General features: G+C 37.1%; 6 protein-coding genes across 16 annotated transcripts; 3 read left to right on the forward strand and 3 right to left on the reverse strand.

Moving 5' to 3' along the window:
* Positions 1-4,003: 4,003 nt before the first annotated feature.
* On the reverse strand, positions 4,004-9,500 carry LOC149797436 (uncharacterized). Of its 2 annotated transcripts, none has more exons than XM_089962234.1 (2): positions 9,403-9,500; positions 4,004-6,412 (listed from the first exon to the last, which is right to left on the reverse strand). In XM_089962234.1, the coding sequence occupies exon 2, from the start codon at positions 6,410-6,412 to the stop codon at positions 4,907-4,909; it is 1,506 nt and encodes a 501-aa protein (XP_089818360.1). In that variant the 5' UTR covers positions 9,403-9,500; the 3' UTR covers positions 4,004-4,906. The 2 variants fall into 2 exon arrangements, with proteins under 2 accessions (XP_089818360.1, XP_089818359.1); XM_089962233.1 differs by lacking the exon at positions 9,403-9,500 and adding an exon at positions 8,904-9,035.
* A 16,079-nt stretch (positions 9,501-25,579) lies between these two features.
* Positions 25,580-47,182, forward strand: LOC149797437 (uncharacterized). Its single transcript, XM_089962235.1, has 6 exons — positions 25,580-26,486; positions 27,047-27,168; positions 32,716-32,828; positions 35,784-35,966; positions 36,557-36,668; positions 41,649-47,182. Exons 1-6 carry the CDS (start codon positions 25,933-25,935, stop codon positions 43,346-43,348), a joined length of 2,784 nt encoding a protein of 927 aa, XP_089818361.1. The 5' UTR covers positions 25,580-25,932; the 3' UTR covers positions 43,349-47,182.
* A 13,449-nt stretch (positions 47,183-60,631) lies between these two features.
* On the reverse strand, positions 60,632-130,234 carry LOC149797438 (beta-alanine-activating enzyme-like). Of its 8 annotated transcripts, none has more exons than XM_089962238.1 (17): positions 130,163-130,234; positions 127,861-128,036; positions 111,049-111,140; positions 104,197-104,317; positions 102,138-102,355; positions 99,555-99,744; positions 95,854-96,083; positions 93,268-93,377; positions 92,070-92,263; positions 86,067-86,274; positions 82,256-82,353; positions 71,024-71,808; positions 67,667-67,818; positions 64,921-65,084; positions 64,291-64,416; positions 63,207-63,338; positions 60,632-61,350 (listed from the first exon to the last, which is right to left on the reverse strand). In XM_089962238.1, exons 2-17 carry the CDS (start codon positions 128,005-128,007, stop codon positions 60,652-60,654), a joined length of 3,666 nt encoding a protein of 1,221 aa, XP_089818364.1. In that variant the 5' UTR covers positions 128,008-128,036; positions 130,163-130,234; the 3' UTR covers positions 60,632-60,651. The 8 variants fall into 8 exon arrangements, with proteins under 8 accessions (XP_089818364.1, XP_089818365.1, XP_089818366.1 ...); XM_089962239.1 differs by having other exon boundaries at positions 130,154-130,220; XM_089962240.1 differs by having other exon boundaries at positions 127,861-128,033; positions 130,163-130,216.
* Positions 130,235-141,726, forward strand: LOC149797439 (anaphase-promoting complex subunit 10-like). 3 transcript variants are annotated; one of them, XM_089962249.1, is made up of 4 exons: positions 130,235-130,258; positions 134,544-134,658; positions 138,113-138,275; positions 141,025-141,726. In XM_089962249.1, exons 2-4 carry the CDS (start codon positions 134,544-134,546, stop codon positions 141,302-141,304), a joined length of 558 nt encoding a protein of 185 aa, XP_089818375.1. In that variant the 5' UTR covers positions 130,235-130,258; the 3' UTR covers positions 141,305-141,726. The 3 variants fall into 3 exon arrangements, with proteins under 3 accessions (XP_089818375.1, XP_089818374.1, XP_089818373.1); XM_089962248.1 differs by lacking the exon at positions 130,235-130,258 and adding an exon at positions 130,287-130,474; XM_089962247.1 differs by lacking the exon at positions 130,235-130,258 and adding an exon at positions 130,287-130,433.
* Positions 141,727-151,499: 9,773 nt separating this feature from the next.
* LOC149797440 (putative divalent cation/proton antiporter TMEM165) lies at positions 151,500-184,939 on the reverse strand. The gene is made up of 7 exons (XM_089962245.1): positions 184,638-184,939; positions 172,981-173,206; positions 170,491-170,589; positions 164,152-164,228; positions 160,776-160,943; positions 159,876-159,981; positions 151,500-154,273 (listed from the first exon to the last, which is right to left on the reverse strand). Exons 1-7 carry the CDS (start codon positions 184,728-184,730, stop codon positions 154,200-154,202), a joined length of 843 nt encoding a protein of 280 aa, XP_089818371.1. The 5' UTR covers positions 184,731-184,939; the 3' UTR covers positions 151,500-154,199.
* Positions 184,940-228,731: 43,792 nt separating this feature from the next.
* LOC149797441 (uncharacterized) lies at positions 228,732-235,686 on the forward strand. The gene is made up of 3 exons (XM_089962250.1): positions 228,732-228,815; positions 233,210-233,260; positions 233,820-235,686. The coding sequence occupies exons 1-3, from the start codon at positions 228,780-228,782 to the stop codon at positions 233,928-233,930; spliced, it is 198 nt and encodes a 65-aa protein (XP_089818376.1). The 5' UTR covers positions 228,732-228,779; the 3' UTR covers positions 233,931-235,686.
* The last annotated feature ends 52,672 nt before the right edge of the window (positions 235,687-288,358 follow it).

The raw sequence follows: 288,358 nt of genomic DNA on the forward strand, positions 1-288,358 counted from the left end.
GATCATAAAATAATGTGATATCCTGCTTTCATCTTGGATGCCATTATTTTAGTCTTTATTTAATACATTGTAAACTAGATCTGGTTTATAATTTATGCCCCTGGGCCTGGCATCTATTGCTGAAGAGGCATACAGTGTTACCAATAATTTTTGAAGTACTTCTTGGATTGTCAGGTTTGTCAGATTTTTGCGTTAAAATTACATAAGTAAAGTTTGATATTCACTAAACTTTTGGTCCACATTTTTCTTGGAACTTTGTCTTCTGTTTCCACTAAATACTATTTAAAGGACTCCATAAATTGAAACTAAATGTTGCACAAAGCTTGATAGTAAGGAGGCATAGCCAAGTTTCCTGTTTCACTTAGAATATTGCTCTTTAATTGCAACATATTGTGCAGGGATATCTGTGTCATGTAGTCTCATTTTTTGTTAAATAGAAATTTGAAATTGAATATTAGATCAGTCTCCAATATACTCTTTCATTAATATCAAAACATTGTGCTAATTGTTGACACGTATTCTGTGGGCTGCATTGCTTGAATGTTACTATTTTTATGCCATCACACAAGGACTTGAGAGACTTGTAACTTTGACAGTTACCAAGAAAAAGACTCCTTGAATTCAAGATTTTATTGCTATTTCAATCCTGATGCATGCTGAATCTTCAATTTGAAAAAAAAATCCAGTTACCAACCAAGATATAAGAAAGCTACTTGAAAACTCGACTGAAAGAAAGTTCTCATGTAAGAAGTGTGTGTGTGTTAAAAAAATTTGCACACTAAGAACAGATAAAGTTATGGTTCAGTTTTTATGTGCAAGACTAAGATAGGGTACAGTTAATATACATCTCATGAAAAAGTAATTTTCTAGGTAACCGTGTACTAGGAGAGGTTTTATTTATATGCAGTATGAATTTCAGTTACATTGCCCATTCTGCAAGAAAATGTTGACTGCTTGTAAATAAAGGTAGCAAGATGCATGTAAAAGAATATTTGCACTGACCAGATTGTAATGTAATTCTGGCTTATTGCCTTCATCATTGATGTCCATCTGTCCATTCTTGTGGCATCAAGACTCAGGTTAGGGTTTGCACTAAGGTCATTTTCTGTGACACTTGCTTGTAGAGTAGCACAAGTTGCTATTTTAATATTACATGGAGTACAACACGTATATTTCAGTGTCAATTGATTTTGATTAACCTTTGTATTTTGATTGTTTTCTCAGGCACTCTTTTGCCTATGGACTAAGTTGGTTTTTACATGTGTCATGTTGAGAACTACATATTTTAATGAAAAACAGGTCGTTGTGATCTTTATTTACAATCCCATAATTTTAGTTAACCTTTGTGTTTAGTTCATTTTCGCAGGTACTGTTGCATTTGAATTCACCTAAAACTGCATCATGTGGAGTACTACATCCATCAGTGAAATCTAGCTGAATTTCCGTTTGATTGTCTGCATTCATTTCACAAATCTAGCTGAATTTCTGTTTGATTATGTTTGCATTTATTTCACGTACTGTTGCTTGTAGAGTTACATACCTTGGTATTTAATTGTACCATTTACTGAAACGTACAATATTTATTATATTTCATTGTCCAGTGAACTCGTATCTCAAGCACTTTTGCTTTTGTATTCACATAACTTGATGAACTCTTATCTCAAGCACTATTGCTTTTGGATTCACATAACTTGATGAACTCTTATCTCAAGCACTATTGCTTTTGGATTCACATGACTTGATGAACTCTTATCTCAAGCACTATTGCTTTTGAATTCACATAACTTGATGAACTCTTATCTCAAGCACTATTGCTTTTGGATTCACGTGACTTGATGAACTCGTATCTCAATCACTATTGCTTTTGGATTCACATAACTTGATATGTAATTGCATCATGAGGAGTACTACAACCATCAGTGAAAATTTTGATTATTGTGACAAATATTTTATAGTTTCTCAAGGCTAAGGTTTGTGTTTAGATTTTCTCTTAAACTATTGCATGCATAGTTGAGTGTCATGGAGTACTAGATGATTCATTGGAAAGTAGGTTACTGATCTGTATTTTACAGTGCAGTGATTTTGGTTAATGTTAGTGTTTAGCTTATTTTCTCAGACCCATGACTTGGTATATAAGTGTGTCATGAGGAGTATACTGCAATTAGTGGGGAAAAACATCAATGTATGTATGTTTATTCAATGACATTTGCTTTCCTTCATATTGACTTCACTTTCGCTTGGTTATGGTTTGTGATTAGGTCAGTTTCTCAGAAAATATTAATGGTAGTCACTTAAGTTGGTAATCAGATCTATTACTTGGAGTACCGCAGCTTTCAGTGGAAATTGGTCACTAGACTATATGATTCAATGCCCAGTTATTTTGGTTAACCTTTGTGTTTTGTTAATTTTCTTGGACACTCTTGATTCACATAATTTGGTATGTAAATTGCATCTTTGGGGGTAATACAGCCATCAGTTAAATGTAGGACATTATAAGTTCATGGTTAGGTGCTTCCCTTTGTATTGAAATCAGCTTCTTAGGATTTGCTTTTGGGTCATTTGCTCATAGAGACATATGCTATTATTTAGACGTTTCAGTCTGAGGTTCAAATGGACACAAATATCTCCAAAACTTAGTACCTTATAAATACAACATCAGTTCACAGTATACATGGTTTGTAATTAGGCCACATTACCTTGAAGTTTAGCAGTTTTCATGCTGTAAAAAAGATTAAGTAAATGTCAACTTGCAGTCAGCCTAAGGAATGAATATATGCCATCAAATATTTACAATACACCAAGGGCCCAACACCTGAAATAAAAAAAATCATTTTATTTTGTTCACAAAAAAAGACTAACAAACTTTTTCTTTATGTATGTTTATTTTCATATGCAAGGTTTTAAAGTTGTAGGTTTTGAGAATTAGTTTTAGATACCAACGATTTTTATTTAATTTATAGGATTGCATAAGTATGTATTTGAACTCTTGAATCGGTCATCGGCTCTATTTGTACGTTTGTTTTGTTTTGGGGAGTGGGTTTGAGGTTGTTAGGGTCCAGGGAGGGCACCAGAAAACTTGCGCAAACATTCTTGTTGATGATTTTTAATCATAGCGTTGTAACTTGTAGTACAACTCGTATTTCTCCGCACAAAACAACCGAATGTGTGTGTTTAGCGATGTGGACAGTCATTTATATCTTTTAACCGAAGGTTTCAAAAGCGTCATGTGCTCACAAGAAAGAAAACTAGATATAAGTCAATGTTATAATATAACGTTTTTTGAAATGGTAATAAGAAGGGGGGGGGGGCTCGTTTGGCAAGATTTGCAGTGTGTAATGTTTTAATGTCAGTTTTGTTATTACGTTTCCCATACGTTTGTATGTACGTATAAGTGTCAGAAGTCAAGGTTATGAAGAGTCTAGTCAGAAATTGATTTATGCATTGTAAGAAACCTATTAGTAATTTTACTACGGCTAGCGCGACACCAACAGCCAGGGTACGTCAATCAATAGAGACTCGTGTTCCATTATGCTAACGAATAAGGCATCACATACTTCAAAACTCATAAACTCGCATAAGGTTTGTATTTATGAAGAAAAAAAATACATCGAAGTTATGAATGTTTCTTTCAGCATAATAAATACCTAATGGAGAGAGGGAGAACATCAGTCGTATTCTACACTCAAAATTTGCGTGCTGAAAGAACTCGGATCTTGAAAGCCGTATATATATATATATATATATATATATATATATATATATATATATATATATATATATATATATATATATGCAATAAACTCACAACGAACAGTGCGAAACTAGTTTCTAACTAGCCCGAGCGTTTTCTACTCTTTGTTGAGTCTTTTTCAAAGGCAAATACACAACATAGACAAGAAAAACGAATAAAACAGAAAAACGGTTATGTTTGCAAAACAGCCATGTAAAGTTTCGCAAACAACCGTTTTTCTGTTTTATTATTTTGTTTTGTCTATGTTTTGTATTTGCCTTTGAAAAAAAAACTCATTAAAGAGTTGAAGGCGCTCAGGCTGGTTAGATACTAGTTTCGCACTGTTCGTTGTCAGTTTATTGCATTTATCGTAATCAATCCCTGACATACGTGATCCCTTGCTGGATCCAGTGCACTTGAAAGGATTGTTATTCACCATATGATTTGTATTCTTTATATATATTTCAAAGTCAGTGTCATGGTAACCGCTCCGGTGGCCTAGTGGTTAAAGCGTCCGCCTCCGATGCGGGAGGCCGTGGGTTCGATCTCCGGCCGAGTCATACCAAAGACTTACAAAAATGGTACTAACAGCTACCTAGCTTGGCGCTCAGCATTAAGAGGTTAGTGTTAAGACTGGTCGGCCTGGTGTCAGGATAATGTGACTGGGTGGGGACATCATGCTACATGTCTGCGGCATGATGCCCCAGTGCTAGACATCACACTGCAGACATCGTAGCGATATGACTGAAAAATTGTTAAAGCTACGTTAAAAATCTAAATCACACACACACACGCGTCATGGTAAGGCTAATACAAAAATAATGGTTTTCCAAGATAAGTTTAAGAATGCATACCTTGAGGTCAAGGTTATTTAGGGTTCAGTGTTATTTAGGGTCGTTGGTTAATAATGCCCAGAGACATCCATCCCCTACGAGTGCTTTCACGGAGTAAAATTAAACACCGGGTGGACATAAAATGTGCCCTTCACTGTACTTTTGTTGATGTTTGTTTTGCGCCCATAGTAGGGAAAGCTGCCCGGTCGCGAAACAACCCATTTAGTAGCTACACACACTTAAGAAGAAAGCAACCTCTGAAATGAACACTCACCTCTAGCATTTCTACTAAATTTACAATGCTAAAACTAAATGCACGTAATGTAAATCATAAATCATCATTTCAGTTATCTTCATTTCGTCGATTGTCCGAACTAGAATATCTGGACGATGTATAGTTATGCAGCTCGAGTGGGTGACGTATCACTCTCACGCTGTCCTGGTTTTGTGACCTTCTTGACCTTTGACCTCGTCTTGACCCATTGGAACTCTGTGGATGCGGCATTTGATCCGATTGCTGTTCTGAGCTGGAATCCGGAGTTATGCCCAGGATCGCTTCTGACAGGTTGGCGTTAGTTGCATTCAGACGAGAAGCAATGCGCATAAGGTAGGATGAAGTTATTTCTTCATGATCCATGGCATCCGGATCATCGTCTCGGTAACGTGATGGCCTTGATCTCGAAGGTCGTTCTCGGAGCGTACTTTGCTCAACGTGTGTTACTATCAGATCGTCACACTCCTGAGAGTCTGGAAGCTGCGTGCTTTCTTGATAGCGTCTCTCTTCCATATCGAGTACAACCAGCTGATGGGCGGGAACCGGTTTTTTCAAATCTAAATCGGGTTTGGAGGTGACCTCTCCCAGACAACTCATCTCGGACAAAAACTGGCCCTCATTTTCTACTTCAAACTTGCAGGACACGAACAGATTATCATCATTAGCGTTGGCTATATCAGCATATGCATCTTGCTTCTCTTTCATCTTCTGATGAACCTTGAACAGCTTCTGCACATCGTTTGCCTGTCTCGCTTTAGTGAACGTATCAAACAATTTCTGAAGCTCTGAACCCTTGGTGCATACTTCTACAAATCTGGAATTTATCGCTGACTTTCGTTCTTTGATCATTTCGTGCAGTATTTTGATCTGACCTTCCTGGCGTCTTTCTAGCAACAGTCTGTATTCGATAAATGTGTCCTTGATCTGGCTTCTGATTTGTCGTTCAATCAAGTCCAGCCTCTTGGAAGAATTGGCCAGGGAGTCGGAGCGCGATTTCATGTTTCCTAATAGCTGCTTTCCTATGTTCTCCATGTTATTGAATTCCTCCTTGTTTTCATTCAATGCCTCAGACACGTCAACAATTTTGTGACCCTGCGCCTCCTTATGATCGAGAACAGTACAGTCACGACACACCGGCCCAAGACATGTTCGGCAAAAAAAATTCAGTGGTTGTCTTTCATGTTTCGTACAGACATTTTGGGTCTTGACAACAACCTGCGAAAGAAAGTCCATCATTTGAATGACTCGATGATCATTGGGCAGGGCGGATATTTCACTTCTGCTTAAGAAGATCTCTACTCGGCAGGTGGGACACTTAAGCATGCCATCGAAGGTATCGTCAGTCCAGGCGAACTGTGCGCGGCGAGAATTCTCTTGGTTATGATCAAAGACTTGCTTTAGACAGGGCAGGCAAAACGTGTGGTTACAGGGCAGAGATTTAGGACATTTGTCCGCCTGGTCAAATTTCTCACGGCAAATGTTGCAGCGGAGAAACTGTTCTTCAAAGGCAGCTTCATCCACGACAAGACTTCTCTTATTTACAGCTGCGTCAGGGACATCCTCACCTGTAGCCATCTGAGGAAAGATATATATATATATATATATATATATATATATATATATATATATATATATATATATATATATATATATATATACTGAAGTTGAGCAACCGTTTATTTGTTATTTTATTTATTTCTTTGTGTATGTAGAGTTAAGCATACAAAGATATTACCTAATAGTCATTACTTTGATCAGTGGTTGTCTTTCATGTTTCGTACAGACATTTTGGGTCTTAACAAACTGCGAACGAAAGTCCATAATTTGACTGACTCAGTGATCTGCTCATCAAAGATTATTCTCTTTTCAAAGATTACGAAACTTCTGATAATGTCCAGTATTGTTTGGGGATATGATGGTATGAAGATTTTGTGACAATAAAATGTTGATAAATGATCATTGTTATTTCGGAATAATAATAATAATAATAGTGTTCATCATCATAATCATCATTATAATAAAATTAGGATATAGCTTGGAAGCGTTAGTTATATTGTACATAATGTCCCAAATTTATTAAAATGCTATGGGACAGCTTCCCTAAAAATGCCTTCGTCAATCCGGACTAAACATCAGCAACAAATTACTTGTTAAAAACTCCATCGATTCCTGCAAATTATTTGAGATTTTGTTTTTAATTACATTGAACTGAGTCAAAAACGTTATAGTAGAAATTTCGATACCACTGCTGCTACTACTACTAAAACCACTACTACTACTACTACTAGGAATAATAATACTAATAATAATAACAACAGCAACAACATATACGAGGTACCTGATATGTGGAGGTTCATTTTGTGTATCATGCTGGGTATTGAAAATGTGACCAGCTTGTATATGTGGATTTTAGGGCCAGTTTAAAATATGATGATTAAATGAAGACGATGACGATGAAGATGATATTAGCGACTACATCACTTGGTAAAAACGTCTACTTTGTATTGCGTATATAATAACGATGAAACCCACCCTGGTTTTCAACCGTCCCTTAAATTTATTTTTAATCAGGAGCATTTGTTATTTACATTCATTCATTTTAGCGGTGTCCTGTGGGACAGAAAGAGTTACTGATCACTCTGAAAACATTTATGTACTTCAATCAATTTAGTGAATTACGTTTTTTTGTGGACATATGCCACAGTTTAGCATTGAATCCATATGTACTCTTACTGTGACCTTGTGTTTCGATTTAGGAGGAACTATTCGCAAAACAATGGGCGAGAATAACAATGAATAGTTCCTGGTTTGTTAGAAGAAAAGGATTTGCGATTGGTGAAATTTAAAAAGAAACAACAACAAAAAAAAAAATAACTACAACAAATGAACGAATTAAAAGAAGGGTACAATGACTACTTTGTTAATAATTTAACAAAAGATCACTCCTTTCATTGTAATCGAACTACATACGTCAGTTCTTGTGTATAATTTGTTTTTCAACCATAGACCTCGTATGGCTTTATGAGCGAGGTCAAATGACATGTATCAAGTTGGTATTTATTATCAAATGATTGTGTTCTCACCATAGCAACAAGGATTCGATGTAGGTTAGTCATCATCCATGGGCGGGGCTACATAGTGACATAGGCGGGGCGTGCCAATAATATCACTCGATCAGAAAACCACTTACCATGTGTGTTCCACTTAAAAAGGTAATAATAATAATAATAATAATAAAAAGAAGAAGAAGAACAACAACAACATTATCAGCAGGGATCGAACTTGGCTATAGCCATACCAAGCTTTGCAAGGTGAAAGTATCGTTTAATCTTTCGAACACATTCGTTGTCGACATTTTAATTGTTTAAATAACTCTTTTTACCTTTGTGGATAAAGTTGGATTTTAAGAAAGGTGAATAAAGATAACGGATACAATATATTATTGATTAATATTAATTGTTAAACGACTAGCAATATACTATCATTACATAGTTCAAAGACACTAACCATATGTCAGTATATTGATTCTTCGAAAAAATACAAAAACTGTCTAAATCCTCACCCGATTACATTAATAATCATCACAGAATAACCGCTGTGAAGATGTAATGAGGTCTTCCAACCAGTACGAAAGTATCTTGTTTAGTAGAAAATTATGTTTTTCATTTTTTTAAAAGAAAAAGGCCAAACATGTATCAAAACCAAAAACAAGCATAACGTATTCATTTTCACACAATAACCATATATACAGATTTTAATGTGGTGAAAGGAACTACGCAAAATGTAACAATAATGGCAACCAGCCAACATCCCCACTCCGCGAAAATCTGTAAATTGTAATCATAATTACAAATTTTAAGCTGAAATTTACTGAAATAAATAGTCTGTTCAATGTTTAATTTCCGTTCACTTTACTGCAAAAACTATTCTGTTCAAGACATACAGACGAACATCCCGAAATGATACATGAGTGTGTAACTGAAAACTTGAACATTAACGGCTTCATAAACTTGTTCTGTTCAAATAGATCTATTTTGTTCTTTCAAATGAAATACTTTCGACTTACTTAAATCTTGAGTTCAGTTCGATCTTCTTGCAGTTAATTCCAATTTTGTTTCTAACATTTTGTAATGATGCCAGGTTTAAATAGCCAGTCACCTGTGTAGTATGTCATGTATGTAAATATATAGTCTATCAACTAGTGCACCAAAAATAAACAGGTAGGACAAAGATCATTACGTTTAAACATGAATATTCATGAGTTGATCGGATGCAGTCCCACCCCCTGATGTCATCTGTTTACTCTTCCTATAGATACCATAATACACAACGTTATATATAAAAAGTATATATCATCATTTACAAGCTAGTCATTAACATTTTATATATATCTCTATGTGCGCGTTGGTGTGTGTGTGTGTGTGTGTGTGTGTGTGTGTTTCCGATCTAACGGCATGAATTATGCCTTCTGACTCTTCCGAGCAAGGAAAACTATAATACGACATATTTAATTTTGTTTATGGGTGAATTAAAAACAGATTTTTACAGCAACCACTCAGTCTTACCTTGTGTGCTCTTATTTCGAAAAACACGAGGGACAAATAACACCATTACAACGGGATCGTATATATGTCCGACATTTTGCTTTATTGATTTGCTGTGTATTGTACGTGAAGTTGTTTGCCTCGGACGACAAGCTTAAACTTGCTTACAGATCTACGGGGAAATATATTTAACGGCTCTTTGGACTATCGATTTACTGCTTCATGTACAACAACAAAGAGTTTGTAATGTCACAACCACTCACGAAACGAGTTGAACATTCCTTAAGCCGACTATATCGGACATCAGACCACCTTGATATCCTTGGGTTTTATCATAACCAATTCTTTGTTGTACTTTGTTCCTTTAATTGACGGAGTAAGCTCAGCCGATAGAGCGTCGAATTCGTAATTCAAAAATCGCTGGTTCAATATTCACACAGGCCAGCCTGGGTCGACTGTCTTGTTGCATTTTGCATACAATCTTGAAAGTGGCATAGGGTGCTCACCTTTGTGTAACGATACGGTAAAATGACTTACAAAGCGAAGTAGCCAAAGAACGCCTAAATGAAATGCAGTTAGGTGACACTTGATAATAGCATTCATTGTGTTCATCACAGAGCATGCAATTTTAACAATTTATACAAACTTGTAAAATTTGAAGCGTACCATGTTATTATCAGCATAGTTTCTAACATTTCAAAAAATTACAACTGTGCAACACACTGTTGAAACTTGGTACTATTTTTGGGGAAATGGACTACCTCGATGGGAGCAAATTTGTGATCGAAGGCTACCAGGAATTACCACCATATGTTATCCAGACAAGCCCGATTTCGACTGCTCTTATCCCCTAATGTGACGTGAGCATGCTTCCAAAACAAACTGTTTTAAAAGGAAAAAAAGGAAAAATACAACTAAAATTTTCTGGTTGACTGAATAATTAAAAAAAAGAGATTAATTAGTGCAAACAAATGGAATTCGTGTGTGTGCTCTAATATAAACTACTTCGTACAGGTCTTAATTAGACGAAACATTTCAAACGAGTTACTTTCTATCAGAATTAAAAAGGGTGTATACGCTGTGTTTTCTCCCGCGAAATATTCTTTGAGTTATCGTACACTGACCGTTTTTGGCGGATGTGAAATGTTTAGGCCTTCGGAGAAATGGCTGACGTCATTTGACTCAACCGAAGATACGTTTACGACAATGTATAAATTTAAGTTTGTGGAGAGGGATTCCCTGTGAAACTTTATGTTCTTTGTCATATTCGCTAGCAACTTACAGGTTGAATCTTCCTGTTGTAAGTAATCTCTGAACAAAGACTGTATATTGTTGCCTTTTTAGGCTCGTCAAATGTGTGGTAAGTTTTCCCATGGTGTCAGAGATTGAGTTTAGATCACGTTGTATCCTGAGAAGTCAATTTTATATTTAACGCTTGCCTCCAACTTTTTGATTTGATGTAACGACTTAGATCTGAGGAGTTCAAGAGGCTTTAAAGAAAGGAAGTGAAGGCTGAGTGCCGTCTTGAGTTAAATAACTGGGAGTCGCATCCAACAAGAAGGGCATGCGTGAATTTTAAAACCTAAAGGGACACTTTAGTTTTTTAAGTAATTTATATAATCAGACAATTTTCGATCCGCCCTGCGTTTCTTTTTCCTAGGAGATATGAGATTAGATAAAGAAATTAAATCTCCACGATGGAATGGATAAATACGACACAATAATAAAGAGAGGATCGGTATCTTGTTTAATACGAAACTGCGGCACGAAGATGTATGCACAACTGTATCCCATAACATTGAACAAAGGAGAACAGTTATCTAATGAAATATCTCCCAGACTACGCAGGTTGCGACTTAAGAAGAAATTTGATTTTAGTAAACACACACACACACACACACACACGCGCGCGATGTTGCATAAAATAATTGATGTCCTGTAGTCGTTCCATTAATAAAAATTGCTGGTAATATAAGTTAAGAAACAACCGGTATCATGCTGGAGGTCTCATTCTTACACTGTTTATTATGTCTTGTTTTGTTATTGTATCTTTTGGATTTGATTTTTTTTAATACATAGCTTTAACAATTTTCAGTCATATCGCTACGATATCTGCAGTGTGACAAGTTTATAGTGATGTCCAGCAATGGGGCTTCATGCCGCATACATGTAGCATCATGTCACATTATCCTGACACTGGGTCTACCAGTCCTAACACTAACCTCTTAATGCTGAGTGCCTAGCGAGGCAGCTGCTGGTATCATTTTTTTTTTAGTCTTTGGTATTACTCGGCCTGGGTTCGAACCCGCAACCTCCCGCATCCGAGGCGGGCACTCTAACCACCAGGTCACTGGAGAATTGTATCTTTTAAGAATATTTGTCTTGGACAAAGTTTCTCGTGTGTCATGGCTGGAAGTTTATGCCTAGTGTACATTCAACACTCTTATTAAAAAACACACATTTCAGTCCCTTGAGTTTTGACCAGATCCTCATTTTCCAAAGATATCAGTTCACACAAACAATGACAAGTTGCAATCTAGAATGAATGTATATCGCAAAAAGTGTTTGTTTTCAAATATAATGAATTTTATAAATATTGAATTTATGGTTATCAGCCAGCTTGAAAAAGACAATTGTTAAGAAAATACGAAAAAGTCAAGAAAGGCGATGAAAGTATTTTTTATATATACTATAGTGCATTTGTACAACGCTTCGATTAGAAATAATATTCAGTACACATAAAAAACAATCAACGTTAATGCCGTCTTTATTCTTGCCCAATTCAAATGATACTAAATTTGACCGCCTATGACTAGTAAGTTTATGGAAAATTGTGAATAAATAATGTCCCTTCACTGTAAAAACCATTGAGACATTGTTATTTTGTACGTTGCTATAGCAGAGATTAGTCCTGGTTAAATGTCTTATGTCAAGGATAGTTTACCCTTTTACAGGGGCCCCGAGTGGCCGAGTGGTCTAAAGCGCTCTCCGTCACGGATCACTGCCATCTCACCTCTGTCTGCGTGGGTTCGAGTCCAGGATTCGGCCAATGTGGGTATGAAAGAAAGCTTGCCAGTAGCTTCTCGTGGGTCGGTGGTTCTTTCTGGGGGTTTCCCGGGTTCTTCCTCTACCATTAATACTGGCCGCCATACATAGCCTATCGTGTGGTCTAAAGCGCTCTCCGTCACGTTTAGAAATAAGAGGTGTGATGGTTTTCGGTGAGCAGTCTCTATTAGAGGCCTCCGTCACGGATCACTGCCATCTCACCTCTGTCTGCGTGGGTTCGAGTCCAGGATTCGGCCAATGTGGGTATGAAAGAAAGCTTGCCAGTAGCTTCTCGTGGGTCGGTGGTTCTTTCTGGGGGTTTCCCGGGTTCTTCCTCTACCATTAATACTGGCCGCCATACATAGCCTATCGTGTGCTGAAAAATGGCGTTAAACCCCACAACAACAACAACAATCCTTTTACTGTGTCGTGATTTTATTTCATCTATCTATTCAAGCATGCGTACGATTATTTAGAAATAAGAGGTGTGATGGTTTTCGGTGAGCAGTCTCTATTAGAGGCCAACGAATTTTAAGATGCGGGATAACATGACACATGGAGCTAATCGGAAAGATTGAAGGTCCCAGCGCGCGTGGAAATTCGCATGAAGAAAGAGCCATTTGACATCCGTACTAACAGCACCCACCGATAAGACGTGTTGCTGTGTTTTCACATGCATCTGTATGTGCATCCTTTACTAGTTATATGAAGTCTAAGATCTTATAATATTTCCTGTACTCAGAACTAAGAACGTAAGAAATAATTGATGATTGAATGAAAAGGAAAAACCATAAACTAAAGACATGTATGCATTGTCGAGCAGATTAAAGAAGAACTGATGCCAAAACCATCGGACTGGAATAAAGTCAAGTTTTCTTGGTTTAGATTCAGTGCTATTTTTTTGACACAAAAATTAAAAATGATCAGTTATGATGAATGTATAAATTTTCTTAATAATGTATCTAGCTAGAATATTTAAATTCTAATAATTTCCTCTATGCACAATAAACAAAGCAGCGGAGCAGTATATGTCTCCCAAACCCATGACCTTTTTCCTTTGAAACTCTGAACATTTGCAGTATTAACGAGCACCCAGTTCCTCAAGGAGCCAAACCTTGATAAGACATTATGCTAATAGTCTGCATCTAGCACAACTAAAGAATCACAGTTCATTAAGAGACACGTGTCTGTTCTAATCTATTTTTTTTCTTACCAAAATTGACAAAGAGTAATGCATATATCCTGGTTTTCGTATCATTCAAATCCTGTAAGAGCAATGCACATGCTCATTTCCTCTAAGTGAATTTAGATTCATATTTAGTTTATAGCGTGTGCTTGCTTGACCATCGTTTATGAATGAGGATAGAACTCTGGAGTGTACCTGATTTTTGTCATATGTGTATATTTAAATGAGTTTAATGTCTAGCCTTATTTACTAACGTACCATGTTCTGGAAACGAACTTGTGACCCACATTATCGTCATTTTTAATGGCTTAGGTTTTATATAAGATTGTGGTAAACGAACCCATTATATCATTATATGGGGTCACTTTTAGTTGTGTTCAGATATAATTTGAGAGAAATAAATTCATTTAAATTATTTATTTGAATTACAAACTGCTCACTGCCTTTGGGGACTAAAACGCTATTTTGTGATTATTGTGAATTTATTCAAAGACATTCTGGATTATATCATTGTCATACACCAAGACTGTTGGTGCATCCACCTATTTAAGACTAATGGTTCATCAGCACATTTAATATTGGAATTCATTTGGAACACTCGTTACTTTTGGACTTGTGAATGAACGTTTGGGATTATTTTGTATCTTTTTCGCTCATAATCTAATCATTTCCTTTTAATATTTCACTTTGTATTCTCGGGAAAAAAATGGTTGGTTGTGCTTTTTCTGTTGCATAGCTTAAGACCATAAAGCCGTAACAGAAATTTGGGTCTCATCCGGGATCTGAATTTCTTTAAAACATTTCAAAGATATTAAAATTGTGTTTTAAATTTAAATTGACCTTGATTATGTATTTTCATTCTCCCTGATAAAGATATTTATTTCACACATTTCAAACATCTTTAGTGGAAGCAACAAGCGTTCACGATGTTATCTAGTGCAGTCAATATTGTTTCAAATCCTGCCCAGAAGGGTTAGAGTCCATGCTTAAAGGAAGAGTTGGTTAAGTTTGCCAGACATTTTGATATTTCAAAAGTAAAAGTACTTTTAATAAAGCAAGAAACAATACTTATTTTGGTTCTTTATTTGGTGGGAAAGAAAATTTTGGATGATGATGCTTTGAGTTTGATTTATAAGTCTGTCTCTCGTTTTGGTAGGAAATTAAAGGAATTGCACATAAATAGCCAGATGTATTTGGAATTAGCAAAACTTCAGCTTCAGAAAGAAAGTATGGTCTTTGCAATTTAAGAAAGAGAAGAGGAGAATATATATGGAGAGACAGACAGACAAAGAGAGAGAGAGAGAGAGGGACAGACAGACACAGACAGAGAGTGAGAGAGAGAAGAAGGGAAGGAAATGAAATGCAAATTTAGAGAGAAAATAGGGAAATGCAATATAAAGTAGATTGAAAGGATCAATTCCCCTTTACAAACAAGTACCGGTTTTGATGTTACCAGAAATATTAGGTTAGTACCACTTTTCAGAACAAAGAAGTAGATAAATACTTTCCTCCTTTTGCAAAAATTGCAGAAAACTTGAAATGAACAAGAGAGCATTTGATTTTATTATTGCAAAGTGTTCTTAATGACAGGCCTCGTGAAGTCTACACTTCAGTGTTGGTATTACAAGTTGCTGATCATGATGCAGTTAGGGAATGTATCTTGAAGGGTTATGAGCTGGTACCTAAGGCATATCGACAAAGATTTAGGAATTGTAAAAAAGAAACTGGATAAGTCCGTGTTGAATTTCCAAACGAAAAGAAACAATTATTTGATAGGTGGTGCTCAGCGAAAGGTTGATCCAGATTACGATAATCTCATACAATCCATACAAGTTGAAGAGTTCAAGAATTGTGTCCATAGTGTTGTCAAGACATATCTGATGAATAAAATGTCGAAACGCTGGAAATTATTGCTGGTACAGCTGATGATTATTCCTTTTATTCAAAAGTTTCATTTGTCAATAAGTCTTCTTCTCAGCAGGTTTTTGGTACCAAATCATCTTAGTCTCAAATCTCAATCTGGCACAACTTTTAGGAATCAAATGTCTGGCAAGGCTGATCATAAACCCTGATCTCTTCATACGTACACTTATTGTAAATAGACAGGGCGCATAATTTCTAATTGCTACAGGATGAAAAATAGCGTTTCAGAGTATTTTATCATCAGGTACATTGCATTTTTTTCTAAGAAGTCTTCTTCTAGTGACAGTGTTCTTCTTCAGGGTGTAGAGTGTGACTTTTGTTTTAGCTTCCTCTCCACTGTGTTGATTTGGCATCAAACTTAGTATTATGACCCGTGACAGTCGGAACAGTTTTTTCTTTAGCTATCGAAGGTAATCATTTATTACTAGGCAATGATCTAGCTGGAGACGATGTCGCGGTTAATCCATTTGTAACCGACAAGCCTTGCTTAGATCAGAAAACTGATCCCATTGTGATTGAAATCCCTTATATATATATATATATATATATATATATATATATATATATATATATATATATATATATACTGTTCGTGCAGTTAACAGAGATAAGGCAAAAAGCGCTCTTAAGAATGATGTTGATCAGGATACTATTCCGTTAGCTGGCATATTTATTAGTTAGTCTTTTGATGAAGTCACGTTTGCTCCTGATAGTGATCAATCAAGAGTATTGATCACATTGATTCTCTTTTTGCTACTCCTTTCTCTTTATTCTAATCAGGGTAACAAAGACACTCACTCATTTTCGAACAAGAATAGATCCTGCGACCTCGTTCTTTTTGTGGCTGCTATTTGCGAAGCTGAAGCCACATAATTACCAGTTTGCTGCTTTGTGAAAAACAGGGTCCTTGTGAGAGAATGGAGTCCACCTGATGTACCCATTGGTGGGGAAGCATCAGTGAGTTATCAATATGTCGTTCGAAAGTCATATCGACTGGAACATCTAGGTCTAGACCACGAACTTTCTTTGGCTGGTCATTTAGGAGTCAATAAGACTTATTACAAGATACTGAATTATTTTTATTTGTTGAAACTTAAAAGTGATGTTTCTAAATACTGTAGGTCTTGTCACACTTGTCAAAGGGAAGAAAAACCCAACCAGAAGATACCTGAGGCTCATCTGCAACTTATTCCTGCATTTGACGAACCATTTGGCAGAATATTGGTAGACTTTGTGGATCCTTTACCTAAGACCAAGTCAGACAACCAATACTTATTGACCATAATGTGTGCATCCACGAGATTTACAGAGGAAATTACTTTTGAGAAATAGTAAAACTAAAAACATCATTAAAGATTTGGTCAAGGTTTTTTCTTCACCTTTCGACCTTCCCAATCTGTCCAATCTGATCAAGGGTAAAATGTTATGTCTGGAAATTTACAAAAGGTTGTGCATGAATTAGGCATCCACCAGTATAATTATTCTGTCCATCAGCCTGAAAGACAAGGGGTTTTAGAAATATGTCATCAAACATTGAAAAATATGATTCAACTTTATTGATTTAATACAGGAACAATTTGGGAGGAGGGCGTTCACTTGCATTTGCTTGCTGTTAGGGAATCAATTAATGAATCATTAGGATTATTTCGTTTTGAACTAAGTTTTGGACAGAATGTCCAACCGAAGATTCGGAGATAAATCTTCTGGACTATTGTCTCTGATTTAAAATATAAGGTGTCAAAAGCTTGTGACTATGGCGCAGAGTGTCACCACAGTGACCTACCTTAGTACGTAGTGTGCATTTACTGAATACGCCATTTCTGTTTCAACTTTGTCTTTCGAGATGACTAGATGAATGTTCGTACTGTCCGTTTTCATAATTGTTACAGAGAAGGAATACTAACATCAGAATCTACCAGTTAAAGAATCATAGCTGTTTCTTTCATTCACCTCGACGTCAAAGAAAATCACGTTCTGCCGAGGTGCATATAGCTGCTGAGATAGTGTAGTGGCAAAGCCAACACTAGATGTAACCGAAGTTCGATTTCTGTGTGAGCCTGAAATAAGTAACTAAAATTTTAAAAAGTCGATAAACAATTGTCTCATAACCGTTGACAAAGTCACCAAATTCTCCAAATCTTTCAAACTACGTTACATTTATAGAATGTAATTGTTAATGGGACATGATAGCGATGGATTGGGTAGACGTGTATATTGTAATATAATTTGAATTTTCATAATGTATTGTAGGAACCATACAAATAAGTACCCTATTAGGGTTTTTATAGTTGGCATGACATCACGGCGCTACTGCGATGGCTGGCATAAAAGAGCCGTGAAGGTTGCTGATAAATTAAATTCACGAGTTCGAAAACTTAGCAAAGTGTCGTTATCGTCTATCATATTGTGAAGTTCGAACACTTAATATTATTTTATTATGGTTTTAATCTATTAGAGAAAATAATCATTTTATTGGTTTTGATACATCTGTTAGTGAAGCGAATCAAATTATTGGTTTCGATACATCTGTTAGTGAAGCGAATCATTTTATTGGTTTTGATACATCTGTTAGTGAAGCTAATCAAATTATTGGTTTCGATACATCTGTTAGTGAAGCGAATCAATTTATTGGTTTCGATACATCTGTTAGTGAAGCGAATCATTTTATTGGTTTTGATACATCTGTTAGTGAAGCGAATCAAATTATTGGTTTCGATACATCTGTTAGTGAAGCGAATCAAATTATTGGTTTTGATACATCTGTTAGTGAAGCGAATCAAATTATTGGTTTTCATACATTTAAGCAAAAAATGACGAGACGAATTGAATACGTCTGATATTCGATCTGCAGACAAAAGAGGTGAATTATTACCATGACTTATCCGTTGATCAGCCTTTCGTTTCAGGCCTTCAGTTTGTTACATTAACACCTACATAGTATTCAGCATAAGCGGTCCTTTGGCTTTCTCGTCCTCTAGGCTAATTCGGACCTCTTCCACATCGGATCGATCAGTGTCACCCAAGACGATCGATTTCACAACGCTACATTCAGCAAGTATAAGGAGTAATATCATCGTAACATTTGCCATGTTGTTGTTGTTGTTGTGGGGTTTAACGCCATTTTTCAGCACGATGGGCTATACATGGCGGCCAGTATTAATGGTGGAGGAAGAACCCGGAAAACCCCGGAAAGAACCACCGACCCACGAGAAGCTACTGGCAAGCTTTCTCACATGCCCACATTGGCTGAATCTTAGACTCGAACCGCCGCAGACAGAGGTGAGATGGCAGTGATCCGTAACGAAGAGCGCTTTAGACCACTCGGCCACTCGGGGCCCCTCATTTGCCATGTGCCTACTCATGTCAAAATGGTTCTAAGAGAAACTCTGATGCTCTGTTTATACCTGAGATGGAAATTTATTATGATTTCAAACATTTGTGAACATAGTCTTGAATAGGCTAATGTACCAATGATGTAATCGAGAAATTCACACTAATCCCAAAATAGTGCTTTCGTCCTAAAATTATATATGAACACAACTAAAAATTATTCGACAGGCTGACATTAAAATAAATACTAATAATTTGTTTACCACAACCTTATATTAAAACCTACGACACAATAAAATGACCATTTTGTGAGTCTCAAGTTTTCTTCCAAAACTTCATAAATTTGGAATTAGGCTTGGCCTTGTACTCAGATATCAGTAAACAACTTATTAGTAACCTACAAACATGAACAATCCGGGTACACACAAAAACTATATCCTCAATCATGGACATAGGATAAGTACACAATATAAATTAAATATACATAACAATTCCCATCATAACGAAAAAGAATTTTATACAACAAAGCTTTCTTTTACGTATTAGTCAAATACACGTATCATAAAATAGTAAATAAAAGTGCATAGGTAGATGTCATATGAATGACAAAAATTATACATTCATCAATATAATACTTCTATACACATGAGAGTGTACCTGCAAACAGGTTATGTTTTCCTTTTGATGTCCTAATGTTAAACTTGTGTTATGGCAATATTAAGCTCTATTTCAACAATCTCTGATTTGAGCTTTTCATTTTGTTACTGAAAGTAAGGTGGTTGGAATCACAGAATACAATAATTGGAGAAGGAGCTGAACTAACATACACTTCAAAGTTGCAAAGCCAATATCAAAGCCAAACATTGCTTTTTAGTTGTGGAATAATTTTATGTTGTTATCTCTACCAAAATACTCATTTAACTTGTTAATATGACAAAGTTAATTCTGCTTCCTCCTCTCAGGAGATCATTATATAACTTAAGTCATTTAATTTCTTTTAGATTTGGTAACGGACCAAACAATTTAGCCCGAAGAAGACTGTGAGGTATGGACATGGGAGTTAGAAACCAATTACCAGGGCGAAACATTATTTCCTTTTTATTTCTGTCACACCTTAATTTCATTTTTGACTGAGAATAGTGAAGATTAGTTCTGCTACTTCGCTACATAAGCGACACTGCCACTGGTCTACAGCCAAAATGCTTCCGAAATAAATTAAGTCAAACTATACTAATTCTGGGTCAACGAGAACGAAAATGATGTCAAATTGTTGATTGGCTCTAGTTTTAACGATATGATACTGGGTCAGTAGATACGACCCTTGACTTGGGAATGGCGAAGGATAAGTTAGTTACAAAGAAAAAGGGTCTCAATTTAAACCAGAAATGACTAAAATACATCTTCGGCTGGATTTATGTCGTGCTCTCTTATTTGTCAGTGTTTGATTTTGCAAAGGGACACAGTTCTGTTTAGCCAGAGTGAGCAAAGATGCATCGTATTTGTGTGAACAATGCATATAACTTCTGCTATATTTGTGGCGATGTGACGTTTGCATCACAAAAGCGCAGCATAACCACTATGTTTTAGAAAGCCAATCACCTTTATTTTGGCTGCAAAATTGGAGATCAGGACATAAAGTGGGCCCCACACATATGCTGCAACACTCGTGCAACAAATCTTCGCCAGTGATCGAACAGGAAAAGAAAATCTATGCGTTTTGCAGTGCAATGAGTTGGAGAGAACCAACAGATCATATTAGCAATTGTTACTTCTGCATAGTGCATCCAGTTGGGAAAGGTGTGTCAAAGAAGAAAAGTGGACTGTGCATTATCCAAACATTCCATCAGCTATACGCCCAATATCCCACGGAGAAGGACTACCGGTTCATATGCACCAGAATCATTCTCACTTGAGTCAGACGAGGAAGAGGAAGAGGATGAAACTTCTAGTCCTGAACCATCAATGTCACATGACCCATATTTTCTCAAGGTAAACTGAATGACCCTGCCAGGGATTTGGAACTATCCAAGATTAAGACAGAATTGTTGGGCTCCAGACTACATCAGTGGAGTCTCCAGGCAGGTGATGTTAGGGTTTCCATATTCCTTGACTGTCAAAAGGATCTTGTCCCATTCTTCTTCATGGAAAGTGATCATGTAGCTTGCAACAACATCGATGGTGTGATGGCAGCCCTCAACATCGCTCATGATCCAGATGATTGGAGGCTGTTCATTGATTCATCAAAGACGATTCTTAAATATGTTTTGCTGCAAAATGATAACGTTGGTCATGCAGTCTTTATGAAGGAAACCTATGTAGACATGAACAACTTCTGAGGTGCATAAACTATGACCATCATCAGTGGCAGCTTTGTGGTGATTTGAAGGTTCGTGCTCTCTTCCTTGTTCTGCAGACTGGATACACAAAGTACTGCTGTTTTCTCTGCGAATAGTCGTGCGAGAGATTCCCACTACATCAAGAGAGATTGGCCACTCCGACAGCCATTAGAGACTGGGAGGAAAGGTGTTCAGCATCAACCACTTGTTGAATCAAGGAAGATTTTGTTACCACCCTTGCACATCAAGCTGGGTCTGATGAAGAACTTTGTCAAGACCATGGACGAAACACAAATAACTTTCAAGTACCTCCGTGGAAACTTTCCAAGTTTAAGTGAAGCTAAGATAAAGGAAGGTGTCTTCATTGGGTCATCAGATTTGTGAACTTCTTCGAGATGATGCATTTGACTGGGCGCTGCGTGGCAAGGAAACGATGGCATAGGAAGCCTTCCAGTTAGTGGAAACAAATTTTTTTCGGAAACAACAAGGCAGACAACTACAGGGAGTTGGTGGAAAACCTCATCAAGGCATACAGAAGTCTTGGATGTCTCTAAAAATATATTTTTTGTACTCTCATGCGGCGCAGTGAGCTACGAACACGGCGAGCAATTTCACCAAGATATGGCAAGAGTGGAGAAACGCTATCAGGACAAATGAACCCATGCTTGCATAGTTTTGCTGGACAGTGACAAGAGAATAGCCCCATTTAATGAATGTAAGAGACAAGCCAAGAAGCGCTGAGTAGACACTGAATGAGGACTAAACTATGTACTTATATATACATTACAGACATTTGCCTTTTGTTTCATAATAAATTTTATTTATATAACCCTTTCGCTGTTTTTTTAAAGTGTTACATAAACAGTACAGGTGAAATAGTATCATGTACAGCAACCATATACACATGAAAAGACCCACGTTTACAATTTATGATTAAAACTCTGCTATCTACACAATATACACAGACGTAAAATGTAAAAACCTAATTATCTTGGAAACAATATTCAATCAGTTGTTTTAATTGTCATATTTGAATTCAGGACATCACAATCCATAATAAATAGCACAATTTGTCTTTGAAGCAGACAACTTCTAAATACGTGTCGACTATAGGTATCTGGCGATTTTCTAATTTTGGATATTATCCCTACGCTGACCAGCCTTGAGGTCACCTCCGTATGTTAATAGCAACAAATTAGTTCCAAACACTTTGCCCCATTACTTTGTTAATTTTCATGACTGACTAAGTCGATTTAATACATCTCTTGGAAGTAATTTTAAACTAAGCAGAATTCTTTCAGAAAAGTGTGTTAATATGTGCTTTTGCAAAGCGTAAAATTGCGATGCTTGTAAAAGCACTTCCGTTGGCAAATCATCATTTTCGGAGGTGCGTAGTTTTGCACGTTGTATAACTCTTCGATTTCGGATGTAAGTAAATCATCCTTGTAGTTCGCAATCCCATAATGCCTAAATAGAAGTGATCTCTTGTTTAAAAAAAATCGGAACTTGTGAAGTTTGCTGTATAAACTGTAATGGACATAGGCCAGGCGCTTTACAACCAGGAAAAATAACAATTCATCAGAAACTATAGACGGGGGCAACTATCCGACATTCACAGGAGTGTTTCTTCATAGATACCACCAAAAGAAAAGTGCCTTTTTTCAACGTTCGAATTTACCTAGTGAAATATTGAAATTGAATTATTATGCATTTATTTCCTGATCTGCATCGGCAAGATCTTTTTAAATCATTAATTTGGTAACCGTTTATACATGAATATGTCTGAATTTGTTAAAAATTAAACATTAAAATTTACACTCTTGTGTTAACCATGTAACAAAACCAAAGAAACCTTAGTTAACCTGGGCTTTCAAACAAACAAGCCGGAACAGAATTTTATTTTGTTGGTACCCTTGTGTATATACATCAGGGGAGATGAAACCCGTGGGAAATTTCTCATTGACATCAATAATAAGATAAACATAATTACAACTTCTTTGAATCCCCCCTCCCTATCCTGACACATTGACAAATACAGATATATTACATCACTTTCCTTTTTTGCATAGCTAGAAAAGGATGCCTTTTTAAATAAAAATAAGTATCCAAGATTCAAACCCTTCTGATATTTTGCTCCAATTCATCACGGTCCATAACTCTTTGAAATCAGCTAGAACGATTTACTGAGGATTGGTCGAAAAACCAGTGATGCTTTTAAGCAAAAAAGTAATTGAGAAAGCATGACCTTCGACGGGTTACGAAGTCATTCCTCTGACATATCTGTGATTCACTGTGTCCAGTGAGCTTATCTGAACACAATACGGCATGGACAATTCAAGCTATCACCATATGAGTATTACTTCCAGCGTATTTCTTATACTCCTTTATATATTAAATGTTTCGTGTATAACACAGAAGAGTACCTCTGTAATTTATCTTTAAAATAAAAATAGTTTAATTTCTGATTCACTGGAGAAAAAAAAACTATGGAGGTACTCACGTGTGCAATATAATAAATATTGTTCTAAAGTAGAAAAAAAAACACCATCAGAAGGAAAATTTAACAAAATTATTTCATAATTTATTTCATCTCAGATTAGCTGCGATCTCACTTTTTATTGAAAAATCTTAAAACAATCTATGCAAAATATCCTAACAAATGCTGTCTTCTGGATATTTTGGGGTTTAAAAACCGGCTTTTCTTGGTACTAATGGCCATTACGTTTGTCCTTTTCCGTTGTCGCAATGGGGTGAAAACAAAAACTGACCTACGTTTGTATCCGGCTATAAGAAGACTAATAATCCTAATTAGCTGCAGAAAGTCAAAAATCTGTAGAAGCATTATGAAGCATGCATACAGTTTGCAGTATATACCACAAGTCTGAATGAAAAAGCCTTGCATTAAATCTGGTTTCAAACCACTATGTTCTTTGTAAGTTATTGAACGGAAACGGAACTTAGTGAGGATGACGACGATGATGGCGACTAAAATGGCGAAAAGTAGAACATCAAAAAAGAGACACTGCTGCTGTTGTCGAAGATGGTGATATGAAACAACAACAACACAGTATCAACGGTAATAATAATAATAATAATAATATTATTATTATTATTATTATTATTATTATTATTATTATTATTTTGCGATTCGTCTCTATATGGTCTTAAGCAGCGCTCAATACAATATCTTGGCGACAGTTGTGTTATTGTGTGTAATTTGAATACTAATACATTCACGTGAAGAAATCGAACATCGGATTGTTTTGGGATAAGTGATAAGCTTCTTATTTCTAACACAAGTGCAGGCCTGTCAGAAATGTTTCCAATAAATACTTGAAACATCTTTAACACGTCACTATTTTAGTGTAACATACAATGGCAGTAATTGTATTAAACGGGGTTTGTAACGTTATGCCGTAGTGCTGACTTGCAGCTCGACTCGAATACCGTTTATGGCATTATATATCAGATCCAAAGCGAAATATTTGAAAAATATAGAAAAGATAATCAGAACAAGTAACCGCAAGCAGTTCACGGATACACGCACTTGCAGTGGGCTCTATGATTCTATGATTATTGTTAAATTAGTGCCTTCCCCAGCGGACAAGTTTAAGTGATTTATTATGAAACTTCAAATACAAATAATATATAGTTACAAAACTTTTAACCATCACACACACACACACACACATCATACATACACACATACATACATACATACATACATACATACATACATACATAGTTTAAGGCTTTGCGGGACCAGTGCAAAATGAGGGTAATGGGGCCCCCAAAATCTACTTTTTATATCACGGACAAATTAGAAGAAAAAGGGTTTGTTTTCAAAATAAAATATATATTTTTTAAATAATCTGCTTTAATCTGTTTTAAATAAACTGAAAAATGTCCGGGCCCCCCATAGCTTGCGGGCTCCGTGCGATCGCACCATTTGCGCATCGCATAACGATTTATGTATTTACCACGGTATTCACAAGGAATCGAAGTGTCTCAAAAATGAAGATTTTTAATAATCCCTATAGACCGTTTGTAGTAAGCAATTAACATAACAAAGACTGGAAATTCATACAGCTCCAACTAATACAGGCTTCTATAGAATGGATTTTCAATATATCCATTATAGTTATAACCTAGTCATTTAAATAAGTCTTCCAAAATTTAATGAAAAATTTACTCTACACAACAAAAGCAACTAACAACCAGTGAAAGTGGCAACTAATCATAAAGTCCATGTGATTGACATTGAACTCTAAATTTAGAGTTTGTTGGAAGTCGGGACATATTTGTGGCTAGATAGGGTAAACATCGTTGACTTTTTCAAATTAGACATGTGTCTAGGCATGTGTACTTCTTACTCCAAAACAGTGACAAAGGGTTTAGAGGTCGATCTATAATATAGGCTATTGATTATATCTTAGGTTTAAAACTCCGACATTTTGGTAACGAACATAGTGACACAGATACGTACATGTTGGCAAAATCGTTAATTTGCGTGCCTGAAGTATATGAACGTTAGCTGTAATGCACAAGAAGATACCGTAAAGCCTTAGAAACCACGTCCCAGCTTCGAGGGGTAGAAATTGTATCGTGACAAATTTTCCGTTGGATCGGCTAGATATTTTAATACGGAGGGTCGGTGATCACGCATGAAAGCTGAACAAAACCGTAATAATGTAAGCTGTTGTTTTAACAAAGTTTGTTGTTTATTTGAGTATGACTGATCAGAAATCTATCACTATGGCTTCCATGGATGTTGCCAGTGTCAGCCGCAGCAACATCAACAATTCCAGCATGCTGACTGACAGTTACTTCGGAGGACTAGGGTCTGTAACCTATATCGACATTCCACAGCCCCAAGTAAAACCAAACAACAACGTGGGATTGGTGAAAACAAAGAAGTTAAATTTACACGCGAATACACAGGATGACGCTCTTTTTAGCAACAAGAATTTGCAACCGATACAAAAAGGATGTGACCAACTTCTGCAAGATCAAAGACACCCAAACAAGGGCGATGGATCACTCATGGAAACGAAGCCGGTTGTCACTAATATTAATACTACAGCAGAATATAACATATGGTACAAGGGCCTGAGTATTCTACCATGGGAGGACTTTGTGGCCAATCCCCGGAAGTTGAATGATCTCTTTTATTCGGAAAGGAACGAAAACATCACGTATGATCCGGATGAAGTGAATGTGTTCTTCCATGGGAAGAATGTTATGGCGCCCGTACTTGGGGACGTGTCAGAGAATGGAAAATCATGGTAAGAACATGTACAGCAAAGTTTCGAGTATCCAAACCTAATTAATCCAGTTGTCGGTCTATCCAAACTGAATTCGATTCATCCTCCTTACGATGTATTTATCCGATTATTCTAGCTCCCAGTGATTGAAAATACTGTCGTGAATCCATTACTTTAGGGTCATTTGGACTCGACTATATTTGAATTGATTGGATGGGTTGTTGGGTGGGTGGGTGTAATGTGCTGTTAGTAGGTAAACAATGCATAATACATTCAAAATACGACTGAAAGTGTGAACCGTTGTTGAATCAACGAACTTTGCGCATGTGTGATTATTTATTCTAGACATTTTGATAGAAAGTCATTTTGTAAAATAATGTCCGATGCATCTAAGTCACACAGAGCTTTAAAAAATTATAATACAATGCCATGTCATCATATGAAAGGTTCATGATACAGCATTTCTTAGATGAGTAACCAATGGAAGATTTTTAGAATAGCAGATTTAACATTTTAAAGAGATTATTTTCCCATAAAACGGGGAGGCGGAGATGATTTTAGAAAAATATTGTTTTATCCAGGAATATTGTTGTGAGGACCCAAAATGAGTTGTCCCAAATAAGGAGCGCATTGACGAGCAGGGTCTCTGTGTTTGGTGTCACTCTGGTTTATAAGGAAAAGGGAAAATCCCAGCCCCTGAGAGGTAATGAATGATGTTGCACACACACACACACACACACACACACACACACACACACACACATTACTAGAAGTCGATACATTTTGAGTCCGACCTGAAAACAGCCATAATACATTAATTAAAGAATTGAACCATAATTCTGTAAAGAGACATCGATGTAGAATTCCTAAAAACACCTGGAGAAAAGGCAGTTATCAAAATATGTCAGTGACAAAGGAAAGACAGAAACGAAACATTTCACAAGATGATTGTGAAAGTGAGGACATCGTTCCGATTTATATTAACAGGCGTCATCGCAAATCTGAAAATAAACCACGTGATCGCAGAAGAAAATAAAACACGTCGATGCGAAGTGCAACGTTCCTGTTACGACTCTAGGTCTAAAACTATGTAAGAAGCGAAACCAGCAAATTTAGTAAAACCCAACAAACAGTTTATTTCTTTAACTTAGAAAGTAAAAAATTAAGTGGAACTTATAGTATTGTGAATTAAATCCCAACTAATCGTAAATATCCTATCACAAGTCTGAAAGTATATAATGTTCCAAATGAATGCAAGTAGTCTTGAATGTCCTGATGGAGCACAATGATATAATCCATAATGTCTTTGAATAAGTCCTCAGTGATAACAAAGTAGTGTTTTAGTTCCAAAGTCAATGAATACTAGGTAACTCCAATGAATAATTTAATTACCTCAGAAATTATATCTGAACACAACTATCAAGTCTGAGCATAGATTCCAAAAAGACTGATATTAAACAGGAATGAATATCGTTTACCAAATCCTATATATACTAATATCACTTGACATAAGACCCAAAAGAATTTTCTAGGGAAAAACCCAGCTGTTGAAATCAAATCCAAGTAAACAGCTTTGTTTATGTTTCATAATTATTACAAGAAAATCAGGTAGGCATTACCTGCGATCAAAAGCTATAGCACACAATATAAATAAAATATCCGTAACACTCCGTGCTGGACAGGACATAAGTGCTAACTAAAACGCGTCGTTAACAAAGAAAGCTGCTAGGTTGTAGTTCAAAGTCAATTCATAAAAACAGTCATGAACTAGAGCGTTTTTAAAGACACAATTTCCAACTCTCACTTATTCGTCCCACATATAGGTCCAGGTTTTTGAAGGTAAAGATGGATCCCGGAACCAGTGTTGACTGCATGTCTGCATTTGGCCTTTCCCTGCCCAGTAAGCTTATTTTTGTGTGTGAGGTGGAGATTTCAATAGTTTCCAAGATGCGACCCAGGGGCTTAGTCTCCAATGGATAATGATGATATTTGAGCTAATGTTTATTGGACTGCATATCAGAATTTATATTTTTATGCCCAAGCTAGTAACCGGACATTTGGTCATAGAGTGAGGATCTCAACAGTTTCAGAGAGATGACCATGGGTTAAGCCCCTGGGTGTAAGTATATCCCAAAGGCCGGTTTTGGTATATCTCAAAAAGTCTCGTCATGCTCAGCAAGTGTGTCAGAAACTCAATGCATTAAGTTTACTACCCACGGGGCTTGTATGCAACAAGGACGCAACTCAGAGGGTTTCATGGAATACTGTAATAATAAAACACAGGAACACGAAATTTTTATTTCGTTAAAGTTAAATCTTTGATTTTAAATGTATAGGGGCTTTGTAATTCCAGCGATTATCTAATACAGTAAAGTGTTGTTGTGATGGTGGTGTGGGGTGCTGTGGAATAAGTTAGAGATCAAGTGCAAGGGATCCAGCCGAAGCAATCACATTTGGTTGTAGAGTTCTTTCGTGGACCAAAACAAGGGAACTTGAACAGTATCTTTTAAGAAAGCACGGAGATTTTGTTTACCAGCATGAAGCTTGTTACCGAGGATCCCTCTTCTCCTCCTTTTTTGTTTATGTTCGTCTCTTTGCCAATATTGAAGGAACGACAACTCAAATCACGCCCCCAGTCGACGACTCAGAATAAGTTCCAGTCGACGACCTAGGCCACAACTCAGAATAAAAATTTGTCTGGAACCAGAAATACGACAAATCTCGCTGATGCTGCGAACTGTCACATAATGGGGCGCGAGACCTTGGACAGATACAGCGGGGTTTCTCTCAAACATAAGTATCTTTCCAAGAACCCGAGAAAAAGAGACTCGAGGTTGCATGGTCGAGAGATACGCTACAATACTGTGCCTACTATGGGTTGATAAATTGTCTATGATCACGCATGCCAATTCTCAGACATATGAGACTAACATTTCAAGAGGCAGATACTTTTCTTGTATAAAAATCTCACACGACCCTTAGCCCCAGTAAATTTTAAAATTGTCGCGGATATCTTAAGACGATCACCGATCAAATGACAACGTTTTTGTTCGAACAGTGAAGGACGAGCTGTGTGATATTATACAAATACCTAGATGACGCTGGCTGTACCTCAGCGACCACTAAACCTATCAAAACGCCATCCAACACCTTTTTAGAAACATTATTGCTTAGTGAGCATTTATGTCCTTGCGGCATGGAGCCTTAAGTTTCGCAAGCACTTAGGTTTTTCTGAAGTCTTTTACTTATCTTTTGAACTCGTCTTGACCCCTTTTGAACTCGTCTTGACCCCTTTTGAACTCGTCTTGACCCCTTTTAATACAACGTGGGTGGAACGTTGTCTTCACTTTCACAATCATGTCTTTATCAGATTTATCCTAATATATTTTGGAATTTTCGTTTATGTCTTTTAAATGCCATTGATGTATTATGAAATTCGAGAGAAAAATCGTTAATTTCTCCTGATTTTTAACATTTTTGTATAGGTGTATCTTTGTAGAATGATGTTTTAAATGTTTCATTTACATATTTTCTCTCATTGGCAACCCATAAATACTAAAAATAAGACAGCTCATACAAAATAGTTTATATAATTGACTGAGTTTCGGAAATTAATCGACTCGTTTTTTTCTGAAAGCGTTTGGAGGAAGCAGAATCGGATACTTAGTCATCTAACTGCTTTGAATGAATCTTTGCATGGAAACAGTTTTATATAAAAAAATTATCGCTCCATCTGACATATTCATTGTGTCCCTTGCAGATTGTAACAATTAAGCGGGATGGTGGTTTGGTTGAACTGTGGATATGTTGATTGATAAAAAATTGAAATCCAATAATATTGCAGTCGATTTCTGTTTGCTGAATGGAAAACGCCACCAACTGTGATACATTATTCTTTATTCATGCATTATCAGTGAATTTGCTTGGCCAGCGTTTATTTACATGACAAACCGTTACTAATCTGTAGGTAAATAGTTACAAAAAACAATTGAAAGCAATCTTGATAGGCAACTTGTTCCATGTTGCAAACGTTACTTAGTGTGGATACTGCTGATTATCGGTATAATTTTATCCTATTCAATGCCAGATTGATACAGGTAATGTATGTCACACGTTGTTGTTGTAGGGTTTAACGCCATTTTTCAGCACAAGATAGGCCATACATTGCGGCCAGTATAAATGGTGTAGGAAGACTCGGGAAAACCCCTGAAAGAACCACCTACCCACGAGAAGCTACTGGTAAGCTTTCTCACATACCCACATTGACCAAACCCGAGGCTCGAACCCATGCAGACAGAGGTGAGATAGTGTCATGTTTACCCCGACCCAGAGTAGCCCAGTTTGAAACATGTATAATCAAGGTAATTCTGACGGGTCATTGTTTGATGTCGAACATTGCCGAAGGCTAGCACTAATCCGTTACGTAAGATTGTTGTGGCTAGAATCGAAGGACCGGACATCGGAGTTGCGAGGCGCCCGATAGCCAGTTATCACCTAGGTGTCGAAATGTTCCCAGATCAAAAGAAATTGCATGAAGAAGTGGGAGTGTCCTAACTTCTTTCCCCTGCAAACAGACAGACAGGTTGAACTGGCCGCTAAGACGATTGGACAGGGGCACAGCGCCACCCAATCAGAATCGAGATAGGGGGAGACCTTGATTTGGGTAGAATGATATCCCTGCGTTTTCCGGCAAAAGTTAGTTCGCTGAGAGAAATTACCCAGAGAAGAGGTTAGCGTAACTCCGAATAGCCATTCGTTATTGGCGGGAAAATCTTAGAGCGGGAAGATCTAAGTACAGAAAGCTTCAAAAGGTCAGTAGATATTTGTTCGGTCTTTGTGGAATGCAACTGCATTTTAATTGTAGGTCGTATGTATACTTTATTATTACTAGAATCGTAGTACGAAGAATTACTTTGTTTTGTTAATATGTTTGCATATTTTGAAGGAATGAGTTGATATTTGTAAAGAATTATATAGCTTGCTAGCCGTCGTAAGAGTTAATATTGTAATTTATTATGTGGGTATTTTATAGTAGACTAACACATATGTTCAGATGATTATAGATTTTGCCATTGTTGAATATTTGTAATGTACAGACATGCGTCTGATTTTGTCAGATTGTAGTACGATGAGATTAAATATATATGTGTATATACTGACGTGACGCAATGTATTGATGTCTGTATAACAATTCGCTGATACTGTGTTATTACGCCATTGTTTACCCTGCAAGAAGTGTGTGGGAATTTCGATGTGTGTGCATGCGTGGCCGAAACAGTGACAGCTATCTGATGGTTAATTGTCGTTATAGTGTGAGGTGAGGTTCGATAAAACATTTGTTAACGCCTTGTGGTTTTTCACAGGAAGCTTTGAGGGACAGACCAGTTAAAGTTTGGTCCCGTTGTCTTGGATAGAGAGACGGAGGAAAGGAGGGAAGGAGAAGAAGGTGGAGTGAAGTCTGGGAGCGGAATTGGAGGAGATAATAGAGAGGGAAAGGAGAAGAAAGGAGAAGTTGAAGTCTGGAGCGAAGCTGGAGGAGATAGTAGAGAGGAAACAGAGACAAAGAAGGAGTTAGAGGAACGGAAAGAAGGAAGAATCAGCGGGAAGAAATAGATGAGTAGATGCAAGGACGGGGGAAAATCGAACTCACACTGTAAATCACGGGATGAATTAGGCTGTCACGTGGTCGAGGGAAAGACGAGTGATTGGAAGTTATCGTTTTTAAATTATCACATTTATTAAATTGTTATTGATTGAATTTCATCTTCGTGTTCTCTATAATTTAACCGTCGGCATTGCTGACTGGGGGCTCAGAGCTGTAAATCTACATCATCACTAATTTAACTTTCTAACCTAACGAGCCAGGGTGGAACTTTCAATTTAATTTAATTAAATTATATTGGGAGAGCCCCACCCCAATACGACAGAACGTCACAGATAGGAATGATCTGTAACGGTGAGCGCTTTAGACTACTTGGCCGCTCGGAGCCCCTATGTCACACATTGTAACATAATGCATACTAACATCTGATAGCATCGTCACAAAGGAACGCAAAGGTCCTATGTTTTGGGGATTAAAAAGGGATTTTATAACTCGTATTTATGTACAGTTCATGAAACTCATACAAATAAACAATATACAACTCTATTCAAACAACTTATGGTATAAAAATATTAAACTTGTTTAATAAATTTCATATCTGATAAACATATTTACAGTTTTTGAGAACTTTTATATTCCGTGTTTAAGCGCCTTGCCTGGTGATGTTGGATCCCAACCTGGACACCCTAGGGGACCGGCTATACACCACATTCACACGTGCCATGGACTCAATGCACAATCAGAGACACTTCAGTGTCGAGGTAAGCTGGAAAAGAAAAAAGTTAAATGGATATCACTAGATTGTTAAAACTGTTCAAATATTGAATTCCGCTTTAGACAAGGTATGTTTCTTACCTTATCAGATTATCCTTCCGCAGATCCGAGTCGATGCAGTTCGATCTAACGTATACACGATACGTTTTAAATTGTATGCCGTTATTTAAATAGTTTCAGAGACATTCAAATCTGGTTTCAAGTTATTTTGAGTCTGAGATATTTAAATTGTATGACTATGCTCTAAGTATAATAAAATATTGTTTATGTTTTAAATATACACATTCTAGAGAATGTAAAAACTCAGTTAATAAAGAAATTGGGGAGATATTTGGTGAATTGGAGGTCTGTTAATTTCAAACAAGCTTTGGGAATTTAGGATCCGGTAGATATCGTAAATCACATTAGCATTTTCTAGCTTGAAGGTAAAGCAACTGCATGCTATGCCTGAATCATTCCATCAACACCTTTCCCGCGAATCCATTCGGAAGTCAAACACAATATTTTTAGGTGCTAGATATGTGTCTTTTATGAGTAGAAACAAATCCTGAACAAGTTTGGATTTCGTGCCTTATAATGATGTGATTCGACATTGTTTTTCAGTATCATTTACAAAGATGTGTGAAATTCCATAGAAAGGTGTTGCTGAAGTCATTTGGTCGCCCTAGTCTTATATATTTCATAACGAGATATTCAAATATATCAATGGCAGAAAAATGACATCGCTACAGTGGCGATACCATTTCTATCGCCACATTGGCAATATCACTTTTGGAACTACTTTCTTTTTTCCATTTAGGAAGCATATCTGCCATTATGTATGTTATTCTGAACTGTATTTGCTTATTTAGGCCTATTTAATTTGTCTTCTTTTCTTTTACACGCCCTTTCTCTTTCTCTCTCTCTCTCTCTCTCAAGATGTGTGTAGGAAACAAAAAGCTCTTGATTAAATATATTAATAAAATTGTTTAAGTAGCGAGTTTAAAACCCCTCAAAATTCTTATCATACCCGAAAACGATGGAGAAATCGAGAATTAATGAGAGATGATTCCACCTGAAATTAAGCGTCAATACAAAATTTGGTATAATGTATATTACCGAAATAGACTACGCTTGCCACAACACAAAAATCTACATTTGAATGCAGAAAACAACAAAAATAGAAACTCAAATTCTGACAAGTAAACTCACAATGATTAAATTCGTTGTTTAATTATGTTGCGTTCGGAAGTCTGTCGGACCGTTCTGTCACGTTCCTATAATATTCTGCCTCCACTCCAGCAATGTTTACCCTATCAATTTACGCAACAAAAAAAAAATGGGTTAACGAAATTTAAAGTTTATTCGTATTGTACGAAAACAGACATTATTTTGACAAAATAGACAACCTGAAGCGCTATATGTGCAATGTAAAGTTTTAAAATAAAAGTCCCTGTCCAAAAATTATTGTAACATTTCTTAGCTTTTTATGGATGAGGTAATGAAGCCATTAATAACTGACACATGGTGGATTTATAAACAAATATATGCACATCGAAGGTGTTGCCTGAAAAATATTTAAGAAAAAGAAAATCAACATTTTTAGAGTTGATATCAGAAAATATTTCATGAAGTGGGTACAGATTGTATTGTCAATGTTTCCACTTCATTCGTGAAATATATCCTTACATTCACTAAAAAACGTAGAGATCCTCTATTTATTAGAGTCTGAAAATAATTGCTGCTACTGCCTACATATGTTCTTAGGATTTGTCATGAGTCAACGTTAAAGCAAACATTTGGTACAATTGACGTACAGTTGATAGGTGTCATCAGACGAGACACAAGCCTGGAAAACTAGACCGAACTTGGTGTGGATCTGTTGTTCCAGTTGCATTTTTTGGAATTAGGTAAGACAGTACGCAGTACGGTTGAACGAAAGCGGGCAAGGTTGTCATTGAACAAAAGCGGACAAGGTTGTCATGCACACGCTCCTTTACGGTTGAACAAAAGCGGGCAAGGTTGTCATGCACATACTCCTAAAGCGGTTAAGGTTGTCATGCACAGGTAAGACAGTACGCAGTACGGTTGAACGAAAGCGGGCGAGGTTGTTATGGACACGTTCCTTTACGGTTGAACAAAAGTGGGCAAGGTTGTCATGTACACGCTTCTTTAAGGTCGGACAAAAGTGGGCAAGGTTGTCATGTACACGCTTCTTTAAGGCCGGACAAAAGTGGGCAAGGTTGTCATATACACGCTCCTTTAAAAGCGGGCAAGGTTGTCATGCACACGTTCCTAAAGCGGGCAAGGTTGTCATGCACTCGCTCCTTTACGGTTGAACAAAAGCGGGCAAGGTTGTCATGCACACGCCCCTTTACGGTTGAACAATAGTGAGCAAGGTTGTTATGGACACGCTCTTTTAAGCCTCACCAGCTGAGCGAAGGTGCGTCTTGTTATAAGGTACCACATATTTCCTGTATTGTGAAGATTCCTGTATCCTGAAGATTTATGTATTCTGAAAATTCACGTAACCTGAAGATTCATGTATTCAGAAGACTACTCGATTCTGAAATATCCTTTATTCTAAAGACTTATGTATTCTGAAGATTTAATAATATTGAACATTTCTGTATTCAGAAGATTATTGTACGATGAAAATTCCTTTAAACTTCTGTTATAGGTCAGAATTTATTCTAATTTCCTTTTTCTGTCATCGGACTGCAGTTCAGGCTTTCTGTCTCTGAAAAGGGACCTCCTGTATGCAGATTTTTAAAAAAATCCCTGTTAATCTGGATATTTCAAATTTCGTTTAGTATAGATAGTGTGCATACGATTTTAATGACTGAGATATTTCTTCTGTTTTGATATCACTGCAAATTTTTATTATGTTTGAATAGTATACTGATAGTAGCAACAGACGTCCGTTAACACGGTGTTGAGTATGAATTTATGTTTTTATGTAGATTAATTTAAACGGATGTGTCCAGAGGTGGTGCAAGCGTGTCCTGCTGACAGAGTGTTGTGCCGTTGGTGCCAAATTAGTCATCACAAGCGGCGAAGAATACGAATCACTGGTAACAGCGGAAAATATCGTGTGCTGTATATTTTGCTTCCCTGTATGGTTGATGCAAACAGCAATATACAAGGTAAATCATTTTCAAAATACCATCCCCTAACCGCGAATAAACTTAATATTCACTGAAAATACAATCTCATTGTTCTTTGTGGCATACAATATTCTTAATTCAAGAAGGATGTAAATTCTTTAGGTGTTAGAATACGAGGCACATTTCACAATAAAAATAAAAAATAAAAATTTGTTATGAGTCATGTTCGATTTTCTCATTTCCGACTACTTTTAAGAGAGAAATATTCCCTTGACCTTTAACATAGGCCTTCGATTGCATCATACCAATGGCGGGTATCCGTGCTGTATTGACATAACTTTAGTCTTTAAATTGAGTTACTGAACACTCTGTTTAGTAATTGGAGCCGAATACAATGTCTCTTTAGTTCTGAAAAGATTCTGGGCCCTTAGAAAACCTTGCTTGGCAAACTTAACGACACGAATACTATCAATACTGCCTTACTCAAAATTATCATCAGTTGCCAGCCTAGCTTTCAGCCACTTTCCCTTTGAAGACATATCGATTGCGCGCTTCTTTGAGATTACGTTATAAGACGTCTTCTGATCTCTTCGACTCCAATAAAATGGAAACCAGTTTACTTGTTTCAGCTGCATCGTGTGTCGACATATGATGATTTTGAAGTTCGATTTGATTCAGATGACCTGTTTCTGCACGGTGCCTTCCAGGATGCGGTCTGTCAGAGACAGGAAATATTTCAGAGTAAGTTCACTTATGAAAGATAAATGAAGCAGTAATATAATTAAGTATTATGGTAAAGTCTTGATCACGGAAACTCCGATTATCGCAATAATCGATTCATCAGGAGAAAGGTCAGACTCAGGAAATTTGATACCGTTAACTAAAAACTACAAGATCTTTGCGACTACGCTGATTTTTGAAAAACGAGTGCTGTAGTTGTGTATTTCGAAACTCTATTTTATAATGAGGTGTGAGAAAGAACACGTTGCCAGAGAATGTTCTCGATTCCATTACGTATCTTTTCAGAGGTAAGTCCTCTAGACTATTAAACTATGGGCGCTCAGAGTGACTTCTTTGCCGAGACTGTGTGGGTATTATACTTTGTGATAAATCCTTCGATTACACCATGTGTTGAATGTTTCCAATGGGACCCGGCATTCCATAACCTAGCTATCATATTACTTTCCCAAAACAAATACAGCATTGTTTCAGGGCACTGTTACAAAACGTGCATTTATAGATATCAGACAATTTTGTTTTGTGCAAAAATGAATTAAATAGTAAAATGTTAAGTAAAACACGATAATGAAACCATTGTAATTTCGATTATTTTGTAAAAAAACACTTGAATACATTATTTTTGGCAACAATCCATATTCAAACTGAAAATTCATCTTCATTGTTGTTTCACCAGCTGGCTTAAAATCGGATCTGAAAATTACGTTGTTAAGTCTTTACACGATTTATTGCTACGAAACATAATTTATAATTGGAAATTGATGAAGGGTGTGGCATTAATAATTATATCTAACTGTAACTTCAATGACACATTGATGTATACTTTGAAAGGAAATACATTATGTGATGGACCATATTTAGGTTTAAATCAATAATAGCCTGTAAGCACACCACTAACGTCGGTAGCATTTTTTTTAATAGAAAAGCTAGTACCTTGTTAACCCTTATTCATCCATTTTGTTTTCATACAATCTTCTCCTGACTGTGGTATACTTTTTCTATAATAATATTTTTAAGCCAATATAACACAACACCAACATTTTTGGAGTTTTTAAAAAAAATAAGTTTATCAGAATGTCATCTCCTAATAGGAATAGTAATTGAACCTCACATATTTCACAATGAAACAAACTGAAACATATTATTCTAGATTTCGAACTCTATGAAACCGTGTTATTTTTCAAAGATGATAAACATTTTTCAATATCTGTTGTGACTAATTCACATTTAGAAAAGTTTTGAACCGAAAATTTTCGTTTGTCCACTTTTTTGGCTGTCATATAAGCATGAAAGTAGTATTGATTTAATTCTCCCCAAACTTTTGTGTGTGTGCGTGTGTCTGTGTGTGTGTGTGTGTGTGGGGGGGGTGATAGCGAGACGAACAAATAATTAATTTTTGCTATTATGGATAGATTAACCTAATGTTTAAAAGAATTTATCAGTTCAGTTTTATTTTCGAAATGTTTACAATTTTATTCAGATACACCGAAAACTGTATGCAAGGTAACATAAATTCAGTCTTACTTCCTTTCAAACTGCGCCTGTTTTGGCAATGTTAAGTCCTGAATTTCTTGCAAAGAATATACTTTAGATGTGGATTTAAAAAAAAAACAGCATGAATAATTAGAGTAGCATCATCTGTAAAATACGACAGCAAATATGGTCTTTCCTTAAACTTCATGCCTTCTGTATTCTTTAACAATATGGACAACATTTTGTATATAATAAGATCAATCGGATTCCCTGTTACACTGGACAACAAATTTTTACAAAAGTCATGTTACTGAAATAAAATTAGTCAATTCTTATCAATTTTTATGTGCTGAACACGAATATGACAGTCAAATTGCAAAATTGGCTCTAGTTTTTTTGTAATCTGCAAGAAATTAATGTTTACATAACGAAATGCATTCCAATAGTAAAAGGTCAACTGTAATAGCCTACCTATAAAAAATCAAGTCATTGACTACATCTTAGATTTCTTCGCCTGTCTCTTGTACAGCTGTTCGGGAGCATCTCTGAGGAGTGTCCAGCAGTAGTCAGCCAGCATTGTAGTGGACCATTTTCCCTGGTATCTTTGTTCCATTGTTGCGATATCTTGATGAAAACGTTCGCTGTGTTCATCACTAACAATACCACAGTTGCTAGGAAAGAAATCCAAATGGGAATGAAGGAAGTGAATCTTTAGAGACATATTGCAGCCAAGTTTCTTATACTTCATCAACATGTCTTCTACTAGTTCCTTATAGTTTTCTGCCCTAACGTTTCCGAGGAAGTTTGTAGAAACTAGGCGAAAAGCATTCCATGCTTGTTTCGCGTCACCTTCCAGCAAGTTGTTGAACCGGTCATCTTTGAAAAGCTCTCGAATCTGAGGACCCACAAAAACTCCCTCTTTAATCTTTGCTTCGCTGAGTCGAGGGAATTTTTCATGCAGGTATCGGAATGCTGGCAAAGTCCGGTCAATGGCTTTCACGAAGTTCTTCATCAAACCTAGTTTGATGTGAAGGGGTGGTAGCAAGATTTTCTGAGCCTCAACCAGAGCTGGGTGTTGGATATTCTTCTCTCCAATGGCTACATTCTGCCTGTGAGTCCATTCCTTCCTCATGTAGTGCATTTCCCTTGCTCGGCTATCCCACTCGCATAAGAAACACATGTATTTTGTATATCCTTGCTGCAGTCCCATTAAAAGGGCAACTACCTTCAAATCACCACAGAGGTGCCAGCTGTACTTGTTATACTCAATGGAATTCAGTAGCTGCCTTAAGTTATCGTATGTCTCTTTCATGTGGACAGCATACGCTACTGGAATAGATGGAAGAATGTTTCCATTGTGCAAAAGCACAGCCTTGAGACTCAGTTTCGAAGAGTCCACAAATAGTCTCCATTCTTGTGGGTCATGAGTGATTTTTAAAGCATTCATGAGGCCCTCAATATTGGAACAGAATATCAGATTACTTTCCTTTCTGAAGAAAGGCTCCAATTGCTGGTGGCGCTTTCGATATGCAGTAATTGTGACATCTTCTTCTAGAAGATTCCATTGTTGGAGTCTTGATCCTAGCAATTCTGCCTTGTTCTTTGATAAGTCCAAATCACAAATCAGGTCATTTAGTTCTTCCTGTGTTATTCTGTGTGGGGTTGATGATGCACCACAGTGAAAATCTGGATCACTGCATGCTGATGGACCAGGAGAAGAACAGGTCGACTCACCTTTGTCTTCGTCAGATGAATCAAGAGAATATTCTGCTGGAGGTTCTGGAATAGGAAGACCCTCACCATGTGGAACTGGTCTCAATGCAGACGGAATGTTTGGGTAGACTATTCTCGACTTCTTTCGCTTCGTTATTCCGCCGGAAAGAGGAGGAACCAAGCAGAAGTAACAGTCATTTAGGTGGTTGCTTGGCTCTCTCCACACCATTGGGACTGCAAACGGCATTGATGACCTTTTGCAATTCAACCACTGTGAAAGCTGTGTTGTACATGTAGCACAGCATATATGCGGAGCCCAAGGCTTGTCTTGGTCACCAACCTTGCATCCGAAGTAAAGATGATATGCCTTCTTCACTTGAGAATTGATACTTTTCTTCTGGTTGGCAAATGTCACTTCCCCAAAAATATAGCAAAAATTGTCCGCGGTATTAACACACTTTCGAGGCATTACTGTTCTTTATTGTACGTAAATGGATAAAATAATAAGTTTTATGTAACAGTAGCTTGAACTGTCTCGCACAACGTCTAAAATATTTTAAATGCTGAACCTATCTGATTGGGCTTTATATAGTACACTGCTTACGTCAGCTTCAGCAGCCGCCTGGCATTAGTATAATAGGCCTACACATGTATAGTACACTGCTGACGTCAACTTACTTCAGCAGCCGCATGGCATTAGTATTGCATTGCATCAGAAAATGATGCAATCAACTGTGGATGATGTGAGCATGATGGTATTATGCAATGTTACATCATTATTCCGGATGTTGCTGCAGTCCTACTGGAGAAATTTACACAGTGAAACATAGAAAATGAGGTATATGAATATCTTCAAAACGAGAGCCATACAAATTTTTCACGGTTATATTCGTGTTCGGCACACCAAAATACTACAGATTAGGGCCTTTTTAAGTCAGTAATGATTTCACTGTTGACCAGTGTTATAACACATTCAGATCCTATAGGCTCTACTGTTGAATAGACACGTTTTTTTTCCATATACTAATTTTTATCGTACACTGTACTTTGTCCACTAACCGAACATCCGAAACGCTTTAATACCCTCTGGACAATTTTGGACTACTGAAGCTGTATTGATCTTAACTCATCTACAAATTAGTATCTTTCTGAGGAACTGTTGTACAATTCAGCGTTATCATCACTGAGTCCCCTTGATCATGAGTTTACACTATCTTATTGCTCACTTTAAGGAGGTCAACTCGCTTACTGAGGCAGATATTTTCATCAAACGTTTTGATGCAGGAATAATTTGTTACAGAGAATATGAGCAGTAGTCAGTAAGATATATCACATATCTATGGTGGTTTAGATGTGCGCATGCTCCACTCATAAACATTGGCTTGTGGGTTTGATTCCTGCCTAGACAAACTCGGTCGGGTACAGTATTGCGCCTTTCTGGGCAAGACGCTTTACAATCTTTGCCTTTGCACTAAATAGACTTTTTAATGTGTTGATGTACCATTAAACTCGATCATTGAATTCAGTCAAAAAAGATATACTGCCATGTTGTTAGCATTCATTCTCAAATGTATGGCCATAATTTGCGTTTCTGTGTAAAGTATGCACTGAATTTTTGTAACAAGTCAGGATAGTACGAAAACGACGTTCTTCTTTTCTAAGAATAAGGAATATCCAGGCAAGTGTTCTGATTGTAAAATATATTTTAATCACTGAATTTAATTCACTGAAACATTTACTATAGCGAGATATTCACAAAAATATGCGGCATACACTTTCTTACTTGCGTTGTTTCAGTTCCAAAGGAAGGAGACGTATTTAGGACCAGGGCCATGACATCGAATTCACATGGAAACCCTCCAAATAGAGTTCCTGAGATGCCAGCAGGCCAGGACAATCACAAATTCGTGTGCGTTAAGAAATACCAAAAAAATGGGGAGGACGGCGATGGTCAGATAATAGAGTACGAAACTACCACATTTCAGGAAATAATTTTACGGAGAAAAACGAAAGTGCTCAGTAAAGTTAAAAGGGAAAAATCAAACACAAAAGAAGAGAAGAATCCGGAAATACTTGATTCCGAAACAACGGTAGTTAAAACCCCATATGTTGAAAAACAAACGGATACAAATGATTCTGAAGGTGACGAAAGTGAAAGCGATGACAACGTTCAGATTCCAGTGATAGCGTCGTCCATTACGGAAAAGCAAACCCAGGACAAAACTGAATTCATACTAGAGGGGAGCGGATCATTCTTTATGAAGTCTCAGGAAAACCTCAGTCCAAGGCTGATGCAGATGCATGAAAGCAAAGCGGATGCGAGTGACACGGTTCTACATACGTTTAGAGAGGCGTCTTCTTCGGATGATTCAGACGAAGGTTTCTCGCCAGAACCTGACATTGACGAGGCAGGCAAAATGAGGGAAACAGAGGACGTGAGGAAGGAGATTCTTAGAATTTCCCAGACTTTGCCAGCCTTGAAGGAGGACAGGTATAAAAGCAAAAATATAGAAAAAGTTACCGCAGATGAAAGGAAGAAAGAGGAGGAGAAGGCAACAAGGAAGAAGGGAAAAAACAAGAAAATTAGCGTAAAGAAGTGCATCAAAGATCTCATGAAAACAACAGAGTACAGAGAAGATATACCAGAATTACCTTCCAAGAATGATGCAAGGTTTGCTGCATCAGTCAAACCGAGATATATAAGAAATTTGGTTACAACTGAGAAAGATTCAAATACTTCTGGTAATGACAAAACAAATACCATTGAAGACACAGTTCATGCAATTCAAAATAACGCAAAAACCAGTAGCGATTCTGATAAAGTTGAACCAACAAGTCAAGACAGAGTCACTACGGATGTTGAAAATTTTGACGGAAACCTAATCACTGATGATAAATTTGATGTGATTAATCCATCCCAGGAAAGAATAAATATTGACACTGATGTACTCGAATTAGACTCCGAGATGAACGAAAGTAAAAGAGTTTTTGAAGAGAAGGAAAATATTGACAAAGTGGATATTTTCATCAGTCATTTACAAGATCCACATAACAGGAAGGATGCATACAAAGAGAACGGATCTCAGGAATATACAGATATAGGTGACAAAGTCTTTCAAAAAAATCTTGAGTTTAAACTTCGGCATGACTTATCTCGTGGTTTGATTGACAAAACAATAGACGACGGGCTGCGTGATGGTGATTTGCCTGCAGCTAGTAGCAATATTCCGGTTGGGCAGACAAAAAGGACGCAACAAATGGACACAGCCGATCCCAACCTGAGCAAGTTGGAAGCGGATTTGGAGATCTGGGACAGTGATGGAGATATGAAAGAGTACATACCGACCATAACTACTCAGCCGTCGGGGAAACTTATCGAGACAGGGAGGGGGCCAGTTGCAGTTGGGTCCTTTACACGGGTGCGAAAGGGTAGATCAAAGTATGATTCAACCAGGAAATACTTAGGGGAGAGGGTTCCAAAGAAAAGGAATAAGTAGACAGCAGAAAGTATGATCATACCAAACCGAGCATTTATTATGTGACACAGATTTGGGAACATATATACTCTCTGTATTAGTATCAAAAGGACCGAGTCGCCGATGAATCCGAGAAAAATGAAATTATTGACGATAAATCTGATAAAACTGAAGTCAATCACGATAAATATGATATAACTTAAGTCATCTCCGATGAATATAAGAAACCAAAGTCCGTTTTGCTGCAAGCAGATAATGTCTAATGTAATTGCAGTATCAAAATACATGAAAATATTGACATTAATTGATTTGGCTTTCAGACTATGCAGTCTGTTTAACAAATGTCACGGATGGAAGTTACTGCGAAGGACATTCGTTAACATAATGAGAGATTTTTGGACATCTTGAAAGATTTGGATTTCAATATGTTTTTATCCTTTGCATTAGCAGAAATGAGAGTTAATGTTTATATTTCACGTACTGAGATACGTTTGTAGTTTTTAGGAGATATATTTTATCATTTGCAGCATTGTGTTAATCATGTGAAAACGTGAGTCATGGGTTGTTACCAATATTGTGACTTTAGAAAAACAAAATAAAATATGTCCCCTTCCCCAAGAAAAAGCCATATAAGCCATAAGATAATTCAATATGGGAAAGCTAAAATTCGTTGTACTGTTAATGGTTTGATAACATAAAAGGCTAACAAATGATAACGATTTTAAATTTTCATTCAACGTGGAATCAATGTTCCCCAAGGTAAATCAACATTTGTATACCATAATTACATAATTTAGTTGCGCTGTTATGATAATTACATTAAGCGCACTGTGTCATGTGTGTGTGTATTTAGGCAAAGAATACACCTAATGAAATTATTTATGACACCAGTGTTAAATACAGTTTTATGCTACATAGATGCATGTTTAAGCTTAGAGATTTTTGCTGTATGAATCAAAACTTGTGACCATGACAGTGAGATTGCCCACAAGTCTTTCATTGCCAAATAAAAATGCCTTTTTTTAAAGATGCCCACTTCCATCAATTTCTTAACCATTGTCCTTGAATCTGTAATAAAGGCATCAATTACTTAGAATTTTGCGTATGCTGAAAACTCGAAAACCAATGAAGACACCATTTTCAATTTTTCCATGAGAGATATATTTGCAAATTTAAGCATCGACGAAAATATATATTTTCCTTTATTTTTCGGGGTTTTAAAGTATAACCACCAAATTTGTTTCTCACGAAAACAATCTGATTAAAAGGATATTTGGTGGGAAGAAAACTATGATTACAATGAGATCTGACAGGCACCGGTACAAGGTCATGTTCAGGTGACCTGTGGAATTCCCCTCCCAATTACTTTTAGTAGCCTATCAAATATAGAACCGCATTTCGTGCTAGGGATATTTATCTATAGTTATTAGATTTTCAAGTGTAGTTTTCACTTTCAGTGGTATGAAAGCTGTAATTGGATTGGTGAATCAAAAGGTCAAGATAACACGAACTCGAATCGGTGCCAGTCAGATCTACTTATTAATAAGCAGTTCACGATGTTGAATATATTAGCATGAATATAAGCGAATTTACAATATTCGACGTATGTCGAAGCTTTTTGGCTTTTTACCATATCAACTTAATTGAACAAACTCGGTCTGCTTGAGTGTTGGTAAACGTCCATATAAACCATTCACTATTACCAGGTCTAAATTGACAAGCCAGTATCATTCGCCGTTAACTAGTAAATATGTATCTCCCGATTGGTCAGGCGGTGATATCATTCGCACAACTCTGACTTTTTATCCATAACAGCTTATTTGGATGCATCTCCCCTGAACTGTAGTGATTCATTGGTAGCTTCATGTCAACAGTGCATTATGGGGTGGGCGTGGGGGTTATCTGCGATCTCACGTGCACAGGAACTGGAACGAGGTTGTCTGCGAATGCAGACGATTATAACACTCAAAACGCGGTTTACCAAAAAATGTCGTTGATTGAATTCAACACAGAGGTCTCTATTCTTAGAGAACTCTTCAAAAGAAATAGGGAGCTTTATAAATCAATTAGAGACCCCAATAAATCAATTGAGAGACCAGATTAATTAAATGGCTGTCCTTAGTTAATAATTGTTAATGTCTATATTTAAATTGCAGACCGCTCTAATTCATTTAGAGACGGTAGCTCAGCAGCCGCGAGAAATGCTGATAAGTGTATAAAACATACACCGATGTGTACAGGTGTACAGATGAGAGTGGCAGCAGATTTTTGCAGGTTTTATCGAATAGGCGATATCAGCCCCTAAACCGCCAGTCAATATAATTATTGGTGTGGGTTTGATTTATCGGCCTTGGAGACTCCCTACTAGAAAAGGTATGTGTCACACTCTATTGTCGCGAGTTTATCACCTGAGCTCCAGGGTTATTGAGAGCACAGCCAAACGTGTAACTACGATTTTATCTGAATTAGAACTGTCATGATTATTTTTTACATAATTTCATCCTGCAATGGAACTGTCATGATTATTTTCCGACTATGATTTCATCCTGCAAGGGAACTGTCATGATTCATTTAATATGGTTTCACCAATAGACCATTTAATCATTACAACTGCTGTTATTCACTTCGATCAAATCTGAAACTATAAACTTCCTGCTAGTTTTATATATACTATAAACCACATGACCAGTTCTGTTATTTGCCAGCTTTTTTGTCAGTTCTAATAATTAGTAATCAAAACATTAAAAGCAATATTTGTAACATTATTATGTTGACAGCCATACGAAATTGATTATCGTCCGAGTGAATCTGAATCTTACAAACTTAAACAATGCATATCTATTAATCCATCAATCAAAACATCAATTATCAACACACATTTATAAAAAATCATGTGTGAAAATAAATGAATTTTAAAGTGAGTTAATACATAAATAAATACATAAATAAATTAAAACACAAAATTTAAGAAGATTTAAATTTATCACAGTAACTAAAGTAGTAGTTATACGAGCCTGTTGGGGGTATAACCATTAGGTTTACATTGGGAGCCTCTATGGTGCATAACAGGAAATTCTATGTGACAGAGGTTCATAGTTTTAACAATGAGAGTAAATGGTAACATTGTTATAAGTGGCTGACCTCAAATGAGGTTATATGGTAACGAGTCACGCTGGGTACATACGGGAAATTCTATTTCAAATTGTCCGAAGTTTAATATGCGGGAGGCAATATGGGACGCAAGGGTTATTAATCTTCCGCCGTTGGATAACATGCGGAAGACATCAGGGTACACTTGAAAATCATTCCCAATGTGTTATATGTATTTAATCTATATTGTGTACTTGACCTTTGCCTGTGATTGAGAATAGAAATTTGTCCTACGTGACTTTTGTCATTTTAAGCAGATGTTTTCTTCGATTTGATTTTAAGGTCTAACCTTTTTACGAATGTTCTGGAAACGAACTTGTTTACATACATACATACTCAATTATACATTTTTAAGTTTAGTCTGTGGAATAATTTACTGTTGTGTTCAGTTATAATTTGAGAGGAATCATTTATTTAAATTATTCATTGGAATTACAAAGTGCTCATAGCCTGTTTAGAATAAAACACTATAGTGGGATTATTGTGAGTTCATTCAGCGACATTCTGGATTATATCATTGTGATATATCAAGACCATTGGTACATCAGCATATTCAATGTTGGAATTCCTTGGAAACGTTCTAAATTTTTGGACTTGTGATTTAACATTTCAGATTATTTGGGATTTAAGTCATGATACTGTAATTTCCTCTAAACTGGTCACTTTGTAACTTAGAGAAATAAATTATTTGTTAATTTTACTAAACGTGTTGGCTTCGCTTATTTCTATTATTTAGTTAAAGACCATACAGTCATAACATCAATGTTAAATTCCCGTTGTGCCCCATGGCTCTTTTGTAGTTCTTGCCGTCAAACGCAAATTTTAATTACACCATAAGTTAACATGGGGGTGCCAATTGGGGGACAGCGGGATTGGTTATGCCAAACAAAATATTAAAGTGCAATCCATCATATAACATATATTATCCTGCAATTGCCTTTAGATTACAATGCGTACCACATATGTTATCCAGCACCCACTTTTCATTACATTTCAAATACACACCATACACACTAACACAAAGTGTAGGAGTGTTTAGATACACACAAACATACCATCACATACAAGGGTATTAAGTGTTTATGGCCACATTCCTATACCCTCACACACACACTATTACATACATGGGTATTAAGTGTTTATAGACACATCCCTATACCCTCAAACACATGCTCTCACAAGAGAATGGATAAAGGTTTTAAATTTTAGCTTCTGTTGAAGACAAAGACATATATATATATCCATCGGTTTAATATGTAGATGATGATTATTTGAGAGCCAAACTGGAACTCCAATATTAACTTGGGGATTGTTAGAGACTGTTTCCATGTTGAAAAATGTTTAGCTCTATATGAGAAATGTTAAAATTTGCTGATATCCAATTGACCCCCCCCCCGCTATCTAACGGCAAAAGTATACTCCCAAACAAACGTAGGCCTACCACGCAATCACAAAACGAAGTGTTTATAGACAATCTATACTTACATACAAACATACTAACAAAGAGGGTAGGAATATTGATGCAAACGCTATACATACACACATGCTATCCCATAAGGGTAGGAGTGTGTATATACATGTTATATCTTCACACAAACATATTATGCTATCACACAAGTAAGGGTAGGAACGTTCATAGACACACTACTGTACCTTCACACAAGCATACTATACAATCACACATATAAGAGGGTTGAGGAGTTTTAAGTTTTATATGTAAACATAGACATACACATGCAAAAACTGGCAGTGATTCAAGGTTGACAACAATGTAACGAAAGATTATAGTTCGAATCATTTAGTACAGCATCATTTTGCGATCGACACACACTACCTTTCTTAGCTAATGAAAATAGATCACAAACGTTCACAAAACCACTTTTCCATTGACCTTTATCCTCACTATTTTGGCCTTTTACTGCAAGAATTGTGTACAGAAAGTAGAATCACTTGAAAATTGTTTCACAATAATAAAGGTAATAAATTTAACATATTAACATACTAAAGTAAGTAATGACTAAATGTTACTGCCCCCCATACAGGTAGTTTCGAACTACCTGAACTAGTTACAAGACATACTAAAGAGAACAACGTGTTGCTTCGAATTATTACTCTGTATAAAACAGCCCACTCCTGTATAAACATCTTATCCTATATAAACATGTCACTTCTGTATAAAGATCTTACCTTTGTATAAACAGTATGCCTGTTTTTCCGCGACATGCATTTCTGCATCTGGCGTTTCTGCTTATTTCCGCGACAGGCAGATGGGCGAGAAATAAATTATCTATTGAAAACCCAAAAATTCTTTGACTGTAATTATTGCAGAGTAAAAGGATTAGCCATTTGTTTCCATTGTCGGAATCTGGCCTCTATGTTTACTTGTTCACTTTATGCATCAACTGGCAGCAATAGTTTGGTCATTTGCACTGCGCACTTTTTTCACTAACTCACAGGCCTATCTTAGATATGTACAAATATGATAGTTGTTATCATGGCCATTTTAATTATAATTATTGCACATTAAAAAGATCAGTTTAGTTTGCTCAACTGACTGAATCTTTCTTCATGCAATAATTAGCAACAAAGTTTCCTGTTTACTAGCACTGTGCTTATTTTTAATCTACTGTTTGTTATATTTAATGTGTATTGTTTGTTGGTTTTTCCCAATGAATATATGTTATGTATATCTGCATTTTGTAACTGACCTTTGTCCAAAATAATGTCAATGGTGTACCTGACCAGTAACATTCATTTTGTAAACAAAAAAAATATGTTGTTAATATTTCACCATGATTATAGATTAAATATTCAGATTATTGTTAATGGAGGTAAATATGTTTCCTTGAATCTGAGTCTAAAACATGAAGTTTTTCACTTGGAAATTCCTAAATTTATTGACATATTGAATGTTTTAGATAGGAGACTGACCTACACCCCGACTCTATTATGGCGTCTTAGCTTTTTATATCAATGTTGATTACTTGAAAACTTACTCATTCTAATCCTAAAATCCAAAATGGAATAAGTCTTATTGATGCGTTCAGTTTGAGTGGATTTATTAATTCAGTTATTCACTGGAATTACAAAATCTTCATTATTATTTCTTGGACTAAATCATTAATGTGGAATTATAGCTAATTCAGACAAGGACATTTTGGATGATATTATTGTGATACATCAAAGACTGTTAACTCATTACCACATTCTAGGCCACTGTCACATTAGCACATTCGAGACACCAGGCACATCAACACATTCAGTATTGGAATTTGTTTGAAATACAATTGGAATTCAATTGGAACTTCATACGTTTTGACTTGTGATAGAACTTTTAGAACTATTTGGGATTAAAGTAAAAATACTGTAAGTTCTTTTTAAATTTTAATTTAATTTCTAGGGAAATAAATTATGCATTGAATTTTACAAAACCTGTTGGTTTTCATTATTTTTTGTTAATTAGTTTATGACCATTGAAACATAACACTACTCATACCGTATTTTTATGTGCAAATTTTATTATAATAGTTATTGCACATTACAAGGATTTGTTACTTTGCTCAATTACTGAAACCTCGTTTTTATGTTTACTTAACGCATTAGTTAGCAATGTTTTCGTTTTGCACTATTCTTTAGAAAGCATACTGTTTTTTGACCAGTATGTATCCTCATGTACCCCTTCTGACTACCATTTTCACTTAGTGTTTTTTTTTTTAACCTACTGTGGGCATAGTGCACACAATGAATATAGTCATATGAACGCAGTAAACTTCTTTCCAGTCCTATAGTTTGGCCCAAGGCATGCAGTCAAAATAAGACATATGTATCACCAAGCATTCTATTTCAAGGGCAAATTTTGCTATGGCTAGAGTGGTATGTTATTTTGATTTAAATATAAATAAATATATAAATCATTCCATATGAAGTTCAAGTGTGTGTGTGTGTGTGTGTGTGTGTGTGTGTGTCTGTGTGTGTGTATGTGTGTGTGCATGCATGTGAAACAGATAATGTTACCCATTTTCTTAAAACCATGTGGCTGCAGAGCATAAAAACATTATTATTAGTATTATTATTATTTAGAAAGAGAGAGAGAGGTATGGGGTGGGGAGGGAGGGAAGGTGTGCTTGGATGCCATTTTTTTCTATAATTTTGAGACCTTATAGGATAAGAAGAAATTAAGATTATGTTACCTTTTTATGAAATCCTGAAGACAAAGGTAAATTCTATACAAGAAATAATGTTTGTCAGAGTTTTGTTCATTCATAATTTTAAAAATAGTACGTGTCATACTCGAGTTATTCTTACACTGTAAAACTGTCTTGTTTTCGGAAAACAGTAGATGTAGATGTTAACAGTTTTTCTCCTGACAGTGCTAAAATAGGATTACCTACACACAAAGCTATCTGACATGTACAAGCAGAGCTAAACTCACCATTTAATATAATCCATGAAATTTACCCACTGAAGAAAATTTTTTAAAAATTTTGAGGTGCAAATCTTTGAAAAAAAAGGTACAAGATTATTGTAAAAACTTGATGTAATCATTCTGACTACTGCCAAATACTGAGAGCTATCTCAAAATAGGAACAGATGCCATTTGATTTCAATCTAAATAATTTGATCAATTATGGGAGAGTGTGTGTGCGTGTGTGTATTGGGTTTTTAATGAGAGAGAGAGAGAGAGAGATAGAACATTTATAAAATCACATCGATATGGAAAAATCCATCTTTTTTTGTAAACTATCACAAGATTGAACTGGAGACATAGTCCACTATCATCCTTCTTTCGAAAATGTAGATCTTTCTCACAAAAAAATGTACATCCAAACATTCCTTGACGGTTTTTGTTTTCGCATAAGGGATAAAATGTTCGCTTATCACAAATTGTATGAGTGGGGGTGCACGTTAGCTTTTTCTTTTGTAAAGCGACTAATGGTGAAATGCAGAAAAGTTCATCTAATCTCCCCACTGTGTGAATCGCAACTGAAGCCGATTCAAGCAAAGGCAGTAAAAATGTCAGCCAATGAAATCACATATAATGAGTGTCAAGGTGTTTTGCTCTCGAGTCAAGACAGGCAGTGTTGCAAAATAATGCATATATTCTTTGAACTGGGTTATTACGATTGCAGTGCAGACAGAATATAGCTAATTTGCAATCATGTTAAGAATTCGTGTGCTGTACCAGTTTTATCATCATGAAAAATATTGTTGAACATCATTAGTTTGCATTTTGAAACTAAGAACATTTTGTGCCGCTTACTCATTCTGACATACACACACATACATACATACATACATACATACATACATACATACATACATACATACATACATACATACATACATAGAGAGAAGTCTACACTATTTAGTGGCAGTTATTTTCAAACTAGTGAATTTTGGGTCTTGTATGAAGGTAAGGTTTCTGGTACAATTGCAAGTTTATGTGATACAGAAAATGGTAAATACTGGAAATAATTTTTTCTCATGACAAGTGCAAAATTGAGGGTCTGTGCAAGTTTCAAAACTACCACCACATAATTTTCTGGTACACGAAGACAATTTGTTTATGGCAAATTTTTCATACAGCAAGCCATTATCGCAAACAAAGGTAGAGACGGCATACATACATACATACATACATACATACATACATACACACACACATATACATACAAATAGAATTAAATCATATCTAAATCAACAATCAAGATAAACTTAAAATCATACTATTCCAATCAGAAACCAGAAGAAGCCAAGACGACAATGACGTTCGGTGTCTCCTCTTATGCTAAATGAAGTGTTAGCACAGGTGTCTCCTAATATGCTAAATGAAGTGTTAGCACAAGTGTCTCCTCTTATGCTAAATGAAGTGTTAGCACAGGTGTCTCCTCATATGCTAAATAAAGTGTTAGCACAGGTGTCTCCTCATATGCTAAATGAAGTGTTAGCACAGGTGTCTACTCTTACGCTACATGAAGTGTTAGCACAGGTGTCTACTCTTATGCTAAATGAAGTGTTAGCACAGGTGTCTCCTCATATGCTAAATGAAGTGCTAGCACAGGTGCATGAAGGATTTCGAAGATGGCATGAGTCTGTCACCAGACCAAAAGAGTCAAGATCAACCCCTCTAAAAGTTGCTAAATAGCTCCCGAAGATTATTTTCAAATTTGAGAGACGTACAAAACATATAGAAACACAACTTACACACACACGGTGAAATTTAAAGAGTTTAAATCTCATGTGTCACTAGAGAAAGCAGCAGGTATCATTACAGATTTGTGGAATTCATTGTTACAGACCTTGGAACGACAATACGTCCAGCTAAAGATGACAATCATTTGAGATCCTCTATTGCTTATGAAAAGTTTGAAGTCTCTTGTTTGGATGAATGTTAGCACACCGGCAGAACATATCCAACAATCCAATGACGAGTTTGACATGACTGATAGAAAAAACACTTTTCACACAATCCAGTTTAGCCTCCTAGAGATAATGGACCATGCAGAAAAGCGTTATTGGTGATCGCCATTCACATAACCAAAGGCAGTACCAACCAAACCAAACTGACAACTCCCAAGATCAGATGTGTACAGCCAGGTCATCGTTGTGGCTGGAACTTATGTTGAGAAGAATGACAAAGTAGAAAGGAAAAGAGCAAGGGAGATGATTCGAAAATCTGATAGAACACACGAACTAAGAGAAGCTGGCACTCTTTTACAAGAAGCTAGCATTTGTAAAGGAACCGTGCGCGACATTTCTGAAATGCAAAATCTTCAAGATGTTTTGGTTCTTCCCTATAGTCTCAAGTGGTTCGCTGAGCTCTTTTGTTTCAAGCACCAGATGTACCACAATACACTCATGTGAATCATCATCAAGAGCCTTTTGATGCTATTACCAGTTTGATAGGATTTCTTGAAAACAATTGTCATTATGAGAAATGTGACCAAGGATTTTCGCAGTCAGGAAAAACACTGACTGCTGCTTAGCGTCCAAACCAATTAATTGCTTGTAAACAAACCGGTCAGTCTCACTTGTTACAGACAACATCGTATGAAACAAGTTAATCAACAGAAAAGTACTTGTGAATTATTGAGAATGTGCACCACATGTTGAGATCTTATTCGAACAAATAACCCAAAGATACATGTTTGTCCAGGAAACAAAAGATGCCATTTTGTGACCAAATCGTGGAATTTGAACATTAATTTTATATCCAAAAGTATGAAAATGAAATTGACAAACACTCCCAGGAAGACCAGCTCAAGAAAAAACAACAAGCGGATTATCTTTTTTTTAGAACTTTTTATGTAGGCAAGCGAACAGAATTCAAATCCCTAAGGTTCGCATAACTCACCATTCTTGTGCGAATTGTATACAAGAACCCCCAATTTTTAACTGTCCCGATTGTAGTAAGATAGAGGAGAATATGAAAATTCTTTTGTGACTTTCGTATTCATGCCAATTTTGCTGAATGGATCTTAGACCCTACCGATGACATCTGATGTTACGGTGACTGCCACTGATGTGCTACAGTCACTGCACACAATTTTGCTGGATATGACAGAGAGTTTCTTTTGAAATATTGTTTCCAAACAAGGTACAGAATGTCTCACAGTCATCATAAATGGAGTCAAAATCATCTACATGCTTTGCTGAAAGTTACAGCGTGGTGGATAGCGAGCTTTGAGTCCACGCGACAGTTTGTTCGGAGGACAAACCAATGAGACATGCTTACTGTACAACGTGAACGAATCTCAAGGAGAAGAAATTAATCACATCGATGTATGTTCCTTGTGTCCTTGGGTGTGCATATATTCTCAATTTCCTACCGTTAACCCTGAAATGTTGACAGACCACATTGAGGTGGAACATATCCACCAATATGAGATGTTAATCAAATGCAAAGTCTTACCTCCAAACTACTTGTATCATTCTGTCTTACCACATCATTGCCACGGAAAAGTGATATTTCCTTTATGACGTACATGTGCTGAACATGATACAAAGACCAACCATGTTGCCACAAGGATGAGGAAAGGCACTTTGATAGGAACGAGGAAGGGTGGTTAATTTCTTCATGTTCTGTTGTTTTTGTTGTTGTAGGGTTTAACGCCATTTTTCAGCACACGATAGGCTATACATGGCGGCCAGTATTAATGGTGGAGGAAAACACGGGAAAACCCCGGAAAGAACCACTAACCCACGAGAAGCTACTGGCAAGCTTTCTCACATACCCACATAGGCTGAATCCGAAACTCGAACCCACGCAGACAGAGGTGAGATGGCAGTGATCCATAACGGAGAGCGTTTAGACCACTTGGCCACTCGGGGCCCCTCTTCATGTTCTGAATCGCGTCATGTCAGTATGTTGTAGCATTAAGTTGTTTCTGTTTTAATGTGAATAGGATACATCATGAATTATGTTTTTGCTTAATGTACATTTATTGTAGCATGAAATGTATTTCTATTAAAGGTGCATCGGTTACACCATGACAAAAGCCATATGTCTAATGTTTTAAATAACCGAATAAACTTATGAATGCTAGGATTCTGCCAGGAATAAAACATATAATGCGCCCTAGGTAATACAGCATACATCAGTCACCAAGGCAATGCCTGAAATCGAATAGTTTGAAATATGTAGAAAATATATTGTTTATGTAATCTTAGAGGTTATATTTGTACTTAAATGAGTGCAATAAACGACTCTGGTTTTGGATATGAAATGACCGTAGCATTGGGGATGAAACAACCACTGTTTTGGGTATGAAACAACTCACTTTGGGTACAGAACAACATGGGTATGGAATAACCTGCTTTGGTTCCAACTATTCTGAGGTTAATCTTAACCCATTTGGGATTTAAAATTCAAGCCACTGACTGTCAAATTAACAGCACTCCCTCTTAGCCAAATTTCACACATACCAAGCTTCCTTAAAATTTTTTAAAAATAACAAAGTTTACTGTCTTGAATGAAATGCAAAGCCAAATCTACTTTTAGTAACAGTGACATTGTCGTTGAAGGTACACATGCCCAAAAAATAAATATTGGTCCTTCCTGTGCAGAGGAACCAGTGTTAATCATTTTGCTAAATTCCGTTTTCATGAAATGAAATGTAAAGGTAAAATCTCAATCCTATTGTTAGCAAGAGTGCCCATAACATTAAAGCTACTAACCCCCATCCCCAAATCAATATACATATTTTATTTTCTGGGACCAAGATAAATGTACTAAATTTTATTTAATTTTGTTACCTAGAACTTAAGGTGGTACTCTACAGTTTCGTACTTTGCATAGGGTTTTCAAATAAAAAGAATTTCCTCGGTTCTCCTCAATGGTTATACTGGCTATTTAAAAAAGACTTTGTCTATATTAGGTATAAGGACTTCTAGTTAACTTTATGTTGGTGTATGATTGATGGGTGTAATATGGATTATAAAGTATACAATTTGACCTTTAGATGTGTACCCATAAAAAAAATGCACGGTCATTTTCACTTCCTGGACTTCTGAGGTAAATTGTAAGAACTTTTTTTTACATTTGATATATTTTGTAATTTATTCATTGCACATTTGGAAGCTAGTATTGTCAAATCTGGCAAAATTTCTTTACCCAATTTTAATAACTGCTCAATGTATTGTACTTTCGACTAATTCAGGTTGATTTTTTAGCACATGGGAGCATTCATATTGGTCAACTCTGCTTAGATCATGTACAATTTCCATAAGTACAAATATCTAAAGAAAATTTAGCCACAGTACATGAAATTAACATAGAAGTGCAGTGGCATAGCTAGGATATTTGGCCCTCTATGCAAAGCTTACAGATGGGCCCCTGCTTAATCAATAGTGTGAAAAGAAAATTTGTGGCCCATATCCTTTGTACGTATGGTAGCGATGCTCCTGGAGGTATGTCAACATTCTCTCCATTGTGCATGTTGCAAATGCCAACCACTTCACAGTCACTCTCTCAGAAGTTCATAATATCTCTGCAAAGCACTCCCTATGTTATCATTCGGAATTGAATTGCATAGGCAAATCAATTTGTTAGCAACAGTAACCTTGGCTATATCAACATGGTTCATCCTTGGCTAGCAACAATGCGAGTATCGAGTAGTGTTGAAATATGTTCACTAAAACTCAAGACTAAACAGAAACCAAAATGGACCCCTCGTGTTGGGATGATGATGTGGAGGGTATAAAGTGCACAAAGGAAATACCTCCTGCAAAAAGGACCCAGTATGATTTTACTGACAGTGTTTCTATTTGACAAATGAAATTAATTTGTTTTGTAACTCACTTCGCATAGCATTTAATATATTTTTTAATATAAAGTGTTAAAAATGGGTTCTTTTTGTGAGAAGGACCCAGCGATATAATTTCAGGTGTGTCAGTAGTTGATCACTTCACTCTATGTTAAAATGTAGATAACAGTAAATCAAATTTTGTGACTTAACCATCAACAGTAAAGCCATCAAGTCTTCCTTTTGTTTGTTTTCAATACATCCTGTATAAAATGGTCGCTTCGTCTAGGGTAAACAAAAATCTTCTCACGTGAGGTGGGTGGTTGATCACCAAAATCTGTTGTTGTTGTTGTTGTTGTTGTAGGGTTTAACGCCATTTTTCAGCACACGATAGGTTATACATGGCGGCCAGTATTAATGGTGGAGGAAGAACCCGGGAAAACCCCGGAAAGAACCACCGACCCACGAGAAGCTACTGGCACCAAAATCTGTAAATTATATCTGAATTCAAAATTAAAATTTTCTTCTGTGATTTTTTTCTTTCTGTTTGTCCATGCTGTCAGGTGTGTACTCAGAACTTTACTATACTTTTTTCATAATTATTGAAATGTACACATCCTTTTCTTATTCCTTAGATGTCATTACCTTTCCACTTTATTTTAAATACTATTTAAAATGAGTTTTTACCCAAAATAATTACATTTGTGATACAGAAATACTGATTGTGTCCATTTGCAGAAGCTAAGTCCTTTTTGTGAAAATGACACATTTCATGAAAAGAATGCATTTTAAACACTTTATCTTACAAAAGACACATTAAATGCTATTTAAGATGAAATTTTACATGCAGCCATGCTGGAGTACAAACTGATAAAGTCCGAAAAAGTTGTCTAAATTAAAGCAAGTATATTTAAGCTATGATAACAAGAAGAAAAAAACTGGTTGGATCCAGCTCAAATTCTACCTTTAACATGTGTTTTTAAACAGTGGGTCTGAAAATATGACAATTTGTGTGCCATTTCTGTGTATCCAACTGTGGGGCTTAGAGCATCTACTGGGACTATTCATTACCAATTATGGAGTTTACTTTAATATTTTCTTTCAAGCCTTTCTTGGAAAGAGGGTGATGGCTTGAGTGTTTCTTACATTCAACTTCCTGTATCTTTTAAAAATCAGCACATTCTTTGGAATAAACTATAAATACTATAGGAATGAACTGACCAATGATTTGTATTCCTTATGAACTGACCTGATGATTTGTATTCCTCATGAACTGACATGATGATTTGTATTCCTCATGAACTGACCAATGATTTGTGCTCCTAATGAACTGACCAATGATTTGTATTCCTCATGGTAACTTTCCTCTCAAATTATTGACTGATTACTGAAAATATGCACATGTGCAAATGTTAACTTTACATTTGTCTTCTTTTTCTGTCCATGTTTAGTGAAAACTATCTCGCATTGTTTTTCACAGATAACAATAAAGACATTGTTAGTTGAAACTGCTTTAAACAAGCCAATCAATAGCCTATATGCTATGTTGGCAAAGGCTGTTCTGGGAAATATAGCATCAACTTCAGACACTATGTTTGGACATAAAACACTGCCAACCTGTTGAAGTATCAAGTTTACCTTTTCCGGGTCATCATTAATTAAAATGAAAAAGTACAAAGCCACTTGCATTGTTTGCCATGGCAAATCCAAATACATTTCATTACATACTCTCCTCCCTGACCATCTTTGATTTAGACCAGGAGGCATAACCCAAAGCCCATTTATGTATCCTCTTTCTAGGATTGCAAATATAGCGTTTTGGTTTAAATTTTTTTTGAATAATGTCACTGTTACTGCAGTTTATAAAACTGACTTTTGATGTCCTTTCAGGGACACTAGGGGAGACAGATGAATGGACCAACAGGCAGACAGATGAATGGACTGACAGACAGACAAATGAATGGACTGACAGGCAGACAGATGAATGGACTGATAGGCAGAAAAATGAATTGACTGACAGGCAGACAAATGAATGGACTGACAGGCAGACAGATGAATGGACTGATAGGCAGACAAATGAATGGACAGGCAGACAAATGAATGGACTGACAGGCAGACATATGAATGGAATGACAGGCAGACATATGAATGGACTGATAGGCAGACAAATGAATGGACTTACAGGCAGACATATGAATGGACTGACAGGCAGACATATGAATGGACTGACAGGCAGACATATGAATGGAATGACAGGCAGACATATGAATGGACTGATAGGCAGACAAATGAATGGACTTACAGGCAGACAGATGAATGGACTGACAGGCAGACAAATGAATGGACTGACAGACAGACATATGAATGGACTGACAGGCAGACAAATGAAGGACTGACAGGCAGACATATGAATGGACTGACAGGCAGACATAAGAATGGAATGACAGGCAGACATATGAATGGACTGACAGGCAGACATATGAATGGACTGATAGGCAGAAAAATGAATGGACTGACAGACAGACAGATAAATGGACTGACAGGCAGACAGATGAATGGACTGATAGGCAGAAAAATGAATGGACTGACAGGCAGACAAATGAATGGACTGACAGGCAGACATGAATGGAATGACTGGCAGACATATGAATGGACTGACAGGCAGACAAATGAATGGACTGACAGGCAGACATATGAATGGAATGACAGGCAGACATATGAATGGACTGATAGGCAGACATATGAATGGACTGACAGGCAGACATATGAATGGACTGACAGGCAGACATATGAATGGAATGACAGGCAGACATATGAATGGACTGATAGGCAGATAAATGAATGGACTTACAGGCAGACAGATGAATGGACTGACAGGCAGACAAATGAATGGACTGACAGACAGACATATGAATGGACTGACAGGCAGACAAATGAAGGACTGACAGGCAGACATAATGGAATGGAATGACAGGCAGACATATGAATGGACTGACAGACAGACAAATGACTGGACTGACAGGCAGACAAATGAATGGACTGAAAGGCAGACAAATGAATGGACTGATAGGCAGACATATGAATGGACTGACAGGCAGACATACGAATAGAATGACAGGCAGACATATGAATGGACTGAAAGGCAGACAAATGAATGGACTGACAGGCAGATAAATGAATGGACTGACAGGCAGACAGATGAATGGACTAACAGGCAGACATATGAATGGACTGACAGGCAGACATATGAATGGAATGACTGGCAGACAGATTGGGGTTAGCACAATATCCCCATATAATGTACATGTATAAGAAAACAATTTCCTAATATTTCTAAAAATGCAGTTCATACAGATTTCCCAATTAGGCAGACAAAGCATCTACCCAGGGTTGAAAGGTTTAGGGGGCATTAGATTTAAAAAAAATAGAAAATCTCGCTTTCTTTAAAAAATGCGTTTCTAAACAACCTGTAATCAAATTTTTTTTGTGGGGCAGGTGGTGATGGTGATTTGACAACTCTAACTGCCTAGGGGCAGCAAAATCATAAATTTGTCATAGAGTTCCTAAAATATTATCACTTCAAGCAATTAATCATTCAATCTGCTCCTCATAAATGTTACCATTTTCATTGTATTTTGATTTATTAAGTTCCATTTGATTGGCAATTTGGTTAATTTGCTCAATTAAAAAATTCAGGTGCTTCAAAAAGTATAGCTAAGACAAGAAAGTCTAATCACATGGTGACATGGGGGTCCTTCAAGGAATCACTGAAAGCTTTGCACATATCTCTTAAGGGTACAAATTAACATGTGGGTCATCACAAAGAGATGAATAAATCATCATATTCACAGTTATCCAGTCATCATCATCATCAATTATTTTATGGTAAAATAAAACAAAACAATGAATCCACAATATTGTAACTGTTTATTAATGAATCTTTAAGTCATAACAATAGACATTATTGTCTCTACAACCAACAATTAACTTATCACAGAATACAACAGGTGATGAAAATGCCTCACTAGGCAGTGTCAACTGGGCTACTCTTTCCCCAGTCAATGCTCTCACTATATATACTGTTCCTTTGGTGGAGCAAAATGCAACAAGACAGCCAAGAGAAGCAACTGATTCTCCTGAAGATTCACAAACTGAGGGGTTGCTATCTTTTACCCACCTCAAGACTTCAGCTCTTTGTAAACAACTAAAACTGCTGTCTTTGTCAGTTATTTCAGGTAATGTATATGCAGACCTTTGTTTTGATGGAAAATAATTTTGACTAGTACAAGAATAAGTGTAATGTGTTTTGTCTGTGAGATTAAATGGAAATCCTGTGGAATAAATCTGTGAGTCAACCATCACTTTCCACAGCAGAACTCCATCAGTTAATACACAGTACAAGTGATGATCATGAGATCCAAAGATAATTACCTCACTTTCAGTATTCCCACAAGATTCATCATACAATGTTGATCTCGTAGACCATGGTTTGTCCTCACTAAAATGCATATGCTTCTGCATTATGTCATTATGCTGTATATGTACTTGAGTTATGACATTCAGTGGTATAAATATTTGAGTAACACAAGGTGAGGAAAATACTGGTGCCTCAGTTTTGAATTTCCAAAGCTGAAATAAAATGAAATAAAGGCATTCAAAATATCGACGTGTCTGTGTATTATATACATAGTCAAAAATTCAGAATTAAAGTACACTATGAACATAATAAAGCCCAAAGGACCCCCAAAATAATACTGCCACATCTAATTTTCAATATTACATTTGGAACCTTGTTATATGCTTCATTACATTCAATATTTCATTCCATGCTATTTTTTTTATCAACAGTCATTACATATTAAATAACCTCAAAATCGGGATGAAATGAGGTTCAAATGAAAATAAAAAAATTATAAACTTAAAAACAATATCATGTGATGTGATGTGATTTTGATTTCTAACGTAGCTTTTAACAATTTTTCAATCATATTGCTACGATGTCTGCAATGCGGTAGTTTATAGTGAGAGAAAGTTTGTTTTTTCATTTTGGTCTAAAACATATCAACTGACCTTAAATATTCATCTAAAAACATCTTGAACAATACAATAAGAATTAAACAATACAAAAATCAAAACACCTACCCAAGTATTTCTACTGAAATGGTTTATTGCTTGGTCTCTTCTTGTTATCTTATGTCAGCTGATTTATAAAAAAAAAAATAAACCTGAAAGCCAACATAGACCATCTTTGATCTCTTTATTACTTATAAAAATCCTGCATTTGACCTTTAACTCTCCAGATTACAATACTTATGTAATCAATTAACATCTTATTGTGTACACCTTCATAATCTGATTCCAATGGTATAACATTTCTGGTCTCCAGTTTCCAATGATTTCTGTAATGTGGGCATAGAATGCACTGATATACCAATTATTTATGTATAATAATAATAATAATAATAAAAATAAAAATAATAATCTTTTTTCAAAAGTGGTTGGGTAGATTTCAACTATAGAACAGTATGTGCTATAGGTAGCCTTTAAAATGGTAGTCTTGTTCTACTGCCAGTATAATCAAATTTATGTTGATGGGCAAATAAAGCAAATGCAGATAATTGATCAAAAGCTTAATTCCATGAAGTCATAATTGATTTCCTCTTCCTCAATGATAAATGTCAAGGATAATCTCAGAGTAATCTAACCTTATTCATTATGCCTACCCATGCATGATATCTGTGATCTGTTTGGTCAGCCCAGTTTTTATTTATTTCGCATATGTGTGATATTACTGGCAGACAAGGTGTCAACATTAGCCCATAGCAAATATTGATCACTGGTGCATACAATCAATTTGTTGTGGACGATGCTCACTTAAGTAGGAAAAATTACCAGAGGAGAATTAAGGGTAATTACGACTGATGCGCTGGCCCAAATCAATGTGCATCATAAAAATGCACATGTGTCAGAAATTAGTCAAATTTAATTCCAAGTCGTCAAAACCAGAGGGTATATGTCTACTGAGAACCCTGTGTTCCATAGGACTGTTTATAGATTTACCTTGGAAAATATTCTGAAATAATCCCCTGCATCCAAAGAAAATGACAACCAATTCTGATTGCTATGGGCAGTAACTCTTTTATCCATAAGAGGGCAATGGTTCAAAACACTGGTTTGGCTCATTACAGATATTTTTTTATGTGAAATGGACTAGTCACAATTGGCCAGTAAAGATGTTATTTATTTGGACAGTCTGATAGGATAAGCATGATGACTTAAAGAACATTCCAAATTCTGGGGTATAAAGGATACCAAATGCATAGGAAACAGATTCAAATCATGGATGCAAGTTTCAATTGTAAGATAGAATTTAAAAATTTGATTGCAGAATGACTTAAAATAAAGGACAACGCATAATCTTGTCTGTAATGGTTAAGAAACTTTGTAAATATATATTGCACAGGCAGATAGTGGAGTAATTTTACCAGGTTGCCAGTGTAACTGATGTGGAAGAGGTTAGTATCCACACAACCGATAACCACACCCATCTGTGTCAGACTTGGGGAGGAGAACAGAGGTTTGCCACATTCAAATGCCCATATTTTCCTTCCATCCACCTAAAACATAAACATTTATTTACATATTATTTTTTGGATTATGAGGTTTGCATGGAAAATCTGAATTATGCATCAAATGAAAAATACTGACTGTGTTTGATTTTGCCTAATAAATCATGTCTATGTCTTAACATTGAAAGGCATGACAAATAAAAGGACACAAATCTGAGTTTATATTGTCTTTACAGTACATCTCTCCCTAATTAAATCAGCTGAACGAAACACGAGAAATAAAAAATAAAATCTTTGGTTCTGTACAACTATACTTGAAGCATCTAAATGCTGGATCTTCAAGAAATGTACTCATAAATGTAGTGGCACCCTGGATTGCTGAATGGTGCAAGGCACTTGCTTTTACAATCATCCACATATCACCTCTGCCTCTGTTCACATGGGTTCCAGTCTCTGTTTGTTGAACAGCAAGGATATGTGAGAAAACTTGGCAGCAGCTTCCTGTTGATCGGTGGTCTTCCCCAAGTATTTTGAGATTCTTCATGCATGAAATATGCTGTTGTCCATGTATGGTCTATCATGTACTATAAATGGCATTTAACCTCAACAATCATAAATGTGATACTGGATGCATCTAAATGAATTTCTAACTTGTAACAGCAATGGCCAATTTTATACAAGATATTTGGTTTACTCATGCACAAAATACACAATGGTCTATGCCTACAATCTCATATCCATGAACAGAGCTTTGATTATATCACATCACTTCAAAATAAGGAAACAACATTTTGGAATTATTGCTTCTGATGTGGCTATGGGAATATTGTTACCTATGCCTTTCAACTGCTAATGAAGGCAATAAATAATGGCACAGATTTATTGGACAAAAGTTTACCAGTGATGAACCTAATGAAGGCAAGAAACAATGGTCCAGACTGACCATACTAATGGTCACCATTCAATCTAATCAAGGCAATAAATGACGATACAAACTTACTGGGTTAAGGGCCACCAGTGAACCTGTCAGGGTAGCAGCATAAACATGATGTGATTTTAGTCCAACAATGGGAGAAGAAAACACACTACCTCCTCCTAGATGCTGTTTCCATAAACACTTCCTCTTCTGGGAAATAAAATGTTGCTAGTAAGTGAAATCATAGATGGGATGATAGGTAGAAAATTATGTATGAATGTAGAGAAGCAGGTGGGTAGGTATGTGGAAAGACAGATATTGCAATAATTACTTTTTTGAGATTTGGGATTAATTTTTGCAGACTTTATGAAGTTTATATCTTAAAATTCTTCAATAACAAAAACAAACAAACAAGAACAAAACCAATCTATCTCATTTCCTTTAAATTTTCTGATTAAATAAAGATGGCAAGGTTGGTAAAGCGATAGTTTGCCACACATAAGGCATTAAATACACCAATACTTGATGTATAGCAAATTACTGTAAATTATTTCATTAAGGAAATATTTTGTGCAATCACGAGTATATTAGAAATATCTAATATTAATAACTTCATTAATTACAAATAACATATGATTTATGAATACACTACATTCATAACAAATTTGTTCTCCAATCATTCAAAGTTCTAATATTAATGATATGCATATTTACCACAATATCCAAAGCATACAGATACTGATCATGTGAGCCAATGTAAATTGTTCCAGATTTAGGATCCACTGCTGGGGAAGATTTCACTTCCCCTGATGTCTGATAACTCCACCAGAGGGCACCAGTTTCAGTATCCATCACATACACTTTGTAGTCATAGCAACCTGTAAACATGAGTACCATGAATATCACATTATATGCCAGCTTCATATTTAAAAGTCCTCTATGCATACAATTTTGTCAGTGAGCCATTTCATTTAGTCTCCCAAATCAATGGCTTCTTCCCTACACCAAGAGTAAGCCATCTACAAAGTGTGGTGCAGGTCTGTGATGTATAAGTACTGTTATTGTGTGGAAACCATTCATATTTTTAGTCACGATGACCTGACTCCTGACTTCCAAAAAGATAGGGTTTCTTCTTTACACCAAGGGCAAGACATGCAGAAAGTTTGGTAACCACTTTTTCAGTCACAGTAACATTGAACTTTGACCTCAAAATCTATAGGATTCTTCCTTACCCCACGTGCCAATCATACTCAAAGTTAAGTAACTGTAGATGGCAGAAAACTTAAGGTTTTGTTCAGACTTTTATTCTTGCCACCACAATGACCTTAACCTTTGGACTTTAGACCCTGAGATCAACTTTGCGTTTCCATACCCCAACTGTAAGCCATTCACAAGTTCTGTAACCAATAATGCTGGAGACCTCAAGTTAATGTGCAGGAACCATTTTTCTTCTTTCAATCACAGTGACCTTGACCTTTGACCCCTCAATTAATAATGGTTCTTCATTACCCCATCTGTATTCCATCTTTAAAGTTTGGTATTTACAGATGGTGGAGAACTTAAGTTATTGTATAGACACAATTCTTCTTTTAATCAGAGAGACACTTTGACCCCAAAATCAATAGGGTACTTCTTCACCAAGTGTACACCATCCATAAAATTTGGTAGCTGTAAACAGTGAACAGTTCTACTTATTGTACAGAAACAAAATTGGCCAGATGGACAACATCACAATATATTGGATGGCCAGATGGCCAACACTGCAACATATTGGATGGCGAGATGTACAACATCATAGCAAATCGGATGGCCAGATGGACAACACTGCAACATATTGGATAGTGAGACGTACAACATCATAGCATATTGGATGGCCAGATGGCCAACATTGAAACATATTAGATGGCGAGATGTACAACATCATAGCATATCGGATGGCCAGATGGAAAACACGGCAACATATTGGATGGCTAGATGTACAACATCACATCATATCGGATGGCCAGATGGACAACACTGCAACATATTGGATGGCGAGATGTACAACATCATAGCATATTGGATGGCCAGATGGCCAACACTGCAACATATTGGATGGCGAGATGTACAACATCATAGCATATCGGATGGCCAGATGGACAACATTGCAACATATTGGATGGCGAGATGTACAACATCACAGCATATCGGATGGCCAGATGGCCAACATTGCAACATACTGGATGGCCAGATGTACAACATCATAGCATATCGGATGGCCAGGTGGACAACATTGCAACATATTGGATGGCGAGATGTACAACATCATAGCATATCGGATGGCCAGATGGACAACACTGCAACATATTGGATGGCGAGATGTACAACATCATAGCATATTGGATGGCCAGATGGCCAACATTGCAACATACTGGATGGCCAGATGTACAACATCATAGCATATCGGATGGCCAGATGGACAACACTGCAATATATTGGATGGCTAGATGTACAACATCACAGCATATCGGATGGCCAGATGGACAACACTGAAACATATTGGATGGCTAGATGTACAACATCATAGCATATCGGATGGCCAGATGGACAACACTGAAACATATTGGATGGCTAGATGTACAACATCACAGCATATCGGATGGCCAGCTGGACAACATAGCAACACAATAAGCTCCACCTTACTTTCCTTACATCAGCTTTATTCCATTTAAATCTATCTATTTAATGCACTTTAATGTATTTTCTTGTTTGAATAGGTGGGGTCTGAACCCTTTTTCCTGTTTTAATTTGTAATTTGAAATGTTTCTATTCTTGGTACCACTGAAAAAGTGATGTTCATTTCCTCCAGATAAATTTAAACAGAATAACCTTTAACATCATCAATAAATGAACTGTCATGTGTACCTACATGAATGCCAGTAGTAAATTCTATCAGCACTTTCATAAAAGGCAAATACTTTGAACTCCATTATATTTGTCAGGAATCAATCTTTGTGTTTTTGTAAAACAGAAATTTATCGATATTTATGAACTGTCAGATATATAGGAATGATCAAACATGCTTAAAGAATGCATAGTAAATTTTTTGTATGAATAAAATTAAGTACATCAGCAAAATACAAGAAAGTCTGGTATCAATGACCCAGGTCAATTCACCAATGTTCATATTACAACATTGTTGTTGTTGTTCTAGGGTTTAACGCCATTTTTCAGCACAAGATAGGCTATACATGGCGGCCATATTACAACATTCATATTACAAGAATTGGAGGATTTTGTTGACAAAAAAAATGAATTGCTAATGCAAGGTGGCATAAAACTGGCCCAAAATTCAACTGATTACATTATAATGACATTTTTTTTTAAAAATTGTGTGGGGCATAATTCATCAACAAAATCTAAGCAAGCCAGTCATAATCTTTCAGACTTTAAAATTTTGGTTGACACACTTCATACTTACCGACAATGATAAAGTTTCCACACAAACTCAGGCATGCAGAAGATTCTATCCTATCTCCAAGAGTTATCTCCCATGTCAACACTCCAGATGAAAAATTCAGAGCAAAGAATCTATGGGAATGTGAGCCTATATATAAAATGGGGTCACCTTGTCTGGAAAAACAATTGAAAACAAATTAAAAATGTTCACACCAATGCACAGGTATATCAATTAAAAATATTTCTACTTCACAGAAAGTCTTAAATAAACCTATATTAAATTTTAAGAAATGAATATTAGCAATGTATCAGACTGATATCATTTCACTGACTTCTACAGCTTACCTTCTCTGAAGGTACACAACCTAACATGAGGTCCAATCAGGTCTGATATAACTCACCAGGTTTACATAACTTAAAGTATTAACAGTTGACCATTTCACTAAGCAAGCTTATGTACTATTTCCAAGTCCTATGTGTTATATCATGTTGATATTACCCATTTTACTATATCCTGACAGAAATTCTTTGTAAAGATAAAGACCATCTATATGTACAGTCCCATACTCATAATCAAAGTTGTCCAAGACAGTGACATTATAAACCAATTTAACAAGTTTTATCTAATCAAATGAAATATTAATGCTGTATATCAATAGGAATTACAAACTCAGCCAATCAAGACTGAAGGTATCTCATTAATATGCACTAGTCTTATTTTTTAAATAAATGTGTACCAATAATCTCAACTAATTAGATACAAGATCAGCTCATTAATAAGCATGAATCTTACTCGTTATTGAAAACGGTCAAAGACCAAGAGGATATAAGAATATATTCCAAGTCTGATAAAATTCAGATCATAAATATTGTTTCCAGAGTGGCAACAAGCTTAGTCAATCAACTACATTATAAGTGATCTTGCACTTTACTGAACCGATCTGATATGCATGATATAAGCCTACATTTCAAATTTGATCTGATATGCATGATATAAGCCTACATTTCAAATTTGATCTGATATGCATGATATAAGCCTACATTTCAAGTTTGATCTGATATGCATGATATAAGCCTACATTTCAAATTTGATCTGATATGCATGATATAAGCCTACATTTCAAGTTTGATCTGATATGCATGATATAAGCCTACATTTCAAATTTGATCTGATATGCATGATATAAGCCTACATTTCAAATTTGATCTGATATGCATGATATAAGCCTACATTTCAAATTTGATCTGATATGCATGATATAAGCCTACATTTCAAGTTTGATCTGATATGCATGATAAAAGCCTACATTTCAAGTCTGACCATCAAAATCAGATCAGAATATGGCTTTCAGAATGGCAACAAGTTAGATCCATGATCATCTCATTAATATGTGTGCATATCAGTCATTGCTGAACTTGTCCAAGATCCTGATGACACAGCATATAATCCAAGGTTTAACTAAATTAGATCTGAGTGGTCCAGCTAAGTCAGACACAAGATCACATCATTAGTATGCATGGAGTTTGCTCATTATCAACCCTATCTGAGATCTTCTAGGTTAGTCAATAATGATAACCAGGTGAGCTAAAAACGGAACTGTAGTCTGACATAATCTTGTGAATTGAGCCCCTCATTATGAATGTATGCATGAAGTTTTTTTAGCTTGTTTTGGCATTAAAAGTACATGTATTAAAATATCATCTGCTTATCAGTACAATGTCAGATGAGAGTGGTCTCCCATTCAACTAAGGGATTGGCTCAAAATTCTGTAATTTACTACTCAACTTGAAGTGCAACCTCTTCCAAAAGGGTAGCTATGGTGAGGGTTTGGGATGGAATGCTGATGTTATAATTAGGTATTATCAAAAAAAACATTTTACTTCAAAATGTGATTTCTTCTTCAAACACAATCATTATAAATAAATAAGGTGAATAGTTGTTAAGAGGTAGAGGAAGTTACAGTCCTTTGGTCTTGAGATGACTTTCTCCAGTCTCCTAATGTTATGTGCAGCAGCTTAGTGCCTTGTGTGACATGGACAAAAGATAGCACAGATTGATAAAGAAAAGCAGTGTTAATAAACCAATTTTGATTCCACAAATTTAGTGGAAGTAGAGTAACCTATATTGTAATGAAGCTGCTGATGGACCTGGGAAGGCAACCTATTGTACTAGGTCCCACCATATCAAATTTAACCCCTTAAAAGGCCTGTCAGACAGACACTGCAGAATGATGTATCAGGCCTCCATTCAATGGCATGAGTAAGTCAGAATCGGTTAAATTCATGCTGTATAGACTAATCCAAACTTCTTGTAGTTAAAATCCCATGGTAGGTTTCATTTCAGGCAAAGATCAAAGCTGACCATACTTAGAATGTCAGGGAAGTCTTTTGTTTTTGCATACCTCTTCTTATAAAATGTAACCAAGGCCAGTGAAAAATGAAATATGGGTCACAGTGACCTACTTTTGTCATGAGGGTGTAATACTCACCAAGATGCATGCACTTGCCAGGTTTCATGAACCTAGGTATAACTATATGTAGATGGTACAAAAAAACCTATGGTCAGGAACTAAATGCAAAATTTAACCTTAACTACTAAAATGAAGGCCACAGTGAACACTTGTTACAAGCATGTTGTACAAACAGAGATGCATATAATCATTTTGTTGATGTTTGCATGAAAAGAGCTTGAAAAATAGAACACAAAATGTAACCAGTCAGTCAAGTGTGAAATATGGGTCATTGACCTAGTTTTGTGAAAAAGTGTAGTATTCCTCCAGATTCATCCCCACACCAAGTTTCATGAATCCCGATATAACAGTATATATTCTGGGTGTGAAAGAACTTTTTGGCCATGAGCTAAGTGCAAGAACTTAACCTTAGTAAAATATAAAATGTAGATCACAGTGACCTTCTTTTGTTGCAAGAGTGTAGTACTAAATTGAGATACATTCAATCATCTAGTTTGATGATTCTAGCATGAAACAACCAGTACTAAATGCAAAACTTAACCAAGAATGTAAAACTAATGTCATTCATTGTATGTAAAAGTTAGTGGTAAACTAAAAAGTATTACAAAATTTTAATAAGAAATCTCAAAATTGTTGATGCCAAAGGTATCACTGCTGTAACCAGTAACTGATCCCCATATCTCAGTACTGGCTGACATTGCAAAGACAATAAACTTCATGAACAATATATCAAGATGAATTATCTATAAATAGTTTGCACAGTTCAATGATCTAGGGTGCAAGGTTTCATGATGTAAGGTGTCATATATTTACGACCTGATTTTAACACACTAATAATAATAATGAAAGTTCTATGATTTAAAATGAATATCAACCAAATCATGAAAAATTCAACTCAATTAACTCACCTTGGGAACACAAGGAGTGGGGAAGCATCCACACATTTTCCTGTGTTGAACCGCCATGAGATTTCCATGGAAACCACACCAAATGTATCCAATCGATGTGTGTTTCTGCCTCCACCACAATGTCTCCAGATCGTTTCTTGTGTTTGCTGCTGCTGATGGTATTTCCTATTTAATTCTGATGAAAAGGTTTCTCTGTTTCCTCTTGATAATGATCCCATGAACTGTAATCTTGACATTTTTACAGGTGGGTCACTAATTATTTCATCTGTATCTGTAGGAGACATATAATTTGGACATGTTCTTCCAATCATTATATTTGGTGAATCTTCTTCATCCAAATGGGCATCTAAAATCTTGTTGCATTGATGGTCAATGAGAAGATCTGGGCCATCCCTATGGTGGACAGTAGAAAGATCCAGGCCCTCCCTATGGTTGACATAATGGAGATCTTGTTCCTCCCTATGGTTGACAGTATGAAGATCTGGGCCCTCCCTACGTTGGACAGTATCAGCTGTTAGTTTAGTACCTAGGGCTGGATTATGTGACAATTCACAGCCTGTCTGGTTTGTGTCTAAATTCTTTTGGCACTTGAGAACTAGATACTGCAGTACATCTTGGTATGTCTTATGTAGTACTAATTGGACCAGTTCACTCAATCCAGGCTGACAACCAAGCCCTGCTTCTACTCGTTCCAACAGCTGAACTGCTTGAAAAGAATCTCCCCCAGACAGCAGGAAATTATCAGTGGCATCAATCACAGCATTATCATTGATGTGGAGAAGTTCCTTCAAAAAATGTTGCCAAGATGAAAGTACATTATATGTATCAAAATGAAACACAGAACTCCAAACTGATTGTCAATTTATTTAGTATGATCAATATTTGTAGTTTAGAAACAAGACACTTTTTCATTAACACTTAAATCTGATAAATTACCATGAGTTTTTATCTTTATTCCTTCATATTTTGATTGACACCTCAACATATTCAGCAACGAAAGCTGAGTTTAAGTGCAACCAATGCTATTCTATAAAAATATTAATACAGATAAAACAGTGTACATGTTCATGTTGCTTTTATACTCTGAGACTTATCTGCAGAGGAAATATAAAGAAAAAAACCAACAATCGTTAGCAATGTATATCTTATGTTCAAATTTCATTGTATATACATTTCTAGCCTGTTCAAAGAGATCTTTCTATTTTCTGAAAAGAAACAGCCTACAAAATAATGGTAAACTGACTCAACAATAAAAATTCTAATGCACCTATAAATGTAACACACTTTTTGATTGGCTAAACACAAAATTTGTAGCAGCAATATCTGATGTAGAGTCCAAAATGTTGATAAAATTGTGATGTCTTGACTCCAAATTCCACTAAGTGTGTTATAGTCATCGCTGTGTTTGGATGCTATTAAATGCTAACGCATACATGTGTATTATGGAGATAACAATTTTGTGTTTGAGGATTTGATGACATTTATAGCGGTTTAACTTAGCAAATATAGGTTAATAAATTTGCAATTGTGAAGCTAACACTAATATTAATATATTACCATTAGCTAACATTAACATTAATACATTACTATTAACTAACATTAATACATTACCATTAGCTAACACTAATATTAATACATTACCATTAGCTAACATTAATACATTACCATTAGCTAATACTAATATTAACACATTACCATTAGCTAACATTAATACATTACCATTAGCTACCACTAATATTAACACATTACCATTAGCTAACATTAATACATTACCATTAGCTAACATTAATACATTACCATTAGCTAACATTAATACATTACCATTAGCTAACACTAATATTAATACATTACCATTAGCTAACATTAATATTAATACATTACCATTAGCTAACACTAATAATACATTACCATTAACTAACATTAATAATTACCATTAGCTAACACTAATATTAATACATTACCATTAGCTAACATTATTACATTACCATTAGCTAACATTATTACATTACCATTAGCTAACACTAATATTAATACATTACCAATAGCCAACACTAATATTAATACGTTACCTTTAGCTAAATTTAATACATTACCATTAGCTAATACTAACACATTGCCATTAATCAACATTAACAATAATATTAACCAACAAAAAGGAATACTAAGAGGTTATTTTCTTTTTCTATGTTAATACCAGATATATTTCATCATGTGGTACCAAAAACATGATATTATAATGAGTGGCAATGCCACAAGTTAAAATATATTGTTTTTGGTATCACCGGATGAAATAAATTCAGCTTTAACGTAGGAAAAGAACATTTTCTTTTTATTATCTACCAAACTTAATCCAAAATCAAAACTTAGAAGATTAAGCTCACACTTCTGCACAAAAGCTCACCCCACACCCTTTTCGTAAATTCGCCTCACTTTCATAAGCTGACCACATAATCATACACCATTCCCTTGATAACTCACACCCTGATAACTCTTGAACCAGCTTATAATGCGGGATCAGTCCTGGATTCCATTTTTTTAAACTAGAAAGTGCCCCAAAAATTGATCCCTATTTGTTGAAAATGAAGAAAAATCATGATAAAAATTGGTAACTGAAACCTTGATAGATCACTCATTCTATCGTCAAAAACGGTTGCTACGACCTAGAAATATGAGTCAATGTAACGAAATTATCAATCTTTAATAGGAAGTCATGTATTTTGTTAAAATTTCTTTCCAAACAACATTTTTGGTACAGCATAAATAACAGTATGCAACAAAATTTTGATCAATGAAAATGTCATTAACGCCTACTTAAGGCATCAATTTTATAAATAAATACCAAACAAATATGATGTTTTTTATCAACTGAAATTCGAGCATTAGTTCTATCTTTTAGTTCAGTTTAAGTGTAATGGTTGTAAATACAATTTGCCCTGTTGTATTCAAATGTGAAATATGTTGATCTATCATAACAGCTATGTCTGCAGGCGTTTCTGTGAGAACCTAATTAAGTGCTGACCTTGTTTTGATACCTGATTGCACAAGTATTTGTTGTATTGTTGTAATGAATTAAAAGCTGACCTTCTTGTATTATGTCAATTACATCTTTTGTATCAAATAAAGTGGATGGAATACAAGAAAAGTTAAAATTCATGCAAATCCAGCCTGGGTAAGAGCTAGCAGTCCTGGTGGTGTCAGGTCAACTCACTTCAAGTAATCAATTGAACATTGTTATAATTCTTTTGTGAATGTAATATAATTAAACTACCTTAAATTAGTGTACTCATTCATAACTATGATCAAAGAAAGAAAGACAACCAAGTGAAATGAATACTTGATGAAATAAAATTCTGGTTCACATGTATGTTTTATTAATGTAAAGCTAGTTTCAGAGTTTGTAGTTAACTTGTAATTCCTGAATTGGCACATGGAGATTTCCTCATGGTTGAGAAGTTTCTCTATTAATTGTAAATAAATCATGGTATCAATATTGTACTAATAGAAAGCAAATTTTTAGTAAATTGTTTCTCCGAGAATACTTACCTGATCACATTAACGTTAGGGATATAAGCCTGCTACCTCTCGAATCCAGCCCTACTAAAAGACGAAAATTCGTCTTTTCGGTCTATCTCATATAGACCAAAGGGCAATAACTCTTGCCACTTACCTCCCCTTGCCACCACCAGGTGTCACTAGTTTTTTAAGCTGAACGATATATATTATATTAGGATGCTCGCATAGCGGGGTGGTTGGGAGGGTTTTTAAGTAATGTGATCGGGTAAGTATTCTCGGAGAAACACAATTTACTAAAAATTTGCTTTCTCCTTCAAATACGTTCCCCGATCACATTAACGTTAGGAGAATAAGTAATAGGAGGAGGGAATGCTGAGCATCCTACCTCCACTCCGGGTACCTTCTAGGGAATGATGGCTGGATTCCCCATTTGAACGATAACCTGTTCTCCTAATTTCATCAGCAACACAGCCTAGGGTCCCGTGATATGTGACCCCTATATACGGTTAAGAAGATAGTTTTTGAAATCTTCTTACCTATGAAATTTCACTGGCGAATCCAGTGAAGCTGATAGGCTGTGCTGATTGTTTTAAATGGGTCTAGTGGTCATCTGGGCTGCTGACACCGGACCTACCAGATTTAAGGTTTGCCTCTACGAAGCCAAATCTCTGAGATAAAAACTGGAGAAGGTTGACTCCGCATGCCAGCCAACAGCTTCTATTATATCTCGGATCGAAACATTGCGTTCGAATGCCAGGCTCGCCGAGATTGCTCTAATCTCATGGGCTGTATTCTTCATGAGGCAACTCTGATCTTCTGAGACCTCAGAGTATGCTGAGCGTATAACCCACTTCAGCCATGAAGCAAGGGCTTGAGGGGTGATATCCCATTTACCAGCTTTGACCGGAAGAAAGAGGTGCTTACGTGTGTCCCGACACACCTCTGTGCGTTTTAAATAGTGCTTGAGTGCACGACTTATCTATGGAAGAGAGCGAGCGAATGATGATTCTTTGATTGCCAATGGATGGTAACCTATTTTTGGCTACAAAACCTGCTTGCGTCAGGAGGACCACCGAACTATCATCTGAACTGAAGAAAGTTCGGGTCACTGGAAAGGGCATGTAACTCGCTCACCCTGCATACTGAAGCTAAGGCTATCAAGAAACATGTTTTGTATGATAATAGCTTTAATGAAGTGTGGGCTAAAGGTTCAAATTTGTCTGAATTGAGCCATGTTAAAACCCAGGACAGATTCCATTTTGGAAACAGGGTGAGGGATTTTGGTCGATTGAAATCAAAATTGGCTAAAAGATCTGATAGATCTTTGTTATGCCCAATATCACATCTACCATGATGGCGGAATGTGTCTGATATCATGGAGCGGTAGCCTTTGATAGTAATTGGGGCCAACTGTTTCTCCTCAAAAAGCCAGAGAAGAAAGTCGGCCAGTTGAGGGATTGAGACACTCAAAGGGACGACGTCATTGATATGGCACCAGTCCCTGAAAACACGCCACTTTCCCTCGTAAGCCTTCAGAGTGGAGGGCCTTCTTGCTCTTGAGATTCTCTCCACAATCGAAGGTTTAAATTGTTTGTCTCGCAAGGCTGCCCGGACAAGAGCCAAGCGTGAAGAAGAAGACGGTCTGGGCAGAAGTAGAACACCTGTGACCGCGCTTGTTTGAGAAGATTTGGGCTGGTTGGGATCTTCCTGGGTAGATCTATCGCTAGATCGAGTAGATCAGTGACCCAGAACTTGTTCCATCTTAGAGGGGCAATCAGAATCATCTGACAGTTCTGACCCCTTAACCTCTGGATTATTTTCGGTACCAAAACCGTGGGAGGGTAGGCGAATGCCCACAACCCCTCCCAGCTGATTGACAGAGCATCCACGGCCCAAGCCTCTGGGTCTGGAACCGGAGAGACGAAGGTGGGCAACTTGCGATTCCACCTTGTCGCAAAAAGATCGAACATCGGACGCCCCCAAAGTGTGCAAATCCGAAAAAAGACTGATTGATGGAGTGACCATTCCATGTGAATGACTTGATCTTTCCTTGATAGAGTGCTGGCCAAGACATTGAGTCCGCCGGGAATGTGTCTGATTTGTACATTGATGTGGAGGTTGTCGCACCAACGTAGAAACTGCCAGATCAGAATGCACAGGTCTGGTGATCTGGTGCCCCCTTGTTTGAGGAGGTAAGTCACCACCAGAGTTGTCGGACATAATGAGGACAGTTTTTTCTGAGAGTTGATCCTTCCAGAAATGAAAGACATTGATGACAGCCCTCATTTCTAAAAGGATGATGTGGAGAGGCCTCTCCCCTGGCTCCCACATGCCGCTGACTGTAGCGAAGTCCGGCAACAGGTGGGCACCCCAACCGTAGGTACTGGCGTCGGTACATACTGTTATCTCCGCTTGGGGCATCTCCAGAGGAATCCCCGTGGATGGCCAACCGGGGTTGTGCCACTGATGCAGGAACTATCGTTATCTTGGGCGTGATAATTATTGTTTGATTGAGGGGACTTGAAAAGGGGCGCCATTGTGCCAGTAACGTCATTTGTAAGGGACGCATAAAAAGACAGCCAAGCGGGATCAAGTCCGCTGCCACATTGAATAATCCGAGGAGTTGCAAGAATTCTCTTGCTGAAATCCACGTCCTGTTGGAAACGGACTCGACGAGTTCGACGATCCGGATTATGCGAGTGCGAGGAAGCCGTACCAGATTCAGATCGGTGAGAAACTCCATACCCAGATGGACAAACTGCTGGGATGGACGGAGATCGGACTTTTTCCAGTTCACGAGAAAGCCTAGATGATCTAAAAGTGCTAAAAGATCGTTTCTGCCTTTGAGCAGAATAGAACTTAACATATGTTTCTGGAGGATGTCGTCCAAGTACACTGCCATCCCTGTAGATGAAGTCGAGTGGAACAGGGTGACGACGCAATCCATAACCTTGGTAAAAGCCCAAGGGCTGATGTTGAGGCCAAAGGTAAGCGAATCGGAGAAATTTCCGTGACGCCGGGTGGATAGGGACATGAAAATATGCGTCAGTCATATCTTGACTGACGGCATACTCGTCCTGCTGGATGGAAAGACGGATTGATCTCGGCGTTTCCATCTTGAATTTCGGTGGTAAAATGTATTGGTTGAGGCGACTCAGGTTGACGATCGGCCTCAACTTGCAGTTTGCTTTCTGGATAAGAAACAGCCCGGAATAAAACCCTGGCGATTGCGGTTTTTTTCACAATCTCCACCACCCGTTTTTCAATGTGTGACCGTATCTCCTGTTGTAGAAAGGTATCCTTCTCCCGATCGGACGGTACGTCCGTGAAGAGGGGAGAGGAGGACTGGGGAGGGTGTTGGATAAATGAAATCCGAAGTCCCTCCGAAATGACCTGGATCACCCAATCGTTCTGAGGAAAAAAGGTGGTCCAGTGGTCCTGAAATTGCAGGAAGGCAGCCGCCCACAGGTAGGCTGTCCACGGGTGGTGGAGAGGGTATGACAATTTTTAGAGTTAGGAGGCTTGAAGACGGAGAAACTATGTTTCTTACCGCCTCTGTATGGTTGCCTCCTAGCTTGATTAGACTGTTGTCTCCTGGAATTTGGTTGGGATCTATACTGCACATTTGATTGTAAGGATCCCTTGTCCCTGGTCCGCCAATCATCCCTCTGCTGTGGCAGGGGCTGATTTTTTCTAAACGTCTGCGAGGGTTGGGCGGCGAGTTGGAGGGTTAGTTCCTGAGCTGCCTGCTTCCAAACTTCTTCAATTTTTCCTCCAAAGAGTAAAGACGACCCAAACGGAGTCATCCGTAAAGCCAGAGTATGATGGGGCTTGAGCGACGTGGACCGCAGACATGCGTTACGTCGTATCAGGTCTAAGTTGGCAGAAGCAGTCAACGCATTAGCCATGGAATGGTGAGCTGCCCTGTTAATAACTCTAGCAATCCGGGCCGTTGTTTCCCAAGCGTGGTCATTGTTGGATTTTTCTGCGAGTCGGAAAACGGCTAATGAAGCCAAGTCTAACACTGAAGACGTAGCGACTACGTTCAGGACTAGCTTTGACGTGGCATGGAACACATTTTTGTCCACTTTGTAAAACAGTAGAGCGGACATGTGAACTGCTGCCATATTTCTGTCCAGGGCCGGAAGATCCGTACTGAAGGCGTCTGAATGAGTTTTGTACCAGCGACACGAGAACGTCGCTGGTACTTGGCTTTCTGAAAAGAACGCCTTAGCATTCCCCAGATCACCTATTCGTCCTGATAGACGATCACTGATCTCCTTAATTTTTGCCAACTGGGGAAGGAGCCGGAAGGACGGCGTCTCTTCCTCCCCGTCAAGATTTACAGACGCCATTAACTGTGTAGTCTTGAGTGGTGGTAGGAGGTGGAGGGCATTCTGAAGTTGCCAACACCCTATAAATTTCTTCCACTGCCGCCTTGAAGCCAAACTCAGTCCGTTTCATGGTTGGATCTGTGTACGGCTGATTTGCAGGAGTTTCATCACCCTCACTGTGTACCGAGTCGTGTTCTGTAATAGCTTGCATTTCTGGATAGAGCATACCAGGTGGCATAGATGTCGCGAATCCGTCATCCTTAACACTGTCACTAACTCTCCCTTGTGGATAAGCCGTGAACATATGGACGGCTGGCCCTGCCGGCTGGTTTGTCTGGCTTGTGGTCGGCCTGAATGTTGGCGACGGTCCTGCTATCACCAGTACCGGCTGCTCCAATGGCCTGGCTGGACGGACAGATTTCTCACTAAAATCTCCGCCATAGTATTGGTATGTTGCCGGCGGTACAGCTTGACGGACGGATTTATCACTAAAATCCCCGTAAGTCATGTATGGTTGGACCGTTTTAGCAATAGGGTCCCCATGCTAGGACAGCTCGACGGCCGGTGATGTAGAGGTTGTATAAAGAAATGGATCCAATGGATCCGGTAAAAACCCCACGCGTCCTGACTTACAGGCCCGAAGGCTATGCTCGGACATGCGGGGGGGGACTTACGCCCACTGGGCAGCCTAAAATTGTGGGAACATTCCCCCAAAGAGTCAGAAAAGCTGTGGAAGCGTGCGAGGGAAATAAGGGTAATATCTGGCCTGATGTTAATAGCTGCATCGTCGTTTCCTGGACCAAACGACGCATCTGTTCAAAGCTGGACTGTTGTACCCTGTCAACATTATTTTCCTCCATTGCCACTGATGTTACTTTGGCTGACGGTTGCAAACGACGAACTTTAGGTGGAGGGGGGACCCCAACGTTCCCCACAAGGCTCGCAATAGAGGCTGTCTTCGGATGTATACTGAGGACATCAATGCTATCTTTCTTCAACTTATTCCGTCTATCCCTCCCTTTTGCTGCCTTCTGGACTATATCAGCCCACGTTTGCTCTGTCCAAGTATTACACATGCTGCATGGTATAGATGATGTACACTTGGTACATACAATACAAGAGTCATGGTTGTCTTCTTTTGCTTTGAACTTTTTGCATTTCATGCATTTGGTTGACATTTCTATTGAAACGACACAAGAAAAGAAAACAAAGCACAAATTATCAATTCAGCATGTTATTAATTCGCTAATACCACAACTGTTACTAATGGAGTAAGCGAAATTAGTCAGTGTCGCGTTAACTCTTAACTGACAACACAAGTTCCGCGATAGCGTGTGTAACATGGTCTTCAGTAAACGAAATCCCTAAGGGCGACAAAGTCACTCAATTTTGAAAAAAAATTTTAAAATAATGTATACAACCTGTAGAAGAATGATTGTCCAATGCAATAAATCCAAATTTAACTTCGGATGGTCAAATTTAACGCTAAGATGGCTTGGATTGTTTGGAGGTATAATGTACGTGTTATCAGTACAAGCAAAGCTTAAAAACTAGTGACATCTGGCGGTGACAAGGGGAGGTAAGGGGCAAGAGTTATTGCCCTTTGGTCTATATGAGATAGACAGAAAAGACGAATTTTCGTCTTTTAGTAGGGCTGGATACGAGAGGTAGCAGGCTTATATCCCTAACGTTAATGTGATCGGGGAATGTATTTGAAGGAGAAATATTTAAAAAAAGGGTTTTGACATTGAAGGCTGTTACATGAACTAAATGTTCTGTTTTGTTTTTTTTAATAAAAGGAATCTTGTTGGAATTTGAATCAGTAAATAGTATGGTTCCCCGATTGTTATGATCCTTGTGTTGCATTCCACAACAGTAGACAGCAAAGTAAGCAACATATGTAGTAGGGAACCAGACTACTCAACAACTACATCAAGCAGTGATGTATTACACACTGTTTTCGCATCCACTTGAAGGTTTACTGAAACCAGTTGGAATAACGTTAGCAATCCCTCAGCAGTTGGGCATTATGAAACTAATGTCATTTTTTATTAAAATTAAATATCTTCAATAGATAAAGCATTTTAATGACAATTATTCCCAACGCAATTTTCAAATAAGTATTCAGCCATTAAACAGACCAATTTGCCCCCCCCCCCCCCCCCCCCGGCAGTTTTCTTGATGTCCATGGAGGATGGCATCATTTCTTGTTGTTATGGAGGTCCCTCGATAACTCATGCCCTTGCTTATAGTGCGGTCTAAGTTTTTTGACCCAGCTGTGTGCGAGTTATCAAGGGAGAGGTGTACATGACTTAATAAAGCCACAGGATTGGGTTAACATAATCAGTCACAGTAAATTACATTTTTTTATGTTATAAACTATTTCACCCTATCTGAAAACAATGCAAGTCCAATTCAGAATGCATCACAGTGGGTTTATCGTTGTTGTCAAGGAAGTAACAGGAAATAACTTCAGAGATATGTGAACAGTATCTCATGAAATTTATCAAAGATTAATTTCCATGTCTGAAATGCAGTTTCTATTTATTTGTTCTAGCTCACAAAGTACTAGTTTTTGTTGCAGCAGGTACAACTTTTGTAGGCACACACAATCAGGCATCACATGGAATGATGGGAAATCTTACATTTTCACATGTGACAATGTAAGAATATATTTTTCACATCTGAAAATATGGGAATGAAAAAAACATGAAAATTACTTCTTTAATAAGTCTCCATATTTCAAACTTAAGTATATAATAAAAGATTATCATCCCTACTTTTCTGATGACCATTACAAAATGAAATAAATATAAAGAAGTTTTTTAATAGGTTTTAATGTTAATGTGGGTATGTGAGTAAGTTTGCCAGTATCTTCCCATTGGCCAGTGGTTCTTCCTGGGATTCTCCTGGGTTCCTCATCCACCAAATATACTGGCTACTGTGCATAGCCTATCATAGGCTGAAAAATGGCATTAAATCCACATTATTTCAAAATTATTATTGATGTAACAGCATAATATGTTTGAACAGAATATTTGAGACATATGATTCAATTACTTGTTTCATAAAAAAAATTATTTAACATGGGGGCCCCAGATAGCCAATTGGTTTAAGGTGCTTGCATTTACATATCATTCACACATCTAACCTCTATCACATGAGTTCAAGTTTCAGCTTGACCAATGTACGAAAGATTGCCAGCAGCTTCTAGTGGGTCAGTGGTTCTTCCTGGGGCCTCACTGGGTTCTTCACCAAACAGATGGGCTACCATACATAGCCTATCATGTGCTGAAAAATGTCATTAAACCCTACAAAACAAAACAAAACCATCCATACTAACACAAATCTGAGAAAAAACTTGTCCTTGGACTGTAAAGCATACCTTCCATAAGCTTCTCAGGAGGTCAGCTGGTTCTAGAAACTGATGATTTGACTGCATCTTTCTGAAAGTCTGAAGGACAGCCTTGCCATCAAACTTGCCTGTCAAGAGTAAGAAATATTTTTCATTTTTCAAATAAAAGCTGCAAATATATGTGCTGAACTTCATTCTTTAATATCCTGCATGTTATCAAAATGAATTTACTTCTGTCCCTATGAAAAACAGGCTTGTCTGACACAGTTTCAATGTATTTGAAGTAATTTGATGCATCTGATGTTTTAATTTATACATACAACACGATGGGATAGTGCAAAGCTTGGATCCTTCAAATTTCATAAAATCAATACACATCTTTAATGTGTTGGATGTGTTGAAATATAACTGACACTCTACTGACAAGAATCCAATACAAGACCATTTCGTCTTTTCAACTGCAGAGTATTTAAACCATCTCCATATTCTTGAGAAACTCCAACATACATATTTTGTAACAAAACAGTTTTCTTATCTTTCAGCTAACATGTTTACAAGACAGCTGTAATACCAATACTTTATCATGGCCTTTGACCTTGAACTGAAGGTTATGGATAGAAGATCACTGGACATGTCTCAAAGTCAGGATATATCCACATGCTAAGTTTGGTCAAATCTATAATATAGCTTAGGAAAAAAATTAAATGAAATCATTCGAAGTATTCTTAAGATATACTCACAACTTGGCATAAATCACAAAAATCCATTCATACTAGTTTATGTTATCATGCTTACAAGTCAGTACAGCTAAAAACCAGTCAAGACGACAGAAGTTGTAATAAATGTCAGAGTGCCGACTACAAAATTTTAAAATTCTGGCCAGTAACACTGGCATAATTTTCATTTATGACGAACAACATATGATGAGAAATGTTTAAGCAAAACCACATCAATCTCATATAATCATCCCATAAGGAGAGTAGTGATAAGATTTTCAAGATGGCCATCATGCCAGCCATATTTTATGTGGCTCATCATCATCATTATTTAATATCACCCACTCATGATAAGAAGTCCTTTGGTAATAAAAAAAAATCCAGGTAGCTTCTGCAGTTCAATTAGCAGAAAAAGCAATAACAAGAAATGGTGGCCATTTTGGAAGGCTGATCTGCACCATTTGCAATTAGTACCAACCAGGCACTTTAAGTCTTTTACCGAAAATCCATTTGGACACAATCATCTGGTCAGGAGAAGTAGCAAGTTTCAAGATGTCCACTGTAACTATCATACTTAATGTCCCAGAAGTATTGTTTTCATTTAGGACCAACTAGAGATCAGAGAAGTCTTTATGTGAAAACCACATTTTATTACAACCATCCTTTCAGAAGGAGTGGCACAAGATATTTGAGATTAGACTGATACCACTGTCATATAGGACCAGCTAGACCATCCTTTCACAAGGAGTAGCAACAAGATATTTGAGATCAGACTGATACCACTGTCATATAGGACCAGCTAGACCATCCTTTCACAAGGAGTAGCAACAAGATATTTGAGATTAGACTGATACCACTGTCATATAGGACCAGCTAGACCATCCTTTCACAAGGAGTAGCAACAAGATATTTGAGATCAGACTGATACCACTGTCATATAGGACCAGCTAGACCATCCTTTCACAAGGAGTAGCAACAAGATATTTGAGATCAGACTGATACCACTGTCATATAGGACCAGCTAGACCATCCTTTCACAAGGAGAAGCAACAAGATATTTGAGATCAGACTGATACCACTGTCATATAGGACCAGCTAGACCATCCTTTCACAAGGAGTAGCAACAAGATATTTGAGATCAGACTGATACCACTGTCATATAGGACCAGCTAGACCATCCTTTCACAAGGAGTAGCAACAAGATATTTGAGATCAGACTGATACCACTGTCATATAGGACCAGCTAGACCATCCTTTCACAAGGAGTAGCAACAAGATATTTGAGATCAGACTGATACCACTGTCATATAGGACCAGCTAGACCATCCTTTCACAAGGAGTAGCAACAAGATATTTGAGATCAGACTGATACCACTGTCATATAGGACCAGCTAGACCATCCTTTCACAAGGAGTAGCAACAAGATATTTGAGATTAGACTGATACCACTGTCATATAGGACCAGCTAGACCATCCTTTCACAAGGAGTAGCAACAAGATATTTGAGATCAGACTGATACCACTGTCATATAGGACCAGCTAGACCATCCTTTCACAAGGAGTAGCAACAAGATATTTGAGATCAGACTGATACCACTGTCATATAGGACCAGCCAGACCATCCTTTCACAAGGAGTAGCAACAAGATATTTGAGATTAGACTGATACCACTGTCATATAGGACCAGTTAGACCTCATATTAAGTTTTTTAGTGAAAATCCCATATGAAAATGACCATCCATTCAGGGTAAGTATAGATAACAAGATTTTCAAGTTTGCCACCACCATGGTCATATTCAATGTCTGTGGGCACATATAACAGGCACCATTTTTATGAAAGACCAACTAGACATTATAGCAAACTCAGGAGGAGTGTTGATAACACGAATTTAATGACAGATGCCATGGGGACCATTATGGATGTTAGATTGATGGCTACCATGGTAGCCACATTGTATATCAGATCAGCACCATTTTCATTGAGGACTAACTGGTAAAAAGTCTTTTAGTGAAAACACCATGTCAACATGGCTCTCCGTTCTGAAGGAGAAGTAAAAACAAGATTTTCAAGTTCAGCCATTTGTATTTCTGAGAGGGACCATTTTCATTTAGGACCAACAAGACATCATCATAAGTCTTTCAGTAAAATTCCCATGTTAACATGACTATCCATTCAATAGGAGCAGTGATAACAAAATGTTCATGATGGCCACCTTCGCATCCTATCCATTTTAGTACCATTTTAATATAGGACCAACTAGACATCATTCAATACCAGCATCCACTCAGGAAAAGGAACAATAACATGATTTTCATGCTGACCATGATGGCAGTCATACTGGAATTTCAAACTGGTGCCATTTTTATTTAGGACTGACTTAATATCAGAAGAAGTCTTAGTGAAAACCCCATGTCAGAATAACCATCCATTCTAAAATAGTTGAAATAACATTATTTTCAAGATGGCCTCCATAGTGGCTATATTTTGTGTCCACTGGGTACTATTTTCATTTGGGTCCAACTACAACTTAGGATGAATGTGTCTGTAAATTTTTGTGGCAGTTTTGTACCTGGAGAAATATACTGCACAGAATAAAATAGAAGTTATAACCATGCAATAACTAGTGCAAATCCTGTATGATACAATTCAAACAAAGCTAGTTGTTAATATGAATGCTGCTCTGACTTGATGGGTTCATACAAATATAAAATTTGTATGAGCAGAAGAAATCTCATTTTTCTGTCTCTCATGCAGTTATCAGTGTTTTACCATGTCTAGCCACTGGAAGAGCTGCCAGACAGAGAATTCAATCAGGATGATACTGTGATGTTAGGTGTGACTTACGATGTCTAGTCATGGGAAAAGCTGGCAGAGAGAAAACACCATCATGATCATAATGTGATTTCAGGTGTGACTTATTATGATTATCTCTAGTCATGAAAAGTACCAGCAATCAGGATGATACTGTGAAGGCAAGTGTGACTTACCATGTCTAGTAGTGGGAAAAGCTGGCAGTCAGAAAACGCCATCATGATCATAATGTGATGTCAGGTGTGATTTACTATCTCTAGTCATGAAAAGTACCAGCAATCAGGATGATACTGTGAAGGCAAGTGTGACTTACCATGTCTAGTCATGGGAAGAGCTGGCAGACAAAGAACTCCATCAGGATGATATTGTGACGGCAAGTGTGACTTGACATGGTCTTTGATATGTGTCTGAATATCTATCTGACTCTGACTTCTGTTCACACACAGTATTACACACACAACCAATGTGTTATTATCCAGAACAGCACAACATTCTTGGACAAATGGCAACTTCTTGACAACCTATGGGAAGATGAAAAATGTCTAAACTACTAATTACAGAATAATGGGCTATAACAACAGGCCTCTGGAAATATCATATACATATCAGTAATTTGGACCTACCTTAACAGTTTTGCCCAAATATTGATATTAGTTTTTAAAATATCCACCATACCAAAATGTCTGTTAGGAGATGGAAGGATTTGTTTCTGATCATGAATCTTATAGGTAATATATTGAAGTTTCATAGAAATATCTTGACAAGTTTCGGAATTTTGCTGCAGAAATGAAAGCGTGTATGAAGGATGGCCACAAAGCTGGAGAAAATCATTTTTCAACAGCACAAGGTACATCTAGGTTTACTAGTCTAATATATATCTTGGGATATATTTAGATGGTTTTGTAGTTTTGTTCCAGACACTCAATTGACTTAAAGATATTTTCAGGTTTCTTGATATGGCCATTTCTTCCTTTTAATTGTTAAGTGTTGAAACCATTGATGATATTCTTCAGCAATAACAAAATTTTCAAATTAGCCATTGTGATATCGGATTGCAGCTTGGCACTGTTTTCATTTAAGGCTAGCAAAGCAAGAAAAGAAGTCTTTTGGTGGACACCACATGTTGATATGACTTTCTGCTTTGGTGATAAAATAATCACAATATTTTCAAGATGGGTGTTATGAAAGTCATATTTGATATCAGACTGAGAGTATTTCTACTTAGAATCAACTTGACATTGTAAGAAGTCTTTTAGTGAAAGCACAATCTTGACACAAACATTCCAACTAGGAGAAGTAGTGATAACAAAATTTTTAAGATGGCCATTGTGGCAGTCATATCAGAAGTTGGATCGGCATCATTTTCATTCACAACCAACTTGATATTATAAGAAATCTTGTACTGAACACCCTCTGCTGATATTCTTTCTGAAGAGAAATAGTTACAACAAAATTTTCAAGGTGGCACAGTGGCAGGCAAACTTAATTCTCTGATGGGCACCATTTTTATTTAGGACTAACTAGGCATCATGAGAAGATTTTTTAGCAAAATCCTGACCTTGATATGACCATCGATTCAGGTGGAGTAGTAATAACAATGTTTTCAAAATGACCACTGTGGTGGCCATATTGGACATCAGATCAGATCCATTTTCATTTGGAACAACAAAACATCATAAAAAGTGTTCAGTTAAAAATAACATGTCAATATGACTTTCCATTTAAGAGAAGCAGCAATAACAAGATTTTCAAGATGGCTGCCATACTGGACATCAGACTGACACCATTGTTATTTAGGACCAACTAGATATCGTAAAAGTCTTTTTGTGAAAACTCCATACTGATATGAGCATCTGATCACGTGGAGCAGTGATAAGCTTTTCAATACGGTCACTGTTACAGCCATATTGGAAGTTTGCAAGGCACTATTTTCATTTAGGACCAACTAGACCTTGGGATGAGTGTGTGTGTAAAGTTTCAAGGCAATCTTCCAAGTAAATTAGAAGAAGCAATGATAACAAACTTGTGCTAATGGAAAATGGTTAATGGACAACAGAACCACACAGTAAGCTCTTCTGGTCTACAACAACAAACTGAAACTAAATAATTCCAAATGGCAAAAAGGTGTATATACACTGCACACCTAATATGTGTTCCAAATTTTAAAGAACAGTTTTGGAGTTATGCTTCATAATGATGAGTGTCACAGTGAAGGAACTATATCATTATTAGGTACAGAGTTTGACAGATGGATGGAACTATAATTATTAGGTAAAGAGTTTGACAGATGGATGGAACTATATTAGGTAAAGAGTTTGATCACTTGACATATAGGCAATGTGATTTATTCCATTTTTCTTTCCAACAAATTCATGAACTTGCTCAATTTGTAGTGTTTTGAACATGATGATGGAGTTTACTATAATAATGGTAAGGACTGTACTATTTAAATATGCATGGTAAGTGAAGAAAGCAACTTTTACAAAACTATATACCATGGTGTCTCATAAACTATATCCATTGTGCCTCATATATTAGATCACAATATTGGTCCATCCAATTTGAAACCCTCTTTATAAAACATCAAAGAAAAATGTATTTCTTAGTGAATATTCCCCAAATCATAAAACCTTAAGAGAACTACCACCACCATGCAAATTAGTCCTTTCCAGACAAAACGTTTTGCTAAAAAGAGCTAAAAGTTATCTGCCCATCTAGGCGGCAGTTGGACAGTGATCTCCCCTTGATATGGGGATTGGCAGCAAAACCTGAGAATATCTCAGTTACTATTGGAGCATGTTCTCTATATGGATGTAACTGTGGGGAGGCTGGGTGGATGTATTATGTGTATTATGATTCGGTAAGTATTTGCACAAAAAAACAGTTTACTGGAAAAAATATAGTTTCTATTTTAAGTACAGTACCTATTCATAATACCGTAGGAGAATAGGTAAGTGGTGGAAGGAGTATATTCCTTTGCCCAAGATATGCCACCTCTGATACCCTAAGGAACATAAAACAGCTTCTAGGTAACCTGACTGCAGAAGACTCCATCTCTCAGGGAGTGGCTTCAGAAAGGGAAACTTCTTGTGCCAATGGCAATAGGTCCCACCAGATCAAGTTGAGCCCTTTGGGATGAAAGATCTCTGACATAACAACTGGAGAATATGGATTCCAATTTCCATCCCACATCAAGAATAACATCTGTTAGAGTACAGTTCTGGTCAAAGGCTATGTTTGTGGCAATTGCTCCAACCTAGTAAGCCAACATATGTAACAAATTAATCTGGGCTGGAGTTATTGCTCAATATGTTGAGTGAATAACCCACTTAATTCAAGATGAAAGGTCTGTGCTGTTATATCATCCTGTCCCTGATGTAAAAATTAAGTTTTATCTCCCTTCACACAATGGCTCCATCCTTTGAAGATACCACTTCAATGCTCGTACTGGGTCTTGTAGGTGGCCTTGAGTGGAAGTGACCAGAGTAAACAATGATTTCAGTACAAAGGTTTAGTTACCCATGGATGGGTGCCTGTTATTGGCAATGAAAGAGGGAACAGTCATAAGTGAAACTGATCCATCTTGTCAGAACTGCAATTATTCAGATCCCCTGATATGGCATTTATTTCGCTGGTTCTATCTGCCATCACTAATGTGACGAGAAAGCAAGTCTTGTATGAAAGGTGAGTCAATGATGCCCTTGAAAGCGGTTCAAATGGTGTTTTGTTCAACAAGGTCAGTAGCCATGATAGGTTCTACTTTGGGCATAGAACCAACATTTTTGTCCATGTATAATAAAAGTTGGAGAGGAGGTTGGATAAGTCTTTGTTCTGTCTGATAGCCTCTCTTCCACGATGACAAAAGGTTCAGCAGATATGTTCAAGACCCTAGCCATTCTGGAGTCTGGCTCAAATGCATGTCATGTGGAATTCGGAGTATGAGATGATGAGCTCTATTCTGTTGGAAAATAGCCATTGATACAAAGTCCAACATAGAGCCCATAGCTACCACATTGTGCACCTAAATGCTGAGTGTCATCAAAAGATGTTTTATCGATATAGATGGCATATGGTTTTGTCATCCCCAAAGCTGTTATGTCATGGTCAACTGCTGGTGTGTCCAAATGAAAAACTGGTGCATTGCAATGGTAGAACCTCTGACACAACTTGATGGAAGATACTATTGTAAGAAAAAGAGACGGCTGATGCTGGGATCTTGCAACTGATAATGTAACAGTTCAAACTGTCTGTGATTCTGCCAGACAGCAATTTCAAGCTGGATTCTTCCTTTTTCATGATATGATCAACAGATGCTGCAGCTCTTGTCTAGGTGATTGATAGCATAGGAGGAGGAGGGCAGAACTTCACAGGTAAAAGGCTGAAAACTTCAATCAAAGCTCTGAAGAGTGAGTCTTCCCATGACATAGTATAGTCAAGGAGTGAAGAAGGAACATAAGAACAAGCATTGTCATCTCTGCTTGTATGAGTAGAGGCTGACATCTCTTGAGTTATCTGAGCTGATGAAGAATATCAAGGTCTGCCACTGACAAAACTTGTGGAGCACTCTGAAGCAGAAATGGTGATTTCCAGTTGGTAACCTATAAAAGAGTCTCTTCTACTGAGCAGGGGAGGTAATGGGTGAAAGTTATGACCCTTTGTCTACATGGGAGAGAAAAGAAAAGGCGATTTGTGTCTTTTAGCAGGAATGGATTCACGCAGTAGCAGTCTAATATTCCTAACGCAATGTGATTGGAGAACATATTCAAAGGAAAAACATTAGTATAAACAGTACAGTTGAGTGAAAATAAATGATTTATACATACCAAAAGTTTGGATAGAATATTTAAGATCTTTTGCTTATACCAGTACAGTTTTATGGAACAGCTTGCATCATGATATTATACAAACATTTCATGTTTCAGCTTTTAAAAAAATATACCTTGGAAAATATTTAACTGAGCAATCCTGGTTTTATCACTGCATAACATTTGAACATGGTAGCTGTCATATATCTATGTGATAACAGTATAGCCTTGTATAATTAGTATTAATGTGATATATCTATGGACCGCTCCAGTGGCCTAGTGGTTAGAGCGTCCGCTTTGGATGCAGGAGGTCATGGGTTTGATCCCAGGCCAAGTCATATCAAAGACTTACAAAAATGGTACTAACAGCTGCTAGTACCATTTTATGTCATTTTATGACTCGGCAGGGTTCGAACCTGCAACCTACTGCATCTGAGGAGGACACACTAACCACTTAGGTCACCACAGTGGTCTTACTGAAAAGTATAAATGAGCTAATGAAGAATCTTTTCAAAGCTGGTCCAAGAAGAGATGAAGTAAAGGTTTTACTTATATACTGCTAAGAAAACCGCTCTGGTGGCCTAGTGGTTAGAACGTCTGGCTTTGATGCGTGAGGTCATGGGTTCGATCCCCAGCCAAGTCATACCAAAGACTTACAAAAATGGTACTAACAGCTGCCTCGCTTGGCGCTCAGCATCAATAGGTTGGTGTTAGGACTGGTTGGCCTGCTGTCAAGATAATGTGACTGGGTGGGACATCATGCTAAATGTCTGCGGCATGATGCCCCAGTGCTAGACATCCCTATAAAACTGTCACACTGCAGACATCATAACAAAATGACTGCATTTTTTTGGTAAAACTACGTTAAAAATCCAAATCAAGCACACACACATATATCTATGTGATAACAGTAAGTTAGCCCTGTATAATTTGTATTACTGTCATTTATCTATGTGATAACAGTATAGCCTTGTATAATTAGCATTAATGTGATATATCTATGTGATAACATTATGTTAGCCTTGTATAATTAGTATTAATGTGATATATCTATGTGATAACAGTATGTTAGCCCTGTATAATTTGTATTACTGTCATTTATCTATGTGATGACAATATAGCCTTGTATAATTTGTATTAACTGTGAAGACAGTATGATATCCTTGCATAATTTGGATTAATTTTTTTTTTGTTTTGATGTTAACCTTGTAGATTCTGTATTAATTATTTGTATATTTTTCTAACCACAGGGCCTAAATGTAAACTAGCTTTGGATAATTATGTTATCCTGGATAAGTAAAATATACTATTATTATTATTATTATTATTATTTTAATTTTTATTATAACCCAGATTCCTATAAGAAAAATTAATCTGTGATCCTAAATTGCATTTATCTATGGGTGGATATTTCAGTTCTAAAATTCTTTCCCTGAGTACTTATGTAAGTCTTGATGTCCTAAAAAAGACCATTATGCTCTATTTTAAAGCATGAAATCACAGTGACTTACAATAGCAATTTCATCCAAGTTAAGTCGTTTTCCATTTCTTTTTCGTTGATTATCTCCCCTGCCAAGATAGAAAACATCGCCCTCTCGTGTCACTTTCACTAAATCTCCAGTATCTCTCCAAACATCTGTTTCTGAGTTGTATAGATCTTCTCCATTCTCTTCCCCATCCAAAATACACTTCCTGATATTGCTTCCTGGAATGAGCAGGGAAAATTTAGGATGGCATTCCAGTGCTTTTTCACACGTTTAAGTTTCTTACAAAAGAGCACCATAAAGGTGTCATGATTTATCCAAACTAATGAATACAATTTGTTGTTTATCTCAAATTTACTGTTATATTGTGGTTTAAAAAAGGCATTGCATAAGTGAAGGTAGAGCACTGAAACAAAAGTCTTTTTGTTTTGAGAAAAAGAATAAACAGTATCCATAATTGACAAAGAAATCTGTTGTTAGTTTAAACTGCAATTTACATGTTGGCAAAACATCCTCTTTCTTGAACTGAAAATAAATCTCAGAAACATGATGCAATCCATTAAGCTTTACAAAGGAAAGCCTGAAACTGTCCAATCTAGAGTGCAAATTGTGCAGTTAGGTGCTCCTTACAGCAAGAACCTTGCCCAACTGGAATCCAATGGCCTGGTGTCATATCTGACCAGGTGGATAAATTATTTACCCAACAGAATTTCTCCATCTATTTTTCTTTCACTCTTAGGTATGTGTAGTTACTTTACTTCTGTGTAAAAGTCCTGGGATGAATGGCATTTTATCACCCAAGAATACAGACAGGAAAAGTAATACTATATACACACATGTATAGTAGGAGTGTAACTGCAAACAGACCCAGATCTACAATTGCATGATGTGCTGGCAGATCTGGGTCAATGCATTTTGATAGTAGTAATCAATGGAAAAAAACAACACATATTCTGGTGTGCCTGCACATTATGTGAAGGCATATCAGGGTCTATCATGTTTGCAGTTAGACTGGACTTAAAAAGTATATACAGTATATGCCTTAGCTAGGTTTTTTGCAAGGCAAGTTTTACATAAAGGTGGGGTATACAAAATGAAGGTGTTTATATATTAGGCTGACATTTTCATCTGCCATATCAATTTTGTGTACTTGATCAGATAAAATGTATAATTTGCACCAATAAAACAAGGCTATAGCGAAAAGGGAATAAACTGAATCACCTACCAATATAGAGAGAGCCCTCTCCCTCTGAAACAGTGGACCCTGTAATTTTATCAACAACCATGATGTTAGTGTCAATAATTGGCTTGCCAAGAGAGATGTCACAATCTTGTCTGAAAAAAAAATTTAAGTTAGAATTACATTGAAGCATTTGTTATATGGAATGTGTATTTTAATCTTACAAATCCCTATAGTTGCAAATATGAAGACTTTGATTGCTTTAACAAGTGTTTCTCAAATGCATCTGTACTCTGATTTATTATCTCTGTATGTGACTTGCAAAAACTTTGAGATAAAACCTCAACATATAATATTAACATACAACTTCAACACATAACATTAACACAAAACTTCAACATATATTAAAATAAAACTTCAAAACGCAACTTTAATGTAAAGCTTCAACACACACCATTACACAAAATGTCAATAGTATTGACATTGTTACTACCACTAGAAACGTGCCACTTCTGTCTTACCATGCTAACTGGTAAGACCATAAAACTGATACAATATTTTAGTTATTAATATGTATTAAATGCCATATATACTCATGTATAAGCCAAAATTTAACTGCAAACTGCATAGACCCAAATCTGTCATCACATAATGCGATGACAGATCTGGATCTATGGAGTCTGTAAACAGTAGAACACATCATTGACCCAGATCTGCTGGCACATTATGCTATGGCAGAGACAGGTATTGTTGTTAGTAGTTATTATGCAATGGCAGAGCCAGGTATTGTTGTTAGTAGTTAGAGTCAATTTATATGCAAGTAGGGGCCCTGAGTGGCCGAGTGGTCTAAGTGCTCTCCATTACGTTACAGATCACTGCCATCTCACCTCTGTCTACGTAGGTTCAAGTCTTGGATTCAGCCAATGTGGGTATGTGAGAAAGCTTGCCAGTAGCTTCTCGAGGTTTGGTGGTTCTTTCTGGGGATTTCCCAGGTTCTTCCTCCAACATTAATACTGGCCGCCATGTATAGCCTATCGTGTGCTGAAAAATGGTGTTAAACCCTACAACAACAACCGCAACAATATGCAAATATATTCAGTATTACATTTTTGTGAGCTCAAAAATACAATTTTTTTTATAACAGTTCTTTCAATGATTATTAAATTTTATTCCATCACATCACTGAATTCAAATGATCAAAACTGTACATAGTACTTATGAATCTATTACAAATTCCTGGGATGTAATAATGGTGTTGAACATGTTAGAAGAAAGAAAGATTGAACTAATGTTACTGGACAGTGCTTGAAGGAATGCATCAAGTAATTGTTAACACCCAATGCTGTTTCCTCAAAAATGACTTTGTAGCTGACTAATAAGGAAATTATTTAGGTTAATCCTACTGAGCAATGCAATAACTCTATATCTGTGCGAAGAATGTATGATGTATATTTAATTTTTATTATTTTCTGGTTTTATTAAAGTTTATATGTTATATACATCTGTGTCGAGTACCTGACCTTGTCCAAAATCATGTTCACTTTGAACCTGAACTGGGACATTTATTTTGTAAACAACATGAAATATAGCTAATAGTTCTCAAAGATTACAGGTTAAATATTCAGATCATTATATCTGGAGGTAAACATGTTCATTTGAATCTGAGTCTAGGGCGTTTTCACTTGGAAATTCCTTTGAATATTTTAGAGAGAAGGCTGACCTAAATCCAGGCTCTACTAATGTGTCTTAGCTTTTTATATTATTTTGTTAAACGAGAAATGTCTCATTTTTGCCTTAACATCATCAAGCTGAATCAGTCTTGTTGGTGTGTTCAGTATTTCACTAGGTGGATTTATTTATTCAGATTATTATTCACTGGAAATACAAAGGTACTCATCAATAATATTCTTGGACTGGAACATTAATTTGGAATTATAGTGAATTCAGCTAAAAACATTTGGATAATATTATCTTGATACATAAAAAGACTGTTAGTAACTCATCACGCTCCAGGCCACTGGCACATTAGCATATTCAAGACTACAGGCACATCAACACATTCAATATCATAATTTATTTGGAATACCAATGGAATTCAGTTGGAACTTCTGACATCTGGACTTGTGATAGAACTTTAGGACTATTTGGGATTTAATTCTTAATACTGTAAGTTCTTTTCTAAATTTCACTTTGCATTTTAGAGAAATAAATGATTTGTTTAATTTTACTAAACTTGCTGGTTTTTGCTCTTTTTTGTTTCTTATTTTCAGTCCATAGAGTCATAACTGTATAATGCTATATATTTTTAAAATATTGATTTGAAAAAGCGATCAAATTTAATTCATGAACTGAGAGCTACTCACATTAACTATACAGGACAATCCCACCAGTTATACACAGCTGAGAGAAAATACTGACTGAATTAATTTGTTGAGGCAACCCCTCCCCCAAAACAATACTGACATTCACTATATTTCTTTCAAATACCTGTTATTCATGTACAAATGTCATATTGTAGCTATGGAGAATCAACTTTTCTTCAAAACAAAATTATAAGGCCTGGCATACACTGCAACTTAAGTATGAAAGAATTTTTGTGTTACAGAAGGGCTGGTAGTTCAGTGAACCTACTGTAAATCTGAATCCTGAACTTTGTACAACATGGCCCAGCAGGACAGCTCAGTGGTTCCATACAAGTTGTAGAGCTGTGTTGTGTTCCTGGCATCCCATATACTTTTTAGGTAAGAGGGGTGGGGGAAGCTTTCCCCACCCATAGCCAGCACCCTTATTGATGTAGACGGTCCTAAAAGTGTCTGTGATACCAGCGTGGGATCCATCCTATATACCAGTGTTGGGGTACACTAAAAACCCAAAAAAAAAAACAAAAAAAAAAAAAAATTGGTATATAGTACCAAGCAAATATTCAAATCCAGTTTTATTAATTATAATACATGTATGTAACAAAATATTAACATTTTTTAAATTTCTATTGTTACTTTTTTATATTAGTCTTATTTTTAATTTCAAAATAAACAACAATCTCACATACTAATTTTGTTTAAATACTGTGTTTTCAGTTATTTATCAGTACCAGTTTTAAAATGACATGAAGTAAATATGCTTCAGAAGGCTAGTAGAAACATCGCAGTAATAGATTCAGTATCATTTCTTTTATGTTAAGCAGAGTTTTGCACTCCTATTATCTGCTGTTTTAGCAGCAAAATCTGTTACTCACTATAACATAAGTACTATGTAAAAACAATCCATTCATGGAAATATTCATTAAAGAAAAAAATTAATGTAAAGAATTTCCAGGAATTCAAAATATAAGTCTGTTTCTTCCTTTTATCTCTTCAGTGTTGAAACTATATCTAATATTCTTCGGTGATAACAGGATTTTCAAATTTGCTGTTTTGATACAAATACTGGATGACAGATTGGTACACATGCTGGATGACAGATTGGTACACATACTGGATGACAGATTGGTACACACAGATTGGTACACACGCTGGATGACAGATTGGTACACAGACTGAATGACAGATTGGTACACATAGATTGGTACACATGCTGGATGACAGATTGGTACACATGCCAGATGACAGATTGGTACACATGCTGGATGACAGATTGGTACACATACTAGATGACAGATTGGTACACATGCTGGATGACAGATTGGTACACATACTAAATGACAGATTGGTACACATACTGGATTTCAGTTGGCAACATTTTCATTTAAGACCAACTAGGTATAAGAAGTCTGTGGTAGCCATACTGGATGCCAGATTAGCACCATTTACATTTCGGACCAACTAGATATGATAAAAATCTTTTAATGAAAACCCCATGTGGTCTGATGATCTGTTCAGGAGGAGTAGTAATAAGAATTTTCAAAGCTGGCCACTATTGTGACCACATTGGACATCATATTGGCACCTTTTTCATTCAGGAACAAGAAGACATCATGAGAAGACCTTTAGTGAAAACCCTATTTTGATATGACTGTCCACATAGGAGAAATGGTAATAACAAAGTTTTCAAGACTGCCATGGTGGTCATATTGGATTGGACTTCAGATTAGCACCGTTTTCATTTAGGACAGACTAGACTTCATAAGAAGTCTTTTAGTGAAAATTCCATTTTGATATGACCATCCACTCTGAAGGAGAGGTAATAATGAGATTTTCAAGATGACCATTGAGGCAGCCATACTGGATGTTTGAGCAATACCATTTTCATTTAGGACAAACTAGACCAAGAGATGAATGCATGTGTGAAGTTTCCAGGTAATCCTCCAAGTTATTCTGTATGAGTGGTGACAAGTAACTTGAGCTAATGGATGGATGGTCGATGATCCCATCAGTTCTTCTGGTTTCTGACCAGTTGAGATAAAAAGAACCAACACTTTACACTAATTAAATTACAAAAGTTATAGGTAATAAATAGGTAATGGATAAAGAGATGGGCAATTGATCAAGAGAAAGTAATGGATGATGAGATAGGTAATACATGAAGAGACAGGTAATGGATGAAGAGTCAAGTAATGGATGAAGAGACAAGTAATGGATGAAGAGACACGTAATGGATTAAGAGACAGGTAATGCATGAAGAGACAAGTAATGGATGAAGAGACAGGTAATGGATGAAGAGACAAGTAATGGATGAAGAGACAGGTAATGGATGAAGAGACAAGTAATGGATGAAGAGACAGGTAATGGATGAAGAAATAGGTAATGCATGAAGAGATAGGTAATTAAGAGACACAATGTAATAATTAAAAAAGTAATCATATATTTGATATGTGCATTAAATTACACATGGCTATATAATAATAATAATAATAATAATAATAATAATAATAATATTAGTGATAATGTGTCACACTTCCTGACCCCATGACCTCACTCGAGGACATAACCTTGGGGCAAGAAAGATAATTATTGGGTCATATATTATTCCAAATATTACTACTTGACTCCTTGGCCCATTATAGCAATGTAACCCAAGGGACAACAGCTGTATAGTGAAAAAAAGTGTTTCTGATTATACAATTTTCCAGAATTATGGTGAATTTTATAAAGATGAAAGCAAAACTGTTACCAAAGGTATCCTACAAAATGACACCATGTACCCACCCATGGACTTGACCCAAGGGAAGGAGTAGTAAAATCCACAAGGTCAGTGTGTGATGTTTTATTCTAAACACAGAATGAATAAGGTTATGGGGAAAAAATGAATTAAAAATCCTGAACCAAAAATGTTAATCAATATGTGTCCACATCATACTAAATCCTGACTGAACAGTATCACCCTGGGACAGGACCATGGGTCAGGACTGGTTCTGAGGGAAGGTAATGACGGAATAGTATTATATTCCATATACGAAGTGAATCTGGTAAGGGATTACAGAAATATAATTCTTGACCCCATGACCCTACATAGGATCAGAATCCTGGAAGCGGAGTGGTACTGACATATTTAAAGCAAATAAAACTTTAACCAAAGCTGTTCACAGATACACTCACACACCCACACACAAACTCATGCACCAACAGACCACCCAACTGACGTCTGCTTCTGACAGCATAATAAAATAACTAAGATGAATACATAGATGGTTCAATTAATACTGGTTCAAGATGCAAGTTCAAAACAAGGGCCACAACTTATAAAGTGTTAACAGTAAGGAGATGAAATTAACTTGACCTATGTCTCATTGATTTAATGCTTACAACAAATTTGGTTTGATTTCATGAAGTAGTTCAAACTGTACTGAATTTATGATGCATGGCATGGACATTGTGATGGAGAAAGGAGAAACATGAGTAGACCTATGCTGTGCCTCCTTGATCGAGTATATCATGAGGAACAACTTTGCTCCACTTAGTATGTCATGAGGAACAACTTTCCTTCAGAGAGTATGTCATGAGGAACAACTTTCCTTCACTGAGTATGTCATGAGGAACAATTTTCCTTCAGTGAGTATGTCATGAGGAACAACTTTCCTTCACTGAGTATGTCATGAGGAACAATTTTCCTCCACTGAGTATGTCATGAGGAACAACTTTCCTCCACTTAGTATGTCATGAGGAACAACTTTCCTCCACTGAGTATGTCATGAGGAACAACTTTCCTCCATTGAGTATGTCATGAGGAACAACTTTCCTCCACTGAGTATGTTATGAGGAACAACTTTCCTCCATTGAGTATGTCATGAGGAACAACTTTCCTCCACTGAGCATGGCATGAGGAATAGATATTAAAAAAATAAAGGGAGAAAAACATGATGAAGGTTGATGTTTGACAATGTCGAATGCACTTACCTGAATTACTGTGACCTTGTTTCTAGAGACTGCAGACAGGAGATTCGTTGGCATCATCTTGACAGAGTCAGGGATGATCAAAAGACTAGCTCCTGAGGTCAAGGCCATAAACAGGTCAACAATGGAAGGGTCAAAGGTTAATGGAGATGCCAGCAACACACAATCTTGACTGCTCAAGTTGAACTCTGCTCTGTTTAAAAATGAACTTGTATTACTGAACAAACTGACAATTACAAAATGAATAAGTGTTTCAAAAACACAAATCTTCTTTCCAGCTCAGTTTTACTTTGCACATCTAGCTAAGCTGTGATACGTGTGAATAGGAGGAATAAGTATACCAATAGCTTGCATGTACATGATGTAAGTTAAGTTTTGACAGTGACCTAATTTTTGGTCCCAATGCTCTTGCAACATAAACTCATGTATTATTATAAAAAGATACATAAGACCTCTCCAGTGGCCTAAGCGGTTATAGAGTCCGCTTCAGATGCAGGAGGTCATGGGTTCGAATCCTGGCTAAATCATGCCAAAGATATAAAAAATGGTACTAACAGCTGCCTCACTAGGTGCTTAGCATTAAGAGGTTAGTGTTAGGACTGGTTGGCCTGGTGTCAGGATAATGTGATTGGGTGGGACATGATGCCACATGTCTGCAGCATGATGCCCCAGTGCTAGTCATCACTATAAACTGCCTCACTGCAGACATCGTAGTGATATGACTGAAAATTGTTAAAGCTACGTTAAAAATCCAAATCACACACATGCACACACAAGATACATAAAAAATTTATGAGGGCAAAACTGGTAGTGTTTAAAGATACTGTGTAAAATCCATTTTATTAATAATGCTGGGCAAAAATAAAATTTAGGTCACAGTAAACTAATCTTTAAAACAGTGTGGTACTGCATAGTACATTATATGGTTTAATGGGAATTGAAACTACAGTGTTAAAGATGTAGGTTAAAATTTCATTTTTAAAGACAGTCACTAAAGCAAGAAAAGAAAATAAAGCAAAGTTGTAAATGTACAAAAATCGGTCAAAATTACCCTCTACATAAATACTTTTCAAAAGAAACATTCTACTTCTGATGATTGTAGTTTAATTTGTCTAGGACATGGATAGTGATATAAACCTCTGAAAACCATTCAAGCAAGAAATAATATTATTGGTAACGGTCAATGCAATGTGATATGCTGAGATGCATCCACTAACCCAACTGTGATGAATGCTGGCAAACTATAGTAGAAGCTTTGGAACATATAAGAACACACATTTAATAATTCAAAAGTCATTGATGCATGAAAATGAGGTCAGAGTAACATAATTTTAGTTTGGTTGTTTTTTTCAAGAGGCATAATACATACCAAACTGAAAAGTTCAGGTGAAACAGGGTCCATAATAAGGGTGTTACTAGCAAACCACTAAAAATTTAAACATTACTCAAATGTTAAGAATTGATCAAAATGACTTTTGGGATAGGTTTAGGTGCTCTTTCTGTGATGTCAATTTTGATCAGTGTTGGTGAAATAGGATTTAATATACAGAGGGTGTTCAAAATGTGTAATGAACAAATAAACAATCAAATAAGTTGATGAACAGGTAAGATCATATATCCCCTATCAAATTTGTTCTTGAGGGAATAAAACTACAGTGTTTAATTTATTAAAAAGCCTATTCTGGAAAATAATTAATTTCCTCCTTTCTAATTACTGTGTTAAAACAGCATCTAAACTGGAGAATGGTAAAGGGAACAAATAAAGTAATTCTCATCCAAGCAGTTTCAAATCACCTCTTCCTGATTTAATTTATAACACAACAATGTCACAACAAGATTACGTTTCTCAAGATTTGTGTATTTGCATACATGCTGTTCTACTGGTATTTTTCTTCCAATTTAAGATATAAATCAGAATAGAATTTGTGCATATTTATAGCTTGCACACACACACACACACACACACACACATATATATATATATATATATATATATATATATACATACACACACACACACCAATGATTGTATATATATATATATATATATATATATATATATATATATATATATATATATATACATACACACACACACCAATGATTGGTCAAATTTAATAAACCCTGCAAATTCTGTACAACTTTTAATGTTTATATATATATATATACATAATATGGTACTATTAACTCACTATTTGTCATCAGGTACCAAATTTCAGTGATCTGTGGGTTGCAACAAACCATGAATTTAAAGACTCAATGAATAAGGAATTTTCTGTTGAAAAAGATGGCTTCCTTTCTTGATCCCTGAATTTAATTAATGAAAATTATGATTTTCCCTAAACCATGAAAACTGATACAAAAGAAAAATTCAGTTTACATCATTCTTGATGGTTCACATGAAGATGCCGATGTCATGTGGTCTGTGAAGATGTGAAATTTGAGACCCCTAAAAACACATTAATGACCTTGTACCAATTAACCTTTCTGATGATCAAACCTGGGACCACAGAGATACCAAGCAAATATGTTTACATTACTTTATCATAGCTCCTGTAATTATGCATTTTTACCATATATACTCACCTAAACTGCATAATGTTGGGAAGAATACACCTGTGAGGGACACGGACTACCTTTGGCAAGCCTGTAGTTCCTGATGTTGTTATACAGTAGGCAAGCTGCCCTCTATGTGTCATCTTTGTAACTGCTTTTATGTGGACTAATACAAGGCCCATAGTTGTCAGTGGAGGATACATCAAAACCTCTCCATGAAGTTCTTCAACTGCTTTCTGCATGTGGTGCTGGAAAAATTAGACTGGATGCTTATTAAATGCCCGACCTTCAGTTCCAGGATACAAGGCAATAACAATTTGACCAGTACAATCATAAACATTTATGATATTTTAGACTATTCAATAGCAAAGCAGCATAATGTGCCAAGTGTCAGTCATACATAATAGCAATTACTATATTTTTTACTACTTTTGTCAGGGGGCCTTGAGTGGCCAAGTGGTCTAAAGCGCTCTCCGTTACGGATCACTGCCATCTCACCTGTCTGCATGGGTTCGAGTCTCAAAATCAGACAATGTGGGTATGTGAGAAAGCTTACCAGTAGCTTCTCGAGGGTCATTGGTTCTTTCCGGGGATTTCTTAGGTTCTTCCTCCACCATTAATACTAGCTGCCATGTATAGCCTATCATGTGCTGAAAAATGGCATTAAACCCTACAACAACAACAACAACAACATCTACTTTTATCACCAGTTATCAAATACCAGTAACAGACATATACTCATTCTGTCCTACAATGACACTAAAACTTATGTGACAGGTCTTTTCTCCAGGATGAATCACCGAGTGAATGCCTGATAATTTAAGGAGTGGGAAGCATGACTGAGTGAATGCCCAATAATTTGATGAGGAGTGGAAAGCATGGCTGAATGAATGCCCAATAATTTAAAGACGAGTGGAGAACATTACTGAGTGAATGCCTGATAATTTAATGAGCAGTGGGAGGCAAAAATTGCACAGCATAATGAAACCTGTAATATTCATTAATATTAACAAAGTCCAATCTGACCATGTAAGTGCTTGACTTCTGGATCAATGGCCATAATCAAGCACTTTATAAGACTTCTGGATAAATGGCCATAATCAAGCACTTTATATCACAAACACATGCATGTACGCACACACACACACACACACACGCACACACACCCATCATTGCATATACATAGACTTTTGAAAACCATAATTATAAAAAAACTTTATTTCTGCAAAAATGTTCTGACTTTATAACTACCAGGAATAGTCAATATTTGGATTTTATGATTATTCAGAAGTAGTCAAGATGCTGACTTTACAATTACCCAGGAGTAGTCAAGAATCTGACTTAATAATTACCCAGGATTAGTTAAGATGCTGACTTTACAATTACCCAGGAGTAGTCAAGAATCTGACTTAATAATTACCCAGGATTAGTTAAGATGCTGACTTTACAATTACCCAGGATTAGTTAAGACGCTGACTTTACAATTACCCAGGAGTAGTCAAGAATCTGACTTAATAATTACCCAGGATTAGTCAAGATGCTTACTTTACAACTACCCAGGATTAGTCAAGAATCTGACTTAATAATTACCCAGGAGTATCTTACGCCTTGACAATTAACCAGGAGTAGTCAAGAATCTGACTTAATAATTACCCAGGATTAGTTAAGATGCTGACTTTACAATTACCCAGGAGTAGTCAAGAATCTGACTTAATAATTACCCAGGATTAGTTAAGATGCTGACTTTACAATTACCCAGGATTAGTTAAGATGCTGACTTTACAATTACCCAGGAGTAGTCAAGAATCTGACTTTATAATTACCCAGGAGTAGTCAAGAATCTGACTTAATAATTACCCAGGAGTAGTCAAGAATCTGACTTAATAATTACCCAGGAGTAGTCAAGAATCTGACTTTATAATTACCCAGGATTAGTCAAGATGCTTACTTTACAACTACCCAGGTGTAGTCAAGAATCTGACTTAATAATCACCCAGGAGTAGGTAAGATTACGCCTTGACAATTAACCAGGAGTAGTCAAGAATCTGACTAAATAATTACCCTGGAGTAGTTAAGATTCTGTGCAAACCTGCAGGATATGACGGTTCAGCAGCAGTGTTTGAACATGCAGTCTTCTGATTGTGGATACTGTTGCTTTCACACCTGATGCTCCGTCAAAACAGTATAAACTACAGCCCACATCCAGGATTCTACAGGGGAAAGAAACCAATTTTTCTCATAAAACAGTTTTCTTCTTCAAATACAATACCTGATAATAATACCTTAGGAGAACTACTACTACCTTGCAAATCATGCACTCCCAGAAAGGAAACACCTTTTAGCAAAAAAAGCTAAAGTTACCTGTCCAAATAGGTGGCAGTTAGAGTAATCTCCCCTTGACAATGGAAATGGCAACAAAATCTAGTGAATTCTTCAATTACTAATGAGTGTAAGGAACACTCTCTATATGTATGCAACTGCAGGAAGCTGGGAGGGTGTATGTGTAGGTGCTGGAGGGTAAGAATATATATTAAGTCATTTCAATCTACAGAAAGAACATCGGCTGTCTTGGCCCAGATCTAGGAGTGGGCAAGATAAATGTTGGGAGTCTGTATTCCATCTTGTCACAAATAGGCCCACCATTGGTTCATCCCACTGGGCACCTACTGAATGAAAACCAAGGGATGAAGAGATCATTCTGTTTGTATTATCTGGTTTTTGTGGGACAATGTGTCCACTAATACATATAGTTGGCCAATGATATGTCAAACTTGAATATGGATTAAGAAAATCCCACACAACAATGCAAAGGTCTGGAGACTTAGTTCTGCCTTGCTGTTTGAGATAAGTCATCACAGTGGACTTGTTGGAAAGAATGAGAATTCCATTCATATGTAGCTTCTTCAGCCACCAATGTAAAGATTTCGTAACGGTTTTCATCTCGAGAATGTTGATATGTAAATGGCATTCCTGATGGGGCCACAATTCAATGGCATCCACCACATGCTCTGTGTTCACATCCAAAGAGACCACAGAATGATTTTATTGGGATCCCAAGAAGGTGACCTAGGACTAGGACAGCAGCTGCTGCATTGAGCAAACCCAGCAGGCGAAAGACTTCTCTGGTGAGTGCAATGTTCTGTATAAGCAAGGAAGCCACTGAACTTATTCAATTCCCATTCCTGTGGGAGACATACTCTGTTTACTTGAGTGTTGAGCTCCAACCCTAAATGACCAAACTCCTGAAACGGTATGAGATCAGAGATGTCTGTACTGACAAGGAGACTGAGGATGAGAAGGAGAGTAACAGGGGATATCATGTCTTTCTCCAAGATATAAGTCACCTGCTGATTTGTAGAATGGAGTCCTGAAGGTAAACCACAGGAACTTCCTGGAAGCTGTGTGGGTGCGGATGTGAATTCATGCCTCTTGTAAATCTATACTGATAACATAAGCTCCTTAATGGATTTAGAACCTGAAGCTGCATTCCATAATGAACCAAAGAGTGCAAATGAGTTGACTGATTTCACTTAACTCAATCACCAAGTGAAGAGTGCCATGTTTGTAGTTGAGTGAACCCTGGATAAAGAAGAATGTATGCTGAAAGTGATACTGAGTCCATTGCAAACCACTTCTTGGGTCCATATGTTCTCATGGCGAATCTCCCCCATTCAGTTGCATATGTTTGGAGCCTTCCTCCTGCCAGGATCTGTGATAAGGGCAGCATGAAGATGATGATGTCGTTTGAGACAAGGAGGGTAAATGCTGGCAAAAATGATTGCCATCACTTTGCTTCTTGTCCACTTCAGTTTCGGAGAACTGTGGTTGTAAATCTGACTGTTTCCCGCTGTCTTGTGTTTCAGGAAAGTCCCTGTGATCTTTGTTGACCACCTTGCAAATCCCATATGCTGTAGATGAGACTATAAGAAAGGGAAAGAAGGTATCCTTGGTGGCTTGTTTGCAGATTCTTTCAACCTGATCATTAAAGAGGAAGCTGGATGATTAAGGTTTTGAGCATAGCTTGGAATTATGATCGTCTTTAAGAAGGGTGAAGGTAGAGAGCACTGCATCTCACTCCATCAGTTATAAGGTCATATCTGCTGTTGCGGCCTTGGCTGGAGTATGTTGGGCCACTATGTTTAATAAGTAAACAGACTCCCATGCATGTAAAGTGAAATTTGGGGTGGTTGAAGATATGTTTTGCTCCACCTGTTGCAAGATCGCCAAAGATACAAAACCCAATATTGAAACCATGGCCAAATAATTTATAAATCATCTGCTGAGTATTCAAAGGAAAACTGGTGTGTGTGTGGCTTGTAGAACCACCACAACAATTCAAGGGAAGGTGTCTGCAAGTAAAAGGATCAGTAGATGCTTGGGACTTGTAATTGATGAATTGAACATAGATTCATCCTATGGTAATGATCGCTTGATGTTGGAGCTGTAGAACAGGCAGGTGTTGTAGAAGAATGAGGAGACAGAACTCCAATGGAAGTGGGTGGAAAACAAACTTGCTCAGTCCGGGCGTGTAAGGCTGAGTCTTCATGCATCATAGTATGATCTAATAATAACGAGGTAACTTAAGAGCAAGTTTTCATCTTTGGATAAGGTAGTGAAGCCAGCATCTCTTGTCCTACATATGACAAAGCTGAAGAAGAAAGTCAAGGATGGTTGCTCACTACACTCACAGCACATAACGAGTTTGATCCTGTTACTTCCAACCTGTCGCCAACTAAATGCTCCCTATGAGTGGCAAAAGCTCAAGGACAAGTGGAGCAACATCGCTTGAATACTGAAGCACCAAACTGGACATCATGAACAGGAAATGAAGAGCAGCACAATGAGGGTTAGATTGATTCATGAGATTGCATAGATAAACTGGACAGTGTCCACAGGAAGTGCTTAGTGGCACTATGTAGGTTAGACTGATCCATGAGAGTGCCTGTACAAAATGAATGTCATCTGCAGAAAGTGTTTTTGAGGGCTGGACTTGCAAGGTAGTAGTAGTTGTCCTAACATATTATGATCGGGGAACATATTTAAAGAAGAAACTATTCAACTTCTCCAGCTGTGATATGGCATCCAGCTTATATTACATCCAAAAAGACCCAAGACAATGACAAGTACATCTTAATCCAAGGTCTGTTAAATACTTTGACAACATGGTCTTAATCCAAGGTCTTTTAAATACTTTGACAAAATGGTCTTAATCCAAGGTCTTTTAAATACTTTGACAAAAATGGTCTTAATCCAAAGTCTGTTAAATACTTTGACAACATGGTCTTAATCCAAGGTCTTTTAAATACTTTGACAACATGGTCTTAATCCAAGGTCTTTTAAATGCTTTGACAAAATGGTCTTAATCGAAGGTCTTTTAAAATACTTTGACAAAATGATCTTAATCCAAGGTCTTTTATATACTTTGACAAAATGGTCTTAATTCAAGGTCTGTTAAATACTCTGACAGATGGACACATTAATACTACTTTTCTAAACCAACAGGGTAAGAGTTGCTTTTACTGCATTTTTCTTAATACAGGCCCAAAGGCTTGCTCGTTAAAGTTTTTCAAAAGTAGCTTTGAGCTTTTGTTAGGTGAATAGGCCTTGTTAAAAAACCAACTTCTTAAAATCAGCAAATGTAGGAATGTGGTTTTTACCATGCATGGAGAAATCATGAAAGGAATGGATTTATTACCATGCATGTCGTAATCATGAAAGGAATGGGTTTATTACCATGCATGGGGTAATCATGACAGGAATGGGTTTATTACCATGCACTGGGTAATCATGAAAGGAATGGGTTTATTAATAATAATAATAATAATAATAATATTAATAATGAGGACTTTGTATAGCGCCTAATCTTTAGAAGCTCTAAGTGCGTCACAACATTAGACAACTCCTACAAGATAAAAAAACATATAATAATATTATTACAAAAACAAACACCATGAAATTAGAAAAACATTAAAAAATTAAAAACATGCTGAGAATATATCAGGTAGGAAACATTATTAGGTCTTTAAGTTTGTTCTTGCAGTCGAAATAAGTGAGTTTTGAGAGCCCTCTTGAATGTGATCACTGTCTTTGTGTCTAAGTTCATTGGGCAATTCATTCCATGTTTCTGGGCCCTGGTATGCAAACGAACGCTGTCCATATGACTTTGTTTTCATAGTGGGAATAATGAGTATACGATTGTCAGAAGAGGAGCGTAAGTATCTTGCTGGTGTGTACACATGGGTGAGGTCGGATAGGTATGCTGGATTAGAGTCTGACAGTGACATGTAGCACAGAGAAAAAATTTTGTGTTTGATTCTGGATCGAATGGATAGCCAGTGTAGGGTACAGAGCAGCGGGGAGGTGTGCTCTGATCATGGTACTCTAAGTATGATCCGAGCAGCTGTGTTTTGAACTTTTTGAAGTTTCTGGAGTAGATGTTGAGATGAACCAGACAGAACTGAGTTACAATAATCCAGCCTTGAAAGTACTAAAAACCCACTACCATGCATGGGGTAATCATGAAAGGAATGGGTTTATTACCATGCATGGGGCAATCATGACAGAAATGGGTTTATTACCATGCAATGGGTAATCATGAAAGGAATGGGTTTATTACCATACATGTGGTAATCATGAAAGGAATGGGTTTATTACCATGCATGGGGCAATCATGACAGGAATGGGTTTGTTACCATGCACTGGGTAATCATGAAAGGAATGGATTTATTACCATGCATGTGGTAATCATAAAAGGAATGGGTTTATTACCAAGCATGGGGCAATCATGACAGGAATGGGTTTATTACCATGCACTGGGTAATCATGAAAGGAATGGGTTTATTACCATACATGGGGTAATCATAAAATGAATGGGTTTATTACCATACATGTGGTAATCAGGAAAGGAATGGGTTTATGACCATGCATGGGGCAATCGTGAAAGGAATGGGCTTACTGCAATCCATGAGGTAATCATGAAAGGAATGGGTTTATTACAATGCACTGGGTAATCATGAAGGAATGGGTTTATTACCATGCATGTGGTAATCATAGAAGGAATGGGTTTATTACCATGCACTGGGTAATCATGAAAGGAATGGGTTTATTGCCATGCATGGTGTAATCATGAAAGGAGCGGGCTCATTGCAACACATGGGGTAATCATGAAAGGAATGGGTTTATTACCATGCATGGGAAATCATGAAAGGAATGGGCTTACTGCAATCCATGTGGTAATCAGGAAAGGAATGGGTTTATTACCATGCATGGGAAATCATGAAAGGAATGGGCTTACTGCAATCCATGAGGTAATCATGAAAGGAATGGGTTTATTACCATGCACTGGGTAATCATGAAGGAATGGGCTTATTACCATGCATGTGGTAATCATAGAAGGAATGGGCTTATTACCATGCACTGGGTAATCATGAAAGGAATTGGTTTTGGACCATGCATTGGGTAATCATAAAGGAATGGGTTTATTGCCATTTATGGTGTAACCATGAAAGATATAGGTTTATTATCATGCATGGGGTAAACATGAAGGAATGGGTTTATTACCATGCATTGGGTAATCATGAAAGGAATTGGTTTTGGACCATGCATGGGGTAATCATGAAAGGAATGGGTTTATTACCATGCATGGGGTAATCACAAAGGAATGAGTTTATTACCATGCATGGTGTAATCATGAAATGAATGGGTTTATTGCCATTTATGGTGTAACCATGAAAGATATGGGTTTATTATCATGCATAGGGTAATCATGAAAGGAATGGGTTTATTACCATGCATGGGGTAATCATGAAAGGAATGGGTTTATTACCATGCATGGGGTAATCATAAAGGAATGGGTTTATTACCATGCATGGTGTAATCATGAAATGAATGGGTTTATTGCCATTTATGGTGTAACCATGAAAGATATGGGTCTATTATCATGCATAGGGTAATCATGAAGGAATGGGTTTATTACCATGCATGGTGTAATCATGAAAGGAATGGGTTTACTATCATGCATGGGGTAATCATAAAAGGAATGAGTTTATTACAATGAACTGGGTAATCATGAAAGGAATGGGTTTATTTAACCATGAAAGGAATGGGTTTATCAAAATGCACTGAGTAATCATGAAAGGAATGGGTTTATTACCATGCATGGTGTAATCATGAAAGGAATGGGTTTATTACCATGCTCGGCATAATCATGAAATGAATGGGTTTATTACCAAGCACGGTGTAATCATGAAATGAATGGGTTTATTACCAAGCATGGTGTAATCATGAAAGGAATGAGTTTATTACCATGCATGGTGTAATCATGAAATGAATGGGTTTATTACCATGCATGGTGTAATTGTGAAAGGAATGGGTTTATTACCATGCATGGGGTAATCATGAAACAATTATTACTATTCAGAAATGTCTGCAAGAACAAGAATTTTAAATGGTCAATATTTTCACTGGAATGAATCATTAATGAATGGGATCACATTGCAGTGCAGATAATGTATAAAAACAGGGACTAACTCTTGAAACTGTAAATTATCAGAAATGAAAAATGTGACAGTCTTAAAACCAATTTTGGTGTTGAAATTTCTAAAATGTTACCAAGAAGGTACATATACTCTTGAACAAATTAATTAGCCTGCTAGACTTGCTGTTTGAAATTTTAGCTGATCTGGCAAATAAAACTACTGGCTACAGGCTAATGGTCCAGTGGCTAAATTTGATGACAGTGACTGACAGCTTTCCCACAATATCGAGGAACTATTTTCTTATTCTGCATAAATGCCTTTATTTTAATTTTCAAAATTATTTAAAATAATGCAGTGGGAAAAAATTAACTATTGACCCAATGCACACAATTCTAGTTTGGAATGCCGATATTCATGCATTTTAAAGAATGCACTGACAAAAGAAAAGATTCAACTTATCCTACCCAAGAAGCACAGCAGGAATATGCTGGCTTGGTTTTAGGCACACTCCAACTACTTCATCTGCCTGTACATGTGTCTTCAACACTTCTGATACCTATAACAATAATAATAATAACAGTAAACCTCTCAAAATCAAAATACCATGAGACCAATAAAAGTCCTAGTAATTAGGGGTTTTCAGTTTATTGAGGTTTTTAATTTTCACCTAAAATGAGCTGCAATCTGTTAAATCCGATTATTTAAAATAATAATACTAATTAGTACCTACTTCACATTTTAGTAATATAAATGAACTTAGTCATAATAATAATAATATTAATTAGTTCCTACTTCACATTTTAGTAATATAAATGATCTTACAGTCATAATAATAATAATAATACTAATTAGTACCTACTTCACATTTTAGTAATATAAATGATCTTACAGTCATAATAATGATAATACTAATTAGTACCTACTTCACATTTTAGTAATATAAATGATCTTACAGTCATAATAATAATAATAATACTAATTAGTACCTACTTCACATTTTAGTAATATAAATGATCTTACAGTCATAATAATAATAATACTAATTAGTACCTACTTCACATTTTAGTAATATAAATGAACTTAGTCATAATAATAATAATATTAATTGGTACCTACTTCACATTTTAGCAATATAAATGATCTTACAGTCATAATAATAATAATACTAATTAGTTCCTACTTCACATTTTAGTAACATAAATGATCTTATTCCCACTGATAAATGTAGTACAAATGTTTACACAAGTTTTGTTTCAACACATGCATTTTTACTTTATGTAAAATTAGATGAATTTATCAAATGTTACTAGCCAATTAATACAAGATAACATTGTTGCAATAGTGATATTTTGGTGGTGTTTGTCAGCAAAAAATGTCAAAGATGATGGGAAACACCTTGTTTTACATTCAAAAGGTAAATGCTACTGATTTAGCCTATTGTCTACACAGGTTATAACCATTTACACTGGCTGCAATTGTCTATAATAGATCATCCGCCTCAACATGCATAGGGTCCTACTTTTGAAACCTGGCCGAGTCTTGCTAAGACTTATAAAAATGGTACTAGTATCGCTTAGTGCTCATCATTAAGAGGTTCGCGTTAGGACTCATCGGCCTGGTGTCAGGATAATGTGACTGGGAGAAATGTGATGCCATATGTCTGCTGCATGATGCCCCATTGTTAGACATCTCCACAAACTGCCACACCGCAGTATCATAGCGATATGACTCAAATTGTTCAAGCTATGCTAAAAATCCCCAAACACATACATACACATGCAACTATCTACAAAGGTTGTAATCATCTACTCTGGTTGTAATTACCTACACTGACTGTAATTATCTACACTGAATGTAATTGTCTATACTGGTTATAGTAGCAGCAGGGGGGGCGAATCCGACATTTTGTCCAATCGTCATTTTGCTTTATTAATACTTTCTGCACTCAGCGGATCCGGTGTCGTCAGCGCCCGGTAAAAAAAAAACGACGTCGTCGTCGGGGGGTCGTCCAATCGTCATTTGGTTTAATTAATACTTTCTGCGCGCCGATCCCAGCGTCGTCAGTGTCCGGTAAAAAAGCGCGACGACCGCGTCGATGTCATTGCCCCCCCTGCTGGAGAATGTTACCGCGACGGACACACACAACCAATGTGTATGGGGAAAGTGTCAGTATTTATTTTTATAGGAATTTGACACTTTCCCCATCGTTGATTTTAAAAACTCTTCTGGGGTTGGTACTGGTTTATTCTTTCGTCGGAGATATTCTATTGCCGATCGATACTGTGGACTTCCACAACCGATACAAATTCTAATTTTTCCTCGGACGCCCTTGCCACATCCAAGACAGGGTTGAGGGCCGTCCTTACATCCCTGTTTTGATGTGCAATTATGTACCCCGCAAAACTCACCGTAGCAGTTTTTACCACATTGTACTTTTGATCCTTGGGGGAGCCATTTGCATTTATTGACAGCAAGTGCTGGATTAACCATTATTATTAACTATTAAATAAACATTTAATTAAATATTAAAAAGTATATTGTATAATGGATAATAATTATTCCGATATTGACCTGTTTGGGCGTGGAACATCTTACTACGAGGAATCCCCGGATGAATTTTTTAAGTCCCCGGAAACGTATCACGATGTGCGAGAATACTACCGAAGGCGTTTGGGTCCATCTTGGAGTGTTTCCAGTAAAAAGTCCGCAATGGAACTCCTCACCGTTGCAGACCACCAGTTTCGTGGAGTAATTATCCAGCGTATGGGGAGATTTTACGTGTTCGTGGATAACCCGGACATAGTAGAATTTCAGGGGTGCTCCGCTGTTAATGAGATTATTCCGAAACACCGGTGCAGATATCCTACCATCGACGTGGATTCCAAGACGCCATCGCTGGCTCAGTTGTTGTTGTATTTCCATGAGTTAGTTGATTCCATTAATGATGTTCTAGTTTTTGAAACCAGCGGCGGTTATCACATCATGTTGAAAACGATCCCGGTGGATTTCGAGGAACATCAATCATTGTTGAAGAAAGTTGCCGCGGATAGACCAACATGGAATGTTGATACACAAGCTGGGCTGCATAGCATCAAATTACCCGGAACTAGATCGGTAAAACCAAACAGCGTTGATAAGCGATTAATTTATCCTGTTGGATTCACCAGTACGCTGCTATCTTGTCCAGTCTCTGTTCAGCCGTGTTACGAAAAACTCGAGCCTAAACTGGAACCTGAAATCACCGAATGTGATGATCTTACTGCTGAACAAATTCGACAGGTCTCTACGTTGTTGTCCGGACAACCCGATCAGATCACCGGGACTACAAATCAAACCAGCAACATGATATCGCTGGGGCAAGTTGCAGGTTCATTTTGCAATATCTGCCAGCGACGTCATGGATACAATGAGATCGGTGGATTCATTGAGGGAAAGGCCATTGACGCATTTGTTTGTGTTTATTCTGATCAGTTTGTGATCGGTTGTTACAGGAGCACACAAAAAAAGATAATAATACAGCGTGATATTGGAACCGCTAGTGACGATAAAACCCTCTACGAAAAATACTTAAAATCGTATAATTACCATCGCAGAGATCACAGTGGTGAATTTCCCAAGAGAATTCCCGATTACACTTACTGCGAAGCACCTATTCATGAGCGCGGTCGGGGATGTAAAATCATTTTCAACGACGACTATATGGACGGATCTTCTTGCGGGCTGGGAAAATCAGAGGCCGCTTGGAAGTCTATCAGAAGTGATCAGTCTATACTGTGTGTTTCATACAGAAAAACGTTTACCAGAAAGACCACCATCGACTACAATCTCGAATCGTACGAAACGATCCATGGAGATATTATATTCGATACAAAAAAGCATCGCAGGGTTATTTCCCAGATAGAATCGATTGTACGAGTCCGGGGAATTCCTGATGTGCTATTGTTGGATGAGTGGCACGGAATCCTTCGACAGGTAGTCTCATCAAGTCGCGGCAAACAAATTTGGGGAACACTGGCATGGTTGATTTCATCTGCGAAACGGGTAATTGTGCTGGACGCAGATGCTAACAATGACGATCTAGAATTATTCAGAAAGTACTTAAATCGCCCGGACATGAAATTCATCATCAACGGATATCAGCCCGATCATGGTAAAAAATTCATTGTGGAACAGTCTCACAGAGACAACTACAATAAACTGTTAGATACATTACAACGAGGAAATCGTGTGGTTGTATTTACACACAATAAACGATGCGGAAATTATTCTGTAGAAACACTTGCTAGATTGTTACAGCACTTAGGATACCGTGTGAAATACTATCACGCCGATACCAACTCGGCCGGAAAACAGCAGGACTTTGATAACATTTCAACGGCATTTGAGTACATCGATGTAGTGATTTACAATCATACTGTTGAGGCCGGGGTATCCATTGTGGACCCGCGATTCAAGTACATGACGGTGTTTTCTGAAGAATTAGGTTCTGTAGAGGCGACCAAACAAGCTATCCATCGTTTCAGAAATATATCTGAAATACATTATTCTGCAACACGACGACGACAAACAGAGCTTCCATTGACCCGCGATGATATTATTTCCACAATCGAATCACATGAACGGGATTTGTCGTCGACGGAGTTGCTGTTTAGAACCCCGAATCGCTGTGACGTACATACCGGTTACGGACACATGTTTATTAGTACAATTATTGACGAAAACAACTCAAAACGCTATTTCACGGGCAGACTCGTTGAAATGATGAAACGAACCGGTTATTCAGTTGAATGGGAATTACCCGATGAATACGAAACATGGAAGGAAAAAAAACAACGGAAGCAGAAACGAGTCAGCGACGCGGTAATCGATGACGATCCACACGTAGATGAATTTTTAAAATCTTCCATCGGAGAGAGAATTGCTGCGGTTAATAGTGAGACTACAAGTGATAAATACCACCAATACGACCCCGAACAGCGGCTAGAGCCATACGAGAAGGCGTTGATGTATCTCAATTACGTGTTTCAAACCGATGTGAGAAAAGTAGATAACTACCAGATAGAACATCTGAATAAAAACGTTTCGCGGCTACAGCGATATCAGCGTGTTGTAGTTGACGAACACAATAACGGTAGCGCTGTAGCAACGACGCTGTGTCGATCCGATAAAATCAATCCCCGGCAACAACTTGAAATTGTCAGAAACGTTCTTGGCGCGTTAAATCTCCCCGATGTAGTTCCGGATCGACTGGATGTGAAAAGTGTTCCTGTGAGTCGTGCCGAGTTAATCAATAGCATCTCTGAGATGCTGGCACAACCAGACCGACTTGACAAGTATAATACACTATTGAAACATTTTTGCGAGATATTCCCGGATGTGAGGTTCAGAAGGGGTAATTTGACAGTAAAAAATATCATTGAAAAAATCAAATCGATTCACAGGGGGTTCGGTGGAAGATTGATATCCGATGATATTAAACACGCAGATCGATCGAATTATACATTGTATTATCCCGACTGGCCCGAATCTGATTTTGTAGACGATCCAACGTGGATTAACGAGACCATCGATGATGTGGGATTTGCTGGAAAGGATGTTACCGCGACTGACACACACACAACAATGTTGCGATTTCATGTATGGTCCGTTAATGGATGGTTTTCCCGATAATGGGGAAAGTGTCAGTATTTATTTTTATAGGAATTTTGACACTTTCCCCATCGATGATGGTTTTCCCGATAATGGCGGAAGTGTCAGTGTAATTTTTTATAGGAATTCTGACACTTTCCCCATCGATGATACGACCTCCACGCTCGATGAAAATGTCAGTGATACTCCCCGTTGGTGATAGTGTTTCCAAAATTCGCCCGCGATGATAAAAACAATACTGCGATTGGTTTTCCGATAATGGGGAAAGTGTCAGTACTTATTTTTATAGGAATTCTGACACTTTCCCCATCGATGATACGACTCCCCCGCGAGTAAGGTGTCAGTATTATTTATTTTGACCGATGATAGTGTTTCCAAAATCACCCCGTGATGCGATAATGGGGAAAGTGTCAGTGTAATTTTTTATAGGAATTCTGACACTTTCCCCATCCATGGAGGTTAATCGCGTTTTCTGGTCGGGTGTTAAATTTTCCATCACGTCGGAAATTATCTCCTCGGTGGTACAATTTTTATCACCGCGAATTACAACCCAATAATCCCCCGCTGGTGACTTAAAAAACGGCTTCCGTGACGTATTGACATGAAAGTGATTATTTGTGTCGCTAATACAACTGAATCGTAGAATTGTTCGTTGAGTTAAATTGACAGCAACCGTGGGTATTTTGGGGTTGGGGCCATATTTTGTTTTATTTTCTCCGGACTCAAGTAAATCATTGACCTGCAGCCGATATTTTTCTGGAAGACTATTAATTGCGTTATTGAATAGAGTATCAACGTCATCGAACCAAGCCCGCTTTTCCCCGCCGATATCACCACGCAACACGATCCATAGAATTCCATCTCGGGCCTGAAAGAAGGGCCGTTGAATTGTGTCCGGGCTTAGGTTAAACCACTTACACGTCTCCGCGGTGGAATCAAATTCGATGATCTTTTTCTCGCTGAGATTTAAACAGATAGTATTAACTCTAGTGTCCTTATAAAATTGGTTATTCGGAGAGATTATTCTGGTTTTGTCGTACCGAAATAGTGGTAATTTCGGTGGTGCTAGTTTAATTCGCCCCGAGGCAACCTCGTCAAGGAAATAACTAGCTTGTCTGGAAAAATTTTCAGCACAACTGTTCATCCAGGATCGTCCAAACCCCATACTACCTGATATCATTTTAATATTTAATTAAATAACAGCTATAATTATAATGTCACTGTTGGAATATCACCCGGTGAAATTCGACAGCGTCATCAGCGATTATAAAAAGTCCTGCCCGAGGATGCCAATCAGTGTAAAATTTAAGAACGGAAAATTTCATGCGGTTCAGAAATCCCCCAGCGGAGATAAATACGATTGTATGGTATTTGAAAGTCGTTCAGCGAAAGCTCGGTTATGTCTCCGCGACAAATATTACCAGAGAATGTATGAAAAAATGTTCCCAAACCATGACGTTAAACGATTTGATACAGTATGGGTACTTACCGAACGAAACTCCGCGTTGGTGGTCTAGTCGCCATCTTGAAGCGCCTTGTCCATGCGGTTCACAAACTTGATATCCTTGCGAGATACCACACCGGGAATTTCATCGATTACAAATTTATCCTCACGAGGTTTATCCTTGCGAGGTTTTTTCTTTTTTCTGCTGTCAGTGGTTGCGACTGGCTCGTTGGTGGTGGCCATCACCGCGTTGTATTCGGTGATTCGCTGAATCAGTAGCGCATTATCGCGTTGTGCTACATCCAATTCCTTCCGAACATTTCCGAGTTCATGCTGAAGTCCACCAATGGTGCGTCGCGTATCATCGTGACGCCGTTGTGCATCATCATGGCGTCGCTGCATATCATCATGTCGCCGCTGTAAATCGTCATAACGCCGTTGTAAATTATCGTGGCGCTGTTGTAAATAATCATAACGCCGTTGTATACGATTATAATCGGCTGTGCTATTTTGTTGTATTGACACGTGTTTGAGTTGCTGTTGCAGTGATTTATTCTCGTTGGTCAAATTGTTTAGTTGCCATTGTAGTTCTTGGATGGTTTGTTTATCCGCGATAGCATCCATTGCCGGCGTCATATCACCGGGAACGTCAACGAGTTGTTTTATCTCATCGTCGATTCTGAGATCCATCATCCTGATATCGCTGTCGGGTTCGCTTTTCCATATCTTGTAAATGCGCTGGTAACTAATTTTGTACTGATCAGCTATTTCCGATATCGGTGTATTTCCACGGAGTTTCCTTATTGCATCGGTGTCCTCGCGGGTCAACACACGCCGGTATGGCATTATTACAATGAAAATATATTTCCACCAACAACAACACTGGTTTTTCTAAGTGATTTCCTGGGTTTTTCACCTAACTATAAAAACCCATGATTTTTGGTCGTTTTTTGTGAAAAATACCGATTTGCCCTATGAAACTGACATAAATTTTATTATCGATGTGGCGGAAGTATTCTGAAAACAACCGTGGAAGACTTATTCCGTCGTGGAAATGGCTCTATCATCGATGGGGAAAGTGTCAGAATTCCTATAAAAATAAGTACTGACACTTTCCCCATTTTACTCGGACCCGTACTCGACGTTGATAGTTTCCGTTGCGGTCTTATTCCGTCGTGGAAATGGCTCTATCATCGATGGGGAAGGTGTCAGAATTCCTATAAAAATAAGTACTGACACTTTCCCCATGCGCTGGTGATTTTGTAAACGCCAATCATTTACTAGGGTGCGTTTCACTGAAATTGTAATACCGTCAGCGTGCTTGTTAATTTTACTAGTTGCTACCAACACCCAGGATGGCCTTAGATTGCCAGGGACTCCGATGCCCATGTGATTGTTCGGAATATCCCACATGTCAGATCTATGATTACCCTATATGCCCGCGCCATTACGACGGCACAAAAAATGGCGGAGGTGTTTATTTATATCAGCAAGAACTGCGATTGCAGCATAAATCAGGAAGCATGTTAATGGTAAACCGTTGATGGAAGGATGATGATTTACAAGTAAATTACCTATCGCGGCGATGAGTTACAAAAAAATATTTATCGCGGCAATAAATTACAATTAATTTTTTTCTCTGCGGTAAAAATATATCAGTTGTTTTTTATTGCTGTTGTTATTGCAAGGTTACTATCAGAAGTAACTACTTAGGGTCCAATAACAACAACAATAAAAAACAACTGATATATTTTTACCGCAGAGAAAAAAATTAATTGTAATTTATTGCCGCGATAAATATTTTTTTGTAACTCATCGCCGCGATAGGTAATTTACTTGTAAATCATCATCCTTCCATCAACGGTTTACCATTAACATGCTTCCTGATTTATGCTGCAATCGCAGTTCTTGCTGATATAAATAAACACCTCCGCCATTTTTTGTGCCGTCGTAATGGCGCGGGCATATAGGGTAATCATAGATCTGACATGTGGGATATTCCGAACAATCACATGGGCATCGGAGTCCCTGGCAATCTAAGGCCATCCTGGGTGTTGGTAGCAACTAGTAAAATTAACAAGCACGCTGACGGTATTACAATTTCAGTGAAACGCACCCTAGTAAATGATTGGCGTTTACAAAATCACCAGCGCATGGGGAAAGTGTCAGTACTTATTTTTATAGGAATTCTGACACTTTCCCCATCGATGATAGAGCCATTTCCACGACGGAATAAGACCGCAACGGAAACTATCAACGTCGAGTACGGGTCCGAGTAAAATGGGGAAAGTGTCAGTACTTATTTTTATAGGAATTCTGACACTTTCCCCATCGATGATAGAGCCATTTCCACGACGGAATAAGTCTTCCACGGTTGTTTTCAGAATACTTCCGCCACATCGATAATAAAATTTATGTCAGTTTCATAGGGCAAATCGGTATTTTTCACAAAAAACGACCAAAAATCATGGGTTTTTATAGTTAGGTGAAAAACCCAGGAAATCACTTAGAAAAACCAGTGTTGTTGTTGGTGGAAATATATTTTCATTGTAATAATGCCATACCGGCGTGTGTTGACCCGCGAGGACACCGATGCAATAAGGAAACTCCGTGGAAATACACCGATATCGGAAATAGCTGATCAGTACAAAATTAGTTACCAGCGCATTTACAAGATATGGAAAAGCGAACCCGACAGCGATATCAGGATGATGGATCTCAGAATCGACGATGAGATAAAACAACTCGTTGACGTTCCCGGTGATATGACGCCGGCAATGGATGCTATCGCGGATAAACAAACCATCCAAGAACTACAATGGCAACTAAACAATTTGACCAACGAGAATAAATCACTGCAACAGCAACTCAAACACGTGTCAATACAACAAAATAGCACAGCCGATTATAATCGTATACAACGGCGTTATGATTATTTACAACAGCGCCACGATAATTTACAACGGTGTTATGACGATTTACAGCGGCGACATGATGATATGCAGCGACGCCATGATGATGCACAACGGCGTCACGATGATACGCGACGCACCATTGGTGGACTTCAGCATGAACTCGGAAATGTTCGGAAGGAATTGGATGTAGCACAACGCGATAATGCGCTACTGATTCAGCGAATCACCGAATACAACGCGGTGATGGCCACCACCAACGAGCCAGTCGCAACCACTGACAGCAGAAAAAAGAAAAAACCTCGCAAGGATAAACCTCGTGAGGATAAATTTGTAATCGATGAAATTCCCGGTGTGGTATCTCGCAAGGATATCAAGTTTGTGAACCGCATGGACAAGGCGCTTCAAGATGGCGACTAGACCACCAACGCGGAGTTTCGTTCGGTAAGTACCCATACTGTATCAAATCGTTTAACGTCATGGTTTGGGAACATTTTTTCATACATTCTCTGGTAATATTTGTCGCGGAGACATAACCGAGCTTTCGCTGAACGACTTTCAAATACCATACAATCGTATTTATCTCCGCTGGGGGATTTCTGAACCGCATGAAATTTTCCGTTCTTAAATTTTACACTGATTGGCATCCTCGGGCAGGACTTTTTATAATCGCTGATGACGCTGTCGAATTTCACCGGGTGATATTCCAACAGTGACATTATAATTATAGCTGTTATTTAATTAAATATTAAAATGATATCAGGTAGTATGGGGTTTGGACGATCCTGGATGAACAGTTGTGCTGAAAATTTTTCCAGACAAGCTAGTTATTTCCTTGACGAGGTTGCCTCGGGGCGAATTAAACTAGCACCACCGAAATTACCACTATTTCGGTACGACAAAACCAGAATAATCTCTCCGAATAACCAATTTTATAAGGACACTAGAGTTAATACTATCTGTTTAAATCTCAGCGAGAAAAAGATCATCGAATTTGATTCCACCGCGGAGACGTGTAAGTGGTTTAACCTAAGCCCGGACACAATTCAACGGCCCTTCTTTCAGGCCCGAGATGGAATTCTATGGATCGTGTTGCGTGGTGATATCGGCGGGGAAAAGCGGGCTTGGTTCGATGACGTTGATACTCTATTCAATAACGCAATTAATAGTCTTCCAGAAAAATATCGGCTGCAGGTCAATGATTTACTTGAGTCCGGAGAAAATAAAACAAAATATGGCCCCAACCCCAAAATACCCACGGTTGCTGTCAATTTAACTCAACGAACAATTCTACGATTCAGTTGTATTAGCGACACAAATAATCACTTTCATGTCAATACGTCACGGAAGCCGTTTTTTAAGTCACCAGCGGGGGATTATTGGGTTGTAATTCGCGGTGATAAAAATTGTACCACCGAGGAGATAATTTCCGACGTGATGGAAAATTTAACACCCGACCAGAAAACGCGATTAACCTCCATGGATGGGGAAAGTGTCAGAATTCCTATAAAAAATTACACTGACACTTTCCCCATTATCGCATCACGGGGTGATTTTGGAAACACTATCATCGGTCAAAATAAATAATACTGACACCTTACTCGCGGGGGAGTCGTATCATCGATGGGGAAAGTGTCAGAATTCCTATAAAAATAAGTACTGACACTTTCCCCATTATCGGAAAACCAATCGCAGTATTGTTTTTATCATCGCGGGCGAATTTTGGAAACACTATCACCAACGGGGAGTATCACTGACATTTTCATCGAGCGTGGAGGTCGTATCATCGATGGGGAAAGTGTCAGAATTCCTATAAAAAATTACACTGACACTTCCGCCATTATCGGGAAAACCATCATCGATGGGGAAAGTGTCAAAATTCCTATAAAAATAAATACTGACACTTTCCCCATTATCGGGAAAACCATCCATTAACGGACCATACATGAAATCGCAACATTGTTGTGTGTGTGTCAGTCGCGGTAACATCCTTTCCAGCAAATCACACATCATCGATGGTCTCGTTAATCCACGTTGGATCGTCTACAAAATCAGATTCGGGCCAGTCGGGATAATACAATGTATAATTCGATCGATCTGCGTGTTTAATATCATCGGATATCAATCTTCCACCGAACCCCCTGTAAATCGATTTGATTTTTTCAATGATATTTTTTACTGTCAAATTACCCCTTCTGAACCTCACATATGGGAATATCTCGCAAAAATGTTTCAATAGTGTATTATACTTGTCAAGTCGGTCTGGTTGCGCCAGCATCTCAGAGATGCTATTGATTAACTCGGCACGACTCACAGGAACACTTTTCACATCCAGTCGATCCGGAACTACATCGGGGAGATTTAACGCGCCAAGAACGTTTCTGACAATTTCAAGTTGTTGCCGGGGATTGATTTTATCGGATCGACACAGCGTCGTTGCTACAGCGCTACCGTTATTGTGTTCGTCAACTACAACACGCTGATATCGCTGTAGCCGCGAAACGTTTTTATTCAGATGTTCTATCTGGTAGTTATCTACTTTTCTCACATCGGTTTGAAACACGTAATTGAGATACATCAACGCCTTCTCGTATGGCTCTAGCCGCTGTTCGGGGTCGTATTGGTGGTATTTATCACTTGTAGTCTCACTATTAACCGCAGCAATTCTCTCTCCGATGGAAGATTTTAAAAATTCATCTACGTGTGGATCGTCATCGATTACCGCGTCGCTGACTCGTTTCTGCTTCCGTTGTTTTTTTTCCTTCCATGTTTCGTATTCATCGGGTAATTCCCATTCAACTGAATAACCGGTTCGTTTCATCATTTCAACGAGTCTGCCCGTGAAATAGTGTTTTGAGTTGTTTTCGTCAATAATTGTACTAATAAACATGTGTCCGTAACCGGTATGTACGTCACAGCGATTCGGGGTTCTAAACAGCAACTCCGTCGACGACAAATCCCGTTCATGTGATTCGATTGTGGAAATAATATCATCGCGGGTCAATGGAAGCTCTGTTTGTCGTCGTCGTGTTGCAGAATAATGTATTTCAGATATATTTCTGAAACGATGGATAGCTTGTTTGGTCGCCTCTACAGAACCTAATTCTTCAGAAAACACCGTCATGTACTTGAATCGCGGGTCCACAATGGATACCCCGGCCTCAACGGTATGATTGTAAATCACTACATCGATGTACTCAAATGCCGTTGAAATGTTATCAAAGTCCTGCTGTTTTCCGGCCGAGTTGGTATCGGCGTGATAGTATTTCACGCGGTATCCTAAGTGCTGTAACAATCTAGCAAGTGTTTCTACAGAATAATTTCCGCGTCGTTTATTGTGTGTAAATACAACCACACGATTTCCTCATTGTAATGTATCTAACAGTTTATTGTAGTTGTCTCTGTGAGACTGTTCCACAATGAATTTTTTACCATGATCGGGCTGATATCCGTTGATGATGAATTTCATGTCCGGGCGATTTAAGTACTTTCTGAATAATTCTAGATCGTCATTGTTAGCATCTGCGTCCAGCACAATTACCCGTTTCGCAGATGAAATCAACCATGCCAGTGTTCCCCAAATTTGTTTGTCGCGACTTGATGAGACTACCTGTCGAAGGATTCCGTGCCACTCATCCAACAATAGCACATCAGGAATTCCCCGGACTCGTACAATCGATTCTATCTGGGAAATAACCCTGCGATGCTTTTTTGTATCGAATATAATATCTCCATGGATCGTTTCGTACGATTCGAGATTGTAGTCGATGGTGGTCTTTCTGGTAAACGTTTTTCTGTATGAAACACACAGTATAGACTGATCACTTCTGATAGACTTCCAAGCGGCCTCTGATTTTCCCAGCCCGCAAGAAGATCCGTCCATATAGTCGTCGTTGAAAATGATTTTACATCCCCGACCGCGCTCATGAATAGGTGCTTCGCAGTAAGTGTAATCGGGAATTCTCTTGGGAAATTCACCACTGTGATCTCCGCGATGGTAATTATACGATTTTAAGTATTTTTCGTAGAGGGTTTTATCGTCACTAGCGGTTCCAATATCATGCTGTATTATTATCTCTTTTTGTGTGCTCCTGTAACAACCGATCACAAACTGATCAGAATAAACACAAACAAATGCGTCAATGGCCTTTCCCTCAATGAATCCACCGATCTCATTGTATCCATGACGTCGCTGGCAGATATTGCAAAATGAACCTGCAACTCGCCCCAGCGATATCATGTTGCTGGTTTGATTTGTAGTCCCGGTGATCTGATCGGGTTGTCCGGACAACAACGTAGAGACCTGTCGAATTTGTTCAGCAGTAAGATCATCACATTCGGTGATTTCAGGTTCCAGTTTAGGCTCGAGTTTTTCGTAACACGGCTGAACAGAGACTGGACAAGATAGCAGCGTACTGGTGAATCCAACAGGATAAATTAATCGCTTATCAACGCTGTTTGGTTTTACCGATCTAGTTCCGGGTAATTTGATGCTATGCAGCCCAGCTTGTGTATCAACATTCCATGTTGGTCTATCCGCGGCAACTTTCTTCAACAATGATTGATGTTCCTCGAAATCCACCGGGATCATTTTCAACATGATGTGATAACCGCCGCTGGTTTCAAAAACTAGAACATCATTAATGGAATCAACTAACTCATGGAAATACAACAACAACTCAGCCAGCGATGGCGTCTTGGAATCCACGTCGATGGTAGGATATCTGCACCGGTGTTTCGGAATAATCTCATTAACAGCGGAGCACCCCTGAAATTCTACTATGTCCGGGTTATCCATGAACACGTAAAATCTCCCCATACGCTGGATAATTACTCCACGAAACTGGTGGTCTGCAACGGTGAGGAGTTCCATTGCGGACTTTTTACTGGAAACACTCCAAGATGGACCCAAACGCCTTCGGTAGTATTCTCGCACATCGTGATACGTTTCCGGGGACTTAAAAAATTCATCCGGGGATTCCTCGTAGTAAGATGTTCCACGCCCAAACAGGTCAATATCGGAATAATTATTATCCATTATACAATATACTTTTTAATATTTAATTAAATGTTTATTTAATAGTTAATAATAATGGTTAATCCAGCACTTGCTGTCAATAAATGCAAATGGCTCCCCCAAGGATCAAAAGTACAATGTGGTAAAAACTGCTACGGTGAGTTTTGCGGGGTACATAATTGCACATCAAAACAGGGATGTAAGGACGGCCCTCAACCCTGTCTTGGATGTGGCAAGGGCGTCCGAGGAAAAATTAGAATTTGTATCGGTTGTGGAAGTCCACAGTATCGATCGGCAATAGAATATCTCCGACGAAAGAATAAACCAGTACCAACCCCAGAAGAGTTTTTAAAATCAACGATGGGGAAAGTGTCAAATTCCTATAAAAATAAATACTGACACTTTCCCCATACACATTGGTTGTGTGTGTCCGTCGCGGTAACATTCTCTAGCAGGGGGGCAATGACATCGACGCGGTCGTCGCGCTTTTTTACCGGACACTGACGACGCTGGGATCGGCGCGCAGAAAGTATTAATTAAACCAAATGACGATTGGACGACCCCCCGACGACGACGTCGTTTTTTTTTTACCGGGCGCTGACGACACCGGATCCGCTGAGTGCAGAAAGTATTAATAAGGCAAAATGACGATTGGACAAAATGTCGGATTCGCCCCCCCTGCTGCTATAGTCATCAACATTACCTGACTGTAATTATCTGCTCTGGTTACAATCATCTACTCTGGGGGTAATCATCTAAACTGGTTGTAATTGTCTGTTCTGGCTGAAATCATCTACACTAAAGTTGTAACTGTCTATACTGGGTGTAATTATCTACACTGGTTGTAACTGTCTATACTGGGTGTAATCATCTACACTGGTTGTAACTGTCTATAATGGGTGTAATCATCTATACTGGTTCAAATAATTTATGCTGGCTGTAATCTGTGCCAGGGTTAGTATAGGAAGAGGTCTCGCTAGGATTTCAAAACAAGGAGTCCAGGACTCCCATTTTGGTAAAAATAGGAGTCCCACCATCAAAAGTTGCAGTCCCTTCTTTCCTACAGAATCAATACAGACGTGAGTGTATCTATTTTGAGATGGAGAGGTTTTCATAATCATTCACTATAATGTAGCTTCATTACAACAGTCCATTGACAGGATCGCAAATTTATGGTTTATTTATTTGTATATGTACGTGTAGTAATTTTAGGCAAATAAATAGTATCTGATTTGCTGTTTTTCCCCCCGTATTTTCGCATATACGTGTCAAGTCGGAAAACAGCTTAGACCTTAAAGTGCATCTTGCGAATTCCACAACATAGCATTGTCCCATACGTTTCTGACCTATATATTTAATGCTAAAATCACTGTAATGCTTGCACATTTCAGCACACATATCTACCATTTGCTTAGAGGGAATATTGCTGCCAAGCCATTTCCTGTGGCCTGCAAATTGATTGGTGTCACAAGATGTCATGAGAGATAAGAAAGGTGGTGCGGCCCTTGGGACATCGAAAATGCCCTCATGCAGCCCTCAGGTGGTTTGAGTTTGAGACCCCTGCTGTTAGATTCTAGCACCTTTCTGCATTTTCTAGTGATGAAATACATTTTTTAAACTGTTGGTCTACATGTACAACTGATGTTTGAGGAAATCTGTGTGATTCAACTAAGTTGGGGATGGAAATTAGTTTGAATTTTGCTTTAATCTTGATAACATTAATGTAATTTATGGAATAATTAGAGCATTAGCATCAGCTGATATTCTATAATAAACATTGTCTTGCATTCCCTTGATACATGTAGTGGTCATTGTTCTGTCCAAGTTGGAGCAGAAGCTTAGGTAAGCAGGCATATAGTGTTAGCAAGAAATCTGAATTATTGTGGAAAATACTTATTGTTGAACTAAATTATGAAGATTTCGCATTTTCTTTCTAATCTCTAATGAAAACAAGTCTCATTTAGCACGAAGAGCCAGGTCTGATATGCGAATGGATTAATGTTTAAACGATATAATTTTGTGCTCCAACTATTGTGTAATTAATATATAGGTTTTGAAAACACAATAGCCTTACTTAGTATGTATGTCTATTACCTTTAAATAAAAGTAAGATAGTACATCCACGACTACTTATCCCCGTATATGCAAGAATCAAACCTGTGTATACTATGATGCAAAACAAATGGCCCCCACTCTTTGTGAACAAATGGAAAATACATGTAATTCTGTCCGTGTATCTGTGTGTAATACATACCTGCTTAGTCAAGGTATGCAACTCTCTGTAGGTGATTTTAACTTTTTGTTCCTGATGCCCTGATGTATCATCTTCATCATATATGACAGCTATGCTCTCTGCCTTTCTATCTAGATCCTCCCACACAAGATCCTGTATAGTGGACATCTCACAAGCTTCATTCAGCAGCCTTGCTACTGTAAGTAATGAAACGTAGCTACACAAAATACTTATGAAATTTACTCTAATTTGTGCTCATGCTTCTTTACATATAGAAATATAAAAATTGTAAAATGTTATAGACATGACACTTAAAACTAAAAGATAACTTTCATATCTGAGCAAACATGAAAGCATTAATTTCTAAATTTTATCGCTAAATGCTAACTGTACATTTTCCTACACTGTAAACCACTATTATCCAGTTTCCATATGATGACCAAACATTATGCAAATGATCCCTTTATGCCAAAAGCATTAGTTTCGAATTGCACGTGGTGTCTGATGAAAATCCACTTGCTGCAATACATTATAATTGAACCATCAACATGCACATATTTTTAGGTTTGTATATATGTGCATAACAAACGTTTATTCTGGTCTTCTTGCTGGGCATCTTCCCACAACAATTATGACCTTGAACTGAATCTGAAACCCAACTAGCAAAAAGTTTTTCTTCATAAAACTGATGTTCCACAAGGCCTGCCAGAGGTGGACATACACTGATAACACCTTTGCTAACAAACATTATATACAGTGGGATAACTTATCCATACCTTTAGTAGTAAAGATGCATCCCATGGGCAATCATGAAACTGTTTTGAACTACCAAAGTCTTGTCTTCCTATCAAACAATTTTCAATGCGGAAACAAATATTTTGGTATTTAACTCATTCAATTTTGTTGAAAAAGATTCCCCAAAAAGTTTTTTTTCCCTAAATTCATTTTCCTAATGATTTTAATCCTGAATTAACAGTGCTAAAAATCAGTGGATAACTTATTTGTTGATTTAATTTCAGTTCCCATTTGTTATTTACATCATGCTGAGAAAATATTAAAGCAACAAACTTTGCTTAACAGTGCAAATTTCCCCAAATTATAAAATGCTCTACTCACTTAAACAAAATTTATTTAGTGTTGGTCTCATGAAGGGACATGCCAAGTAAATAAGGTTTAGGCTGGTGGTTGTGGTAAAGATCATATTATAGAAATACTACTGTTGAGGTTGTGATGTCAATGAGAGATGTGTTCTTTTGAGAGTTTGGTTATTAGAAACACCAAAATACACTCAAAAACCAAAATACACAATTATTTACTGTTTTAGGTGTATATATTCGTGTACACCCTGATATTATAATTTGTAATTGTTCTAATAATAATAATAATAATAAGCAAAACAAACTTTGATGGAAGCCATTTTGATATTATTATTCTTACCAATTTCTAGCACAATTCATTTACTGACGTCACTCAATCTTACTTGGTTTTGTTCGACTGACAGGTATGATACATCGCAAATTTATCAGAACTTTAAATATAAAAGTGAGATTATGATCGTGAGAATCCAGAAAATGTAATTACATATCTTCAATGGAAATGTTATATACATTGTTTATTTTAAAGTAAATAAAGATATAATTAACACATAAAAGGAAGTTAAAGCTGTCCAATCAAGTACGACCAGTAACTTCATTACACGAATAGAGCTGTAAGTAGAACAATGTAAATAATTCCTGTAAAAATCACAAATTTTATTTTGCTTTTTTATCATTATTCAAACACATACAAATTCACAATACATTTATCTTCATGATTATAAGGGTAAAAATATGTGTATTTTGGTGCAACAACTGGGAGTTCATGACACTACGTCAAAACAGTGTGCGGGACGTTACAGTAGACACCCAAACAAATAACAATTCTTACAAAAGCTATATATTCATAAAAGGATGAACAAAATAGTAATAGGTTAGGCAATACTTGTACTGATAGTGTTTGCAAAATAAAAGATCGAATGGACTTACAAGCAAACTTAAATGATTTTGTTATTGCCATCTGTAATCTACTTTCACATGCACTTGATTCTGTGGAAACTAATTCGTATACTCACTGTTATACAGTGAGTATACGCATTAGTTTCCACAGAATCAAGAGCCTGTGTCTACTTTCGAGGCAAATTACGCTGTTGCAAAGTACTCTTGACAAAAGCGTACAACAATAATGGTCATTTTATTCGAAGTAATTTTCTAACGTTTCTTTTCATAAATGTGAAAAAAATATGAACAGTAAGAAGACGAGACAAACACAATGTTACTTTTCGCACCGATGTCCAATTTTGTTAGAGCTCATGGAGAGTAACTGTGGTTTACATGATATGGTTGCTACGAAAATATTGCAAACATGTTAACAGATTTTAGAGGTAATTGTATAAAACCAGTCTAAAGCCGTTGAAAGGGTGACAACTCTAAGCAGTGTTTGACAATTCAGTCTAAAAGTGTTTATTTCAATGTTTTTGAATTTGAATTCAGATTTTTATAATCCATAAAGTAGTATCAGATCTATGTGAAATTCGTGAAAAGTACTATCAACCTGTGGTATGTTAAGTATCTTGTAAATTGCAGAACAGGAGCTTAAGGTTTCTGTCTTTATGTTTTTCTCGTATACAATAGTAGCTTCCACGATACCGCGGGTTCTATGGTATCGCAGTATTCGAAGGTTTCGGTATTTTTCTGCATAGTGTGATGATCATATATACACTGGATAACTATAAGTTAGGGCACAGGAGTCTGATGTTTTATCAATAAAGTACGTCGAAATCTCCGACAACATGAAATTTCCTTATGGGTTATATAAATGAATGTTCATTTATATAACCTCTCAGGTGATTTCATGTCGGGGATTTCGCCGTACTTTATTGATAAAACGTCAGACTCTTGTGGTTAGGGTTACATAAGTTACTAGTTATGCTCCATCAGTCGATTTCGGGAAAATTCTGGAGTACCAGTACCAGTACTCAGTACGAGTACCAGTACTAAAAAAAAAATTGTTTGACACAGGCCCAGGGCTGGTGACTTAAAACAATTCTCAAGCCCTGACTGAAATTCCTCAAGCCCGGACTCCACTTTCGATATGGGCAGTTTAGTAAGGGGTTTGAAGGTATTGCATGTGTTATCAGTGTTCATTTGCTACCCATACTAAAAACTGGATGGTCCTGGTGTTCAAACTTATTTACTGGATTCTCTGAATGAATCCTGGTCAGAACTTAGTTTATGAACTCAGTGTATGTCAATATGTTGTTTGCAGTATGTGCAAAGAATGAATTACCTCTACCCACCTTATTTTTTTTTGGCTAATGTGCTTCACAAGGTAAAACTGTTGCCCAGTTCTGAATTTTTTTCTCTTCAGCTTTGCTGAAACTATTGATAGCTAATTTCATCCAAAATTGGCTTCAGAAATGAATCACACTTCAACACTATTTTTACAATTCAAATGATCATGCTTTGCATTTTATAGAAGCAGTAAAATCTTACTTCAAAGAAACGTTGCTGCTGTTCAGAAACTTGTTAAAAACCAGCAATGATATGCAATAACTTTTATTCTCCTACACTCATCTAGCATCTCTTTGATTTACCTATCTGGGGGTGTTCCACGTCCTGATTGCACCTATACAAATTAGTACCATGGGCTCACCCAATGCAGTCTTCAAATACATCTCACTAGCTATTGTCAGCCAGTAAAGTACTGTGTGAAATGGTGGTTTATATCTGACCTGTGTGTGTGATTTGGATATTTAATGTAGCTTTAAAAAAAAATTAGTCATATCGCTACGATGTCTGCAGTGTGACAGTTTTTTATAGTGATGTCTAGCACTGGGGCATATCACAGACATGTGGCATGATGTCCCACCCAGTCACATTATCCTAACACCCGGCTGACCAGTCCTAACACCTACCTCTTAATGCTGAGCACCAAGCGAGGCAGCTGTTAGTACCATCTTTGTAAATCTTTGGTATGATTCGGCCATGGATCGAACCCACGACCTCCCACATCCGAGGAGGACGCTCTAACTACTAGGTTACTGGAGTGGTTTGTATTGCAGTAAATTTCTGACCGCATTGTCTTTTAATTACTTCTATTTAAACTGCCCAAAGGATAGTTTTACATCAATCATGTCAGTTTACCATTTATATTTTCCACATGTAATGGGCATATTCTGAAAGTGGAGTGTTTTTTGGTCTATTTTCAAAGTATACTGAAAACTTTGTTTTCTCGAAACATGACCTGTGTCAGGGGTTTTGGGAGTACAAAATCATGTTTTAGCATGAAATGCCATATTACAATTTGATTAAAATCAGATTTCCATTTCATGTAGGACAGTAGTGATCTGATTTTAATCAGATTGCACCATGTTATGGCAGTATATCAACATTTTGAAAATACATTTCTCTATTTCATCAGCACAATCAAAGTTTTCTATGACAAATGTGATTGTTTTTTTTTTTAACAAGCCCAACAGGCACTTAGAATACAGGATCTGAAATTACTGTAGCCCCAGGCATGGCGCTATCTGATCTTTGAGCACTGGAGTACACTGTTTTAAAAAGGCAACCATAAATACCACTGTTTCCAGATATGGCTTTCCCATGTTTTCAAATAAAATCTATATATTCTTAAAATGGATATCACTGTAACAAATCGGTTAACCAGTTTATCATATAAATAATGTCCATGATGTTATACAAGAGTCAGATCACATGATTACCATATTTGGCAAGAACCAAGAGACCAAATTTATGAAAGCATATAAGAGTCTGAATGTTAAGTATGTTAATGTTGTTTTTAACTGCTGGCTTCTACAAATGACAGATGTTGACTTTGAAACTTTGTTGCACATGGTTTATTATTTTTTTGTTGGAAAAGCTGGAGTTGTTTAAACAGTCTGTTTTTGACATGTAATTTCATGCTCATGTTGGTGGGCCCTATTGTCACCGACTACCCTGGTGTTACTTCCCCATCCTAGGTGGTAACAGATCATTGCTTTAATTCTCTCAGGTAAGTTTCCATTGTTGGAGGGCACAGGTGGCAGAATGGGAGTCATGAAAGTAGCATCCATTTTTCAAGCTGATTTACACTTTGCTCAGTTTATACATTCAAGTTCCCAACATTAGGACAAGTATATGCCATCATGATTAGGATGCTAATGATATTAGAACAAGTATATGCCATCATTTTGATATTTTTTTGTATTATCATGATATCAGAGTAACTCCGCTACATGACCTAGAATCTACATGACATCTGTTTATCGATCATTTTCTGCAATCATCTTTTTTAAACTGGAAATTAAATGCAGTTTAATATACTGATGTGCCAGTAGTCTTGATTGTACTAGTGTGCCAACAGTCTTGGATGTGTCACAGTGATATAATCCCAATTGTCCTTGAATGAATTCACAATAATCCAAAAATAGTGATTGAGTTACAAAGTTTTGAGCACTTTGTAATTCCATTGAATAATTTAAATACATAAATCTCAGACATTAACTGAATTGCAACTAAAATTGATTTATAAAGATTGATATTAAAATAGGAATGAGTAAATCTGATTACTTCTCTTGTATTTATGAAGAAAAAAAATAAGTCAAATTATGATATCAGAATGAGGGTCAAAGGTCCATTTTCTGATCTAAGTTGTCAACAAAATCAAGAATTTCTAAGTGAAAAACTAATGTCCAAAATTCAGATTCAAGTAAACATATTTATCTCCAGTAATAATGATCTTGAAACATAATATAAAATCATAGAGAAATATCAGCTATGTAAATATGTTGTTTACAAAATCATGTAATATAGATATATAAATGGAGAAAAATCAACACACAGTGCCAGTTAAACATATGTACCACTCCTCAGTGCAATTTGTAGACTGGTTACAGTGCTCCCACCTTACAGTGCTGCTTATAGGAGTTATAAAAGTAAGTTGTGTTATAAGGGAGGGTGTCTTATAATGAGGAATGTTCCAACAATGTGTTATCATAGTGACTAAGAATACAAAATAAGTTTTTGGAGTCATGTTATCAGGGGTTCTCATTAGCCAAAAACAAACATTTAGGGAATAATTTAAATACAATGTAGCAACTATAGAACAAAACTTTTTATATGATTTAGGGAAATAATTCAAATAAAGTTTAGCAACTAAAATATAATTCAAAGAATTAAATGGGATCCATGATCATACCTATATTATATTAAGGAAAGCAGTATACTGAGGTCCTTTATAGTGAGGGAATAGTGTAATTTAAAACCTAATTATTGGAGTATTGATGATTGTACTTGCAAACAAAGTATTTAACATAGTCTGCATGTTGGTGGCAGGTTGAGCATTTTGAGTTGATTAACACAACAGCCATGCTCACTTACAAGTTGAGTCCAACTGCAAACAGCATAGATCCTGTTGCGCATTTGCATAATGCACTGGCAGGTAAGGGCATATTTCATTTGTTCTTCTGATTACTCATATCAAACTGCATCAACCGTGATCTACTGACACATTATGTGATGGCAGATCTGGGTCTGTGCAGTTTGACTTTTTACTAGATAGTGCCTATAGCACTTTGAATTCTTAATGCTCTGCAGTACTGGTTTTATTTGACCTTTTGTTACAGATATATTTGTCTTATGATGTCTCAACTTTTCTATGTATAGATGGCCACCAAATTCACTGCCAGTCAGGATCTTGATGTGTTCAAGGAAGAAAAGGAGGGAAAACTTAGAGAAGTTGGACATCAGGCAGTTTGGTCCCTGTCTTCATGCAAACCAGGTACAGAACTTTGTCATTACAAGTTCCTTTATTATAACATGGTTTCTGTTATGTCTAACCATGGATCCCCATTTCATTAAGTCAAAGTGGCAGTAAAATTGCATGTATCATGTACATAACTATAAGGCAGTCTCTGTGTAAGGCAATATACTCTGTAACTTCCATGGATAGCATTATAATGAGGGAGTACTGTATCATGTACTTCATTATAAGGCAGTCTCACTATAAAGTATTGTACTCAATCATTTACATGGGCAGTCTCACTATAAAGTATTGTACTCACTGGTTCACATGGGCAGCATTATAACATGGGAGTACTGTATCATGTACTTCATTATACTTCATTATAAAGCAGTCTCACTTTAAAATAGTATACTCAGTTATTCACATGGGCAGCATTATAACATGGGAGTACTGTATCACGTACTTCATTATAAGTCATTCTCACTTTAAAGTAATGTACTCAATTATTCACATGGGCAGCATTATAATGAGGGAGTACCACATCATGTACAGTACTTTATTATAAGGCGTTCTCATTATAAGGATAATTTATGTAATCAGTGGCTCCCATGGAGAGCATTATAACAAGTACTGTAATTCTTGTTTCTGTGTGCACTTTGGCAAAAGTATTTACAGAACGATGTGAAGCAACAGTCACAATGTACTATTTATGCCCTGCCATGAGTGTTGAAGGGTATTATGTATAGTGTTGCCTGTCTGTCCTGTCACACCTTTGTTTAGTTTTGGATGTAGGTCAGCAAGGGTCTCTGATGAGGATTCATGTTCTGTGGTCACATTTCTAGATGTCTGCAAAATGCCATTCTACTATACAGTACCTTTAAGTATCAGTTTGGCATTGTCTGTGTGCCTTTTCAAGAATGTGAAGATTTGATATCAGTCTGTATTGAATTAGCTATTTGATGATTTCCTTATGTTGAATGGCACCATATACATTCGCTTGACCTTTTTATATTGAAAATTCAATTCATCCTGAATAGGGGTAATCTTATAAGTATGACATGCAAAAACAATTTCATAAATCTATGGGTAATGTTGGAAACTTGATGTTTGCAGTACATAATAATAGTCAGTTCATTTCTTTGCACGTTTTCAGGCCACAATTCCAGTTCACAAATGCATATATGGTATGCACTGTTTATCCATTTCATGATGGTATTATATACATAATAATTGTATCTTGTTATTTTGATTTTGATAACTTGAAAATATTAATGGTAAATTAAATACTACTCACTGCAAAGTGAAGTTTCTGTCAGTGTTGTTTATGGGTGTTTACTAGCAAATATATTGCTTCCATTTTCATGCAGGTCCAAAAACCTGTATTTGTATTAATATTTGTGTTTTGCTGTATAAACACCGTGTTTGTTGCAGTAGAATTTTTTATTTAATTTCTCTAATCCTTTTTTTCCATAAGTTAGATTTAATTCCAAAGTAATATTGCCCATGTCTTCTGCCAGTTCAGATGGCCCAATAAGCCCTTGGCTTGTAAAGGCAGCCCTTACTTTGTTTTGAAGTTGACAATCCTTTTGATCGCAACATGAATTTTATACTTGTTCAATGCCAAGTAGAGTTCTAAAAATTCCTGTGTTGGTTTGACCTTACTCGCTTGGCTTGTAAAGACAGTTTTTATCAGACAATGAAGATATATTCTTAGACATTATAACCGATAAGATTAGTTATGTCTGTAGGATATTGTGAATAAAAGAAATGTGTACTTAACTCATTAACCCCTGGCACCTTGTTTACAAGTCAGGAGGTAGTAGCCTACTTCCGAGCTCTGTAGCATCAAGAGCATTTAAGATACACTAAAGTGGGTGGTATTATAGAAAGGTAGACAGATGTTGCTCTACAATGATACCGAATAATTTGGACTTTGATTTTGTGTATGGATTTTAGACTTTTTGGCCTCTGATCAAAGGTAGATGGGTTTGAACTGCAAACAGACAGTTGAACCTTTGCAAAAGTAGGATAAGATGGCCATTTGGAATAAAATGTGGTCTGGATACAAAAATGTATATATAAAAAATCCAACTTTTACCCTTCTGCTCATGCGTGAGCCAAATAGCCAATGAGAAACATTTCTAACACAGCTAGGTATTATGTTAACCTGAAATCTCTTGGAAGTTGATGTTTTAGGATGTATTCAGAAATAGTCCCCAAAATTTGTGACCTACTTGCATTTCAGGTGAAAATGACAAAAACTTCCAGGGGTTAATAAGTTAACATTCATTATTTATTTGTAAGATTTGTGGAATTAACGTATTATGGGATATTGTGACTTGGATCACTCTGAACTACAATATCTAGACTGGTATGTGACCTATAGCTAAATTCATGGATTTAAAATGTCAAGCATTATGAATTTTAATTGATTTTACTATACAAAGATGGACAAATTGTACTGTATATACTCACATATAAGATGAATAATTCAGGAAAAAATAAAAGCCTGGAAAAGGTCTAAAATTGAAATTTTTTAAAAGTTTTCTTGTTGACTACTGGTGTATATTGTTAATGCAGAGAAGATGAGATCATATACTTAACCTGAACCCCAAGGACTTCTGTGCTCAGGGTTCCTGCCACAAATTTAAAAAAAGATTCCCAACCTTTTCCAGACATAAAACTACCTTTTCTAGCCTAACAGTAACTCCCAAAGTTAATAATAAGATTTTTCAGTATGACTGGACATGGATTGGCTTATGTGCAGTCATGCACTTGTGAAACTTTTACCTATTCTGTTTGAGGAGACAGCTTAATAAAATGCTTATATTCGAATGGGCTTTTATGCGAGTGTAAACAGTACGTTTTCAGTTTATTTGTAACTTATTTCATTCAATAATATAATTGTAGTTTACACTGTTTTGTGTTTATTTTTTCCCATCTTGAAAAACAAAAAAAAACTTATAGGAGGGTCAAAGAGAAATTGGCTTTTTTGTAGCAATAAAATGGGGTGGTGGGTCAACTTAGTCAAGTCAACTTACAAGCAAGTATATATAATAGATTTTTGCATATAGTAGAACCATGTTAATATGTTCACTAGCAGGACTCAGTACAAGTGGTCTTGTTTAAGGGTGTGTGTGGGCTTAGTATCAGGTTTCTGCATGTCCAGTTGCATTTAAGAAAAGAGCTTTTGGCATGTTAGAAGACACTATTCATAACAGAGATATAAACCATAGCTTGCTGCTAAATAGTGATTGCTTCATACACGTATGACATTTTGGTCAGCTAAGTAGCAGTGAGGGTCACATTTTTTACAGGGTAAAATTCAAGGGCAATCAGTCTCAAATTGCTTGTTGCCATCCAGGGTTATGATGCATAGGAATATCTTAAGAGTTTTGATTGGTAAAAGAAAAATTGGTTTCATTACAAGGTTACTGGTATTGTTGGGCAATGTTTTACTGTATATAAAAAATAATACATGTGTTTATAGGTTTTGGTGTGGAACAACTGAGGGATGAATCATACGACACATACTGGCAGTCAGATGGCCCCCAGCCACATCTAATTAATATTCAATTTCGCAGGAAGACCACCATCAAAGATGTCTGTCTCTACACAGATTACAAGGCGGATGAGAGCTACACACCCAATAGGTGGGAGCTGACACAAGTAAAAGTATTGTTGGATTGAATAAGATTTGAATATTGTACCTGCATTAAAAATATTGAATGTCATGCACCATGTTTATCTGGGACTTTGTTTGCAGTCCTCTGAAACATGTCCAAAGTAATGATGTATAGTACATGGATTCTGAATTTTCATTGGGTTATTTGAAAGAGGTGTTATTATTATTTCAAATTAATCTCAACAACATAAAGTACTTTTATGTTTCCTTTTTAAAAACAGACTTTCCTTTTACCACAGTTTGTGGCAAAAGGTGGATTTTGAAATGGAGGAAGAATGTGAGAGCTAGATGGTGAAGTCTAAAAAATTATTGGTTTATTCCGTTGTTGTGGACTCATGGTTGCTTAGTATGCTGGACTCGTGACTGAAATGGTGCAGGTTTGAAATCATTCTGTCAGATCAGCCTGACTTGGCTACCATGGTGTGTCCGTGTGCAAGGGATTTTACTCTGATTGCCTAGGCACTAAATAACCTATTGGTGTTGCTGTGTTGTAAAACACAAAACCAAACCAATAACATTATTGTTCAACTTTTTCAGCATGCTTTTTACATTCATGACATAGGTTCACTCCATTATGAGAAATCATATTTCCATCATTTTCTTCAACTCGGCTCAGGGGTGCAGAAATGTTTCAAAATCAAGTTGTCCATGGACAAACAACATAAAAAGTTTACTTTCCCATATAAAGGACTCACTTGTCTGTGTTTTCAAAGTTAAAGAATAGTGGAAGACAGGACTTTTAAAATGTTTACTTGTATAAAGTTGTACATTGAAATGCATACAGAATGTATCTGTGACATGTAAAATATATTGGCTATTTAAACTTATCTTCCTTCTGCTATAAAAGGTGTATTTAGAATACAAATGTGAGAAAATGATAAAGTTTACACAAACCCTTAAGTAATTTGTTTGTTTTTTTCTTGAATCAGTGTTTTGGCAATTAAAATAATTAGAAAATTAACTCTGAAGAAAGTTAAATGTTACAAACACATCAGTCCATACTGATTATTGAAGAGAACAATGATCTGAAGCTATGGCCTGCTTCACTTCTAATCGGCATTGCTGTCCCCAGTTTTATCAAAGACGTCCTGTAAAAAGTTTACATCAGCTGTCTCAGGGGCCATGAGTGGCCGAGTAGTCTAAAGCTTTCCCCGTTACGGATCACTGCCATCTCACATCTGTCTGCGTGGGTTCCAGTCTCGGATTCAGCCAATGTGTGTATATGAGAAAGCTTGTCAGTAGCTTCTCTTGGGTGAGTGGTTCTTTCCTGGGTTTTCCCGGGTTCTTCTTCCACCATTAATACTGGCCGCCATGTATAGCCTATCGTGTACTGAAAAATAGTGTTAAACCCTACAACAACAACAAAATCAACTCTCTCAGGCTCATACTAGCTTGTACACAGTTGTGCTTCAGGCTGAGAACTCAGCTGTTTGGCTTTATGCTTGAGATGCCTTGTTCCAGAACCATTGTTTAACTATCATGTATTGTGCTTTTCACTGGTTTTATCTGCAGTTGAGGGGTATCTCTTACATATAGTCTAGTAAAAGTCATATAGGTCATGTAAGTGTTGAATACCGGCTATTTCAGTAATGGGTGCCCTGTTTTAGAATTTCATTACTCATCCCTTTAAATGGCAGTTGTCCACTTTATTTGGATCATCATACACTAAATACATCCACATTCTTTTGGAAGGTCATTATTTATTCTCCCTGCAAAGTAATTACAGCAAAATCAATGTTAAAATATGTGGACATTTTAGGATGAGATCAACCTAAAGGTGTGATCCAGTACAATCTGGATGGAATGTTGCACACTGTGATGTCACAGTGAAAGCTTTTCATTTTGAAAACAAATTTGTACTACCCTATATTGTGATGATTAGATCCACCATGCTGTTTCTTGATAGAGTCTAGTGCCTGGCCATCATTGTAAAAGTCCATAGTCATAGATAATTTTCATCTGGAAGTTTCTTCGTAACAGTTAAGGTGCATAGTTTTCAATAATCAGGACTGAAAAGACTTTGGTTATACTATACTAGTATTAAATTTTAAAAGAACAATTTATATTTAAGATGAGTAAATGTGCCTACATGACTACATTGGCATAACTATACAAGATGCATCTGTTCCATTTTCACTGGGCTCCAGCCAAGTAAACTCCTGCCAAGAATCTTTTAACTCCCATTATTCTTTTTTTAATTGTATTGCCCATCATAGTCAAGATCAGTTTTAGTACTTTTAGTTGAGTTTTCATTCAACCTTTCAACATTTGGCCCTTGCTTTACTAGAAAATGATCCATCCAGATGCATTCCCAAGAAAATTCATTGTAGTTGTGCAAAATGGTTTCAAGAAGTCTAACAATTGGTTCAAACCATTGGTCTACTTCCATTGGTTGTATCCATAGAAGCTGCAGCTGGTTTCAGTCCTAATCAATAAATTACGTAAATATATAATGTACCCATATATTACTCACTGGTAAGTATGAATGGCGCTTGTGTAAAAATTGCTCAGACAAAATGGAAACTACAGTTACTAAAGTTACAGGACACACATAACTTGCTTGTCCATAAGAATGAATTTCTGACTCTGACAATACAGACAGTGGATTTCTGCAATGGATTGTTGCATGATACTGTTACAGGTGATAATATAAGTTTTAAAAAAAAATAATTTGAAAGATGTTAGGGTGCATATTTCTTGTTTTTTTTCTTCTTCAGAATCTCTATACGTGCAGGGACACAGTTCAATGATCTAGTCGAGATAGAGCAGGTGGAGTTGTGTGAGCCAGTAGGCTGGGTCTGTGTTAACTTGAAGGATGTTAATGAAAAACCCATCAGGACATTCATGATTCAGATAGCAGTTTTATCCAATCATCAGAATGGCAGAGACACTCACATCAGAAGGATAAAAATCCGGTCTCCCATCAAGGACTTCTCTGCTTCAAAGTTCCCAAAGTTCACCAGCCCAGAATTCATTCAGTATTCACAAATTAGATAAGATATGCATATACCTGCCTTAATGCTATCCATTTTTTTGTTGTCTCTAAGTCTGCAGCTTAATGGTCCATTACTTCAATAGTGAATAGAATAGCTTCTTCATCTGTGTTAAGAAAACTAGTTTACTTTGTCCATAATGAAAACTGTTCTAATGGAAGTATAAAATAAAATATACTATCTTGGAAGAAGCAATAACTTTGAATAAGTTATACATTTTGTCATTTATAGTGTGGTATAAGTCTGGGGATGACAATTCTGATATTGACTTCTAGGCAAGCATGGAGTTTTATGGGAAAAGAAAGGACTTGGAATTTCAAATTGTTCTCTTTTTTTATATAGAACAATAAGGTATATGTATATTGTGCATAATTTGTCATTCATTCACAATTATTTAAAACTTATTAAAAAAATCAGCTTGACAAATTTTCACTTAATTTTAGAGGTGCATCCAGGCATCAGATTTGTTCCATTGTTACTAATCTGATATCAAATATGGCTAACATTACTAACAAGAGTGCTGTCATATTCTTCTTTCGTACCCCATATGCAAGATATTCATAAAGCTTGGTTGAGGTGTGTCATGAAGAACCAGTGTTACTTTTTGGAAACAATTTTTATTTTGTTAGTAACAGTGACCTTGACCTTTGACCTTCTGACAGATCAAAAATGAGTTGGGTTCTTCCTTATGCCAGTTGCAAGCCATCCACATAGTTGGTAACTGTAGATGATGGAGAATTCAAGTTACTGTACAGAAACCCTTTTTATTCTTTCAGTCACAGTGATACATATGACCGTTTGATCCAGAAATTGATAGGGTTCTTCCTTACACCAAGAGCAGGCTGTCCACAAAGTTTGGTAATGCATAATCAAAATTTATTAAGAGTTTGATAATGACCAAGACCCATACATATTAATGAGGCAATCATAACACCAGATTGGTTGACAATATTCACTCTCTATAAGTCTTTCTTATTCGAATTTGATCAGATTTGGAAGATATGCTTGTATCATTAAGATATCAGAAATGTTCAATATTGAGCGAAATCCATGCATGTTAATTATGTGATCTTGCATCTGACTGAGCTTATTACCACTCTGAAGACCATATTTCTGATATGACTTCAATTGGAATATATGTTTATATAACTAAAATCTCAGAAAAACCTTTTATGCTAATGAGGTGATCTGGCATGTGATTATTATATTTGATTTTGATTTTGATCAAACTTGGAATATATGCTTATATCATCAGGATCTTGAACCTTTTCAGTAATGAGTGAAATATTCATATTGATGAGGTGATCTTTCATTTGATTAGCTGAACTTGTTACCATTCTGAAAACCAAATTTGTCATCTAATCAAACCTAGAATATATGCTTATATCATCAGGATCTTGTTATTTTCAGTAATGGGAAATATTGATATATATTAATGAGGTGATCTTGCATCTGACTGACTCGGCTACTTGCTGCTCATGAAGCCATATTTTTCATCTGTTTGGTTTACTATTGTCCAGATCTTGGATAACTTTAATTATGAGAAAGAGATTTTGTATATTAATGCTGCTGTCATCTTTAAAAAGAATTTTTAAAGATAAAATAGGTAAATTCTACGTGATGCAAAGTTTGAGAGACAGTTTACATAGTATGTGTTATTACAATACAGTGGGGTCCAAAAAATTTGATCTCATACATAGTGGGGTCGTGTTAATACAGGGTTTTACAGTATTTTACATTTTTTTTAGAGAACAACTCGTTGGCACATATAGGTGTATTCACATCTAATGTATATGATGAATAGGATATCAACATCATTGTGGCATGCAGTTCATCCATAATGCATGTAATTCCATTGCAAAAATTGCACACAGATTTACAGTATTCAATAATTTTGTCCCAGATCATTGTGTCTGAATTCAGCTTCTAATATATAGCATGAAGAGAGTATTAACACCATTTACTTGCCGTCTGATATCATACCATTGGGGCTTGCAATTAATCCATAATACATGTAATTCCATTGCAAAAACTGCATACATATTTAAACTATTCAATAATTTTGTCTCGGATCATTATGTGTCTGAATTCAATGGGAAAAATTAACAGCAAAATTAGGTTAACACGAAGCATGTGTACAGTTCATTACATTCCAGGGTCAATGAAAAGTATCTGTAAACATTTCATACTGCTAAATTGTTCTCATATGCATTTCTGTGTTCATTTATCCATTGTAAATTTCCAATAATTAACACTTGTGCGCCTACTCGTTTGAACGACTACAGCAAGAATAATTAAGAATCAGCACATACTTCAGATATTGTGAATATGGAAAGAAATGTGTGAAAACTACTATACTAATCATTGCAGAAAACGACTTGCGTTTGTGAACTTGCTTTTCCATAACAGTAAAATATTTTTATAAAAAATAGGAAATTAATAATGAGTTCATAAGCAAACACCATACACATGTAAAACCTGAGAACTAAGTGCAGTAGGTCTGCAATGGTCATAAGTCACTTTCATACAAAATTTTAAGCTGAATGCATGTACAATTTAATATTCTTTCAATTTCCAGCTAATATAGCGGACATTATTTATTGGTCAACTGATTGCATCTAATAACACCACCAAGCTCCGCAAACATGTTGGCGGCTTTCATTTTTCGATGTTTATTAAATTGTGAGAATCTTTTATCAACCACTACATTGTCTGCTGCTTGGATGTGTATACATTAAAGAAGAAACACATGTTGGCTATTGTTTGCGCAACGATTGTATACAGAATGAATTGAAGACAATCACAAAGACGAATTACTGGCTTTAATCATGGATCAGTAATAAGTAACTTTTCTGACAATGTTTATTTTGGCATAGCACTTCAAGATACCTGGTGAAATTGTTAAATTTCAGAAGCTATGTCATGATTGTATTATATTAAAATTCCTACAAGAACTCTTCTCCAAAATGATAATAAATGTTTTACACACTATTTCTCATACTTAAAAAACATTTTTTTTTCCTGGTACGAGAAAAATACATGTACATATATTAAAAATTTCAGAAACCAAGCCATAATCATATTATATTCTAATTCAAACACAATTTCTTCCCCAAAATGATAATAATTTTTTTTTACACTATTTCACATACTTTGAACAAAAATTATATTTTCCCGGTACATGTATTTAAAATTTCAGGAACCATGCCACGATCATATTATATTCGAATTCATACGCGATCTCTTCCCCAAAATGATAATACATTTTTTATACACTGCTTCACATACACTGAACAAAATTTTTTTTTTCAAGTGTGAATGAATATACGAAATTTTGGGAGCCATGCCACGACTGCATTATGTCCGAATTCACGTTATCACGGTGCACATTATGGTAGGGTTGCACTGTACTACATAAGTAACCTTAGCGAGATCGTTGAGCCATAATATTCAATGTAAGCCAGATGAGTGATATCAGGCCCACATGGGCCCTTTTTTGCAACAATAAAGTGAAATAAATAGGGAGTTGCGTTCAAATCTCTTCAAAACAAAACTGTGAATAAAGCATTTTAGCATTAGTGATGCAATTTCTCTATTGCCAGTAATCTGAAATAGTATACCACGATGCCATTAATATTTTTGAAACCAGAAGCTACCTTAGTTTCATTCTACACAGCATTGTGAATTTTATCCTATCTGTGACTGAGCACATTTGTGGGGCAGTGTCGGTAATTGTAGCCAAAAGTACATAATTTGTTTAAAATAATTATGTGAATACATAATTTGTTAGGTACTTTTAGCTACATTTAACAATGACTGAAAATCTACAGAGTTAAAGATGCAATAAAATTTATGATGCTGTGTGGAAGGAAAATGAAAAAAACGATTGAGCCTCGTCCTATATTCAGCATCAACTTGTAAATGGATGAAGGATGGAAAATTTGCAAATTCAACTTGTACTCAGCATCAACTTATGAAATTAGCCCAAACTTAATCAACATGTTCACTACTGATATTAATAATTTGATCATATTTATGTATCCTATGCAATCTTGTCACTCTTAACATCTTAGAACATATACACATACAAAATTTTAGGTATAGATAATCACTAAAACTAACAGGAATGAATAAAAATTTAAAAAAAACTATAGATATACATAACAACATCTAGGAAACTAGATAACACTGTATGGTTTCACACAAGGAAAAAACTGGATTGGTTGTACCATCAGGGATGGCAGTCTATTTCAAATAGGCCGTTATCAGTATATTATTCTGGGTAGAGAAAGGGTCTTACAAATTATATTTTAAATTAGTTTAGATTTTTCCTGTCACAAATATATAATGTTATTGAGATTACATATAGATATTCATTTAAGTTTATTGTTCTTTTCCATCTGATGAATCCTTACTTGATTTAGAAACTAAAGTTAAAATTAGAGCCACAAAATGAGTTTGCACTCAATATGACTGGAACCTTAAAAGGTACACCTCTGTGAAGTCCACATAAGCTATTAAACTACCCCCAGTATCTGCATCAGCATCCACACAGATTAAAATATACTTGCACATCAACGAATGTCAGTCATTCTTCTTGGTCCTTGACAACAGTTTGGAGTTTCATAGCACCTATCCCCAGGGGACGGTGGCAATCCTTTTACATAGATGTAGATTAGTTGTAAATATTTGGTTAAATTTTTGTTTAGCTCTATTTTTGCACAGTGTATAGATACTGTTATACCTGGAATTTTGTTGTTGTTGTAGGGTTTAATGCCATTTTTTAGCACACAATAGGCTATACATGGTGGCCAGTAATAATGGTGGAGGAAGAACCCGGGAAAACCCTGGAAAGAACCATTGACCCACAAGAACCTACTGGCAAGCTTTTTCACATACCCACATTGGCTGAATCCGAGACTCGAACCCACACAGATAGAGATAAGATGGCAGTGATCCGTAACGGAGAGCGCTTTAGACCACTTGGCCACTCGGGGCCCCATACCTGGAATTATTACAAATCTCATCGAATCATGATGAGAACTAAATCCTTGTCACAAAAGTAGGTCATTGTTTATTTTTCAAACTCTAGTCATGCTAGAATCAAATCGCATCTGTTAGGAGCATTCGCTTACCACAGTGGAAGGTTGCGGTGATCTACAATTAACATTTTGCTGTCGTAGTAATATTTATGTTTATCATAACCAGATAGGTTATAAGAACCCTGTATGCATATCAGTCATACCAAAATTGATGAAACTTGGTGTGGGGATTCATTTTAAGAAGTACTACACCTTGGTCACAAAAGTAGGTCACCATGACTCATTTTATGCATAACCAATTTGGGTTCAGTCTCAGGCACTATTCATGCCAGAATCATCAAATTGGATGACTATATTTCTCTGTTAGTACTACACCCTTAAAACAAAGGAAGGTAATTTTGACCTATATTTCATAATTTACTTACTTTTATAAAGTTTTTGCATTTGGCTCATGACCACATTCCTTTTTATATCTCCTTTATAATATTATATCCAGAATTGTGAAACTTAGAGGATGCACTTTGCTGGGTATTACACCCTCATCTTAAATGTGACACACTGTAATCCATACTTCATGCTTTACTAATTTTTCACTGTTCATATTTGAATCATTTAACTAGTTTAGTGTTCAAATCTCTCAGAGGACAACACTCATACCAAAAATGGTTAATGTGACCCACATTTCACGTTTTGCTGGCTTAGGTTATGTACATGCTGTCATGTCTGGAATCATGAAACCTGGGAATGCATCATGAGAACAATGTCCAAGAGAAATTAACTGCTACTGCAATATGAAAATAAAGATATTCTTCCCCCTCTATCAACATACTAAATGGCCCTTCCTTTTCTCAATGGTGTGTACACGTACATCTTCAGGCAGATAACCTTCCATTATTACTGCTTTACTTCAACTACCCACAAGTCCAAAAACTGTTCATGTGACTTAAAGCATAGTCTTGGTTCCCAAAGATTCAGTGCTGTTATTGATATTTCAGTAATTTCATCCTGTTAGCCAAATTGCTAAACCCTATATACATGCATTTGGTCGCATTTTTGGCAATAAAATGTTTTATCTGTATTTATGTCAACTTCTTAAAAAAAGGATAACTGGGTCAGAATGTAACAAATTAATAACTAAACTGATAAACAATGTTCATTTGCTACCTAGGAACACTTTTGCAGTATTTGTCATGTGAACTGAAAAAAATGAAATTTACCAAATAAACTGTACCTGTACCAACTGAAAATAATGCATACAAGTTTATCTCCTACTGAATATATTTAAGTGATTACACTTTTTCATCACTTTCACCCATCAATTTGGTAATATTAGACTTCTCAGATGACCAAAGCAGCAATCCTTAGTTTTAAATTGTTGGTTATAGAATGCAGCATCACATACTTCATTGAGTCGGCATAAATACATTATGCATTAAATGGAAACGCGTGTCTAGAGAAAATGTTCTGCATGGCTGTGTATGTTTGCATTGCAAGTACTAAACAGAGGTTGGACTATTAGCAGTTGTATTTTGGATAGTGTTGTGCATTTCATGGTGTGAGAACAGGTTAAGCGACTTTAAAACTGACTTGGGGAGAGGGGGAATAAATCACACCATTTGTTATTTTTATTTTAATAATGAAATAAAACCTACTAATACTTAGGCATGATTTCTTTTTCCTTTTGATTGTTTAAAAGCAGAATCTCTTTATTTCCTTAATATTACTATCATTCAACTCTTTATATTTTGTGAAGCACCTAATAGTCTCAGGATTTTCTGCTCAGAAATTTGTCTTTTATCTCTTGCAATACATGTGAATGCATTTTATTTGGCAAGTCTTTGAATATTACAGAGCTATGTCATGGACAATCCATGATGACAACTACATCAGTCTGTGACAGAAAGAGCATTAAAAGATTATGGTTCAGTGTGGGTATGTGGTTTTGCTATAATTTAAGATGCAAGTACTGTGCATGCATAACTGGATATAAATACCACCACCAAAAAAATAAAGACTGTTCATGTATACCTTATGGTCAGCCCATATCCATATGGCCAAGCTGAAGATTTATAGGTTACTACATCTGTATGGGAAAATATGAATGAGCTTTTTTCACAGATGGATACTGCATGACCAGTGGGAGTGAAGTATCCATCTGAGAAAAAGAGTTCATATTTTTCCATACAAATGCAGCAACTTTTTTATTATGTACTCATTTTCTTATTCTACTTAGACTTAAAATACACAAGATACAAAGTAATTAAATTTATGCAGCATTCCAAAATAAACATAAACTGTAAATTCATCAATACACAATACTAATGCACACAACAATGCCCAGCGAACTTTACACTTAGTCACACGCTCGACCTCACTTTAAAAAAGAATTGTCTTTTTGGACTGTTTAAGATCAAAATGTTGAGTCATATTGTGAATGAATAAACATTGCAACAACTTTTCCAGTTGGTCTGGCATGAATGGATTTTGCTTTTTTTTTGTCGACTTTACTCAATTCTGCCGATTATGGACTGGATTTAGCTTTTGTCAATTCCAAATGAAGTACATGTGATTTTTAGCAGGTAAGGATGCATCTGGACTCAGCTGCATGTGTGTCTCTATTCTGTCAGTAAATGTTTGGATTCATAATGTGGGAAAATCATGAACTCTTTCAATTGTAATTAACAAAAATATGCTTTGGAATATTACATTCATTTAATTTTGAGTGTAGTAAGGAGAATCTTATTGCAGATGAAATGTAGTCGAAATTACAGTACAATTTCAAAATGTGTAATCAAGCTTTAGAACCCATGACAAAGCTCATGAAATTCGGATCTGCAGAACTAAGAAAGTACATTTTGAGAAAGTCAAGATTCAAAAATGTAAGTATATTTTTTGCCATTCTTATTACCAGCTATAGAAGACATGTTTATGCCTGGTCACTTGCAAGGCTCTTTGTTAGGACTTCAGCTATGTTATGACCTGTACGGCATCTATCGCTAGCCTAAATCCAAAACATTGTATCAACAAAGTTAACATCAATAAATGCAAAGCAGCTGGTGTGCGACAATCCATTCTGCCAGTGGAAATAATAATTCTTCTTCATCTTGGCTTACTGGCTGAGGTCCTTACTTTTCCACCAAAACCTTCAGTTGCATTTTTCCACCATGAATTTAGTACTTTCTCATATAAAATGGTATGTCTTTGATAGATATGTGATAGCCCTTGCCCTCTGTATGCTTTTCGATGCTGTTTTTATATACCCCAAACAGTACTGGTCATAGTCTGAATAATGCCGTCTATGAAAAGTTACGAACATTTCTCCTAAATAACTGTTTAAATGATCAGATGGTATTTGCAATAATGCCTCTCACATTTGTTGTGGACATTGCAAATATTACATTTATTCAATTGCTTGTTTAAAAGTTTCATTTGTGACTCAGTAATCTCGTCCACACTGTTCACTTTATCATCTCTACTTTCAAATAGACAAAACAGCTGCTTCAGTTAATTCACAAACAATCTAATAAACTGCATGAGTGTACAGAGTTTGTTTACAAAGTAGTTCCTAATACACTATACCATTTTTAGGCACACATATTGCTCATGTGCATGCAATGTCAGTGTGTTCAGTGTCGTAGAATACTGCATGATTCTGACAATGTAAAGTTAATGGATATTAAAAAAATGAGCTTATAATATGTACACATGTAGTGCGGATATGGATGTTATAATACGCACAATTCATGGACACATGTCACAGAATCTGGAAGGAATAGCATCACAACAGTGGTCACAACTGTCTTTCAAGAAAATTTTTAATAGATTACAGTTTTGGATAGCCTATTTATTGCTCAAAAGAGTATATCAGTGTTTCCAAATTTATATTTCTTTACAACACATTGCAGCCTCTACCGATTCATTTCTAATACATGCAACAACAAAAAGATTCATGGCATAAGAATGACAGAATCATTAAGTCTGCCATTTTCATTCAAGCATGACTTGTTGTACACTGCTGGTGACATACTTTGTAAACAGATTTAAAAAAAACATAACCACCTGTAATGGATAATTACAGAATTCATTACTATCCATGTCCCAAAAGGATTTAACTGATTTTCAGATGTTAGTAACAGCAACAGGGAATCAGAACAATTTGTATAACTCTTAAAGCTCATCATTTTTTGGTCAACTGTACAAAAAAGTATTTTACAAAAAATTATTTATATTTTTGATAACAGTGGTCATATTCATGACACAACTGGCAAAATCTGTAGACATTCTGGAAGCCAACCAGTGGCATACTATGGGGGTGGGGAGCAGTCCACACTGGTGACATCCAGAAAGGGGGGGGGGGCAGGCATCAGAAGAGTTGAAATACCGGTACAAGTTTTCATTTCAAACCAAATGAAAAAGTCTACATTGCAAAAATAATATATTTTTCTGTGTGTTCACACTTTAGAATTATTTGTGGGGATACCAAAGGAAGGATCATCCCTGGGTGCCAAATATTTTAGGTATGCAACCTGAAGCCATCTATGCCAGGATGCTTCCTGTCAGTTTGGTCAAATTCTTTCAGGTGGTTGTTTTAGAAGAAATAATTCAGATTTTTATATTTTACAGTATGTTAGATGACATAGAGATTACAAGTACAGGAAGTCCTGCAGAAAAATGATCATGAAAAGTGTATGTACTTGACAAACTTATGTCTGACTATATTAAGACAAGTATTAAAGGTATTAAACATTTTCAGGTCAACATCAATTATATTTAATACAGGAAATACATACTTTTCTTCATATTAAGTCAGTCATTGTAAAAGAATCCTAATACTTCTCTAAAACATTACATGACAGGGTCACAACAACGAAGATATATTGCTGAATTGTTTGTTATTGCTGAATTGTTTGTTGTTGCTCTTAACAATATTCAAAGCAATTGAAAAACTTTCTTTTTTTAAGCTGCATAATTATGTGGCACTTTATTCAACCCTTTTTTCACAAGCAGTGTATGTTTTGACAACTACCTGATACAATATTTCAAAAGATAGTGGTAAATGTCTTTTTTTCTTTGCATTACATAATGGGTGTCTTATAATTTGGGAACATTCATTTATTCATGGAGGGATGAATGGTGATTTGGTAAAAACAACAAGTCTCCATGTGTGACTTTTTATTTTTCTAAGTTTTTAAAGGCAGCAGAGATGGGCATTGAAATGGATAACAATTGTTCTTATACAGTTGTATATTCACTAAATTTCAAAGTTTTAACGCTTTTCTTTTGTAGTAAATTACATTCAGCATTGCATCTATCTTTATTAGTAATTTGAAACCTTCCAAGAAAAATATCAATAGTCCAATAAATAATAACCCACACTATACGAAGCAGTTATGTCACCTAGATACCTACTTGTAAGAGAGGCCATGGTTGTTAGGTTCCACCTAGATTCCAGCCGATCAGATTGGCCATGGTTGTTAGGTTTCATCTAGATATCAGCATTGGACATAGTTGTTAGGTTCCACTTAGATACCAGTTTATCTGAGTGGCCATGGTTGTTAGGTTTAACCTAGATACAAGCATGGCCATCGTTGCTAGGTTCCACCTAGATACCAGCTTATCCGAGTGGCCATGGTTGCTAGGTTCCTATACTGGTGAGCAGAGCATAGTCAATAGATTAACAGTGTCTCCTGGGTTTCTGGTCTTGATGTTTTATTGTAATATTATTCTTTGGATACATATATTCTCCCATTATTATTTATATTATTATCATACATTTCCTGTTAAGACAAGTATACAGAACAGTGTGTGTGTGTGTGTGTGTCATTAGGATTTTTAAAGTTTCACTTTTTCAGTCATATCGCTATGATGTCTGCAATGTGGCAGTTCATAGTGATGTCTAGCACTGGGGCATCATGCTGCAGACATGTAGCATGATGTCCCACCCAGTCACATTATCCTGACACCAGGCCAACCAGTCCTAACACTAACCTCTTAATGCGGAGTGCCTAGCGAGGCAACTGTTAGTACCATTTTTGTAAGTCTTGGTATGACTCGGCCGGGGTTCGAACTATACAAAACAGAGAAACAACTAACACCATGATCATAATTTCAATGTTTTACAAAGAAAAAATATGCAGCCTTAGAAAAGTTGTTTTTGTAAGAAAAGAAAACTTTATTAATGGCAAGGTTAAATGAAATGCCTTGGAAAAAAAAAAAACAGTAAATTTATGGAATGCCTGAAAGTCTGGTGTTCTTAACCTTTCGACATATTTACACATGCTAGAAATGACGTAAATTAACAAAAAATATAATGCATCCCAGATAAAATATGTAGCAAAATAGCCTTACATATTCTTTATATCCCAGATACTGTATGTAGCAAAATAGCCTTACATATTCTTTATATCTCAGATACTGTATGTAGCGAAATAGCCTTACATATTCTTTATATCCCAGATACTGTATGTAGCAAAATAGCCTTACATATTCTTTATATCCCAGATAGTGTATGTAGCAAAATAGCCTTACATATTCTTTATATCCCAGATACTGTATGTAGCAAAATAGCCTTACATATTCTTTATATCCCAGACACTGTATGGAGCAAAATAGCCTTACATATTTTTTATTTCCAAGATAGATAATAAATAAGTAGAGATGTGCAATATAGTGATATAATTTCAGTTGCATGAATATGGTACATATTTACAACTTGGTCAAACACTTCTTTCATATATATATATATATATATATGCATATTTACAAGCAAACACACACCATTCTGAAATGGAAAGCTCATAATAAATAGTAAATAATCTCTTTATTTTCACTATAAATCAAGATACAGTCTACAGTCCAACCTGTGTATAATTACTACTCAGAGGAACAGATAGAAGTTAACCCAGTGTTACACCTATCATCTCAAAGGTATTAAACATTATGCCCCCCAACCCTGCTTCTGAGACACACAAAATTTCAAAGGGATAAATAATCATTTGTATTAGATATAAGTATAAAAAAGTACTCCTCTGGGGGCCCCAAATTAGGGGTCACAAATTGGGTTAATAAGCCCACAAGTCACTAGACACTTGCAAATCCCTCACCCAAGGTGCAAAAAATGGTGAACCCTATGAAACTGAGGTCTTTGTTAAAGAAATATTCATTGCTTATCAGTAATCTTTATACACTCTTGTTTAGATGTATATAAGTGGTTACACTTGTAGGGTTTGACTGTGTATTGTCACAAAAGTCTACTTCACACTTGTAGGTTTGACTGTATTGTCACAAAAGTCTACTACACACTTGTAGGTTTGACTGTATTGTCACAAAAGTCTACTTCTTGAACATATTAGCATCATAAATGCTGTCTACATTGATAATTTCACATATTCCTTGATTTAATCAATTACAGCAGTCACTCACTATAATGAAATTTCCATGTTAGTACTTGAATATAATAAATACCTACAGTAGACACCAAAATACATAAGTGCTGATCAAGTATTCCATAACAAGCATATCACTCACTCAAAAGAATGAATAATATGATGGTTGGTATTAAATGTCACATTCAGCACTTTGTTTGCAAACTGGCTATATTACGCAGGGAAAATGAGAGCTAGATGTTTTTCCCAAGGACATATGCACTGAGACAGATGACCATATGTGGGTATTGAACCTGTGACACTTGGATTATACGTATTATGCTCTATCAACTGAGCAACACAGTTTCTATGAATTTAATAAACTCAAAATCTTTCATCAAAGAGAACGACATGTCAAAATATGCAGTGAAATATCATTCCATTCCTTCTGTTGTTTCCTCTACACAGCCACATGTACACGGCACTAAAATCATCATAAAGAGTCGGGTCTAATAATGAAGGCAGAAAAAGCAAACAGTAGAAAAACTACTCCTCCAATGAAGGTCACTGCAAAAAGAAAAAAATTATAGCAAACCTATAATTGACTTAGATTGTCTAACAGAAATGCAAAACATGTTAATACTGCAGCAAATAACGGAAGCTGTACCTTCTCCATCTAACGTTCATTATATACAATGTCTTCGAGGAAAAGTGTACAAATGAAATGTAAATATTTACATTTACTATGCATTTTCCATATATATATATATATATATCAAAGGAAACAAAACTGATCATTGACATATGCCCCAATTTGATTCTGGTGCTAGTCTTGTATCTCTAAAATTACTGCAATCATACATTTACAATACCAAAGTAAATTTATACCCAGACATATACGAACGCTTATGCTAATCGATGAAAAAATCAAAGAAACAACATAATCTGTGGAATTATTTCTTAATTACAAAATCAGTATAAAAAAATGTGAAAACTGAAACTGAATGTACTTTTTCATGAGATGATGAAACCAGTACTGCAGGTACAATTTACCATGAATCTCCTCAGCATGTGAATATCTACATCAACCACCTAATGACTACTCAAATAAAATAACCCTTGAACCGTAAACATGCAGATTTTAAATTAGTTAATTAACTAGGTTAGTGTTAGAATTTCCTGGGTACAGTACACACAATTTTTATGAGCCCCACACATTGCAGTTGGGATGGGGAGAGAGAGAGAGAGAGTGGAGAGGATTAAGAAAATACCCTCCACCATCAATCTGTGTGCATCCTGACAGTGTTGTCGCAGCAGCTCATGAAGAATTGCTCTGCACACCATTAATTTCAGCTTGGGAAAGGTGCATTTCTAACACAAAGCAATCTGACTTGGTGTGTTGTACTTAACATCTCAAATTACAGTCCTGTCATTAACAGCGGAAGAAGAATCACGTGATCTTAATCTCTATTAAATATGTTTGGACTATAAAATAAATATATAAATAAAATAAAATATATTGTTAAAATGAATAATAAGGAAAATCATCAAAGATATTAAATTCCAACAAATTTAGAGCATTCTACATGGATGTCTCATGTATTTTATTGTTTGTTCTTGCAAGGGAAATATATAAAACAAAATAAATAATCATGGAAATGATGTGTCAATTACCTAATCATAACATAAATCTAATTGTTATAATTTTTTTATGCAGATATTGAAGTATGCAGATTCCTTTTTATCATGCTTGGAGCATTTGGATATTAAGACAAAACGAACATGCAAAACTAATTTCTTTGAATAGTATTTGGCATGTTTCTGCCTGTGGCATACTACTTTGCAGCTATTTACTGTGGCAGAGTGTATAAAGTGTGTAACACCTATATGTACACACACTTTGGAACACAAGGTCATGCCCAATGGCAGTACTATTCATTCTTTCACCTCCATAAAGCTACGTCTAGTACAGTTACCATTATTAATTTTCTTTCTGAAATGCAATATTTGGGGATTCATGTGAAAGCTGGTTTATGAAAAACTATTACAACAGCATAATAACAAATAATTATTACTTAGGTGATATGTCTGATGCAAGGAATAGAAGACAATGAACAGATCAAGCCAAATATTTCATAACAGCTGTTATGATTAGATATGTTCCTCTTTCCATTACTGACTTTTCTTTTTAGAAGACTCAACAATGGAATGGCCTTAAGGTTGTACTGAATGATTCAACAAAATGTTCATGCCAAAATAAACAGAAAGCACTGTTTACTTAATCCCAAGTACACTAAACTGCTGTTGTGCTTTTAGGTTATCATTTCAGAGGAAATTAATATGTTAATGACAAAAAAACCCATGTTGATTGCTTCTGTTGTGATAGGTTCTTATTTTGCACAAGATCATCTGTCTTCAAAAGTACACATGAACCTACATGTATCGGGGATGATTTGTAACCATTTGGTAATTAATACAAAATAGCACAGATTAAATCAAAGATGCAAGCTCTTAATAATTTTCTCGCTCTATCTCATATGCATACATAAATATATATCTGAGACTAACACATTTATATAGTGCCATGCCCACAAACCTGTTATTGAGTCCATGAATGAATCTACATTTCTTCACAATATACATAATTAGGTATATGAGAAAACTTAACTTCATCAATAAATTGCTTAACAGTACAGGGTCAGTTAGCTTTTAGCAATAATTTTTATTATGTTCGTGCAACAACCAAACAATCAAAAGAGCTATGCTTTCTCAAGTTTAAATCAACCCTCTATAATCCTGTGATTGGATGTCTGAAGAAATAGTACAATATCAATGAACTTCACATGATACTCAACAGAGTATATTGCACAAACTGCAACAGAAATAAGGAAATGAATGCGACTGTACATTCCAATCAATTTAATACTGAACATTTTTAAATATAAAATTTCTTGTGCAAAATGTACTTGAAAAAGATCCATTACCATTTCTTAAGATTTTGTTTCCTTTTAAAGTAAAGGATGCAGTAGAAAGCACTGAACCAATCTGAGATAAATGTAGAGACCAAACTTGGTATTACTGCTCCCGATAGGTCTTTTATTTGCTTAAATACTTACATCATGTTTGAGAAATGTAAATTTAACATCCAACATTTTATCCATAGACAGAGATAAGGAATCAATCCCATGTTTTCCACTTAATCCATTTTAGCTGCAAAGCAGTATACCAAATAAAAAAATCTGCCAAATATTATTGAAAGAAACTAGTCTGCATGTTTTATTTTTTGTCTCAATAACCAAACACCCCAACAGCCATAAACAGGAAATTGCATTGAAATAATTAAAAGTCTTGGATCTATATGAAGATTTGGCTATTGACACATCATTTCCATATCTCAGATTATTTTTTCCATCATGTTAAAAGTTTTTTTGTTAGAATGGTCACTGCCTATATTTCTGCAGAATAACCACTGAAGCCAGGTTTTTATTGAGAGAGACCAATGAGGCTTCTAAAAGGGTGGGGGTGGTATATCCTTCAAAACAATTGTCTTTTTTTCTGATTTGTAGTACAAAAACAACACTATACCATTCTTTGTTTTATCTGAAACAAATTTATCTTGTGATGAATTAAATAATAATAAAATACCCCAATTGAAAAGAACAATGTGGTCCCACAAATTAAATGACCAGTCCCTTACTGTATATGTGCAGTCAGAACTGAACTATTTCATTGCTGTGTACATGTATATTCAGCATTGTGAATGTGTCATTACTCTTTAAGGACTAAAAGCATGATTCACATTTAAGTGTAAATTCAGTGTTTTCTGTTTAAAATTTTTTTAAAACAGAAGTGGAAGTTATCTGGAATTAAACTGTTCATACGTAAGAGGATTACTTTTCATGTTTAAAGAGTAGGATAAATTTACACTATTCAAGAGAAGCTCAACTATATGTACCTCTTGTCAGGTCAGTGCATCTGTTCAGATTTCTTTGAATAAAGTAAAATGTAACTTACTGCAAAAGAAGTCAATAAAAATTTCTAAATGTACTGAATACACGTGACTATTGAAATTATATTCTATTGTCCGTATATATGATAAACGATTGATGATGACCAACCTACCAATGACAGACCTTACATGATCAACGATTGATGATGACAACCAACCAATGACAGACCTTACGTGATCAACGATTGATGATGACAACCAACCAGTGACAGACCTTACATGATAAATGATTGATGATGACAACCAACCAATGACAGACCTTACATGATCAACGATTGATGATGACTGACCTACCAATGACAGACCTTACATGATCAACGATTGATGATGACTGACCTACCAATGACAGACCTTACATGATAAATGATTGATGATGACTGACCTACCAATGACAGACCTTACATGATAAACGATTGATGATGACTGACCTACCAATGACAGATCTTACATGATAAACCATTGATGATGACTGACCTACCAATGACAGACCTTACATGATAAATGATTGAGGATGACTGACCTACCAATGACAGACCTTACATGATCAACGATTGATGATGACTGACCTACCAATGACAGACCTTACATGATCAACAATTGATGATGACTGACCTACCAATGACAGACCTTACATGATCAACGATTGATGATGACTGACCTACCAATGACAGACCTTACATGATAAACGATTGATGATGACTGACCTACCAATGACAGACCTTACATGATAAATGATTGATGATGATCAACCTACCAATGACAGACCTTACATGATCAACGATTGATGATGACTGACCTACCAATGACAGACCTTACATGATCAACGATTGATGATGACTGACCTACCAATGACAGACCTTACATGATAAACGGTTGATGATGACTGACCTACCAATGACAGACCTTACATGATCAACGATTGATGATGACTGACCTACCAATGACAGACCTTACATGATCAACAATTGATGATGACTGACCTACCAATGACAGACCTTACATGATAAACGATTGATGATGACTGACCTACCAATGACAGACCTTACATGATCAACGATTGATGATGACTGACCTACCAATGACAGACCTTACATGATCAATGATTGATGATGACTGACCTACCAATGACAGACCTTACATGATAAACGATTGATGATGACTGACCTACCAATGACAGACCTTACATTATAAACGATTGATGATGACTGACCTACCAATGACAGACCTTACATTATAAACGATTGATGATGACTGACCTACCAATGACAGACCATCAGTAGATATGTGTAATGTATTTTATCATATTTTGAATTGTATTTATATGCAACACTGGAGCATTCAGGAGGAGTAGTGATAACAATACTTTCAAGATGGTCGTGGTGGAGTCCATAATGGACAGCAGATTGATACTGTTTTGATTTTTAGGAACAACTAGATATCATAAGAAGTCTTGTAGTGACCATCCATTCAGGTGGAGTTGTGATAACAAGATCTGCAAGATGGTCACTGTGACAGCCATACTGGATGTCTATGCAGCACCATTGTCATTTAGGTCCAACTAGACCATGGGGTAAGTTTCAAAGTAATCAATCAAGCAGTTTAGGAGTAGCAATAACAGACCATCCTATAAAAGAAAATTATATGAAAAACAGATCCAACCATACAAGCTTGTAAAGTGTGCGTTTGTGTATGATTTGGATTTTGAACTAAGCTTTAAAACACTTTCAGTCTTATCGCTATGATGACTACAGTGTGGCCGTTTATAGTGATGTCTTGCACTGGGGCATCATGTCCCACCCAATCACATTGTCCTGACACCAGTCCTAACACTAACCTCATAATGATGGGCACCTAGTGAGGCAACTGCTAGTACCATTTTTTTAATAAGTCTTTGGTATGACTCTGTCAGGGTTTCAAACTAGCGACCTCCCACATCCGAGGCAAGAGAACATGTCATAAAATGAATTGTCTTAGCAACATTATGATTCATCCCAAGAACAAAGAAAATCAATGAAGCAGTTAAGAAAATATGAGCAAAAATAAAACTTTAACCAACTACTGATGCTAATGATGCCTTCAAATGCTAACATGGGCTCAACAAAATTTGTACTCGTCATCTATTGTTCCAAGCCTATATTGGACATATGATGAGTGAATTACCTGTTCGAGCAGATATTTTCTGTGCAATAATTCTCCCTCCCACAACAGCGAGACCTGTACACAATGCATGACCAAGAAAGCCTCCCAACATTACACCCCATACATCCTGAAATATTAAAAATACAGTGTATGAGAAATGGTGATACTACTAAGATGCACATCCTTTCTGTCAATTATAAATTAGCTTATGATGCATGTAATGTTAATATTAGTTGTTCTTTTTACTATACAGTGCTGGAAAAAAACAAGTTTGGGAAAAGTAATGTTTTGCACATTAAAAACTGTAGTATGGAATGAAACTGTTATGTCCCAACTCCATCCTCAGTCTCCCTATACAGTGCATAAATCTTATTTTTTCTCCCCTTTCCTGGGGTGGATCCCCTTTACAAAGGCAGGACCAAAATTACAAGATTATTTTTATACCTTTAAGCTCCCAAATATTTTCCAAAATCTGAGGTATTGTAATTGAAATTATGGTGTTGTTGCAATATAGAGTGAATGTATGCAGATATAAACAGCTACATTAATTTAAACCCATGTTTTCTTCAAAAACTATGGAAAGAAAACAACAATAAAAACCAATAATGTAAATTAAAAACTTTTACATATATAAAATATTTGCTAATTCAGCTAAAAAGCTATTTTATTCATGTTATTATAAACATACAAAATTAAAATTTCTATTAAAAGCTAACAAATGTGCTAAAATTTACTCAGTCTACGGGTGTTTTTTAAATCACTGCCACTAAAAGTGTAGGATTAGGGTGACTTTCAGATAAAATGATTCAACTGATGAAAGACTTTAAAAAATTGATCCTCTCTGTGGTCTTGAATAAAATTGATTGTTGAATAAAAAGATGTTGGATAATGATAATTTAATAACACTTTAAATTATCTTACCTCTCTAGCTGCTAATATGATTGTGGCTATCTGAGATCTATCTCCCCACTCTGCTAAAAATGTTAGAACAAAAGCCTCCAAAAAGACAGTGCGAAATATCACATGAATTATTCCACGGTTGGTGTATTTGATGATGCCAGTCTCTATATCCTGTGTGCTTGCACTCATCTGAAAAAGAGTCATGGATTACAAATGAACATGAAAAGACTGTCTATTCATCAATTTATAACTTGGAGTAAAGTGTACTGGGGAAGGCTGAAAGACTGTCTATTCATCTGCAAATAACTTGGAGTAAAGTGTATTGGGGAAGGCTGAAAGACTTGAGGGAAGGTATCTGAAAACTGAGTTATTAACTGATGGGGTGAAGATGGCAAACTATGTCTGTCATCATGGGTCTCATGCATATAAGCTAATGACAGTCGGGTTTCATTGTCTTAAAGCAAATGATTCGGTAAATTATGTTCATCCTAGAATACTTAACTGAATCCAGTCATCCCAAACATGAAAACTTGTCTTTTCTGTCTATATTATATAGACAAATGGCAATAACTCCTGTCCATTACCTCCCCTTGCTACATACAGGTAGTGCTAGTTTTAAGCTGACAAAAACATCATGTAACGGGATGCTTGCATGGCCGGGAGGATGGGTAGAGTATTAAAATAATGATAGGCTAAGCATTGTATGAGAAACATACTTTACTGAAAAATTTGCTTTCTCCTTTGAGTATGTTCCCTCATTACATTAATGTTAGGAGAATAGGTACTAGGCAGAGGCAATGTTGAGTATCCTATCTATACACTTGGTTAATTGCTAATTAGATCTTACCACCTAAAACTTCAGAGGCAAAATCCAGTGAGAGCTGTGCATAGTGAGTCCAGAGGTTGTGATAATTTTAATTGGGTCTGGCAGCCACCTGTGCGACTGAGACTGGGCCTACCAGGTCTAGAGTGTGTTGCTGTTGAGCCAAGTCTCCTATACAAAAGATTGACTGTACATGCCAACCAATGGCATAGACAATATCTTTGATGAAGACATGGTGGCCAATGGCAAGGCCCACAGAGATTGATTTTACCCCAACTCTGTTCTTGTGATATGTCAGAGTATGCCATGTATTATCCACTTCAACCATGATGGTTGATTATGTCCTCTTTCCCAGGTTTAACTGAGAGAAAAAGGTGTCAAAATAAAGTCTAAGCATGCATATCATTCCTAGTTAAAGCCTCCTGTGTTGTGTCAATACAGTTGAGGATGTAGGATGACTTTTTGATTGTTCACTGACAGCATAAGGACCACTGAGTCATCTCGTCGACATTAAAGGTAGGTTGTGTCAAAAAGATCATGCGAATTTACTGACTATGCATGCCAAAAGCAAACAATAACATGATACAAGTTTTGTATTGAAGGAGCTTCAGCATAGTCCTGGCTAAAGGCTCAAATTGGCTTGAATTTGGCCAAGTCAGAACCAAAGAAAGAGTCCACTTGGGAAACAGTGGAAGTGCCTTAAAGCTATGGAAGTCCAATTGATCAAAAAGTCAGCCCAGTCTTTGTTTTGACCAAAATCCTCTCAGCCATGATTAGAAAACATGTCTGATATCATAGAAAGGAAGCCCTTAACAGTTATCGGAGTGAACTTTTCCTCCTCAAACAGCTAAAGAAATATGAGAAAACGTCTGCTATCATAATTGGAGCGAACCTTTTCTCCTCAAAAAGCCCCCCAAAAAGTTGGCTGCTTGTGGGACAGAGTTACAATGTTTATTACTCTGCATCAGTCCCTGAAAATGTGCCACTTCCCTTTCTAAACCTTTAAAGTGGAGGGCCTTCCAGCACATGCAATTCTTTCCATGACTGAAGGGTTGAAATGCTTGTATGGAAAAGCTCTCCATATACAAGCCAACCATGAAGGAGAAGATGGTCTGGGCAAGGATGGAACACATGGATCCAAGGCTGTTTGTCAAAGATTCGACCTGGCCAAGATCTTACTGAGTAGATTTACTGCAGGATCAAGAAGATAATTGATCCAGGATTCATCCCAGTGGAGAGGGGCAATCAAAATCATTTGCACTTCTAAACTGTCAAGTTATGTATAATCTTTGCAACTAAGATTGTTGGCAGTGGTAACTAGTCACAGGCCCATAGACCCTCCCAAATGATAAAAAGAGTGTTGACAGACCAAGCCTCAGGATGTGGTACTGGGGTAATGAAGCGGAACAGTTTGCAGTTCCACCAGGTTGCAAAAAGACTGATCACTGGGCAACCCTAAAGCAGACAAAACTGATGAAAGTTGTTGTTGTTGGGTTAAACGCCATTTTTCAGCACACGATAGGCTATACATGGCGGCTAGTATTAATGGTGGAGGAAGAACCAGGGAAAACCTCGGAAAGAACCACCGACCCACGAGAAGCTACTGGCAAGCTTTCTCACATACCCACATTGGCTGAATCCGAGACTCGAACTGGCGCAGACAGAGGTGAGATGGCAGTGATCCGTGACCACTCGGCCACTCGGGGCCCCTACTGATGAAAGACTGATGGATGGAGAAACCATTCTTTATTGAGAATCTATCCCTTCCTTGACAGAAAACCAGCCAAGACAATGAATCTGCTGAGAATATGTCTGATCTGGCTGTCAACATGTACACCAACTGCAAAACTTCCACTCCAGAATGCAAAATTGAGGTAATTTGTTTGAGGAGGTACATCACACCACCCAGTTGTCTGACATGAAGAGCATGCTTGCATCTGTACACACATACACATCTGGTTATGGTTGTTCAAGAGGTATTCATGTTGTGCCACAACCTTTGTTGTGACACTGGTCCAGGAATGATGCTATCTTGCTCATTATGCTAATTCTGTAATCAAGCGGCAAGAAGGAGGTACACCCTTGAGATAGCGAGGTCATCTGCAAAGGATGCATGTTGAGGTGACCCCATGGGATAAGATCCCCTGCTCCATGAATGCTGAATGCCAAGTGAGGCAGCTGTTAGTACAATTTATAATAAGTCTTTGGTATGATTCAGCTGGGCTTTGAACATGTGACCTTCTGCATCTGAGGTGGATGCTCACACCACTTAGGCCATGATAAGTAAAGTACAGTAATAAAAAAAAATCAACATGAAAACATCATTATGCTAGACTCCTACCGACTGGCTACAGATTTTTTCCAAAAGATATTCATGATAACTTGTTTAAATGCAGACAGATACGGTCATATCTAATTCTTAAAGAAAATAAAGAAACTCAACAAAATAAGACCCCCTTCAACCTAAACTGAAATTCTGGGCATAAATGCTATTGGTATCTGAGGTTCACAGTACATAACCGTAAAGTGCATGTTCTCAAGATTTCACCTATTCATATTATCAAGTTGTCCTACCTCATCTTCCTTCTTCTTTATTTCTGCCTGTGCCTCTTCATATTCTTCCTGGGAACCATCTTCAGACATTTGATATGCTGCAAAACAAATATATAGACTATATATCCTTCTTACAAGGCCATAATCTGTGGGGATTTTCTCACTGACCCAGTCACCATGTCTTCTCCCACATTGCTTGGAGGAATTTTATAAAACTTTGTAGGCTTAATATGTGGTTAGTCTAGGCAAGATATTAGCATTACTTTTCCCCCTCTTGCCCATTTTTGGGAAAGTTTGTGACAAAAATGAGGTAATTTTTAAAATTCAGCCTCCCACAATGCTTCAAAGATTTTATTGAAATTGTGTAGGCTAAATATATGCTTGGTATAGATGCCAAATAAAGTTTCAGTTTTTCCCTCTGGCCCACTTTTGGGAAAAAAAATTCTTTAAAAGTTGCCCCCAAAAGTGATTCAGTCTGACTTGAGCAACCTCTGCTGTGAGTGGCCACCCATCATTTACAACCAAAATTGTTGTGCATATCTAAATTATATCAATCCATTGATTTGAGGGACTACCCCTTAGATATGACCAGAAGCTATTAGCCAAAGTATGTGTTCAACACTATTCTGAATGACTGCATTACTAAACCAGATATAAATATTATTGACCATTATGTAATCTTTTCTAGCTAGGAGTGCTGATGAAGGTCAACTAGCTGAGTATTGATGAAGGTCTACTGGCAGAGTGTTGATGAAGGTCTAGTGGATGAGTGCTGATGAAGGTCAACTAGCTGAGTACTGATGAAGGTCTACTGGCAGAGTGTTGATGAAGGTCTAGTGGATGAGTGCTGATGAAGGTCAACTAGCTGAGTACTGATGAAGGTCTACTGGCGGAGTGCTGATGAATTGTCTACTGGAGGAGTGGTGATGAATGGTCTACTGGCGGAGTGGTGAAGGTCTATTGGTTGAGTGTTGATGAAGTGCTGATGAAGGTCTATTGGCTGAGTGGTGATGAAGGTCTATTGGCAGAGTGCTGATGCAGGTCTAGTGGCTGAGTGCTGATGAAGGTCTATTAGCTGAGTGCTGATGAAGTACTATTGGCAGAGTGCTGATGCAGGTCTACTGGCTGAGTGCTGATGAAAGTTTACTGGCTGAGTGCTGATGAAGGTCTATTGGTTGAGTGCTGATGAAGGTCTATTGGCTGAGTGCTGATGAAATGCTGATGCAGGTCTACTGGATGAGTGCTGATGAAGGTCTACTAGCAGAGTGCTGATGAAGGTCTATTAGCTGAGTGCTGATGACAAGTATACTGGCTGAGTGCTAATTGTTCTGACTAAATCAGACTAGAGCATATGTCTCTAACTACCACTGTAGTGGTGAAGTTTGCATAAACCAACAGGTGGCATTATATGGTATGCGACTGACTGTAAGTCAGACTTGATTATAGATACACTATAACTAACTGCCATTGCAGTACTTAGGTCATGTAAATCCCTGTCATAATTAACCATTCATTCTGCTATGAGACTAAAAATATTGAGAATCCACTTTTTTGGCAGAAGGGGAGGTTTTTTAAACTGAATTTTGATAAGTCAGCTGCTCATCATTGCTTCTTCCCCAACCATGTTTATAAGATTTTATTGAACCATGAATGGTATGTGGTCATTGTGGATGTGCAATAAGGTTTTGTTTTTGTTTTGCTCTGGCACATTTTTATAAAAATCTATTGAGCAACTGAAAAAAGGGTAATTTTGAAAATGTAGCTCATTTGTTTAGTATTTATGCAACCCAATGCAACAGTACCGCTGGATGTTCAGAGATTTGCCAGTACATCTGAAAAAACTTTACTGAACATCTAGAGTACTATGTGTTACTCCAGATTTTGCATGAATGCAGCCATCTGATTGGTCAGAATATTTTAAAGTACATGTAAGATCTGGAATAAAGTTTAACGATGGACAGGCCTGATATTGCATTGCTTCAAAGTTCTTGAAAGATGGAAAATATGTTATATGCCATATAAGAGAAATATTAAAAAGAACATGCTTAAAGTACTGGGATGTCTTGTGACTGTATGTCAATCTAGTCATGATTAATTTACAAAAGCATATATGCAGATTACACATGTCAGAACACTTGCTGACATATATTACATGTCAACTCTTGTTGACACAGAGAATCTATTACATGTGTCAGAACTCTTGTTGACACAGAGAATCTATCACATATGTCAGTGCTCTTGTTGACACAGACAATCTATTACCTATCAGTGCTCTTGTTGACACAGAGAATCTATTACATACGTCAGAGCACTCACTAACACATATATTACATGTCAGCTCTTGTTGCCAGAATCTATCACATATGTCAGTGCTCTTGTTGACACCAAGAATCTATTACATATGTGCTCTTGTTGACACAGAGAATATAATACATGTGTCAGAGCTCTTGTTGACAGAGAATCTATCACATATGTAAGTGCTCTTGTTGACACAGAGAATCTATTACATGTGTCAGAGCTCTTGTTGACAGAGACTCTATTACATGTTGGAGCTCTTCCTGGCACACAGAATCTATTATACATCAGTTGATACACATAATCCATTACATGTCAGAGCTCTTGTTGACACAGAATCTGGTATGCATGAAGCATTCCATACTGTTTATACATGAAGCATTCCATGATGTCAGTGCATGAAGCTTTACATACTATTTATACATGATGAATTCCATACTGTTTATGCATGAAGCATTCCATACTGTTTATATATTTATAGGTTACTGCATTTGTATGGGAAAATATGAACAAGTTTTTTGGATGGTATACTGCACGACCTTGGGATATGAAGTCTTTCAATTGCAGTTATCAAAAGACGCAATGGAATTTAATGCTTATTTCATTTTGAGTGCAGTAAGGAGGATGTAATTGCACTTATCATTGAAATTACAGTACAATTTCGAAATGTGTAATCCAGATTGAGAACCTATGACATGGCTCATGTAATTCGGATTTGCAGAATTAAGAAAATACATTCTGAGAAAATTCAGGATGTAAAACTTAAGTATATTTTATTTTGCCATTCTTATCACCAGCTAAAGAAGAGAGTATATGACTTGTCACTTGTATGTTATTTGTAAGGACCTTATCTTGCGTCTGTTATATACTGTAGCTAGCCTAAATCCGAAACATTGTACCAATGTGGAATGTGCCAAAACAGCTGGTATGTGGCAGTCCACGAAACATCTGTTTTAGTTCATTCAGAAACAAATTTAACCAACCACAATGTAAAGAGCATTTTACGCGAGTGTACATGATTTGTGTACAAATCAAAAGTGCTGGCATCTGCATCCATTGTTTGTTTACAATAGAAAATAGTTCCTTTATGCACATGAATGCTATATGTGTATTGTCGTGCGGGTTCAATATCAGGTAATACTACATGATTCTGACAATATAAAGTTAACGGGGAAAAAAATGAGCGTATAATAAGAAGCATTCCATACTGTTTATGCATGAAGCATTCCATACTGTTTATGCATGAAGCATTCCATACTTTTTATGTATGAAGCATTCCATGATGTCAATGCATGAAGCTTTCCATACTATTTAGGCATGATGAATTCCATACTGTTTATGCATGAATCATTCCATACTGCTTATGAATGAAGGATTCCATACTGTTTATGAACAAAGCATTCCATACTGTTTATGTATGAAGCATTCCATGATGTCAATGCATGAAGCTTTCCATACTATTTAGGCATGATGAATTCCATACTGTTTATGCATGAATCATTCCATACTGTTTATGAATGAAGGATTCCATACTGTTTATGAACGAAGCATTCCATACTGTTTATGTATGAAGCATTCCATGATGTCAATGCACGAAGCTTTCCATACTATTTATGCATGATGAATTCCATACTGTTTATGAATGAAGGATTCCATACTGTTTATGAACAAAGGATTCCATACTGTTTATGAATGAAGGATTCCATACTGTCAATGCTCAATAAAAGTTGTGGTAACAAGATTTTCAAGATGGCCAATGTGGCAGCCATAATGGTGTCTGCAGGGAACCATCTTCATTTTGGACCAACTAGACATCATAAAATTTCTTTTAATAAATTTTAATAACAAGGGTTCCTCAAAAAGGGCAAATACTCTACTGGCTGAAAAAAATAACTAGGATTTCAAGATAAAACCATTTCTTCTTTTTAACTGGAGTTGAAATCATCTCTGATATTGTTGCACTACCTACATCAATACTGAATGTAATATCAGCACCATTGTTCTTAAGGATCAACTAGATATAAAAAAAAGACTTTAGGCGAAAACTGTTTTTTGATACAACCATCTATTCCGGTAGAGTAGTAATAATATGAATTTCAAGACGGATGCAAAGGTAACCATACTGAATGTCAAATCAGCACTATTTTCAATTAAGTTTAGCTAATTGCCCTAAGAAGTTTTTTGGTGAAAACCGATGTCAAACTGACTTTTCATTTCGGAATAGTGATAAAGAGATTTTCAAGCTGGCTGCCATAGTGGCCATACTAGATGCCAAATCAGTATCATTTTCATTTAGAACCAACCAGACACCATATTAAGTCCTTTGGTGAAAACCCCATTTCAATATTACCTTTTGTTTAAGAGGAACAGTGACAACAGGAGTTTCAAGACAGTTGCCATGGCGACCATACTGGATATCAGATTGGTACATTTTTATTTACGACCAATTAGACAAGATAATATTTAAACCCACTGTTGATATGACCATCAATGTAAAAGTGGATACAACAAAATTTTCAAAATGGACATGTTGGAGGTCAGTTTAGCATAATTTTCATTTAATATGATCAAATATAAAGTCCTTTAATGAATACACATGTGGATATAACCAACCCAGGACATGAAATTAGTATTGGTGGGTGGCAGTTTTAGGGCCTGTCACCTTCTGAGGGAGCTGGGCCCGTGTTGCTTGAGCTGTTGTGAGGAACATCAAATTTAATACAAAAACATAGTTATTTTTAAACAGTGCAATTTCATTCTTTTACTGATCTGAATAAAATGTACAGCAATCTTAAATGGTCTTTGTATTCACTGTCACAGAATTATAGATTAATACATCTTAAGTCAAATCAACCTTTAATTTTGTTGAATCATGGTAGAGGGTGCTGAACCTGTTGACCAAATCAGGGAACTTTAAAAAGGTTGAACACATTTTTTGACCCATGATGAATTGGTTTTCCAGTGTTCTTTAAATGCAGAAACCTGGTGTTTGTCATACTTTGCATCCTTGTTTGGCCAAATCTTTTTTGCTGGGAGCCCATTTTCTTCATTTTTGGGTTGCTGCTGCATTTCAGATTTGCCGATGGAGAAGAAACCAAAGTTAAAATATATAAACTCATGACTTGTATGATCACCTGTTATATTCATTGTGGCTAAACCAAGTGTTACTATGTTCACTGGCGCTAAACCAAGTGTTGCAATGTTCATTGGAGCTAAACCAAGTGTTGAAAGTTGGTTCAATTTTAATGTTGTAGTCAGTGGTTAAATCAACCCTGCGGTAAAGGACCAGTCATAAAATATGCATGAACACATTCTTTTAGCCAGCCATTACATCAGAAATATTGAGTCTCATTGAATATTGGCTTCAATCATATGACTCGAGAATTGTCTCTTTCCAAGGAAGAAGGTGAAGCCCCTTTAAATGAGATTTGTGTGTGTGTAATGTGTGTGATTTGGATTTTTAACATAGATTTAATTTTTAATTCCGTCATGCTGATATGATGTCTGCAGTGTGGCAATTTGCAGTGGTGTCTAGCACTGGGGCATCACATTGCAGACATGTAGCATTATGTCCCACCCAGTTACATTATCCTGACACCAGGTCAACCAGTCTAACACTAACCTCTTAATGCTGAATCCATCCAAAAACTTTGGAAATAGTTGTGTTAATGACATTGTGTTGGATGGGATGGATAATGAAAACAAAGATTACTATATACCTCCGCCCCTAAAGATGGGTGGGTGGGTGGAATAAAGATCCAAAAGGTTGAGCCAATTAAGGTGATCATTAAGAGCAGAAATTCAATGCTTCGTCACTTTGTGCATAAATGTTTATCTCCATGAGATGACTTTAATTCTTAGTTTTTATGCTCTGGTAGGCAGAGATTCTTTATGAGTTCACGGAACACTTAAATACAGGTAAACATATGTATTCAAATTTATGTATGACTACCAGATATAATTATATTGCTGTACAAGAATGTGCACATAGGTACACTAAGAATTTCCCATTGCATCAAACATGTCTAAAGCTGGCCTGTTTTAAAAAGAAAATAGTTTACAAACCTTCTTTTAACATTTTAAATCCAAACACAGCAAATAATATTGATGACACATAGTAGGTATACTGTCTTGGAATAATAGTTGTAGCATAACCCAGAAGTGCTGAAAATAAAAAGAATAACAATAATGAAAAACAAGATGGTGAAGTGGGTCTGAAATTGTTCAATTAGCTTATATATTTTGACAGTTAACTATTTCTTTAAGCAGGTTTCTACATAAGAACAGCACCTAAGTAAACTGTCAACAAAACTTCATAACATTTTGATTGTACATATTTTCTACATCAAGATCAAAATTTGTTTTAAAGATAATGGCATAATTAATACTCACAGTCTCTAGCTCATAATCAAAGTCATCCAGGATCTTGACGATATCAAGACTATAACCAATATTACTGTACAGGAAACAAGTCTCTAGATTAGGAGAGGTAACAAGCAGTTAATCCAATGCAAGATATTTCATTAATATGACATCTATTTGAAATCTGATAAAAAAAATCAGATGATAAGTCTCACTTCAAGACTGGCAAACATCCCAGCCAATCAGATGCAAAATCAACTCAGCAATATGCAAGAACCTGTTAAATTTTAAAACTGCCCATGTTCTTGATGATATAAACCCTTCTTCCAATTTTGACCAAAATCAGATCAGAATTATGGATTCTATAGTGACTGGCTCAGCAAATCTGATGCAAGATCACCTCATTAATACAGATTTTGCTTATTATCAACTGCATCCAAGATCTTAATTATATCAGTATATAATCCAAGAATGATCAAATCAGATCACAAAGACAGCCTGCAGAGTAGTAAAAATCTCAGCCAATCAGATATTAGATCACTTCATTAGTATTCATAGATCTTGCTCATCACTGAACTCATCTTATAATGAAAAAGGCATAGATTTCAAGTTTGATCAACAATGGATCAGAAACAGGGACTCCAGGGTGGTAACAAATAATTGTTGGTGGACAGAATCATGGATCACAACACGTAGCAGACAATACAGTACTTATCAAATGTTCACTGGACCTTATGGCCAGGTGAGGTACAAATAAAAACAGCAAAAACAAGCAAATTTAATAAACATTGTCCACTGGCTACCATGCTGTGGCCATAAAAGTTCACATTAAGTCAGAGATGTACAGTTTCTGCGAAGAAATTAAAAAATTAACACTGTTTCATTGCCCTATCTTAAAAAAGTATATGAAGAAAAGTGAAGTTGATAAATGTTCCATTACACTGACCTTAACGATACAACATTGAATGTGATACATGAGATGCAATCAAGCACAAGTGTAGCATGATTCATTCCTGTACCTCAAACAGCTTTTATGATAAAATGCAGAAACAAAAGAAACCATAATATATTAACCTGTGATCATGACCTTAAAAATAAATAAAATCTCAAGCATGAAATACGACACATATTCTAGCCCTAAATTCACCATATAAACATATATAAAATATATGCAAGTATATCAAACTTTTTTCTTTTTTTTCAATAGCTGTCAAGCTAGGAGGGCAAACGTGACTGCAATGTAAAATACTGACCTCTGACCTAGACCCTGAATATGGGATTCCCAATCTGGTACATAACACACCAATTAGTAATTATATATAGTAATAACAAATTTCATTCCTTAATCTCAAATGGCTCTAAAACTAATGTGCAAAAAGATGTAATCAAAATGTAATGTGGAAACAAGATGTAATCGAAATGTAATGTGGAAACAAGATGTAATCAAAATGTACAGTGGAAACAAGATGTAATCGAAATGTAATGTGGAAAAAAATGTAATCGAAATGTAATGTGGAAACAAGATGTAATCGAAATGTAATGTGGAAAAAAAAACGTAATCGAAATGTAATGTGGAAACAAGATGTAATCGAAATGTAATGTGGAAACAAGATGTAATCGAAATGTACCAGAGCAGGTATGATCTGCATCAAATGATCTACAACCTACTGATAAAGATTTACTAATTTTACCATCTTTCTTGTGTTTAAACCAAAGCAAGTCCAAATAGTGCTCTTTGCCAGTTTAATGAGGAAAGACCGGATTCAGGCTTATGACAGTGATCTGACAATCAGTTGTTAATAAACCATATGTTGGACTTATTAAGATCTTACTTCATGATACCAAGTAATATCTTTCTGAGTGAACTAAAAGAATTCCACAAACAGTCTGACCAAGAAGAAACTGTCCAATTAACATCCAAGGAGGCACTGATTTTTTTTCACATTACTTCTATTAGTTTGTGAATTTGAATATTCCTAGTGTAATTGATCATTTGTGCATCAATACTGCACATAAATTACAAAATTATTGATTCCTTGACAATTTGTAAGAAATTTCCAAAACCCTTCTTAACTGTCCTGATATTATTTTGGCTGTTTTGCTGTTCAGATTGACTGCTTTCTTATCTTACCTAAGTTAACTATATTTATGATGTATTGCCAAAAAGAAGTGAAAATATTAATTATTTCTTACCTGAAAGGACAGTCATAGCTACAAGAGCACCTAGTGCTCCAGCAAGTACAATTAATCTGGAATGTCTCATAGCCATTATAGCTGCAATGAAAAAGGTCTTGTCACCAAGCTCCGACACAATGATCATGGACAGACTGGCAATGAATGCATGGAGGAAACCCACATTTCCCTTACTCTTTCGTAGTGCATGGAACAAAGACCCATCATCTGAGCTTTCTTCTTTGTCCTGAAAGTATACATTTTGGAATTGCCTAGAGATTCAACTAGAAGTGTGCAGCACTATCTGCAGAACAGTCTGAAAATGAAAAACTACTTGGCATCATGATAGACAATATCTTGTTTTGAAAGTCTGCAGTGTGGCAGTTTAAAGTGATGCCAAGTACTGGGGCATTATGCCGCAGACATGTAGCATGATGTCCCACCCAGTCACATTATCCTGGCATCAGGCCGACCAGTCCTAACACTGACATCTTAATGCTGAGCACCAAGCGAAGCAGCTATTAGTACCATTTTTGTAAGTCTTTGGTATTACTCGACAGAGGATTGAACCCACAACCTCCCGCATGAGAGGCGGGCGCTCTAACCACTAGGCCACTGGAGCAGTTTTCATTGGTGGGAATGGAGATCATAATTTGCTTGTCAAGAAAAAATCTACAGCATTCAGCGATCTTTCTGCAATTCACTAACAAGCAAAGCATGCAAACCATGGCAAAAATAAATTTCTGAACTCCTGGTTGACGAAGCTGTACTTTATGAAGCTAGCCATAAAAAAATGGGGGGGGGCATATAATTCAATGGTTGCATTATACGTCACTTATCTTACATTGCAAAGTACAATCATAGGGTTTTAGTATTAAAATGGCATTATCTAAATAAAGTTTCTTATAAAACTATTATTTTCTCATGGGTCGGTGGTTCTTTCTGGGGTTTTCCCTGAGTTCTTCCTCCACCATTAATACTGGCCGCCATGTATAGTCTATCCATGGCTCAAAATTAGCAATAGTCCACTAGCCTGAGGCTAGTAGGTTTCCTGTCAAACTAGCAACTTTTATAATGTTAATAGTCTGATGGGTTCGTAAGTTTTTGGTTATCAACAGTCAGCGTTTGTTTACGCCATTCCCTAATAAAGACTTGACTTCAGCAGATGTTCTGTAGAATCAAAGCAGTGGCCATTGTAAAGACATAAAATATTAGCATGAGAAGATGAAGTCAATTTCTTCCTCGGAAAGGTGCATTTCACTTATCAGCACCAATTATGGTCCCATCATTAACAACAGAAGTTTGGTAATTTATCCTAATTAACATGATAACTAATTAGAAGAAAAATGATGTGGCATCACACTTTATTCACTTGACCAAAGTAAGAAACTATAAAGTGGTATACCACACAAAAGAACACGGCAATTGTTTTTCAAAGAAATTAGTTTGCATTAAGTTTTTTCTTTTTGGCTCACTAGCCAAATGCTCCAACAGTCACAAACAGGAAACTGCAAATTTTATATCTGCATCAAAATAATTATAAGAATTAGATCAATTTATTATGATTACATTATTGACACATCCTTTCCATACAACTACTTTTTCTATGATGATAGGAATAGTTTTTACATTTTTTCCCTTACAAGAATGAACAAATAATTGAATACACGTGGAGGTATCCAAGCAGAATGTACATTTGTTAGGAATTAAAATCTCTGAGCATGAGCATCTAAGATTTGAAAATTTTCTGCCTTATTATTAATTTCAACAATACACTGAGGTACGATTAATTTGAAACAATTACCAATCTTATGCTTTTAATGATGAGACCGTAACTGGATCTGTTAAATACAACGCGCCGAGTCAGATGGCTTCGTTTGATGGGAAAACACCTTTTCCAAGCTGAAACGAACATTATATTCTAATGCTAATATTTTATAACAGTGTTTACAATAGCCACTGCTTTGATCCTGCAGAAAATTTGCTGAAGTCAAGTCTTTATTAGGCAGAAGCCATTTAATTGTTGGGAGAGGGGGGCAAAGGCACATGTTTTGAAATGTGTTTCTTGCTCTGACTTTCTGATATAAAGGACACTGTGCCATTCCTTTTCTAACTTTAAATAATTTGCATCAGCTATACTGTAACATCTCATATTTCAACATGAGGCACAATTCCCTCCTCATAAGACAAGCAAATTGAGGCGTTTTTATAGAAGGTGTTCAGATATTGGAAAAAAAGCAAAAGTTGAATGAAAATGACATAAAAGACAGGAATAATTCTTATGATAGGGAAAATCATAATCGAACGTTTCAGAAGACATGGCCAAAAACAGGGAATGGCTGAATTATGATGAGGAAAAGGACTTTATGCAGTGTAAATGGTGTACAGAATTCACAAAAACAAACAGAGAAAACCTCCAGTTTTGTTGCGGGTTGTTCGAACTTTAAAACTGAATCGGTAAACATACATGAAAGCAGTGGGCAACACAAAAAGAGTTCAGATAGAAAAGCAGCTATGCAGATACCACCAGAAGAATTGACTGCTGGTAAGATCTTGGAAAGTTTAAATCGAAAGGTGTTTGACCGGTGCGTTAATTTGTTTAGAAATGCACATGCTATCATAAAAAAAAGAAAACCCTTCACTGATTTTGTATGGATGTGTCAGCTGGATGAGATGAAAGCAGTTGATCTTGGAGAGACTTACAGGAATGATAAAACAGGTTGTTACATGATTTACTCACTACATGGCTGAAACTGAAAGGCAGAAATTTGTCAAAGGTGTGAATGAAGCTAGGTTTCTAGCAGTAGTGTGTGATGGTTGTACTGACAGTTCAATTCAGGAGGAGGAAATGTATATATAAGAATTTGAAAAGGAGGAGAGATTAAATCATCGTGCCTAGCAATTGATAGTGTAGAGAAGGCAGATGGGATCCTGAAGGTGATCACTACTGCACTGCAATGTTTTAGGGAGACGGTTGAGGAGACCATAACAAACCCCATATGGAACCTGAGTGCAGATGGAGGATGAGAAAGGACACCTGGATCCCTTTCTGGAATTGGATCCCGATTATCTTAAGAAACAAGAAATGCAAATTGACTGATTGATGATTTGAAGCAGGATTTATACTTCTGTACTTCTGCATTTCATATGATAATGCTATTTATGAAATAAAATTGTTGTTAATCTCAATACAAGTGTGTGACATTGTATTGGGGACAGGACTAGTAAAGGCTTCGCAGGACTAGTAAATTTCACAGTATACTAGTGCTTCTGGCTACAAAGAAATTTGTGTTAAAGTCGAGCCCTGCTATTGTGTGCTGAAAAATGGCATTAAACCCTATTACAACAACAACAAAACTATTATTTGGAAAATAATACGATCTAGATTTGCTTTAGTACCTGATGTTTGTATTAAAAAAAGACAGACTGCAGAAAGTAAATATTTTACATTTGATAATGCATTTATTTCAGGTGACTAGAGTTAGACCAATCCACTAACGGTGATGTGCAATGCAAAGACCATGGAAGAAGTGCAAAACAGTCATGTAATGATTTATATTGTAATATTATGGCTGTATTGCTTGTTGTCAATAAAGTAATAACTATCCCATCTTTTTCAATTTTCATTGCCTATTACATTAATAGTCTTGAAAAAATATTCACTACTTATTCTGGCGATATTTTTTGAAAATTGACAACAAAATACAAGTATTGAGATTGGTGATTTTTTTGGGCGACAACCTTTTAAAAGCCAGGCCCATCCCTGTAATGCGTATGCTGGAAGTTCAACAGCTACACAATGCCTCAATGGCTGGTTGGCTGCAGTGATTGGGATGAGTGCATACATGGTATTGATAATTTGTTGCAAGCAGACAATCAGCGGTAGGTTACAGCAAGCATGTTAAAAAGTATTTACTTTTAAGAATACTCTGTCTTTCAATTAACCCCCAAATCAAACGTTTATTCCTTAATTTCCACTATTTAATTCTGATTTAAAATTCAAGCCATGTCACAATGAATGTTACAATTAAATTTACATTTTGGAAATTTGTTTACATCGGCACCGATTATTTCTGCCGATACTGATTATACCGATTGTTCCAATAATTGGCAAAATTAATCAGTACAACTCATGTGTAAGTACATATAAGCTTCCACCCCCAAACTTTTACACATGTAAATAGCTTGGATTAATTTATAGCCTGTATACATGTCCACGTATAATATGCACTCATGTATTACATGCAGTTTTTCTACTGTGTGTAAAAGCTATGTTAGGACACTTGCGATATACATAACCCGCAGGTTTTTGTAAAGATTAATAAATGAGCAAAATCTATGTTGGTCTCTTTTCATTTTAAACAAAATATAAAATACTAGGGTATCATATGGTGAGTCATTCTTTCTGTTTACAACTGAAAGCCTAAACTGTCTAAAGTTCAATCCACATACTCCGCTTAATAAAAGGACACACCACAGCAGAGCCATTTCAACCAAAATTTTCAATTCAAAACTGTTTCCTCACCTTGAGCCATCTCAATCATTGAACAATGGTACCACATGCTATTTTTGTAAAAAAAGCAGTGCCTATCCATTAATTAAAATCAATAGAACAATTACCTACCCAATAATAATTGCCAGATGGCATGAACCATACACCTTCAGATTTTCAAATAATGTAGTCAATTAACATAACATTATCATCTCATGTCACCTTTTGTACATGCCACTGGCCTTGGATGCAGTTCAATAAAATGCATTATGCACTACCCTACGACCAGTAAAGATGCCAACGGGTACCCAGGTGGATAGGAGGAAAGGTTGTGTCTATTTGCTTTGAGTGAACTAGTTTCAATTACTGTAAACATGTACAGATTTAGAAATTTTGGCAAATGCTACAGCCTTAGCAGATCATATCCAAAGTATGAAGTTTTGTTTTCAAATGGTATAGAAGTTACACAATATTATGAACACATGCATATCCAGATGGGAAGGATATAACATGTAAGCCTTGCCTTTTCTTTACCACAAATAGGGATAATTACATTTGAAGTGTCGTCGTATCAGCAGTATGCAACATCATTTACAGTATAACCTTGCTTGAATGACAACCCCTTCCGCCAACAAATAATGGTCTCTCAAGACAGGTGGTCTCTCATAACAGTTCATAGCACTATATAACCAATATATCTGTGCATGGAGTACCTGTGCATGGAGTACTTGTGTCAACAGCCATTAAACTTTGCTTTTTAGTGCTCAGACTATGTTCAATTTATGATAGAAATTGTCTTTTTGTTTTGCAAATTTAAAAATAAACAATATATTCATAAATACCTGCATCTATATTTGAGGGGGGGAGGCAAATGTGATGCCAAGTGGTTTAAAGCACTTGCCTTTACTGATCACTGCCATCTCACCTCTGACTATGTGGGTTTGAATCTTGGTTTCAACCAATGTGGGTATGTGAGAAAGTTTGCCAGCAGCTTGTCGTGGGTCAGTGGTTATTGCCTTGGTTTTTCCAGGGCTCTTCATCTACCAGTTATACTGGTTGCAATACACAGCCTATCATATGCTTAAAAATGGCATTAAACCCACAACAACTACTTAATTCTGCACTAGGAATTTAGAAATACCTATGAATTTCATATGTGAAAATTTCTAGCAAACATGACCGTAAGCTTTAAAATATTTCCTACTAAATGATTCAAAATTAATAGAATGTAATTTGATGAATATTTTGAAAAGTGAACAGTCTATGTTTTACCTGTTGTGGAAGACAAATTTTTAAATAAATACTCTTTAAAATTAAAAAGCTGTTTTTAAGGATTAAACTTGCAAATGTACATGAAGTTTCACATTCAACTGTTAAAAATGGTCATTTTAACTGATTAATATTTGTGTACCTGGTTGTCTGTCATGCAAAAGTTCTCCACCTTTCTCTTTCATTTTCTGATAAGACATAAAACATCTTAAAAACTATGTATACAAATCTGAGGGTCAATCAGATTAAAATCAGATCTCCACTGTCCTATGTCAAGATCTGACAACTGCTTAAGAATCATGTTCTAGTGACCTTAGAATTAGCTAATGGATGACCTTTGAATTAGCCAATGGAAATACAACTTTCAAAACTCTAAAAGTAATAGTTGCAACCAGCAACAAGCTTTGCAAAATTCAACAAATAATTAATTTCAAAAGAATACAAAGTGTGTAAAGAAAAAGGAAACTTACAGTGTTAACTAAATCCCAAATTACAGACACAAGTCCTAATACTTACAGTTCTGAATAAACTTTAGCGGAAATCCAAATTAAGTCCAATGCTGTAAGTGTTGATGTACCTATGATGGCTAATAAAGTGTTGATGTGCAGACTGTCTTTTACCGGATCACAGTACAATCCACACAAAAATCCGTATTGAAATTTCAGCATAAATTCAAGTTTCTATTTCCAACAATGTTATCAGAGCACTTATGTATTTCCAGAGAAAAATTAATTTTAATAATTCCAAACCAAATACTGTACACAACAAACAATTGATTCTGCTCAGATGTTTAAATATAAATGAATTTTTTTTCCAATGACAAGATTATACAGTCCTTTATTTGACCTCAGGTCGCAATTACCTAACAGAAAGTAACCTTCTAGAAACGTCGTACTGTTTACAAAATAAAATGTTAGTCATTATTAGAAAGTGTTACTAAAATTATGCAATCTGGACTAGATCATGTATGCCTAGTAAATGTGCATGTGCGTGTGGGGGGAGGGAATTCCAATAACCCAGACCCAGACCCAAATAAACATGTTTAATAATGACCCTGATATTAAACCAATATACACATAACATTTTAGCTATGTATTAGTTGCTTATACCATATAAAGAAATCAATAATTCAGGTCAGGTAGAAAATAAACTTGATTCTGGACAAGGTTAAGGCCAATGTACAGTTACATTACAATAGCATATGATGAAATTAAAAAATATATTAAAAAGACAAACAAACAAAACAAATTAAATATACATAACAATGGTGTGTCAGATCGTTTACATATTTATTACAGTATTAACATTACAACAACAACATGATTCAGACTGTTTATAGCGGAATCAATGTCCATGGCTGGTTATATACTACAAATGTACCTGCAAACAGTACACCACTGGATGGATGATGTATGATGACTGTCAAGCATATGACAGTCTGTTGATAAACAGTCCGTAAACCTTGTGTGCAGTGAAAATCAGAAACTAGTATGGGATCCCAAATGGATACCAATTCTTGTGTCATGCATGGAAACTTGTTTTAAACACAGTGTCACATTACAAAAATTATTCATTTCATAATTTTAAAATATATACAACACATAAATATTTATAAATATTATACAAATAATGCCAGAAACAACTTATATCAATCATGAAAGACAGAAAAAAGGAAAGAAGAATATACAGATTTCATTTCAAACTAAAAAACAAGAATCTGCTTAGTATTTTGTAATAAACAAAGTATTTATGCCTACACAACACCTGGATATTTTATTAAGGAAGCAGTAGTCATTAATTTGTTTGGAAGAGTATGTTATTATCTTGCAAGTATGAAATTGATGTTTTCAATGCAAACAGCATTTTAAAATTGTTTGAAAGATATAGATCGTCAAAAAAAAATTAGTAAAAAATAGAAATAATAAAATCAAAAAGATTTAAATGCTCTTACATGGAAAAATTCACTTTGGAATCATGCTTGTCATCTTCAAAAGCATGAAATTTGCTTAAGTTCAGTGATTTCAGAGACTAAGATTTAAATTCTTGTTCAGATACACTGTATCAATAATGGTATCATTTTGACATTCTGATCTACATGTACCACATGGAAATTCAGTCACCTATACCAATTCTGTAAAGAACATAACCAAATGAACAAAGATTTCCAGATTTTTATCTTAGGATCCATCAATGCTTTCTTAAACCATGACAAACAAAATGGTGAGGCCAAGAAACAATTAGGGTAGGTAGGCAGTTTAAAAAAAAAAAACGTAAGTATTTTTTCATCTTCTTTTGACCATGGGGAACAAAAGTGCTAGAGTTGACAGTGAGAAATGGAGATAGTCGGCCAATCAGAAAGACAAGTATTTTTTGCATGGTCTGAGGTAAAGGTAAATAAAATGTGGCCTGAAGAACAATATTAGCACTTCCTAAGGACAAGGTACCCAATTTTAATGACCAATCTAATTAAGATGAGTAAAGTCATCTGTATAATCTTGATTGTCATCTTCTACAATGAAGCTCTTTTTAAAAATCCAAGCACTATGTTATTTAGCTGCAAACATGAAAGAATAATCACTCTTTTTAATATATTCTGGTTAAGTTCCTTGTGTGTGCGTGTGATTTTGGATTTTTAACGTAGCTTTAACAATATTTCAGTCATATTGCTATAATGTCTGCAGTTTGGCAGTTTACAGTGTTGTCTAGCACTGGGGCATCATGCCTCAGGCACATAGTATCATGTCCCACCCAGTCACATTATCCTGACACCAGTCTGACCAGTCCTAACACTGGACCTCTTAATGTTGAGCACCAAGCAAGGCAGCTGCTAATATTATTTGTTTTTATAAGTCTGGTATGACTTGGCCAGGGATCGAACCTGCAATCTCCCACATTCGAGGCAGACACTCTAAACACTTAGGCCACCATTGCTTTTGATTTCTGGACAAGAATGATCAAATAAGAATTGATTAATTAAACGTGGTCATTAGACCTAATTACCCTACAAGTATTAATGTATCTCTATCAAGCAAAATAACTTTACTAAGTTATAGTAAAATTAACAAATACCTTCCCATACAAAATAGGAAAATGTACTACAATGCCTGCATTTTGCCATGTACTGATTATTGTTTGACTATATGGGGGAAAATGCCCAAGAGTTAGTTAGAAAGAATCAACAAGATACAAAAGAGCAGTTTGCCTAATTATGTATGCTCCTTGTGAAATCCTGTTCCATTAACTGAAATGGCTTCATATAAATGACATAATAAACTTTCAAAAGACAGTATTTGTCTGTAAATGTAAACATTGTTATGTAATATGCCTGAATATATGGGAAAATTATATGGAATTATTTGCCCATGTCAGTTAGATCAGCCACTTCTATTGAAGGTTTTAAAGAAAAATACACGAAATACTTGAACCTGATATTTAATTCATTTATACCTGTCATATCTTGTAAAATCTCTTGTTTCTGTTCCAAATGTCCTGTCTCTGTGCACACTAATCTGTCTTTTGTATCAAAAAAATTGGTATGCCCAAAGTAATGTTAAGTTGAATCATCTGATCATTTCTTCTGTTTTCAATATCGTGACTTGACTTATCCTACACAGTTTATTAGTAAGATTCATGCATGTAGACTATTAGAAATAGCAGAGGGCCTCATGGGAAACTTAATACATCTGTATTCTAACTGAGCTACCCTCACTGAATAAAGAATTATTATTATTATTATTATTATTATTGGTTGTTGTATCTGACTGAACAGCAGTATGTAACCACAAGATTTGAACTGGCCAATGGAGGCAGGGTTATGCTATTCTGTGTGGATTTAAAAGCTGTCAAACAAATGATTTGATCCAACAATATTCTGTACATATTGATGAAAGGACCCTTCAACTGACTGTAACTCAAAAAGCCACACGAAATACAAGTACGTGTCTAAATCATACACAGACGTGTTGCAGATTAATAGGTAAGAACAGACCTAAAAATCACCCATCAGTATCAGTCAAAGGGCTAATTATTGGTCCAAGTCTGAATCAGCCCATAATATGGTCTGAATCAGCCATGGTCCGAATCTGTCCATAATACTGTCTGAATCATCCATGATTCAAATCTGTTCATAATACTGTCTGAATCATCCATGATCCAATCTGTCCATAATAAGGTCTGAATTATTCATGGTCTGAATCTGTCCATAATATTAATACTGTCTGAATCTGTCCATAATACTGTCTGAATCTGTCCATAATACTGTCTGAATCGGTCCATAATATTAATACTGTCTGAATCTGTCCATAATACTGTCTGAATCATCCATGATCCAAATCTGTCCATAACAAGGTCTGAATTATTCGTGATCTGAATCTGTCCATAATAAGGTCTGAATCAACCATGATCATAATCTGCATGCACTCATCAATCAACACTTTTATTAATCTGACCCACAAGCCAATGTTTTTATCAGTAAAAAGAGGAAAACAATCCATAACATCTTTCAATACTCCCAGTGTGTAGTTTCCTTTTTTTTAACTTTTGTTTTTACTGAGAAACAAGTACTGTGGATCATTTATTTATATATTACTTGTATTCAATGCTGCATATTTGAGGCATCCACCTTTTCCATTATTCTCATAGCACTGCTGTATTCTTCATCACTTTTATGACTGTCCATCTTTGAGGTCACCCGGATGCATAATTCTTAGTTTCCCTCTTGGTCACTTTCTATCCATTCTCTCTTCTATTACTTCCCTGGAGAGGTTTTCACCTCTCAAAATATGTCTATCCATCCTTTCTCCTTCTCCAAAATTACTTGCAAACAATCTCATTTCACCTAATAAACTCAGCACCAAAGCCTCATTTATTTTCCATTCACTCCAGCTGACTTTCTCCATACATCTAAAAATCCACATTTCAAACATTCCTATAGCATTTGTGCATCCTCTTGTTTTTGTCTGTACCTCACCCAAACAAAATTTTTTTTTTTAAAAAAGCACTAAGGATAAAGAAAATGAACAAAACTTAGGTCATTTAATTCATTGACATAAATTGGTCTGTCACCAAGGGAGCCAGAACACTGTGAACTTATTGGTGTTTCAACATAAACAAAATGTAAATAAACTGATAGACTGCTCGCTGTCCATTTCTGGTTTCTATTTCATGATAAACTGTGCTGTCTGCATCCAATATCTGCAATGTCTAGTTGTAATATTTTCAAAAGAAACAAATAAATAGAAGGAACTTTTTAATATGTGTGTAGAAAAATATTTAACTCCAAAATTTACTAATTTATTGAGATTATTTGTTAAAATTATTTAAAAAATGGAGAACTATATAACATATATTGTTCAAAACAGACTGGCCCAAGCAAGTATGGTGACCTTGTTGTTAAAGAATCTTGTTATTTGTTATGAAAAACCAAAAAGCTAACCATGTTTGGGACCCACAGGTTATAAATTATAAATGAATGAATGAATGAATGAAATGACGGAGTTTTTGTGCATTATTTTAAATATCCTTGATGCCTTGTTTTTAACATTGGTAGGGGGTACAAACAAACAGGATGGTGTGAGGATACTTATTATAACCTTCTTCATTCTTCCTTCTGTCATACGCGTCCCAATGCTAAACCCCATACCAGCGTTTTGACAACCTTCTTTTCAACTCTTTTCTACTTTTCTGTTACAAATTCCTTCTTCTTGATAAATAATCCTTTACATTTCCAATTTTTATTTTCACTTCTTCTTCACACCTACCATCTTCTGTAACAATATATCCCATATATTTGAACTTTCCACCTGCTCACCATGAATTGTGATTTTGCGATGCTTGTTTCCCTCTCTACTTATAATCGAATCTGTTCATGATACGATCTGACCGAAAGAACAATAAGGAAGGAAGGAAAGATACTTACATGATCCTGTTTCGAATCACTATCTCCAACACTCTCAGCAATCAAAAACGATGCAGTTATCAAACAAACGACAGTAATCTGTTTCCACTTCATGATTGGGAATATCAACGTACTCTTTCCTGATTCACCTCGGTAACAACGAAAAATAAACACATATGTTAATGGCCCATATACTTTCTGGGGTTAATCATGAATGTGTCTGGTGTAAGGTACCTTAATCGCAAGGAAGTTATTTTTTTGGAAAAAATTAAATTTACACCGAATGCTGTCCAACACGTAGCAATGACATGAAATTGAATACAACGCCCTCTATGAATTAGCCAGCGGCAATGCTTAAGACACATGCAGGAAGATTGTACGCAATTCATAAGTGGTGTTTGAGCGGTGCGAGTGATTGTGTGATTACATGTATGGCTCTGGCTTCTGATTCAAGTTCATAACATTATGTCATCCGTCTGATCAATTTATCCAAAACACAAAAACTTATTAATTTTTTTGTTAAATTGAACATAATGGTTTTTACATATTCCCCTACATCACCCCCTGACCAGTTGTATGGGCATTATTTTAAAATTATTTTCCGTCCTGATCTTTACATATCTTCATTTACTCTCTCTCTCTCTCACACACACACACACACATTGTACAAAAAAATCCTCACTCATTTACAAACCCCAAGGTATTTTACATTGCCTGTTTATTTCTTTGATGTGAAAGAAAGGAAAAACAAAAGGGTCCACTTTTTCTTGAAATCATCACTTCTATTATTCGCTTTGGCGAAAGATTTGTCTAGCTTCCTGTATGATCAAACAGAAGTTTTATAATATGTGAGATTTGGGATTTTTTTATGCAAAACGAGATCGTGTATGACATATTTTGGCAGTAAGATTAGAAATTGATAAGATCATCAAAGTTTTTATTTCCAATGAAGACATCTTTTCGCGTAATTTTTAAAATTTTGGTCATATGTTTAACCCATTTCACAAACAATTCAGTAACCAAAACAGTCACATAATTAGTGCTCAGTTTGTTCTGTTCCCTTCTTACAGAAGGTGCCTTTGTTATTATCACTTAAATTAATTAATTGTCTACTATTGCACGGAAAGTATTTCCAGTCCCCCCCCCCACCAACAAAAAAAAAATTTCTAAAAAAAAAGTTAATTTTCTTTTTCCACTTCACTGGTGTTTTTGAAATAACAGCAAAGCGCTGTATAAAATTATTAGTTTGTGTTGTTTGTTTTAAGTCATCAAAACTTAATAGAGATATATGTGCATCAACACCGTTTGTTCTCCACCTTGTATATGATTTGAAACTGTCTATTGTTACTAAATAAAAACTCTTGAGACGAGTTTTCCTAAACAAGAGATGGTTCGTTTTCACATTGAGATAAAGAATAAATAACATCACGTCAAGAATTAGTTTTAATTGTTTTACAGATTTCTTTCAATATAATTTCTCTTAATTTTAATAACAGTATACTTCCAAATTTTCCAAATATTTGATCAAAAACCAGTTTTTGTCATAAACCATCTTCGTTCAGTAGAAGGCGCTTAATCATGGAGACTTTTATATAACACATAAATGAGTGCAATTACTCATATTTAATCCCTGTTCCATAATGGGAGGTATAAGAGTGTACCGTTTTACCCTCTCGGTTTTGCCACCCCAAATAAACCTGAAAAATAATGTATTCAGTTCATTTTCGATACGTGATGGAGGATTTGGTTGAACAGCAGAAAGACGAATAAATTTTGGCAAAATCAAGAATTTTATCAAAGTAATTTTCCATTAAGGGACAAATTTTATCTGCTGCACCAGCAAAGCAGTTTCTTTATTTCCTTCAACTTTGTCAAATAATTAAGTTCAACTATATCCTCCAAATTCAAAGATAAATCTACTCCTAGTATTCTAAAATTGGCTGCTGGCCAGTTAATATCAATTTCAGGACATATTCTTTCAGTAGAAATTCTTTTAACTGCAATCCAAATAGCTTTCGATTTAAAAACATTGCAGTGCAGACCTGACGCAGAGGAAAAATCGTTTAAAAATCTACATTGTTGTCTTCCAAAGACCAAAGATAACCGTCTAATAATAAAAAAGCGTCACCAGCGCACTGCCCTTATTTGAAATCCATTTTTATAGAAAATTCTTGTAATATTTGTGTTCTTTTTTTTTAGCTTTATTGCAAGAAGATGAATTCCTATCATAAATAAGTATGGTGCTGAAGGGTCTCCCTGGCGACAGCCTCTCTTCAGATTGAAACAAGGGGATAAATGTCCACTATTAATGACACAACATTTTGATTTATTGCAGAATACTGTAAACCACTGACAAATAAATTCCCCAAAGTTAAAAGATTTCAGGGCATTCTCCAGAAAGTTGAAGTTTTCTATCATGATAATAAAAATGTGATTAAGATTTTTTAAAATTATTGTTGTTTTGATTTTGTATAATTTTTCAGTGAAACCTTTTAATATCTCTCTTTGACTTGTTACCACTGTTCCATCTTCCGTAATTAAGTCTTTTATTGTTTTATTTATGTAATTTCTCTTTTCAAGGTTAAGAAAATATTTTGAATTTATTCACCAGACCAGTACTACCTTGCTTTTTATCTTAACGTTAGGCCTTCCACCTCTTTTTTTCTCTTCTCATTTCTTCTAAATCTGCTTGATTGTTGTTCAGTTCTTTCATAACAGTAGGGGTATTGTTTTGATTCACTATAGTATGCATGGTCTGTATTTCGGGTTTGATTTTCTTTAAATTTCGTTTCTCAAGTGTTTCCTTACCTTGAGAGTAATTAATTCATTCTAATCTGATAACCATTTTAAGGATTTCAAGCAACAAATGATCATTGCATGTTAATTTCACCTTTTTTTCTTCGCCTTAAACTTAAAGACCTAATAATATTTCCTACCTTAAATATTCTCAGCATTTTTTTTGTTTTCTAATTTCATGGTTTGTTTTTGTATAATGTTTTTTTATCTTATAGGTGTTGTCTAATGTTATAAAGCGCTTAGAGCTTCTAAAGATTAGGCGCTATACAAAGTCCTCATTATTATTATTATTATTATTATTATTATTATTATTATCATATGCATCTATTAACCAAATGAATAGTTATTTATATTCAAAAGGATTAATTCTTTTTTTCCTGGAAAATACGTGTGTTCTTGTGAAATTGTTGAACAAGGACAGTGTTTATAAAAATTTATTTGGATTTCCAAAACCGGAGTGATAATTCTTGTTTCAAAAAGGAACTGTAGACTTCAAGACTAAAGGTTACAGTATACGTCATCGTTACAGTAAACGTAATCGTCTTCCATCTTGGTTTCTTCGTCGGAACTCGAACTTGAAATCAGTAGAACATTTTGTTATTAGGACTACTAAAATTTTATTCTTGGATTAAGTTTGGATTTGATTCTATAAAACTGTAAATTCATATGTTTTCTCTCATTTTTACAGACTTTTTCCAGGAAAATAAATTATTATATTTTTTTCAAAGCTTGTTGTTTTTACTCTTTCTTGTGCTACTTTAGTAGTGAAAGGGGTGAGATTAGCGTCAATGGGAATTAGCATTACAAACACCCCCTGGGCGAGATTAGCGTCAATGGAAATTTAACATTAACCACCCTGGGCGAGATTAGCGTCAATGGAAATTTAACATGGGCAAAAAACCCTGGGTAAGATTAGCGTCAATGGAATTTAACATTGGAGAAAGGAAAAAAAAAAAGGAAATATTGAGATTAGCGTCAAAGGCATTCGAACAATGGAAAAAAAAATATCGATTCTAGGGACAAAGGCAATTGAACATGGGAATAGAGTTTGGGTCTGTCTAGGGACAAGGGGAATTGAACATGGGAATAGAGTTTGGGTTTGTCTAGGGACAAAGGGGAATTGAACATGTTAGAAAAAAAAACTACTTTAGGGACAAGGGGAATTGAACATGGGATTTTTTTTTTTTTTAAATTTTTTATAAAGGGGTAGGCAATCGAAAGGCTATCTCTTTTCGAGAAATGTGGGTGGCCCTGAAAAGGGCCTTTGGGTTTATGTTAATATTAATATTAACATAGACGGCATCTGTCACATCTTCTTCTTCTTCTTAAACTCCTTCTAACTGCAGGTCCATACACAAGTACCCTCTTGAGGCATCCTTGTCTTTCTATGTAAACTCTTCTCATCCATAGACTAGTATCTGTCCTATCAACAACAGTCCACTTGGACCGGACATACATGAGCATGTCCGTCCTAAACATCATGGAAGACACAAGGGTGGATGATTCAACTGTGGTCCACATCGTGAGGCGACGAGAACAGGTGAATCAATGCAGTGAACTGCGCTTATTTATAGGGAGAGGAAGGATTGAAACGGATTGAGTCCATTCACCAATCCGAACACGCGTTACAAAATTCAGTCAGTCCGCATCCAATCCGAAGAGAGCAGTCTGTGACGTCATGTGGTCTATATAGATTCTCTAGCGATTGTGTGCTGTCAATCTATGCGACGGTGATTCAACATGACGGAAACTCAGAAAACGATCCATTGGGGTGCACCAGCAGTGGAGACCACCCAAGGGAACCCGGACTTACTTTCAGAAGAGGTACATTGGGATTTTGTGGATTTTCTTACCTCGCAAGAATTTGTTCCGGAACCTTCGTCTCATTCTTCATTACCGCAAGTGGAGAATTTTAGACAGAGACAGAAAGAAGAATTGGAGAAATTTATACAACGACAAAAGGAAGCGGAACAAGCTTTTCTCCTACAGCAACAGCAACAGCAACAAGAAGAGGTAAGAAAAAAACAACAACAACAAGAAGTAGCAGCAAAGAAACAAGAGGGTGAAAATCAAACGGCTACGGTACTGTTGGACATTTTAGCGGAGTTAAGAAGTCTGAAACAAATGTATCAGACTTCTTTATCACGACCGAAGAGAATACGACCTTCCCGAGCTAAACATGCCAACCCTGTGACTAAGCCTATCGTACCACCCTTAGTGATTTCAACCCAATCATCATAAGTAGGCCTCGGCCGTGGCAAAGGCTTAAGGCAGTTAAAGTTGATTGCTTAAACTCACCCCCTACACCAAAATAAAAAGGCCCTTTTCAGGGCCACCCACTTCTCTCGAAAAGAGATAGCCTTTCAATTTGCCAATAACTCAAAAATCAACAAAAAAAACAAACAAAACATTTTACCCTTATAGTACATGTCTGTGTATGAGTGCGTGAGTGTAGCTTCTTATTTTAAAATCAAAACTCAAAGACACTTACCTTATATAATTAATGTATTCTTTTCTCCATAGTTACAATCCAATTCACAATTCACAACAGAACACTTTATAAATTGCATTCACTTCTTCTGTTTCTTTCTTTTTTACTCTCTCTTTTTTTTCAATTTCTTCACCGTCACAGTCTTTTCCTCCTCTTCCTCCTCACTTTCTTCCCTTCTTCTTTTCTTCTCCTGTTTCTTTTTCTTCACCTGGCTGCTTTCTTCCTCTGAAGAATCTCTCTCTTCTTCTGAAGAATCCCTCTTTTCTTCCGATTCCTCTTGTTTCTTTTTTGGGCAATCTTGAGACCAATGTCCTTTTTCTTGACAATAATAACAGGTATCTTGACTTTCGTCTTTTCTAGCCCCTTTTTTTCTTTTTTGACGGTCTGGACACTCTGAAGACCAATGCCCTTTCTTCTGACAGATATAGCAAGTATCTTGACTTTTATCTCGAAAGGAAGGAGAGTAGTCCGTCGGCTGGTCTGAAGAGAATTTTCTAATGACCCCTCGCAAAGCTCTGACGAAACGTTCCATCTGGGTAGTCTCTTCCATCGTTGTGCTCGGTTTGAGAGTGAAATGAATAGTGAAAGGACAAGACACACACCCTTTTTATATACGCTGGTTTGTCATGACTATAAATTAGTCTATGGTGTTTAAACTTGAGTCATTTGACGTTTTGCACTCAAGATGAAACGATCCTATTCATTCGAGAAGAAAGAAGAAGAAGAAAGTAAGAGGCAGAAACGTGATCTATCGCCTCGTACCAGAGCTGAAGTCTTGGCACAAATTCATGCCAGTGATTTTGAAGAGGACATGAGTGAACCAGAATCCGAACCCTCTAAACAAAGTTCACCACCCTTAGTTAACCCTGAAAAGTACTATTCCATTCGAGAGACGGAAAAGCGCTCCTCTAGAAAATTTAGAACCACGGGTTACACCTACACAGTGAAGTTTAAAGATTTCAAGTCCGACGTACCATTGGAGAAAGCAGAAGGGTTTATCACCGAGATGTGGGATTCATTGCTCACCGCACTCAAGCGACAATGTCAACCCAAAGAAGACGATCGCTTGACACTATCCATAGATCACGACAGCTTGAAATCCCCTGTTTGGATCGAGTTTAGCAGACCCGCAGAACTAACCCCTTCCAAAGTCATGGACAAGATTCAACACGTACAACAATCTAATGACCAGTTTGACATCACCGATGGTAAAGCCACACTGAAAATGGCCCACGTCTCTCCTCCTCAAGGGACCGGACAACGCAATAAGGTGTTATTGGTGAACGACCTTCGCAGCACCAAAAAGAGTCTCGTCCAAATTAACAACCCTGAAGACCAGATGTGCTTAGCCCGTGCCATCGTGGTGGGACGAACCTATGCCAACAAGAACGACACGGCAGAATGGAAAAGAACCTGGAAAACTATTCAACAATCGGACCGAGCCAAACAACGAAACGAAGAAGAACTCCTGTTGAAACAAGCTGGCCTGTCCAAAGACACACCCTGTGGCATTCCTGAAATGCAAAAATTGCAAGATGTCCTAGCTCCACGCTACACCTTGAAAGTGCACCCTCAAGAAGTGCGTGGGCCTCTGTTGTTTCGAGGGAAAGACTTTAAGGACGGAAAATACATTCATGTCTATTATCACAATGACCATTTCGATACCATTACCACTATCACTGGATTCCTGGGATACAGTTATTAAAGTGAGAAATGTGACTATGGCTATAACAATCGAGAGCAACACAAACATTGCGGATGGAAATGCCCAGGATGTTTGGCCTCTCCACCCTGTCTGAGCGAAGGACAAGAAAGAGTACATTGTCCTGCTTGTCTGCGCACGTTTGTCAGCCCTGCCTGTTACCAACAACATCTGAAGACACAAGGTTCACAGCAGAAATGTGCTTGTCAACTGCTGAGACTGTGCCCTACGTGTCGACAAGGCCTAGGTACCAATAATGCAAGGCACTCGTATGTTCAGGAAAGAAAAAATGTCACATTTGTCACCACATCGTGGACTTGAAACACGAATGCTACGTGCAAAAATACCAACCCCCACCAGAGAAAGAGGACGGTCACAAGAAGAAAGGCAATTTCATCTTTTTCGATTTCGAATGCATGCAAGAGACTGGCATTCACATTCCTAATTTCTGCGTGGCTCATCGAGCGTGCGAGAAGTGCATTCAAGAACCTATCTTCAGTCATTGCCCTCACTGCAGCAAGATTCCCGGAGGGCGTGAAAAAATCTTTCGAGGACCGAACACGTTAGCCGATTTTGCCCAATGGGTCTTAGATCCCATCGACAAGACATGGAGCCAAGAGGACATCGAACGTTACGGAGATTGTCATCGTCATGCCACAGTGATGGCTCACAATTTCTCCGGATACGATGGACAGTTTCTTCTCAGATACTATATGGAACAAGGCACCGAACGTCCTAAAGTCACTTTGAACGGAGCCAAAATCATTTTCATGCAAGTGGGACAAGTGCAGTTTAAAGATTCGATGAGCTATTTGGCCATGCCTTTGAGTCGAATGCCTAAAACGTTTGGAATGACAGAAATGGCTAAAGGGTACTTTCCACACTTTTTCAATACGGAAGCCAATCAACACGCCGTTCTACCCCATTTGCCTGAGGCTCACTATTACGACCCCGACAACATGCGTACCGAACAACGAGAAGCTTTCTACGCTTGGTACCAGACTCACGCCTCCGACCCTTTCGACTTTCAGGAAGAAATGCTAAAGTATTGTCGTTCCGACGTGGACATTTTACGGCGTTGCTGTGGAAAATTTCGAGAACTGTTCATGGAACACGGAGGGGTCGATCCTTTGAAAGAAGCTTGCACCATTGCCAAAGCGTGTTCCTTAGTGTATTGACAACGATTCATGCCTGAAAACACCGTGGCTGTCATCAGTCCTCAAACGACCCACTATGTCAAACGTCAATACTCGGTCAAAGCCCTACGTTGGTTACATTACTTGTGCGACAAGGAAGACAAATGGATTCAGCATGCCCCCAACAGAGGAGGCGAAAAGACCATCGGAACGTATTCGGTCGATGGCTGGGACTTAGAAAACCCCAAGATCGTGTACGAGTTTAACGGTTGCTTATTTCACGGATGTCCCGTCTGTTACCCTGATCGTAGCACTAAAAATCAGTTTTTACAACGAACCATGGAAGACTTGTACCAGGACACTTGTCAGCGACGCTTGAAGTTAGAACAGCAAGGATACCAAGTGGTGGAAATGTGGGAACACGAGTACGATCACCGTATGAAAACCGATCCCGAGTTTAAACGTGCCGTGGAAAGTTACAAGCTGATGGACCCCCTAAACCCGAGGGATAGTTTGTACGGAGGAAGGACCAATGCCACCTGTTTGCTGTACCAAGCCGACGAAGAGAAAGGAGAAGAAATCAAATACTTGGATGTGTGTTCGTTGTATCCTTACGTGTGCAAATATTGTCCCTTTCCTGCAGGGCACCCACAATTGTTCACGGAACACATCGACCTGAAAAACATTCGACAATACGAAGGCTTGATCAAGTGTAAAGTTTTGCCTCCCACGAACCTATACCATCCCGTCTTACCTCACCATTGTCAAGGCAAACTGATGTTTCCCTTGTGTCGTACTTGTGCCGAAACGTGCAACCAAGACCAACCTTGTCAGCACACCCAGGAAGAACGGGCCTTGACGGGAACCTGGGTCAGCGTAGAATTGTTCAAAGCTCTGGACATGGGATACCAACTGTTAGAAGTGTACGAAATTTGCCACTTTCCCAAGACACAACAATACCACAAGGGTGACCCCAGTCAGAAAGGCATTTTCGCCGACTACGTGGATGCCTTTTTGAAACTGAAGCAAGAAGCCAGCGGCTATCCTTCCTGGTGTCACACTTCCGAAGACGAAAAGACATTCAAAGAGAAATACTATGAACAAGAAGGCATCTCTTTAGACCACATCGAGAAAAACGAAGGCAGGCGGTCGTTTGCCAAAGTGATGTTAAATTGCTTGTGGGGTAAAATGGCACAACGACCTTGTTTACCCAAGACGGAATATTTGACAGAACCTTCCCGCTACTTTCAGATGATTCACGACAAAACCAAATACATGAAACACGTGGACGTCGTTCGCGAGGATTTGATCTTGGTCATTTACGAAGAAGATCTGGACTTTGTACAAGACGACCCCTTTGGAAATGTCATCATTGCGGCTTACGTGACAGCTCATGCTCGCTTAAAATTGTACGAAGCTTTAGAACTGTTAGGGGAACGTGTCCTGTACTTTGACACGGACAGTTGCATTTACATCCATCACCCGAGTCAACAGCACCCTGACATCGAAGGAGACCGTTTAGGAGCCTGGACAGACGAACATCCCGACGACAAGATTCTAAGTTTCGTCAGTGGTGGTCCCAAAAATTACGGCTACGAATACCGGGACCCACAAGGAGAATTGCACACGACGTGTAAAGTGAAAGGATTGACTCTGAATTATCGTACCAGTAGTGTGGTGAACTTTGGGGTATTGAAAGAAGCCTTGCAATCGGGAGAGGATGCAAACTTTAAAGTGACCACCTACCAGCCGAACAAAATTGTACGTTTACCCACTCACCACATCATCAGTCGACCCTTGGAAAAAGTCTATCAAATCGTGTACCAGAAGCGAGTGCGACTTCCCAATCATTTCACCTTACCGTATGGACACGTCGGTATTGGTCTGTATATTAAAAGGAACCCTAGGCAAGATCGATAGTTCATTGTGACTACCAAGACCGAGCGAACAAGATGAATACTTTCAGAGAGACACAAAACAAGTTTAGACAGGCACAATTCAAGTGTGGGGCTTCTGAAGTGGAATGCGATTGTGAGCCTTGCGACTTTTCAACCTGTGTTAGTGACAGTACCAGAAGAACCCGTCACCAAGGACGGGACTGTCGTGGACAGGCCTGAAAGACCCTTTCGGGAGGACACTTGTGTGACCTTACCCCCTACTATAGAACTGGTTAGAACATTACCCAAAACATGTTGTACAGACACTTGTGTTTATTCCACGTTGATGGTTATCATGTGCCTTTTATCGTTATACTTAAGCCTTTGACTTTTATGTATTTTTGTCTTTCGTATTCATGTTTGAAACATTCAATAAACGTGTTCTGAAAAAAAGTATATAAACTCTTGTCTTGTTTCTTTTCGTGTCACAGGTGACATTTCTCACACTATGGCTACCTCTGCTGTCTCTGCTCCCTCTTCCTCTACTGTCAAAGTCATCGACGAACACTTAGATCGTGCCAGTTGGGAGACTTTGTATCTTCGCCATCCCTTTAACATGCTCATTGCTGGACCTAGCGGTTCAGGCAAAACCGAATTTGTCAAACGTTTGATCGAACATAAACATCATTTCATCGATCGACCACCTCAGCGGATCGTGTGGTGTTACAAAGAGTGGCAATCGGCGTACAGCCTCTTGCGAGAAAGTCAAGGCGATTCCATCGTGTTTGTGGAAGGCATTCCTAAAGAAGACGACGGCATCGTCTCTGACTCCCGTCAAACCCATTTGGTCATTTTCGACGACATGTTAGGAGAAGACGAAGAAGAAATTAAACTGTGGTTTACGCGCAAAGGGCATCACCGTAATGCCAGTGTCGTTTACATCACCCAAAATTTGTTTCAACAAAGTAAAGCCCATCGCACCATCAGTCTCAATGCGCATTACGTGGTCTTGTTTAAAAGCCCTCGAGATAAATCGCAAGTGCAAGTCTTAGCCAAACAGTTAGGAACGCCTTGGCTGACTCAGGCGTACGACGATGCCACTCAAACTCCACACGCCTATTTACTCGTCGATTTGAAACCTACGACCCCCGAGGATTTGCGATTTCGTACCCACTTGTTTCACCACTGGTGCCAAGACGGAGGGCCTGTCCTGTACACGTCTCCGTCCTCGACTTTATTTCACTCCACATAAAAAAATCTATAAAAACCTCAGACTCTTTTTCGTCTGTCTCACTCACAGTGCGAACATGACGTCCCTTCAGTCGCATCCTCCCGTCAAATTGATTCGTGCCTTGTATGGCATCAGTCGAGAAAAAAATCCACAAATACGAGCTCGTGTCTTAGAAGCTAGTCTCAAAGAAGTCTTACGATGGTTCACGGTGACGGCACGTCAAATACTCCAAGGAATCATTCAGATTCCTCATCAAACCAAACGCTTTTTCGATCGAAACAAAGTCGCTTTGGTCCAACTGGCCGATCGCCGCATCGACACTCAAACCAAAAAACAAATCATTTTGAAACCTGGAGGGAGTGGTACTCTAGGAGGGGTCATCATTCGCTCACTCTTAAGATGGGATCCTAATGCCCCCAAAGTTATCCCCAAGAAAAAAGTCCAACGAAGCCCCAAGAAGAAAAAGAAAAAGACCAGGTTCCCAAGAAGAACTTCTCCAGTGGCGGGACCCTCCTCTTACCAGACACCACCCCGGGAAAAGAAAAGAAGCCCCCAGAAAAAGAAAAGTCCACAGAAGAAAACTAGTCGCAAGAGAGGCACTTCGGCCAGGACGCAACCTTACACCCGCAAACCACGACCTGCCACGGCGGTGACCGCATCTCCGGCAGCCTCACGTTCATCCACTTCTCCATTGATGACACCAAGAACTGAAGAGTACTTGGAGACGTTGATCACACCAATAACTTCTCCGGTGATGACCCCAAAAAGAACTTCCCCAGTTCCAGGACCCTCCAATTTAGTGGCAGTGGCTGCTGCTCACAAAGTACCTTCTCCCAAAATCAAAGTCCATGAAAGATCGGGTATGTTACAAAGTTACTGGATTTGTCCAAGCAAGAACTGGCTCGATTTAGTCCGTTGCGTACCCCTCCACGACGTGTCATGCCTGTCTTCAAACTGATACGCCGTAAAGACAATCAGTGGAGACGCGTTCCAGTATAAAAAAGACCTGTGACCAAGTCGGGGGTATCAGTGTTTTTTTGGTGCTCCTGAAGACTCAAAGATGTCACCCTCCAGAAAACCCCAAGGAAAGAAAAGAAAAGGACTACCACCACGTTTAGTCAAACATCGGGACATGTTATTTGTCATGTCCAAAGCTTCTTCACCTCTACGAAAAAAACTAATTCAATCGGCCTCCAAAGAGGTCATCGATACCGTGTGCGAATGTTGTTTGAACGTTTTGAAAGGCACGATCCCTTTGTCCAAACACCAGAAACAATGCTTAAGCAAACATCGTCACGTTCTTCGCCAAATGGTTCGAAAGAAAATTCCCATTCGTCAAAAGAAGAAGATGTTGGTCCAACGTGGAGGCATTTTGCCTCTCTTGTTAGGCCCCATACTGAAAGGAGTCTTGGGAACCATGTTGGGAGGACTGGTGGGAGCAAGATAAAAAGACCTTCGGAAGTCCCAAGATCTCAGAATTGACCCCTGACAACCCTATGGAAGGACGAAAACTAGCTTTAGTGCCTTACAAACGATGGATGGAATACCATCGGTGGCAAGAACAACGCACCCCGCATTTACCTCCCAATCCCCATTTGAGCGAGATGTCCCAGTTACAACACGAATTGCAGTCCTTAATGGATCGCCAAGATTTGTCCGAAACAGAAAAATCGCAAAAGTACGGTCAACTCTTGCAACGACTGCAACTCTTTCACCAGAAAGCTTTAGACGAAACAGCTCTACCCACTCTGAAAGATTTTAAGACCTTGATGAAAAGTCCAGCGCCATCACCAGTACCAGTACCAGTACCACCACTACCAGTGACCAAGACAGAAAAAGGAGAAGAAGAAGAGTTTCAAACTCCACCAGAAAAAGTACGCAAGTTAACAACACCACCTACCTCCAGAATTGGATGGATTAAAAAGATGATGGCCACCCCTTCTTCATCACAAGAGAAAAAGAAAGTGAAGACAGAAGTGAAGACATAAGTGAAAAAAGAACCGATATACCCCGCTCAGATATCCTCCTCTTCAACACCTATTGCTTGTCGCACACGCAAAGCATTGCAATCCAAGAAAGTACCCCAAGAGAAAAAGAGTAGCATCTTCCAAGAGTGGGTGCCTTGTTAACACACCAACCAACACAAAAAATGGAAAAAGTCTTAGCCAGCATTTACTACGATCCCTCGCATCCTGCAGGTTACGCAGGAGTTCAAAAATTGTATCGTGCTGCCAAAACACGACTGAAAAGTCTCCGTTTACCTCAAGTGCAACGATGGTTACAAGAACAAGCTACCTACACTTTACACAAACCCATTCGACGCAAGTTTGCCAGAAGTCGCACCCGAGTGGAAGGCATCGATCATCAATGGCAAGCCGATTTAGCCGATGTCTCTCATTTGGCCAGCTACAATCATGGCTACAAATATTTGTTTTGTGCCATCGACGTCTTTTCCAAATTTGCCTGGGTCGTGCCCTTGACTTCCAAATCGAGCAGCGAGTTAGTGCGAGCCCTGCAACGAGTGTTGAAACAAAGTGGCCGTCACCCTCTTCGATGGCAAACGGACAAAGGCACCGAATTTCTGAACCAAGCTTTCCAAAGCGAATTAAAGAAACGTGACATTCATTTTTTTACCACCGAGAATCCCGAAACCAAAGCCAGCATCGTGGAACGTTTTCAACGCACTTTGAAAGAACGCATGTGGAAATATTTTACGCATCACCACACTCTGAAGTACATCGACATCTTACCGCACCTGGTGCAAGCGTACAACCAATCTTACCATCGAAGCATCGGACGTGCCCCGCAAGACGTGACTCCCGACAACGAAGTGTTGGTGTTTGAGCGTCTGTTTGGTACGTCCCCGACGAGGGCTGTCCCCAAGAAAAGTGGAGAGTTGGCCGTAGGAGATTGGGTGCGCATTGGCAAAACCAAACGCACTTTCGACAAAGGTTACTTACCTAACTGGACGACCGAATTGTTTCGTGTCACTGGACGAGTGCATGGCCGTCATCCTGCCGTCTATAAATTGGAAGACATGAACGGAGAAGTGCTCAAAGGAACGTTTTATTTGCCCGAGTTACAACGTGTCACCAAAAAAGAAGACGACGCGTACGACATCGAAAGCATTCTCGAACGCAGAACCCGTAAAGTGGGCAAACGACGTGTCAAAGAAGTCAAAGTACGTTGGAAAGGATATCCGCCCAGTTTTGATTCTTGGATCGACGCTTCGCAAGTCATCGACTATAAAAAGAAGTGACCATCATGCCCTTTCACACAGACGCAGCTACGTCGACCACTCCTCCTTCACCTAGTTCTTCTGTGCAAGATTTACAAAAACAACCCTTGTGGGTGTGGTGTGGAGAACGTGTGCCTAAAACGCAAATCGTCTTTTTCTGCCAGATCTTCGTGGTGTATTGTGTCATCGGGGCAGCCATTGCCAATTTGAGTTTGCAACAAGGAGACAAACAATTGTGGACCATTTTATTGAGCAGTTGCATCGGTTACCTGCTTCCCAATCCCTCCCTGAAATTCTCCTCGAACGGGAACCACGGGAACCTTGTATCCAGTGCCAGTGCCAGTCACCACTCCAACAACAACCACAACCAGAACCCCATTTTGGGCGGAGACACGCCTCTGACATCCACTAACCCCTCGGACAGCCACAGAACTCTGGAATTATGAGTCACGAAAATCAATTTTACTTAACCTTACCCAGTGACAGTTCCATGGAGGTGTTTCCCCACAACACGTTGTGCTGTTACATGGCTAAATTACCTCAGGCCATCCAGTTAGATCACGAAGCCCATTGGGAAGTGGCTTTAGTAGAATTGATTCACCCTACACAAATCCAAAACATCACCGAAAAGCAAAACACTTTTGAGGTCGAAATCATGAACCAACAATTACAAGAAGCCATGAATGACATCGGGTTTTCAGGGGACACAAGACCATCCAACAATTCACCCTTTAATATCTACACCTTGAAAATTTCGGCAGGGTTTTATTTTAGTGGCCAACATTTGGTGGACACCATTACTTCCAGGTTCGAGTTCGCCTTTGGCAAAGCCCTGAACAGAGTCAAAAAAGTGTCACCCTGGAGTACCATAAAGTGGCTCGTCGCTTACTGATGAAATTTCAGGATACCCAAACGTTATCCATTAGTTTTAATCGTGACTTGTTTGATATTTTAGGTGGAGACACAAAAATGGCTCCAAATTTTAAACCGAAGATCAACAGCAATACGGAATTTTACAAGTTTATTCGATTCCCTGTAGAACTGAACCAAGGACTGAATTTGATGTTCGTGTACTCCGATGTGGTGGAGTATAACGTGGTGGGACACACCTCTGTACCATTACTGCGTGTCATTCCTTTCAAAGTGGATAGTACCACGACCAGTGACCAGGAAGGTGGAAACACCTATCACGTCCACCGGGAATTTGTGCATCCTCATTATTTGCCTGTCAGCAAGTCGTATTTGGACACGGTCAACATTGCTATAAAAGGAGATTTGGGACAAAATATTCCATTCACCAAAGGAAAAGTCACGGTGAAACTCCATTTTCGAAAACGGTTCTCTCACGACTCGTAAGTCATGTATCCAGTGTATCGAGGGGTTGCACGACAGCGAGGACACGGTTTAGGAGATATGTTAAAATCGGCCTTTCGTTCGGTGGCCCCGGTGTTGAAACCGATGGTGACACGCGGATTGCACGCCTTGAAAGATGCGGCACTGACACAAGTCAAAGAATTTCTCCAAAATGTCATCATCGACAAACAAAACCCTAAAGAAGCCTTCATGAGGGCAGGCAAAAATATCTTGCTGCAAACGGGTAAAGACCTTTTGGGCCGACAAGACACACCTATAAATGCCCTGCACGCTACCGAGTCAAGCATTCAGCAAGGACAAGGCAGAAAGAGACGACGAAGAAAACACCCTTTCACCAGACTTCAAGCTAGAAAGGCCAAGAAAAGAAGAACCGTTCGAGACTTAGACGTTTTCGATTATTGAGACACTGCAACAAAAAAATGATGCACCGAGAGTCTTGCGCCTGTTCCAAGACGGAACTGGATCTGTTTGCCATGCCCCCCACCATGATGACCATGCAAGAATCCCAATGGGTGGAATTTCATCCCGTCTCCTCATTGACCGATTCCGCTCCCATCGAGTTTGAAATCAATGGACAGCCCGAAGATTACATCGATCTGAATAGCAGTTACTTGTACCTGAAAGTCAAAGTTCTAGATAAGGATGGAAATGCTATAGACACTGAGCCAGTAGCTCCCGTCAACAATTTCATGCATTCCTTGTTCAGCTCAGTGGAATTGTACTTCAACAACAAACTGGTTAGCAGCAGCATGGATACTTACCCTTACCGTGCCTACCTGGAAAATCTCTTGACGTACGGAATAGACGCCAAGAACACTCATCTCAATGCCTGCGTGCTATGGGAACCTGACGAAGCGGGCGAATTTGATAAAACAGGTCTTGAAGCTGACCCCAAATAAAAAACAACCACCAATGAGGGATTTGTAGAACGAAGAAAGAGAATCATAGGACCCAACCAAAGTTTAGAACTGATGGATCGTTTGCATTTGGACATGTGGTTGCAAGAAAAATATTTGCTGAACGGGGTGGATGTCCGCCTGAGACTGAATCGGAGCAGTACCGCTTTCCATTTATTGGCTGATGCTGGCGAGTACAAAACCAAAATCCAAGAAGCCAGACTCTACGTACGTCGTGTGGAAGTGTTACCTAAAGTAGGTAACGACATCAGTCAGACGTTGAGCAGAACGACCGCCAAGTATCCGATCCGACGCGTAGAAGTGAAAACTTTCACCATTCCTAGGGGACAGCGATCCATGATCGAAGATCATCTGTTCCAAGGACAGCTACCCAAACGTTTGATCCTTGGTATGGTCTCGAATGAAGCCTTCAACGGAGCTATCACTAAAAATCCTTTCAACTTTCATCACTTCAACGTGTCCAAGATTGAAGTCAGTCGCAATGGCAAGACCTTGTGTACCCGACCTTTCGAACCTGACTTTGAGAAGAAGAATTACTTGAGATCGTACTTGTCCTTGTACGAAGCCACGGGACAGTTAGGAACCAACACCAGTCACGGCATTACGTACGACGATTATGACGGAGGCTATGCTTTGTGGGCTTTTGATTTCACTCCAGACCAAGGCAGCGACGAGGGACATTTCCACCCTATAAAATCCGGCCAGATTCGTGTGGAAATTCAGTTCGGAAACAGAATCGGTGATGATGATGTAACGTTGAACGTCATCCTGTATGCAGAATTCGATAATACCATAGAAATCAACAGTTTGAGAGAAGTCATTCTAGATTACTAGAAGCCATGGAAGACTGTTATCCCTCTTTACCTAGTGGAGAAGCTTTGAAGATGGAATGTGAGGAGACCGTGGAAGGAGAATCCCAACACAAAGACGAAAAGGACATCGTGATCAAGTCGAGATGGCCAGAACAAGAACAGCAATTGGTCTCCTACTGTGCTACATACCTGGCAGACACAATTACGACATGGATGAAGCATGATTACTATGGATGTCAAAACATCAGTCAAGAAGAAAAATTCAACGAATATCTGGACGATGCTTGGAGTCTGTTTAAAAAAGACGTGTTACGTTGGTGGTATAAAGACTTGCGTGAACATTTCTGTCCTCCATTAACGACTCGAGACATCCATTACATCAAAACCCTCTTTGACAAATTCAAAGAGAAAGTCGAGATCGAAATTGATCACTTATTATCTGCAAAAGAACATTTAGTGACTTATTTTGATCGTGATTTTTCTAGAAAAGATGAGAAAGTAAATCGTTGATTTTTTTACTAGTATGCTTATTTTGTTGTCTTAAGCTAGGAAACGTAGTGTCCATCCATGACTCAATGACTTGCAACAGTGGAAATCACAATTTCATTCACAACTTTGCCAACCCTGTTTAAAGTAGAGTGTAAATTGAAAAAAATGTTTGATGTTATATTGTTGGATTATTGTTAAAAAATGTTAGAGTTGTTGGTTAGTGTTAAGTGATTTTTGAATAAAAAATGATGTGTTTTGAAAAAAAATGCCTTTGTGATTTGTTTGGCTATAAGAATGTTTGATTCATGCTCTTTGACTTCTTACTATCCCTCTCATGACACTCATTGAACATTGCGGCTCGAAAACCGTGGAGGGATGTTTTCCTTCACGTCCGCGCTTTGACTTTAAGAACCGGGTTGTTTCCAGTCTAACCATCCATTGTCGACTCATCCTCCTACGAAGATGTGCTCCAAACTAGCTAAGCTCAACGAAGCCTACGTGAATTTGCATAGGGTCAGACACAGTCTGATACCGAAGCCAGAAGAGATAGAGAATGTGAGAATGCTAAAAGTCACTGAAGACTTGATAGAAGAACTCTTCAGAGAAGAAGTGAACAGGGAGAAAGAAGAATGGACAGAGAAGTACAGACTTCAGAGACAGCAGCAACAACAACAACAGCAGCAACAACAGCAGCAGGAACCTGAACCTGAGAGAGGCTTTGTCGATTGTCGTATCGACACCAAAGAGTTCTTCTTCTCTTTCCGAAGAAGCAGACCTATCGCCAGAAAGTCTATCCTCAGAGGACATCGCATTCTTAGAAACTAAAAGATTGCCATAGCAAACAAAAAAAAAACAAAAAAAAAAACAGCCCTTTTCAGGGCTACCCCAATACTCTAGAAAAGAAATAACAATCAATTTGCCAATGTGTGTAGGTAGAGTAGTGTGAATATAAACACTAACTCTTTTTTATAGTGTGAGGGTATGTGTTTGTGTGTTTGTGTTTGTAACATCTCACGTACGTTGGTGTGGATAGTAGATTAAGATCATGGTTTTTTTTGGCTGTTTGAGGTGTGGGGAGAGTAGATTTGGGGGGTTTGATTGAATTGCTTTGCGTATGTGAATAGTATATTGGAGTGATTAATGAAAAAAAAATTTAGAATAGGAATGGGTAGTATAAAAAAGTGAGTGAGTGTTTCTTTTAGGTCCGCGCCATGTTTTTTGGTCATGATCTAGGTAAGATCAATTTTATGTTTTTTAGGGGGATGTTTTCCTTCACGTCCGCAGTTTTAGTATAAATTGAAACTCGTTCGGCAGTCCAGCTACCCTTGTTGATTGATCAACACCAGAATGAACACGAGACTGGCGAAACTGTTGGAACTTCATGTTCATCTGGAATATGCCAGGCGCCTGTTGAACGAACTGGCCGCGGAGGCCATTGTGGAAGAAGGAAGGATGAGAGAGGAGGAGGAAAGAAGAAATAAACAAGAGGAGGAGAGAAGATACAAAGAAGAGGAGGAAAGAAGATACAAAGAAGAGGAGGAGAGAAGATACAAAGAAGAGGAGGAGGAAAAGGAGAAAAGAAGAAGAAATTTCAGAATCCCAGAAACCGAAAATTGGGATTCTGAAGCCACATATCCTGCCTCTGCTCTCTCCCCCAAAAAAGTAAAAAGCAACTGGGGAACAAGATGTGTATGTGGTGCCAAGCCTGGAAGGTGCCACCATTAACCAGGTGTCCATGAAGTTAAAAAAAAAAACAGCCCTTTTCAGGGCTACCCAATGCTCTAGAAAATAAATAACCATCAATTTGCCAATGTGTGTGTGTGTGTGTGTGTGTGTGTGTGTGTGTAGGTAGAGTAGTGTGAATATAAACACTAACTCTTTTTTCATAGTGCGAGGGTATGTGTTTGTGTGTTTGTGTTTGTAACTGCTCACGTAAGTTTGTGTGAATGGTAGATTATGGGTTTCTTTATTGTTTCTTAGCGTATGTGAAGAGTATAGTTTGGGTTTTGTAACCGCTCACGTACGATTGTGTGGATAGTAGATTATGGATTTTGTTTATTGTTTCTTAGCGTATGTGGAGAGTATAGTTTGGGTTTTGTAACCGCTCACGTACGATTGTGTGGATAGTAGATTATGGATTTTGTTTATTGTTTCTTAGCCTATGTGGAGAGTATAGTTTGGGTTTTGTAACCGCTCACGTACGATTGTGTGGATAGTAGATTATGGATTTTGTTTTAATGATTTGCGTGTGTAAATAGTAGATTTGGGGTTTGTTTATTGTTGCTTCACTTATGTGGATGGTATATTATATGAAATGAGAAAAGTAGGGGATGTTTTCTTTCACGTCCGCACGATGTTAGGTCATGATCTAGGTAATAACAATTTTATGTTTTAGGGGGATGTTTTCCTTCACGTCCACGCTTTTCGTATAAGAACCCACAGTATTCGTCGTTCAAACCATTCTACAGAGAAGATGGCTTCGAACCACCTCGATAAATTTCAAACATTGCAAGACGTCCTTGACAATTTGGGCATGATAGAACAAATGCTAGTACGACTCAATGATGACCACTATTCTTATAGTCCGCATAGAGTAAAAATGGAGATTAACAACTTAATAAAAGCAAAGGACATGATAAGTGGTGTGATGAAGGAAATAAAGGAGGAGAAGGAGGATGAAGAGGAAAGGATAAGAATACGAAAATGGAATGAAAAAATTGAAAAAGAAGAAGAAAATGAGAAGAGGAAGAAAGAAGAGGAGGAGGAAGAGAAGAAAGTAGAGGAGGAGAAAAAAAAGAAGAAAAAGAGTGTAGGTGAGAAAATAAGAAGTTGGTGGAGAAAAAGAAGAAATTAGAAGCAGTAGAAGAAGAAGAAACCAAAGGCCCTTTTCAGGGCCAGCCATATTTCTCGAAAAGAGAATGACTTTTCAATTGCCTACCCCTTGATAAAATTTAAAAAAAAAAAAAATCCCATGTTCAATATCCCTTGTCCCTAAAGTAGTTTTTTTTTTCTAACATGTTCAATTCCCCTTTGTCCCTAGACAAGCCCAAACTCTATTCCCATGTTCAATTCCCCTTGTCCCTAGACAGACCCAAACTCTATTCCCCATGTTCAATTGCCTTTGTCCCTAGAATCGATATTTTTTTTTCCATTGTTCGAATGCCTTTGACGCTAATCTCAATATTTCCTTTTTTTTCCTTTCTCCAATGTTAAATTCCATTGACGCTAATCTTACCCAGGTTTTTTTGCCCATGTTAAATTTCCATTGACGCTAATCTCGCCCAGGGTGGTTAATGTTAAATTTCCATTGACGCTAATCTCGCCCAGGGGGTGTTTGTAATGCTAATTCCCATTGACGCTAATCTCACCCCTTTCACTACTTACTTTTCAGTTTGTTTCCTTAAGCCATCTAGTTCTTGTCCCATACTGGTTTTTTCTTTCTTCTTCAAAGATCACTGACTCAAATGTTTTCTTCTTCTGCCAGCTCTTTTGTTTTGTTCACAATTTGTATTTCCACTTCTCTTATTAGATCGACTTTAAGTTTATCGAACAGCTGGGATACTATGTCGGATGCTATGACACTTAACTCCTCTCTGATCACTATTGAATTGCTGTCAGTTTTTATTTCGAGTAGTTCCCTCTGGAACAGAGCAACACTACTCACATCATCTCTGTCCAAATCCCAAGACTGCGAGCTTGCAGCTCACTTAGCTAATAGTTTGCTTGCTGTTTTCCTTTCTAGCACCCTGGAAACTAAAGTGTAGGGAAGACTGAACAGTTTTCTTGGCATTACTCATTTTGCTACAATAATCTGGACAGGTTAAGATAGTCCAGTACAGCTTAATGCAGGGGCCTCAGTGACTGTGTGGAGTAAGTAATGTAGTTTGTGTCATTCGATTAACATAGGGGTCCTCTGAAGAAGTGCAAACTGACAAAATATGCAGACATGAGAAAGAAAGCTCACTTTCAAGTTTCTAAAATCTACAAATTTTTACAAGAGACACATATTCCAAAATACATTGAAACCACATTGAAGGAAGAATGGTTCACATATACATTACTAAGAAAGTGAATCACTATAAGACACTGTTAACTATGTAATATCACCAACATCTGAGAGAGAATGTGCCAACTGACTGTTGCCCTGGTGACCATCTTTTGCCTTCTCCCCCCCCCCCCAAATAAAGAAGAAAAAATCGTACAGAGTGTGATATACACAGGCGCGTAGCTAGGCATTTTTCGTCATACGTAAGTTTAAAATGACAAAAATATTCTACCTGTCGAGTAGAAAACAACACATAAATTGGCCTGTGTATGTAGCAGCAAAGTTATGCAATAGTAGTATATGGGGTAACCCTAGCGTCAAGTGGACTTACCATGCAAAAACAGTCGATTCACTCTGGCGTCAAGGGGAATTTAACATGGGAAATTTTAACATGGATGGAACTGTAGAGCGTCAAGGGGAATTGAACATGGAAATTGAACAGGACCGGTACTTTAACGTCAATGGGACTTTAACGTTAAAATATGGGGTTTGCACTTTGTCGTAAATGGAAATTGAACATGGGAATGTCACCTGGATGTCAATGGGAATTGAACTTTGGGTGACGTCATGAGGTTTATAGGGTCAAAACATTTTATAGGGATTTTAATGTATTTGTAAGGACAAAGGGTAGATAGGGACAAACATACAAATACACATTTAAACACACAGAAAAGACGACAGAAATGTTCTAAAACAAACCTCACAGAGAGAATAGAGGCTCAGAAAAGAAAAGTCTATTGTATGGGTTCAAAACATTTATTCAAGTATATACATGGGCTCTCTGGCCTGTGCTTTGGTCTAAGCACTATCCATTTAATACATAAACATTTCTACATCAAACAAACCTATGTACTAGTTATTTAGTTCTTGGCTCTAGTAAACCTGTTTACATTTAATGTTCATTTATAAGAAAAAGCTAACACAAAACAAGTAACATGCAATCAAATAGGACAAAGTTCATGTTTCTCTCTCTCTATTCGTCTCACACGTTGTTAAAAATCTGGTCAGCTAGCACTTGTGTCCCAGCGTAGATATTTCCCATCACTTAATCCGTTTCATTCATAAATCGGCTGTTATATCCATCGTGCTAGGTACACTTATCAGTAAGCAGATCAAGTGCAGTCATCGTCTTCTTCCCATGGAGGTACAATGTATACCATATGAATGGTTACTTTTCCTTCGTTGATGTCAAATTTTCCTCTCATCGACTGCACGTCTTCAATAGCCCTAAAAAGTTTGGACGAAGTTATTTCTGCAGGTGTGCTAAATCCGAGACATACAGGTGAGTTCAAACTGTCGCGATACATAGATAGGCTCAAACGACCTCGACCTTTGACTTGGCAATGACATTTGAGTTCCTCTAACAGTGAGTCAAGTAGGTCCGTAATGAAACCTGCTACTTCCTCGGCTGAAATGTCAGACGCGAAGTCTCTAAATTTCACCGTGTAGGTGTAAGTTGTCGTTCTAAATTTTCTTGAGGTCGCTGTCTGAGTCATTTGGATGCTAAAATACTCCTGTAGGTCTACTGAATCCTTTCCCTTCTTGGACGCACTTTGCTGTGACGGTATGGTAGTGAAAGAGGTCAGTGATGTTTGTTCCTTCTCTTTTTTCATCTGCGTAGAGTGATTCATCTTTCTCGTTGCTTGTCCTCGCAATGAAGTGTCGTTCTTGGAAGTCGTCCCTTTTTATACTGGGTGATATCAGTATGTCCATAAGGTAAAGTTTTGTGGTCTGGAAGTTTCACTAGCTGCACGTAGTTTGTCATGGCGTTAGTACATAAATAACTAAGATGTGTTACTGCATTGGTGATGTGATAGTGAGGCAAAGAATCACACCCGAGTTTCTCGTTGGACTTGAGTCTTACGCTCTATACTTGCTGTTTGAAGGGATTCATTTTTTCTCAATTGGTCTTAGTAGTGACAATGAACTGTTGGTCTTGGACGTTGTCCTTTTTTATATGCTGACCAATATTGATGTGACCGTACGGCAAAGTAAAGTGGTTGGGAAGTCGCACTCGCTTCTGGTACACGATTTGATAGACTTTTTCCAAGGGTCGACTGATGATGTGGTGAGTGGGTAAACGTACAATCTTGTTCGGCTGGTAGGTGGTCACTTTAAAGTTTGCATCCTCTCCAGACTGCAAGGCTTCTTTCAATACGCCAAAGTTGACCACACGACTGGTACGATAATTCAGAGTCAATCCTTTCACTTTACACTCTGTGTGCACTTCTCCTTGTGGGTCCCGGTATTCGTAGCCGTAATTTTTAGGACCGCCACTCGCGAAACTTAGAATCTTGTCGTCAGGATGTTCGTCTGTCCAGGCTCCTAAACGGTCTCCTTCGATGTTAGGGTGTTGCTGACCCGGTCGATCGATGTAGATGCAACTGTCCGTGTCAAAGTACAGGACGCGATCCCCTAACAGTTCTAAAGCTTCGTACAATTTTAAGCGAGCATGAGCTGTCACGTAAGCCGCAATGATGACATTTCCAAAAGGGTCGTCTTGTACAAAGTCCAGATCTTCTTCGTAATTGACCAAGATTAAATTCTCTCGAACGACGTCCACGTGTTTCATGTATTTGGTTTTGTCGTGAATCATCTGCAAGTAGCGGGAAGGTTCTGTCAAATATTCCGTCTTGGGTAAACACGGTCGTTGTGCCATTTTACCCCACAAGCAATTTAACATCACTTTGGCAAACGATCGCCTGCCTTCGTTTTTCTCGATGTGGTCTAAAGTGATGCCTTCTTGTTCCCGGTATTTCTCTTTGAATTTTATTTGGTCTTCGGGAGTCTGACACCAGGAAGGATAGCCGCTGGCTTCTTGCTTCAGTTTCAAAAAGGCATCCACGTAGTCTGCGAAAATGCCTTTCTGAGTAGGGTCACCCTTGTGGTATTGTTGTGTCTTGGGAAAGTGGCAAATTTCGTACACTTCTAACAGTTGGTATCCCATGTCCAGAGCTTTGAATAATTCTACGCTGACCCAGGTTCCCGTCAAGGCCCGTTCTTCCTGGGTGTGCTGACAAGGCTGATCTTGGTTGCACGTTTCGGCACAAGTACGGCACAAGGGAAACATCAGTTTGCCTTGACAATGGTGAGGTAAGACGGGATGGTATAGGTTCGTGGGAGGCAAAACTTTGCACTTGATCAAGCCTTCGTATTGTCGAATGCTGACCAGGTCGATGTGTTCCGTCAGCAATCGCGGGTGCCCTGTAGGAAAGTGACAATATTTGCACACGTAGGGATACAGCGAACACACATCCAAGTGTTTGATTTCTTCTCCTTTCTCTTCGTCGGCTTGGTACAGCAAACAGGTGGCATTGGTCCTTCCTCCGTACAAACTATCCCTCGGGTTCAGGGGGTCCATCAGCTTGTAACTTTCCACGACACGTTTAAACTCGGGATCGATTTTCAAACGGTGATCGTATTCGTGTTCCCACATTTCCACCACTTGGTATCCTTGCTGTTCTAACTTCAAGCGTCGCTGACAAGTGTCCTGGTACAGGTCTTCCATGGTCCGTTGTAAAAACTGATGTTTAGTGTCACGGTCAGGGTAGCAGACGGGACATCCGTGAAATAAGCAACCGTTAAACTCATACACGATCTTGGGGTTTTTTAAGTCCCAGCCATCGACCGAATACGTTCCGATGGTCCTTTCGCCTCCTCCGTTGCGGGCATGCTGAATCCATTTGCCTTCCTTGTCGCACAAGTAATGTAACCAGCGTAGGGCTTTGACCGAGTATTGACGCTTGACATAGTTGGTCGTTTGAGGACTGATGACAGCCACGGTCTTTTGAGGCATGAATCGTTGGCGGTACACTAAGGAACACGCTTTGGCAATGGTGCAAGCTTCTTTCAAAGGATCGACCCCTCCGTGTTCCATGAACAGTTCTCGAAATTTTCCACAGCAACGTCGTAAAATGTCCACGTCGGAACGACAATACTTTAACATTTCTTCCTGAAAGTCGAAGGGGTCAGAGGCATGAGCCTGGTACCAAGCGTAGAAATCTTCTCGTTGTTCGGTACGCATGTTGTCGGGGTCGTAATAGTGAGCCTCAGGCAAATGGGGTAGAACGGCATGTTGATTGGCTTCCGTATTGAAAAAGTGTGGAAAGTACCCTTTAGCCATTTCTGTCATTCCAAACGTTTTAGGCATTCGACTCAAAGGCATGGCCAAGTAACTCATCGAATCTTTAAACTGCACTTGTCCCACTCGCATGAAAATGATTTTGGCTCCGTTCAAAGTGACTTTAGGACGTTCGGTGCCATGTTCCGTATAGTACCTCAAAAGAAACTGTCCATCGTATCCGGAGAAATTGTGAGCCATCACTGTGGCATGGCGATGACAATCTCGGTAACGTTCGATGTCCTCTTTGCTCCATGTCTTGTCGATGGGGTCTAAGACCCATTTGGCAAAATCGTCTAGCGTCTTAGGTCCTCGAAAGATTTTTTCACGCCCTCCAGGAATTTTGCTGCAGTGAGGGCAATAACTGAAGATAGGTTCTTGAATACACTTCTCGCACGCTCGATGAGCCACGCAGAAATTAGGAATGTGAATGCCAGTCTCTTGCATGCATTCGAAATCGAAAAAGATGAAATTGCCTTTCTTCTTGTGACCGTCCTCTTTCTCTGGTGGGGGTTGGTATTTTTGCACGTAACATTCGTGTTCCAAGTCCACGATGTGGTGACAAATGTGACATTTTTTCTTTCCTGAACATACGTGTGCCTTGACACTATTGGTACGTATGCCTTGTCCACACGCGGGGCACAATCTCAGCAGTTGACAAGCGCATTTCTTCTGTGAACCTTGCGTCTTCAAGTGTTGTTGGTAACAGGTAGGGCTGACAAACGTGCGCAGACAAGTTGAACAAGGCACTGGTTCTTCGCTCAGACAGGGTTGAGAGGCCAAACATCCTGAGCATTTCCATCCACAATGTTTGTGTTGCTCTCGATTATTATAACCATAGTCACATTTCTCACAATAATAAACATATCCCAGGAATCCAGTGATACTGGTAATGGTATCGAAATGTTCATCGTGATGATAAAGGTGAATGTATTTTCCGTCCTTAAAATCTGGGCCTCGAAACAACAGAGACCCGCGCATTTCTTGAGGGTGCACTTTCAAGGTGTAGCGTGGAGCTAGGGCATCTTGCAATTTTTGCATCTCAGGAATGCCACAGGATGTGTCTTTGGACAGTCCGGCTTGTTGTAACAGGAGTTCTGCTTCATTTCGTTGTTTGGCTCGGTCGGATTGTTGAATAGTTTTCCAGGTTCTTTTCCATTCTACCGTGTCGTTCTTGTTGGCATAGGTTCGTCCCACCACGATGGCACGGGCTAAACACATCTGGTCATGAGGGTTGTTAATTCGGACGAGACTTGTTTTGGTGTTGCGAAGGTCGTCCACCAATAAGACCTTTTTGCGTCCTGTCCCTTGAGGAAGAGAGACGTGAGCCATTTTCAGTGTGGCTTTACCATCGGTGATGTCAAACTTGTCATTGGATTGTTGCACCTGTTGTATCTTGTCCATGACTTTGGAAGGGGTCAGTTCTGCGGGTCTGCTAAACTCGATCCAAACAGGGGATTTCAAGCTGTCGTGTTGTATGGATAGTGTCAAGCGATCGTCTTCTTTGGGTTGACATTGTCGCTTGAGTGTGGTGAGCAAAGAATCCCACATCTCGGTGATGAACCCTTCTGCTTTCTCCAACGGTACGTCGGACTTGAAATCTTTAAACTTCACCGTGTAGGTGTAAGCCGTGGTTCTAAATTTTCTAGAGGAGCGCTTTTCCGTCTCTCGAATGGAATAGTACTTTTCAGGGTTGACTGGTGAACTTTGGTTTGGAGTAGACTCTCTCTGTCTGGTCGCAGACGTGGAAGGTGTTGGTTCGGGTTCGCTCATGTCTTCTATTTGAGCGAACACTTCTTTTCGTGTGTGGGGCGATACGTCACTTCGCTGCCTCTTACGTTCTTCTTCTCTCTCACTGAAATCGTGCGATCGTTTCATCTCGATTGCTGATTCAGAAATGATTTAACCAAGTTCATTCTTTCCATATATACCCTCTCTACCTCTCGTTGTGACAATGACTTGGTATATTTCACAAGGCAAGTGAAAGCCAAGCATATAGGAACCCAACGACAGCGTTGCGTCTTAAACACCTCATGCATCTTGACGACCCTTCCATTCAAACCCTACCACGAAAGAAAATAGTTGCAAGAAAAATAAAACAGACAGTTGGTGTCTTCAAGAGAGCTAGAGACGGCACTGTGTCGCTGGGACACGTACGTACGTACTCCAGAAAACTACGCTACTCGACAACGTGAGTGTGCTTGTCAAAATGTTTGAATAAGAATAAAAATGTTTGTCAGTTTCAAAACGCGAACCAGTACTGTGTCCGTTTAATATTTGATGTGGCAAGAAGAAATGGTACAATACGCAACAAAGGGTTTGTACGTTTACACTCCAATCTGTCTGTACTGCAATGGTAACAGCGCTCTTGCGTTGGCATTACACTGGTCAACAGTGAAATCATTACTGACTTGAAAAGGCCCTAATCTGTAGTATTTTGGTGTGCCGAACACGAATATAACCGTGAAAAATTTGTATTGGCTCTCGTTTTGAAGATATTCATATACCTCATTTTCTATGTTTCACTGTGTAAATTTCTCCAGTAGGACTGCAGCAACATCCGGAATAATGATGTAACATTGCATAATACCATCATGCTCACATCATCCACAGTTGATTGCATCATTTTCTGATGCAATGCAATACTAATGCCATGCGGCTGCTGAAGTAAGTTGACGTCAGCAGTGTACTATACATGTGTAGGCCTATTATACTAATGCCAGGCGGCTGCTGAAGCTGACGTAAGCAGTGTACTATATAAAGCCCAATCAGATAGGTTCAGCATTTAAAATATTTTAGACGTTGTGCGAGACAGTTCAAGCTACTGTTACATAAAACTTATTATTTTATCCATTTACGTACAATAAAGAACAGTAATGCCTCGAAAGTGTGTTAATACCGCGGACAATTTTTGCTATATTTGTGGGGAAGTGACATTTGCCAACCAGAAGAAAAGTATCAATTCTCAAGTGAAGAAGGCATATCATCTTTACTTCGGATGCAAGGTTGGTGACCAAGACAAGCCTTGGGCTCCGCATATATGCTGTGCTACATGTACAACACAGCTTTCACAGTGGTTGAATTGCAAAAGGTCATCAATGCCGTTTGCAGTCCCAATGGTGTGGAGAGAGCCAAGCAACCACCTAAATGACTGTTACTTCTGCTTGGTTCCTCCTCTTTCCGGCGGAATAACGAAGCGAAAGAAGTCGAGAATAGTCTACCCAAACATTCCGTCTGCATTGAGACCAGTTCCACATGGTGAGGGACTTCCTATTCCAGAACCTCCAGCAGAATATTCTCTTGATTCATCTGACGAAGACAAAGGTGAGTCGACCTGTTCTTCTCCTGGTCCATCAGCATGCAGTGATCCAGATTTTCACTGTGGTGCATCATCAACCCCACACAGAATAACACAGGAAGAACTAAATGACCTGATTCGTGATTTGGACTTATCAAAGAACAAGGCAGAATTGCTAGGATCAAGACTCCAACAATGGAATCTTCTAGAAGAAGATGTCACAATTACTGCATATCGAAAGCGCCACCAGCAATTGGAGCCTTTCTTCAGAAAGGAAAGTAATCTGATATTCTGTTCCGATATTGAGGGCCTCATGAATGCTTTAAAAATCACTCATGACCCACAAGAATGGAGACTATTTGTGGACTCTTCGAAACTGAGTCTCAAGGCTGTGCTTTTGCACAATGGAAACATTCTTCCATCTATTCCAGTAGCGTATGCTGTCCACATGAAAGAGACATACGATAACTTAAGGCAGCTACTGAATTCCATTGAGTATAACAAGTACAGCTGGCACCTCTGTGGTGATTTGAAGGTAGTTGCCCTTTTAATGGGACTGCAGCAAGGATATACAAAATACATGTGTTTCTTATGCGAGTGGGATAGTCGAGCAAGGGAAATGCACTACATGAGGAAGGAATGGACTCACAGGCAGAATGTAGCCATTGGAGAGAAGAATATCCAACACCCAGCTCTGGTTGAGGCTCAGAAAATCTTGCTACCACCCCTTCACATCAAACTAGGTTTGATGAAGAACTTCGTGAAAGCCATTGACCGGACTTTGCCAGCATTCCGATACCTGCATGAAAAATTCCCTCGACTCAGCGAAGCAAAGATTAAAGAGGGAGTTTTTGTGGGTCCTCAGATTCGAGAGCTTTTCCTATATTCTCTCAGTTTACACTGAGGATAGGACGAACATTGTTACATTTTTTCCTGAACCCATGTTTTGACTTTAGAATTCAGAGTTAACCATAGGCAGGGTTATACAGTGCAATGTCATTTGTTTCATTCTTAAAAAAGCCGTGTGATTGTCTTTTATCTGAAAAACTGTAAATCTAACGTTAAAAGAAAAAAATTGCGTGACATATTGCAGTTCCAAAACCGGATAAAGTTAAGATACCAGAATTGTGCAAACTCAAGCTTTTATTTCATACAAAGATTTACTGATGGAAGAAAAAAAATCGTTCTACAATTTTTTAGAGTGTAAACTTTTGAAAAAAATGACATGACGAACAGTTCACGTAATTATGGTGACTACTGATCACAATTTTGGAGAGGTATCTTCAAACGGGAACATATTCCATTAGGGTATAAATCAAAACTACAATGAGAGAGAGAGAGAGAGAGAGAGAGATCATGTATTCCTACTTTAAAAATATGACGACACGTACGTTTGTTTTTATGGCACATTTTCCTTATGAAAGTTTCAAAGAAACACTCATTCCATTTACATAAGATTAGATAAGAATTCTTTATTTCAGACTACATAGTCTATACATCTAAATTAAAATATAGATATAAAGTAAAATCACTGAAAACATAAAAGAACATATAGAACATAACACAATCACATCCATAGAAAAAATACACCCTTTACAAAACATATCACAAGAGTGAACTGAAGACGCATGTAATTAAAGAGTGACCACAGAAAAGTACATCCAAACAAGTCGTGCTATATTTCGTAACATGACTAACATAATTTCCATGAGCCGCTCATGGCGTGATCATTTGTGTTTTAGTTTTATTGTTTGTGAAGTGACTAATGGTCAGGTACAGAAAAACGTGTCTGATCATCTCACGGTGCGAATAACAAGTGAAACCAATTTGAAACTAAGGCGGTGGAAAATATCGACTGACCAATGAAGTCACTTACAATGTGTAACACATTGTTTGGTTGTAAATTCAGGGCAAGTAGAGTAGCGACCAGCCGCAGAATAAAAAAACACGTCCGATCTTGTCGCTGTGCGAAAAGTTACTGAAGTCAATTCGAAGCGAAAGCGGTAAGAAAATAAGTATAGCCAATGAAATCGTTTATGATGAGTGATGCATTGGGGTTTTATTAAAGGTAGTGTGGCAAAATAATACCAACGCAAGTGTGCTATTACCATTGCAGTGCAGACAGATTGGAGTGTAAACGTACAAACCCTTTGTTGCGTATTGTACCATTTCTTCTTGCCACGTCAAATATTAAACGGCCACAGTACTGGTTCGCGTTTTGAAACTGACAAACATTTTTAATCTTACTCAAACATTTTGACAAGCACACTCACATCAATAGAGACAGAATTGTAAAATATCGGTTAGCCAATGAAGTCACTTACAATGTGTAACACATTGTTTGGTTGTAAATTCAGGGCTTGTTGACAGTAGTGTAGCGACCAGCCGCAGAATAAAAAAAAATACGTCCGATCTTGTCGCTGTGCAAAAAGGTACTGAAGTCAATTCGAAGCGAAAGCGGTAAGAAAATAAGTTTAGCCAATGAAATCGTTTATGATGAGTGATGCATTGGGGTTTTTTTTAAGGTAGTGTGGCAAAATAATGCCAACGCAAGAGCGCTGTTACCATTGCAGTACAGACAGATTGGAGTGTAAACATACAAACCCTTTGTTGCGTATTGTACCATTTCTTCTTGCCACATCAAATATTAAACGGCCACAGTACTGGTTCGCGTTTTGAAACTAACAAACATTTTTAATCTTACTCACTCACATCAACAGAGAGAGAAGTGTAAAATATCGGTTAGCCAATGAAGTCAATTACAATGTGTAACACATTGTTTGGTTGTAAATTCAGGGCAAGTAGTGTAGCGACCAGACGCAGAATAAAAAAACACGTCCGATCTTGTCGCTGTGCGAAAAGGTACTGAAGTCAATTCGAAGCGAAAGCGGTAAGAAAATAAGTATAGCCAATGAAATCGTTTATGATGAGTGATGCATTGTTTTATTTAAAAGGTAGTGTGGCAAAATAACACTGGACAACAAATTTTTACAAAAGTCATGTTACTGAAATAAAATTAGTCAATTCTTATCAATTTTTATGTGCTGAACACGAATATGACAGTCAAATTGCAAAATTGGCTGTAGTTTTTTTGTAATCTGCAAGAAATTAATGTTTACATAACGAAATGCATTCCAATAGTAAAAGGTCAACTGTAATAGCCTACCTATAAAAAATCAAGTCATTGACTACATCTTAGATTTCTTCGCCTGTCTCTTGTACAGCTGTTCGGGAGCATCTCTGAGGAGTGTCCAGCAGTAGTCAGCCAGCATTGTAGTGGACCATTTTCCCTGGTATCTTTGTTCCATTGTTGCGATATCTTGATGAAAACGTTCGCCGTGTTCATCACTAACAATACCACAGTTGCTAGGAAAGAAATCCAAATGGGAATGAAGGAAGTGAATCTTTAGAGACATATTGCAGCCAAGTTTCTTATACTTCATCAACATGTCTTCTACTAGTTCCTTATAGTTTTCTGCCCTAACATTTCCGAGGAAGTTTGTAGAAACTAGGCGAAAAGCATTCCATCCTTGTTTCGCGTCACCTTCCAGCAAGTTGTTGAACCGGTCATCTTTGAAAAGCTCTCGAATCTGAGGACCCACAAAAACTCCCTCTTTAATCTTTGCTTCGCTGAGTCGAGGGAATTTTTCATGCAGGTATCGGAATGCTGGCAAAGTCCGGTCAATGGCTTTCACGAAGTTCTTCATCAAACCTAGTTTGATGTGAAGGGGTGGTAGCAAGATTTTCTGAGCCTCAACCAGAGCTGGGTGTTGGATATTCTTCTCTCCAATGGCTACATTCTGCCTGTGAGTCCATTCCTTCCTCATGTAGTGCATTTCCCTTGCTCGGCTATCCCACTCGCATAAGAAACACATGTATTTTGTATATCCTTGCTGCAGTCCCATTAAAAGGGCAACTACCTTCAAATCACCACAGAGGTGCCAGCTGTACTTGTTATACTCAATGGAATTCAGTAGCTGCCTTAAGTTATCGTATGTCTCTTTCATGTGGACAGCATACGCTACTGGAATAGATGGAAGAATGTTTCCATTGTGCAAAAGCACAGCCTTGAGACTCAGTTTCGAAGAGTCCACAAATAGTCTCCATTCTTGTGGGTCATGAGTGATTTTTAAAGCATTCATGAGGCCCTCAATATCGGAACAGAATATCAGATTACTTTCCTTTCTGAAGAAAGGCTCCAATTGCTGGTGGCGCTTTCGATATGCAGTAATTGTGACATCTTCTTCTAGAAGATTCCATTGTTGGAGTCTTGATCCTAGCAATTCTGCCTTGTTCTTTGATAAGTCCAAATCACGAATCAGGTCATTTAGTTCTTCCTGTGTTATTCTGTGTGGGGTTGATGATGCACCACAGTGAAAATCTGGATCACTGCATGCTGATGGACCAGGAGAAGAACAGGTCGACTCACCTTTGTCTTCGTCAGATGAATCAAGAGAATATTCTGCTGGAGGTTCTGGAATAGGAAGTCCCTCACCATGTGGAACTGGTCTCAATGCAGACGGAATGTTTGGGTAGACTATTCTCGACTTCTTTCGCTTCGTTATTCCGCCGGAAAGAGGAGGAACCAAGCAGAAGTAACAGTCATTTAGGTGGTTGCTTGGCTCTCTCCACACCATTGGGACTGCAAACGGCATTGATGACCTTTTGCAATTCAACCACTGTGAAAGCTGTGTTGTACATGTAGCACAGCATATATGCGGAGCCCAAGGCTTGTCTTGGTCACCAACCTTGCATCCGAAGTAAAGATGATATGCCTTCTTCACTTGAGAATTGATACTTTTCTTCTGGTTGGCAAATGTCACTTCCCCACAAATATAGCAAAAATTGTCCGCGGTATTAACACACTTTCGAGGCATTACTGTTCTTTATTGTACGTAAATGGATAAAATAATAAGTTTTATGTAACAGTAGCTTGAACTGTCTCGCACAACGTCTAAAATATTTTAAATGCTGAACCTATCTGATTGGGCTTTATATAGTACACTGCTTACGTCAGCTTCAGCAGCCGCCTGGCATTAGTATAATAGGCCTACACATGTATAGTACACTGCTGACGTCAACTTACTTCAGCAGCCGCATGGCATTAGTATTGCATTGCATCAGAAAATGATGCAATCAACTGTGGATGATGTGAGCATGATGGTATTATGCAATGTTACATCATTATTCCGGATGTTGCTGCAGTCCTACTGGAGAAATTTACACAGTGAAACATAGAAAATGAGGTATATGAATATCTTCAAAACGAGAGCCAATACAAATTTTTCACGGTTATATTCGTGTTCGGCACACCAAAATACTACAGATTAGGGCCTTTTCAAGTCAGTAATGATTTCACTGTTGACCAGTGTAATGCCAACGCAAGAGCGCTGTTACCATTGCAGTACAGACAGATTGGAGTGTAAACGTACAAACCCTTTGTTGCGTATTGTACCATTTCTTCTTGCCACATCAAATATTAAACGGACACAGTACTGGTTCGCGTTTTGAAACTGACAAACATTTTTATTCTTATTCAAACATTTTGACAAGCACACTCACGTTGTCGAGTAGCGTAGTTTTCTGGAGTACGTACGTACGTGTCCCAGCGACACAGTGCCGTCTCTAGCTCTCTTGAAGACACCAACTGTCTGTTTTATTTTTCTTGCAACTATTTTCTTTCGTGGTAGGGTTTGAATGGAAGGGTCGTCAAGATGCATGAGGTGTTTAAGACGCAACGCTGTCGTTGGGTTCCTATATGCTTGGCTTTCACTTGCCTTGTGAAATATACCAAGTCATTGTCACAACGAGAGGTAGAGAGGGTATATATGGAAAGAATGAACTTGGTTAAATCATTTCTGAATCAGCAATCGAGATGAAACGATCGCACGATTTCAGTGAGAGAGAAGAAGAACGTAAGAGGCAGCGAAGTGACGTATCGCCCCACACACGAAAAGAAGTGTTCGCTCAAATAGAAGACATGAGCGAACCCGAACCAACACCTTCCACGTCTGCGACCAGACAGAGAGAGTCTACTCCAAACCAAAGTTCACCAGTCAACCCTGAAAAGTACTATTCCATTCGAGAGACGGAAAAGCGCTCCTCTAGAAAATTTAGAACCACGGCTTACACCTACACGGTGAAGTTTAAAGATTTCAAGTCCGACGTACCGTTGGAGAAAGCAGAAGGGTTCATCACCGAGATGTGGGATTCTTTGCTCACCACACTCAAGCGACAATGTCAACCCAAAGAAGACGATCGCTTGACACTATCCATACAACACGACAGCTTGAAATCCCCTGTTTGGATCGAGTTTAGCAGACCCGCAGAACTGACCCCTTCCAAAGTCATGGACAAGATACAACAGGTGCAACAATCCAATGACAAGTTTGACATCACCGATGGTAAAGCCACACTGAAAATGGCTCACGTCTCTCTTCCTCAAGGGACAGGACGCAAAAAGGTCTTATTGGTGGACGACCTTCGCAACACCAAAACAAGTCTCGTCCGAATTAACAACCCTCATGACCAGATGTGTTTAGCCCGTGCCATCGTGGTGGGACGAACCTATGCCAACAAGAACGACACGGTAGAATGGAAAAGAACCTGGAAAACTATTCAACAATCCGACCGAGCCAAACAACGAAATGAAGCAGAACTCCTGTTACAACAAGCCGGACTGTCCAAAGACACATCCTGTGGCATTCCTGAGATGCAAAAATTGCAAGATGCCCTAGCTCCACGCTACACCTTGAAAGTGCACCCTCAAGAAATGCGCGGGTCTCTGTTGTTTCGAGGCCCAGATTTTAAGGACGGAAAATACATTCACCTTTATCATCACGATGAACATTTCGATACCATTACCAGTATCACTGGATTCCTGGGATATGTTTATTATTGTGAGAAATGTGACTATGGTTATAATAATCGAGAGCAACACAAACATTGTGGATGGAAATGCTCAGGATGTTTGGCCTCTCAACCCTGTCTGAGCGAAGAACCAGTGCCTTGTTCAACTTGTCTGCGCACGTTTGTCAGCCCTACCTGTTACCAACAACACTTGAAGACGCAAGGTTCACAGAAGAAATGCGCCTGTCAACTGCTGAGATTGTGCCCCGCGTGTGGACAAGGCATACGTACCAATAGTGTCAAGGCACACGTATGTTCAGGAAAGAAAAAATGTCACATTTGTCAACACATCGTGGACTTGGAACACGAATGTTACGTGCAAAAATACCAACCCCCACCAGAGAAAGAGGACGGTCACAAGAAGAAAGGCAATTTCATCTTTTTCGATTTCGAATGCATGCAAGAGACTGGCATTCACATTCCTAATTTCTGCGTGGCTCATCGAGCGTGCGAGAAGTGTATTCAAGAACCTATCTTCAGTTATTGCCCTCACTGCAGCAAAATTCCTGGAGGGCGTGAAAAAATCTTTCGAGGACCTAAGACGCTAGACGATTTTGCCAAATGGGTCTTAGACCCCATCGACAAGACATGGAGCAAAGAGGACATCGAACGTTACCGAGATTGTCATCGCCATGCCACAGTGATGGCTCACAATTTCTCCGGATACGATGGACAGTTTCTTTTGAGGTACTATACGGAACATGGCACCGAACGTCCTAAAGTCACTTTGAACGGAGCCAAAATCATTTTCATGCGAGTGGGACAAGTGCAGTTTAAAGATTCGATGAGTTACTTGGCCATGCCTTTGAGTCGAATGCCTAAAACGTTTGGAATGACAGAAATGGCTAAAGGGTACTTTCCACACTTTTTCAATACGGAAGCCAATCAACATGCCGTTCTACCCCATTTGCCTGAGGCTCACTATTACGACCCCGACAACATGCGTACCGAACAACGAGAAGATTTCTACGCTTGGTACCAGGCTCATGCCTCTGACCCCTTCGACTTTCAGGAAGAAATGTTAAAGTATTGTCGTTCCGACGTGGACATTTTACGACGTTGCTGTGGAAAATTTCGAGAACTGTTCATGGAACACGGAGGGGTCGATCCTTTGAAAGAAGCTTGCACCATTGCCAAAGCGTGTTCCTTAGTGTACCGCCAACGATTCATGCCTCAAAAGACCGTGGCTGTCATCAGTCCTCAAACGACCAACTATGTCAAGCGTCAATACTCGGTCAAAGCCCTACGCTGGTTACATTACTTGTGCGACAAGGAAGGCAAATGGATTCAGCATGCCCGCAACGGAGGAGGCGAAAGGACCATCGGAACGTATTCGGTCGATGGCTGGGACTTAAAAAACCCCAAGATCGTGTATGAGTTTAACGGTTGCTTATTTCACGGATGTCCCGTCTGCTACCCTGACCGTGACACTAAACATCAGTTTTTACAACGGACCATGGAAGACCTGTACCAGGACACTTGTCAGCGACGCTTGAAGTTAGAACAGCAAGGATACCAAGTGGTGGAAATGTGGGAACACGAATACGATCACCGTTTGAAAATCGATCCCGAGTTTAAACGTGTCGTGGAAAGTTACAAGCTGATGGACCCCCTGAACCCGAGGGATAGTTTGTACGGAGGAAGGACCAATGCCACCTGTTTGCTGTACCAAGCCGACGAAGAGAAAGGAGAAGAAATCAAACACTTGGATGTGTGTTCGCTGTATCCCTACGTGTGCAAATATTGTCACTTTCCTACAGGGCACCCGCGATTGCTGACGGAACACATCGACCTGGTCAGCATTCGACAATACGAAGGCTTGATCAAGTGCAAAGTTTTGCCTCCCACGAACCTATACCATCCCGTCTTACCTCACCATTGTCAAGGCAAACTGATGTTTCCCTTGTGCCGTACTTGTGCCGAAACGTGCAACCAAGATCAGCCTTGTCAGCACACCCAGGAAGAACGGGCCTTGACGGGAACCTGGGTCAGCGTAGAATTATTCAAAGCTCTGGACATGGGATACCAACTGTTAGAAGTGTACGAAATTTGCCACTTTCCCAAGACACAACAATACCACAAGGGTGACCCTACTCAGAAAGGCATTTTCGCAGACTACGTGGATGCCTTTTTGAAACTGAAGCAAGAAGCCAGCGGCTATCCTTCCTGGTGTCAGACTCCCGAAGACCAAATAAAATTCAAAGAGAAATACCGGGAACAAGAAGGCATCACTTTAGACCACATCGAGAAAAACGAAGGCAGGCGATCGTTTGCCAAAGTGATGTTAAATTGCTTGTGGGGTAAAATGGCACAACGACCGTGTTTACCCAAGACGGAATATTTGACAGAACCTTCCCGCTACTTGCAGATGATTCACGACAAAACCAAATACATGAAACACGTGGACGTCGTTCGAGAGAATTTAATCTTGGTCAATTACGAAGAAGATCTGGACTTTGTACAAGACGACCCTTTTGGAAATGTCATCATTGCGGCTTACGTGACCGCTCATGCTCGCTTAAAATTGTACGAAGCTTTAGAACTGTTAGGGGATCGCGTCCTGTACTTTGACACGGACAGTTGCATCTACATCGATCGACCGGGTCAGCAACACCCTAACATCGAAGGAGACCGTTTAGGAGCCTGGACAGACGAACATCCTGACGACAAGATTCTAAGTTTCGCGAGTGGCGGTCCTAAAAATTACGGCTACGAATACCGGGACCCACAAGGAGAAGTGCACACAGAGTGTAAAGTGAAAGGATTGACTCTGAATTATCGTACCAGTCGTGTGGTCAACTTTGGCGTATTGAAAGAAGCCTTGCAGTCTGGAGAGGATGCAAACTTTAAAGTGACCACCTACCAGCCGAACAAGATTGTACGTTTACCCACTCACCACATCGTCAGTCGACCCTTGGAAAAAGTCTATCAAATCGTGTACCAGAAGCGAGTGCGACTTCCCAACCACTTTACTTTGCCGTACGGTCACATCAATATTGGTCAGCATATAAAAAAGGACAACGTCCAAGACCAACAGTTCATTGTCACTACTAAGACCAATTGAGAAAAAATGAATCCCTTCAAACAGCAAGTATAGAGCGTAAGACTCAAGTCCAACGAGAAACTCGGGTGTGATTCTTTGCCTCACTATCACATCACCAATGCAGTAACACATCTTAGTTATTTATGTACTAACGCCATGACAAACTACGTGCAGCTAGTGAAACTTCCAGACCACAAAACTTTACCTTATGGACATACTGATATCACCCAGTATAAAAAGGGACGACTTCCAAGAACGACACTTCATTGCGAGGACAAGCAACGAGAAAGATGAATCACTCTACGCAGATGAAAAAAGAGAAGGAACAAACATCACTGACCTCTTTCACTACCATACCGTCACAGCAAAGTGCGTCCAAGAAGGGAAAGGATTCAGTAGACCTACAGGAGTATTTTAGCATCCAAATGACTCAGACAGCGACCTCAAGAAAATTTAGAACGACAACTTACACCTACACGGTGAAATTTAGAGACTTCGCGTCTGACATTTCAGCCGAGGAAGTAGCAGGTTTCATTACGGACCTACTTGACTCACTGTTAGAGGAACTCAAATGTCATTGCCAAGTCAAAGGTCGAGGTCGTTTGAGCCTATCTATGTATCGCGACAGTTTGAACTCACCTGTATGTCTCGGATTTAGCACACCTGCAGAAATAACTTCGTCCAAACTTTTTAGGGCTATTGAAGACGTGCAGTCGATGAGAGGAAAATTTGACATCAACGAAGGAAAAGTAACCATTCATATGGTATACATTGTACCTCCATGGGAAGAAGACGATGACTGCACTTGATCTGCTTACTGATAAGTGTACCTAGCACGATGGATATAACAGCCGATTTATGAATGAAACGGATTAAGTGATGGGAAATATCTACGCTGGGACACAAGTGCTAGCTGACCAGATTTTTAACAACGTGTGAGACGAATAGAGAGAGAGAAACATGAACTTTGTCCTATTTGATTGCATGTTACTTGTTTTGTGTTAGCTTTTTCTTATAAATGAACATTAAATGTAAACAGGTTTACTAGAGCCAAGAACTAAATAACTAGTACATAGGTTTGTTTGATGTAGAAATGTTTATGTATTAAATGGATAGTGCTTAGACCAAAGCACAGGCCAGAGAGCCCATGTATATACTTGAATAAATGTTTTGAACCCATACAATAGACTTTTCTTTTCTGAGCCTCTATTCTCTCTGTGAGGTTTGTTTTAGAACATTTCCGTCGTCTTTTCTGTGTGTTTAAATGTGTATTTGTATGTTTGTCCCTATCTACCCTTTGTCCTTACAAATACATTAAAATCCCTATAAAATGTTTTGACCCTATAAACCTCATGACGTCACCCAAAGTTCAATTCCCATTGACATCCAGGTGACATTCCCATGTTCAATTTCCATTTACGACAAAGTGCAAACCCCATATTTTAACGTTAAAGTCCCATTGACGTTAAAGTACCGGTCCTGTTCAATTTCCATGTTCAATTCCCCTTGACGCTCTACAGTTCCATCCATGTTAAAATTTCCCATGTTAAATTCCCCTTGACGCCAGAGTGAATCGACTGTTTTTGCATGGTAAGTCCACTTGACGCTAGGGTGACCCCATATACTACTTGCAATTCTCTCCCCAAAAATTTACGAACACCGTCAGATTTCAACAATTTTAAATCCCTATTAGTAACTTTGTATTGGAGCTTACTGTGTAAAATTAATACACTCCTAATAACCAGTAAGTAAGCTGCTGTTACCTTAATCGGCTACGTGCTAAGCATTTTAATTTTTCATATATGCTTGTAGCAATTTGATTGCCGTAAATGTTGTATATATGCTTGTATGTATTGATTGCCTAAATGTTGGCTTGTGTCGCTTCCACATGATGGATGGACCCCCTCTCCCTTAAAGGATAATTTAAAAAAAAGTTATATGCTTCTGTTCAAGGGCGCTAACATAATTTTTTCCGGGGCGGGGGCAAACATGTAGAGGCAACTATTAACTTTTACAGATGTATTCCAAAATATGTTTAGAGATTAAATACCGCCCCCTCCCCCTTGCGTTTATGCGCAGGAGCCCATGCTTCTGATGGACTAACCATGGTCGTATATGTTTTGCATAGCCTGTCGTTGTCCTTGTATATTGAAAATTGAAATGTATATAAACGGTATATTAAGGACGTATTGGCTAGGTATTACTTTAACCAGAATGTTTTAATGATGCATGTAAGCATGCAAACTATCTTCTCTCATTTAATTTTTAATCAGAAATTATAAAATGGGGAGAGGGATATCTCAAGTGTGTAATTGGCCAGCCGTTATGCACCTGTATTTTAAAAACGCATGCAACTGAAGAGAATGTAATTTTTTTATATAAAATATTTTTTCTGCATAGATTATTAAAATATAAACAAAAGATGAGGGAGCTAATATTTCTTATTATGTAAGGTGACTCCGACTTTAAATAAAATCTGTCTTGTCTTGTCCAGTCTATACACTGAAAAGAAAATAGAAAATAATAATCTTAACAAGTAAAGATGTATTTAACATTCAACAATCAACCAATTAATTATTAAATGTTATATTTTTATGTCAAAACATATCGGTCAATATAATTATTTACATTTAATAGATGAGAAAGAGAAAGGATGATGAGAAGACGACTTAATTTACCAAAATCAACCCACCTGAGCTTTTGAAAAGGAAATTAAGAACAAAGTGAATATAGGTTAAACAAAACGTAAAGAAAAGTTCGTGGAAATGTGATTTTCATTCGAGGCTGAATATTTTGTTCCATTCCAATTAACCCGTATTTTTGCACACAACAAAATGTAATATATATGCACAGAAGTGCAACAACTGCTTTTTTTCAGGTAAAGGAGGTTTTATATTTTTTATCTCTAAATGTTCATATGTACCTTGTACCTTGACCCTACAAGGAAAATTCTTGCTTGAAGTTTTCAGTGTGAGTGATCCTAAGATCTTCTCATTTACAAATATATGATGCCTCGGGGAGGGGGGAGCCGAAGGATTTACATTGCTTTATTCGACTGTTTTGTTTTGTGAGGTTAACGCTATTTTAGGCACACAATATTTTTTAATGGAGGCCAGTATATTTGGTGGAGGAAGGACCAAAGAATACTCCTGGATGAACAACCGACCCACGGGAAGCTACTGGTAATTTTCCCACGTTGGTCAAGCCAAAACTCGAATCCACGCGAAGAGCGGCGAGATTTGAGTTATCTGTAATGGCACAATGCCTTTGACCACCCGCACCACCACCACTTATTTATAGTGATGTGTGCAATATATGCAAACACACATCTATATACACTGGAACAATGCAAGATTTCGTGATCTCCAGACACTATTGTCGTGATCTCCAGACACTTTTGTCGTGTAAATTCTCAATACCATCATGTACGGTGGTAAACTTGTTCCATCACATAACAACACTGTATTACTTAAAACATTTTGATAAGCTATGTACAGTTTTGAATGACTGCAGCAGCAAATCACAGTATTGATAATTTCTACATGACACCATCACTGGATTAAAACCACCAAACACCACTATCCGACTCATTTGAGTAGGTGATTGACTCAGTTTTTATCATTTTAGATCTTTGTCTTTGACAGCGAAGAAAATCCATCTAGCCTGTTTTTTTGTTGTTTAAAAATAATTATTTATATCCAATAACATGTTGAAATATATTCACAAGATTTTGCAATATTCGTTTTGACAAACTTTATGATGACGAAATTAAACACTTGTAAGGCAAGATGAAGGATAAGACCTGAGCAAACCACACATTTTTCCCAACCGGAACCGAGCCTCAAGCCTGTTAGTGCGCCTCTGTCCAAATTATCAATATAAATACAGAGGAGTGTATGTAACTGGAAAAGAGAGAATGCGCGCGAGGTGTGTGTGTGTGTGTGTTTGTGTGTGTGTGTACACACACCTTCAAATTCCGATCGTAAAATAATTTGTCAGGAGGAAAGAAGGTTTTAGAAAGCAGCACTTTTGAATCTACTTTTGCTCTATGACGTATCCATCAGATTGACGTAATTGGTGTAACTATCAATGTACTGATTTGAATACAAGTGATTTTGAATTGTTGTTGTTGTGGGGTTTAACGTCATTTTTCAGCACACGATAGGCCATATATGGCGGCCAGTATTAATGGTGGAGGAAGAACCCGGGAAAACCCCGGAAAGAACCACCGACCCACGAGAAGCTACTGGCATGCTTTCTCACATATCTACATTGGCTGAATCTGAGACTCGAACCGGCGCAGACAGAGGTGAGATGGCAGTGATCCGTAACGGCGAACGCTTTAGACCACTCGGCCACTCGGGGCCCCGTGTGATTTTGAATACCCACCGCTACTCCCAATTCCTCATAGTGTCAATCATTTGCGTACTATATTACAAAAGTGGTGAAGTGGGAGTTACTTCATCATGTTGTTAACATCGTCAACAACAAAATATTTTGTTCAATACTCAAGTTTAATATAAATAAATAATTATAAAATATAATATGATATATACCCTGAAAGCAAACGGCCGTGATCTTAATTTTTGTACATAATTAATTTTGTAAAAACAATAACTAATTTATCCCAGTTGCAAGGGAGATAAATGTGTAAGCTTCGATGATTCTTAAGTCGAAGATTGAACATGTCAACCACAGAATGGCCTGAATTGGTGGGAATGGTGCGTTCATTTGTCTGCGCGTACGTGCTTGTGTATTCATGTGTTCAAATGCCCCATGTAGTGTGTGTGGGAACATACAATGGGCCATGTAAGTCCTATCATGTAATCCCTCGACCATGATATTTATGTCTCGACGCCCAAAACATAGTAGAGGGCCTACATTGTAGGACTAGGGTCAGTGATTCTTCTCTATGTTCCACAGTAATTTCTTTGAGAGAAAAAGAGAATGTAGACCGCTACAAAGAGTAATTTTTAATAGGATATGCGTCTGCAAGAAATTAAATACACTAAATCCAAATTTTAATAATACATGGACTACATAAACAATCGATTTATATATCCGGTGCATAGAAACCCGGAACGCACCGAAATGCCGGAACGCACCGTTAACGCCGGAACGCAATAAAAACACCGAAACGCAATATCGTATATACCATAGCTGGAAATTGTGGAATTTGCTACATTTAAAAAAAAGAAAATAAAATTTACTATTAGTAGTGTCTAATATAATTTTTAGATAAGTTTAATGCTTAATCTATTACTAATAAATACATATTAGCAATGATTTATTAATAATGCCGGGATGTCGTGAAAATCAGCATCTAAATAGCCGTATAGTGTAAGAATTATGTGCAGACAATTATTTTAGTGATCTAGATACAAAGATACATGCAAAAATGGCATGTCAAATCATTTCTGTATTTATTTTGGAATTTACATACAACAACATTTTTGGGTCCGTAATTCTGAGTAGTTACAATTTCCATATCAATGCTAATAATAATAAGAAATAAAGTACACGCAGTTTTCCTTTTATGACAGCTTTTCTTCAATACCCATATGTGTTCACTTCTTTGTCAAAGGTATTATTTGCATATATTGCTAAAACATTAAGCTGCAAAAAATGAAGAACTGGTCAGTGAAGATTAACACCAAGATTCCAGTGAACCACTGAAAACAAACGTCAGACCTTTGCTGATTATACAGATTGCAGTGTCGGTATCAGGAAAGAATCGGCGATCACATTGTGCATTTCAAACTTCCTTTACATGTTTTCTGTATAATTAGTATTTAATACATCACAACACTATGATAATCCCAATTGAGACGTGAATACAAGACTCTACAGTCACATTGCTTTCAGTCTCAACAGAGCTTGTTGTGTCATACAATTTTAAGTTTTTGCAGCGATTACTGAGACACTCCTGACTGAACTACCCAAAGCAATTATCGGTAAACTTCAGAACATTACATCAACAATCTTACTATCATATAAATTGTGGGCTGAAGGAAAAGACCGAACATGTAATGGGCCTAGTACATAATGTAGCATACTGTCCAGTAGACTCAACAATGGCATCATCTCTGTTGATTAAACCATCCACACATGTGACCCACTTTCTATAAGATGGTTGACGTTTTAATGCTGTGTAGTTCCCATCAAATTTTTTTAACAGTTAATTTTACACAAAGTTGTAAAAAGAAATGTATAATGTAAAAAAGATTTGCTATTTCTTTTTACAGTAAGCATAACAAACACCAATTTCTTTACATAAATATGTAGATGCATGCAAATATATACAAATAAAAAAAATTATACAGACTTTGTCTAACTTTTCGGTGTTTAGTATAACCTGAATGCAAATGACACTTTGGATATACAACAGGGATAGTGGCCGCTTTATATTCATCAATTACTGAATAAAAACCATACCACCAAAGATATATTTAAATGGTATATTTGAGTATACTCGAGTGTATTTGAGTAAAAAGACGCGCACTACAAGTCCACATGATTAGTGGATTAAATACATATGATAGTGTATTGAACTCCAATGATAGTCAATGACTACTGGTTAAATAATCTTTATTTCAATGCAGGAAGGCAAGAAAGAATGCTGGCTGATTTTTAAAGGTTGAATTTTCGTGATTAGTGGAAGAAAGCGAAAATAATATAGGATTTGTCAAACAGTCATTTCTTGTACCACGTAGAAGACACTTTTTAATATGTAGGTTTTGTTGGACACTATTAGGGTTTAATAAAATATTCATGATAAAGATACATTCTCATAAATCTAACAAAGCATTTTCATACTCTGACTAATTATCTCAATCTCTCTCTCTTTATATATCTTTATATATATATATATATATATATATATATATATATATATATATATATATATATATATATATGCAATAAACTGACAACGAAACTAGTTTCGCACTGTTCGTTGTCAGTTTATTGCATTTATCTTAATCAACTCCTGACACACGTGATCCCTTGCTGGATCCAGTGCACATGAAAGGATTGTTATTCGCCATATGATTTGTATTCTTATATATATATATATATATATATATATATATATATATATATATATATATATATATATATATATATATAGATAATAAGAAAAATGTAATTATTAATAACCACAATATAATAATCAATTTAAGAAATCAATACTGTGTTATTATTATTAATAGCTGAATCATTGAGCTCATGTATAAATTGCAATATATGCTGTTAATATTAAATTTTGTTATTTTACGATCTGTTGCCAAAATGCGCAGTTTCCAGCTTCTTTTTAGTTTGATCTTGCATCACTTGCGGAAAAGAAAGTACATATTAATTTATTATATAACTAATATTAAATGTCACAGATATGAATTATACATACACAACCAATATACAATATGGTATATAAGATATAATTTAAGTGCGTTTCGGTGTTTCTATTGCGTTCGGTGTTTCCATGTACCTGTATACACCTTGTCCTTATATTGTATTATTCAAATCTTACAATACATGACGTGATCAAAATATGGGGAGCTCGAACCACAAACAATTGGACAATTAATAAACTATTTATATAGTTTCAGAGACTTTTAAAATAGTTTATTGCAGTATTATAAGATCCACGTTGAGGGCACAACCCATGCCAGGTCGAGGATTAGGCCTATAATGTAAGACATAGCACGTTATTTTTATGATGCTCAGAACATAAATATCAGCATCGAGGTCTTACATGTAGGACTAGTTGAGGATATATGCTTTGCTTTTTTCCAATTTGCAGAGTTACGTGGAAAATAAGATTTTTAAAAAATTTGTATGTAAAGTTTGAATCAAAACGAGGCATTAGTCCAACAGTGTAAGCCTTCGACCCTGATTTTTATTTTGGACACCCAAAACATAAATATCAGGGTTGAGGGCTTACACTGTAGGACTAGACGAGGCCTCTGATGTATTTTTAGGTCATAATTTTAACTATCATCATGTAAACAAAGCGTTGTATTGGAAACATTCCAGTTTTTTTGAGCTCATTTGGGGTGGGGTGGGCTGGTAGGAGTGACATGCTGTTGCAGGACCTCCACCGACCACCACTGTGATAAAAATCTGTTCTAACATTAAACACTGATTAACCAATATTTAATTGATTATACTGATCAATCTTTTTTTTTCCGTATTACAATTTTCCAGATATTTTCATATTCAGCGTTGATAGTTAGCTAAACAGTTTTTGTTTGATCAGCTTGATACACTGCATGTAACTGTTGAAATATATTCTGTCAGACTACATTATATCATGCTGTGTTAAACGCTTTGATTCTTCAGGTGTTTTTCTCACACTAAAAGCCATCAAAATGTCCCCTTCAACACTGCATTGTTCATGATACAAAATTCTTTTGACTTCATTGCATAGAAATCTGAACCTTGCCCAAACACAAAATCCTTACAAGGTGTAGATAAATGAAGAGTGCCTTCATACAATAGGAAGAAAAACCTCTGAAGTTGACCGATCACTCACCTTGCAGTCTTTAAATTTGTAGCATCTGAGCTGATAAAGCCAAATACAGTCTCCCCAACCCGATGTCTCCACATTTTCTTTCTCATTTACTTTGAAGTCTCGAAATGCAAGTTTCATGTATGCTTGTCAAACCATGCTCATAGCGTCAACTCTAACAGTGCAAACAATTCCCAGGTGGACAAGTGATTGAACCTGGGACAATACTTACACTAGTAAGGTACTATACCACCACATCTGTTTGAGACTTCAGGTAACAAATGATCCATTACTTTAATTGTTGTGCAAAAACTGTATTTTGCTATTTTTGAATTTGCAAAATGAACCACACCCTACCCCATATTGCAGTACCCATTCCACTCACCAGGTAATTATTTACTGCACCTTAGGACACTAAATGTATTATTCAGATTTTGAGGAGATTGAAAATTACATTCTTTTCAAATCGATGTTGAGTTTCTTACAAGAAAGAGGAAGACAGAGAATGGTCATATATGCATTAGAAAGAGTTTTCTTGGATAATTAATAGGGCATTTGTTAGTCACACATAAGTAACAAATTTTGATTTAAAAATTTTTCTTTTAGAATGCCAAGGAAGCAGAAGATAAAATTCGGAAGGAGTACAAAAATATATGTGTAATATACCTCTCTGTGTCTGTATATTTTTCCATCCCTAAATCTTTTCTTTCTGTTGATTCATCTTAGTTTCATTTCCTTTTATTTCTTTTAAGTCCAGCATTTAAAAAAACATCATTCTCTCCATGCACTTTCTGTTGGGAAAATCTTCAGTATATGTATCTCTTAAAGATAAACACTTGATTTTCAATTATCCACACAATCATAGTGTTGCATTGTGTATATAGGTACCCAGCTCTTAATGTTATCTTTTGATGTCCTTAGAATCTATGATCCAGCGTATGTGTGTTTCAGTTACTAAAGTAGCTACATATATTTAGATCTCATTAAAAAATTTCAGATGAGGGATGTAGAGACATTTAGAATGTAGAATTTAACACAGCATCACTTGATTATTTTTAAACTTAAATACAGTTTTAGTTTTCCATTTTTTGTGGTGGAAGGTTACCAAACATTTTGATGCTGTGCCTCATGTAATCCTGTTCACTCAGCATATAATAATAATAATAATAATAATAATAATAATAATAATAATAATGTTATTATTATTATTACACAGATTCAGGTCCTGCGAGATGGGTCCATGGTGACGATGGACTATAGAACAGACCGAGTCCGGATTTTCGTTGATGACCAGCAGAAGGTCGTCCAAGTTCCCTGCATAGGATAAAGAATCTGAACAGGGACCATAACTTATTTTTATGGCTTCATTTTCTGAGATACATTTGTTCTGAGGATTTTAAATTGATATGATTTCAACAAGCTGCAAAAACTTTTAATCATGTAAAACCTGACTTTTCACTTTCCACAAAATAGATGGGACATTAATGGCATGATTGTTACCCATCATATAATTAGATGTAATCAGATCAAACTTTTAAGAAGGTGTGAGTTTTTCTTATACATTTGTGATATGTATCTTCCAGATTTTTATTCTCTTATCCACAAGTGCTGTTGGAACATTGATGCTAGTATTCTCTGTTTTGTCTTGCACAAAAGTGAACAGTTTTGTTGCTATGGCTAAGATGTAATCAGAACAAAACAAAGCAGCTGCGTTATGGAATAATGCTACATTTTTCTTCTTATAATCAGTATTTTTATAAACACAAATACCAAAAACAGTAAAGTTTTAATATGACAGGAGAAGCATTATAAAGTTCTACAGTTTTAATTTGCTATACTTAGACGAAGGAAAATATGTTTCATGTTGCAGTGGTTATAATTTAGGGTAGGAAGGTCTGTTTTTCTTTTTCTCTTTTTAAACTTTATAAATATATATATATATATATATATATATATATATATATATATATATATATATATATATATATATATAACAGTGTTTCCCTTTACGCACATTTGTGTGTCAGGGACGCACTCTGGAGAAAATTGACGCACATTTTGTTGCCATACGTTTTTTTGACGCAAGGGATTCGCATAATGCAATCGAAATTTATTTAATATCCAATGTGTTGAACAAAGGGTGGCATCGTATATACTTCAAGCATAGGCATTGACTGGTTTCCCGCTTTGTTTACTCCCTGTGTTGGGCTCCTCTATTCATATATTGGAGTGGAACGCAGGGAACATACGAAATAAGGAACCAGACTAGCATAGGCAATGTTATGACGGAGTAGCTTCCCCTAATCTCGCGAGCTCCCACGCGATTTCCATTGAGCTCAGAAAGATGTCATCTTGATGTTTAACCTCAATACTTGTTGCACTAGAAAGTGATCTCCAGATTAAAACATCGTACACTAAAAATCATTAGCGAAGAAAGTGAAAGAAGCAGAACACAAAAGAGTAACTGTGGATCTAACTTTAATGAAAAATGTAGAAAATAATTCCCTTGACTGGAATACGGCACATCCATTAGGATTACCGGTGTGACTTAAGTCATGATAGTGTGATTGCGAAGACTGCATAAGTGAATAATCCTTTTGTGACAGGGTTTAAGAATTGTAACAAATCTGCCCTCGTTTGCTACAAGATATATGGAGAACACATTATAACCTAAGACATTGTTTCACAACAAAGAAATCAGTAAACTTAACAAGACATGCGTTTATTTGGATTACACAGTCAGGGGGTCATTGCAGATTTTGTTGGTTTTTAACTTTGCTGCAATAAAAGAAAGACCTTAAAGTTCAGTTGTAACTTATTAGAAACAAGATGAATTATTAGCCTCCTTGATTTTTGGATAAATTTGTTCTAGGACGAAGTACAATGAAACCGATGACAGTACACATTTTATGACAGGCAGTACATTGACTGTCATTCGGTTAAAAAGATTTATTAGCCTTTTTGTATTGGCTTGTATGTAATATGTTGGTCTATAATATTGCTTCTAAAAGATTATAAGGAGACTGTTAAAAGTACGATTTTAAAAGAAAAATGAACTAATAAAATTATTCTTTGAATGGACAGTGCATTTGTTTGTTAAATTTAATTGTGCATGTTGGTTTATTGGTATGTTTAGAGAAAGAGAGAGAGAGAGAGTATGTTGTGCAAGTTGCAATATCCTATTTCAAGCTGAAAAAGTACAAGTTGGATGAAAATTTGTTAGTATATTTTTGACTCCACATTTTTTATTTGACCCCTAGTTCTGACACCAAGGGTTTTTTTTTACCCTCAGTTTTACACCCCTGGGGGATACACTGATATAAGCAATCAGATGGTGATGGAAGGCTGGTAGACTTTTGTTCATCTTCATATTGGTTTAATTACCCCTTGATAATCTTTCTTTTACTTTTGCATACTGTTTGTAGCATATAGCATTTATTTATTGCAAGCAGTGGACCAGTACTTAATTTTAAGCAACTTTTGTGCAGAGTTTTTATGTTCTATCTTGGATTTAAATTATTTCAGCACCAATGTGTTTGGGATTTAATTTCAAGATTAGCAAATTCATTCATTAGTATCTTCATGATTTCACAGTTAAATTTTGAAGTTAAATGTAGATGGCTGTCTCAGTTGTATACTGATATTTTTGATAATATTGAAACCATCCGCCGGGCAAAATATTCATGGGTGAATGCATATGTCACAGTTATTTAGAACAGATGTTATCATGTTCATTAAATGCTGGAATGTTTATGGTGAACTTCTATACCAAATGGCATCACTTTATATTGATAGGATCCGTCTGGAGATGCAAATGTCATAAATTCATTTGCTTTCTTCTTCAGTTGAATTTGCCAGAATCCTTTTAAAAGTCCGACTTAATGAGATATTTCACATTTTTAATTTTGGAGACGCAATCATCTATTCTTGGCATTGGAAATGAATACATTTTGACGAAACTTCTATTGTCAGTACACATGCACAATGTATTATCTGGTTTAAGTATAAGAATACATGGTGAACTCCAGTTACCTTTACTAGGTTATTTGAAATCATTCTCCAGGACATATTGAATTTCTTGTTTAAAAAATTCCAACTTGAGAGGATTTATCCTGTAAGGATTCTGTTTCACAGTTGTAGAGTCTACAACTTCAGCATCATGACAGATTTTACTTGTTTTTGTTGGAACATCTGGAAACAAAGTGCTTATATTAAAATTATAACTGTTTTGGTTCACTCTTTTCCTGTTGTTGTAAATGTTAAAGATTTTGGTCCAGATGGTTTTATATTTCTGAATTCTGTAGATTGGTTAAAAAGTCAGTACATTTAAATTGTATTCCATCATATACTTCCTTACTTTGGGGGATATGTATAGTTAAATTAATTGAATAATAAACTTTGCTATCTCAATCAACATACTCCTTTAACATGTTTATTTGACAAAGTTGTTTCTGTTTCTTCCTCCAAGAGTGTTATGGATATAATTTAAGTCAATTTTTTAAATGTTGTATAAATACCATAAAGTTTAACCCAAAGAGGATTTTGGGGTATGGGCAAGAGAGTCAAACCTTTATCACCAGAATGAAAAAAAAATTCCCATGTATTTCTGTTATACTTTAATTTCATTTATGACCGAGTAGAGTGAATATAAGTTCTTACTAATTCCCAATTCCCAGACAACCCACATTTGAAACCAGAGACATATTCACAAAAAGTAACTTCTGAATCATCATTTGAAAGAGGTTTCCCTTATAATTTCTTAATTGATCCAAGAACAATATGTCCAAAACCAGTTCAAAATGACTAAAACCCAATGATTCATGAATCATCTTCTTGAAAATTTGATGAAATCTTTCCAAAGCCCCATGACTTTCAAGGCGATAGGCAGAAGACTTAAATTATTAAATGCCTAATACATGCCTAAATTGTTGGAAAATTCCAGACAACAAACTTGATCCTTGATTCTACAGGACAGAGTTGGAAAGGCCAACAATTGTATAAAAAAATCCTTTAAAGCTTTTACAATCATTTTAGTTTTGATACTTCTCAAAAAGTTTGCTCCAGGAAATCTTGTGGGTGCATACATTATGTTATGACTCTTTGGTGTTAAACTAAGCAACAGAAAAGAGCAAAAACCAAGTTTTGTAAATTCAGCAAATTTATTTCCCTAAAATACAAAGTGAAAGTGGAAAAAGAACTTCCAATATTGTTAATTAAATCCCAGTTAGTCCTAAAAGTTTTATAACAAGTCCAGATGTATAGAGTTCCAAATGGATTTGTCACATGTTTAGGCTTGAATAAACAGTAACATAAGAAAGAGTGAAAACAACAAGCTTTGAAAAAATACAATAATTTATTTCCCAGGAAAAAATCTGTAAAAATGAAAAAATATGAACTTACAGTTTTATAAAATCGAATCCAAAAATATTCCAAGAATAATCCAAGAATAAAATGTTAGTAGTCCTAATATCAAATTGTTCTACTGATTTCACATTCGAATCCCGACGAAGAATCTAAGATGGAAGACGATGATGTTTGCTGCAATCTGTAGTGTTGAAGTCGACGGTGCTTTGTAGAAACAAGGAATTATCACTCCGGTTTCTGATAGCTGAATAAATTTTACAAAAAAACTGTTCTTGGTCTACAATATTAAATGAGCACACATATTTTCCAGAAAAATAACAGAATTAATCCTTTTGATTCAAAGTAATTTGAAATGACTCCAAATAGCACAAAATACAATTAACAGTTTAACAGCCAAGCTTCTACTGAGATTAATTCTTCAAAACATGGGTTATATGGTCTTTCTAAAACGTAAACAGGGGGTCACGTGATCATCTTCTGGAAGGCTACAGAAGCAAGTACTTGTTACAGATCACGTTTACCCAGTGTGACCCTGACGAAAACCAACCATTTTACTTTAAGGAATAAAAAATATTCAAAAACCTTAAAGACAAAGTCCCATCATGACCTCGAAAAGAACCAATCAATTTAAAATAAGATAGAACTTGTTTACGATGGTTGCTACAAATTCTGAAACAAGGTCAGGATTTAAATCAACACCTGCTGTTTATAAACTAACAGTCATGGTCAAACTATTTTCTGAAAAGAGTATCATTTCTAGTGAATAAATTTACATTACAATATCATGTAATGAAAAGTAAAATTAAAAACTGACAAACAATTAAATTGAAATAAATATGTTAAATCAGATATAATTAAATCAAATGTACATAACAGAGTGCAGCGATGATCCGAATAAATACCAATATTGAACCAATAGCCTCGAATGTGTCAGCAGTTTTGATGTGTCACAATGATATAATCCAAAATGTTTTGAATAAATTCACAATAATTCCAAAATAATAAATTAGTCCAAGAAGTATTAATGAGTGTTTTGGAATTCCGGTGAATAATTTAAAGAAATAAATCCTCATTCCTGAATTCACCAAAAATATTCTAATTTAGATGTTAAGGTAAGAATAACTAATTTTTATGTAAACATTAATATAAAAATCTTCGACACAGTAACATAACCTGGATGAATCCCATCTTCCTTTCTAGAACACTATAAGTTTTTAACAAGATCAGGAATTTCCAAGTGAAAAAATGTCCTAAACTCAGTCTTCGGTAAGGGACCGACACCACCAACCATTAATAATAATAATAATGAGGACCTTGTATAGCGCCTGTTATTTAGAAGCTCTAAACGCTGTACAACATTAGACAACACCTAAAAACATATATAATGATAAGACTACAAAAAACAAACACCATGAAATTAGAAAACAGAAAACATACTGAAAATATTTAAGGGGAGGAAACATTATGAGGTAGGTCTTTACGTCTGTTCTTGCAGTCGAAATAGGTGAGTTTTAAGAGCGCTCTTGAATGAGATCACTGTGTCAGTGTGTCTAAGTTCAGTGGGCAATTCGATCCACGTTGCTGGGCCCTGGTATGCAAAAGAACGTTGTCCATATGATTTTATTTTCATAGCGGGAATAATGAGAATATGATTGTCAGAAGAGGAGCGTAGTACCTTGCTGGTGTGTACACATGGGTGAGGTCGGATAGATATGTTGGACTAGATTCCTCATTGAAATATATCACAGAAAACAAATTTTGTGTTTGATCATGGACTGAATGGATAGCCATTGTAGGGTACAGAGCAGCGGGGAGGTGCGCTCTGATCGTGGTTCTCTAAGGATGATCCAAGCAGCTGTGTTTTGAAGTTTCTGGAGTAGATATTTTTAAACGAACCAGGCAGAATTGAGTTACAGTAGTCCAGTCTTGAAAGTACTAGGGAACACACAAGTGTTTCAGTGACATCAAATGAAATATATTTGCGAATAGAGCTGATGCGTCTCAGCTCAAGATATGCAGCCTTGCATATGTTCATGACATGTTGGTGCAATGAGAGAGCACTGTTAAGAGTAACACCTAGGTTTCGTACTGACTGTGCGAATTTAATGTTGGTGTTGCTGATATTTATTGTTTGATGTAAAGGATGTGAATGAGAAAGTCTTTGCGTTGTAATCAGAATGGCTAAATGGTTCATCAAATGCAAGAGTAGGTTGCAGATGAGCCGAAGATATTGTCTGATTGGGTTTTCTACTATTTGACAAGATCTATAGTATTCACAAACATCACCTTTAATTTTTGACCAGTAAAAGTGATCCTGGAACATGTCATAAGTATGACTGACTCCTAAATGACCAGCAGTGGGAGTTTCACTAGTTAGACTACAAATTTCCTGGCAGTATGACATTGGAATGACAACTTGGCAGTTCACTGACCACTCTTCACCAGCGGATGTCTCAGGTGGTTTGCATTTTGTTTCATAAGGATATCATGTTTTACAAACTTGTGTTGTTTCAGTTTCATTAATAGCCCTCTGAAACAAACAGATCTCAGAATCTTGTTCCTGTTTGACAACGATTAATCTTTTTCACCCTGATTAGAATAGAGTGAATGAGTAGTAAAAGCTGTTCACTGTAATCAGTATCTATTGATCTGTTGATTAATCAATACCTGGAGCAAAATGAAACATCATTCTCAAGAGCTTTGGTTCGCCATAGCTCCGGTACTGTATAAAGTTTGATACAAGTCAGACAGTTCACTATCAATAGGAGCAACGTTTGGTCCAAACATGGCTTGTCAGTTACAAGTGGATTGACCATGAAGTTATCTCCATTTAGATCATTGCCTAGTTATAAATGAAAAGCTTGTATAGGTAATTAAGACACTGCTCTGCAGTCAAGGGTCCGGAAACTAAGTCTGATGTCAGATTTACATAAGGAGCGGAAGTCTAACAAAGATGCACTATACTCACTGAATAAGAACACTTTTACTAGAAGAAGACTTCTCAGATAAATACAGAGTACCTACTAATAAAAGCTCACGTGTCCCTTAATATTTAAGTAAGGTTTGACTTATCAGAATTACCAATAAGCGACGAAGAACATTTTGATATGAATAGTTCAAAAGTCTCTAAAGTAGAATCGGACTGGAGATTGTTTTAGCCGACACATGTATCGCCTTTGATACTGAACTGTGACCTTGACCTCATCGAAATAACATTTGGAATAGATCTGTTTTTCCTCAGTTGCTTATGTTTCGATATGTAGCAATCAGAAATGATGTGCTCCTTCTATTTACAAGTGTATGTTGGAAGAGATAAGGATTTCTGATAAGTCTTTTCAGATGTTTGATTTCTAAATGATGTGCCGGATTGAGATTTGGAAATACTCGTATGAGACTGAGATGATTTTTTCTTTACCAAAAAAGAAACTGCTGAGAGGAAGACTTATTAACAAACGAAACGTAAGTCAAAGAATAATCATCAGCTGTGCAAGCAGCATTTTTGAAAGTTTCTACCTTTTGCTCATCAAGATAGGTCTTGACATCACTATAGATGCAATTCTTTAACTCTTCAATGAATATGATATGTCTGAGATTATGGCTGAACACCACCTATGAAATAGTTGTTCTTTTTGCCTTGGAAATTCTTTTCTACAATTCCTATACCTTTTTCGATCTGCCTCATGTACCAACTCATAACCCTTGAAGACATATTCCTTATCCACTTCATAACCAGTACTGTACAAAGAGTGAAGAGTAGACTTCACGAGCTTTATCAATCAGAATCATTTGAAATAATAAAGTCCACTACTCTCTCAGCCAGTTCAAGTTTTCAGAAATTTTCTCAAAGTGAATAAATTATTTATTTATGACTTTATCTTGAAAAGAGGGTACTAACCTAATATTTCTAGTAACATCAAAACCTGAACTTGTGTGTAAAGGTGTTAGGAGAAGAGTGCTCCACCTGCCAGTTCTATTTTATTTAAATTCTGACTGTCTGTCTGTCTGTCTGTCTGTCTGTCTCTCTCTCTCTCTCTCTCTCTCTGCACACGCGTCTGTCTCCTTTTCCTCTCTCTGAACTTGGATCTCTTTTCTCTTTTTTTCTGTCTCTGTTTTAGTCTGTTTGTCTGCCTGTCTGTCTGTCTGAATTTGCGTTTCTTTCTCTTCTCCCTCTGTGCATTTACATTTCCTTCTGAAGCCTAAGTTCTTAATATTATTTCTCAAATGTGTGAAATAACGATCTTTACGGCTGACATTGACAATTCCGAAACAAAGTCAACTGAAATTTTAGAGACGGTTTTTAATATCTCTGAAATGATTTAAAGTGATCCAGATCTCGGTTGAACGCCCTGTTTTTGTTATGACTCTTAGTCTTAAACTTATGTAACGGATAAAAGTGAAACCAATAATTTCAGTGAAATCAGTTCAGAAAGCAATTTATCTCTCTACAATACCTTGTGAAGATTCGTGAGAAGCTTTCAGTATTGTGAACTAAATTTCGAATAGTCCTAAATGCCCTATCATGTGTCCAAATATATCGAATGTTCCGAATGAATTCCAGTAGTCTTGCATGTGCTGAAGCAACACTATATTGCAATTCAGAGTGTCTTTAAATAAAATTTAAAATAAATCCAAAGTAGAGTGTATACATGCAAAAGGTGAAGAGCACTTTAGTAATTCCAGTAAATATTTTAAATAAATAATTCATCTCGAACAATATCTGACTTCAATAACACAACTACATTCACACAGGCTGATCTAAACCAGGAATGACGTATCTGTTTATCAAATCCCCATTTATACACATTTTACTTGATTTATAACAGAAAAACGTAGCTTAACTGTAAACAAGACTGACCTTGAAATTTTGCTTCGTAAACATGTCGTTTACAACTTACATTCATGGAAAATTATTAGCTACGTAAACATGTTTACAACATGGACAAAGGTTACGCACACCACACAAATTAAAAAGACATAACAATATAGCGAAAAGAAAAACAAAATACATAGAATGATTACTTGGAGCATTCTTGAAAAACTAAAAATTATAATGATAAGGCCGATATGACACATTCTTTTATTTTTAAATTTAAGTCAAATAAACGTATTTTAAAATTCTATGAGAACAGAAAATGTACATTAGTTTCGTCATTTTATTCTCATTTCGCTACAAATAGTGAATTTCTTTTTTTGTAAAATAAAAATAAATACCCTGAAATTTTACATTTTTTAGAATAATTGTAATGTAGAAAATAGCATGCCAACATCAGAAATATTTCCCATGGAAATATTTTTCGTTTTGCCTTTAATTTATGTTTTATCATAAAAAATATTTAAACAATATTTAAAAAAACTAATTGGACCAAATTATAGACTACCAAAATTATTTTGAAAAAGGCTCTGGCATGGATGTTGTTTGGCAAATAATAATAATAATAATAATAATAATAATAATAATAATTTGAGTACAGATAGATAGGTCCGTGGCGTGTGCTACTTTTTGGAGTAACCTTGATAAATAATATTTTTTGTTACAAAATTAAGATTAAAGATTGATTAAAGAACTATTTGTAATTTTCATAACATTTGAATAGATATCCCCAGATTGCAACTTTCATATATTAAAAAGCTATTTCATAACACTCCGAGATTTCTGAAAATGTTGAGCATCCATATCATTGTTATATTCATTGGTCTGTAAATGTTAATATATTACAGTAGGATAAGGTCTCCTGTAGGGGACCCGTGTCACAGTATTTCGATCTTTTGTCTTGTTTGTTATTTTTAGTCTATCCGTGACAGCCCATAAACTTAAATGCATTTTGAAAGTACAGAAATATCTCTAATTTTCTTTATAAGGACACACTAGGGCATGTACATGATTCAATTCATAAATTTTAAATTCAGCAAGTTTGTTCTTTATTATCAAGTTATCGTCAGTTATATATAACTAGAGATAGAAAGGAATGTAAAAGCGTATGGTGAAATGGTTGTAAAATATAGTCACAACACAAAGGAGTGAGTATGCAAGTTATTTTGACTATCGTTTGTTGAAGCTTGAATTAATTTGAAAATAGTGTTTACATAATGGTCATTCACTCAAAACAAAAACATAATGACAAATTAATGTAGGCAGTCGTTTTACAAATTCATGCAACGGATAGAAAGATAAAGAAATACTTCTCAAATATAGATAATAAATATACTTGTAATCACCCAGGTCGCCAAGATGAAGGTTTGTCATTTTTGTGGGTGACATATAACTGTGACGTTAATAATGCACCGAACCTCATCTATTTTAAAGTATGACAATCGGCCGAGCAACCCAGTAAACCGTTTTTGCTTGAAATTGCTCAGTTTCACAGGAATTTTTTTCGGCATCCACTGATTTGCTCACAAAATGTTATACGGTAAAAAAAGAAAAGAATTAGAAGCCTTTATACGTCTAGTCCAAATTACATAATGACGATGACACGATTAAAAAAATACACCAAAGACCAAGCTTTTCCCTTTAATTTTAAATGATTACCTTCATCTCTGTTATCAAACACTTCTCAATAAAAAATAAAGTTTTGTAACAGGAAATAAACGCTCAAGTCTGGACATAAATTATTGGTCAAGCACCTTTTTATATTTCTATCCCCCCCCCCCAACCATATTAATTTTTTTTTAATCTTTTGGTCTGCGAAGAACAGATGTTAAAATAACTTGCTGTCATTAAATTAGTACATTCTGAGTAACTATTCTGAGTAAATGAGTAACTGACTTTCTATGTTATTTGTTAAGACATGTTAGCTAATATAATAAAACTGTTGTATAACCAGAATCATGATGTTCTGTGCAGTTTGTGGCAATTGAAATCTGATACAAACGTGACAGATTTCTGCACTGCAGATGAAAAAGAGGATGTTATTCATGAAAATTGCGAAGTATGTATTGATTCATTCTTCAGGTGATGTTAATTTATCACTAAAATTGATTAAGATAGTAGTTGCATGGTCGCTTGCCAAATCACATGGTAACTGCGTCAGTTTAGAATTAATTTTAGCATGATGGGCAAGAGTTGTTCCCCTTTTCTAAAACCGATGAATTTTGATAATATAAACCAATTAAAGAAATTAACGCACGCAGCTTATTTCGAAATTTGCTGTACCTTAAAATGTTACATTCAGACAATATTTAAAAAATGGATGTTGGATTTGCTTGAAGATATTTGCACATGTGTTTAAAAGCTGAAGCTGTACATACATTTTTTTCTTCTTCCCCGCATCAATACTTTTCTAACGTTGTTTGTCCAAACTAAATCGTTGACGTTTGTATGACACGAAAAATGAAATATTTGTCAAAAAGCACTGTACATTCTTTCTTTACAGCACCTTTATTGACATTAAAATTTAAGTTACAGATAGGCGCCAATTGGACTTTCTTGCAAATGAGAAAGGAGCAAATATAAATAGGTACTGAAATAATCTTCAGACACATTGACATTTTTATTGTCAGTACTCGACAAATTGACATTTTTATTGTCAGTATTCGACAAAATGACATTTTTATTGTCAGTACTCGACAAATTGACATTTTTATTGTCAGTATTCGACAAATTGAAATTTGTTACCTTCGAATATTTATTAAAAAATTATTGAGATGACCATATTCCAGGTTCAAAATTTAGTGCATATTCTTTACACTTGTAAGATAATTCCTAATTGGTGCGACATTATGAAAATATCTGCTCAATAGCTGTGCATCCCCATCCCCATCCCCCGTGTTCTAGTAACCTTACCTATGTTGCCTGGCATATATCAAGAAAGCTTTATGCGGACAATCTTGTCTGTTTACAAACAGGAATTTGCGAATGCATTTAACTTTTCTTCGTTCGTAACTTCTTGGTCAATCCAATGATCAATGCAATCGTAGAAACAATCATGGTGATCCGAACTGATTACAGTTTTCCAAAGCAAATATAACTATTTTCACTAAATTACTTTGCCGACATCCCTATGAGTCATTTTGTGTCTTCCAGAAATAGCTGAGGTAGTCCAAATGGGCACAATATCCTAAACAAACATATGTTATGCAGCAATTTCTGGAAATAGTTACATTTTATAACAATGACTGATTTTTGTTAGCGCATGTGACCTTTCTGTTATCTGATTGGTATGTAGTCCCAATGAGCGCAACGCTTTGATAAATAAAGTGTGTGTGTGTGTGTGTGTGTGTGTGTGTGTGGAGCATATTACAACGTTCAAGGTTTATGCCCCTGCCCAAAAGTAATTGTATTCCTGCCTATAACCATTTATGTCCCTGCACAGAACTCATTATGTCCCTGCCCAGAACCAATTAAGTCCCTGCCCAGAATAAATTATGCCCCTGCCCGGAACCAATTATGTCCTTTCAACATCCGAGGACCCTGTTGTGACTTTTGTCAGTGACGTACCCAAGTCCATTCATAAGATGAGAGAGGTCCGGGCCAGTTAGAGAGTTTGAGGCCTCGAAGCCTTGGTTATATTGAAATTTTGAATGCGAAAACAAGCATATATAATTTGCAATATAAAAATTTAAAAGACAAATAAGTACACAACAAATTGTATTTAGTATGTTCAGAATTGTTTATTTAAAATGTGTGCACAGCTATCGCTCTCATCCATGTACTCGCAAGTTACTTTGGATACCACTACCTCATGAAGATTTAGAAATCAAAGAAGATTACACGTTTGAGGTGGCCTTGCCTGACTATAGTGACTATGAAGACCAAAGACAGTGGTATGAAACTTCACGAATGGGATTACAAAGATACAGATTAACCTGCACATGCCGGACAGTCTCCACGCTGATGATACTAATCACGGCCCTGCAAAGAAATGTAGTGACAGCGTGGACAACGTAGCTTTGTCACAACTGATTGATCCTCTACCCCTCTAACCCAGCCCACAACACCACAAAAAAACAACAAAAACAGGTGGAAGTGTATCTTTAGGAGGTGTTATAATACTTTCACTTTCAAAATGAGATCTAGTCTGGTTCCTTGCTTTGTATTCTCCATGCGCCTTGCACTCTGCAATACGACTATAGCAGTCGTTATCTTGTGTTCAAGCTTGACAACCAATTTGGTCAAATAATTATTGTTACAAATATTTTCGCTAGTAGGCGTAGATGAAGGAAAAGGGTATACACGACCATATTTTGCATATTTTCCACAGCGTCATCTAAAAAATTCCTTCTCCAACCGATTCTTTGATAAATTTTACTTCGAAATTTATATGAGGTGATGTACGGCAGCCTAAGCATGGCCAAAGAGTAAGGAGAAAATATCACCCTTCTTTTACGAGGGGATGAGGGCATCAATTGTTTTACAGATATTGCACACCTTACACCATGTCATCTAAAATATATTAGTTGCAATAAATTCCTTGATCAATTTTACATCGATATTGATATCTCGCTGTACATGAGCAACACAGAGGGTCAACCGACATAAGGGGCGGTCAAACTAGATGAAGATAACGTGAAAAAAATATCCAATGTCCAGGTGATCAACGGACCAAAGAGCGGCCAGACATGGGTGAAAATGCCGCCAAAAAATAATGATGGCGGCCGACATATTTTCGTTACCCATCAATAAAGTCTCCATTGTGGAATCAGAACAAAAGACAATTTTTTTATGCGAATGACCTAAATTTATACGAGACTCACACAGCCACCAAACTAGTCGGATCTTAAAATATAGCAAAAGGAGTGCTTGAGACCAGGTTGAAAGACGTTGGGTATCTGTTGAATCTTGGGTAATTGTTATATTTTTGTTTTTCCATTGTGTGTAAACACTCCACCCCCCGGTGAATCGCTAAGTGCGAAACGAACTTTTAGAGATTCAGAGGGTTGCACTCCGCCTGGGTTGTCCAGACTGCATTTTAGTTTGTTAATTTGTTATCAAGCACACACACACACACCCGTGAACCCCGGGTTTATTAAAATGAAAACCCTCATTTGGATTCAGAGGGGGGCCCAGGCAAGTGCACCTGGGTTAATTTTATAAGTTTTTAATTACCCATTCAACGATATTTCATCTATTTTCATTGCATCGCGGGTACACCCCCACCTATAACAGCATCTAGCGCTGACGCTGACAATATGTATACTGCGTTTTGGAACCGAACTCATGAAGTAGTTTCCACTGGTCGATCCGCCTTAACCACTCGGCCACCAGACTCTTATAAATATTCAGCTAAAATTAAATATATAACTATATTCACAGCGATATCAATATTTATTAAACTGACATACTGACATGAAACGTGCACTCATATTTAGATCGTATAATGTATTTGTCCATTATTCTAGTATTTTAAAATTTATGTTTAATGTAACTGGAACATACTTTTCTATAGAGTTTCTTGTGAAATATACAATTATCGATATTTGCCTGCAGTCAGACACATGACCTGATGTGGTAAAACCTGCATGTTATTATTAGCGGATATGTATATTTAGCGCAGTCAAACACTTGACGTGGGCATGGCTAAACTGTGAGTAGAAATGAGATTCTGGCAATACAAGGAATTCGTTGTAGTTGGAAAAATAAGTTACGTTACTGTAATACAGTAAAACCTTGTATATCTGCTGACTTAGTCATCGGTAATTTAATCGTTTTAACGGAATCTTATACAGCTAAACTAACTCGACAACGACTTGATATAATTAAAAAAATATCTTCTAGTTCATGATTCTGTCAAATAGAAGTTTTATTAACGCTATGATGCTCATGGGTAATTTACAGAGGGTAAAGGACAGTTATTTAAACCAATAAAAAAAAAATATGTTGCTGCAACAGAGGCAACATACAAAACTCTTGAGACTTTACTTGATTATATTGATAACCCCACCCCCACCAGTTCAGTCACCACCGGAAGTTCAACAACCGCCACCACCACCAAAAGTTAAAACCAGCTAGATGAATAAATTTATCGAGGAAGGTACTGCCGCTATCAAGGATAAATATTTGATATTTCCGCGCTTGGGTGGCAAGAAAAAGAAATATATGTAAATACTTAATACCTTAAAACTGTAAATCGTGGAGAGTGGCTTAGATATTCATATTGCATTAATACCGGTGCTCAGCAGATCTAAGACGATAATAAAAATTTTTAAACTTTGAGCCTGGCAGTAGATATGCATGCTAATAAAGGAAGTAAAGAACGGAGACAAAGAAGAGAAGAAATTGAGCGTCGGCTTGAAAAAGCGGAAGAAGATGAAGAAAAAATCAGGTGTTAAAACTAGCTATAAATAACGAAGGAAGAGAGAAAATAAACATCAAAGTTCCTCCAGCATTGCTCTCCTGATCCACAACCAGAACCAAGACGTTAAAAACAAACCTCGCTGGTGATTATAGATAAACCTTGTCCCAATAACATCCTCGCTGATGTTGATCGACTAGAAATTTTGATTGGTAGAAGACGAGCCGGCAACAATTTCCACGAAATCATTAATGAAGCAGTTGCTATTTGCCAGCGTTTATTTACAAGTGGTGCCATGGACAGTAGCGTCTACTAGGCGCTGATCAATTTGATCCGCCCTAACAAAGCATAACATGATTAAGCACAATGCCCAACGTAGACCTGAAAACATCAAGGGGATACATTCACGATTGCCGGTTTATAAAATGATCAACGAAGATGGACTCAGCGATATTATTCAAGGTTCGTTTAGAAGGATAGCTCCAAAAGCTATCAGGATTGCAAAACAATTAGGTATGAAAGTCATCGAAGATATTGGCACTATTGGTGCTGGTAGAGCATTCTCGGCGATCAAAGACAGTCTCGCACGATTAGTACGACGAAAACCACAAAAGAATGCGAAGAATTCTAGTAAAACTTCCCAGCACCAAAGTGATGCCACTAAGTGTCAGTAAAATAATAAATCAAGCTGCAAATGAGCGGTTGAAAGAATTAGTTGCAGTGCCATCAACGACAAAACAAAAAGCAGCCGAGAGAGAAAAGATATAACAGCATTAGCGGTAAGTGGTCTGGCTTGACGGTCGTTTTAGACAACAGCGAATATAAATAAAAATGTTCAAGCGTGTATCTGACCCAGCATTTAACATGGACGCGCCGGTTTTCAAAGATGAACCAGTGCGTGATTATCAGTATTCCTATGATGCACGTGTATCCGACGCATGTGGACGAATAGAACTACAAGTTCAAGATAGAAGCAGATATTTCCTGCCACCTGAGGCATTCATGGAGATTGTGGATGCCAATGATTATGGCATCACTCGTTGAAGAGCAACAGCTGCCCTCTGTCATGGACAACGGCGGCAAGTCAATGCTGTCATGGTTGATTATGACCACAGACAGTATTCAGAGTAACGTTGTTGGGTTATTTACATGGCAGACAGCATCTCAGCAGGGAGTTTCGGCGCCACGACATATATTTATAGCGTTTAATGAAAACACCAGAGTTAATTCACAAGAACGAAACCCAATGGTGTTTGATACTTTCAGAGTTAGAGAAGTTTCTCTGAGAAAAAAAATGGACACCAAGAACCATCCGAAGTAGTGTTATTGAATTTTGAAAACAACCATGTTGCACGTACGTATCATCGGTTGATGTCATTCATGGTGCCTGATCAGAATGTTGATTATGATTTGCAGATAACTCAGCGTGATTTCTCAACGATGTATCTGATCACTATTTCTCACTGGAACACTTGGATTTCTTTAGACAATCTGTCGTTGACATACACTTCCGAGCGAGCGTATCACGATTACCATCTGGTGGTTACAGAGCAATCGTTATTATACTGTCAGAAAAAACAATGTTGCTTGAAGGTGTTGGCGGACGAATAAGAGTTGTTGATGCGCGTGTTGAAAAATCAGTTGCACTTGGTACTGTTGGAACAGCCGCGACAATGGCACTGAAAAAATCAACATGACACGGCCTAAACACCTCAAAGAAAGAAAGCGAGGTCTAAGATTAACAGAAACGCGGTATGGTCAAGGTCTGAGACTCCGGGGACGCTTCGTTAAAGCTTCCTGTGTCCAATTTTGATTTACTTGATGATGCTTGGCGATTGAACATATAAAACGGCAGACGTGTTTTCATGCGTTTTCAGGTACTTATTGGGTTGCATAAGCGATTGACCCATGTAGCGTTGTTTATTTTGATTTGGACTAGCACCACCGATATAATTTTTACATTATATCAACATGATGCAAAGCACTCCAATCTGGTATTCAACATTACCAACGCAGATATTAACATATCCACTTATATGCGGTCCAGAAGTACTTGTTGTACTTAACACAGTATCAAGGTGATCAGCGCCGCTGCATAAAGTCGTGCACGAATACACAAGTGGTCGTTTCAAACAGGTTAATATTTTATAATGGTAGATATTTACGGAAGATATGTTTCACGTAAATGCCCAATTAAAGTTGATCTGTATGCATATGTGACGCGATATGAACTTGCTGATCTTACTCGTCTCATCCGGGTTGATCCGGATGAGGTTGTTATTTTTCAGGATCAGCAAGAACGATGAAAGACGAGGAATGTTAAGTGGGCCAATATTATCCTGCGAGTTTTAGGTGCAACCACCGATAACTGGTTTACTCGTCATGACTGGAAATATAATTGCTGGTTTGGCAGAATTGAAATTAGCCGATGAAGCTTCAACGGCAAAGTGAGTAGACGACAGTAATGCCGCGATAAGGACCTCGTTAACGACAACGAGTGATAGATTAACCACATTACGGTGTGAGCATGATGGTTAAGTAACCGCGTTTACAAGCCATCTCAGGAGCTATAAGATTCTTCTTCAGGTCGCCGATGGATTTTTTGGAAACGCAATGGTAGTCCACACTAAACTCGATGCCATTTGCACACAATGTGGTGATCTATTCAACATTAAAAACTCAATCTTTCAGGTCAACATAACGCTCGCAGAAATATCAAGATCAGTTAATTGACTTGATTTAATGATAAAGATGTTTGAATAGAATCAAATATTATACAGCAAGAGCTTGGTTGTTGTTGTTGTTGTTGGGTTTGACTCCATTTTTGCACACGTTAGGCTATATATGGCGGCCAGTATTAATGGTGTAGGAAAAACCTGGAAAAACCCAGGAAAGAACCACCGACCCACGAGACTCGAACCCACAAGAACTTGCTAAATATCAGGATCGGTTAAAGGATTTGATGGAAGATAAACGAGCCTAGAACAGAATCAAATATTATACATAATATAGTTAATAATACTGATCAAAAGCTGTGTAGAGTATCAGCAGTAGCTATTGGACTTAGCTGGACACTGAGCAATATGAGATTTGATGATAAGATTAAGGAGATAAACGAAACGAAGCTATTGTTTTTCAGGATAAAGAAGAACGGTTAAAGACGAGCATATATTATTCTGCGAGTTCCGGGCGCGACCGAAAATAATTTAGTGGTGTTTACTAAAACCGGTAAAATTAAAAACTCGGAGAAATCAATGTTAACAATCATGGGAGAGATTACTGGACGTATAAAAAGAATTGGAGATATAATGTATGGCGATCTAAATATGAGCAGAAATACAATTACAATGTGAGAGAACCAAAATCAGAAAATGACGTGGCAACAATAATTACGTGGACAACAATAACACCACGATCAGAACTGAGATTAGAACATGCGTTGCTAAAGCGGTTGATACAATGACTGGTGACCGCAGCATGAGCGGAAATAACATTGCTAATTTGAGTGAACTAGCATCAAACGATGACAATGAAACGAAGAAACAGGAGCATCCCGATGATGACCTAGTTAATGACAATCAATGATGGACTGACCACATTCAGACCTGATTATAATCTCCATGCAACCCCGTTTACGAGTTTTCGAAGAAACATGAATATAAGCTTGGATGCTTTCTTTGGAAATCCGTCGGTCGTCAAGATTAAGCTAGCTGAAATTCAATGGAAAAATAAAAAAGATTCAAGATCGTCTTGTACGACTCCGCTCATCAACGCAGTATACACAGTAGCGTCTGCATCAGCAACATGGTCACAACAAAATAACATCTCTATGGCATCATTCCACCGATAGATTTTCCTGAACTGTGGCGGTCGTGTTAAATGAAAATGCCGAGGAAATATTCATACTGGATCCAGAAGACAAAACCCTAACCTCAACGACATATTGGTTGTGTCTGGAATTAGTTTCGAAAACAGCTAAATTGTTAACTTGGCACCATTATATAAGGAGACAATCAAACCCACACAATCCTTTCGGTATGATCAAGGATGTGGGTGAAAGGCGTCGTTGGAAGAAATAATAGACGAGCATATGACAAAACGAAATATGTATCGCAGACTAATCATCGTCATCGAAAATGTTGTATGCAAGGTTTCCTCGCTGGTTGCTGAAACAACGACGCTAATCGGCACATTATCAGGGGCTCACGTGATACCGCCAGTGGTTTGAAGCGGTGTCGCTGTTGTTGTCCTTGTTGCTGGTTTACTCAATATCATCGCGACAAAATTATCTACATAGACCAGTAAAAATTGCACGAGCACACATAAATAACATACATGGCGACATGCGAGTGCATAAATATATCATCGATAATGTCAGGGGGTTAAACGACGGTGCAATATCGGAGAATGAACTTGCTTCAATTATGGAGATTTATTATCGATATCGTAATAATGCAAAACATACCCATGCCAACGTTGCCAGCGTTGGAACTCCACATTTAGAATCCACCGTACAGATAAAAATGAACGCAGAAATAACGACTCGACTGGAACAGATCATCGCCAACAAGACACCACAGACGACTACAATGATATCAGCGACGTCAACATGGCCAGAATTTGATATTGGTTTTCCAATTCTTATAAAAGCGCCTAATGGTCGGTCACTTGCATTGGCACAATTACGACTTTATTATAGTTGACCAAATATCGGAGAACAATCATTTGGTGGATTAGACGCTAACAAAGGACTGGTATTTTCACATAAACCACCTGAAGGAACTAGCGAGCCAGTCCCAATCTGGAAAGTTGTCAGTGTATCAACAGGATGATATCAAATCGAAAAAATCAATGATTAACTTCATAACAGAATTAAATCAATAATCAAAGATCGCGATAAAGGTATAGGAACCAACGTTGAGTGACGTCATTTAAATATCGACACGGGATTCCATTGGATCCAATTACGCCCTTGACATATACAAATCTTCGATCTGAACTGTGTTGTGGTAGCCGCTGACAGCGCCCATTTATACTGGATCACAACAACCGATGCGAAACGATTATTTAACGAGATTGATTGGTCTTAGAAAGAACCCAGAGTATTGGATCCTATACATTAGGTTCTTAAACGACAAAGAGCATAACATTGCTGCTTCTGAAATAGAAGAAATCGCCAGCCTGTTTGTGAAAGAACACGAAAAATCACAGAGTAATCTACGGGCGCTATTTGAGCAGTATATTATTGAATATCCGAATGATGATCTTAATTAAAAGATCTTTATACAGTAATACATTTAACACAAACAATAATAGACAATATCCGTAAAGATTACGGATATACAATATTTTTTATATTATCTTAAGATCACAGAAGACCAACTGAGTACGTTCAGACTACCTAGGTTGGATCCCGATAAAATTCAGCAGGATCTCACTGACATAATTGACAAATAATTTCCAATCATCTATGCCGCATGGGAGAAGTTACAACCCATCCAAGTATTCTTCGACATAAGAACGATCCGGATGGTGGTGGTCGTCAAGTGTTGAAAGGCATTGTCAATATCACGTCGACGATTTCTGTAAATCTGGTCTGTGACGCAGTCGACGGTAGCTATAACGCGTCTTGGCAAGCATTACAAGGACAGGCCTAGCAGGGATATATTCTTTACAGCTTTTCTCCAGATGCCCCGCTAGTTCATTTGATTGTGTCGGTGCCAACTAATCCTGTTTATTTACATTATCCATTGCTATCTCGTATACGTTTTTGTCTAACTGACCTAATTGATAATTTATTGGACACACGTGGTGAAGAATTGACTGTTAGCTTGTATGTGTGTGACAAACCATAACGGAACACCATGACAAACAAATTAGCAAATGAAAAAAGAATAAACACAAAACATAACGCATATCGATAAAAAACAACAAATTTTGTGTCGTTAATATTTTGTCGTTAATTTTTGTTGTTGTTTGGGCTATTCCTCAATGGTGGATTCGGAAATCTTTGCGGCGGATTGCAAGCAATCTGACATCAGTCTTTTTAGCTGTCTCGCATTTGCACTTACAGCAGCTCGCGTTTCATATTGTCGAGAAAACTGATTGTATTTTCTCAATGGCACTTGCCAGTGGAACAAATTTAGCTAAATAATTCTGTTCGTGTAAATCCGCCAACGACAATTCCATTTCGCGTTGGAGTAATTTGATAAATTTGTACTCAACCGCGAGTGTATAATTGCCCTCTTCCCGTTGCTGATGTATCATCTCAAAGTCATCCTTGATTTTTTTCAACATCGAGTTGAACTGCGAGACCATCTTGCTGCAATTGTTCGATCGTAGAGATAATCTCGTTAATGTTTTTTTTTTCTGGTACATTATACAACAAATGCATTTCTTTAATATTTTTTTTTATCTAGACCAATTCGATAGCGTGTTGCTGGATCCTGTAAACGTATCGTGATGAATCCATACGGTTTTTCTGAGCATGTGCGAAGAAATTTGTAAATTTGTTTATGTCCTTGTAGCCGGGACACCATGTCAGATGAATATTTCGAAGCGTATGTGTATCGGCACCGTTAAAAATAACCAAAAAATTGCAATTATCTCTAATTACTTCTGGAATATGAGTGTAATGCTAAGTAACGTAAATTACATCTCTGTTTTTATGTCTGTCCCGTTTGTCAATCATGACATCATCGTAAACCATTAGATTGTTGATACCCACGCTAAGATCATCGATGGACAGCGCTTCTATGTCTGTGATAAAATTCAATAACAAAGTCTTCAGCGGCTGTAAATTCATTAAATTGCTTAAGAACATTATAGCATCGGTAGTCATCCACGGATGGCGCTACTAATTAAAGTTTGTCCCATTTGAGCCACCTCATTATGACGTTGAGTAGCAATTGAGTTTTACCCGACCCAGGTGGACCAATTATAATAGCTCGAATATAATTTGGTAATACTGGATGATGCTTGACCGGTGCTTGCTCACGTAGCGCTGAAAGGTCACATTCATACTGTACAAATATAATATTATTTATAATCATGAGTTTATATTATGTTCGATGCAAGACAGTCACTGGTACAAATATGAGAGCAAACACGTTGATAAATAACATCCAGGCACTTTCAGGTAAATGTGTAAAATGCGATACACAAAATATAAGTTTGTGACGTTGGATTGCCCTGATCGCTCTAAAATCCATGGTGGTGATATTGCTAAGGCACTCGGGAAAACACATGGAACGCCATGGGCTAAGTATCCTGGTGAGAATCATCGTCCAGGATATAATTATTGTGGTCCTGGAACTCGCCTTCATATTAATCTTGACGAAAAAAATTAACCGAAACCAGGCATTTTCCGGTAAATGCAATTTATCAAGTGTGCCATGTTCATGATGTCGGGTATAAAAATCCAGATCTACAACAACGACATATCGCGGATGTCAATTTGATTCACACACCGAAAAGCAGAAGATAAAGAATAAAAACGCACGAGATTCATTCGCGAATTGGTTGAAAAGATCGACGATGAAAGGTAAAATAGTGTTAGGAGCTGGCAATTACTCGCCAACAATTACATAATGGAGTCGATTTATTATAGTCCAAGAGGGTATTGGAGGGGTACAGCAGCAATTAAAAAAACTCTCAGATTCAGTAGGTGTCACAAGTTTTGTTGCCGCAGATTGGTTATCACGACATGCTTTATAGCAAACTTATCTTCCACGTCCCAAAACGATTCAACGTGAAATATTTGACATCATCTCGCCAAACGAAGTTCATCAGGCAGATGTCGTGTTTTTACCACATGACGAACACAAACGGCGCACGTACAACTACGCGTTGATTGTCGTAGACATTGCAAGCAGATGCAAAGACGCTGATTTATTATCGAGTAAAAAAATCAACTGAAGTCACAGCAGCGTTTGAACAAATTTATTCGCGAGGACCATTAAGATGGCCACAGCTGCTACAGGTTGATCCTGGCAAAGGATTTCTCGGTGAAGTTACTACGCTGATGCAGCAACATAACATTAAAATCAGACGTGGACACACCGCAATACGTTATGAAGCAATCGTTGAAAAATTTAATGAAACACGTGCACATCGACTCTTTGGACATCAATATGTCCAATAATTACTAGCCAAAGACAGATCTATTGAATGGGTTGCGAGATTACCTCATGTGATGGACGCGTCAAACAACGAGGTCACTCGTTAAATTAACATGAAACCTGTCGAAGCAATTGCGAAAAGTCATATACCACGACGAAAATCACCGGTGGATCAACCCCAAACAGTGTTGGGTAGTAAAGCAACTGATCCTGTGTGGAGTATAACAACACATCAAATTTTGAGCGTGGTAAGATCTACTGACCGCCCTGCGTTCTTCAGACTAGATTCAACAGCTCCTGAACGTGGATTTGTCCGTGAACAATTACAGGTAATTCCTAAAAACACCAGTTAAAACCAGACTGGATACGCGCCAACAATAAACGCTAACAAGAGTCAGTAACTCAGAGGAACGAAGCTCGTCTGCGTCTATTATATTCAAGATTTGTCAAAGCGACATTTTCGCGTGTTGCCGAGACTACTTTCGATTCTGTCCACAGTAAATTGTCTTACGTCATTAGGAAATTATTGCTACAACATTATTGTATTCCAGCAGAAGCAGTGAATATTTTATATTTATTTCAGCGTCATGACAGATTCCACATCCAGATAAAACTGACGCTGTTGTTTTGTCATCTCGCACATAACCAGCTAGCTGTTCTTCACTGCGCTAATAATTTCTGGTGAAATTTTTGGTGCCGTTGTTGTTTGTGACATCAAAGACGTTGTTGACAGCTCCAACAAGTAGACAACCCTGCGTATTTAAGACATTTTTGTTACTCTAGAGACAGCCATACAAACTAAATTTTACCATTGGATCCGATCATCGACAATCCAGATATTGGTATCTGATATTGTTAATCCGTGAGACGAAAGAATTGTTATTGCATATCCCAGAGTACAGCACGATAGGTTTAGTGACAGCGCCCGTTGTACAGCCTCTACTGGAACCTCGCCGATATCATTAAGAACGAGTTTTTGTTTCATGCCAGTTCCAAGAATGTCAACGAGTATATTTTACCGGCGTGTTTCTACAGGACAGTAACATACTGGGACTTGCTGAGTTGGAAATTTTTGTTTGTGAAGATCAAATAATTTACGCTGAAGTGAATCTCGTAAAAGTTACCTGTACACAACTATTAGATCATTAGGGCGCCACGAGTTCCCGAAATCAGACACTGATATATCTGGAATTGCAGTGCGCTTGATTTCACATTGAATTTTATCTGGTTTTAATCTGATTAGCGTCGGCTGACTCGAGATAATTGCGTATTTGTTCGTTTTTTTTTTATTCGCCATGAACCCCAATGAGTACCCCCAGAGTCCTTGCAAATAAATGGCTCAACAAGATTTATTTTTAATTTGTCAATATAAAAAAATTTCCGTAGCGACACTAACAACATCATTGGTAAATCTATTGTTCATCGATAATAGGTTTATTGACGAGAGTACCAGCATAGATGATCTCAAATGAGAACACTGAGTAGAATTGCAATCGCAGTAGCGAATAATCGAGGCAATAATTGTTCTTTCTCGTCTTGTTGCACTTCTCCGTGACACCAATACACCTTTTGCCGCTGTGTCTTTGATAACAAAATCGAATTCTTCTGAATCCATGATTAATCTTGCACAACGCCATGATGTCTCTGATGTGAATGTGCTCATACATTTTCTACAAATATCTTTGTCATCTTATGGTAACCAAACTTATTTTTGTTGTTTGTATGAAATTATCGCAGAGGTTACAGTCAGCGATGTGAGAATCTTAGCATCGAGCATGTATCGTAATAACTATTGGAGCCCAACCACGCTGATTTTTAGCGCAACAGTCGTTGAGATTCACATTTGTATCCGGTTTATTACAATGACGGCCGAACCAAATTGGTAGTACAAAATGAACGTTTGCTGAAAACTCGAATGATTCAATCTCGGCAAATCCAGTATCGATATTTGGTAGTGGCTCGTTTATTGCAATTCGTGTCATTTCGTGTATCGGATGTCCGAATCGTTCAAATTATGGCTGATAATCACCTAGTCCAAGATAAGCAGATACATTGTCAACAGAGATCATGTCGGATAGATTATACTTTGTGGTCCAGAGACGACCATGGCCAAAATCAACACAAGACTATGATATATCGTTGAAAAATTTCATTGGTGTTTGACAACATTTTATTTTGTCGGGCTATATGAGCAACAACAGAAGACGCTGTAAAACATTTAAAAAGTAAACCATCGTTGTCTCCGTCATATTTTACCACAATCTGTTTCATAGTACGTTGGAGTGATTCCTTCCGATAAAGAACTCCAGACGGCAAAATAAACTGATCAAATAATTCGTCGTCGAAGCCACTCATGCACGTGTCTTCTACGCCGCCACTGTAAACAGAGTGATGCAGGGTCGTTTTTAGTTATGTTGTGAATTTCTTCAAAAATGTCTCCTTTATAAAATCTTATTGTTCTTTCTTGTGGAAGTTCTGTCACATACTCTGTCCACGCATGGGGAGTTATGATCAGTTAATGTTATTGGAGCACCATTGCTACGATAATTACCAGATCTATCGAATTTAAAAATTAAACTACCAACTGAAGATTAAATCGATCTGAATAACATACACTTATACCTGTCAAAGTTCTCAAAGAGGACATCACTAATCCAGGAGATAATGCCAGAGTAGCTCCCGTCAACAATTTCATACACTGTTGTTCAACAAATGATACTTAAATAACAAATTGGTTACCAGCAGCGTGGATACTTTCATGTATTTATCATACCTGTGTTATGAATATGTCGTCTTAAACTAAGTAATATAAGGATGAGAAACCAACAAGTCTGGTAAAACCAACAAATAAATTTATTTATCTACGTTTCAAAGTAAAAATTTCAGAGAACTTCCAGTATCGTAAATGAATTCCTAATAATCCTAAAAGTTCTACCACAAGTTCAAAAATACAGTGTTCACAATGAATTCCAATACTGAGTTTGTTGATGTACCAACAGTCTTTCATGAGATGATGTACCAACAGTTGCATGAGTTGATGTGTCAAGCGTGAATTTATGCATTATCAGTAGCTGTGAACAAATGAGTATCTGTGAACACTATTACCTTCTGACGCATAGTTCACGTGTAGCTTATTGGAATCAAGTGATGTATGAAAAAGATAAACTTCTTCATCGAAAACCTAAAGACATTCAGGCCTGTACCATCGACACAGACGACAGTCATCGCCCAGGAACACATTGGATAGCAGTCTATATTCCCAACGACCACAGTGTGAAATTGACTGCTTCCTGGAAGACATGATTGGCTTTATGAGAAGAAATGCCGTGTCCATTCAGTTCAATCATGCAATATTACAAAGATCAGATTCAATTGTGTGTTGACAATATTATGTGTATTGTATTCATCCACGCAGTCTTGGATTTGACCATTTAGTGACTTGTTTTGACCGTGAGTACTCTAGCAACAATGACAAAATAGAAAGGCCATCTATATTCTTTAGAGTACATTGTGGGCAAACTGATGATCAGTGGAAGTCTATTTAAAACATCAGCAAACTTACTGTCATATCAACTTAATCTGAGGTATAGGTAATACTTAAACAGAGGAGCTCAAACAGATAAAGATGTAACACCGAATTTATGAAACGAGTTGAAGAATTGTAAGTTTCAAAGCTTGATATTATTCACTGAGTTTCATGAATTTAATATAAAAAAATTACCCATCTGAGATTCTGCTTGCCATATAGCTTTTATTTTAATGGAACAAGTTTGGACAGAAAGAAGAAGAAATTATTTCATTTTATGCTTGCTCAGACACTGTCACTATTCAATACTTGCTTGTGGAAACAAAAGTTCCAAACGCGAGTTGACTCTATAATGCACAGTTCGGTGACCCGTTACACATACAAATGTAATTTTCTTTCCAATTATAATTCCTGGAGTAAATGTCCGTTCAAATCAATAGAACATTTAAACCTAACAACGTAACTTTTCAACACTAGATCTCCGATGGAAATTCCTGTGTGATGTCAATATAGTTCACTTAGATCAAGTCAGGTGGAGTACACATGGGTTTTAATGAGATTGTTTACAATATTTCCACCGAAAAATGCCGTGATTCCACTGTGGACATTCAGCACAGTTGCACAGATGCATTATTGGATAAGTCAGAAAAATAGCATTCCGTTAAGGACATTTGTGTTCAGGGATGATAACTGGATGCAGAAATTGTGTTAAATCTACAAGTGGGACATGGCTGAGTAAAGTGATTCCAAAATTAATGCTATTGTGGCCAGATATCTGCATTATTTGATTTGAAAGAATGTTGTGGTTAGATAACTCTGTCAGTTGGGATATCAGCATTTGTCGACATTCTTTTTTTAACAAAGGAATTTATTTACTCCTATAGGTTGATATTTAAGCTACGTTTGTCCTGGGGTAGGTTGGAAGTGTGCAAAATCCATACCAGGAAGTAGCAGTAAGGTTTGTTTTTAGTTGTGGAATTGTCCTGATTTCGTTCTATGACTTTATAGATCAGGATATAATCCAATTCAATTTTAATACATTTATTTAAATGTAATAAAAATTCAAACTAAAATATTTTTAATAGTAAATTTAGTTACTAAAATATCGATAAATATCCAGTCGTGATCATTAAATCATCATAATTCCAATTATATTCTTTCTGTCATCATATAAGCAGATTTCATTAACAAAGCGTTCACTTTGAGGTAGATATAAGTTTTCTTTTATTAGCCTCTTTACTGCGGCAGAATATATAGCCCAATCTTCGTTAGCCAAGAGTTTATGTTTTTATGTTGTAATGTTTGGTAGAGTGTCAGAGCTGGTCATTGCAATTATCTAAGAAGCTTGTTATGATCGTTTTTTTTTTTAAATTAAAAAATGGTTGTTGCTATTTAAACCAGGCTTATTAGGTTTTTAACAATACGCTTACGTATGACCAGTGTTGTAAAGCCTGCCAGATGCCTTCTTCGGCAAAAGGAGAGAGTACTGGAGTGCAGGAACGTCTGTGCAAATACATTGTTTTTACTTTTAATGGACGATTTTAATCTGGGGTTTGTTAATTTTGATCGAAAATCAGAGGGGTTTGTGGGGTGGGAGGCTTGTTGTTGTTATTATTACGGTGCAAGGCGTTCATAAAGATAAAACTTCACATAAAATGATTTGGAACCAAAAGTTGTCCGCAGAATTTATCGATGTGTACAAAATTCCAGATGTATATTACGTGACCGTTGACATCCAATCAAACAGTAGAAAACGCGGTCAATTAAAAACAATGGAATTATAGAAGCTTTAAAAGTAAGTATTTTAGTTCATGGTTGATAAAAAATTGAAATATATATACATTGACTATAAAAATGTATTAAAATAATTAGACTTTGTAATAAATAAAATCAATGATATTCATCGAAAAGTTGGCAAACAAAGCAACTTTTTTAAAACCAAAAATCAATCCCACTGCTTATTAAATCATTTTTATTGATCATATATTAAACAACTCTAAAGCCTTTTAAAAAAAAAACTGAATTCTTATTTGGGTTGGCTGTGATTTCCTACAGTTGGAATGATTTTATGTTATTTAAAAAGCCCAAATTGCTGGCAACAACAACAACAAAAAAGGAGTAAATGTGAGGATACTTCATGAGTTAATAATGTAGCCATTACATTTAATAAGTTTTTATTTGGGGATATGTATTTAAATGTGAACATTACAATTATTTCTTTATTGACAAATGTTAAATTTTAAAATTCCTTTTGACTTCTAATTTATTTTTATTGGTTAAATATTATATATGTCAAAATACCTTTTTCAAAGTTCTCTGGGCTGACTCTGACATACGACAGTTCAAAATGAATACATTTTAAACCCAGTTGAAAAACTTGTTCCATCAGGATCATAAGTTATGGTACGAGTACTAACTCGTGTATTCTTTGTCTGTCTGTCTGTCTCTCTTTAATTTAGAATATATGGTTGTGCAAATTGTACAACTATATAACAAGACTTTATAATTATTTGGTAGGTTTTAGCCGAATGCAAGAAGGATATACCAAACATTGAAAATGTACTTCGACTCTCTTCGTGCAGAACACGTCAGTTTACTTTATACCAACATACCAGTATCAAGATATTCGTTTAAAAACTTCATGTAAGAAACTAGTCTTGTAAACATTTCACTTTGTGCCAAATATTAGATAACAGGATTCAAAACTATCAGTCAGTTTAAAAAGTTAATGTAATGGAGATTTTATATGATGCGTTTGACAATAATTGATCAAACCAGTTTCAACGGATAGGCATTTACCGCGAAAAATGTTAACACTAATTATATCGACAAACCTTAGCATCCGCACGCACTATCATATAATTGTAGTAAAGTCACCACACACACACACACACACACACGTGTTAATTTAGATAACATTACTTTCCAGGGTTATGTTAGTTATAAAACATTCCAAAATCTTTTTGGTGTGTAAATAGGGTCCCTTAAATAAAGTTATATCAAACTCGCGGCCCGCCAAGCCGTATCCTGTGGCCCACAATATGATTGGCGTCACAAGGTGTCATGAGAGATAACAAAGGTGGTTTGGCCCTTGGACCGTCGAAAATGCCCTCACGCGGCCCTCAGGGTGTTTTTTTGTTTGAGACCCCAGGTGTAGATTCTGTTGGACCAGTCGATACGTTTATGTTTTCTTAATATTCAGCGTTTCCAAAGGTAAAATGGGTATGTATGCATGTATGTATGTATGTATGTTAAAAAAAAGTTTTAGAGCATGTTCCATAAAACCCTAACGCGTGTGAAGTAAGTAAACATAAAAAGCACCGATTCTGAAGCAAGAATAGCACAAGAGCACCTGTTGATAGAGATGTTGCACATTGTACTTTTCTATTAAAAATCTGACAATAGATTATTCATAAATTGTTGTTTACATTATTCAGCCTCCCCATATAGAAAAGCTGAAGCATACAGATGTTAATTTGTATGATCGGCTCCAGATCTTCACTTTTTTTCCGTAGGTTAATTAAGAGAAGAAACAGCTGGAGCAATTCATGAGCAATTCACCCTGGAGTTCCAACCATATTAGGGGCGAGAGGATGAAAATGAAATACGTCATTCTTGTACTTCATCTTTGGTTGTTTTACATCTGCAGCAACAATGCGTCCGTCAACCGTGGAAATGGTCAAGTGCCTTGCATTGATGTTTTCTCTGTGTGTTCACCTCTGCGAGGACACTTAATAGACCTGGTAATGTGTTACCCACCTGTTCCCTCATGCTGTCTAAGAATTAATTCCAGCGTCCTATATCTGGATATGACATCAACACCGGAAGTGACGAAATTGAAATTTACTGGTGAGGTGAAGCTAAAGATTGTGTACGTTCATTCCAACACCCATGGTCAAGTTATATGTCGGTCTGTTGGAAGAGATATTCGAATAAGCACCGGTCCAAAGGAAAGAGATTTAGTTTGTGAGGCTAGGGGAGTAGTAGAAAGCGATCATGAAATTTCCACTCCGTATTCAGGGAGCAGTGTTCAAGACTACCAAAGTTATATGAAATACAAAGAGATTCTTTCTGTAATATTTGACAAATTTGATCAGCTGGTGAGCTTAGAAGATGCAAGAGAGGAGGCAAAACGCATCTTGAAATCAACCTCACAAGAGATCGAAGACATTCTGTCCCAGTTAAAGACTGTTAGAAGAAGTTTTAACGCCCCTTGAAAGATTCACTCACCCAGAATATGTTTTGGTTACTGAATATTGTCCAAGCCCATGTTTCAGACAAGCTTTCATTATACGCGACTTCCATAATTCTTACATGGAATTATTCTTTAGTATGCTAAAGTGGTGTGCCTCGTTAAACTTTGCACATATACGGAATCAGATGCTTACAACAATAAAATTGTAATATGCAATGGTAACTATGCTTGTTAAAGATAGAGTGATCATGATAATCTTGAAATTCCATTAATGAATTCTTTGATGTCTCAAATCGTCATGTGTTTGACATTTGCCTCACACTCCATATACTCTTTATGGCTGTTGACACTATTCTACTGGCATAGCCAAAGAAATATTCCATATCTTGCTGTTTTGACTACAACAACCATGAGGTTCGTGGACGATGCTTTCCAAACTGAAGTGATGGTTTGCGGTGAAGCAAATTACACAATTGTTGTTATTATGGTAAATTGACGAACAATATTTTCTTTTAACCGATACATTTTCTACAGGACAGTCAACGGTGATTTAAAGCGAAATAGCAATAACTGACACAGTCGTAATATCAAATCTTTGGCAGGTAACAGACAGTCGTTCCCACTTTTTTTCCTTCTCGTTGTTAGGCCGATACCGTGTTTGAACTATGCTATCTGAACACCGGGTAAATTAAAATCTGTGCTGCGATATTATGACTGAAGCAGATGTCGACTGGTAGCACAATTTCGACGTCGTCTATAACACTCATTCTGACAAAATTCAGACTATGCACCTTGGGAGATTTTTGAAAGCTGCATAGATGGAATCCTGAAGTGTTGAAGGATGGCTTACTGATATTTAGACGCATCTTACTGTTACTATCGTATTACTTGAAGATTCTGTGATTATGTGTTACCTTCATCTTTTGATTATGAACAGTCTTCATTCATACGTAAAATATTTTTCCCGTATTATAGAAAATATCCTTAAAAGCGTTTCTTTTTTTGTTGTAAATTGGATGCAACTTTACTGTAATAGATACGAGATCATAGATGGAGGCGTGTTGAAGAGAAATGCAAATGGCTAAAACGACATATCTTTTTAAAGGGTTTATTTCACTGTGATGCCTTGTCTGTAGTAAGAAATACAGTGATGGCCGCGGTTTTCTGTTCAATCGACGGCCTTCACCTTAACAATTACTGTGGCATTGTTCAACATGTTAAGAAACGACGAGTCGATCAGCATAACTAAACTATGAAAGAATCTGCAGCTTTATTTCTCAAAATATCATTAAGTCAAATATTTGGCAATTCAACTATAACTTGAAGAATTTACTGATATACTTATATTAGAATTACTTGTATATTGCCCAACTACTATAAAAATGACTTGGATACAGCACTACTATATTAGAATGGATTGAATATTGCCCTACCGATATTAGAATGGCTTGACTATTGCCCTACTGATATTAGAATGGGTTGACTATTGTCCTACGGATAGTAGAATGGCTTGACTATTGCCCTACCGATATTAGAATGGGTTGAATATTGCCCTACCGATATTAGAATGGCTTGTATATTGCCCTACTACTATAAAAATGACTTGGATACATCACTACTAATATCAGAATGGACTGAATATTGCCCTACCGATATTAGAATGGGTTGACTATTGCCCTACGGATATTAGAATGGCTTGACTATTGCCCTACCGATATTAGAATGGCTTGAATATTGCCCTACCGATATTAGAATGGGTTGAATATTGCCCTACCGATATTAGAATGGCTTAAATATTGCCCTACCGATATTAGAATGGGTTGAATATTGCCCTACCGATATTAGAATGGCTTAAACATTGTCCTACCGATATTAGAATGGCTTGAATTTTGCTTTCCGATATTAGAATGGCTTGAAAAATTGCCCTACCGATATTAGAATGGCTTGAATATTGCCCTACCGATCTTAGAATGGCTTGAAAAATTGCCTTTCGCGTATCAGAATGGTTTGAATATTGCCCTATTAATGTCAAAATTTTGACTATTGCCTTACTAACATTTGAGTGGATATTAGTAGATGTATATATCTTTTCTACAAATCTCCATGTAACCTTAAGTTCTGAGACATGAATTACGCATTTATTATTGTTTATCACTCTACGAATATCACAATTTGTTAAAAATTACCGTTAAAAGTCATATTTTAATTTATGCTAAGAGAAATTATGTATTGTTTACTTGATTTGAACTAGTTAGGTCACAAGTATCACTATTTGTTTCAATGTTGTTGCTTTGTTTTTCAGCATAAGGGAAAACTATACTATGAATAAACGTTCTGTGCCACTCTTTTCCGTGCGTCACACCTTGATTAACTTTTGTGTTCTGTGAATACATTTCTATTTCATTTGATTTGTAAAGACCACGTGTGCTAAGGCTGCATTATTTTATTCATATACAGATAATATAAGGACACCGTCTACATGTTGGCAAATCAGGATTTTGTTTTGACATATTGGACCCAGCGTCCCTGGCCATCTAATTCAAATCAGATCTCTACAGCCGTCTGACAGAGACAGATCAATGTTAATGTTCTGGTGACCGTTGGAGTTTCTAGTCCACTTATATTTAGTATCCTATCAGATAAAGCTTTGCAAAATTTGAGTTATGGATAGCTACCTTCAGTAACAATATGTTCCGAATGACGTGTGTCACTGTCAGAAATTTAAACGCCGTGATTTGATTGGTGAACTGCAAGGTCAGCAGAACATGACCTCTTATTTGAGTTCATCAGATCTCCACGTAGTATCATTGATATCTGATTTTAATGAAACTTGTAGCCCTGGTAGCTTCTTGATCACTTTTGGTTTATTTCCTTCAGTGCTCCATATACATTTGTCTTTCATTCATGTTTTGGTCGCATCAACGCGATATGAGTATTGACATACATTTTTAAAGGCTAACTGAAGTACTGCTACTGATTATTAAAAATATGTTCCTTTTATTCGTCAAGTGTGATTTATGTCTAATTTATTTTAAGGCTCTTATTGAAGCCTCCTTTCTTTATCACAAAATTAAACCAGTCTGTGGTTTCACACTAAACTTGCACTTCCTTACACACACACACACACACACACTCTCTCTCTCTCTCTCTCTCTCTCTCTCTCATAATATGTTGTCCTTTTACCAGGAGCCATTAACAAACGACGATGTGGGATCCATCTTTTTCAGTTGTGATTAGCTTCAGTCTCAAACGAAAATCTTGTGCAAATCGCTAATAATGTATTTTGTTTTGTGAAATTATGCAGCACTTATTGCATTTGATATGATGTTGAATGTACGGTATAGTACTTGTTTACCCTCCAGTTTGTTTTAACTTCCTCCACCGATGTTAAAAACAAAAACAGTAGAGACATAACAAGTGTATAACTCCTAACCCGATGTTTGCCAGTTGGCCACTAGCATTGCCATCTTGTTCGCGTTTCGAACCTAAAGGAAACTGTTGATGTAAGCACCCAGACTGTCTGCACACTGTTCTCTTCGGGTTTCTAGAGCAGTCCATTTTCAGTATAAACGGTATTCTCTGTATCCAAAACGTGTAATGTAGAGTTTTACTATTTTTAAAAAGTGAACAAACTAAATGGTGTAACACTTGTATATGCATGTTCACATTGACGTAAGACCCAAAATTACATAAAAATAAGGAATTATTCAAAGCTTCAGGACGACGGCGAACTACATCAAATCTGCTGTCTGAACAAACAGACTCGCCCATGCAAAAATGGCAACCGTGTTATCAAAGAAACTTTCGTTTTGCTTTGAAACGAGAACACGAAACATTGTTACGGTCTCCCCCGCCTCGGTGACAATCAGGTCAGCAAAGTTATGAATTTATGAATGAAATTACTAAGTTTTGTGCATTTTCTGTATCCTTCATGCATTTCAATTTAAAATCAATAAGGCGTACAAACAATAAGCGAATACTATATCATAGTAACATCATCATATATGTTTCCTTTACAAAAGCTGTTCTGTATAAACATTAAATGCAAGTTAAAATAACTTATCATAGTTATACTTTATATTTAAATTGGAATTTTTAAAACTGTTATTTACATGGATGCCTTGGACAAGATTGATTGGCAATCATTTCATCAGATGTGCTGATTTGTAGCCCTTTTAGGTAGCTATTTCCTAAAACGTGACAATATTGTATACTACCTTGTTTATTTAACATTTATTTTCGTCTGTTACTTGCCTATAGGAAATGGCCCGCTATGTTTGTAATGGCGCCGTTGTTTGAAGCATTCTTCAAAATACTGAGCGCGATGTGGCCTTGTTCCCGGCCCTTATGTAGCTACCGTCGATATGTCGGCTGGTACTTGCAAATCCAGTATTACAAAATGTCGGTAGACTGGTTTACATATCATAATCACTATTATGAAATTTAAATGAACGGGCAAGAGAACCAGTACAATACTGCTATCTTTCGATTCCAGGAAAGACGATCCGAATTGGATCACGATTATTTTTCCAAGATAGTCTCTATATTTGTTTCTCAGTCCTGAATTTTCCATTGTTTCCAAATCATAATAAATCATATGTTAATCTAAACTATTGTCAAAGATGAATTCACGGTGAAATTCATTTCGTAAGTTATCCGGCATTTCTTTGACAAGCTGGACTGTAAACTAAGCAACATGCAATAGATCACAGATTTCACTTCCAGATCAGCATCAATGCCTAGCTTCTCTCTGTGTACTGTCAACGAAATAGATACAGACAACATCACAATCCTCAAATTCTAAAGAATAAGCAATTACCTTTAAATCAAGACCAAGAGTGCCTAAATCTAATTCTTGCCTCACCACAAAATGAGAGAGGAAAATATGCTCTGAAAAAACTGACTACAGTCTTAGGTACTGAACCGGAAGTAATAACTGTGACCCGAGTCCATGTTGTTCATACAGCCTCCAAAAAAGTGAAATTTTGATGTTCATTTGCCTGTGTTCAATAAATTAATAAACCTTTAATTAATGTTTAATTGTGTCTTGGATATCGCATTATATTATAAAGAATTTTATATATGACAACTCAGTACATTGAAATTGTCATGTTTTGTATTCAATCCAGTCTTGCCGATCTTAACTCAGTAAAAGTAACGTTATTCGTCCTTTCTATGTCTGTATCACTTGCTCGGCTTGGGCAAGTGGGCAGAACATTCATTAGGTACTACAAGTCCCACTCATCCATTATTTCCTTTTATTGGGATATTTAGTTAAGAAAGTGTATTCCTCGTGAGAGAAAAGTATTTTTCGATAACACTATTATTAATGCATCTATGAATGCATTTTATAAGTTATATTCTTGATACGTGTTGTAATCAAAATATACATTAACCAAAGCTCATTAGGTCAGACTGTTCTTAAGTAAAGAATGTTTCTCATTATTTCTTTTATAAACAGTATGATGAATAATCCTCAACATTTGCAGTGAACAGCACTTCTTATAATTTTATAATATCTGAACCGTTTGTACCGAAATTTTAATTCATCTTTTTGTGGACCAGTATTCAATCCAATGATGTAGGAATTATGGAAATTTAATGATCTTTGTCTCATTATTTTATTTATTGTATGGTACTACATTTATAAAAGGTTCACAGAGAAGAACCTCTTCTAAAGATCTCATCTTCGTGCATCTCCAGTCCATACTGTTTTAAACATTCTTTACAGTTCTAGGTAACCTCTTCTAAAGATCTCATCTTCGTATATGTCCAGCCCATACTGTTTTAAAAATACTTTACTGTTCCAGATAATCGATTCTAAAGATCTAATCCTCGTACATCCCCAGTCCATACTGTTTTACAAATACTGTACAGTTCCAGATAACCTCTTCTAAAGATCACATCCTCGTATACGTCCAGCCCATACTGTTTTAAAAATACTTTACTGTTCCAGATAATCGCTTCTTAAGATCTCATCCTCGTACACCTCCAGTCCAACAATAATCGAAACGTAGGAACAAGTTATTCTCTGTAAAATGATCCTAAAAGTTCTATCACAAATCCAAAGGTACAGAGCGCTGCAAATGAGTTCCAGTATTGAATGTGCAAATTTGTCGGAATTGCTGAATGTGCTAATGTGTTAGCAGTATTGATGCATCATAATATAATCCAAACCGTCCTTGAATAAATTAACAATAATCTTAAAATAATGATCTCGACTGAAAATTCAATGATTAAAGTGTAATTCCAAGGAATAGTTTAAATAAACGAATCATCTCAAATTATAACCGAACACAACTAAACGACTGATTCCACCAGACAGATGTTAGATAGGAATGAATAGTTCTGATGTAATCAACCTTATGTACATCCCCACTCGATCTATGTGGCAATAACCATTTCGGAAAATTCTCCATCATTTAAATTGAAAATTACCCTAAACTCTTTATACATCGACAATGAGGAAGTTTTTAAACGTACTTTTTGAATATGTTTTTTTTTCGTAAAAAGAATTCATACTTTTATATGATATCAGTTCAGTTGTACAGTAGACATATTAGTAAAGGCGAGGCTAATATTTAAAACATATGGAGACTATATAGCCTAAGAAAAACTTTAATCTTAGCAAATTTTCTTTAGTCACTTAATTAGACAATACAAATAAATTCATACACGAATAAATTTATTTTGCCATGTATCATATTAAATGCAGTAATACTTACCGTTAAGAAGAAACAGATAATTAGAGTGGATCATCTTTGACTTCCAGTAATAAAGTGAACCTCACAGTTGTTTGGCTCCATGAAATCATTTTCTGTGAAAACTAATTAACTATCTTAAATGTGTTTTTTTTTTTTAAAAGGAAGTTGTTTACTTCAAAATCTTTCAGAAACCTCATTACTACTTCCGAGACTGTTTGGGAATACATTTCATTCTGTTCATATACTTATTTCACACTGACGCAATCCGGTATTTATCACTTCTGCTAAGCGATAAATAATGTATGAAGCTGAAAACGAAATATAATTGTTTTGGTCCGGAAGCAGAAGACAATTTTTCTTCAGTATCTTGTGTATTAGATTTCATGATATCGTTCGAGTTTTGTTCATGTATAGTACATTAATACGATAGGTATACAGGACACAATTAAGCCTGTCAAAGGTTATACTGACCTTTTCATCTCCATATCATTTTGTAAAAAAACCGTATACAGGCAACTTTCGAACATAATCTGCTATATACATTTAATAATGTTTAAAGCGAACATTCTTGGTTTCCTTTGATATATTTTTTATCCATATGATTGTAATCATTAAAAGCATCGTCTATGTTCATCACTTACAGGTTGGTGTAGGGGTGATGGTTGATGCTCAGAACAAATAAAAATTTCTTTTAAGTAAAACTTTTTCTGTGCTGCAATAAAGATATAGCTTGAATGTAGCACTTTCAACGAGTGAAAATGTTACTATCAGTAGATAAATACAACAGAACTGATTTTTGTTCTCATCCCGAACGCCAGTTCTTGTATCAATGGTTCCAGAGATTTGTGTCCGTTCTAAAACTTTCCTTAGTAAAATAAAAGTTTAAAAAATCCAAAACGATGCCAGATTAGATCTAAAGTTTCACTTATCGTTTTCTCCATTACATTTATCTGATTTATAACATTACATTAAATTCTGGAAATCGTCCACACATCTAAATTAGATACAATGTCCGTGACCACATTTTTACGACAGGGGACCAGTCTATACTCGACGTTGTAGTGTTATCGGAGAACATCGGTTGTCTCCGTTAAGGACATCAAAGCTCTGAAGACGAGAATATAAATGGGGTCAAGTTCGATCAGATTTCAGAGAGACGACACTTGTAACAGTACTCCTCTGTTCCTCTCGAGATAGAAATTTTGGCCCTTACTTAAATAAGAATACTCAAAAATTTAAATCTTAAGTTTCATACAATCATTTCTGAAATTATTCCTTTCATACTTGTGATAATTGAGTATAATTTCAGATTTTAGATTTATGTAGATGTTATGTAGATCAATGTTTCAGTCAAAGAAAAATTATATCTTGGGCCAAATATTTATTTGAAATAATATTGTTAAATATAATTAATTGAGGAAATACTTGCTATCTTTGTGTGATAGCATGTATAAATCTGGTTTGACAAGATTTCAGTACCGAATTTTAGATTCCTAGAATTTCAATTGCCCAGATTTTCGAAGCTCTAGAAACCTAGTTTATTTTCTTCATATAAGTAAACATTACTGGTCTCTAAATAACAGCACGAGTCTCCATAAAAACTAAACAGTTTGAGTGTCCACGTATTTAATGATATGAGTCTCCATATAAGTAAACAGTACGAGTCTCCATAAAAGTAAACATGATGAGTCTCCATCTAAGTAAACATAAATAAGCTGAGTGTGCTCTGAGAATACAAAAAGTAGTATTCATTTATGCCGTGGCTTTGGTGGTTATCAATGCATAAAGGATGATCGACCAAGGTGTTATAGCCCGGATCCTTCGAATATTAAAATGAAATTAATGGATGGAATAAATGGAGATCCTGACAAAGAGATTGAATAAATAAAAACCCAAACAAACAAGAACTGTAGACCGAATACTCCAATTTAATCAAATGGATAAACAAAATTGCATTTAATCAACTGTAGGATGCATCTCTACCAAAAAAGAAAGAATAGAAAATAAAAGGACTAATTAAACGTTCTTAAATGCACTTAGTAGCTTCGTTTATGCCGGTACTTAATGATACAGAAATATCAGCACCAACATAACTTTCATACTTTTACACTCTTTTCACCTCAAGCCAGTATCAGGCGATTCAGGGTGTGTTGCCTTGAAGAACCCTGACAAACGATAGTAAAAGAGAGAGAGAGAGAGAGAGAGAGAGAGAGAGAGAGAGAGTACAATATGATCACAGACTTATCGTTTGAAATATAATTTTAACATAAATTCTATGAGTTTGCGATTCCTTCAAAATTCTAAAAATTCCAAGTAATTTTTACACGTATTTGAATTTACTATTACATCATGTGGATTTCAATGCATTCGACGTTCCGGTGAAATGCCATATCAACAACCCGGACAAAACCAGTACACACACGATCGCTAAACTGGTTCCATGTAACTTCTGTTTCATGTCCGTCAGCTGTGATTAGTATCCAAAAAGTCAATGTTATACAGAGGCTTGGAGGCTATTACCAGTTTCATCGAACATCTCGAGCTTGATCTAGAAGAGATCGGAGAGGTGCTCCGAAATTCCGCGGTGATGGTGTTGGGTCAGGACGACTGTAGGAATTTTCAGAAAACAGTGGACGGCAACAAACTAGACCATGAGCGCGTTCGAGACCACTGCCAAACACATTGGAACCACATATCAAGCATGTATTTTCAAGCTACACATCTACCCAGAAAAAAAGGTAATCAAAGTACCTGCTGTGATTAATTATTTGCATAGAAACGATAACCACCTGATGATTGAGGTTATCAGAACACTATCGTCTGAGATCAACAGTGCAATTCCAAACAAACATGAAAATAATCACGATGCTCTTACTTGGACAACTCCAGTTGATTGAAAGCCTTCTAGTTCACCAACAGGAGCCGAATGAGGCGTTTTGCACGATGAGTACGACATTGGCATTCTGCTTCAATGACATCTACATATAAGAACTACACGATCAGCTGGGAACAATTCTAAGAAACACAGATAGAGGCCTTCCTTAGTCAAATGTATAACCGAGAAAGACTATGAGTATGCCCAGAGCGCGTGGAAGGCTTTTGGCTGCGAAACCTTGGGCAACTGTCACAACCTCTGACTAAAGACCGATGTGTTTCTGCTAGCGGACGTATTTGAAGCATTCCTGGACACCTCACTCCAACACTACGGTGTTGACCCAGCTCACTTCTATAGTTCGCTGAGTATAAGAGTGGGGAAATCTATTGTGTGCATCCTATTGTTGTAGTTATGCCAGCCAAAAGCTAAATAGCTGGATAACCTACAATGATACCAACAAGATTGGCTGAGCGAGTACCAAAGGGGTTTGGTGAGCAATCTTGGGGGTAAGTTCACTGAAACCGCTAGGTTCGTTCCAAGCCTGAGAAAAAAGCGGAGCGACAAAGTGGTTAGCAGTCTAAATCTCCAGCTGTTGACACAAAGTTCAAAATGCGTGTAACCTAGGTGCACCAGGCACTAGAGTTTGACCAAAGCTGGTGATTGTCCAATATATACAGCTCAACATTGATTGCATAACCAATGCATCATGGGAGTTTGAAAACGCATTATTGAAGCTGGCGAATAACTGAGCGATTTTGGAAGACTAATAGAGAACCTGCATAATCGTATCTGGTGTATCTCCGTGCGCGACAAGAAGAGCACCTGCGACGCTCGACGACCTACCTGGCGTTTCAGACGCGTAAAATATTTAGCTTCAACCTTATCTCCGTTCATTCCACAAAGGAAAAACCGTGGTTCAACCGTCCAGGCTATACGAGGTAGTTGATCTTCGGCCTGCGCAAGCTTCTCCTATACGACTTTTACTACGGTTATATCAGTGGTGGTTAAGGGGCCCTGCTATACATGGACATCGATAGGCTGCTGCTTCTGCATACTGAAACTGCCGATGTCAGGAGCGACATACGGAAGATGCAATTATCTACGACGCGAGCTAAAAGCCGCCATTGATCACCCTCTCTACTAACAAGAAGGATTAATGTTATGTATATCTACATTTTTTGTAACTCTTGGTACATGGTTGTATCTATAATATGTGCAATTTTTGTTCATGACTGTCAACTGTGATGCTCATATATAATCAAGATATTATATAGTTTATTTTTTGTACACGAGTATTAATTTCTATCTTAAGATATTAAGAGTGTATATTGCGTAGAATCTATAAAAAGTTTAGTTAGGTGTCTACGATCATTAATAATAATAATACTAATAATAATAATAATACCTATTGATAAGTTTGTGGTAATTTCTCATTTCTGGAGTTTTCAGGTGTAGTCTAAGAATACGTTATTTCCAACTGGATGGGTTAGATCAGGTGGGTTCTTTTACGACGTGGTATATTTACAAAATGCAACGTAGCTAGTAGGAGCAAACCACTTATGCTTGTTTATAAGTCTGTGGAGCTGGACAAGTTTGCGATTCTTATTTCTCATGTTCTTGTTATATGATCACTCTGCAGATATATTTAATGATGTGTTTCGATATCGTTTCAAAGGAAACATTTGTCTGGATTATTCATTGGAATTAAAAAGTGCTATTTGGAATAATATACTATTCTGGGACTATTGTGAATTATTCAGAATGCCATTTTGATACATCATGACTATTGGCAGGTATGTACATTCGAGGATATGAAATTCATTGGGATCATTTGATTCTTTTGGACTACTTCCAAGAAAAAAAAACGTTTCCGTGCTCCATGATCGCTAAACGCAACGAAAACCATACTATGTGAATATGCCTTATTAACAAAACTAGCCTGGACACTTACATATAGATTTCAAAGACTTGCTGAATGATGCAATGGGTGACATCGGAGAATGGTAGCTGAATATTTTCAGGCACAATGTATGGTTCCTTCCGAACACCAACTGCCAGGACGATGGTGCATAGACGACAGGCCAGGGATGTCATACCCAAACAGCCAGGGTAAACACATAAAGCAATCATACAAGGGATGTGACGCAGCATTGCCCTCCTTCCAGCTTTCCAGGCGCATATAGATATGGTGGCGTGACTCCATCAACCATGAGAGCAATCTGAGCCGCTAAGAAGCCTGATCAGCATAACTTCGAGCCCCAAGGAATGATAATGTGGTATTTCCTGATCTTTGTTTTGTACACCCAGCTCCCTCTCTGGAACTGCTGAGCACGTGGAGGATGTCTAATTTTTTTTTTATGTAAGTGATTTGGGTTACTTCCTGTGGTGGTGCTTGCACGCATGCGTGTTTGTATCTTAGTTCGAGGCTTCTATGCTGCGTGACGATCTTTACTTAAGGTGACCAGCTTTTACCAGGAGTAATGCGATCAGGAATTGTTTAGTTCTCTGTTATGCTAGCCCCTAATTTGGCTTCGTATAAGGTACCAGTTTCGGCTGTGACCTCCTCATTGCTAATTTCGCCTGTTGTGGACCCCTCGGTGCATGCTTCTACTCTTGAGGTGCAAACTTCCGGCTGGAATTGGTCTGCAATACATTCAGCATAATGTCGACGGTTGTATTTTGGCGTCTCGCCAACTTCTGCTGCCTTAACAGCAGCAACTATGAGAGATTTATACGGTTTTAGACGATATGGCTGATTGCGTGCATTGTTATAAGTAGATGGCATATATGTATGGCTAAAGACCCAACGTGGCCTGTACGAAACGCTATATGAAACTACATTTTGCTAAAGTGTGGTGGTAGGGTCAACGACAGTCATGTCTCAGCCCTTTACTCAGGATTAATGACATCATTTTCTCGCAGTACGTATCTGAATGAATTTTCGTCTTTACATTAAATGAGCGCGATTCATAAATGTCTGCTCATGAAAGTCGTTGGCGACAATCATCAAGATCACCGCGAAAACATTCATGTTTGATAAATATACTGCCTCGTCTTTTGTTGCAGCATAATCACAACCCATCTCTAGGGTAGATAGTTACGTCGGAATCAAAATGGCGAACACGCTTTTACCGAAACAAACCATCATGGTGCAGTGCAAAGGCAAGTTTTCAAAGGTTTGTCCCGACAAGGGCAAGCGGCGAGCTAGTAGTTTTAATCTGGTGAAACAAAATGACCACATATTTAATTAAACTTAGACAAATAATTGTTTAAATCAGTTAGAATAATTTTATGCTGTGCTCTTTTTTCGTGAGTAATTCGCCTCATGACTGGGTTCCCTGATCACTTAAAACAGATACTGAATGTTGTCTTACTTCATTTAACATGCATCTGACCTTTGCAGTGTTGAGAAGATGAGCAGCCTAGCTTATTCAAGGTGCTGGCAGTCACTCTGATAATAAGAATTTGAATCTGTTGTATAATTGGTAATAGATGTAATGGCGTTTGTAATAATATAGACTCATTGATTTGTTGCAGCTACAACTATTACTATATTTCCTACTTTATCCTGTCAAGAAAACTAAGAACAATTATAAAAAATTATTGTTAGATGTAAGGGGTCACTCTACCAAGCAAATCAAACACATGCGTGAGTTGAATGAAGGTTCCATGTTTTCCCATATTTCCAAGGACATCAAGACAACAGTCGTGAAGGTCCCATGTTTTCCCATATTTCCAAAGACATCAAGACAACAGTCGTGAAGGTCTCATGTTTTCCCATATTTCCAAAGACCTCAAGACAACAGTCGTGAAGGTCCCATGTTTTCCCATATTTCCAAAGACATCAAGACAACAGTCGTGAAGGTCCCATGTTTTCCCATATTTTCAAGGACATCAAGACAACAGTCGTGAAGGTCCCATGTTTTCCCATATTTCCAATTTTCCCATATTTCCGTGGACATCAAGACAACAGTCGTTGTAAAAATTGGAAGTTTCCATAATATGCAGACTACAATAATTTTCCTTTGTCAATGACCACAAATATGTAACTAAAACCTCACAAGTGCATGGCTTCTACTTGTTTCCCATTTGCATGGCTTGTCCACTAAGAGAAAGGCCGAACATTAATACTTCCGGTTTCATCTCACAGTCAGTCAAAAACACAGTATCGAACCGCATTATACAAACACCCTACCTGTGCCTTACCACCACCTGCTTTCACAAACACAATGAAAGGCATCTAATATAAAAAGACTGACTCCCTCCTAATCATTCCATGGTTTTAAAAAAATCGGTCCCTGTCATGAATACATCACATTGAAAGCAGGGACATCATGGGGGGGGGGAGGGAGGGGCCATTTGCACACCACCACCACCCCGAATTTGCATGTGCTGTAAAATTGCTGTAGCCTATATGCGAAAATTAAGAAGCCCGTCAAGTTTTGTCCCCCCCACCCCAAGTTTTGCCCCACCCGCCGCTCCGAAAAAAGTTGAAATGACGTCCCTGACTGAAAGGTACAGCAAAACACCATCTCTTAAGTAAGATTGGAACTAGTTGACTCCAACCGGAAACATTTTAACCTGCTCTGACCCCATCTCAAACTACTAAAGACGTATACCACTTTACCAAACTAATCCATGCTATCATACAGTCTCCTGTTTACTGTATATTATGATGTCTATTCCTAGAAATTGGCTAATTACTCGGGTTGAAAAATATCTCCCCAACACCGATTTCAAACAATTAATCATTAAAATCTAACAAAACTTTAAACGGAGACTATAAACATTCAAATATTCTGTATTTTAATTTCCATCATAGCTGTTTTAATGGAAATAAATTTTTCTTTTTCAGACATGTTTTCAGGCATTGATTAGACTGCGTCTTTTACCAGTCTAATTATAATCAGATTTCTATGGTCCTAAGAGTAGATCTGACAAACACCGATAGAAGTTAATGTTCTGGTGACCTTTGGAATTTCAAGTCCACTTATTTTTAGTATCCTATCAGATAAATCATTGCAAGTGCGTGTTAGGGAGAGTTATAGTTAGTAATTATATGTTCCGAATGACGTGCGTCACTTTCAGAAAATTGAAAGTTATGATTCGATTAGTGAACCAGAGAGTAAACAAAACATAACTTCTTTTTTGGCGAGTGTCAAATATACATGTCTGACTCTGGACATCTGATTTGGAACAGATTGCATATTTTATCTGTCTCTGGACTGGCGAAGATATATAATGAATGTTATGTATAGATAAAGGAAACACGTTTAACTATTTTCAAACAATAACAAATTTGAATGGTACAGTTGCAGCTTCAATATTCCTTTGGATTGATCACCAATCGGTTGGTCGAGACTTCGACTCCACCCTTGGAGTGAGCTTTTCTATTAACTGTCGATAGTCTGAGTCGTCGTGAATATTTGGTTGTATCCAGAATCCTGGTTACTAAATTCACTAAATCTTTGAGCACAAATATTGAACTGGGACTATAGATGACGTAATTACAAAATGGTACTTAATATCATCTACAACTGGGAAATCTGGAGTTATATAGGGCAGAAAATGTGAAGTTATGTACATTTTCTTTTTTAAGCTCTGTTTGCAGCATCTTTGAAATCTAAAGCATGGATGGACTAGATGGGGGTGAACACATTACAACATCAGAAGGCAATGGCTTCAGACGGATTTATATTGTCATGAAAATGTACATAATAAGTGCTAGTGTTGTGGAATGAGAGTTTGGTTTAAACAATATTTATTCATATACTCAAAATAATGCAGTCTATCGGGATTCAGAGAAAAGTAAAATGCTTTCCTAAAACTGTCTCCCGTAATGCAAAGAAATTCTAACAATAAACATTTGTAGATTAAATTATAGATCAAGACATATATAAATAATCATTTCTGGTAATAGGAATAATTGCAGAGAGAGAGAGAGAGAGAGAGGGAGGATAAAAACAGATCTGGCTATGATTAAATATGGTAATCTGAAGAAAGCTTTAAGAAGATTTAGCACTGCCGGTAATATCTGTGTATTAATTGTATCAGACTACATTGAACAATTCAATAGTAATCTCTTATTTGTTGGTTGGTATGGTAATGCGAAAGACAAGTAGGCCTTAACAATATTTTCGACAGTCGAATAGAAAGTGTTAAACCGATTCCATATGTCCGCGTGTACAGTACCGATGAAAGATGATTTAACAATAACTTGTTATTTCAACTATAACATTTGGTTCTAAATTGCGTAGGATGGTCTTGAACGACCAGATCATCAGCGTAAAAAAATATGGATGAATTACATATTTATCTTATTCAAGTAAACTCTGAATGTCTGCGGCATGATGCCCAAATGCTTAACATCACTATAAACTGCCACACGGCATGATGCCACAGTGCTAGACATCACTATAAACTGCCACACTGCAGACATCGTAGCGATATGACTGAAAAATTGTTAAAGCAGCGTTAAAAATCCAAAATCACACAGACACACACACACACACACACACACACACTTTTCGTGATGGAGAAGTATAGCATCCATCAAACCCATACGATTTCAACGGTGAACTGATGATGTTTTTAGTTTCATTGATAGTAGCAATTGTTGTAACAGAAAAATAACGGCGACAGCAGCAGCAAAAGTAGTAGTAATAGTAGTAATTGTAGTAGTAGTAGTAGTAGTTGTAGTAGTAGTAGTGGCTGTAGTGGTAGCAGTAGTGGTATTAGTAGTATAGTTGTAGTGGTAGTAGTAGTGTTAGTAGTGGTACTGGTTGTAGTAATAGTAGTAATAGTGCTAGTAGTAGTAGTGGTAGTAGTAGTAGTAGTAATAGTGATAGAAGTAGTGGTAGTAGTAGTAAGAGTGGTAGTATTAGTACTAGTAATAGTGGTAGTAGTAGTACTGGTAGCAGTAGTAACGGTAGTAGTAGTAGCAGTGGTAGTAGTAGTATTAGTAGTAATAGTGGTAGTGGTAGTACTGGTAGCAGTAGTAGTGGTATTATTAGCAGCAGTAGTAATAGTGGTAGTAGTAGTACTAGTAATTGTAGTAGTATTAGTGGTCGTAATTGCATTAGTAATAATAGCATTAGTAGTAACAGCGGTTTTAGTTATAAGAGTGGTAGTATTAGTAGTAGTTATAGTAGTAGTAGTAGTAGTAGTAGTGGTAGTAGTGATTGGAAAAGAAGAATTGTTTGCATCTGGCAAGTCTATATTGAGTGAATTGATTATGTCAGTAGGCCATTTTGAAACTGCTGAGATGAAGGCATTTAAAATTCAAGGAGTTCCTAACACAAAAAAAACGAAAATTATACTTACAATTTTGATACAAATCAGTATTTTGTTAAACTGAGTACCGAATCGATTTCGAAAATAAAACGGGTTAGAATACCTTGTTTCTTTTTGCACAGTTGTAATTTTACCAATTATAGCTAAACTAAATCAATTTTGTTTTCAAAAGCGTTCTGTTTACACAGAAATATTGAATCTCCATTACAAAAGAGCTTTCAACGAAAACAGCGAGCAGTGTCTTAAATATGTTATAGTATATAAATCATTTGTGCCTATTCCTCTTTTACCGCCTATTACTGTTTTACCGACGTATTACTTCAATATATGGAAAGAACATTATAGTCGACCAACACACACATCTAATTAAATGCGGGTGATACATGACTGATCATAGATGACATTTGCCATTGTGTTATGTTTAATTAGCTTAATTATCCATATATGAATCCATACAGGTAATCCACTTGTAGTTCAACTATAATAACCACATAAACCGATTTCAACAAAGGTAGTACAGCTGTAATTACCCTGAACGTAATTTACTACAGTATACTTGCTATCGAGTTACATATTTTAACAATAGAACATAAGACTGACATGCATTTGATGAACTAGAAGTTTTGTGGATCTTTAATGGAGAATATTTGATTGTAAAAGAAGTTACATTTCTTTTTGAGAAATTCTTAACAATATTCAAAGATTCATAAACTGGGACGACAATCAAATCATACTTGTTTTCTCCATCTTTCCTGAAACAATTGCAATTGTGTGTGTGTGTGTGTGTGTGTGTGTGTGTTTTGTTTTGTTTGGTATAGCTTTGCATTTCGTTACAGATAGCGTCAACCTGTCTTAAGTGTCCACTATATTATACAAGTCCTAAACACTATATCATACAAGTCTTAAATACTATATTATACAAGTCCTAAACACTATATTATACAAATCCTAAACACTATATTATACAAGTCCTAAACACTATATCATACAAGTCCTAAACAGTGAAAAGTCCCTTAATCAGCATTATTACAGCACATGATCTTTTAGCAATAATTTGGCAATCGAAAAACATTGTCTGACTTCAAAGAGATGGCTACTGTGCAACAGGTTTGACTGTATCTAATTAATTTAATTTAAGTAGATGGCATAAGCATGGTATTCTCCTAAAATTGGTGTAGAAAAAATTTAGATGAGATCAGGGAATGTTTTTTTTTTTTTCTCCTTTGTTCGTCATTTTGAATAAACACAATAGTATGGTTTGCTGAAAAAATCCATTCTTTACTATTTGAATCTTCACACATATAAAATAATTATTAAGCAAACTTTATTGTGTACATTTGTATTCAATATAATATCAAATCTAGACAATATTCAGGTAATAGTGCACATTTATCAACAAATACTTTTTTTTTTTCATTCTTAAATCAAGATTCCAGGTGGCGTGATTAATAGAATAATCAGTAATCGATCGATCCATGTACTAAAGTCGACTATCGATACAAAGGTAGGTAATCAATGTTTCCGGAAGACACTTTGTCTGCCATGAAAATTACTCTTTTAAGTTGCATTTACAACTTTAATTTTCTTCATCTCAATTACGACATCATGGTGTAAGATTCGACAATGTTCTGGAATATCTAGACTTGATTCTCTACCAGACAGAAAACTTACTGACGGAAAGCACGAGTTTGCACAGAGCAAAATAAACAATAACTGGGTATGTTTTGACCATTGAGAAAGTAGGCCTCTATTCAGTGTTGATCCAGAGTCTACATGCTTTAAACATCCGTGTCACTATTTCAGGGACAACCTGTCGTATGGACAATGGACACTAAAAATAAATTTCGATAAAGTGTCACATGCACGTCAAATTGAAATGCACTAGTAGGATCCGTTCTGTCATCTTAAAGCATTGCACTGTGGTTGTAGAATGATTGGATACATTTCGTTTGCCAAAAAGAGATTTAGAAATTAATCTGCTTGGGGCTTTTATATTTAATTCTTGCCGAAAAAAGAGTAAAATCGATTATTTATTGATATGACAAAATCTATACTTGATTTTGATGTCCGATTAGCCAGTCTTAAATATAGCATATTCCTGTCTTCAATACAGTATATTAAAAGTAGGTTGCATTGTTAATTCTATTATTTTGTCATAATTCAGTGTATTGTCCAAAATCAAATTGTGAGACTTTTCACTGTGAAAATGATATTGTGAGTATAAAATGAAAATTGGATGGTTTGACTGAAAACTGAAGTTCATTACTTATTTTTCAGCAACAAGACTAATGAGTTTCACCAATTGTTTTTGCAACATTTATTACATTACTAATTGACAGCTCAACATTATGTTTTAAATAGTTTATTACCAAGATTATCATAGAAAGATACACTGAAATCTCGTAAAACTTGTGCCCGATATTCCAAAGTATAAAAGAAGCTTATATCCATTTAATTCCGATATTTACTAGAGTCTCACAATAAGGCAAAAAATAAATAAAAAAATTTTTTAAAAAAATTAAAAAAATACAAGTCGTTAGGTTTCACTTTTGATGTACATACCTGATATTTCCAATTTTTTAGATTGACTGGTCTTAATGCACCCAAGTAAATATGAACACAGTAACCCTCTTCCCCCCCCCCAAAAAAAAAAGAACAAAAAGAGCTGGACACCGATACACTGCCTGTTCAAGATGTCTTGTTCTGACAGTCTACGTCAAATTATCCACAACTTTGTCATAAAAATCATTAGTTGAATTAAGACAACTTTTAAAGCGGATATATTAGCTATATCTACCATTTTTAAGTTTTGGATATTAAGTTCTCTCAGTAAATAAGTCACGAAGAAAGATCCATAAAGTTCTTTGCCAAATTTAGAACACATTATAATATTTGTGCTATCGACTTTTTGTATTAATATTGGTAAAATAGACATGTGGAAGCTCTACCACTCATGCCTTTTCTTTTGTACATTCCTATATAAGGGATTGAGAACGTTGTATAATCAAAGGTAACATATTCCTAGATCGACTAGACTAGCGTATTTTGAAAATCAAAATTAAAAACGTTCTAGATAACTATTTTCGTGTTATTAAATCACGTATATGATTATCTTACAAGCCAAATAGGTCGATCAGTATAACTTGCCAAATAGGTCGATCAGTATAACTTGTAAGATCAATATGTCATCGTACAGGTGAAATCATTTACACAAGCAGTTTCTTCATGTCGTCATGCTATTGTCCAAATAATCCATCCTTTAAATTAAAATACTTGAGTACTGAAACTGAAGCGAGTGTTGCTTTTAATATCATGCCTTTTTAAAATCATATCAAAGCTACATTTAAAAAAAAAAAAAACATGTATCTCCCCCACCCCCAACATCACATATGTAAACCACATGAGACTAAAATAGCCGCGATGAATGTAGTTTCGGATAAACCTTAATGTTGTTGTTGTTGTTGTTGTAGGGTTTAACGCCATTTTTCAGTACACGATAGGCTATACATGGCGGCCAGTATTAATGGTGGAGGAAGAACCCGGGAAAACCCAGGAAAGAACCACCGACCCACGAGAAGCTACTGGCAAGCTTTCTCACATATCCACATTAGCCGAATCCGAGACTCGAACCCTCGCAGACAGAGGTGAGATGGCAGTGATCCGTAACGGAGAGCGCTTTAGACCACTCGGCCACTCGGGGCCCCGATAAACCTTAATGGAAATGCCACCTCCGAGATATACTTTAATAATGAACATGTTCCATGTTTTCACTCAAAGGACTCCATACACTACTTATATAAAAATATCTTAAAATAGCAACATAAGTCCTATTAGGTTTTTTCACAAGACAAGTACTTTCCGTCAAGAATGTTAGCTTTCATATAGCTGATAATGGGTAATGGCAATTTTACTTTATATCAGTGTGAAAACAGTTTCATGAATATGCAGATTACATCAAATGGCAATATTGAAACCGACGAGACCATGTCTCCCCACTTACCTATGGCGAGTGGAATACAAAAAATGGCGGCCAAAAATGTTCAATGAAAACAAAAATTTCCAGAAGGCGGGGTTAAAAAGTTTACCCCACGATCACAGCCAGTCAGTAAAAAGAATATTGCACAATAATTTCATGGGCTTATGTGGACCAATCAGAATCACTTTAAGTGATATGTTCATATGTATAATATCAAAAATGTTAAACTGCACACTCTATAGGCAAAGTGTACCGACCATGTGATAAATAAACAAATATCTATATATATGGTAATGCCAGTAACTGGCTATGAAGGACTCACAACACTAATTCAGTTCTGATCCGATATGCACCACAACACAGTATTTCCGACACGATATCTATCGCGATACAGAGGTCCTGTTGCGATATGCATTACGAAACAGAGGTTCTGAAATAGTAAGATACACCTCACAATACGAAGTCCCACTATAATACGCACCATGATACAGAAGTCCCAATACGATACAAATCAAAACACCGTTACGACTATATGGTCTTATACTAACTTACAGAAATAATCGAAACCAACAAGTTTGTAAAATTCAACACAAATTATTTTTTCAATAGAATACAAAGTGAACACTGAAAAGACACTTAAAGTATTGTAAATCAAGTCCGAAATAATCATAAATTGCATATAACATGTTGAAATAGTATAGAATGTTCCAGACGGATTCCTAGAATCTTGAATGTGATGATATACCAGAAGGCTTGATGTATCACAATGATATAATCCCTAATCTCTTTGAATGAATGCACAATGATCCCAAATTAGTAGTTTAGTCCAAAAGGTCAATGAGCACTTTGTAATGCCAATGAATAATTTCAATAAATGTTTCGCCTCAAACTAAATCTAAACACAAACTAAAACTTCTGATCATTGAGACTCAAAGATTGATATGAAACAGGTATAAAGACCTCCATTTTATAAAAACAGTCACCTGACCTACTATGCAAGACAATTTTCTGGAAAACGCATCATTTCTAATTTAAAAAATTTTTTATTTCCAAAAAAGGTCATACCTTCAACTAAAATGTTATTATATATCTTGTTTACCACTTAGAATTGTGAGAAAAAAAATCAAGTAGACATTACATGAAAATAATTAGATAGGCCAAAACTGTACCCACAATCACGGAGACGCGCAAAGAACAAAATGTTAATGAAATATACATTATATTACTTAGATTCTCATGTTCGTTGGTGATTTAATAATAACGTTGTCCTTAATATCTGAATTTGCTGATAACTGAATTCATTCTTTGTAATAGCTGGAATGAAGATATAAGTAAATGTGGTCGTGAGTGAAATGCATCCCGCACTTCCATTCCTGGAATGAATCTGGATGTCGACGACATGATTGTGCACGTCAGCATTACGCTCACGGATCAAAACTACCAGCTCTGTCTCAGGTCGCTCACCGTCATCCTTGATTAGACTCATTGGGGTTATACAAGATTGCACACACACACACACACACACACACACACACACACACACACACTCACGCACAACATCCAGTGCCCAAGCGTGCAGCAAAGTCCCGAGGCTTTATGTCCACCTCGAACACAAAATCAGCTGGAAATATTGTGGATGACACCCCCGCCCCCACCCCGGTCAGCATTAGCATTACGCTCACGGATCAAAATTACCAGCTCTGTCTCAGTTCGCTCGCCGTCATCCTTGATTAGACTCGTTGGGGTTTATACAAGATTGCACACACACACACACACACACACACACGCACACACACACACACACCATCCAGTGCCCAAGCGTGCAGCAAAGTCCCGAGGCTTTATGTCCACCTCGAACACACTCAGCTGGAAATATTGTGGATGACACCCCCACCCCACCCCGGCCAAAAATAAAGCAACCAGCAACACGATTCGTAAGAGTGGTTTAGTCCTATGTAAAGTCGCGTTCTATTTCCCGGAATGCTATGTTTGAGTTGGAGCTCAAGATATGCGTCTTAGCCTAATGTGCTGGAGTACACTATGACCATGAATGGGTTTATTTTTGTTACCCTTTGATGGTTGGCTATCAATGTCTAAAGCAGGGGTCTCAAACTCAAACCACCCTGAGGGCCGCATGAGGGGATTTTCAATGGCCCAAGGGCCGCACCACCTTTGTTATCTCTCATGACACCTTGTGACGCCAATCGTTTTGCGGGCCACAGGATACGGCTTGGCGGGCCGCGTGTTTGAGATCCCTACTCTACAGTCTTATAGCGAAACTTGCTCTTACTGAATCTTCGTTGCACTGACTAACATTGGTAAAGAAACTTTGCTTGCATAATGCTGATTTAAGTTGCATAACTTTATCCTCTCTAATTTTGCCCGCGTAAGCGTCATATTTCTCACGGTGCATTGTTTTGTAGTGCCGACGCACGTTATACTCCTTCGGAACAGCTATCGTTTGTTGACAA

This window comes from Sinohyriopsis cumingii, chromosome 6, assembly GCF_028554795.1.
Source record: "Sinohyriopsis cumingii isolate HCF-2022 chromosome 6, ASM2855479v2, whole genome shotgun sequence".
NCBI lineage: Eukaryota > Metazoa > Mollusca > Bivalvia > Unionida > Unionidae > Sinohyriopsis > Sinohyriopsis cumingii.

What these genes read in the sequence shown, in the direction of transcription:
- LOC149797436 (XM_089962234.1), bottom strand. Translation starts at nt 6,412, where the DNA reads ATGGCTACAGGTGAGGATGTCCCTGACGCAGCTGTAAATAAGAGAAGT.
- LOC149797437 (XM_089962235.1), top strand. Translation starts at nt 25,933, where the DNA reads ATGACTGATCAGAAATCTATCACTATGGCTTCCATGGATGTTGCCAGT. An exon ending in AAAATCCCAGCCCCTGAGAG is followed by an intron (nt 27,169 to 32,715) that starts GTAATGAATGAT and finishes TCCGTGTTTAAG; the next exon opens with CGCCTTGCCTGGTGATGTTG. An exon ending in TGCAAACAGCAATATACAAG is followed by an intron (nt 35,967 to 36,556) that starts GTAAATCATTTT and finishes TACTTGTTTCAG; the next exon opens with CTGCATCGTGTGTCGACATA.
- LOC149797438 (XM_089962237.1), bottom strand. Translation starts at nt 129,894, where the DNA reads ATGGCAATAACAAAATCATTTAAGTTTGCTT. An exon ending in CCCAACATTATGCAGTTTAG is followed by an intron (nt 99,745 to 102,137) that starts GTGAGTATATAT and finishes ATTTTTAAACAG; the next exon opens with AGCAGAGTTCAACTTGAGCA. An exon ending in AGAGGGCTCTCTCTATATTG is followed by an intron (nt 92,264 to 93,267) that starts GTAGGTGATTCA and finishes TGCTCATTCCAG; the next exon opens with GAAGCAATATCAGGAAGTGT.
- LOC149797439 (XM_089962249.1), top strand. Translation starts at nt 134,544, where the DNA reads ATGGCCACCAAATTCACTGCCAGTCAGGATCTTGATGTGTTCAAGGAA. An exon ending in CCTGTCTTCATGCAAACCAG is followed by an intron (nt 134,659 to 138,112) that starts GTACAGAACTTT and finishes ATGTGTTTATAG; the next exon opens with GTTTTGGTGTGGAACAACTG. An exon ending in GAGAGCTACACACCCAATAG is followed by an intron (nt 138,276 to 141,024) that starts GTGGGAGCTGAC and finishes TTTCTTCTTCAG; the next exon opens with AATCTCTATACGTGCAGGGA.
- LOC149797440 (XM_089962245.1), bottom strand. Translation starts at nt 184,730, where the DNA reads ATGAAGTGGAAACAGATTACTGTCGTTTGTTTGATAACTGCATCGTTT. An exon ending in ATTTAAAATGTTAAAAGAAG is followed by an intron (nt 164,229 to 170,490) that starts GTTTGTAAACTA and finishes TTTGTTTTGCAG; the next exon opens with CATATCAAATGTCTGAAGAT. An exon ending in GAAAATATCTGCTCGAACAG is followed by an intron (nt 154,274 to 159,875) that starts GTAATTCACTCA and finishes TTCTTTTTGCAG; the next exon opens with TGACCTTCATTGGAGGAGTA.
- LOC149797441 (XM_089962250.1), top strand. Translation starts at nt 228,780, where the DNA reads ATGTCAACCACAGAATGGCCTGAATTGGTGGGAATG. An exon ending in GGCCTGAATTGGTGGGAATG is followed by an intron (nt 228,816 to 233,209) that starts GTGCGTTCATTT and finishes TTTTTCTTTTAG; the next exon opens with AATGCCAAGGAAGCAGAAGA. An exon ending in AGGAGTACAAAAATATATGT is followed by an intron (nt 233,261 to 233,819) that starts GTAATATACCTC and finishes ATTATTACACAG; the next exon opens with ATTCAGGTCCTGCGAGATGG.